Raw genomic sequence first — 280432 nt, 5'->3', positions numbered from 1 at the left:
TACGAAGGCCTACAAAAACGAAACAGGATTTGAGAATTTCGTGGACCGAACGGAGACGACCGTTCCCCTTTTTTCTAATGTTAGTTGAAACCCTACGATGAAGATAACTCTCGTTGTTCTAGTTTCATTAATTGCTGTCTGTTTTCTTTTCTCGTTTCATTAATTCGCGTTTGTATTCTTGTTCCAGTTCGATTAATTGGATTCACTATTGCCACGGTTTAATCGATCAACGAGTTGAAAGCAGAAGAAGAATGGAGCACTGTAATTTCTCAACGAGATCGAGGAAACGCGTGGATCAGCTACAGCGAGACATAACGGGAAACCACGAAGACAATGACGGGCCATAGAGGCGAAATGTTTAGGGAAAGAACCAGAAGACACGTACCGATCGGTTTCACGGGTATGCTAATCGATTCCCGACGAATCGTTGGATCGATTTCGTTTCGGTGACCTGGATCAGCTCGTGGTCTGGCTCGTGCCAGGACGAAATTCACGATATCCTGAACGTATTGCTTGTTTCCTTTAAAGTATTTTAAATATATAATAATCTTATTGAATATACGATTCTATTAGCAGAACTTCGAACTTGTATCGAATGACACAAATCATTTTCGATTCGAAAATTGTACAAATGCATCAAAAGGAAAATTCAGCGGTGTATACATGCTTTATCCCTCGGTCTAAGTGGGATAATAGAAAAGTGAGGTTCGTTTCTTGAACGAAACGTCTCGTGCTCGGCACCGATCGCTGATGTTTCAGGACGCAGCGATGCCGACGGCAATAGGCGATTCCAGCGCGCAAGTGATCCTTACTGGGAAAACGGTGATCGCGTTCCGCGCCGCGTAAACCTCCATAGGCGGCGATGAAAGAGAAATGGCAGGAGAAAGGAGCGGAGGGGGAAAGCGGCGGCTGGTGGGGAGCCAGTAAAGGTGATTCACGTGTTTCCTTTTACATCTGATATTTAAATGCGACATGCACCGTTAAAATCGTTCAAGCCCTAAACTAGAACTCGACTGCCGGCTTCCTGTCTGACTTTTCAGGAACGTTAATCACTAATCAGCTACTTCACCCTTAATCGTGAGAGAGAAATCGTACAATAGATAAAAAGAATCTGGAACGACGATTAAAGAATCGGAAGCTTGATCGTTTGTAACTTCCCAGTTAAGAAATTTGAAGGGAATAAAGATTGTAATCATTCGGGGGTACATTTTCCAATAGAAAAGTTTCCGAATGCTTCGTTGTCATTGCTGCTGGCAGTGTTACCGTTAAAAAATAAAAATGGCGCGGAGCAATGGGGATTGAAGAGATATATGGTTCCGATACGGTAAAATCTCGACCTTACCTCGATCAAAACAAAGCGAATCAATCGAACGATCAGTTCCCGAAGCAAATGAAGTCCTTTCTGCATAAACACGTAGGTCACGCAGAAAGAGAAATGGCGTGTGAAGCTCGGAGGAAGGGGGCAATACGGTTAAGAAAAAGAGGGGTGGCAAGAAGAGTGGTGGGCAAAAGGTGATCCACGTGTTTCGCAGATTTTTCTTCGCGTGATCGACTTTCAAATTTTGCCCGCCCGATGCGCCGCAGAATTTCGTCAAGCGGCGAAATTAGAATGCGAAACCGGCCGATCGGCTGTTTATGATCAGTTCCCGTATGATTTCGGCGAAATTCGCATCCGCTTTCCGAAGCACGTTTAACAGGAATCATCGAAAGTCTCTTGGATCAGATGTTATCGCGAGTCGAGGGGAGGGAAATTTCGAGGAAGTCTCGATCGTGATTTCACGGTGAATTCGATCGTGACGCCGAGGACGAGTCGCCTCGTCGAAATGACGAGATCGTTAATCAGTATCGCCATACGATATTCCTTCGGTTTCTAAACAATTCGAGAAAGGGAAAACGGACACGCGCGGCGATCCTTTTATTCGCTGACGTTCAAGGAACTGCGAACGGAGACGAGCGAAATGTTTCTGTGAATTGATACTTCAATTGATGTTCTAATTATTCTAAGAACAGTATAATAAGCTGAGGGGAGGAAAAAAGGGAATTCCAAATTGTTGAAACCCTTTTCTATAAAAAGCTGAACGATATATTACAAGCTTAAATACTAGAAAAGGAGGAAACTATTGATTGATCTTTCGTTATTTCAATAATTATATTACCTGTTCATAATTTTCAATTTTAAATAATAAAGTCTGATACTGCCAATACGATGGCGCTCATACTGGAAGGGTTGAATTCTATTCGTTAATATATTACAACCTCAGATACTAGAAAAAGAGAAAACTGTTAATTGATCTTTCGTTATTTCAATAATTATATTACCTGTTCGTAATTTTCAATTTGAAATATCAAAGTCTGATATTGACAATACGACAGCACTCATACTACAAGGGTTAAATACGATTCGTTAAAGTGGAAGAGCATCTGTAGCAGAATACCGAGATGGAATGAGAGGTGAATTACGGTACGAACAATAGATACGAGAACGATAATGGTATGCGGGATTTGCCTGAATAAAATGCAGAATTCTTCCCTCTAAGGGCGAGGTCACCGTGACGGACTCTGTCGGTTGCATAGCCGGCTGGTTCACTCGTTGGTGGGGGTCCACGCGGTACCGCAGGAAGTGACAATGTTATTCAAATGTATGGAAAACCCGCAGCCGATACAACTTATGGTTGCCTATATCGCGCTCGAATCAGTGATGATCTATAAAGAATAAATGAATCGGAAGTCTCGGGGACGCGACGCAACTTCGCCGCCGTTTGATTCCCTCAGTCACTCCAGACTTTTCCGAGTGACACGTCTGCGCCTCGCTTTTTACCCGACATTCTTTCGTCCACGAGCTGCCGGACGTGTTCATTCAAATTTCTGGACTCCCCTTTCGTTTTCTCAAACGGCATCGCGTGTTGCCTGAATAAAATTTTCTTCAATGAAATTTTCCTGAATGAATAATTCAGAGTCGTCGCAGCTACTCGAGGATCCGTAGCCGTAACCTTTTCATTCGATAAATTCATTGTTTCGGACCTTTACAAGCCTGGCCAATATTCGTGTACGAAATGTGGCGTGGAAATATTAAATAATGAAAAGAGGTCAGTGATTCTCGCACGGATTCTAGGTTTCTCCTCTATACTTCGCCGAATACGATATCGTTATGCAACAAGGTGCAGTTAGCAACCAAGCGACTGGTTGCTACGATTTGCTGCAGCGTCCTCCTTTCCGTTACACAGTTGCTCGGAGCTGCGCAGAAACTGCTTCGTCCGGTGATCTTGATACGAAACAACATGCAACCGCGTTTTCCCCTGTTCACTGCAATTACAAAATGATCCTCTTCCTTGATAACTATGCATCCGTGGCATATTTTACTGTGCCGTCGCGATAAAACAGGCGTTGGAATAAAGGTTTACGAAATTCTTACATTACGTTAGACCCAGTGAAACTATTTATTAGAAAAGATTCATTTGTATCAGATATCGATTTTTAAAAACTTGCTGAACATCTATCAGCGGCGAGTATTAATTCGCGACGATCTCGATCTCAATCGATGGAGGCAGTGGATTTTCGAGTTTTCCAGTCTCGAATTCGGATTCTCGGGTGGCAGTTTCGACACGTTGAGCTTCCCTTGGCCTACAAAATAGACGACTTTCGATAAGGATGACACGTTGTCATAGGTCGGCTGAATAGTTCATTATACTTGCTGATCGGCAGGCCTGATCGTGATCCGTCGCAGCGTGGATCTTCGATAATTTATACAAAATTGCGCCATGCCCTTAGAATGATGACAGGGTTACGTTGTCATAGGTCAGCCGACCGACTGATTATACTTGCTAATTGCCCTCCTTTCTTCTTTTTTCTCCCCTTTTTGCAACATGCTCCTCCGCGATCCACGTGACTATGTTCTCGATATAGTTGTCTCCGGTACACGTGGACGCCGCCGAGCTTTACGATTTCCCAAAAAAATCGTCGAACCTTGTTGCACAAGATCGAGGTTGTCGGTTACGATCGAATCCTAACGACTCAACGGTGTTGCTCAGCTCTTTGTTGCAAAACCGTGAACTGTAGAAAATCCATCTATCGGTCCAATCACACGTGTCAATGATACAAACGAAAGTATTCTAGATACTCGATGTTACACGGAATCTTAAGACGATCGAATTACTTCAAATGTATCGAGCAAATATTTCTTACATCGATTTCAGTCAAAATCCAACATCTTCTCACACGATCAGTGGAAACTATGGAGAAATAAAATTGCCTTTATTTAGTAAAAATCGTGTTTTAATTCGTTTAGATTTGAAGAAGCAAGAATCCCCTATTTCCAGCGAGATTCGAATAACGAATTTTCATCATCCGAGTAGATATATGTTAAAAAAGATCCAGAGCCGTATGCCGGATCAGCTGACGGGTGGATTACACTTTAAAATGGGGCCGGTAGTTCAATTTCGATCAGCGTGGATCTTCCGGCGCGGGGCTCTTTAAATCGGACGAATTTCGTACGGCCAGAAAACGCTTCACGGCCGATCGCGGATTCAAAGCGTATTCAAATACGATTCCGCCTCCTCCGTCTTAGGCCGCGGCGATCCTTAATTCTCAAGGAGAAGAAGCTGGCCACCCACGGCTGCTTTGCGTTTCAAAAGCTCGCACCGGGCTGAATAAAAGTGAGAGAGAAAGAGAGAAAGAGACAGGGAGAGGGAGAGAGAAGACGAGCGAGAGACAGGAGAGCCGGTCAGCAGCGTCGAGGTGGAAAGGGGAAGCTGGCAATTACATAATGCATTCGAATCTGTGATTCGTGCGTGCGGCGTCGCGATCTCCGTGTGTCCGTACACGAAAGGGATCTCTCGGTGTGCGTGATGGGCGATCCTCGAGGTCACGGTCACCAGGCGTCTTGCGAGGAACGAATTTTATCCGCGCCCAAAAATTTCGGATCCCGTCCTTTTTACTTCGAAACGTGTTTCTTCCACTTCTTCTCCTCGAATAATTTTTGCTCGATAAAATTCATTGAAATTCGAATGAAACGAATTGCTTCGACGAATCTAAGTACAGTATAAGTATATTAATTTATAGTAATATAGATGCAGGGAAGTGTAAATTGAGAAAATGAGAAGTTACCCGAAGTGAGATCTAATATTCATGAGAGGTTTCGATTGAACTTTCATAGATACCGTATACAGTTTATTGGTTCAATATCGAAACAGTGTCGACATTCATCGAGATTCTTTATCAGAGTTTCCCGTATGTATACCGAATTTCCGAAGGACCATCCGGAGCAGCTGATCTTCGCAATCAAGGTCGCGAGATATACATCTCGAAGTAAATTTAGTCCCGGTTGAATATTTTTACCGCTTCTCTTGAAATTCTAATCCCTCTAGCCTTTTAATCCCCTTATAGTCTCCTTCGCGGACGCTTAAATAATTCAACACCGTGCGTGTATGCGTGTCTCCGTTATTTCGCGGCGATCGGCCGGCGAAAACGAGAAGACCGACCGCGTTCCGCGGGCAGAGATTTGTTTTTCCGGTTCCAGGCCGCGGGGTCCGCGGAGAGATTGTCGGTTTTTGCGTCGGGGTAGCAGCGTGCACGCTGGACTGGAACCGACGAGCTCGCAGAAAAAAAAGTGATTGAAAGCTAGGTGAACTCGGTTTAGAAGCGAGCGAGAGGCTGATCGTCGAGGTCATGGTCACGCGCCGGCTCATGGAAACCGAGAGACGCGATACGAAATTGTTCTCCAGTCATTGAATCGCTTTATCGTAACGAAAATCCGTATCGCCGCACCAAGTGTCTCACCGTTTCGTTCTCCATAGTGTCGCAAGCCCCGTTTGACCCTCTCTCCTAAACGTTGAGCGCATTAACACGTTGAACGCTGCACGATTTCATAGAGCAAAATACACAAAATGAAAAAAATATAATACTAAATCATTTGATTGAATTGCGTTGTTATTATTGCACATTCATCTAGCTGAACATCGCCACATTAGGCAGCATTATTTATAATATAGAGATATTTCTAAATAATCGTCGTTTAATTGATTGAATTACAGTAATTCGATTTGTTTGGGGGTCACCGGTGGCACCCACGGCATACAACTTGTTGACAACAGTTCGACAAGGGAACAAGATTCGATTAATGAATGAATTTTAATTGAATTCTTATTTTCTAGTGAAACGCGTAATGGAATAGGGTTTCTATCGGAATTTAGAATAGGTTCTGGGAAGAATTCAATGTGTAATTGAGAGTATCGATTGTTCGTGATCGTTCTTCGTGGGTCTTACATTTCGGAAACGAACGATCGATGGATCATCGATAGAAGAAAGTCTCGTGTTGCACGATATCGGTGCACCGAAAACCCGCTGTCGCTCACGTTGCTATCGCCAGAAGCAGCAGTGTCCTATTACGCGGCGTCAAGGTATCTACGCGTGTAACTTCCTTGTAATCTTCTCGGCTTTCTGTGTCAGCATACGCCGAGCGTTCCGCAAATATTATCCGGTGGAAGTGCACTGTCACTAACGACGATCGGAATGTAGTCACGCGTACACGCGTATTTTTGGACGGACGACCAATAACAGTAATACGAGACTCGGGTTTCTGACAAAAATGCATTTGCAACCATCGATGCGACTGGTTTCTATCCGGAGCAAATATTATTTTCACCTATTCACCTGGAGACGCGGCGCGATCTACGACCGACCCATTTCGGAGACAAAATATTTCACGAGAGACAACTGGTTGATTAGATTCTCGCGAATCTCTTATCTATCACAGATAAGCTTACACAACTATTCTGAAAACTCCTGCAATCCACTAGTATTCATGGTAGTTATTTATTTTGCTACCTATTCATTAGAATCTAATTGAGAAGTAGACGCCACAGGAAAATGAGAAAAAGGAAATTTGTAGTGCACAAACAAACGTTCTAATAGTAACAATATAATGGTCCCATATTAGGTAGATAATTCCACGGTAATTAAGGGTTAACGAGGCTCGCCGGTGTTTCAGAGCAGACGTCGAGCGGGATCGATCCTCTATAATGTAACGTGGAGCATCTGATTTCCACACGGGACGAGGTAGCCGCCGTCGTCTCACGGCGAAGAAAACTGCGCAGGAAGGCGCGTCTGAGAAAAAAAGATGGGACGACCGTGTTGCTCGGATATGGAGCTGTGGTGCAATTTCCCGTTTCCGTCGACCCTGTGGCCGCAACGCGGCGCGGCATCGGAGTCGTCTACTTCTCGCCTCCTCTCTCCGCGGGAACGAAATCTCGTATGCGGTAATACGGTCGTAATCTATTTTAATTCCGACCACCTGATATTTTGCATCGTCCTCGCCCGATGAATAAAACAGCAGGAACGAACAGAGGGAAACACCGACCAAGATTAATATTTCATTTTTTGCTTCCTTTTTCTCGGACGCCGATATCTCCCGACGCTCCCCCTGGAACCTTGGCTTGATTATCTCGACACGGTAACACAGAGAATCCTTTGCGAAAGGAGGGGGAGGGGGAAAGGAGGCGTGGAACGGGGAGGAATTAACGGCAACGGAGAACGAATAATTCGAGCGGCGTCGAGTCGAACGGAATATACGTTTCCAATTCTCGCTATCCCCTTTTATATCCGCTAATTGGGAATAATTCGTCACCTCTGGCTGGTCTTAATTACCCACCGGTTACTCTGGGAGAATTTACAGCTTCGTCGACGCTCCAATTTACGGAAAGTATGTATCTTTACAAAAATTAATTGAATCAGGCACCTTGCGAATTTCTTTCGCAATGTATACAGTTATCGGGTAGTTTGTGGAAGTATAATTATCAATGCCTAAAGGGTTTTTTAATCGAATTTTCAACTGCAACAGGAATCATAATTCTGAATCAGTAAATTATATTCAGTGACATAATTATTTGCGGACTATTAAGCCTAGATTACTAAACTGTATCTAACACTTGTTCCTCAGACGTAAATAGATACAGCAATCATTTCAACGAAAGATCAGTGATTCACGGTTAACATGTTGATTGCCACGAAAAACACCAACGTTTTATATATCGCTTATTCTCTCTATAGCGAAGATAAGAAGGAATAGTTATTAATTAATTGGTATACCAATTTTCACGTAACACTATCAATAGTTATTCAAGCTACTAGTTATTTGCGATTATTCCTGTAATTTGAAAGCTCCGGTCATCGTTGATCACCTTGGCAGTCACCGTGTTAATAACTGTCCGGCAGCTAAAGCGTTAACAACGCATATAATTGCTCACGCAAAAGATAACAGTTACCGAAACGGTCCGGCATTGGAGAACGATCGGCGGGCTGCCCTTGGCAGTGGCTTAAACCAGGTGTCCGTGACGAAGAGACCGCCTGCTGGCAGACCGCGGCAGAAAATGGAAAAACGAAATCATCTGTTATCATCTGGGGTGAAAAGACAAAGAGGGGGAGAACGGAGGCGACTAGCTGCGCAGAAAGACGCGCCTTTGCGAGAGAGTAGACGACCGGGGTTCGCCTTGAGGGGGCAAGAGAAAAAAAAAGAGGATGCGGGTCGGTCTCGCTGAAGTACTTCGCGACCGAGCCGATTTCCCGTTTCCATCGATCCCGGATTCGTCGCGACGCGTTGCGGATCGCCGCGCCGTGCCTTTTTCCGCTGAGTTATGTTGATAGCATTCATTCACGAACATCATCGCCGGCTCCGGCTCGAAAGCCAAGTGGAAAAGCAAATAGCATCGGGGGGGCATCCAGACGTAATGAAAGCAAAGCGAGGTGCCCGAAGAATAGATACGAGATGGAGATACCCTATAAACAAAGTAACTGATTGTGAGTCTACCCCCCTTCTAATCAGGTGCGCTCTCCCCATAGAACGTTCTGGAATCGACGGGATCCGGGGTTCGACTACAGATGGTATACAGAATCAAAGTTTTCGCTGTTCGAAGTTTGCTAGTACAGGTAGCCCCCCTCCTACAACACGGTTTCGCTCTAACATGATGAGAAAATTGCGTAAACTCTTGTATAACACCGTACTTCTACAGCACTAGATAACATGATTTCTGTTCAACATATTTAAAAACTAAATTACCTTAGAATAATGACGGGAAAGTCGATGAGGCTCATGAGATCCTATGTTAAGGTAGATGTTTGGCTTTGTTATGACATGCTGGGTATTTTGTAAATTTTTGGTTATGTTCATTGGTAATATTGCAGTTGATTAATGTGTAAGTATAATGCTCGTTGTTGAAGAATGTTTTTGAATAAGTTAGAAGAGGAGTTACGTGTTAAACTATGATTGAACGGAGAATCAAGGAAATATCGAACAAACGAAAGCTGCACGGCGTAAGTTACCATGACGAGCTTCTTGTGTTTGCAGCCGGCGGCCATGACGAAACAGGTTTTCGCGAATTTCGAATAAACCGTGGATTCGTCGCTGGTTTAACTTCGATAACAAACTATTGATCAAGTCGGACGTACCTTTTAGAGATGATGGAGGAGCAGTGCGAGCATTTTCTGTCGGGCTCCGTGGAGAAGAGGCTTTCAAGTGAATCCGGGCTCGACGTTTCCGGCAGTGGTGCGTCGTTGCTTGAAACGGAATCGAATGACACGGTTAGAAATCAACAGCATAATTAATTTGAATTAAAAACTGTATAATAGAACGAACAAACCTTTTAGAAGATTAATAATTACGAATTATTGAAAATATTCGGAAATTTCAAAAATAGTATCGAGGGATCATTTTTAGTTTGGAAATAGATGGTTATATATACGGACAAATTACTTAGCATCTTTGCTAATAAAATATCTTTGGAAATATTAGGAAAAGCTTCTGTTTGTGTTTCCAAAGGCTCTCGAGGATTCGTTGGTAGATTTGGACGTGGCTGCCTCGCAGCTGCCAAAGACCGAATGCGCAACCAACGATCAAGACTCCATCGGTGAACCAATTTCAGATTCCATACCAGAACTGGAAAACCAAGACAGTCCCAGCTGGCTGTCATGCTTCGATTGTGACGCGATCTTTGATGTGACTTGCGAGAATCTGTCCTATTACAACTCGACGAAAGCGGAGAAGGACAGCGACAGTGATTTCGATGACACGCTGATCTTTGACGTTGAGGAAGGCGAGACCACAGGCTTGTCGTGCAGATGCTGCGAGGGTTCTTGCTGCGAACGATTCGCCGCCGACGTCAGCGAGTCCGTTGGTAACGAATTTATCGTCGAGAAAGTCTCTACGATCGAGATAAAATACGATCAGAGCGATTCAACGAAAACTGTTCCAAATATTACTGACGTAAACGACAGTATTAATGATGGAAACTGTGGTTGTCGCTCAGAAAACGAAAATAACGAAGATGAAGAGAAAAGTATCGATGAATTTGATATGAATAATCGATTAATAAACTGTAAGAACCATGGACAAGAAAATAGAATGAGTATTTGCGAGATTAAAGCAAAAGAAATCGAGAGAAAGCAGGAAAAAGATGATCACGACTCTTCCAGCGACTCTGACGATGATGTCAAGAAACTGATATACTCCTGTCCCAATGCAAGTGCATCCTCTTACATCGAATTCAGGGAGAACATTAAGGAACCTGAATTCGAAGCGAGGATACTGAATCCTGAAGCAACGATGGTCGAAACGAGCGAGATCACAGAAGTATCTCAACTCCCGGATACTGAGAACCGCGATTCGGAAGAGGAAAAGGAAAACTTTATTGCGCGAGGATCAAGAAATATCGTATCAACGGAGAATTATCTCGAGAAGTTAGCAGAGATCACGGTGTCCAGTAGTCCGAAGACGGAGGAAGAAGCGCGAGAGACATTGAAGAGGATCGCCGAAGGCAAAGCGGAAATAGAGAGCAGGAAGAACGAGGCATTGAAGGATCTGTCGCTGGAGTTTAACGAGGTTGTGCGGCTGGTCGCGGAACAGAAAGCTTTAGAGGAGAAAAGTCCGTCGCTTGGGGGAGTGTCCGGCGAGAACGATGAGTCCGACGGAAGTTTAAGCGAGCTGGATGGAGCACCGGGAAATCTTGAGATGCCTTTGACGAAGAACGAGGTGGCGGAAAGTTTCAGGATCAAAAGTGTGCCGAAAGATGCCGTCGAAGAGGAGCAGAACCGCGAAGAGCTATTGCAAGAGTGTCTGAAGATTATCTCGGCAGCGGAGGACTCCGAGAATGCCGAGGAAGAAATTAGCGGTGGGAAAAAGGAGGCCAAGCCCGAAGTAGACGTCGAAGAGGAGAAGAGCAAGGTAGCAGAAATTTTCACGGTAATATCCTCCGAAATATCCCGAGAGAACGTAGATCTCGACGGGACAGTTGTTGATACGAGTTCAAAAGAAACTGAAACTCCGAAGCCGGCGGAAGAGGATGTTGGCAACATCGTTAAGGACATAATCGCTGATACCGAAGACTCCCTGTTCTGGCAGTTGCCCAAGGAACCGGAGAGAACGTACATCAAGGGGAAGGTGTACGACTTCGACGAGAAGAAACACGGTGTCAGGTACAATTGAAAGCCCGGTGAAGCGTCGGGGAAAGCTAGACATTGTTCTTTTTTGCGGTATGACGACTTCGCGTTTAGTAAAGTGAACGGTGTTTGATCGCAGAATGACGGAGGTGTTCCTGCAGAAGCATTGCAAGCTGAATAAACTTTTTCAGACACCGTACTTGAACGATGTGTTGTATCTGCATTATAAAGGTGAATTTTCCATGTAAAAGAATGTGTCTCGTATAAATTTATTAATGATATATTAATTGGAAATCTATCAGTAAACTGTACGAATACCAACGCTTATTACCCAATAACTGTTTTGAAAGAAAAGGAACTAGGCCCGTTAAGCATTCCCTCATATTTCAATTTTAAAGTTATAGAACTTTGTAAATACATTCCAAAACTGAACCCGTTAACTGCCACGAGAATTTAATTTTGCGTAACAATACATATTTTTTCATAACAAAGACAAATGGTATTAGAAATAATTATTAATGGCTTGGTACCACAGTACACGTGTTCCAGTATCATCTAGCCGTTTGTGTTACTAAATATTTTTATTCGATGTATTTCCTTATTGTAATTGTATCTAAGCAATTTCGAAGCTCCGGTCACCGATGACCACCGTGACAGTGAACGTGTTAACTGAGTCGCAGTTTCATAAAATGGCAATAAAAGATATTCCAAAAATATATTTAGACACAAATATCTTCGATCGATTATGGTATAAATACTTTTATTCGAAATTGTCATGTTAGGTTTCTCCTTCATCGAGAACCTGGAGAAGTACACGGGTCTGAAGTGTCTATGGCTGGAGAACAACGGGATCCGCGAGATCGCCAATCTGGAGAATCAGGCCGAGCTGCGCTGCCTTTACCTGCAGAACAATCTCATCAACAAAATCGAGAACCTCGAGCACCAGACGAAGCTGGACACTCTGAACCTCTCGTACAACGTTATACAGAGGATCGAGAATCTCGGTGATCCGAGCAAGCCCGCCGCGGGTATCCACGCGAGTGACCTTGACCTTGACGTGCTCCTTCTTTGCTTGTAGATAGCCTGAAGTTCCTGAATAGTCTGAACCTGTCGCACAACTACCTGCAACACGCCGCCGACATCGAGCATCTCCGACTGCTGGAAAGCCTCTCGGTGCTGGATATTTCTCACAACAGGATCGACACCGAAGACGTCGTTAACGTGAGTCCGTTATGTCTCATTAATCGTTCCGCCTCTGGCGTATGATGTAACGCGAAGTTTTGCCAAAGGGGATATAACATTCTGTGGCGAGAGCCGCTGCGAACTCGACGTAGAAAGCGTTCCCGTCGTATAGACAAGGATGAAATATTGCCGGGTGATTTTTAGCGAACACGAATGCTTTGAATTTTGTTTAATTATCATGTTATGGTCTTTATTATACGAATTTCACGCGGGAACATTTTGTAGAATATAAAGAAAAGTGCGGCTGTTTGAAACATTGATCTGAAAGCTAAAAAAAGAAGAGGCAAAATAGAACTTACGGTTTAATTGATAGATTATTCAGATTTTTAAGTTATTATATTTCCCGTAAATATCGTTGGGTGTACGTGAGAGGTATATTAATTGTGTCAAGCGAATTAATCGGTTAGACGTGTAATTTTTTCGCAGATATTAGGCTACATGAAGGAATTGCGGGTCGTGTCGTTAATGGGTAATCCAGTGATTAAGACGATTAAGCTGTACCGAAAGACGATGATCCTGAAGTGTAAGAATCTCAACTATCTGGACGACAGGCCGGTGTTCCAGCGGGATCGCGCCTGCGCAGAAGCTTGGTAGGTCACGATCAGTTTCGAGTCGCGATTCAAAAGTGAGAACGTGCGTTAGATGCGAAGAGGATTCCGTGTTCGATGTTAAAAACTAACAAAACTGTCACCGACGGCAGGATGCGCGGAGGTCCGAGCGAGGAGGAGGCCGAGAGGAAGCGTTGGATCCAAGCGGAGCAGCAGAAAATCAACGACAGCGTGCAAGGTAAATAATAAACAAAAATAAAAACCGAGATTTCCGTTGATCGTTTTCGTGCTCCGGTTTGGACGTTCAGTTTGAGACCAGATTACTTTAGAGGCAAACGCTAAAACAGCCTTTTGATCTATTATTTTCAATTGGCCTCTGTTTACTCTGTGGACCTGGTGGATCCGCCCTCGAAAGCCCTGATAAACAAAAGGAAGCTGTACAAACCGGTCGGGACGTCCGAAAAGGAGGCGGAGGATAAGAAGAAGACGAAGGAGGACGAAGAAGTAGCCAAGCTTGTGTGCACGAGCAACCAACTGGTAAGAACTAGTTTTGTCAAGGTCTGGTACAGAATTCGTGCTTCGAATAATATCACCCATCGGCCCCATCGACTATTTGATCATTCACCACGTGAAACCCCCTCATGCCGGCTTGATGAACCTTCAAGCTCAACCTGGAGAAGAAGAACAAGTCGGCCGTCTCATCCTCCTCCGGCTCGTCAGCGTCCTCGTCATCGGACGAAGAGGTGGAGAACGAACAGGAGGACGATGGAACGGGGCAAAAAGGAGCCGAGAAAAGTGACGGAAGGAGGCCAATGGCGGAGGAAGAAAGGAAAGCCACCGGGGAGCTTTTGTTGCCCTGGAGAACGCAGGTAGCTTTTCGGTTTCACGCTTATCTCCTTAAGATCTCTCCTAAGATAATCATCTCTTCGAATGCTTTGAACTGGGAGACTCAATTTTCATTTTACCTAATGTCAAATTTCTTTTTTTTTTTTAATTCATTTTCTATTTTCTATTTTCTAAAGTTTTTCACCCTTCGAAAAATCTGTAGATCAACTTGCCGGCAGTTCTCAGTCCGTTCGAATATTCTTTTTCCCTTTCTGTTCTCGTTTTACGCGTTGCTTTAAGATTGATGTAATGGTCGAGCTGCACCGGTTCAACGTTTGATTTTCCTTTTGCAAGACGTCGAGGAGCAACCCGCCACCTGCGAAATTGATAGAAGAAATAACGGAGGGCCGGGAGTACGTGGCTGGCGACGCCGAACGGAAGAGGCTCGGGAAGCAAATTTTGGACGAGCGGAGGAGCGCAGAGGATCCGCCGGGTGGTTACGCTCTGGGAAGAGAACTGGCCCATTACGAGAAACTTGTCCTGGAGACGAGCAACGAGACCGAAATTACACCGCGATCTTGCGCGAACGAGCAGAAGAACGACGATAGTAAATTACATGTCCGATTCCGAATACGATCATGACGACAAGAAGCAATTCGTCGCGGCCCACGAAATATTTCGGCCGATGCGTTACGCGTTTCGTACTCTTTTTAGCCCGCTCGGGGGCTGGAGCTGACTGCTGATGTTCACTTCTTCTTTTTTTTCTCTCTTTACGATTTCAGCGAGCGGAGATGGGAAACTGCTCGCGAACGACGGGGTTTCCTGTAACACTTTCGGGACCGGGGATAATGAAACGCCGAAGGAAACGAGGGCCACCGACAGCGCGGACAATGAGACCATTTATAAAGATATTTTGGACGATTATCGAAGAAAAGGCGATCCCCATCCATTGAGCGGCCGACTGACCAGCATACGGGAGGACATGAAAGAGTTTTGCGCCGGTATGGACAAGTTCGTCGAGAATAATAAAATCGTGTTCGAGAACGGCGATGTCAAAGGATTCTGGGGCGAGGCGGACGTCAATTCGCGGAGCACCGCGGACCGGCACGAAGAAAAACGATCCTCCGCGCCGGTTAAGGGGAAGGATGAGTTCAGATGGTGGAGCACAAAGGAGAGGAAGCTGAAGATTGCGGAAATTATGAGAAAAAGGGAAGAGGAATCGGGGATCAGTGCTGAAGAGAAGAAAGGGGAACCAGAAGGTACATCAAGTGCCCGAAAAATTGAGATTATCGATGATGCACCGGAGAAAAATCTGAAAGATACGGTTTCTAGAGAGACTAAAGAGGGAAACGAGGGAGTTTATGATCTGTTGAACCTGAAGGAGTGTCCTAAAATTCTAGTGCACGACGTGAAATCGTATCATAATGACAAAGACGACGCGGCGCTCTGCGAACCCACGAAAACCGAATCGAAAGAAGAACCGGCTGTTGCAGCTTTTCAGTCTCTGTTCGATGAACTGGATTCTAGGGATCGGAGAAACGTGAAACGCGAGAAGTCGCACAGCTTTCACGAATTGTTCGTTATAGATGAATCCGAAGAGTCTGTCGAGGAGACGCGCGAAGGCAGTAATTTGAACAGGTGCGCCTCTTCAGCTTCGGTTTCTTTAGAGATCGTAAGATCAAAAAGTAATCGAGAATCGATTAAAAAGGAGCCTGTTCGAGTGAAAATTGCGGAAGCGACTAAGTTAACTAATTCAGATGAAGATGAATCGGACAATGAATCTGTGAAAACTGTGATCAACCTTTACGAAGGATCCGCCAAGTCCGATCAGAAACGAGAAACTACAAAGAATCCAGTGAACTTTTCAGACAGTAGCACGCTTGGATGTTTGCCCAAGCTTTCAGAAACTGTAAAACTACAGAAGAATGACCAGGGCTCTGGTAGACAAGCTTTAGATACACCAGTGACATCCCCGCAAGATGAAAAGTGGAGTCAAACTTCGAAAACGCGTAAAAGGCTGCACGACAATGAATGCATGGACCCAGCTAGCAAGAAATCGCATCTGATCGAGGAAGCGGATTCGGAAAAGGGTTCAACTGGTTGTAAAAGTAGCAACGATATAGCTGAAAGATGCAGACAACACGCGAAGAAAGAAGCAAAGAAGTTCATGCAAAAGGAATCCCCTCTGATCGACAGGTGCATAAAAGACTTGATCGCGAAAAGTAAAGTTGAAGACAATTGGAGATTTCGGAGTCGCGATCATGAAGAGTTTTTGACTTGCACAGCTATGGGTTTGTCTTCGTCGAACACTTCTACTTTCCGAGTTCCAGATAAGTCTCTCAAAGCAGACTCTGTGGAGGACCGATCTCAAGAAACAGCGTCCGTTTCCAATGTCTCTGGTAAATATAAAAGTATCTAGAAACCATAACGGATGATTTCTTTTATTCGAATTGTATGATTTCTATTATTTACGGGTAATTACTTTGCGCACAGATGTTCAGTCGATAGCTCAGCTTCTACAACAATCCAAAACCGTTGAAAGACACGGTAAATCGATGTCAAAGAACGAGGCGGATCTCTATAAAGACTTCTGCGAGCACTTGGACCGGCTGAACGATAAAAGGAAGCTGCTGATCGAGCCCGATTTCATGAAGAACTCTGTGATAGATCACGAGGAAAAGAAACACGACGCTCTATCGCCAAGGGAGACCAAACAGTCGAAGAAGAAACAAACAAAGCCATTGATCGAGGTGATTTCGCAGGAATCGACGAATGTACACGAGATTGAAGAACTTGAAGATGATCCTGAAGACTCTACGATGGATCCTGCGTTGAAAGAGAGAATACTGAAGTGCATAAGTACGCCGAAAAGCGAGCAGCAAATCGAAAAGGGGAGAAAATCGGCGGAGAAGTTGATGAAGATTTCTAGAGAAGCTATGGCTGCGGGGAAATCTCTTTTACAAGAGTCACCGAACAGTTGTAGAGTTAGTACTCTGCGTTTTTAGGTTGAATGCATTTCTTGTATCTTTTCTTTATTTATTTTTTTTTAAGAATGTTATAGTTTTATGTTAGGGATTCTTTGACATTTTGTTTTGAAATTCTCTTTGAAAATCTTATTTGAAGTTAATGCTTACCAGTTTCGCATGCCTCCAGTGAGATCATCAGTATTCGTTGGTGCTTTCAGCAACTCGACGACAGCAGAGTATTCTTCAGGAACTTGCTGAAAGAGGATGCTGAGGAGGAAACGAAGGAAATCAGTTCGGCCGATAAAAGGGACGTGGAAACTGAAAGAAAAGAAACAGAAGTTTTGCAAGATGAGAATACACAGATGGATGAGAAGCCAGTAGTACTTTCAGTCGAGGATATCGATAAACGAGAATACGGAGTTTTGGACAGGGAACAAGAGAACAGCGGACAAACGAGGAAAAGCTTAGAGATGCAGATTATTCAGAAAACTGAAAGCGCCTTGCTGAAAGTCAGTGACAGGAACGACCTAAAATTTAACGGTCCCCGTTTGTTGCAGTAAGAAACAATTCATGCGTACAATCGTCGTAGGTTGTGTAAGTTAAAATGCATCGAGCTCTCTATTTCTTTCTCTTGTATTGAAATAAATAATATTGCGTTTCGATACTTCGTCATTCACCGAAACTACCAGCGAGAAAGTCGGATCTTTCGTATGAAAAACAGCTACAAGCAAAAGTGCATCAGCGTCCAATGGAATTCCGTACCCGTGCTTCGCGAGGTTTAGCCGTTGACAATGTCTCCTTTGAAAAAAGAACTGTTTACTCTCGAAAAGCAAAGAAAAGAAAAAGAAGAAGCGTCTCTCGCGATAACGATCAACCGAAACGGCGGATGGCGCAAAGTAGACAGAGCCTTCTACTACGTACACTTTATTTTTTTCTTTTTTGTCCACACTCACATCAATTATATAATAATAATAACGATGATGGCGGTGATCCGGTGAACTGTAATTTAATAGTAAGAATAATTAATCCGTAATTATGTATAATGACGATATCGGTCTGCTTGCAAACGAAACAATAGTCACCGACGTTTCTTACGTTCGTCGTCGTTCCCGGGGACGCACGGCGGAATTCTCTCTGCCGGAGAGCGCTTCTGCCCGTGTCTCCCGCAAAAGCTTGGCGAAAAGCTCATTTATGACACTTTATACGTTTATATAGGATGACATCGGAACGAAATATCCCCTCTTCTGTCGCGTTCTCGCGTCGAACCGTTTTCTCCCCGGCTTATCTAGATTTTCTGCGTTTTATTCCCTGCTGTCGACGTCGTCCATTTTGTTTCCGTTCGACCATTTCCCTTTCCGTTCGTTCGACTCGTTTATACGCCACATACACTATTATACGATTTTTCATTCTGTTCGCGTGCACTTAAGAACTATACCTCACTGCTCTCTGGCTCACTGCAGGAAGTAAAGAAACGTACAGATACATGATACTCCACTGTCTCTATAATTATTACAATAATAGATTTATAAATGTCCCAATCGCCCGTTCCCATTCGTTCTTTCTTTCTCCTACTCTTTCTCTCTTGGTCAATCTCTCCCTCTCTCGCGCGCAATCAGGCAAAAATCGAACGTCCACACTCAGTCGTAGAATTCATCGTACAGCGTTCTTTTGCTCTCGCACACGCACGCATTCGGTTGCTCCCTAATTGTAAGTTATTTCCTGGACTTATACCGGGTGCCGGGGAAGTGGCGATCGGCGATCGGAATGATTAGAAAGGAAGGTGTTCGCGCGTGCACACGGCGCACCGTTTTCAGCGGTTCTTGATGAGAGGGACGATCTAAAATTTAGAGGATCGCCGATCGAAAGTTCGCCGAGCATCCCGCCGGTACACGTCTCTTTGGGCTTAATATCCTCACTTATTATCGTATTGTTATAGTGTCGGTTGCTGTTTACTTCTGTCGCGGTTAATTAATTTATGTAATGCATGACAGCCCTTAACACGTTTACGTTACAGAGAGAGTTACCTTAAACGTCTACGCTTTTTTTTCTGTTAGTATTAAAGAGTTTCGTCGACTCGCTTGAAAAGAAAAGAACAGGAAAAAGGAAACATTTCGGGAAGCTCGTCGCTCAGAATTTTTCGATTTCTCCCATTTTCCCCCGGCCCGGGGGAGGATTATTCGGTTCTTCTCTAGCGATCCGGAAGCGCGACGGCGACTTCGCGGGCAAGAGGGACGAGAGATTCTTCTTCGTCGGTCCACGGGTGTCTCGTTGCGGTTCGGGTTAAAAATTCGATACGACGGATGGAAAACGCGCGAGAAAAAACGTCCCTCGAATTTGCAATCATGGAAAACGAGAGGAAACCAACGGAAAATTATCTTCTTTCAAGGGGTGGAGGGGGGAGAGAAAAATTACTCTCTTGCGATTAGTATCTTCGAACAGCCATCGTTCGAGCGCTTGTCAGTCTTCTTTATTCTAGTCCGAGAAAAATAACGCCGATCTCGTTGATTCTTCGCGTACTCTTGTTCCCTATTTTTAGACGAGCCTTCGCGCTCGTCGGTCCGCCTTTATTGTGCAAAGATAATGCAAGCGGCTCGTGCACTTTTCTGCCGGTCAAGTGCAACGGAGCTTCTCACGGTCCCCGTGAATGTTGCTCGTCTTTGTACTACGATCGTTACGTGTATCATATTTTTTTGTCGTTTTTCCGCTTCTTTTTGGCTTTGTTTAAGGAGGATTGTCATCGTGCGTTGGTGTTTTCGCGTCGCCGCGTGCGCAAGGTTCAACGAAATTATCCCGGAACGAATTATGTGGAAATGCGGTGATGCGGGGTAAATGCTCTCCAAAGATATGTCAACGATGTAGAATGTCGGATCGCGACGCGATGAAAACCGTGAGGATCGCGCACGTTCGCGAATCGAACGTCGATCGCTCGATCGAAGTGACAAGGTGATGACAAATAAGTAAATAATGTCGATCGTCGACGCGGAATCGTAATTCATCGGACATGATTGCAAATTCGATCTAGTATAGAAGCGAAATTATAATAGTGCCGCGATGAATGGTACAAACGATTCGAAAGTTCACCCTCGAATGCCGTAAGATTGATAAAAACAAAGGAGAATCTCAAAAATGTGAACGCGTCGTTCTCATTTTGCGATGCAACTAATTCGCATACGAAATTCGGATCATATTCACCGAATTCTCAATACTCCACGGACCTCCCTTTCCATCGTTCGCTAATTTCAAGCTCCCGAGCCCTGAAATCTCGGACGAAATCATCGTATAAAGTGTACTCGCCGCTGAGCGTCTACAAAAGATGTACGTTATCCATGAACAGTGTTAAAATCTTAAGATAAACAATGCAGAGACTATGTCGCAACAGTATCGATAGAAATGGATCTGACTAACAGGATGAGCGCGATGCGTGTGTCTCGGGCCGCTCTTCCATTCGACGACGATCCTTTTCCTTCGTCGACTTCATCATTTCCTAGGGAAAGAACCATCGAATCCCGTCTCAACGAAGCGTCATCGATTTCAGCAATACAAATTCCAGGACTCTTCGTTCCCCGTCGAAAAGTCGTCCAGTTCCGAGGCTGCCGGAACAATTATTTATCGTTCGTCGTCGAAGCAGTGCTCCCCAATTGCTCGAGTTCCCCGGAGATCCCGCGGCCAATTCCTTGAACGTTTCGTGCGTGTGTTACAGGCTCCCTGGTTACATGTGCGCGTGGTGCAACGCGTCGTTCCAATCGATAGGATGCACAATGTGTGTCGGCGTATGCGTTTTTCGTGGCGATCAGAGGCGGGCTCGATGCGTTCGCGTGTATCGACGCGGCAACGAAGACGGGAGAAAAAACAGCGGGGAAAGAAAAAGGAAAAGAGGGTGGCGAACGCAAAGAAGAATAGAGTCTTCGGTGACTTTTTTCCCTCAGCCTCGCATGAAGATCAGCATGTCCGCGGTCGGTCGGTCGCTCCCGTTTGGTCGAATCGCGTTCAATCTGTACGCACAGTCCGAACGTAACTAGGACAAGGCGATGCCTAAGCACACGAGAAACATCCATCAGGATATTGATCCTTGTCTACGATTTCTCCGAACAACGCTGAGTTCTTCGCTAATTCTTCATTAGTTGCTTGACGGTTTTACGCTGGATCCCGAAGGACTCGCGAGGAGTCGTGTTTTTCTTCGTTTCCCGCTGCAGAAGATCTTTTCCACGTCCTTCGTCCATCGTCCTCGGAGTTCGGAGCGCTCGTTTCGTTGCTCCCAAGGTGATTCTTCGTTCCGAAACCCTTGGAAAACGATTCTTTCCTGCGACGCACCTTCCACGAATGAGGATAACGATACGACGGCACCCACGAGGCTCGAAAACGCGTCACAACGTTAAGGATCACTCTCGTCGAAAGTCCATGGTACGTCCTGCAAGGACGTATCTTCCTTGAGGAGAACACGGACTACAATGATCTACGTGTTCACAAGGATAATAAAAACGCGAGAATTGCTGACTTCGTGTCCCCCGTAAGCAACGTCCACGAAGAATCACACTCGAATGGCCTAGTCTAACCGTCGACAATAATTTATCATTATTATTGTTGTTATTATCGTTGTATGTCTATGTATACGCGTGCATGGTGTTACAATGTTACACACGCGTATACACGCACATACGCGTACATACTTTTTATATATAAAAAAGTGATGAAATCCTTGTTAGCTATCTATCGTTTAACAATGAAAACGTATTTCTTTTGTTGTCTTTTGTTAGTTTTCGAAGGGAACGTACACTTCCTCCACCGTCCTCTATTCTTGGCATTCAGTCTCGACTTTAATCGTACTCTCGTGTCGTTTGGCCACGAACTTGACGTTTCCTTACAACAACACTGCATAAATGTCTCTCTCTCATCTTTTATATATGTATATATATAATATATATAATACATGTACCATATGTATATTATGTATATCGTACTTTGTATTCGCTCGTTAACTTGAAAGAGGCAGTATTCCTTGATGGCTCGTCGTCGTCCATCGCAAAAAGGAAGTCACCGAAAAAATGACTCGCGCCGGCACGTCTTTCCTTATCCTTCCTTTCTTCGTCTCTTCTGTGTCGAAATGGATTTTCCGCATTGAAATAGGACCCAAAAGAACTCAACCTCCCCTCTTGAATCTATCAAATCAAGATCAGTAAACCAAAGATATATTAAAGAAAAGAAAAGAAGAAAAAAAAGAAATGAAAAAAAAGAAAGAAACGAAATGGCTGACACGATGACGACGTTGGGGATGGTGGCAACGAAAATCGAGCGAATGACGGTCAAAAAAATAACTGAAACGCCACGTGTCATTTTTTCCAAGTACTTTTATTCACCTTTATACTCTTACGATTTCCAAAAAAAATGGCTGATTCCTTTTCTTGCTTTCACGCCGTTGTTTTCTGTCGGCCGCTGATGCGTCACAATGGATTCGATTACTAAACGTGTTCCCATGCACTCGAAAAATTAAATGTTTTTCGTGTATATATAAATATATATATGTATATATTTATATATATTATATAGATATAAAAACAGAAAAAAACAGTTCCTTGTATACTTGTCCGCGGACAAGAAAAACGTGTCGGAAGAAAACCGAAAACAAAGTCGAAAGAAATAAAAGAGAACGACAAAGTGTTTGTATGCGTGTGTGTGTGTGTATCTGTGTGTTGTTCTGCTCACAAACTTTAGCGTCTTCTTCGGTTGTTATCTCTTTTTTTTGTGTTTTTTTCTCTCTCTTGCATTCTCTTGCGCTATGACTAGAGACATAATAAATCGTTAATTTTGCATGCTATTCGACGACAGTTATATATATGTATATTTTGTATTCGTATAAAGAATAAGAAACCATATTGCTTCTGTGGCTCGAGGCTTCGAAATACAAAAATGAGAAGCCTCCACCGAGAGGCCACGGAATCGCGAAATACAAAAAGCACAGATCTTTTGTTTCCATTTATTATTATTATTATTATTATTATTAATCATTTTTTTTCACTTTTTTTTCTCTCTACTGCCCTTCTTCCTTCGCCTCGAACATGATGAAAAGAAAAGTGAACGCGTGAACGCGTTCCTTTCGTCCCCGTCTCGAAAACGGATTTCGAGACCGGTGACACGGCGGTACTCGAAATCGAAGGAAGAAGGTTCTCCATTTTTTCCGGTTTGGCGCGGAGAAAAGATCGTTTTCGTTTTTCTCTCTTTTTTCCCTTTTCGTTTGCCTAATTGGTCGCTAGAAGATATGGAGGCGTGTGACGTAAAGCGAGATTAGTCGAAAAAGAGTTATATCAAAAAACCGATTATAAACGTTACTGTCCAAGAAAAAGTGAAGATTTTCCCGTTTCTCCTCGTCTCCGTAACACGACGCAGAAGTAAACGCCATTAGAAACTCCTCAGAGATCTACTTGGTTCTCCCCATAAACAGTTCATTTTAGTCAGATTACGTGACTGCCCCGAATTAGGAAAACAATTGCTGCTCGTTCGCGTTCCGGAAGCCACGCTTCTTCGCTTTCTCCCCGCGCTACCTCTCTCCTGCCAATGACGCCAAACAGAAACTGATATCAACAGGTCGGGAACACCGATCTCTACCCGAAGCACAGGCTAAAACGGTCGTACAAAATAGAAGGAAGGAGAAAATAAACAAGAAGAAAAAAAAAGAAACATATGTATACGACGAAGTGAGTATCACTTCGCGACTACACAGTAAACGCGGAACATACAATGGAATAAAATGTAACGACGAAAGATCGACGCGCTAACTCCCGAGGGGTCGAAGAGACGAATAAAAAGACACAGTATATGGCAGCGTGGTCGCCGGAAAGCGATTGGACCGTAATCCTGCGGTACTGAACAAGTGGATCCATCGTTATCTCCTTAGATACTTATATATTAAATATTAATAATTATAAATTACAATCATCGTTAATATTAATATTAAACAGTATCATTAATATTATTACTTTAAATGCATACACAGTTTAAACACCTATTTTTTTTCCGACAAAAAGAGGACAGAGGGGGGATGAGAGACAGAAGGGAAGGGTGAAAAGACAGGTGAATGGAAAGTCGATCGAAGGGGGTGTGGGAGGATACGTAATAACGAAAAGAACGGAACGCGATTCGTACGAAAGAGCGTGAAAATGAAAAAAGAAATGATGACGTTCGTTGGGGGGGGGGGGGGGGGATGGCGTGATGGGATGGGTAGGCGCGGAAACAAAAGAATGAGAGACGAAAGAACGACGAGGGGTGAGAGAGAGAGTTTTGGTCTCGCGGTCCTTAGCTTCGATCCGTGATGATTCTTTGGGTCCTATTTCAAAGGAACTTCTAGGACGACTTTCTAGTCGAGAACACGTGCCTTCCTCGTACGTCCGAGGACTGTTTCGGTGCTGGACCGATACAAGAAGAAAGATGTGAGGACTCTGCATTATTCTGTTTCTTTTGGCGAGATTTAGGAGGAACTCTTCTCGGTCTCGCTGCTTCTATCTAGAGGAATAAGGGAGAGGCTACAAACTAAACGATTACACGTTACATTAAATATTCCCTTCAATCTTCGTTACTTTATGCTGGTCCCTCGCGTGCGCGTATCAGATCCGCGTGCGAGGCGAAATACATAGAAGTCTCGGATATTTTTTCTCCATGTGTTGAATTCGTTCTATCGTCACTTCTCTTTTTTTTCTATCTGTCTGTCCGGTTCGACGATGTCCCTTTCCTTTTTTACGTGCGACGATCCGAATTTTCGATGAAAGGTGCGTGTGAGAATCGGCCGAAGGAACAAATCAAGAGTATCGTATCGTTCTCTTTTGTCTTTGTTTTTTTTTTCACGGTTGTCACACTTCCATGCTCTCTCTCTCTCTCTCTCTCTCTCTCTCTCTCTCTCTCTCACTCGCGCGCGCGCTCTCACTTGCTGTTTCTCATTTCGATCGGTGAACACGTGGGCCGCGCCTCCGAGACCTTTCGCGCATTCTTGCAACATCCGAAACACGTTCACTCTTCGACAATCTCTTGTAAACTCGACCATTCACTCAACTTCGAGGAAAACGAATAAAGAAAACAGACGGAAAAGAACAAGAAGGCGTACAAGGTGATCTATATAGGAGATGGTCTATACAAAATAAATAACGATACATCTATTAAAAAAAAAAAGAAAAAAAAAACGGATTAATCGGAAATATTAATGCGAACTCGGATACAGTTGCGAGAAACTTAATGCTTCCTCTCTTTCTTCTCCAGTTGTCACTTGATCGCGCCCTCTCCTACCAAAAGAGAGCGGGGCACGAAGATGGTATGGTTGCGAAAATATGGAATCGATACGTTAGAAAGAAAAAAAAACGAACAAAAAGAATTAGAAGGATACGAGGCCAACGAAACGATTAGACGTACAAGAAATAAGGTTAACATGATCGGAGATACAGTGTGTGACTTGTACGTCTGGGCTCGTGGATGTCCCGTCGCGTACTTAATGTCGGATGCCTTCTGTTTAACGGTAGTTCGCGTTTTGTGTGCAAATGTATGTATGTAGTTTCCTATGTACGTATTTTAATACACGTGCGTACGGTGTGCGTGTAGGTTGAATGCAATATGCGAGATTATCGAAACCTTGGCTGCTCGTCGACATACGTATTACGTATATATATATACGTAATATATTCATATATTATACATATTATAATATATATTATATATATTAATAATATATATAATAATATAATAATATATAGTATATATAATATATATAATATATATAATATATAATATATATAGTTCTCATGATCGTGTTTGCTTTTGTGCCGTGCACGAGCGACCGGTGTTTTCGTGCTTTCATCATGTCTCGCTTGGTACGACTTAGCTTCGTGCGTGTTCGAGAAGAAACGTATGAAATCAACCGCCGGAAGAGAGCAACCTGTGTCGGCGCTTCGTCGGGCAGTGAACACACTCGGAACCCATTTCTTATTTTCTCTGGTGAATGAAACGAGCCTCCTCTTTCGTGAACCAGCACCAGCCGATTTTAGGTGATCGTCTATAGGTGTTGTCCGGTTCTGAGAAACCTTCGAGGAGAAGTTATTCAAAGTCGTGGTAACAGAGCACGTGCTCTTCGAAGACTCGCCAAATATGATCGTTGAGAAATGGGGGTGGGTAGGTGGTTGGGAGGAGCAGCAGCAGAAGGACGAGGAGGAGGAGGAGGAGGTGAAGGAGGAGGAGGAGGAGGAGGAGGAGGAGCAGAAGGAGGAGGAGGAGGAGGAAGAGGAGGAGGAGAAAAATGAAGTGTGCGCTCGACATCGGAGAGATTTGGCTCTATCCGCCTTGGTGCTGCTCTCCGTTTTCGCCGTTCTTCCTTTCACCTCACGCTTCTCTCTCTCTCACTCTCTCTCACTCGCTCACTCTCTTCCTGTGTCCCTCTTTCTTTCTTTCTCTCTCTCTCTCTCTCTCTCTCTCTCTTTCTCTCTCTCTTTCTCTCCGTTTCTCTCTCTCCCTCTCGATCATCATTGGATATATAATAATTACGTTCGAGTGTCGGACGAACGATAGTTTCGTACTAGAAGCGCTGATATTCACGAGTGATCTTGTCGCCAACTTTGCCACGTCGCCAGGTCAAGTCGACAACGCTTCTCCGGTAGTCTTTTTGTCCACCACAACCCAAAACGTTCTTAAACTCGCTGCTACTGGTGGTGCTGGTGGTGCCGCTGCTGTTGTTGGTGATGCTGCTGCTGTTGTTGCTGCTGCCGCCGTCGTAGCTTTTCTTACCGCCCTTGCTCTTGCTCCTGCTGTTACCGGTGTTTATCGGTGGTCCAAACTTTCTGATCAACGTCAACTCTGGTGAACTAGGCGAGTAGTTCGCCTCTGTCGAGGATACGGACACGCCGACTTCGGTGGTCAGGTGGTGGTACTTAATGCTTATACTGTATGCTGAATGGCTGTAGTTGGTTCTTTGGAGGAACGTCTGGGAGTTAACCCCAAGTTAGTTCCAAATACGTAGGAACGAATCCCAGGAGCCCGTCGCTACCGCCATACCGTCCTCCGTGACGCCTAAGCAGGACACACGATTATCGTGGCCGGTGAGGATTCCTGTGAAACAGAAACAAGACGTTTCGAAAACACCCCTATTTTCAGCCTCTCACTTCCGGAATACAACCACGACTCTTTTCCCAGACTTGCAAATCTTGACTTTCCGTCTTGACTTAATGTTTGAGTGTTAGTGCGACAGTCAATGTGTGGACCACAGTCAAATAATTAGAACAGAAGCACGACGAAAATGGACGAAGAAAGAAGTTAACACAAAGGCGATAACGTCCTCTCGTTTTCGAACAAGAAGCATGTGAATTGGAAAAGGCTCCTTGCTAATCTAATTAGCGGCAAATTCAGGCGCCGACAACCGTCTAGTGCGTTGAATGTATAGATGGAGTTTCGCTCTCTACCTTGAACTATTTTAACGAAATATGGAACCAAAATGAAAGTAAAACAGAATTTTGTTTTAAAAAAGGTACGCTATGAGCCACGAGAGAAGGACTTAAAATAAAATTTCTCTTCTCTTCAAACGGAGCGTTTTTGATAAAAACAACAACGTACCAGCTCGTTCAACCTTCATGGAATCCCAGACATTGCAGTTGAAGTCGTCGTAGCCGGCCATCAATAATCTACCGCTCTTGCTAAACGCTACGCTCGTGATACCGCAGATAATATTGTCGTGGCTGTACATCGCCAGTTGCTGATCCGCCCTTATATCGAACAGTCTGCAAGTTGCGTCGTCTGAACCCGTCGCGAATGCGAATCCATTCGGGAAGAACTGCACACGACAAGAAATCAAATTTTATCATTCTTATTCTGTATAACTTATAAAACTCCACATCTGCCTAAACAACTATATAGCCTAGCTATTACATAGCCATATTAGTTATCGTCTAGCTAGTTATCATCTTACTTAACCACTAGATAAAAGCTAGATACCAAGAAAGTCTAGAATCTCACCGTGACAGCGTTGATGTCACTCTCGTGACCCGGGAAAGTCTGCTTGCAGGAACCCTCGCGAATGTCCCAGAGCTTTGCGCTGGCGTCACACGCACCGGAAACGAATGTGCGGGGGTCCGGTGCCAAGGACAAGGACATTACGTCTCCCGTGTGTCCAATAAAGGAGGTGCACTGTTGACCAGTTTCTATGTCCCACAGGGCACTGGTTGAGCAAAAAAAGTATTCGTTGCGAGGGGACTCAAACACTTCCACGGGTGACATAATTACCAATTGGGAAGCAAGGTACCCCGGGAGCAAAGGGAGAGGATGGATCAGGGTGCACTTTTATTGCTTTTCAACCTTGCTGCGATTATAGTGCAACTTTCTGCATTCAAATTCGACACTAGTCGACACAGTGATCGTTAAACGGAAGCAGGAATGAAATCGGGGATAGTGATTTTAAGAAGAATAAATATTCCTTACCAAGTCATGTCCCCAGAACTAGTGACAATCTGGCTATCATCGTAGAATCGACAGCAAGACAAGTACCCAGTGTGACCCGGGAGTTCTCTGCTGACTCTTACGTTTCCTTCCCTAGTTTTAAGACTATAGATGGAACAAATGTTGTCCAGGCCACCGCAGGCCACGTAACTACCTGACGGTGCATACGCACAGGTCATAACCCATGAAGAGCGCAGGGGGATCGCGTGAACTTTGTTCGTGGTGTAACTATCCCACACGATCAGCTTCCCATCTTGCGATGCAGACACTAAGTTTCTGTTGATCAGACACAAGAATCTCTGTTTGAATCTGCTTCATCGTGAAACTGAACTAAAACCAGACAGCGGACCCTCATGCAAAACAAAAATTTTCCAATGTAATCCAATGAAACGAGGATTACGTAGAAGGTAATTTCTCTTGACTATCTTAATAGGTTGAAAATAGGTAGCATCCTCGAAACCACATGAACACTTCTCTCTTTTACTTTCTACGCATCCGTATTTATCATTAACGCAGAAAATCCGCTGTCTATCTATAACCTAGCGTGCGCGTTGGAAGGTACCTTGAGTCACTGCCCCAATGCATCGCGTAAATCTTGGCTAAGTGACCGCGAAGTGTGCGTCTCGTGCGCATCTGTATCCGGCCGATGGGCTCCATGCCCGATGTGGCCTGGACCAGCGTCGTGTCGCATGCTGCTTTCCTAGCATCCTGAACAACAAAAATTCAGCGAATTAATGAGACATCGAACGTTGAAACGGCGACATTCGATTCTCTCATTCATCCTTTCAACATAAACGCTCCGCACACATGCCGACACAGAACTCGCCGCATTCAGAGTGCACATCAATCGACCGGGCTAATGAGCCTCGCGCAAAAATTTCGTCCGAGCTCATGATGCGCGTGCACAAACCTCATCGGCGAAAGGTCAAATGTCGCGGCCAGGAGACCGATACAATTCGCGAAAGGTGCCGCAAACTACGGAACCGATTCGGTGAAAATTCGGGCGAATTTTTCATTTAAGGGGACAGGAGAAAGGGAGGCTGGATGGGCTCTTTCGCGTTGACCTTTCGGCAGCACAGTGAACGCAACAGCGTGCTCATTCGCGAAGAATGCAGTCATGATTCAGTCGCAAAGAGTCCTAATTAACGGCGCGTTTCGTACTGGTTACGCGGAGGGTGCCACGGGCAGTTTCCAGGAAAATGTCGATGAACGTAGTCGCCGTTACACTGTTACGACGAAATCGAAATAGTCGAAACCGGAAAAAAGAGAAACGAGAAAGAGAGAAAGAGAGAGGAAGAGAGAAAGTCGTTGAGACATCGTTGATGTATTTTAAAAACGTTCATTCTATTTATCGCAAGCCGCGTATTAGGCGTGCACGGCTGACGACGCGTGTAATTTCACGCACGCTGGGCGAAGGGAGAAAGAGAGAAACACGCGGAGAGAGAAGAAACAAGACCGAAAGCGGGAGAGAGAGAAAGAGAACGAGAGACACAGAGAGAGAGAGAGAGAGAGAGAGAGAGAAAGAGAGAGAGGGACGGTGGCGTATTGATCAGAGAGAAGCGACGGTTATGCCGCGCCCTACCACCACCACACACCACACCACTACACCATCTCTCGCTTCCACGTTTTCACCATGCACGGTGAATCCACCGATCGCCATCGATGAGGATTTTCTACGGGGAAAGAGTGTCTAATTCGCGCGGACACTTTCAACTGGCACGGCCGATTTAAACATAAACGAAACTAATCGGCCGATGAAATCCGCGGATTTCGCCGGGCGGTTGTCACGGGGGTTGAAAGCTCGAACACGAATCGCTCTTTCTTTTTTTCTCTCTCGTTCTCTCTCTCTCTCTCTCTCTCTCTCTCTTCTTTTCGTACGTGGCATAAAGGGGATTCGCATTGTTCGATCTTACATGCTTGAATCGAACGAGAGGCGTGTGGCCCAATTTCTCAAAGAGATTCGGAGATGATAGGGCAGGCAATCTCATAATACTATTAATAAAGGGATTTTATCGTGATATCGAATATCGATTTTCAAGGGAGTAAAAAAAATCAGCTCACCGGGTGGACACTCGGTGCGTACGTTTCGAGTAAGCGACGAATTACGTGTGCGACGCGCACGGATGAAGGAAAAATATTAATTGCGACGCGAGGTGGGGGAGAGGGATGGCGGTCGTAGGTGTACGACTGTGAAATCTTCGTGGGCGTGCGGAACAAAAAGAATTGCTTTTTAAATAATGTTTGTGATTTTGTTTCCAACCCTTGGTCTCGAGCACAACGGAAAATAAAAAATCGCTGACTCGTTAGGGGTAGAATAGGGGTCGGTTGTTTAATGCCAAGTGCACTTCGAGCGGAGAGAGACGCCCTAGACTTTTTTCTTTTGAGACAATACACCGCTGTTGCATGGAGAACTGTTGCTTTGTCCCTGATGTCTCCGAGACCGCCAGCAAACAATGAGGATATGCGAAAGTGTCGGGCCAATTTCAGCGACGCACCTAGGCCCTTGTCTAGCGAGCAACGACACAACTCGACCGTATCGTGAAATAATTCGTACCGAAACGCTCGAGGGGTTAACATCGAACGGGACACCGCCCAATGATAGCAGAAGTCGCTATCGTTTACGGTTTCGAGATAATTCATTGGCAGGAAATTGTGATATGGAATTCCGCGCCATGTGCGGGAAAGATACAGTCAAACGGATCCACGGGGAACAGAAATAAAACGGTCGTCCAAAAAACTTTCTGCCTTATTTTTCAATCCTCAACTGTATATCTGAAACGGTCGCATATCGGAAGTCTTTGTTGCTACAATAATACAAATTCCGCAAACACTGGCGGCATCGGTGATCCAATGAAACACAAAATTGACTTTTTTAATCCATTAACCGAGTGATTCGTTCATTAGAAATTCGGAATAAAATAGTAACAATAGAATGTCGACAACAAAACCCTTACAAGCATACACAAACAACGAATCAACTCAACCTCTACGATCAACGACACGTTACTCGTACACGCCGCGACAAAGGACACCTGTACAACTGTTTCAACGGGAGTAAAAAGGGGTGGGAAGGTGAACTTACTCGAACAGCATTCTTCAGAGCCTCCGCCTCCTGCCGAAGATTGTCCAGCTCGCTCATGTTGCCTGTCTAGTGATACGTCGGCCACGGGAACACCCGCCAAGGGTGGAAGAGGGTGTCTCGTGAGGAGGTGGAGGTGGTTGAACCTCCGGCGAGCCTTGGAACGTGGTTTTCGAGGGACGAGCGGCTTCTATCTCGTTTGCCTTCTAACCGGAAAGTGGTCGGGGCCCTGTGTCACGCCGTCGACGCTTCTTTCGACGGCCAACGTGGGTCCTCGAGCTTTCCACCACCGGGAACGGGTGCAGGAGGAAGAAGAACGAGACGAAGAAGATCGAATCCCCACCTCCGGCAGGCTACGCCGATCTTTCTCAGGCCTTCCGTCCGATCCGCTGCTCGCACGACTTCCTTTTCCGCCGCTACCACCGGTACCAGAGTCAGGCCACCGCCGACTCTCCCGCCCCTCGCGCCAGCTTCGACACCTCCTAGCGAGACCGTTGCCACCCCTAAATAATAAATTTGTGGAAATTAGATTTCTTCTCGTACGAGTTTCTTGTTAAACAATCAATGGTTACGATAGTCAGAGGCAAGAAACATTGGGGATACAGGCAAACTGAGTTTTGTTTCTGTGATACTTTAGGCTTGGAGGTTTGCGGTAAAGATTATGGTCCAAAGATCACGGAACTACTTCTGTTTTGTACCAGTTAATTAAACGTTAAAAAGAATTTATCGTCGGCGGCTACATAAGCCGCACATAAGGAACACATTCGTTGTTCTATTTCCATCGTCAAACTCGGCGCATTCGTGTCACGGACGGCACATTTTTTCGTTTGTGCATTAGTAGAGCATCATTAATCTTCCGCTAGATAAAGAAGACACTCTGTTCCCGGTTTCTACGAGAACCGACCCTCGCCCCCTCCTGTTCCCGGCTCGAATTCACGCGGCTCAGCGAACTCGGAGGAAAAAAGTAATGCTCCTCGAAACGGGCGTCGCACGCGCGACCATCTCGCCGCGAACGCGCGTCCGCTATTTTTACCTAACGGACCGATCGCGTTCGGGGCGAGCGTTTTCTACGGACCTACAGGGAACTCATTGAAACACCTCTCGACGAAACTCACGATCGCGTCTCCGCGGCGCATCGACCATACTCCCCGCGATTCCGCGTCAGTTCACTCAAGCATTGTTCGCCTCGCGGAGCGAACGGCTCGCCCGGTCGGTGAATTTTTCAGGTTCCATCGGAATTCGGTGGCAACGAGCGTCCTTCACCTCCAAAAGGTCTCACAACCCGGGGAATCCGAGGGTTGTCGATCTAACGCAAGTTGTTCTCATTTTCCGGAACCGATGGAACCGCTCGGCGCATGAGCGACCACGGTGTACCACCGAGGACGATACCGGGTGTCTCGATAGAGGCAAACCTGCCCTCGTCAACTCGATGAATCCATTTCCCTCAGCTCCTCTGACAAAGCGAACAGCGTGAAGCCAATACGCGTCACGCGAAATCCAAGTTTCAACCCTCACGAATTCTCACACGTCTCCCTAGGGTACACAAGGGGTGCACTCCGCTTAATATTCAGGCATTCCCACCTCACTTCCCGTATCCACTTCACGCGAAACGTCCAGGAAACATCCAGAACAGCGAAGCGAAAAGAGGAACCGCGTTCGGCCGGGACTTACACGCTCCGTCCGTCTTCCACTCTTGTCAGAGCGTCATGGATTCCGAAGAAACATAACCTCCAGGCGTGCAAGGCTCCCGAGGAGGGTGAACAGTAGCCTTCCTGCGCCCGTGTTCTACCGCCAGATTGCGCCCCCGATGGAACGCCAGAAATTCCGGCGAAGGTAGGTGCCCAGGTAAGGCAGAAGGCCGAGACGAAGGGGTGGCCTAGCACGGAAGAGGAGCACGCACGCACACGTAGTACGAGGAGGACCGGTGAAACGCGCCCATTGGTGCGAGTTCTCTTTTCATGCCGCGTTCACAGGAACCGTCGAAGCAAAGAATCGATGAACAGAGTCGGTGGCTCGCCCCACTCGCGCCGTCTCACTCCTACCCTCCCTTTCTCACTCTCTCTCTCTCTCTCTCCAGCCACCCTACTCGCCACTACCCTCTCTCCGCCTCGGCTGTTGCTCAGTCAGGGTAGCACACGCGAGCGAATCTCGTCCACTCGCGAGACACGCTCGAATTCCGCGTAAACCGGGAAGAGACACCTGAAAGGTGTACGCGGTGTCTCGGAACACGGTGTTGTTGTTCGAACCACACCCAGGGAGAACGACGCGCGGTGGTGTTTCGAGAGAAGACCGCCTGGGCGGATGAAACCAAGAGGGAAGGGATGAGCGACGCTGGCGCCGCGGCGCCCGAGTACCGGCTGACTACCGGCGTCGCCAGGACGCCATTGTCGAGCGTGTGACAGGTTGCCGTTGGCGGTTCTGATACCGTGATAACTGTCCCCGGATTTCGAGTACCGAGAGAAAGGTTTGACAACGATGGAGTCGATAAAGGGACAAGTTTAGGGGGTGGACTTTTTAGGTGTCCTTCAGTTACTCTGGGTCTAGGCACAGTAGGGACTGACTGCGAGAAGATTAACATAGTAGGCTTCCTGTAAACCAGATTTCAAGGAGGTTGATGCATCGAAAATTTGCTCGTTGGTGGCTCCCCAATTACTTTAAAATTCTATTAATTCCTGAGAAACGGGTGTATCGATTATCTCTCGAAACAATTCCAAAAGAGCCTAGATACGGAACAGCGAAACGCCTGTAGCTTTTCGATAAAGACTGCTCGAGTTGTAGTCGAAAAATAAGGAAACGTTCAATCTGGTTTCGCGTGGAATCGAGATCCTCCCCGGAGGAATGCGTAATTAACGGAGCAGACTGCGTTTACGAGATTCATCGCGGAAAAACTGTCCGTCCTAACGCGTTTGACCTACATTCCGTTTATCGCCCTTATCAAGGAAGAAGCGTAGAACGATTCCCGTGTAGTAATATTCACGGGGTCGTCCGGCTCTCTCATTCCGGAGTCATTCGCGGCTGGAGGGGGGCTCGCGGACCTATCTAACAGAAGGCTCCTCTATCATCGGAATCCCTAGGCCATCCTACACGCGTTCCCGGATGCACGAATCGGAGCAACAGTTGAACCACGCGGGTCAACGTCCAATACGATCTTTCGCTTGCCTCGCCTCGCCTGGCTCTCTCGCTCTCTCGCTCGTTCTCTCCCCATCTGCTTCGAACCGGCTGTATACAACCGCGAGGCTGCCAAGTACCTCACACCAAGTGTGTACTCCGACCAAGTCCCTGGCACGGCCCAACGGTCTTTACAGGCGGTGACAAAGAATGGCGGAGAAGCCACGGAAAGTCTATCCGATACGCAACTTGTCGACCGTTCACGACGGACGCCTGTTGGCGTTGCACCTGCCAACGCTCCGGTTGCAGTCAACGAGCACCGACCCTTTGTATACCTGGGTCCAGCCCCAATCATCGACGAACTCTCTTTCCCTCCGGTGAAACCGATCGAAAACGATGGAAAAGCGAAACATTATCGTCTAGTGGGTAATCTGGCGGATAGAAAATCCTAATTCGCTAATTGAAACTGTTACGATCGAAGTAATTGCAATTGGTTTCACAGAATTTGATATTTCTATCTTTTAGAAAGTTTAGCGAGATCCATCGACGGAAATACATGCAGAAAATCGTGTAAAAAATGCGTTAGGATAGTCGAACTCGAGTGTTGCCGAGGTCCTTCACCCTCGCAGCGAATATCTTAGAAAACTCGTCGGTGCTTCTTAGAACCCACACGATCCGAGAATCGCAACAGCCGGTCGCGAATAATTGAATCTAAATGGCAATCGAACGGACCGTAACGATATTAATTACCGCGTATTCTCAGGTAAAGCGGCTTCGTTACAGCGCGCCGCTTCCCTCGGAAGAACGATAGAGCGGTATTACAGCTGATGACTGTAATTCGCATCAGCGGACCGACCTACTTTCGAAACGCGTAGAATCGGAGAGGATCAGCTTCCAGCAGCGACACGAAGTGGCTGTTTGCCGCTTGGTTCCGCTGATAAACTGTCGGTTTATCGATGGGGAACCGGCTCGCGGAGGCGAAAGCTCGGATGAACTTGGATCGGGGAGACGCCAGCCGCGAATTTACCCCGGCCGCGGCGGAGGGTCGCGGGAGATACACTTTTCCGCGCGAGTCTTCGACTTTCGGCGCACACGGACACGGCACACGTACAACTCTGTCTGAGAATAGTACGAGAATAAAGAACGCGTCCGCTTAAAATAAGCCGTGACGCAAGGCGATCGATCTATCAATCAATCTGCAAACTGCACCGCAAAGAGAAACACTTGTTCGTTTTGTTCGACGCGTTCTCCCTTTGAAAGCATCGATCGCGAAGACAGACATAAATTGCGCCCGCGAACCTACTCCACTCCCGCCGATGCGTTTTACGTGCCTTCGGCTATGACTGCCGAGGCAATCGCGCGCATGTGTGTACTCGTATCTGTGTACGGACGTGTGTGCAGTACGGGGGCTATCGATAGAGCGCGAGGAAAATTAAAAATTAACCCCGATCCTTAAGAAACCATTAACAATGCAGAAGAGTTAATTCAGGTGCGGCTGTGAGTCACCAACCTGTGCCGCCGACGTGTTTCATTGTCGCGTGCGACTCCAGCGTTGCGGAAAGCAGAAAAGGGCAGCGTAAAGGCACACGGATCGACTTCGACGGAAGGAAAACCAACCCCGAAACCAGCTGCCGTTTGTCCCCAGGAGGTCCTGAGGGGCGAGCAAGGGACGACGGAGGGGTTACGGGGCTTTCGATCGATACTTTCTCTCAAAGAAAACATTGTCCCGAATCCATGCGAGTATAGATCGCTGCGGAGGCATACAAGCGTGCTCGCGTGTGTGCGTGCCTGGAGATCGAGTCAATCGAGGAACTTCGGGGATGGAAAACTAAGCGAGACGTGTACGTTTCAGCATATTAAAACTTTCATTGAATTTAATGAGGTTTTCCTTTAAGCAACTCTTAGTAATCTCGATGAACGAACCACGCGAATCAAAGGAAGTTCATCTAATTTTTTTCGTTTCTATGAGTTTATCATAGATCAAGAGGAATTTCAGTTTGACTCCATTCCCTGCGACTCGGTCCGCGAATATCCGCGCCAGCGTAAAAGTCCGCAGTCGACTAATTAGCCAGCAGAAAATTCTTCTGGCCCCCTAAATTTTTCACGTGCGCGACGATCAAACATTCGGATGGTCGGGTGAGGGGCGAAAAGGAGGACGTACAGGGTTGACGAATCCCAAGCGACCTGGAGCGGGATGGGCGATACATTGCGGAGAGGTGACGGCAGGTGAATGACGTCAGAAGGCGGACCGTGACGTCAGAAAGTAACCTGAATATGGAAGCTCCGATACCGGGAGCTTTCTTTCGACTGTTCGCGACCCGGCAAGAAAATTCTATTTCGTCCGTGGGTTTAACGACTCCTTGGATCGACCATCCACCGTATTTTCATTCGCAGATAAAGATATCTTAATCAAGGCGAATTCGAAGGGACGAACGCCTCTGGCTGGTTGATCCCGACGCTAAAGAGTTCGATATGTACAGAACGAACTCCGCGTCGTTAGACCGCGCGAAGAAATTAAGCCGCGAATAGACCGTTTCGCTATTTTTACGGATCACTGTGACGTCAGAGGAAGGGAGCGAAGAAGCAGGCACTTGAATGTTTGGATTATCCAAGAATCCAGAAGGCTGGAAGAAATTAGGATTCAGGGAAATTGGATCACTATCGGAGAAGGGAGTTCGTTTGACCTATTGCTCCGATCCGATATCATTGTCGTGTTGTCTGCCGCGCACTGTCGACCGTGTTTCTCGATCAATGAAAAATTCTTCTATCAGTCCGCAATTAAAGTATTGCGGCGAGAGAAAGACGGGGAAAGAGCGAGAGCGAGAGCGAGAGCGAGAGAGAGAGAGAGAGAGAGAGAGAGAGAGAGAGCCAGTTATTTCTCTCCCGGAGAGATTAAACTTCCACTCGTGCGAACTAAACTTCTCGTTAGTTCGTCGACTAATTCGGGCAGAGAATGATCTCGTTGAAGATTCAGTAGGTCCCGGAAACAGAGTAACCGACATGAAAATTCAAGCTTGTCGGGAAAGTTCAAGCCTAGCCGGAGCAGCCGACGATGCGAGCTTCAGCTTTTAAATCAACAACCCTTCATTTTTTTTTTGTTCACCGGCTTGTTTTCTATTGGTCTGCCTGTTCACCGGGCAGGCAGAAGAAGGGGATAACCCATGGCGGACGAGGGGAACTCGTAACAGGACGTGACCCCGCAGTGGAGAGGAGGGTTGCAGGGTGACAGGAAGGAAGGGAGGAACAGGGGTTTGCCAGTGGAATACATCATTGGCATTGCTTTCGCGTTCGCTGAGTAGCTGGCGACCTACTAACCGTGCTGCGAAACGCGATCATTATTAACGATCATCGTGTTTTCTATCGGGGAAGCCGCATTATTCGAACAATCTACGCAACGCGAGTACTTTACTCTGTTTCCGACGGTTCTATAAGTTTTCACGCTGTACGCGGAGTGGAAAATATTATACAAGGACCAAAGTGCAATGACGATTCAATTGGAATTTGATTAGGTGCCACCCTGTTATCCTTGACATTCGATTTTCTCTGGGAAATGTACACCGTTTACAGAAAACTCACGTTGGTCAATATTTCGCGCACGACTCTGATAAAATGATAACGCTTCCGGGATGCGGAGGAAGATATCGGGGCAGAATCGATCGTATCTATCTTAACGATATTACACCGCGCCCGGTATTTCGTGTAATTAGCATCTATCAAGAAAACGAAAAGAACTTCTGCTCCCGGGCATGTAATTGCATCGAGCGAGCGAGCGTGTCCGCTAACGGCAAGTCTGCGAAACCATCGATTTTTCCCAGTGGTCACCTGGAGTGCATCTAGGAAACACCTTCACGCTGATTCCGCATTCGAAAACCCGGTGTTGGAATCGAACGGGGACTGGCTGAACAACATCTCCGTGTGTTACCCAGCAGGCCTTGGCCCATTAATCAATTATTATTATTATTAATAACATACCGTGCGCGCGACGCAGGCTCGTTCTTATCTAAGAGGATTTCGACTGGTTCGAGCGCGGCTTGATAAGGCAGTATTTACAGATACTGGAATCTAGACTGCTCGCCCGGCCGTTATCGCGAATCGCGAGCATATTCTAACACGACCGACGAATAGGGAGGCTCGCTTTGGAATAATCACTTAGAACCGGCTCCTCTTAAGATGGTCAGGATTTCAGCGATGGATCGATAGGGCAGCAATATCGTTCTCACGTGTATCGACCGGGAAGCGCGCGCTTATCGAAAGAGCCACGAATTCACGGTTATCTGGCCGGATCTCTGAGTCACTTGCAGTCGAATGCAATCGATTCCCGGCCGATCAAGGGTGTAAGACCGATAACGGAGGCGCTATCGGCGTCGCATCTTTCGAGTGGAACGCTGTCAATTGGAGTCGAAGAGACACCACTTGTCTTCGAGACTGGGACGACTTTATATTTCGAACCAATTAAAGACGATTAAGACAGCTGCCGCAGCAATTGGCCGGCCAATCCCGAGCCAGACCGCGTCGTGCTCCGACTCGACGGCTTTTTTCCGCTTTGCCAGAACCGCGACCGTTTCTTCAGACGAACGAAGCACTGTTCATCGTTTCTCGATGTCGCGAGGAGCGTATTCGAGTTGAATCAATCGGCAAATAACTATATCGCCGATAAGAATGATAGATACCGACGTTAGCCGACGGTTCATCAAGGTTGTCCTTCGGTCATTCTGTTTCCTTCGTCGTTCATTTTCCCCTAGGTGACTCATCGGCGAAGCAAATAACTTGACCGCGCGAAGAAGAAACACGCCGACGATAACGAAAGCTCGAGGCATTACCGGCGATTCGGATCGTTTCGGTTGTTCGTTCGGAATCGGTTGTTTTGAAAATTAGCTGTTAGGTTTCCTCCTTGGTTCTTGGATGCTCAATAACATAGAATAAGACAATATAAATGTTTGCATGGAATCTCTTGGGTGTAAGATTTGAACTTGACGAAGATCCTGTTGGAACGACTATCAATACAAGCTTAACGAAGTATTAAACGCGCTACGGTACCATTAGACGCAATAAAAGTCATTAAAAGACGATCAATCGACTACAAATGATAAGCTAACTCATCTGTCATTAGCCAATTGATCCTGCTGTGTTTCTCAGATATGTATCCTGTACATAATGCACCGGAACAAGATCCCCGGAATGTGCCGAGGAAGTCGGCGCCCGAGCGTCGAGTAGCTTCGCCTCGGGCAATAATTATGAAACGTGGGACCGATGATGAAAGTGTCATATTTTCGGCGGACACGTGTACCCGATGCACAAAGAGCGGCGTCGCGGTATTTTTATCCGGCAGTTTCACGTTTTCGCAAAAGTCTCGCGTTCTCGACGCCGGGCCGGTTTGTTTTCGCGATGATTTCGACCTCGTCCCTCCCGCATTATGCAACACACACCTTCCTTTATTACGGCGCCCGTGCGCCGCGAGATAACTCGCCGCGGAGCCGGCCTGGCAGTCAAATAAACGTCAACGGCGCGGTGTCACAGGGAAAACATTTTCCCCCCGAGACCTTATCGCCCGTCTCTTGTACGTGACTCACGTTAATTTCGCCTGTTCTTCGTTCCTCTCTTTTTCGCGAATACAATTACAGGGAATGATAAGGAACCCATGACAGCTGTGTGTTATCTCGGTGCGCGTTCGGGAATATTTGAAGTGTACCAAAAAAAAAAAAAAGAAGAAAAAAACTGAATGATATTACGTGTTTTTGTCTCGACAATTTCTGCGGCAATTATGATGTATTGATTGCGTTCCGAGAGTACGATAACCCTATACAAACAAAACAGATAAGTAAAAGAAAGACAGTAACGAGTTGTAGTTCTGCAGTCACCGCATTCGAAATATTTATTTTATTCTTGGATCAAGTTTCTGAACCATATCGATCCCTCAATTACTATTCCTCTATGTATCGGTAGTGGTAGCAAGGCATGGTATAGTAATTATTGCAATCAATATCCTAACCGTATCTGAAACACAATAAAAAAAATGTAACAATACACCCGTTTGTATTTTATATTTATCCTATAGAAATCTATATTTATTCTTCCGAAGTGATCTACGAGAAACAAGAAATTCCGTTGAAAGTATTAACAGCGACGCGAACACATATGAATTATTAATTACCCTTAATTCTGCGCAGCCCAATAAAATATCCAATAAAAATATTCATCTCGAATTTAATCACGTAACGCGCCTCGTTCGCGTACTGGCTGTCGCGACACATTATTATTCTATTGTTTAATAAAGCCGAGCAATAATAACGGGAGCGATAATAATAAAATCAGAGCTCGAGGAAGCGGACGTTTTGCACGCACCGACCTAATAAATCGTAGACGCAGGCGTGAATTAACAGATAATGAAATACCTCTCGGCTCGCACCGTGAATTAATGGTTATTGATCCCCTATGTAAATTTGTAGTAATCTCAGAATATTGCCAGCCAACCAGAAGTTCGGTTAAAAGTCCCAGTGCTCCCGGCGAGCGAGCGATCGAGCGAGCAAGCGAGCGGTCGGTAAATTCCGCGCGCGGCCACGCTCGTTAACAGCATCCGTCCACCGGGCTCCTTTTACGCCATGAAAATTCTTGAACGAGGAAAGTTCAGCTTAAGCAGGAAGAATCTCATTACCGCTGGAGCCGGCGGCGGGCGGCACTGACTCAGGCCGCTCGTGAACAGTCGATCAGAAAAAACGAAATAATTCTATATCGTCGTCCCGTTGGCAGTTCCACGCTGGCCGAGAGTATTTTCCCGGACGTCGCTTGTGTCAAATATTATGGCGGGGCGAGGAATCGGGTGAAACACGGTCTCGATATTAAAATAACCGCGATGACGGAACAGGGAAAATTTGACAGCGTAGCCTAGGCGGCCGCCATGTTTGCTGCTCGCGATCCAGTCGAAGGGCCGGCCTCGATTCTATTGTAACGTTAACGATTATACGCTTAACGAGAGTAGAAAGTGGTCAATTAAAATCAGATGGAAATAATAACGACGATTATCCTACCTGGAGCTCCCTAACGGAGCGACGCTTGCCAAAATTCCCGGCTCGATGTAACGGCCTCTCTGTCCCACGAACGACTCCTCTCTATCTCGATCCCTTTCTCACTCACTCACTCTTTCTCCCTCTCTCTCTCTCTTTCTCTCTCTCGTTCTATCTCTCTCACTCTCTCGCTCACCCTCTCTCTTTCTCTCTCGCTCTCTTTCCCTCCTGCAGCGGCGAGCCTTCTTTCCTATCCTCGATCTCCTCACATCGATGACGATGCACTTTCCTTTTCACACGCCTCCGTCTCGATACACCGTGCCGAGAAACGGACCGAAAGAAACGCACTCGTCGACGGCGATGTGTAACGAATGAGACGAGTCCCTTTTCACCGTGGGTACTACCTATCGCGACACCACTGAGACCGCCACTTCTTTTTTAAGGTTAACTCTCGAGTCACTGCATGGAATGGTATGACGTGAACACGGGCACAACGTACTCGCCGTATCAGTTTTGGTCAGTCGAACAACACCACGCTCAGACAATTGTTTTCATTGATAAAAAAATGATTACTGACACGAAGCAAGCGGAGCTGCTGTTGCTGCTACTGCTGCTGCTTCACGGCTCTGGCGGGCGGCAGGGCGGGGCTCCGTGATTCGAGTCCCGTAGACCCCGTACACCCCGTACGAAGTCGCCGGCACACGAAGAAACCCGAACACCGGTGGCGCCATGCTTCCCGCGCGCCGCCATTTTTGAAATCGACAGGGGGACGTCTGCTATTTAGAACCCTTAGCGGTTAACCGGAAAACTATTGATCGATTACTGCGTTCTTCTTCGAGTATCCGAACAATTCTTATCGTAGATATTATCGTGACAATGCTAGTGACAGATCTAACAATAATTATCTGGATTGATTAGATAGTCTAGTGATTATTTCGCTCGGAGACGGATTCGAGTGCTATCTATAAAAACAATACGTTTATAATTAATATCTTTAGTAGATGTCTATTTTTGGGAACTACACAAAATGTAGACATCCCTTTTTTTGAGTCTGTTATTGAACGGGAATTCTTTCAATATCGACATTATGTGAGAATTGTATTTAGTTCGCAGCAATTCCGTAAGTGACAGTTCTGTCTCGTTCTGAAAGACTGCGGTATTGCTCGATAGCTCCCTCGTGCGATTAACAATTGAAAACTTTGAAATATCCGAAGTCGGTATTTGAGAACTGCAGGAAATCCCATTGGATAACGTATCTGTGGGTACACTTTTTACTTATCATCGTAGCCGGTTACATATCCTTGGGGGCAAATCCTGTGTCCCACCATCTGCACTGATTTTGACGAACTACGATGGAAGTACATCATCTTAACCTCATTTGGTGCTGAACAATCTAATTTTACACTTGATATTCATACGTATTATCTGATCTATAATGTGAGATAGGCGAAACTGATATCTCTCGAATAAACAATAAACATTCCCCACTCTTTCTATAGTTGAAATCATGCATGATTGAAAGATACATATCTACACGTCACAGATTATATCGCTATACCGCTGGCTACAATGAATGGGCACAGTGATTGGCTCCTTATTGGAAAGAAGAGACTCTCATTGAGCAGTCGAAACTCGCTGGCATGCGTGAATTATTGTTACAAGCATTGTAAGCATACGGTGTGATACGTGAGTTCGAACAGTGATACAGAAAATTCAGTAACACATAATGTTAAGAAAAAGCAACCTGCTGTTGACGCACTTGCGTTACTTCACGAGGACGTTTCACGATGAAGCGGTTATCATCGGTACTTCGCAAGACTCTAACTCGGCGGAGTATCAGGTTAGATCGATCGGCTGGGTCATTCTCATTCACAAATGATCGTGGTTTCGTTCACCTTACATTTCAATTTAACTCTCATTGTACTTTTCTCGTGTCGTTAAGAGAAAAGTATAACAACCGTTGCCACATCAGCCGCGTGACGTCCTCCATTATCGCAGCTCGCGCGATAATAAGTCCAAGCGCCTGTTGAAATAACTTGAAGGCACGTCCACGCTCCGCGAGTCGCGCTCTACCGTCTGAAACGCGCATGCTTACTCAACCCATAGATCCATTGTTATGCCATTGCTATAATCTAATTTATGTCTATTACACAATTTCACGCATACCGTGTTACACTAAAACAAACTACTCCAACAGACATATGTGTATTAGAAGAATGCAAATTGCCTCCTAATTTCATACTTTATATGCACATTGTTACTTCACTCTTACGTAAGTCGTTACTCGTGGATCCAGACGGTAATTAAATGGAAAAAAATGAATGTTAATTGTGTTTTGAGTCCCATAACGTACCTGGAAATAAACTGAGACAGAATTAACCCTTTGACTACGAAAGGCGTATATACACACCCTTGTAAATCCATCAATATATACATAGTATCCAAAAATGGATATTTTTAATTTATTTGCAATTATTAGTTTTTTTAATCCTAAAAATGGTATCGAATCTCCAGTCAGTAGACAACCAGTCGCAGCGACTGACATGATACCGATGGATTCCTCCGAGAGCGCGCCGGAGTCAAAAAGTTACAAACGCATTGTCTTTAGGAGAACTATACGCAAATGGAACACCTGGTGAAGCGACTCAAAGCAACGGTCGAGAAAATCGTGGAGGGTGGAGGAGAGAAAGCGAGAGGAAGACACATGAAAAAGGGGAAACTTTTGCCGCGAGAACGGATCGACACTCTTCTAGACAAAACGTCTCCGTTTCTTGAATTCTCTCAATTAGCCGGTTTTGAGCTGTACGAAAAAGAAGAAGTGCCAGCTGGTGGTCTTATCACCGGCATCGGTCGAGTGGCAGGGTAGATGTCGTTTATTGTCTTTATAAAAATGTCCAGAGGAATTCATTCCTTTTTAAGTACGATTGTTCGCGTAGGACTGAGTGCGTGATTATCGCCAACGATGCAACGGTGAAAGGCGGAACTTATTATCCCATCACGGTGAAAAAGCAATTGAGAGCGCAGGAGATCGCGGAAGAGAATAACCTGCCTTGTATATATCTAGTGGATAGCGGTGGCGCTAACTTGTCTAGACAGTCCGATGTGTTCCCGGATAAAATGCACTTTGGCAGGAGTTTCTATAATCAGGCGAATATGAGCGCGAAGGGAATCTCACAGATCGCTGTGGTAATGGGCAGCTGCACGGCAGGTCTATTCGCTATCGATTTCTGTTGATTCTAACGAATTTCACTTGACTGGCTAATAATATTAATTCGTAGGGGGTGCGTATGTACCATCGATGGCCGACGAGAACGTGATTGTGGGTAAACAGGGTACCATATTCCTGGCGGGGCCACCTCTAGTCAAAGCTTCCACGGGAGAGGACATTTCTGCAGAGGATTTGGGTGGCGCGGCGGTACATTGCCGGTAATTAATAAATAATTCTACATTATAGATATTCTCAGTGGCGGCTCGCGCATAGGCACTGTGGAACTGCAGCACCCCCAATTTCCACTTGATATTATCGATAACATTTAATATGAGTCCTTTTTTTCTTTAATTCTTTCCTTATACTTGTACAACATATAATCCTTAACACGTTGAATGCCATTGGGGTCACCGGTGAACCCCGGTCAAATTCAATTGCTGCGATTTCCTCAATTAAACGATGATTATTTGAAAACATTTCTATATTATAAATAATGTTATCTAATGCAGTGACATTCGGGAAAACAAACCTGCGATAACAACAACGCAATTCAGTGAAATATTATAATATTGTATCTTTTTCATTTCGCATATTCTGCACCTTAAAATTGTGCGGCATCCAACGTGTTAAGCTTAATGTCAGTAGCAATCCTCCCGTTTAAAAAAAAGATACAAACATTTAAAAACAAAGGCTAAACATTTTCTGGAGCAGCATCCCCACTAATTATAGTTACGAGCCGCCACTGGATATGCTGCAACTCGGTGGCTCAGTTACCGTGATTTGGATTCAGGACATCAGGAGTGACCGACCATTACGCGATGGACGACCATCACGCTCTTTACATTACCCGGCAGATCGTCAGTGACTTGAACCGGCAAAGGCCGATGCACGTGAACATCAGCAAGCAAATAGACGTACCGGCTCACGCGGTCGATGAGATCTATGGTATCGTTGGCACCAACCTGAAGCGACCCTACGACGTGAAAGAAGTGATCGCCAGAATCGTTGACGGATCCAAGTTCCGCGAATTCAAAGCGCAGTACGGTGAAACCTTGGTTACTGGGTTTGCTAGGATCTACGGTTATCCGGTGGGAATAGTCGCGAATAATGGGGTGCTCTTTTCGGAAGGTGCCCTCAAGGGTGCGCATTTCATACAGCTCTGTGCGCAACGGAAGATTCCCCTTATCTTCTTGCAGAATATCACAGGCCCGTATCTACTGCTTCGTTGAAACAATAGTACACTTCGCGATAACGATGCAGCGAGGACTCCATTCTAGGTTACTGAGCCCAGACATGTATTTTAACACGTTCAATGCCTTAGAGGTCACCCGTGACCTCCAGCCGCATCGAATTACTATAGTTGATTCAATTAAACGATTGTTATTTGAAAACACTTCTATATTATAAATAATTTTACTCTGTAAAATTGTGCGGCATTTAACGCGTTAAGAAACGGTCTAAAGCGGAAACTAATATGGAAAAATTGACTATCACTTATGATCTCCCTGAATATCGTTATCTCGAAGTATATATACCCTGTGTAACAGTTTACGACACGTTCGCTATGAAACTACAGGGTTTATGGTGGGAAGAGATGCAGAAGCTGGAGGTATTGCGAAGAATGGAGCGAAAATGGTGACTGCAGTCGCCTGCGCTCAAGTACCAAAAATTACGGTGTTGATAGGTGGTTCTTACGGAGCCGGAAACTATGGTTTGTTAATATAAAAGCATTTTGGGTTAGATATTCGATGCTTTGAACAGTAAAGGAACCTTGATCATCTTTACTTATATCTACTTGATGACAGGAATGTGTGGTCGATCTTATTCCCCGAGATTCCTCTATTCCTGGCCGAACGCCAAGATATCTGTGATGGGAGGAGAACAAGCTGCAGGAGTAATGGTTCAGATTAGCAGACAACAGTGCGAGCGAGAAGGCAAACAGGTACAGATGTCGAGATTTATCGTTTTAGACAGGATTTCAATTTTGCTGACTTTAACAGTGGTCCGTGGAAGAGGAAGAAAAGATCAAGAGACCAATCATAGAGAAGTTCGAGCAAGAAAGCAACCCCTATTACGCTAGTGCCAGGTGAGTCTAGCTAAAATTTTCAAGCTGAAAACGCGAAGTCACGAAATTAAATCATTCTTACAGATTATGGGACGACGGTGTGATTGACCCCGCCGATACCAGACTGGTGCTCGGGCTCAGTTTATCAGCGACGCTGAACGCACCGATTCCTGAAAGTAAATTCGGAATATTCCGCATGTAGACGGACCGTGGTAGCCGCGAGTATCGAAGCATAACCGAACTGCGATGATCGACGTTTGTCTATTCGATATTATTACAAGCCAAAGAAATACATTATGTATATATATATATTTTTTTTTATACGGAGTCGTCATGTATACATGAGTGTTAAACAATCCAAGTATATGCGTATGGTTTTTTTTTTGTATATTTCAATGCGCGTTTTCATTAGCCTTCTTCTTTGTTCCCCGTCACTCGCCGCAACTGCGAAGCAAGGATACACGCTCTTGCACGGGAGAGAGGAACGACAAGGAGCGGGAATCTACGCGTATCGACGCGTCGGCCCCCTCTTTATTAATAGCTATTTTACACTAGCGGCGTTCCGTTATAGTTACGCTCGGATATTGTAGCAGCGATTAATTACCTCTGTGATTCTCTATATTTGCTTGAAGTCGTACCACGATGTTACAGCTGACCGCGCGACTAGGTCTTCGGCATTCTCCGCTCGCAAAGGCCGATTTTCTTTCGGCGTGCAGACACGCCGGTTGTTATTTATTAAACGATTCACGAACGTACAACTAAGATCATAAAGAGGAAAGACAACGATTGGGCACGGGGGACGGATATGAACGGAAATTCGACGGTCGCAGAGCGGAGAAGTACCTTGAGCACGTTTTCTTTTTAACCCAGTATCAAACGGATCGCGATCGTTCGTCGTTACAGTAACTCCTACAAGGAGTCGATCGGATTTCTTGAATCGTTGCGGAATCGCGTTCGCAGGTCACCGTTGCTTCTACGTATGAAGGAAAAGAATTATACTAACGTCCGGCTCCAAACTCGGTCCGTTTCTCCTCGACGATTCGCTCGAACCCGGCTGGTTCACTAGCTGCCTTCTATTTACAATCAGCGATCGTTCGTCGTTCCTGAAGTAAGTCGGTTCCTCCTTGAATCCTACAACATCTTGCAGAGACAGAGGAGGGCAACAGCGAAGCCAATAGCTATCGTTCTACACGAGGAGCCGCTCGTCTCCGTCTCAGTAACATTGTATTTAAATTGTTCACTCCTTTGTTGCGCAATGAAAGCTCTCTCCTCTGTTCTGATCGTCGTCGGGACAGCCTGATCTCTGACTTCTTCCGCGATCACGGCTCTGGCTTTCGTCCGGTTCTTCCCTTTTCTGATGTACATTTCCGACAGAGCTGTCGAGCACGTGGAATCGGCATTAAAACAGGAGAACTACGAACAGCACGCGGGAATTTACCTTTGTCGACAATGGCGTCTTCCTCGAAGTCCACCTTGATGAACGTGGACATGGTCACCTCGAAGATCTTGTTCTTGTCGTTGTTCGAGGCTTCTATGGCCCTTCTCTTCCTACCGAAACCTACTTGCCCATTGATGCACTCGATCTGCGGTCAGAGGATCACTTAAACAAACCTCGACAGCGTCATTCTGCGAGTCTGACTGTCAACTTACCCCTTGGCACTTGTCCAAACAGACGTTCACTGTTCCGCGGAACTGCACGTAAGTACTTTCCGGGAACTTGAAAGCCCGGAATTTCGCCGTCAAGAAGTCACCGTCCACGGTGTTGAAGTTCTCGAAGAGGTACGGATCCACGGAGCAACTGTGCAAGTAAAAATCAAGTTGAACAATCGTCCCGTTCGGAGCAACCGCGGGAAACGGTCAAAGAATTCTATTTACCCGTTAATAATGATCGTCTCCTCCTGCGACTTGGTGTCGGTGACCAGCATGTAGCTGACCAACAGTCCGTAAATCGGCGCCGAATGATTGTCTAGGAAGATCTCCATTTGCAGAGGTGTTCCTGGGCTGACGTTCAATTCGCCGGTGACCAAGGTGCCGCCCTGTCTGACACCGACCCCTAAGATCGGCATAGGAGCTGACTCAGAGATCTCGTCCCTGATCTCGACCATGCTGCGCACGAGAAACAAACGACAATAGATTCAATTTCCGCTGGCAAATCGCAGGTTCCGCGATCAACCGTTCCTCGGCGTCAGAAGAAGATTCCGCTGGCATCTGGCGAACTACCCGGTTCCCCGGGGCAAAAACCGAGGAATCGCAAGATCGCGATGATCTACATGTTTCTCGGAACAGTTAGGAGAAAATTAACCTATTTACGGCCGCAAGAACACCGGGAAGCGAGGAACGAATCGGCGGGGTCGGGGTTATTTTCGAGAGTCATCGAATCCTCGTCAACCTGAATCGCGCGTCTCTCCTTCTGCGGAATCACGAGTCGTCGCGGAGAGACCCGAAGATCGTTGGCCAGAAACGGTACTGGAATCACGGGGCATCGAGATGACGGGAGGAACAAAAAGCGGGCGACAAATAGTCCTGACCCTGTTATCTCGATCGAGCAGATGCGCACTGGATTGAGAGCTGCAAAGAATTTTTTACAGAGCAATCGACGGGTCGTCCGGGCATTCACAAAGGCCGATGGCTCGCGCGGCAATCCCTAATCTGAATGGACGCATCCGATCGGGCAAGCATGCAATTCCATCGACTTCGTGGAAGCAGAAACAGTTATCAAGATCGGGAAAGAATTTTCCCGTGTTGCGTGGCTCGCGACCCCGGGGATCGGCCGCGCGCGAGATACCGCGTGATAATTCAACAATAAAGATTTTACGGCTTCCTGGTTGCGCGAGAGAAACAGTCGAAGGAGAAATGAGGAGGGAGAGAAGCGACATCGGAGGATCCAGCGGAATCCGCGTGGAACAGCGATCGCCGCGGCACGATCGATTAGTGCCAATAAATTAGCTTAACCGCAAAACAGGAACGCCGGAAAAATTCCCATCGAGTCTCTCCCTCTCGCTCGCCACGCGGCCTGTGTCCCGCGCGGACAACGCACTGGAAGAATGTCGCCGGGACGGAGCTGACTTTCGTCCACGGGAAGCAGGAAGAGAGATCCCGCGCGTGACAGCCGTCCACTCGGCACCGAGTTAAAATTACATTACGAGTTTCCAGGCAGCTGTCCGTGGCCGGCCGGTATGTAAATACGTGTCCATCGTCGTGCGTTCGTAAATCACAATTTGGCAAGCAGCGTTCCTGCTAGGAGCATCCACGCTGTTTTCCCCGAAGAGTTCAAGGGTTTCCCTAGGCGTCTCAGGATTCCTACATCACTCGATCAGTTCAAGAGTTTCCCTAGGCATCTTGGAATTTCTCTCCCCCCCCCCCCCAGATCGACACGCGACTAGTGTTATAATTTTACGACGGATTAACGAACGCTCCTGTAAATCGCCTCGAGTGAATCGTTGGCTAAGGGACAAGGTAAAGGGTAGCCTGCCAAGGTAATTGCTTCATTAAAATCGTGTAGCGATAGACAGATTGATATACTCTATACACATCGATATATATTCCGGGGTTCTAATGCCGAGCGTAAACAGGATCGTTAGGGTCTCTTAGGCGACATTTACATGTCCCGGTGAAATAAAAAGATGTCCTACGGACAGTGGCCTGCTACCTGTCGCTTTTTACCGATATAGGTCGAGCGTACGAATGACTCGCGACGGAAGTTTTCTATCGAACGACCGAGGAAAAGGTACACACGGAGCACTCCGCAACGCGACGTGGTACGAAGCTAAAATTACATTTCAGGTTTCCCAGCACCTGCTCGACCGTACCGGTCGACGAATAAATGGATCGTGGCGTCATGAATCAAGGCGCTCACCATCCCCCGAGCAAAAAACTTGCGGGACGAAACTATTTTCTGGAGAATCATCTAGCTCGGGTTACCATCGAGTCCGTGCTCGTTACTTTTACCGTCGGTTCACGGTTGCACGATCGAGTTAAAATCATTGGCGAACTCTTCGCCCAGGGACGATCCTATTCTCTCGCAACCGACCCAGAAAATTCAAGGCGTTCGCGATGCGCAGTTTGCGTGTCACACTCCGGTGGAAGGGAAGCCTCCCGCGAAGGATGTCGAACCGTTTCCCTGGCCGTTTCTTGTCTACGCGAATCTATTAAACGAGCGCCGGCCTTGACGCGAAAACGCAACTCGCGTGCAATCGCTCTTGTCCGCGGGCAACAGGTGTTTCGCTGTTGGTCGCGACGCTCGCGTGCCGATCTCGAGCACGCCGTCGCTACTGTTACCAAGAGGCCGGAGTCGGCACACGCTGGAAACTTACTCGGGTTCTTGAAAGCCGGCCGGAAAGACGCTGCGCCGAACCGTGGTGTGATTGGAGGCGATCGGTAATCCAGGCTTCAAGAGGACCTCGGTGATCACGCACTTGACGGTGAACGTGTGCTTGCTGGTGTCAGCGGGCTCCTCCACTATTATCCGATGGAAGTACACCTTCTGACCCTGTGTATCATTACCGGCTGTAATATTTGATCAGAGATCTCGCCGGTCGGATCCGAGAACAATCGATCGTCCTCCGACAGGGCCGAGTCTCACCGCGAACACTCATATAGTATCTGGCGCATCGAGATCGAACCGATGCCGGATGCAGGTTAATCGATTCCTTTCTTTTGTTTGCAGCGAGCAACGTAATCGATCCGACGTGAATTTATCGCGCGAACGCCGGAATAGGAAATTTATCTCGACGAGGCAATATCTCTCGGGGATGGAGCTTTGATCTAAAGGGGATAAATCGCGGATCGGAGCCGACCCGATCGCCTCGGATCGTTTTAATTATTCGAGGATCGTAACCACGTCCTACCGAGAATTTGTTAACGACTTTCGTGATGCCGCACCGCTGTATGTCCTCCTCCAGCAGCGATAGCCGGAAGGTGGCGACGCCGTTGCTCAGCTGGGGCTTGCAGGCCTCGTCTGGAAAAGAGGATAGGTAGATTTCAGCGTGTAAAGCGGCCAGTCTTCGACTTCCCGTTTATATTTCACGGCTGGCCACGGTAATACGGGGGACAGGAACACGGATCGATCTTTACCTGGGAAGTCCTTTAGCTGCTGCAGGTATATACTCGCCCGCGGGCTGCTCCTCACGATGTCAACCTCCATCCACTGCTCGGAGCATCTCACTTTGCTCTGGACTGGAACGAACAAACAACACCGTTCGCTTGAAAAATCGTTCGCCGGGATCGCGATCGCGGCCCGTGCACCGTGCGAACCGATCGGTGGAACTTCCTCGAAGTTACAAGCACCCCGGACACCAGGAAATTGTAATTCCAGTAGCAAAACGCAGTATTCGAACCAGTTTCGCGGGATGTCGTTGATATATCGCTCGATACCGCACCAGGGAAATAGATGCTTTTGGAAAAAGCGTGCCAGGAAGAAAAGAAATGGCGCGGTTTCGAGTGTCGCGCGTTTCACGATGTTGCGGCATCCGGTATTCGTCGACCTAATTGCCGCGTGGAGCTGAAGGAAAAGCGAAGAGGCGAGCCTCCTACTTAACGCAAATTGTCCTCATTTTCCCTTTCTCGGCAGCAGAACACACTCGAAGGACGGATTACACCGGCTGTACCTACGATCCAGCGAAATGAGAAAATTTTTCATATTTCTCACGTCCTCCGACGAATAATGGGACGACCATAATTATTTATCGTAAAGTAAACTGGTGTATGGATAATTGAACGACTTCCTTTCTCCGTCGCCGTGTACTTCGCAACATCTCGGAAATAAAATTCAACGGCCGTGTAAGTATAAAGTTTATTCCGAACTGCCAGAAGAATCCGACGAACGAATCCGACGAACGAATCCCGTCCAGCGACGGAGGAAAAAGAAGCCGAGGAAGAAGTCCGCGGCGGCCAGGCCGCAAACTAACTTGCAGTATACCACGGTAATTGCCCCATAAAGTCGTAAACGTCCCGACCTTGAAAAGCGACCAGCTCGACATCGCGAGAGCTGACGTATATCCCACTGGGTTGGTCCCTGTTTATTCGCGGCGCTCGATGATAGATACTTTCACCGTTCGCCGCGTAACGTCCGGCCGCGCGGCGATACTCACCGAAACCACCGGTTCGCATTATCGCGATGCGAAAGAACGCCCCGCCCGACCACGGATAATTGAATTCCGGGACGCGGATCGTCGGGGCACGTGATAGACCCTAACAGATAGAACGAGACCGACGCTCGACTAATTCGATCGACGAACGATACAGAAACCGTGGCTACCGAACATTCAGACGGAGCGATCATCCCTAGGATCAACATCGGTACTATCGAATCATCGGTAATGATCGGAGCCCACGATCGACGGTCGTCCCGCGTCGCGACACAGGATTTGCACAGGCGAAACGTGGGAAACGATCATTTCGCTCGGGGGATACATATGGAACAGCGGATCGAGGGGATCGTTCCGTATATACGACTCAACGACGATCACGGGAACGGGCCGCATCTGCAGCCGGACTATCTCGTGGTCAGGTCCCTGGGCCGGCCAATGATTCACGATGAAGTACCATCGTCGCGTTCGTGACACGATGTTGAACAACCAGGCGAACGTTCACGAGATGCAAGGGATAGGATTTCCAGCGGATACACCGTGTACAGGAAAGCATCGCGTCCTAATACAATCTCCTCGGGGTCAAACCCGGAGGTAGAAACGTCACCCGTGGCTGATCGTGTACTGAAAGCAGGTCCACGGATCCCCGAGCGTCCATCAACGCGCGGTCAACGCGTAAATTACGCGAACGTGCTGCGTGTCGCTTTCAAATAGCCCCGGGGGTCCGGCGGTCTTTTCCATTAGCGGGTTTAAACGCTTTCCGAGGTAGCACCGCCACCTGCACCCCTCTTCGCCGATCCCCGCGCGAAGGTCCGTGACCTCAAACTTCTTCATCTTCTTCTTCCCCGGGGTTCTTCGTCCCTTCTCCTCCGCCCCTTCCCGTTTTCTTTAGTTCGCTCGTTCCCCTCTTTCCTCCTTTTTTCATTTTCGACGTCCGCTACGTTTTTGCCTCGCCGCCTGCGGACTCTCCGTTCGTCTCGCCGCTCCGCCGACAACGGGTTCAAAGATTCCCGACCGCGACTCCATGTCCAGAGAATCGTCCGCGTATCTTCGTTTTCTTCGTTCCCTTCTTCTTTCCTTCGCTTCTCTTTTCTCCCTCTGTTGCCCGCTCTTTGTGTTTTGATCAGCGTCGCGGCGAAGTCGCCGCGAGAGATCCCGCGCCGCCTCCCTCCCCCGTTTTTATTGCCTTCTTTCCCCTGGTCGCACAGGGTTCCCCCACCCTGCACGCCTTCTTGCACGCGGTGTCATTTATTTACCGCGCTGTCAGACGCTCGGACGACTTCCTGTTTCGGTTTTTCATGGTCGTCAAGGGCCCCGGTAGGTTCACCAATCGCCGGGGAGGCTTTTTTTCACCCGCGGACGCGCGTCCACCGTGCGCGCGCGTTTGTGCCACGTCCATTGTCTTCATAATTTATGCCTGCGATAGGGATCCGCTTTCGTTGGCCGTGCCGGGCCACGCGTTTCGCCTACGAAACCCGGCCGTGTCTTCTCTTCCTCGTCCGAGCGACTCCTTCCGTGACCCGCGTCGTCTCGTACCATCTTTATTATTCCTACGGCGAGAATCCTTGTTCCTTCCTGCGCTCCTTTCCGCCATTAAATCCGTGGAACACGCACTTCGCTCCGAGAATTCTTCCCCGCCCGTTCCCCGCGCGCGCCGTTCCGTTTCCCTCGACCCGCCGTATCCCGTCTCCTAAGATTAAGATCTCGGCAGCCCGCAAAGAAGTCGGAGGCGACCCTCGTTTGCCCTCTCGCGACCTTCCTTCTCTTTTTCCATCCCGGCTGCTCTACCTTGTAATTACCCGGGCGCTTTCCGTTTCTATCGGTTGGACTTTCCTCGCCGGTCGCGGTCTACCATCCCGTCCCGAGCAATTAAAGCTACCGATTGGAACGGTTCGACGTTCTCCTCGGCTACTGGCGCAGGTACCAGCGACACGGTATCTGCCCGTCGATCTTCGTCTCGCTCCGAGATCCGACGCGGATAACTCGCATGCATATTCTGCTGCGTTTATGTCGACCGAAACGTGCACCCACTACTTGGATAACATTGACGTCCGAAGCGGTCGTTCATTCTTGGTAAATCGGGCTTCGATTTTAAGATATCGTTTGCGAGTAAATTTGTCGTCGGTTGCTCTCAAGATTACGAGTGAGGGAACAATGCGAAGAATAGAAGCTGAACGAACGTTCGTTCGGTTAGTGTAAACGCACCACTACTAGATCCTCAGGAAGTATCCCGACCCTGAACCCTAGCTCCTGGCGTTCTCTTTCGGTTTTTAACGTTTCCATGCAGCACGCGACGGGGACCGATCAGTTTCACTGCCAGGATGCTTCCCCCGGATTCGCATGAATATTGTTCCCTGCAGATTCTCCGCTTCCGGTCTCCGTCCTCTTCCACCGCGAAACACGCCTTTTCTCCGACTGTCTAGCGAAGACTGCTTGGAACATCGAGGAGCAGGTGGAAATTGCGGCAACGTACGATCGTCGGGATTATTATAATTTGCCGCCATTACCGGCCGGGTGTTAAGAGCGGAGTAATGCCGCGTAATTACGCGTCGTCGCGCGATCCTGAGCTCTGACGCGGTTCACGGAAACTGCGCTTGCGTTAGAGGATCGCGGTGGACTGTTCACATCGGTTGGAGATCGATGCGGATGATAAATAAATAAATAAATGAATGAATGAATAAATAAATAGAAAACTAGTAATTATTCGAATAACAGGTGCATGGGATGTTTGTAATGAACCGGAACAGCGTGGGCACGTAAGAAGTAAACGCGATAATGAACGTTCAGTTAGTTGGACTCGCTCGTTAATAATTTCCCTAACCCTCCGGCGGAGAGGATACGACCATCCGTTTGATTCCCTTTTATGAAGTAACAGAGAAATCCATGTTTCTGTAAAAATCCGCACCGCGCTCGTCGCTGTTCCACTTTAATCGGCGACCGCGCGGCGGCAGCTGTTGCGAGGTGCAAGTCGACGAGCACGAGGGACCGGGAGGTATCGGAAGGCGTTTCTTTCGGTGGAGGTAAGGAAAAGGTGATCGACCGCGGGAAGTAGCGAGGAGGATAGGCGCGGATAATGAGACGGGGACGCGCGGATTGGTTACGCCGGCTGGGACAATGTAACGTGCGAAAAGGAACGTGAAAATGGGAAGGAAAAAGACCGCGATGCGGTAAACAGTTATAGTTGAGAGAACCATCGACTGGCATGGGCATGCGACGCGCAACCAGGAATCAGGTGAAAAGACGTACACGCGTTGGCAAACAAGGGTGTGACGATCCCTCGCGTTGAAATGCGCAATATTAGGATAGATGTAGACCGAGTAACGTTTGACTTCTCGGTAATCGATGAATTAAATATCGATTCAACATCTTTGTCACAAAAGAAATCGCGGAAACGAGTAATCTTTGATGCGATGTCTGAGTGGTTTACGATTGAAATCTATAAATTTTCGTCATATCGAAACGCATGCATAAATAACGAATCTTTGAAACCGCGACGTTTGATTGATTGGCAATAGATGATCGCGGATTATTCGTGATCCGAATACTCCAGAGAACGAAGATCTCCAACGATGTCCTATTGCTTTTCAATGGAAACCTACAGTCTTTCATAATATGAAGACAACCAAGAATGAATCTTCAACGATCCAGCCTGCCATAGTTTCACAATCAAACACCTGAAATCTCCATGACACGCACCGACGAATCCCCCGCCGTCGAACGGACCGTTCGGCCCGGTTTTCCGCGTATGGCCCGCTGCGACGCGGAAGGGTGGAAATCCGGTACGTACGGACGCGCATCGATTAGCATTCCGTCCGTCACCCCAGCGTTCTGGCGTTAACTGTAAAACGAGCGCCAGCCACGAACGTCGGGGACTGTTAATTTCGCCGCGGTTGTATCGGCAGGACGCGAAACACTCGGAAAGTTTGTGGGGCGGTCGGCAATTAAGCCGGTGCCGATAAATACAGCGCGGAATCGAGCGAAACGCGGAGCAGGAAGCTGGAACGTGGGCGTGACCGAGCTTCGCACGGTGTTATCCTTTTGCGCGGCGATGTGGAGCGGCCCTCGTGAGAAATCGATCTCACCGGCGCGACCCGTAATTAGAGACATTGTTGAGACGCGAGCTCGTTCCCTCCGTTTCGTCCCGCCGCTGCGACAAATTGGCCGATGAACGAGCGACTCCGCGTCGCGTCGGCATAATAACGATCATTATCGCGCGATTTCCGTTGCCCTAACGGCACGAATCCGGGCTGATCGAGTCCGCAGGGGTGCCGGCGCCCCACTGGTACCGCCGTGGATCGAGACTGTAGATCGCGGCTGCCTGGCAATCGTTTCCAGCGCGAATCTTTCGAATCGTGCTTTCCGATTCGTATCGGAACGAACGCCGGACGAGCCCGAGTCCTTCGAGGATTTCCGAGATACTTCGTCGGTGTGTCGCGTGTTTCGAGTTACAGTTAAGTTCACGAGATTCCAATGAGCGTCGGGGCCAGCGGACTAATTGAAAACGAGTTCAGTAGTCGGCGGACGGCGTCGCCGGTAATTCGAGCCGGACAAATGAAGCGGTTCTACAAATCGATCAGTCGCGGCCGCGGGAAGGAAGCGGGAGCTCTTAATCGTTACACGATACGCTACATCGGTCCGTAATTAAGGGGCCGAGATATTAATCGGCGCCGTTTTCCGGAGAAGAGCCGGCGGTCGATCTTCTCGCGTGTCGCTTTAATTAAACACACGGCCGCCACGCGTTTTCGCGGTCGCGCGGATAAATTCGCGGCTCGCGTTTTGCCGGCGGCCCCGCTAATTCAAACGTCGCGCTCCCTACATAATTCAATTACTTCTCGTCGCTGTCGCCGCGCGATCTACGCGCGCGCGCGCGCGCGCGACGCGCGAGCCTGAGTTATTCCCGCTTGAACAATGTAACAGGTGAGCGCGAGGAATCCGTTGGAGTTTCCATCGCGGAATAATCGCGGACACGGTCGCTCCCGAGTGTTCCTGCCGTTGGAACACCTAGAGTCGCCTTTTGTGGGATCGCAGCTTGTAGCTGAATGCTTTAGCCAATCTCCAGATACCGTCCTATGGATGCGGCAGTAGGTTTTGTAGGAGTGATCTCGTTTATCCAATAAAACGGCCGCTGAACATCTAGAACCGCTAATTCGGTAATGGAGACCGTGAATAGAGGAGGAGCAACGCGGTCTATCATCTGTAATGGCTATAGAGATTAACTTCGACCTGTTTTTTCTAAGATGGTACGCTTTCAATGAACACAGTATTCTCGGCTATAATCACGGATCCTCCCGAATAGATTGGAGCACGGCGAGCAGCGGCATCATCATCATCAGCGGCAGCACCAGCAGCGATACAGGACTGCGTAACAGGATCGAAAGTTCGTAATCGACGCGCGAGGCAGGTCGGCCGCGAGAGTGATAAAAGAGGAGCGGCTGGGACTCGGTAACGGTGATTTCATTCCGGTTCCTTTGGCAGCGGCGCTGTACGCCGCAACGAGCCGCGCCGGTCCGATTACAGTGGCTGCCAGCGGTAAATCACTGATCATCGGCGATCATTAGCGGTCCGCCGCGATTCCGCGGATAGGACCGCGGGAACGGACGTGGCGCGTTCGCCACCGTGAAACCGAGCGCGGTACGCGCCTGGCTAAAAGCTACCAGCGACGCGAACATGCCTCGCTATCTCGCCCCGGTATCTTCCTGATTCGATAATCTTATCCGTTTTCTCGTGGAAAACGAAGAACTCGAACTCGCGGCCGGTGATGGGTTATCGGAACTGCGAATCCTGTGGTGAGAAATTCGTATCGCTTCGAATAGGATTCGACAGCTCCCAACTGTTCAATGTTTTGAAAGTCTTGAACCTGACAAGGGAACCCTTTCAACCAGCACACGTTGATTTTGATGGAACGTATGTGAAACATAGTTCTCAAGAAAATATTTCACACTTTTGAGAATCGCTTTGATATTCGAATGGCAAACGCTGCTCGTAGCCGACCTTAGCGTCGATCCTCGCGCGGGCAGCCGGAGGACGTGCTCGCTAGAGCCGAGTGGGAGCAAAGTTCGGCGCTGAACCGGGCGGACGACAAAGACGACGACGGTGGCGGGTCGTGGAACGACTAGTCACGAAACTCAGCGCAAAGAGCAAGGTGCATCGGCGTCGAATGCGGAATGAATAATTTATCACGGCGGCGATCCGTGCGCGAATTATGCGCGGCATCCGGCCGACTACCGTTAACCGCGCATTTTCGGTAATCGCGGAACCGATTAAATCGCGCGCGCGCGATTATTTGAACAGTTTTACGCCTCGGCTCTCCCGCGTCGGCCGCGGCGCATTAAACGTTCACACGCGTCGTTACGCGGCCGTTCGACACGGCGTTTTTCGGCCCGCATTCCGCGGATAGATTGCGCAACGAGCTGCATCCATTTCTCTCGTCGCGGCGCTCGCGGTATTCGCCGAAAGAAGTCTGTCGGATTTTCGACGGATGCGCTGGACGGATTCTAATTACGTAACCGTAGCGGGATCTTCGGTTCGGCTCGATCTTTGTGGTCCGTAAGAAGGTATCGCGTTGAATCAGCAGCGGATAAAGAATCAAGCGAATCGCGGTAGACCAAGAATGACACTTTCTTATACGGAAACTGGCCGAAGTAAAATGGATGCTGACGCGGCACGCGAATTGATGATGTTTAATCGATGCGGCGAAAGTCGTTGGGAATCGTTTAGATTACGGAAGGCGCGTATTTCGTCGCTGCTCTGTCCCCTCCCCGAGCGCGCGGCGCGATAAGACGCGCGGAAAGAGGAAGAGAGTGTTGGAATTCTTTGGTCCGGAGACCCGTAGCATCGGTCCCTGACAAGGCAATAACTTCTCCGATAATCGCAGTTTTGATATAAATTGCCCGCGGCAGCCGCACAACGCATCGAAAGTAGAACGGGCGAGGTATCTGGTCGGACGCGGCCGCATAATTTACGAGGAAATTATTCGCGTAACGATAATCCCGCGTCGTTCAAAGGGAGACTTCCTCGTACTGTCGTCGAGATATCGAATCGAGCTGGATCTATCTCCGGACGACTTCCGGCAAGCTTTATTATCCGGACTCTGTTGGCTCTCGACCCTAGCGCGGAATACATTTTCCAGAGGATACTCGCGCGCTTATCTGATCACCAGATTTAATTGTTTCCTCGAGTCCGTCCTTTCCTCGTTGATTCTCGGACGTCTCCGCGAAGGGAAATAACGCCGGGGCTCCCTGGATTTTGCCTCGGAATTAAAACTTTCGCGTTTCGCGCCTCTTCTAATAAAATACGACTCCCGGTAATTATATCCAGCGTTAATCAGTTACAAAGATGCCGTGACTTCAGTGTGAAAAAATAAAAACGCTCCGCTCGGCGGTTACCTCGAACCTTCCGCCATTGTTCCCGATTCGTTCCGAGCTCCTCCTGCGGGAACACGTTGCCCGTTTCGATCGGCGTCGAACGATTAGATTAATCGTCGACCAGTATCCGCGGTCAGGATCGACGCTACGTGTCCAGTCACGCCGCGGTTTTTGCGCGAATCGTCTTACGCGTGGATCGATCACGCATAGCGATATCGAAGCCACTTTATTCGCAACTCGATTCTAATTGCCCAACCGGCGGCCAGAGAATTCGCGCAAACATGGCTCTCTAACGACCATTATAATCGTTCCCCGCGAATCTTCGTTCATACGATACCCGAAGGTACGAAACGATCGGTCGCTGGTCGTTTCGTTAACCGCGCCATTTCATTGCCGTTAGTTTACGACCGGTGTCGCTTCTTTTTACAACGGCTCCCTGCAGCCTCGTATCTAGCCGATGAAATCCTCGCGAACGTTTCCATTCGTTTTTCGCGCGACCTGTTCCTTTTTACCTCGTCTTTCCTTTTCGTTAACAGATCCCGACGACAAAGTCACATGGACTGTCCGCCGGACTTTCGCTGGCACTAACCTGATTAACATGTTCGGTACGGATGGGAAATGTAGTTGCCAACAACGAATTCCGCAGTCACTTTGGAAACTATAGTATCGGCTCGGTGGATATAGTATCGCTTTGGGAACTACGCTCGGAATCTACCTGGAATTCATTCGCCTTGGGAACTATAATAGTTTTCATCCGTACCGAGTGTGTTAGGATCGCAATGCGGCGCGATCGTTCGCATTCCTTGGCGTTAATTCTTCATTAATACCGTCGCATTTAAATCGGCGGGCTGTCGGCTATCAGATCGCTGATGTTTCCTCGATTGTAAAATGCACGACCACACGGCCGAACGCAGTTTGTGGTCTGCTCGTTTGTGTGGAACGACCGAGCGGGGACCCGTTGTCGCGGAAACGGGAAACGAGCGTTCGAAAAGAATGCGCAGGGGACGTTGTAAGTTACAGCTTGTAACGTATCGTGTACGACAACTGTCACTACAAGCCCTGGATGAAAATTACAACGAACGATGGCGACCGTTCTGCGGTCGATGTGGCTCGAAAAATGAAATTGTTCGTGGATCATTGTTCAAACGACAAAAACTCCTATCTCCTTTTCCCGAAGCACTTTGTAACGAATGAAGATTAAACCAACACGACTATTGATTGTCCAAAGGTCCCCGGAACCGTTAATAAAGACGAGAAGATGATCAACGACCGTTCTCGATCAACCGGGACGCGCTCGATGACGAAGCACGCGCGCGTAACCCGTGCCCCGGTGTTTGGTCGATCGTTATCAATCGCGAAAACGAGCGGTTGTAAAAGCGGACGTGCCGGATCGCTGCCCCGTAATGGAGCGGATCGACGGGAAGCCGATTATTCGACAAAATCCAGAACGTTCCGAAGGACATCGCATCCTCGGCCGTCCCTGCCGGTAGCTAAACGATCGAACTAAAAATACAAGGGCCGGCTTTCGACCAGATTACACACCGTACCGTCGAGATTGCTACTTTGTACGCGACGCGAGACCAACTGGAAATTACGTCCCACATGCGTAGATCCGGTAGGTGGGAATCCTTGGAGCTGAACTACTGAACTCGCCTAATGCGTTTCACTTTTATAGCAGAAGCTCGAGAAAAAATCGCAGTTTATGGCCGGCGAGAAAAACAATCGAAGCGTCTTGCAAGGTAGAAGTGCTTCGTGGAGGTTGCAGTCAAAAAAATGTCGAAGGGAAAAATATCGGGAGGCGGAGGTCTGACCAGTTTCTCTTTACCTCGAACCAGAGAAGAGTCGGCTGGGTTATTTACGTGTCAATCGACGCGTACGGTCGTCCCCCGATTCGCAAGAAGACACACTCTCCCACCTAAAACGGAGGCGCGGTACCGGTGGGTGATTTTTACGCGGTCGGAGTCGCGCTGGCAAGCTTATACGGCATCGACGACCGTCGAACGCGTGGAATTCGCCCGTGGGTGCTCCTGTCTGTTCTTCGTCTCCACACGCACAGGCACGCGTGCCCACGCAGCCCGCGGTGACACGCGTGCACCACGAGTGGTTCGACCGGTATCCGCCATATTTGGCTTTGGGAACAGTCCCGTGAACTACAGAGACGCAGAAATCCGAGGCCAGGGAAGGAGCGAGAGGGAAGAGGTCAAGAAGGCTATCGCCAAGGAAAACGCTGCCTCGCCATGATCCAACGGACAGGATATCGAGACGTTCGATTGTTACGGGGAGATTCGACGCGGAGATTCGCTGTATCCCGAAACAGCTTCGAGAGCTGTTTCCTGACCACCGCCTATGGACAAGCTTGCGTCATCCTGGAGAATACCATTTCCCGCTGTGCCGTTTCACAGATTTTTCAGAGGGAAAACGCGTGTAAAGCGACGCGGGGACAAGGAGAAGGGGATGCGGATAAATTATTGCACGGTTGTATTAACTCGTAGGATTTAGGGGACATCTCGGGGCGTCGAACACGCGGAATTCACCGTTTAAGAAGCTGCCCTCTGTCTTCGAGAGTTTAACGGCAGCTTTTTATCGTGGAACGTTTCCACGGTAAATAAGTTTTACGAGGGAATAACTTAGGCAACGCGGCGCTGATCGTTAAAGAGGCGACGAAGAATAGTCGACGCGCCGTCCTGATACGCGCGGCTATTCACGCAAAATCTTCTATGTCAGAGGCTGCGACCCTTCGGCGACAGTATCCAGCGGCAGATGGTGCGCGATGACTGCGCGGAAAGCGTTTTTTCTAAGCGCAACACCGTTGCGAACGCCGTCGGGGAAAAACGGCAGGCGCGTGACGATCGACGGATCGAGCGCGGTCGAGACCCAGTTTCGTCGACCGGAAAAAGTGGGGAAAGATCGGTGGCGAGCGCGTCTCGATCGATCGGTCCGGAAAAACTAGATCCGTTACGTGAAACGCGCGTGACGGCGCGATCTCTGCCGCCGGGACGTGCTCGTGCCGTCGGCGTCGGGATCACGATCGAGGGGTGACGGTGATTTATCAGCGAACGGAAAACGCGATCGAACGCCATTTCCACGACCAAATCGAGAAAGCTGGCCGACTCGTCGTCACGAAGGAACGATTCGGCGATCGGTCGCCGGATAACTGGCCAGAATGGAATCTGCAGTTGAAAAGATAGAAGCGAACAATTAATTGTGCTTTAATGAATTAAAGAACCGAATCGTAGTTATTAATATAAAAAAGATCGAGATAAAAGGTATTCATCGGTAACAAAGCAGGACAACCATCAAAAGCCCGAGTACAAATTGCATTCCATTTTTCCAAGTCCCAGGATGAACGCTGCAATGTGGTAATCCTCCGGTCGACTCCAGATCCCCCAGCTTACCGGATCGTTTCGATCCCAGTCTCGATCGAGTCGACCAAAGGTATCGTTTGAACTTCTCAAACGATCGCCTCCGTTTTACGATTCCCTGCGTTTCGCGCGTGATTCGCCCTGAATTTCTCTTTATCCCATCCCGTGGGCTCGCAACGCGTAATTGCGTCCAGCGATCGCCGGGCAATCCCGTCCATGGTGGTCCCGAACAAAAATCAATGAAAATGGGCCGACACGTAGGTCTGGGTTAGCTTTGCTGAAAACCGGAGTGAACCTCTCGGTCTTTTTTTGGCCGTTTTCTCCGCTCTCCTCTCTCGCCGATGTCCAACGTCCGCGCAGATTGGCAACCGGTTTTCCTATGGCCTCTCCCAGTCGATTCCTCACTCCCACTCTCACTCCCACCATCCGATTCCCATTCCTGCGGACACTCTCGCATTCTCCGCGTCCTCTCCTTGTCCAGGGCCGACGCGTTATCCCGGCTTCTCTCCCCTTTCCCCCTTCAACCCCTGTCGATCCTTTTTCCGCTCGACGGTCGATCGTGCTCCGCCGAGGAACGATCTTTCGTCCGTGCCCAAATAGGAAGATCTTTTCATCCTCCGCTTTTCGTCTCCTTTTTCTCCTGCTTTCCAGGAGCTTCAGGCTTCGCGGAACGGATGCTACGACACTGCCGACACCCACTCGATTCACTTTTCCGCGAATACTTCTTTTGCATACAAGGCGAACGCTCAGGCCGGAGCGGCGAGGCGCTGTCTTGCAATTAAATGCGCGGCGACCTCCGCAAACGTCCCTCGATCGGCGATCGTTGCGCGAGAAAGTTTCTTTTGCTCGAACACGGTGACGCATTGTTTTATACGCGCGAACGTGGCACTTTTCTTGAGAAACGCGATAAAACGAACGGGCCACTTTCGAAAAAGTCTCTGATCAACGCAGATTTTCAACTCCGACATCTTTTATTTTACCCCTTAGTGAATACTTCGGTTGTCTAACATCTTTTTATCAGATTCTATCGCCTCGGAGCATTGGAAACAGTGACCGTTGTCTCGGCGGCCAATGCTCACGCGAAGCCTGTTTCACTTTTTTGCGTACCGCGGCGCGCGATCGCGAACGGACAGGATCGAAAGGCCGTAAATCTTTCCCAGGACTCTCGACGCCGAAATGATAGCGAGTCAATAACGCCTCGGGACAACGGCAGCGTCACGCGATGCCCCGAGATTCGTGGATGCTTTTTCCTCGCGGTAATCGGTCAGTAGCCGGCGAAAGACGCGTGCAGCGTCTCGGGCAGGGCCTCCAGCTTCTCGGCTACGTCACTGACCGACCCCTGGTACTCTCGTTATTCCTCATTCCTTGCCACGTGTTTCAGCGGATCGCGAAACGCACGAGATCTTCGCCTCATGGCTACGCTTTCTCGCGAGAGCAGTGCACAGTGATTCTAATCATATCGCTTTACCGATTCGACGATCGCATTCATATTCTCCCACTTAAATTAGATGAGAGCTCGCATTCAATTTTTAGAAATTGAAATCCACACTTTACTTTCTCTCCGTAGCGTGATTTTAGGAATGTTCTCATAAATTTTCGCTAACTACACCGTGGCACGTGGCAAGAAAGTGCGACGTGCATACGCGTAATGTCGCAGAGAGTGCCAAGAATGAAAACTGGACAGAGGGAACTCGGGAGCGTGAAAGTCAAGGGGAACTCGTGAGTTTTTGCCAAGTCGTAACGCGTCGTTCCTATTAATCTTATTTCCCGCGTATCCGTACGCATTCCACCGATTTTCGCGCGATTAGAAGAGAAAAAGAAGCACGGGGAGACCACGGTACGTCGAAACCGCGAGGATCGCGGTGCTCCATCGCGCCACGAACAGCTGCGGCCAGTCCGCTTGATTTTAATCGAGCAGCTCGATTTATTCCGTGATTGAACGCGTTTCTTGCGTCACGCTCGATCTCCGGCTTTTTCGTTTCTCCTGGTGCATGCCCGGAGCCGATACATCGTATCGAACCGATTTCCTACAGTGTTGCGCCCGGTTATTCCATGTTTTGTTGGTCGTCGCTTGAAATTGACGTTGCCACGGATTCTATCTTTATCGAGGTAGCCGGCTGTCTGCAGCTCCACCCCCTTTTAGCCGTCTCTCACGGCGACGACGACGATGGAGAAGAAGATGCGCGGCGCGACGCGTTGCTCACTGGTTCCCCACCCGCGAGGGGAACAAAAGTACTGGAGCCGACTCTATAATTCCACCTCTTAGAGCGTCCTAACAGTTGCCTTCCCATAGGTCCCGCGAATGTTCCCGGGGAAGACGAACACGCGTAGCAACGAGAGTGAACAAGTTAGCTCGAATTTCACCTTCTCTTTCCTCGATTCTCCTGCCCACGTGCAGAGAATCCGAACCGAGAGGAATGTCGGGGAGCTGAATACGAAAACCAGCTCCGCCTCTGGCTCTCCCCGACACTCGCGCGCTCCGGAGGATCGAGGAAATCGCGAACGCTTTTCGAACATCGGAGATTTCCGATTTCAACGAGACCAGAGGGATTCGATGGAACACTGAGATGAAAAGGACGCCTAGATCTCCTGGTTACACGAACCGATGGTTGAATAGTATTTCGTTCGGTAGATGAGAATTCGAAGGGGCAATCTATGGAGAAACGCAGAAGATCGATTGTGTGTTAATTGGTAAGACAAAATGATGAGAAAAGATGTATCTCTGGAAACAACACGGATGAATCAAAATTTACGGCGACATTCGCCTTTTTTGCTCGACCGTTCCTTTTCCGATCGACGTGACTAAGATTCTGGGGAACCGAGGAGGGGGTTCCTGAAGAGAAGCTGCTGCATCCATTTCCGTCCCTCGAATTTCAATTCGAACCTTGTTTGGAGGAAGCGTGACGCAATGCCGGTTGAATAACGAGATCCAGGAGTATCGTGTGATTCATCGAGCAGCGTTATTGTCCGCGATTAAATCGCACGGTTCTCGAGGCTTTCGCGCGGTATTATTAGACCCCTTACGCAACTTCCCCGCGACAAATCCATTTGCGAAAGTGTTGCGCGGTGTTTCGACTCCTTTCGCGCCTACGCCATTCGGCGAACTCGATGTACAACGGTGATTGCAGCGGAGATTCGTAAAACAACGAATAAAACCTGCAATCGGCGAATGCCGAAACCAACTCCAGCCTCCCGTAGCCGCGTTTCCGTCAACCTCCCGGCGGAACAAAAGATCCCGTAATTACCCTAAGCGCGGAGTAACCGGCATAGCCGGCGGTTCGCACAATTTTCCCGAGGCCGAGCGGATGACCAGGGTTCCGGGAAAGACGCAGAACGCGAGACTCGTGAGATCGGGAAGCGCTGCAGCGGGTCCCTGCGGCGCGATGGGCGAGTGAACGTCTGACGACCTTGAGTCGCGCACCCGCTGTCCACGTGACGCTTCGAGAACCACGAAATATTGGAGCGTGTCGCGCGAAAATGATCGGGGACGTCGACGGACCGTCGTTTACTCACCTTTCGCGCGCGCCGCGCCGAGGATACATATCCAGCACAGTGCCAGTCTCCAGAATCCAGACTCCATGTCCGGTGATACTCAAAAATCCCGGTCTGAACACTGCGGACCACGGGGGGCCGAGAAGGAGTGAAAAAAGAAGGAGAAGAGGAGGGTTAGAAGGGAGGGAGAAGGGAGGAAGAGGAGTAGATTTGGATCTAGCCGCTGAACAGTCTCATCTAGTCGGATTTTCAGCCGATCCTCCTCGAGAACGAACCCTTGTTCTCTCTCTCTTTCTCTCTCTCTCTCTCACTGTCCTCGCACTGACGAATCGCGGTTGTGCTATCCCTGCGACGCGTCCCGCGACGCGACACGCAACACCGTGGAAATCGAGAAAGACAAGGAGGCGACGCGAGCGAGCCGTGACGCGAGCAAGCGGAAGATGTTCCCCGTGCGAGAACGCGAGAGACACTGACGGGGCCCCGGCCACTGGCGGGAGAGTTCGAACCATACACCGACACACACCGGACCCGCGGGCCGGACGTCGACGCGGAACGGGGCAATATCTTTTTAACGGCGCGCACGTGAGCGTCTGCTCCCCCGGTATCTCGCATCGCGAGCGAGCCGCGCTCCTCGCCTCGTTCTTGCGAATTCGTCGCTCGGTTCCTCCTGGATTTGCTTTTTCAACCGGGTTCAGCTTCCCGACGCCGATCGCCCGGCCTCGTCTGGTTTTATGAAACCAGCCGCTGGAACGATGTTTACGTACAAACCTGTTTCGTCGTTTGACATTTTTCAGTGCGTGGAAGAATCGGCGAAACTCGCTCCTTTCGACGATTCGATTATTTCGTTTGGCGCAAATATTGGCAGGCTGTACGATATCCTCGCATGGTTTCGTTCTTTATATTACGGAGTACGTTTTCGAAGAAATCTGGGATACGCCGTCGGAAATACCAGTTCTCCGACCGGTCGCTTTCGAAATATTCATCGCGAGAGCGCGGAATGCGAAATGCATGCTAAATCGATGGATACTCTCGGCCTAATTGCTTAATGGATCGATCGCCCGCGGGCAGGATCGATGGGAAGCATGTTTAAAAGGAGGCTGGCCTTCTCACGAGTCGCTGCGATATTAACGAGGGCAGATTTTTAGTTTCCGACAGGCGGTACGATATTTCTACTCCAATTTACGGTGCCTATGGGGTCGATTATACGGCTGGTTCCTCGGAAGGATTCTCCGCCTTTAAAGGGAGAGGAACGCAGGTAGGCGCGCGGCCTCAGGAGGGAGAGAGGTCTGTGTGAGTCACTGTCCAAAGCGGACTGTGCAAATGCGTTCGGCAAACTCGAAGAACTGGTCGCCGTGTGTTTACCGCGCGAAATCTTCCCTTGGAAATCTACCGGCGGAGTCACTCTTTAATCCTATTTATAGCTTTCCGGCGTCACCGGCCGCGGACGCAGCCCTTGAACCGGAATAAATAATTGCAAATCGATGAGCGCGCGTCCCGCGAGATTGAGAATGCCGATGATTTACGGTTGTACGCGATCGATCGATAATTAATTATCATGTTGGCCGAGTGAAGCCCGGCTGGGTCAACGAAACCGTGGCTCCGAGCGTCCCCCCGCAGCAGAGGGACGCTCGCGCATAAATTTATTCGACCGATGGCTGAACAGCCTTGGGGCCTTATGGTCCGACCGGGGCCAGACAAACGGATGTCTACGCAGCGCGAACGCCGCGCCGTGCCGCGCCGTGAACGTTCCTCTTCGTGGTTGCTCGTGCATATTCGTGAACGCTCGTGCACGGTACCCGGACGAGACGCGGCACCGCCAGCCCTCCAGGTGAAAGTGTCCAAGGATTTCGTAACGAGCCACCGATACCGATTACGTTCGTCGACGAGAAATCGTTTGGCTCCGTAACGATCGCCACAGCCCGAAGCTAATTGGACTCCTTCCACGGCGACTGGCTCGCAAATATTCGATAATTAAAGCGATCGCACGAAACAACATTTCCGGTAACGCGTTATCGGATGGATCCACGACTATCTCGCGGACGGATCGATACCCGACGACGTCCCAGCAGATGGATGTATGGTACACGCGGTATCTGGATCCCCGAGCGGATTTACTCGTCAATTAACCTCCTATTGTCCGACATCCGTCTTAAATCCTCGGGTAGGATGTTACCAAGTAATCCGAATAAAATCTCGTTCAATTCAGCGATCCATTAATCGTCTCATTTACCGCGCATAATGCCGACGATGAACCGTTCCCGGACGCCGATTCCTCGCGAAGCGAATGCTTCCGAGTAGCTCTCGTTATCATTGTTTCTTTCGATTCCCATGGCGCAGCCAGCAGAACTAAGAAGGCTATCTGTTGGATAAATAAAAAGGGAAACAAAAGCGGAACGGCTCGATCGGGACACGCGGGACGCGGGACGCGTTGTGGGGCGATTGTTTTTTCCGTTTGCGTCTGGCTGATAACGATCTCGCACGCCATTCGTTTACCGATCCCGGCTGTACCGTTAATCCTCGTCGAAACCAGCCTCGTCTCGAAATTTTCGAGGATACGTTGAACTCTCGGGTAGCCCGGAGCGTCGCCGGCGGATAGATTCCGGGGGAGGAGTCGACGGATCGAGGATCGAAGGATGTCGCGTGGACGACGTCGGGAGGTATCAATTTCGCTGATCGTTTTGCGGAAGCGACAACAACCACGCGACCTCGGCCTCATTAAAAAAGGCCCCCCCGAGCCGTTCCTCTTCCTCCGGGATAACCGTGGATGCTAATTATAAACCGCGGCATAATGAAATTATCTTGGGTGCGCGCGGCTCGCGAGCCCGTTGACTTCCTTGAGAACTTTTTCAGTCGGGCCCCGAGAGAAACACCTTTATTAACGACAGGACAACGCGCTACTCGGGAATTAGGCTCGTGGGATTAGCTGGCTGGAGTTATTAAAACAAATTGTCCGTTAATCGTCTCTGCATTCCGCTACCCGATCATTTCGAATCGATTGGAGATTCTTCGAATCTTTCACTCTTTCTATTCTATCGATTCTTCTTCCTTGATTTAGATTCCTCGAGGAATCAACGTCTCTGTGACCTCCAGAGCAGATACTCTACTTTAAACGGAATACTCAAGAGGATCGTCCTGAAGACCTGGTCCGGGAACTAGGGAAAGTATATTTTTACAAAAATACAATAAATACACGACGTTCAACGCCTTCGCGGTTCCTATCGGTAACCATACAGCCTATGTACAAGCCACGATCCACGCCGCGACCATTGATTATGATCGCGATAGTTATTTACACCGTTAATCGTGGGACATACGAAACTCGGCATAGCCGGGTTCGCGCGGTGCTCCGCTGGAACACGGTCGCGAGAAAAATAATTCACCGCTTCTCCGTTTTTCTCTCATCACGCCAGGATGCCGAAGGACACGGCGATTAGAATCAGGGGCACGCTCACCGCGAAACTCGTGGACGAGTCGAATGCGTTCTGGGTTAGGATCTGACACTGAGAGCTGCGGAAGTGCTTCACGTTCCCCTCGGAGTCCCGAGCGAGAACGCAGAGCTCGTATTTTGACCTGGAGTCCTGGAGGTCTTGGATCCTGAAGGACCGCTCGCTGTAGACTAAGTCCTTTTCAATCGCAGACTTGCTGCTACCCGTTTCTCGGACCACCACGTAAAAATCGCCGATGTCTTCCCTCGATGTCACGTACCAGGTCGCTTTCCAGCTCTTGTCGTCCTCGTTGCTGGAAATTAGGAGTTTGAGCAAATGTTCTGCTTAGTCTAGTCGTCGCTAAAGTATAGCGAGGTTGCAGAATCAATCGGAATGCAAACTAAACATGATTCAAGTGATCCTAAGGAGTTTAGATTCTGTTTCAAACGTACAATTTTAACACTAGAACTACCAGATGAGACAGAATGACCCATTTCCAATTTCTTCTTTTATAATTACTGGAAAGATAAAAATGCTCTGAGAAATCGTTAAAGAAACTGATTTAGTGATATCTACACTGAAATATAAGCCAATTGAGATTTTCATAAATACACAGTTATAAGTTTTATAAAGAAATTTGGAAAAGTCAGTTTAACTGCTTGGTAATTCTAGTGTTAAGATAGACGTAGGACTTCGCTATGTAGCAGTGACAACTGTATCCAGCATTGATGAGTACGCACTATTCGATGTTCCTGTATTTAACATCTGGAGTGATGTCGTATTCAGGGTATTCCTTCGTCTCCCTCTCCCCGCAGCCCATTAAATCTTCTGTAATTTCGGTGATGAGTTTATTAGTTAGGAAATGTGGACTCTGGCAAGTGACGTTGGACCATTCCCTTGGGACTTCCGTGTGCGTGTTCAGCCACCTCTTCAGGGGTCTCGCGTAACAGTCACAGTGCAACGGATTACCTGTAAACCGTATTTCATCTCTTACTACTTCTCCTTCAAAGATCAACGTTCTATATCATTCGGTTTTCTTTACCAGAGAACTCGAGCCTGGTCCCGTTTTTTATGATCTTCATAAAAGCGTCGTCAAACACGCCGATGACGTTAGACTTCACGTCGAGGACCTTCAAATTAGGCAGCGGCAGGATCTTGTTCAAGGGTATATGACTCAGATGATTGTGACTCAGATGCAGATTGGTCAGATTCGCAGGTGGGTCGAAGATGTCCGGTTCGGAGAGGTCGTTGATCTCATTGTGAGAGAGATCCAGGGTCTGTACGGCCGTCAGATTTCCAATCACGTCTGAAGCGTTAAAAGAAACCCGTGAGAAGCGATCGACCACTGCTCGTTGGACTATAATCATCCGCTACTCACATCTTCGTATATCATTGATGTTGTTGTGACTGATGTTCAGCACTTGAACCTTCTTCGCGCCGATTGTCAATTCGAAAGTCAACACAGGCATCGTGTTGTACGAGAGATCGATCTCCTTCAACCTGTAGGGAATCCACGGATCGTTCGGGAAGGTTTTCTTGGTGATGAAGGAGATCTTGTTGTGACTCAGATTGACTCTCTCCAGGGACAAGCAATCATCCAGGAGACCATGGGTCTTGTTGTCCAGGCTCTCCAGCTTATTCCGAGACAAATCGAGAGTCCTCAGGGACACGAGGCCTTGGAACGCTCCATTTGGAATGTGAGCCAGATTATTGTTCGTCAGGTTCAACGTGAGTAGCTGCAGCAGCCCTTCGAAAGCTCGACTGCTCACGTTCCATATTTGATTGTCAGCTAGATTCAGCTCGAACACTATAGGCAAGCGACCAAATGCGGCTTTTCCCAGCTCTGTTAGCTGGTTATCCTAAAATGATTACTTTTACTTAGTACACAGCGCTCGTGGAAGTAATTAATAGAAAATGAATTCGGTTTTCATCTACGACCTGTAGATGGAGATATTGCAAACTGCTGAGGGTGCTGAGCGCTTCCCACGGTGGCTTCGTGATGTTGTTCGATTGCAGGTACAAAGACCTCAAGGTTAGCAGATTCTCGAAGCTACCGTACTTCAAGTTATCTCCTAATCGGTTTTTGGAGAGATCCAGATAAAGCAGGGCGTTCATTGATGGCCATACTTCCGTTGTTGGTATCTCCTCCAACAAGTTTTCCGAAAAGTCTAGCGACGCTAAAGAGATTGGTAGCTGGAAGATCTTTGTCAAGCGATTGTTCTTGACTGTCAAGGTCCTACGAATCGGTACAACACGATTGTTAATCGCAAATCCCTATTTATTCATGTAGAGACCGAAGTGTTACGAATCGATTACTCACCTGCAGCTAGGTAACCTGGTTAAACTACCCCTAGCAACATCGTTCAATTGATTATGACTCATGTCCAGCTCGAGAAGCGTTGGCAAAGGACCAAACGTGGACGGTTTGATCTTCTCCATGGAATTGTACGACAGGTTTAAGAACCTAAGGCTGAACAGAGTTTGAAAAACAGCGTTGTGGATCTCTGACAGGTTGTTATGGGATAGATCGATCGTATGCAGCTCGTACAGCTTCGGGAACGTCTGACGTGGCACTGAGTGTATCAAATTATGGGAAACGTTCAAAACTTTCAGACCTGTCATGTTGTGCAGCGGTACCTAAAATGATTAATGGCAATGGATTCGGTTATTCTTAGTTCCCTGCGATTCTATCAGACCCTTAATTAAACTCTAAACGATACCTGAACCAAGGAAGTGAACTGGTTGTAGCTCAATTGTAATTCGGTAGCGTAAGTCGCGCTATCGAAAGAATATTTAGAAATATTCTCCAATTTGTTGTGACTCAGGTCCAACACCGTCATGTTCACGCAGTTCTCGAACGCCCCCGGTTCTATCTTTGAGATCTCGTTATGAGACAGATTGATCTTTGCCAGGTAGAGATCTTTGAAAGACAATTTCTCTATGACCGTAACAAAATTTTCCGACACATCCAAAACCTACGTAACATACAGAATAAATATGCTAAAAAATGAAAGTACAGTATACTCTGCGGTAACCGTTCATACCTCAGCGAACTGAAGCTGATTGAACATCTGGAAGTCTATCTTTTTGATAAAATTCCTGGCCAAGTCGATGGTTCCTATCCTTGTTACTGGACCGAAAGTCCCTCGACCGACGTCGTTGATCTGGTTGTCGCTCAAAAACAGTCTGATCAAGAAACGCATTCCGCGGAAAGTGTTCGAGTCCAGTTTCCTGATTTTATTGTGACTGAGGTTTAACACTTTTAGCAATGAGTTCCTCGCGAACGTTCCTCTAGCAACCAAGGAAATACACCGTTGGAACAATGAAACGTATCAAACTTAATCGAGTTTCCTGACAGTATCTACCTCTTCAAGTCAGAGATCGCGTTATGGGACATGTTACACCAGCCCATCTTCGTCAGATCGGCCAGGTGAGAACCGTCCAGCTTGTTAATCTGATTGTGGGACAGGTCCAAGTACTCGGTGTCCCTCAACCCCTTGAACTGGTTTCGTTTCAGCTCTTTGATCTCGTTCCCGTGCAGATCCAATCGCTTCAGCTTCTTCAGAGGCGCGAAAACGTCGACGGGCAGTGAAGTTAGAGTTCCTATAAACAGTGAAATAGAAAGTCACGGAGAAAATCCGATCGTCGCGGTTTCCATTCGCGAAAATCACTACCGTTACTAATCTCCAGTTTCTCGATTTTCGCGGCAGCGGCGCTCTCCGCGAATCCATCAGCTGGCAAGGTGGACATGCGGTGGCCCGCAATGCTGAGGATGCTGAGGTTCCCCAGGATGTGCAGCGCCTCGCGGGGGAACTTCTCCAGGGTGCTGTTTATTACGTACAGCTCCTGGAGCGTGCGGTTCACGCCGAGGAAGCTGTGCTCCTCGATTAGTCTCAATGGTGTGTCGATGAAACTCAATACCCGGACGTCCAGGGGATAGAGCGCCGGTCCATAGAAGCGTCCTTTTGATAGATAAGTTGAAAGTCGAATAGATTTCAGGCGAAATATTGCAAGCGGTGAACTGTGAAAGCTACTGATCTGCCGAAATTGAGAGTTGCTTTAGACGAAACGTACCTATGTTACATTTGTACAAGACAAGTTCCTCGATAGGCATTCCCTCGTTGCCCAGATTCGAGAAGGCCAAGCTCAGGCTAGCCAAGTTGGTGTTCTCGCAGCGTATATAAAGACCCCTGTCGCTGCCTCGAAGACACACGCAGGGGTAGATGTACTTAACTTCTCTGGGACACCTGAACCGTGGCCCGGGCGGCACGTACACGGCCAAGGCGGGCAGGACCAAGGCCCAGAGCAGCGGAAAAATGAGTATCATCTGCTCGACAGACAATAGGCCAGGCTCCAATCAACGTTCCATTCCGCTCGGCGAGCGAAACGGTCGCGCGACCGTTCACCCGCGATGAAATCGGCAACGGTAACAATTACTCCCGGCATAAGGTTTGATTAGTCACCGGTCCCTGTTGTAACCGCGCTGTTTTGCGCGAAACGTGAGAAAGCGTTCCCCGGTAGATCCGCGCGAGCGATAGCTCCGCTATAGATTCGCCCAAGGCAATTAAAATTTTCCCCGATTCGAAACGAGATCCCTGGGACCGATCGAGCCGCGATTTCCTTGAGCCCACTCGATTTGAGAACCGTGACGCGCTTCTCGGCGCGTTTCGACACCATCCCATCGAAGCAAACGAAAGAACGGTCCCCTCGAATCGCGTCCCACGCGAGCCGATCGAGACCTCGCGTCTGTAAAAATCAGTATTTCGTGGGCGCGTCGTCCGCGGCGAGACGCGACTAATTTGCTTCTAGGATCCACGGGCATCGCTGCGAGACGATACGAGGCGCGGCAAGGAGCGGAGCGGCGTACCGGTAGAAACAAAGAAAGTCATAAAGAGACGAATGACCTCGTTGCTGCCGCTTCCTTACGGCACACCGTGTCCACGAGGAATCGCGTGCAACCACCGTTTATCCGCCGCGTATCTCTTCGAGCGACGGTCCCGGCTGACAATTCCGGCAACGCGAGATCGCCGCGATCGAAGATAATTCGGCGGCCGGTCCCCGACGGAGCAATTACCTCAATGAAGTTTTTTGCGAACGCGACGACCGAGTTTCGGAGGAACGCGACTGCGGGGTCGCGCGTCGATTGAGACCCGGGCTAGAGATCGAGTATCGGTAACGGAGGAGCGAACGAGACTGTTGACGCGGTCGGCGGCTTTCTGCCAGAGGCACGGCGGAAAGTGAAACGCGCGGCTCTCGCGATTCTCGCTCGAATGCAAATACTTTCCTCGGGATTAGCGGGTTCTCCGCGGCGCGGATCGACGTGGAAACGGCCCGTTGCGTGCGAGCATCGATTCGCCTAAACGAAACCGTTCGGCATGCTGAACCGGCGAAGCTGTAATTGGAATATCAGGCCGGCTCGTAATTGCGGTCGTTCGAACGATCCGCGGGAAAAACGGTTCGCCGCCGCGGCGGCGATTAAAATGTTGCGTTTTCGAATCTGCAACTCGACGCGGTCTAGAAACGTCCGGAGTCGTTTGCGACGAACCGTTAGATCGTGGGCAATGAGTTCTGTATAAGGAGGATGCGCGGGAGAAACGTGTGGGCCAGCGAAGATGATCGGGGATTCTTGTTTCGAGGGATCGGTGACGCGCGAAGGCGATCACGGAATGATGGCCTTGAAAAGGAGCGTTTTAAGGAGGTCGATGAGGCGAGAGGAATGAGAGAGGAGCGGAGAACACATCCGAGGAAAGAGAACGGAGAAGCCTACCGATTTGGTAGCGGCCGTGATCATCGAGCGAGGCCCGGTGACCTGCGACACGAATCGCCGGCGTTTATTACGGTTTCGGTAATCCAGTAATTCAGCGAGCGAGAGGGCAAAAAGAAAAGCGCGGTGATCTAGTTTCCCCGGCGGTTTATGCAACCCGTAACGCGAGCGTTACGCCGCGACAGCCCAGCACAAACACGGTCTCTTACCGAACGTGCAAACGATCGTTTTCTAGGAAGCTTCTGGAATTTTTTGAACGGAATTACGCAATTAGCACCGAGGCAAATGTACCGGAAAGCTAGCAGCCCCGCAACGAAACGATCCGAACGAAAATCGAAAAGGCAAGCACAGTACACGCAGTCTTACGCGAACAATGCGGCAATTAACCGATCACTTTATCTTTGATATCGTAATTAAAGGAACAACCCGTCGATGCGGCCACGATTTTGCACGGGGAATTGAAATACGGAGCTCCTTTCACTTGTTTCGTGCCGACCTTAACGGTTGCCGTCACGATAAGCAATGAACCGAATCAATCGTTGACTTCAAGTCCCGGTGTTGAAGGAAACGCTAGAAAAAAGAATCTCGCACCGGTTTTCCATTGACGTAACGCCGCGTTTGACACCCGGTATTTCTCGTTTGAAATCCGTGAATACGGGTCGAAAGTAAGGTGATCCGGGATCAACGTCGATCCGAACGGTGGTGGCGCGAAGATGCCGCGAGAATAATTGGCGACGAGATACAGGGGTTCGTGAGAAAGCCTGCTTCCGTTCCGCGGCCGCGGAAGGAATAATTGATCCGCGAAGAAAATACAATAAACCACGCTCCACTTTCCGACGCGGCAATTAATGTTATTAAACGCGAAGCGCGCCAGGGGAAAGCTCGAGCGGTCCGGAATAATGTCAATTGTTTTAGACGCTCAACCGTGATCTCCGCCGCTGTGACACGAATACTACACGATGGTGGGGGAGGGAAAAATAGGATTGCGAGATCGAGATTGTATTCTGCGTGTTTCTTTTCTTCTGCGTCAACCGAGCGCAAGGATATTTTCGTTTCACCAGCTGGCCTTGCGGAGGCAGCTCGAAGTCGGTCGATATTAGGAAAAATTGCGAATTTTCTAGTAACCCGATGCGTCCTCCTCTAATCGATCGAGTTTCAACAACTTTTTCGTATTAGTCACCGTGACAGCGATCGTAATCGCGATTGAGTAATCGTTACTTCGCGTCGATTCGCAAGAATTCGGTAAGAGGGATAAAGGGAAAGAGAATTGAGAGTTAGACTGGAAGATAGAATGACAATCCCGAGGAATAATCGATGTTTGACAGCGCGACTACGCAAGCGTTCTCATCCACGCATCGAAGTCACCGCTCGGAAAGCACGTGGAACGGTGACACATGACAGAAACTCGCCTTTGTTCGAACTTTCCTCGAAATTAGCTATAAGCGACCGCAAAGTAGCTTCTAACCCAGATACGAATTTGCGTGGAGTTGTATACCTTGTTATTGCACTTTGACAAACGGTTCCGAAAGCACGATGACAGTCGTTGCTTTTAGGATGACCTTGTCCCCGGGTCACATATTCGTCGGCTCGCACCAGTCTGCGTCCTCTGTGCACGCGCGCGCGCAACGCCGGTGTGACAGCGGAGAAAGAAGATAAGGAGAAGAATGCACGAAAACGTTTCACCACATCTCCGGGCTTCAAGACATTCTGCCAGTGGTTCCTGGATGAGGCTGCCGTGAAAACTGAGCCGTGGCTCGGAGCTAAAGAGAAAGGCGGACCGAGCAGCGTAGCCTCCCTCATTGGCAGTTGATACGCGCTGTCCTTTCGTAGACACGCGGCTCTACGGCTTGGAACCGGGAATAATTCTATAGGACTGAGTCGTTAAGGCTGCGCATGATTGGTTCATTGGCTTCCAGGGCCGTCCATGAACACGTTTCACGGTTCCTTTTAGTGTACGACGAACCAAGAACGTTATACTTCTTCTTTTTACAGTCCTCTAGTTTTTATTTAAATCGTATACAATTCATCATAGCATTTTTGTCATCCCTGGTCGTTAAAATATAATACTTTCTATGTGTCTTCGAGCTGTTTAGAGCTAACATACGTTACTGAAAGTCCCCATCTCAGCGGAAGAAAGTTACCTGGAGAACGAGCACCGCTATTGGTCGACTCAGGTGAAAGTCAGTCGGAACGCGGTTACCTGGTTTGCTCGTGCACCAGTGACATCTGTTGGTACCTTGAAATATTTGCACCCAAGATTTCGATCGATACAGATCACGCAAAATGATTTGGATCAAAGGGTTAATAATGTTGTCGACTATTAAGGTGTCTGTAAAGTTTGCACACGAAAGATGATTCCTCTTTTTATGAATGTGTCGGTGAGATTCGGACAATTTCGAGCATCGAAGGCATACGGAACAACCGGATATCCCGGTTAGCCGTAGTTTAGATCGTAATGAGAAATTACGCGGTCATTAAGGCCGGTAAGTTCTCCCGACAGCACGGTTTAAGAACCGACAGTGTCAGTGGGATAGCTGCTGGATCAGCCGAGCATCGAAACGGTCTGCCAATATCGCCGAATCTACTTCAGGATTCTCAAAAATGGAACATCGTGTCTCGTCGTTGTTAAAGCGTGTTCTACTACTTCGTAAGTAGACGATACATTATCATGTCTGACAAAATAGCTTAATAGACATTATACCGCAGGAATGATGATAGCAGTAGTCGCTTTACCAACTCAAGGTTACATGGTAAGAAATTTTCTTTATCGTTAAACCTAGAAGAACCAAATTCCGAGGTAAGACATTAGGTTTCATGTTTTACATGTATTTACTGAAGCAATCTTCTCATTAGCTTACACAATTCGAATAATGAAAAATCAATCTTCTATACTTCAAACTTAAATTTTGATTTATTTTTGAAGAATATACTAATTCTTTTAAATTTATTAAGAAACTGCATTTGAGAAAGATGTTATCGTTCATTAGGACCGACGAGGATTAGAAACGTACGAAGAATTATCAGAGGAATCATTCGATTTCGATCTCTTCCGCAACTTGACGTTCCGGTTCTCCTGCGAAGACAGACCGATCGGCTTGTACGCCGACCCGGACTACGATTGCCGAGTTTTTCACGCGTGCGACGACTCCGGGAAAGGATTCCCCGTGATCTGTCCAAACAACACGGTGTTCGATCAAAAGGAACGCGTCTGCACGGACGAAGCGTTGGTCGACTGCGAGCACGCGGATGAATGGTGGTGTCACGCTCTCAATAACCGAGGTCCATTAACAGTCCTATTACACGATTTCTTTTATACATTCCTGCAGGTTCTATCTGAACGAGCTGCCGTACTCGATAGAGCTGATAGAAGAAAACGGCACGAGATCAGCCGAGGGAGAAGAGATTCCATCGGTGCTCCCCCTGTTGCTATCGTGATACATGTCAAGTTCCATTAACCAGAATCACTGTATCCAGAAGGAACGAATAAAGAAACCAGTTCGCGGTAAATTAATCCCCCCTCGTGTATCGAAGCTTGTTAACACGGTTCTCCCTCATTCAGTATAATATCCGCGGACAAACTGGCTCTTTTGTTTTATTCTTTTCGGTCGTTTGACACGAGAGTACACGACAGAAACTGTTAAACGACCAGACGAAGTTGTTTAAACAAATGTTAGCGTGCGTACATCCAGTCCAAAGTAATCGCGCACGCGAAACCCTTTTTTTCGCGACACCCCTGAGGATCGAAGGGTTCAACGCACGTGATCACGTGATCCTGGCTGGCTTCGATCGCGTTCAGATGCGACGTCCGGTCGCATGCAGCTGGTAAAAAGGTGGGTAAAGAAAGAAACAAACGTTCAGCGTGGTGGGACGCGCGGGTCGCTCGCGGACCGAGAATAATCTCGAACTTATCTTAACCCTGACCTTTCGAGGCGAGCCCCTGCGGGTCCTTGAGGCCCCGCTCGTCGGGTTTCCGATTGCCGGTGGCCAGCAGGATTCAATGAGGGTCCTTTCTTCTCCTTCGGTTTCTCGCGTGCTTTTATTTCTTCTCTTTTCCGAGCGTGTACCGAGGAGCAATTACGTTGCCCGGCGTCTCTCGAGACGCTTATCTCGAGGGGCAATGGTGGAGAGGGATCGGGGAGGTGGTTGAATCGAGGATCGTTCGGGTTAAAAGGAGACCGAAGGAGGCTTCGATTCCCAGACGTTTTATTCTCGAAACGTAGAACCAACCGCTTGGCTGCCTTACATGCTAAGAGTTTTATAATATCCCGAGCCTACGGTGGGCAGGGTCGTTGCGTTATTATTGAGCGGATCGAGTATATAGAGATCGATAAGAGGAATAGCGTGTAATGGAAGAAACAGCGTGTTGTAACCCGTCACCCGTGTTTTCGCGGAATACACCCAAATAGGAACGAACGAAGTGAACAGGACCCGAGCGATTCATCCCTAAAACTAAACAATCGAGTCTCTGTAGTCCGTGCTTTCTAACGAGTCTACGCGGAGATACTCTTCGTTGCTCACGAGATCGTATCGGCGAAGGGCAAATTAACATTGGGAATGAGATCAGAACTGATAAGAACTGATCAATTAGACCCGCATTCCTTTCAGAGATCAACTCCTGAGCAACGCAGAATACCTGATTCTGAGGAAGATGAAGGGAGAGCGGCGGCGGCGGCGGCGACGACGATCGTCGTCGGCCGTGTACGGAAGATAATTAAAGCTAGCCCAATCAAACGTTCACTGTTCAACATCAGCCTTCGCGGAAAACGAACGACGAACTCTAGAACGATCTACAGTTGCCTCTTAACCCTAGTAGACCAAGCGCCGTGCGTTAACTACGATTCTACGGGAGTAGTACAGTCGCTATCATTTACCCTAGAACCCTCATGCTGCGGAGAGACGCGTCCCATCGGCAAAACCGCGCGCGGTATTTCATCGAGCCATCCCAAAGAAGCGAACGCTTAGAAGTCCCCGAATACTCGACGTTTATGCTTACTGCTACAGCCAGCGAATTGAATTTCAACGACGTCGAACGCGGTACTCGAAAGATCTTGGTCGGTTAATAAGTTTGCGAAGTGCACCTTAAAACTGACAACTCGGTCTCGATCACGAGGATTCGATTGGCCTACTATCCATGATAATAAGAGTCGGACCCATAGTTAGAGGGCCAGGTGATGCCCGGCCCTGTCTTATGATTATCGTAAACGTACTTAATCTGCGGATGATTGTTCGCCCCGAAGAACGAGTCGCGGATCATCCCGATGATCGCCGAGCCCATAGCCATGTTGCTGATCATTCCAGCCATCGAAGCAGCCGCCCGCGCGTGCGCCACGGCCATTTGAATCAAGAACGACAAGACCAGCCCTATACCAGGCATCATCTGCACCATCTTGTTCTTCATGGCCCTGCCCAAGTGTACCATGGAATTGGTCATTTTCTTCGGCAGAATTTCGTCGTCCAGTCGTGGCAATTTTACTACTAGACTCGATTTCTTGTCCTTCTCCTGCGGATCGTCGATGATTTTATTGTCTTCCACGTCTTCGAGCCTCTCCTCAATGGATTCTTTTAGATGCTTACTCGGATGCTTCTCCAGGAGAGACTTGAAGAAGTTCTTCGCTCTTTTCTGCCTTCGCATCTGTTCTTGATCCCTTGACGACTCTTTCTCGAGATCGTATGCCACCTGACTCCTCAAGGGTAGTACCTTTAGTTGCTCAGAATTTTGAGGATCTTGAGATTCCAGAGACACGATTTCTACATCCTTGTTTGCTTCAGTCGAACCGGTCTCTTCTAAGGATCTCAATTGATGATCAAAGCTCTGCAATTTGTGAGCGAGTCTGCTGTGCATTTGAGGACCAAAGAGGACACCGAAAGCGTTGTAGGCATCTTCCAGACCGAAATACTTCTCGCTGTCTCCGTCTGAGTCGGAATCGTTAGACTTGATCTTGTCCAAGAACATCGTGATAATCTCATCGTCGTTCATAGATCTTTTAATGTCAACGTATTCTTCGCTGTCTTTTAAGAACTGGATCTCACCCTCTCTAGAAATATCAATGCTCTTTTCCCTCTTCTCCTTTTCTCTCTTCGGCTTCTCGATTTCGGGGCGCTGGTCTAGGACTTCCTCCATAATATCGCTGATGATCGTTAGTATGCTAGGAAGATTTTTATTATCCTTGAGCTTCGCACCTCTACCTTCCCTAAAACCCGAGAAGCTGATCCCCAATTCGCCATTGCCGTAGCCCTTGATCTTCAAGAAGCCCACGTTCGTTTGGAATTTGTCTTCGACCACCTTCTTGTACCAATCCAACAGGAAATGTTCAATGGTACCTTTCCTTTCCAGCATCTCTTTCTCAAAATCGCTAGTAGACATGCCGAAGAACTCTTGTACCTGGTTCTCCGTGTCCAATGATCGTCCAAGGATACCAAGAATGGGAAAGTTGCTGACGATCATGGGCCAAACGAAGATACCCACACATCTGATGAAACTTAGACCGGTGATACATTGAATGATCTGCTGAGCAAGCCCTCTGCCTTTCTCTGTATCGACTTCCTCAACGATCTTCACGATCTCGTATTGATCGGCAGTCAGAGAATTTCTGATGGTGGCGTTCAAAGTGTCAGCGAAGTATTTCTTCGATTCCGAGGAAGCTTTGCCACCTACTCTCGGGTTCTCCCTCATTTTGATCAAAAGCTGAAGATACTCGGATTCCGTGATGTTCGGATACGTCGAAGACGAATCCGAGGAGTCAGGTGCTTCGTCCATCTTGTAATAAGTGCTCATAAATTCCAAGCTTCTGCGCCCTCTGTTCTTCGACTGTTTCGCGTTTGCTCGCGACTGGACGACGTCGGACAGCTGCACCTTCTCCTTCGAGATGTCTATGAGAATACCTGGCGGCTGGCCTGCGTACCCCGGAATTGTTCCTTCGTTACCTGCAAACAGAACACGGTCAGAGATCACCCGGATCACTTCGCCGAGCCTCGAACTCTAATAGATTCACCTACTGACGGCGTAAACGCTGGTGCTCCCTGGTTCTCCGATGCGAACAGCTGCGCGTTCCCGGCTCCTTGCGCGGAGTACCCTAAGACTTGCGGGACCAACTGGGGAATTTCGCTAGGCAGCTCGGAGATTCCTGGAATAGTCTGAATAGGACCGAGATCTGGCAGCGGAGGGATTGGGTCTATGGATATCGGAGGCAACTGCGGAAGCAACGCGCCGATTTCGGAGAAGTCCGGCAACGAAGGCAGATACTGCTTCAGCGTGGGCCAGCCGATGCTCTGCATGCATGTGACGAAGTTGTAGCCCTTCGTGCATTCCTGTATTCTCGCGACATACGTCGGCCGAGCTGAATCCGGGATCCCTAATTCAGCCAGCTTCACAATGTTCTCTTGTCGCTTGGTAAGGTGGGAAAGACCAGAGTCGCTAGCGTCCAGCTTCGCTCGATCCAGCTTCGGGCTTTTCTTCAAAGCATTTGACAAAACGTCCTCTATTCTCTCTTCAGCTTCCAGCAACACGACTCCGCCAGATTTAAGGCTCTCTCGAGACGGCTGCGCTTCTATATCCGATCCTTGTGATTTCTCTGACAGTAGCATGTGCAATCTGATCCCCGGTATGTTCTGATTGACGCCGAAATTGGGGAAATTCGGTAGCCACGGGTAAGCCTGGGCGATCACCGGCCAAGTGATGTCCCTGGTGCACTCAAGGAAGACTTTGTTTCTCATGCAAGATCTGATCTTCGTGAGGTAGTTCGCTCGAGCCGGAATGGGCAACAAGTTTTCTGCCAGCTGAATGATCTGTAATTGATGCTCCGTCAGGGTACTCGGAAATTCTTGATTCCTTATTGGAGCAGGGGAACCGGGCTGATTAGGAAGAGAGAGATGCACTGCTTTCAGGATGTTCATTATCACCGTCTCGGGGAGTTCATTGTAGATTGGAACGAATCTGGTGTCCGTGATGGTTACAGTTGTGTCCCCATGTTGTCCAGTCGTCACGTCTGTCTCTGATAGAGGCGGAGGGTCTTTGTTGGAACTTAGGTCCGTTAGTTTCTGTTTGGAATCGCTTGTGGACGAACTGTTGTTAGGAGGGCTGGGTGTAGTGCCGAAGTTCGGGAAGTTGGGCAGCCATGGGAAGTAACTGGACAAAGTCGGCCAGATCACATCCCTGGTGCAAGTCAGGAAATCGTTTATTTGAAGACAAGAGATCAGACTGTCCGTGAAGTCCGTGCGAATACTATCCGGTATCAGGCTGTCCACGATTCTCACGATGTTCTGCTGTTGCTCGTTAATAAGACTGTATAATGCACTGTTGATCGGCGACGTCGTTCTGACAGGCCCGCGATTCAAATTGACTGATTGCAGCTGAACCGAACGAACGATGTTCAGTATCACGGTCTCCGGATGTTCGGTGAAGATCGGGCTGAACCTGATGTCGGTCACGCTGATCGTCGGAACATTCTGCTGCGCCTTGTTCCTAGATTCATCCTGGAAACGATTGGTTTTCACGCTAGGATTGTTTGCCGGCTCTTTCAGTACCGTGGCTGGCAGCACCAAGTTAATCGATTCTTTTTTGTTCTCCAGCGAAGGGAACTCTGGTAGATTGGGCACATATCTAGCGATTGTCGGCCATATCACGTATTTGGCGCACTCGATGAAGTTGTTGCTCCTCTGCAGGTACACGATGACTTCAGTGATCAGACCTGGCCTAGCAACGGCTGGTACGAGGGACTCGGCTAATCGCAGAATATCGAGCTGGGCCGTCGAGAATCTTGCGAATGTCAGCATGTTCTCGGCAAAAACGAGCGATGGTATTTCCTGAGACTTGGAGCCGGATTCTCGGACCTTCAACAACAATACGATGATCTCCTCTTCTAATTTGCTGGAAGACTGCAACGTGTTCAAAAGATTCTTCACCAATACGATTGCAGGAACCCCCGGCTGCTCCGAAGAGCCTCCGAACTGCCAGTACGGTCCTAAATTCTGGAGAGAAAGCCTGGTGATGTATTCTGGGACTTGGAAATCTGGCAGTAGTCCAGAGATGTCCGGCAAATTAGGGTTGAATCGTCTAACAGTGGACCAGGTCGAATACTTGATGCAGGTCAAATAGTTGTATTCTTTCATGCATTGCACCGTTTTTTGAACAAATTCCGGGCGATACGCGACTGGGATCAGTTGCTCAGCCATATTAATAGCCGTTAGTTGGTCCTGAGGCATCAGAGCGATGTAAGAATCAGCGAATTGGTCCAGGAAAGACGGCGAAACCGACAACCGTGGCTGTTCCTTCAAGGTATTCCGAAGAACCTGAATGATTACCGCTTCGGGTCTGGGTCTTCTTGATCGAGTAGCGTCCGCGTCCACGACTTCCGGCAACTCGCCTACGTCTCCCGAGAGGGTGGGGAATGGGAGAATAGGGTATTGTGGATACAAGTCGAAGATAGGATACCAGCTCTGATAGTCGGGGAATGCGGGCAGTGCTGGGAAGTATTGTTTGATCATGGGCCAGGCAAAGTACTTGACGCAGCTGAAGTACTCGAACCTCCTGACGCAGGAGAACATGCTGTCGGAGTACTCCCGGCGCAAAGCCGGCGGCAGCAGTTTCTCCGCCATCTGCAAGATGTCCAGCTGATTGGAGCTGAGGAGATCTTTCAGCGTCTCGTTCTTCGGGTCGATGTACGACACCAATGTCTCGTCGTTAGGATAAGCTTCTAGTGCATCCTGCAGGATGTTGTACACAACGGACTCCGGCGTGATCAGCCTGACCTGCTGAATGTTCTGCGCCCTGCCCGACTTTGGCCTGTTTCCCTGAAACAAGTCAAACACGTTTACCTCGATCGGTAAGTTGTCGAAACTTTGGACAACGTTTTGCGGGAGATTGTCCACTATGACTGGCCACACGAAGATCCTCAAGCAGTTCAGCACGCTCAACCCTTGAATACACTCCACCACGTTGCTCATGAAGGACTGTCGCTCGCGAACTGCTAGCAATTGCTCGGCGCATTTGATTATTCGCAGCTGCCTGTCGGTCAGGTCGAGGTCTTTTATGATACTCGCGTAAGAATCGTTCGCGAGCTCTGTTCGTTTCGAAAGCACGATTTGCTCCAATATATCCAGCAACTGGATCTCCGTGAATTTCGGTATTTCCGGAAGTACTTCGGTAGATTGCTCCCTCAAACGGAGCAAGGACGTTCTGTTTCTGATTTGATCCTGGAGCACCACAGCCTGCTGCTTCCATTTATCGAAAACGCTAGTGCTCCCTATAGATTGTCTAAGGTTAAATAATTTAATAGCCTTTACCTTGTTTCCTTGCTCGCTTTGGACGTCCTCCTGTGTGAACGCGGCCTCGTCCAATCCAGCCTGTCGCTTGGATGTCAGAACCTTGGCTTCGTCCAGGTTGTCCACCTTCTGAGCGTCCAGCGCGTCGTCCCGAATCGATATCAATTTCTTGATTTGCCCCTCGACGATCGACTGCTGTTCTCCATCGGATATCTTCTTCTCTTCGGCGCTCAAGTAGACGGTAGAGCTCTTGCGTCTCGATTTACTCTGAGGATCGTCCAAATACCTGTGACCTCTGTTCTTTGTCGATTCTTCGTCCTCGTCGACGTTATCCTCCGAGCTGGCATCCTCTTTCTCCTGATCAGAATCGATCAGTACAGATTTACGGAAATAACTCGGAAGCTCTTCGCCGAGTTCCTCAGCCCCTTGAACATGACCTTCCTCTTGATTCACCTTTTGGGAAGGTTCAACCGCTCTCGCAGACTCTTTCTCCTTAAAGACTGCTTTTACTATTTCTTCCAACACTTGTTCAGGATTTACCAATTGACGAGCACCAGCTTTGTTGACTCCAATATTGTCTTGCTCAGCAACACCTCCGTCGTCCACTTGCACGTCGAACCTGCGGATCCCTTGGTCCTTTACCACGTCGAGTCGTTCCACTGGAATCTGTTCGCTCCCATGAACATCGGATTTCCCAGCGAGAGCCACGTCGTTTCGTCTCCTCTTCTTAGCCACAGTCGCTTCTTCGTCCTCTTTCTTCAAGATCTCGCTACTCTCAGCATCTACGCCGATCTTAGCTACGGGCGCCTTTGCCTCGTCGATCTTCTCTGCCTCCTTTTTCTCAGCGTCGAGCTCCTGGTCGACCGGCGAGGCGTCCTTTCGCGTGTATTGATCAGCGAGCTGCTCGGTGTTGTCCTGGCCAGCCTCTTGCAGCTGCCGATCGGCGGAAACCTTCGGCTGCGGAATCTTCCCTTCGACACTCCCCGGTTCCTCAGGCTGGACCTTTTCATTTTCAATGCCATCGCTCCCCGGATTCAGCAGCTTGTCCCGCACTTGACCCGGCGCACTGTCCTCCTCCGTGCTCGGCGAAGTTAGGGGTACGTCGCGTTCACTTTCGACTGGCGAAAGCTTGCCCCCGGGCTGGACCAAGAGCTGTTCATCGCGAGTCACGCTGCGCGTTCGGCCACCGTGAACGACGAACAGCACCACGAGAAGACAGAGGAAGGGACGAGGGAACAGGCAGAAGCGAGTACTCGTAAGCTGTGGGCGTCGCGAGTTGAGTGCTCTCATGGTCGCGGTCGAGAGGCGAATGTCTCGGCCACTTCTGAGCCGGTCTATGGTCAACCATAGCCGGGAAGGTATGGTAATACACATACCATCGCCCGCGCGCGTTGGAGAACGAAGATGCCCGTGAGAGTGCACGCACGGGCTCCACCAACGAGACGCGGGGAATCGCGAGACTGTGTGGATAGGCAACCGCCGGGGCATTTCCATTTTTACGCTGCCCCCCTACATGCCTGCGCAGGGTTGCCGGAGGATCGGGTTCACGGTCTAACGGGTGTAGATGCATTTAGCTCGGACGCATGGCTGCGGTCAACCCGTCGCGATCGAGATTCGCGGAATCTTTCCTGCGCGAAACTTGTTCGAAGTGGAGCAATTATTTCTCTCCTGCATGGCAAGTCGTTTAACAGTGGAATTACGCATCATTGATAGCTGTAGGGAGTTGTTTAAAGTTGGAGAACGGAAGATGAAACTGTTAGCAAATAGGACGACGATGATCGTCTACTAGATACTTTAGTTCGAATCGAATTCCGAACAATTCGAATAATGAAAACAATCTAGGGAACTGCTACCAGTGTCTACTTCTATCTCTCTTCACAACTAACACGGTAATGGGCCAATTAACCTTGAAGCACTGGAGCTCGGAAAATAGCATGGCTCGCCTTCCAGCGCGAGATCTAGTACGAACAGCGCCTGCGATACAAACCACCCGGTCATTTGCCCCTCATCCTCGGTACCGCGTTTCTCTTCGCCCAGGTCTCTCGACCTATCCGCTGTCCTTCTTAGAGCGACATACATTGACCGGTACGGATGATCATTCGAGAAAAACTGGCCCCCTGGGTTCAAGAATACCCGATGGCGTAGTCAGGTGGTCGGATTACGAGCGATCTTCGAAGGGATGCCGTTATCGGTGCAGAGAATCGAAATTCCAGCGATTTTCTACACAGAAATCCAATCAAGGGTTACGATAAAAAATATGAACCCTCGATTACAGGTCCCTAGGGAAGCTGATTCACGGCATCTAATCGATTTCAAGAAAACTCTTGTCAACCCTGGAGCAGCGAATCGACCGTTTCCACGGTGGAGATTCCTCCGGTCTCATTTTTCATCTTTAGAACTATTCGAACCTTCCCCGCGTTATGTACTCTCGTTAAAACGAAAAGGAAGAAGACGGTGAAGGGGGAGAAGGGGCAGACGCGAAGAGACGCAGCACGAACAAAGTGCAGGCCGGGTTTCAGGTTCGTCTTCGATACGGCCTTTCTGGTTCTGGTGCAAGGGGTTGTATTTTTAGTCCTTGAGGGAATCGAGGACTAGGAGGGTCCGGCGGCCAGGGAGCAAAAGGAGCAACCCGCGGCAGAGTAAAGAATTTTTACGACGCGCATTATTTTCCAAGATGGCCACCGCCATTCGTTACCATCCTCGACCTCTTCTTCTCTCCTACCACCGCCGCCTTCACCGAGCAAAGCCAGTAAACCTGTACCGCGTTTCTTCCTTTTATTCAGCGTGCGGTAGGCTGCTCTTAAGCTGCGTTCACAATGGGTACGCCGATCTTACCGGTCATAACCGGCAACGAAAGTGCGACTCGCGACTGGTTTATGATTTGCGTCAGGGATTCGCTCGTAGACGCTGCGCTCTCGGTTTCTACGGGGAGGGAGCCAGAGAAATTTCGTTCCCACCGGTTGATGTTCATTGCATCGTCCAATTGTCTCTTTATTCAACGACCGCCGCGGTAAAAACGGTGGTTAGCGATTCGCGAAACGACGCGTGAAGAGGTCAGCGAGCTGTCGACTGGCTGGGAAAGTCGTTAGCTGCCGCGATTACCGTCGAGATTACGAACCAGTTGCATTAACTTCGCGGTGAGGAAGCGGACTTTCGATTCGCTCGTAATTAATGGGTCGCGCGGCGATTAAAAGCGTGCTCAAACAAAGCAACGGGCGAAGTAGGCTGTTCATCATCGGCGACGGTTGCGCTGGACCGGCGCGCCGGAGGGAAGGATCGTGTAACGACGCTTCACCGCGAGGGAATTCCAGGGAACGCGGCTAGCACACGTTTCCGCGGGACAATGACCGTGACAGTGATACGGAAAGTGGAACGCCGCGCAATCGCCCGTTCGTCGAAAAATTTTCTTGGAGAATGTTCGCCTGCTAAGGCGTCTAACCTCCTCTCTAAAACCATTACCCGGCGATCCCGATGGAGAAGTTTTAGGCCGGAAAGGTATTACGGGATTACCAACGATCGTATGAAAAGGCACGCGTGCCTGGAAAGGTAACGAGGCGCTTATGTCTCAGGCCGTGCGGTATCTTCTATTGGACGCACTCGAAAAGTGTTTCAAGCCGCGTCCACGAAATCGCTGGCCGCCGAGGAAATTCAGCCGATGCGCAGATCTACCGCGCACACGCCGGTCGATCCTTCTTTTGAGTTCGAACGGCGCCGTGGCCGCTCGCCCGAATCATACGGTGGCTCGTGCGGGCTCGATTAACACGTCCCTCGAATTCGTGGTTCCTTTCGCCGGTCGGCTGGATCCGTGTCCGAATTCAAGGGAATCCGTTCTCCGTGTGAACCAGCCGGAGCCGATGAGCAGGATCACGTGATCGCGTGGCAACCGGTTCGATAATGCAGCCGATTGGTTGGACGGTGACGTGCGTGCTGCTCGCCGCGGCGACTTTTTCGAAATGCGCGTGCACCGCGAGCCTCGAGAGCGTTGGCGTCGCTGCGCCGCTGGACCACGGCCAACCTGGACGCGACCAAGTCACGAAACTTTTGCCGGTGCCCAAGGACGTCGCGGTGGATCCCGATGTTCGGGTGGTCAGGGAGTTCTTCGATGAATTATTCGATGGAGGGAACGAGGTTCAAGGTGAGTTTACGAGCTTACAGTAATTTTACCCTTCGCACGCGACTGTACCTTCGAAAGGACATAGCAAATGGGATGTTAACATTAAAACTACCAGACGGGTCAAAATGAGTCATTCCTGATTTCTTCATTTTGCAATTATTAAAAAGGCAGATGTTTCTCTGAGGGATTATTAAAGGAATTGATTTAGCGATACGCGAACTGAATTATAAGGCAATTAGAGTCTCGATAGATGCACTCTTGAAGTTTTTATAGAGGAATTTTGGAAAGACAATGTAAGTGCTCGGTAGTTTTAGTGTTATAATTTTCGAGTATAAAGGATTGAAATATATTATGGAGATGCGAAGTTTGGGGAATATTTGATTTGAAATATGAATTGTATAACTTGTTCTTGGATATTGTGTATCGTGTGATTGATCGAATTTTAAAATGTTCAGAATCGACGGACAGACAAGCTAGAACGTTTGGCGTTAAGCGGATACAGTTCATGCTAATGCCGATGGTGTATAAAATGGGAGTGATGATGACAATGCTGACGGTGTTGACGGTGATTTCGCTGAAAGGATTGTTGATCGGTAAGCACCAATTATGGGGCAATGTGTCCTGTACGAAAAAGTAACGGTGCGAGCATGGTATGTACACCTAACGCATACGGAATCAGGTGATATCGTTCCATTTATCGATATTGTGTTTCCATGGGACCCTTACGCTGCGCCGAATTTTAATAGAGGGCCCACTTTCTTTTATTTTCTATAATGTTAATATCGTTACGCGTACTTGGCTTCCGAGCGTATCAGCTGTTTCGTAAAAGTTGAACAACATAATACCATTGATCTGAGGTTTGGAATTCTTATGGAAATAATGATTGTATTAATGCTGGAATTCATTACTATTTTACTATTATTACTGTACTATTACTACTATCAGACAGAAATGTTAATTACTCCAATTATTAATGAATCACTAACTCCATAGAATTTTCAGCGCTCGACCAATGCAATACCTGATCCCTGCCAAAGAATAATTCGATAGATTAACTGTGACTTAAACTGCAATTAATTCGCCAGTGCATTAACGCTAATTCCATTGCAGGTGTCACTCTGTTGGTGCTCAAGTTGAGCACGATAATAGCGAAGTTTGCATCCGGTTGGCACCAGAACACGACACCTCAGCCGATCCACGTGCACGTGCACAACGCACCGCCATATGCTCACAACCAGGCGTACAGCGGCTGGATGCCGCACAGCGGTCCAGAGAACGACGAACATTATTATTATAGGGGATAATAAGGAGTCATTTCTCCCGCAGATGAGAATATCGTACGAACGACGACCACAAATGGAACCAGGCTATCGTACATCCTGATATCGCCTTTTCTCTATCGACCATTTTTTTCCCGCCGCGAATGGGACGGCCGCCGTTGCGGTTTCCTCCCGAACTATTTATATCGACGATCAAACAGATCGTAAACACGTCGATCCGAGAGGTTCTCGGCCTCTGCAAGCATTTCTCGCGAACCAAAGGAACAATATAAGTCGTAACGACGATTCTAGGCGAAATATTTATTATAATTAGCATCGATCGAGCGTCCACGGGTTCGATTAGAATTCTTAGCAAGTAGATTATCCCCTGTCGGACAGCTGGATCGAATCGTAGGACCAAAATCTTAGACGTTTAAGTTCGACCTTCTCGTTCCCACTGTAATTATTTAGAATTTCGTATTATACAACCACCGTGTATTTTTTATTATGAAACGTTTCGGGAACGAAAGGATGAAGGAGTGACCATATACCTCAGTAGACAAGAAACTTAACCATAAGAAGCGGCTTCATATTATTTATTTATGAATCACTGTATATCGTCGTAGAATATTATTTATTAAAGTCATTGTCAAGCGCCATTCTCTGTTATTCTGTCAGCGTCGTCCTAGATACACTAGCCGCGTTCAATTTCGATTATCGATCGTCGAAAATCGAAAACAGCCATTACAGCGAGCCATTACCGGAGATTAAATTTTCCGCGGTTCAAGGTCCGTTGCATCCGCTCGTAGTCGCCGGCCAACCGGGCGTGCATTACACCCTCCACGACGTGAAGCGCGCCGACAGACTGCACAGACCCAGTTTCCTGGCTTTAGTGGGGAATAGAACGAAAAAAAAGGAAAAATGTCTTCTCTCCGCTCGGCAGATCGGCGGACCAGTAGTCCTAGATGCGGCAACCGGCACGCGCGTCCGCGACCGCTTACCAAATATCGAGAAGAAAATCGGTCAGTTTTCTCGCGAGTGTCCGGCGAACAGGGACAAATGGTTTCTCGGAGTGATCTGGATCGACAGTGTCGCCGGAAGTGAGGAAACAGTGGTCATAAGTACATGGCAGCGCTCGTATCACGCGATTCAGGGAGTAACGGTGTTTGGTATGTATTTAGATTTTGCGCTCGATGCACGGGAGAAATCGAAACGACGGTAATAGAAAACGGATTGAGCCGTCGGGAAGCTTTTCGGATTTAATTGGGAGGTCGGAGTGATTCGAGGAGAACAACGAATTGATTGAATTTCATTATTTTAGACGTCGATTTACCGGGTGACGTATGATTTGAAGCCATGAATGGACCGGAAGCCCTTGTTTGGTGGCTTTGCTTCACGATCGCGGTCAATGACCTCGCGCGAGCCGATCAGGATGAAAACGAGAATTTGGAATTTAGTGTATCTCGAGGAATCAGGTTCCACTTCTCGAACAATCAGAGCAGTGTTGTTATAAGCATGTCAGCTCTGCTGGAAGGTGAGTTATATTTTTAGAAATTGCTGCGAGGAGATTGCGGATGCGTGAAACCTTTTTTAGAGAACGAAATCGACCGAAGGGACACGGGTCGGTTTAAGATCAAGAAGATTATACAGAGGATTAGTTCAGGGCTGATGATGCTACCAGTGATCATACAGGTTTGATAGCTTTAAATGGTAATTAAGCTTTCTATGAAACTTCGTATCACTGACATACTCTAACTTGCAGATCATGTCGCTGCCAGCAACCCTCGCTTCGATCAAATTCAGCCTGATCAGAAGCATCATCGTGGGGAAACTCGCGCTGGTATTGATCCTTTACAACCTGTTCAAGAACTCGCAGCAATCGGAAGTAGTCCTGGTCCATAAGCCCGAATACCACGAGCACTTTTATCACAGTTATCATCAACCGGAAGACGACGACCAGGGATGGCTGGGAAGATGAACCTCGAAGTTGTCTCTTCGTCGGGACATTGAACGAACATTTCGAGTCTCTTTACCAAACTATTCAGCTGTCAGAACACGTTTTGGTTCGATTTGCGACGAAATTTCGTGCTGTGATACTCGGTCGGATCGAAAATTTCAAAGTGGCTGTTGATTTTTGTACGATTTGTAACTGCGACAGGAAATATACAGCTGATCAAGACTGTTACGACTACTCCACGTAATATCCGATCGGCTATTAATTTATGTCGGGTCTGGGAACACCAGTGTCCGGCGCGAGGCGCACAAAACGGGGGATATTTAGTGACCCACTTCGGGCCCCGCGTAACGGCATTTCGGTCCAGATTCTGTGGCGATCGACTCCGACGCCGTGCCGGTTTTCCCTTTTCTCGGTCGTTTAATTCAACGTCGAAATCGAAATTAATATAATACCGATCGATTTCGTTTGGCTGTTCCGAGAACACCGGTCGTCGCGTCTCGTCGGTCCTCTCGACTCGATGCGTACTGGGAATCGGCAGACGGGAAAATTACGATGCGTTTTTGCATCGCGACTAACAGAACACGCGTTTCAAGGAAAGAACGAAGGAAGTGGGACGCAAATACAGGCGACCTCCGTATAACACTATATATCGTTAGGTACCTAAAAAGTACCGTATTATGCGAATCTGTGTTACAGGAAACAAAGAGCTAAGTTCCGAACGAATTAGGTCCGAAAAGTTAAAACATATAGCATTGTCATTTTATAATACAGAGATATATATTTATTAAAATAACAGTTATTAATCAAAAATATTAAATATCATTCCTTAAGTCTAAAAAAATTCTCTCCAATTCCCGAACCATGTCAAAGCGAAACAGTTATGCGGGGGTTGTCTGTACCTTTCCGCGGAAACGATGCAATTGAACGTGATCGTGACCGCGGAATTTTTGGATCGATGTTAGGGGCACGTAACGAAAGTCCCGTCGACGTAGGATTTATCGTCCGAGGCCTCGATATTCGCGGTGCGTATACGTGCCAGAAACCCACCTACCGATTGTCCATTGTGCCGCGTTAGTATGCCGTCCGCCATCGATCCTATATCGACACCTCCCCATACCGAGCCGTGTGCTGTACCGTTTTCTAAACTACAAAATGCACGATGCACGTCGCGTAATACGTCGCGAATACGTTCGCCAGCCGAGTCGGGCCTAATCTTTGCATACCCTAGCTTAGAGCGTCGACGTGAAAGCATTCCGCTTTTACAGAAACCAATCAGTCGCCTTTCTAATTAGTCCCACGCCTTGAATCGCGGGTTTTCGTCGTGAAAGAACCGAGAGATGCTAACATAAATTTCTTAGATTAATCATTACGAAACCGAGAGAGCGCAACGCGAATTGACTAGAACAAAGGACACTAATCGACGATCACGTCGAATCTTGATTCTGTACAAGAAACCTCGACGATATTAATTAGTTACGCTTATTACTTCTGCCCGATCGTACTCTGGCTCTACCCACTATTTATTAACTTGATCGATACCTTCACCGAGATTTATCTATTCTTTAAAGTACATTTACCAGCTACATAGCGCTGACATTATGAACGCCATTACAGACGATTCTTGCGTTAGATTACCGAAGCCATTAAGATCGGTACGTCGATTGATTACGATCCACTGACATCGGAGAAAAATCTCCAGGCTGTAACGTTTGACGGAGACGTTACAATGGATAGCCCGTCGGAGGATCATCGGAGGTTCGCCTTGAAATTCATCGATGAATATCTTTAGATGTGAACGATCGTTTACGATTTAGATCGAGTCTCATGAAACCCACGGTTTACAAAGAACTCCGTTTATATTTCGTCGACAGTTATTTACTGCTGGACGCGGGCAGAGATCATTTAAAACGGGAGATCCTCGGAGGAAGGCTCGGACAAACGACTCGCGGTTTTACGACGCAGCGAACAATCCCTCGGACGATCCACCGCGAGGATTTACGATTCACGGCCGTTCCACGTCCCTCCGTAATTATTCGAAGATGCGGGACGCGTGAAAGCGAGCGTCGTGAATCCTCGTCTGGCTCGTTGGATTTTTTCCGCCGAGCGGATTCCACGATTTCCTCTTCTCCTCGGCGGGAAAGCATTTTTCTCGTTTCGTTGCGTCACCGTTCGATGATCGAACGTTTTAATCGTCCTTTTCATTCAGTACCGCGATCGTCGAGCTACGAAGAGCACATTGAGACGTCTTATCCATTGATCGAAATCATTTTCGAAGATGAATGTCGGGGTTCTGTGTTTCTTTTGCTACCTTTTGCTAGGAAATTTCGGGATGGCCGCTGAATCTGACACGAAGGACCAACCGTACGAGTTTTCCTTCAATATCACTGATTTCCAGCACCGATTTGAGAAAAAAGGTGAGTCAGGAATTAAGTATTTCAAAAACAGGGATTAATTGGAATTATTTTGTGAGGCGCCGACGGAATCATCACCGGCGAATTCGGATTTATAACTGGGGACGGCGTGTATCATGAAACTGCATACACGACGGACGAGAATGATGATTTCATTATCACCAGAATGAGATACAGAAAGATCACCAGTCGTGAGTTTCTGAATTAGACTCGTGCGAGACGTTCCACTGGTCCGATTGAACGAACTGATTTTATTTTAACAAGTGAAGGATGCGTTGGAGATATTCAAAGACAGGCCGGAAGCCGCGAAGAAGTTGGTGGAAGCTGTCGCGAAGGCTTGCGGCGGCTGCAAGATTCCTATAGAAGCCGACAAGATGGCTGACACCGCGCGAACTACTCCAGCAACTGAAACAACGACTTCTCGAGCAAATTTGGGGCCGCTTTTGGAAAAGATGACTAAAACCTTGGTGGAAAGCGGAAAGCTTGGTACGAAGTGGTCTCGTTTAAAAGATTATAACGAAAATTAATGTAAAAGTGCTTTCAATCTTTTTTCTCTTCGTGTATTCGTTGACTCCATAGGTGAATCGCCATCGAAAGAGAAACCGTTCCAAGAAAGAAACAAAATCCCCGAAAATTCCAAAGATTCCTTAAGTCTGAGGAGAGGAAAGAGTTTGTTGAACGTGCCCGAGAGGAACGCAGGGAATGCTACTAAGAAATCTCCGTCGAAAGAGGACAACGATTTGTTCTATCGTTTCAATTACACGATTACGTCTCACCAACACCAGGAAGATGGGTTCAGGAATGGCGCGAAGGACGGCAGCTATCGAGCGCAAAGTGAAAATGGTGTCGACACACGGGTGAAGTATCTGTCAAACGAATTCGGTCATCAGCCCAACATTTCGTTCGTTCCCATAGCCAACGGGACAGCGGAGAGCCAGGGTCTCAAAGGATACTCTTTCTTATGGTATTGGTCGTGAGAGATCCGAGTGTTATGCTCGGGCCATGTATTTAAATGCGAACAACGGACTCCAAATAAAGATTGAATTAATCATCGATGAATTTCACTTTCCTGGTAGCTAACCCCGACTCCCATGCTCGCACGTTTGTGACACAATTTTCGGTGCCTATGGCTCTAACGTTTGGCCCGGATCAGCAAGCGAAACTCGTTCCGCAAAAAAATCTAGTTTGACCGGTAAAAAGGCAGCAGCAACGCGAGAATTTTTTGGAAATTGCAGACTCACGTGAAATTGACAAGAGTTAAGGAGCGACTTAAAGTTGACCGTTGTTGTCAGCAAAGTTTCTACCCAGAAATATTAATTAACCGGTTGACGGATATTAACTATTCAAACTCAAAAGCGGATTTTTCTGCTGGGACCAGCAGTTTGCTCCCGCGATTTCGATTTTCTCTTTTACTCGTTGTAATGAAGTTTGACGAGCTTGTCCGGCCACGCGGATGTCTCCTTAACGGTGAAATTCAGTCTCAATTACGTTTCCAGACATCCGTCTTGAATTCGCTACTAATTACGGGGTCGTAAACGTGCGCGGAAACATTTAGTAAACGAATAAATTATCGGAGAACAATGAAAAGGGTTTATGGTCTATAGCGTTCCGTTTCGTGCGAGGAACATCGACTCGATAAATCCCGCGATGGTCCAACGACCGATCGCCGTGAGCGAAAGATTCTTTAAAAAAGAAAATCGGTTACGAACGCGACGTAACGAAGGCACCAAAAAACGAGCGTTATCTTTGATCCGGTGGCGTTTCGAAAGTAACGATTTCACTACGATTCCGTGTGTCTTCGTTCTTTAAATAACGATAAAGATGGCCGGAATTAGGTTGTATTAGCATCCCGTCGTAGTTCCAAGCGGAATTTCTGTCGTCGGTCCACGTACGTGACCAACACGCGTGCCAAGTTACACGCGCGAGCGCGCGGGCGCGCGAGATCCTAAATCCATTATTTTTTTCTGCTTTCGGTGTGGCATGCGGGGAAAGATCGCCGACGCGACATAAAAAATTCATCGAACGGGAAACGGATTTTCAGCGACGCTCCGACTGCGAAGGGGAACGTAATTAGCCATGGAACTTGGTCAACGGAGCGAAGGGTCGGAACGAAATAGATCCCGGTACAACAAATGTTCATCTATAACGAACACGATGCGTTATGCGTATGAATTGCCGATTAGCGGCGAGAAACTCGAAATTCATCGATGAATTTTAGGTTCAATGAAACTGGAAGAGCGCACGGGGTGACAGGTGAATAACATTTTCTGTGGTTACGAGCGTCCACATCTACAGAAGCGTTTTAATCAGGCCAATAGACGAGGAACACTTACCTTGAAGGTGTCCTAGGTATTTTTGGAAGGCCGTGGTTCCTCCCCGATGCAGGGCCGCTAGAATTCTCCGGTCATTCACGTGAGGGCCTAGGGCTCCATGAGAGGTGGCCAGAATTCCTTGAGGAGAACCACACGGCGCTCGGTGCCCAATGAGTGTGCCCACGAAAAGCGATGGCAGTGGGGGGATGCCGGTCGGTTCTCACCTGAAACAGGACCAACTTGATTGGCGGAAGTCCAGAAGGAAGGGGTTAGACTCTCATATATGTTCGACGAAGCGCCTTCCACAACCACTCGGTGCCCGTGACACGCGGTCCAAGGATATAAAAAGCGGAAGGCCAAGACCGCGAAACCAAGGAAAACCGAGCCGAGGGTGGAGAACAAGAAGACGCCCAGGGCCTGTGCATATCGCGTGGTGATAGTGCGTCTTTGAGCCAATCTAGCCTGTTCCATTCGAATCGAACCATGAAGAGGATAGCTGCGTCGACTCTACTAATTTTGGGCCTAGCCCTTTGCGTCCAGAGTGAACCGGTACAGAAAGAAGAAGATGACAGTGCTTTCAACTGCATATACGAGGAGAACACGGTGTCGTGTCTGAGAACGAGACTGGCCAGGGACATCGATCGGATCGAGATGCAGGTCACCGGTAAGAAGAGCGAGCCACCGATGAGCGCGGTGATCGAGCAGGCCGGCAACTTCGTGGCTGAGGTCGTCGACAGCGTCCAGAACCCCGAAAAATCGGAGGAGGTCGAGAACGAGGCGGAAGCGGTTGAACAAGGTGAGGCGCGCGGAGTTTCTTGGCGAATCCCGTGGCCGCCACGCGCATCCCTCGGACCGCGACGAGTAAAATCGATTTGGCGAATAAATCGAGCGCGTCGGGCCGCGGCTCGAATTTCTAATCGATCGACGGCACGTGGAGCGCATGGCAAAATCAACCGTGAACTTCCCTCCGCCTTAGCACCATTAAAAAAAGTCGGCTAACTTTTACCGGCCTTGAACCTGCGCGGTTCATCGAGACCGGCCATGTGATTCCTTCCAATTGGTCATCGAGTTTCTACGGAACTATTCGTGAAATTGGCTTGTTAGTTCGATTCGTTTGATCGTTACGCTGAATAATGAGACGGGGAATGCTGAATGTAATTCGGCGAGCGCAAGATTGACGATCAATGAATGCGGCAGCGGTAGCGTACTATCGCGTGGTCTCGTTTGTATGAATGAAGGAAAGGCTCGTTCAGGCGGACGATAGTTAAACGATTATACGGAGAACACGGGTCACACGTGCGCCTTAGTCGGCCGAGGATTTCTAGATTCCACAAACGAATAGACGCGGTTACATGGGGTTCCATTATGTTTGCGTTGCCGTCGAAAGTTTGTTTAAACAAGACCGATTAGCACGTCGACGGATGTTGAACCTTCCACGACCGAGCGAATACGTGTCTTTAGGTCAGCGAGCATCGGTTGAAATTCAACATCCGATATGTCACCGACTTCTTCTCCTAGTTTGCCCGCGCGGTACGTTTTAATGTCGCGGCTTGGGCAAATCTTTGCTAACGGTACCGCGCTCGTTATCGTCGCTATCTTTCCGAGCAAAACGCCAGAAAATTGAACAATTCCCGAGAGGTTTGCCTCGGATAATTCCTGCCCGGGATTCGTTTATGATCTGTTTGAAAATGACCACCCCTTTCCGGATATCGCGTCGGGGGAATCGTTTTGGTGAAGAAAATCGTGACTCATTTTTAAGAAAGCCGCGCACCGGCGCGCGCTGGTCGAAATAAATCACGGGGCCCGGTAAGGGGCACCGGTTTCTGGGTCACGCGACTGAATCATCCGAAAAGTCGTTTTAATTGCTTCAACGGACCAGGCGCTAGGCTTCTCTGATAGGAGACTTGTTCAGGCTTATTCAGACATTCGTATTCATCCGATATTCTTTTTTCTTTTACTTCGAGCAACATCGTTCGCGTGGAATGATGTACCGATAGGTCAAAGTCAAAATGAAGTAAGGATTAATCGAATAAAGATTCATTTAACTTCGCAAGAGATTGAATATGAATAAAGAAGAAGGTTTAATCGTGTCACGTGCAAATTAAATAATGCTATTCGCACACGAAGTGTGTCTCATTGTTCAGCGCTTCAGTGTAGGCCGCGTGCGATTATTGTCGCGGATGTTTGAATTAACCCTTTGCACTCGGAAGTATTTCGTTAGAAATACTTAACATTTTCTAACTAGACAAAGATGATATTTTTTGGAATTAGCTCAAAGAGAAATCACGAGTAAATTGAGAAACAAAGCTTTTTTAGCCCGATATTTCACGCACCGATTATACACGGTTGAATATTAAATATCAAATTTTATAATTTTACTGCATCAAATCAAGTAGTGACTGAGAGTCGCCTCTCGAGTACAAAGGGTTAATTTATAGAGACGATCCCGAAGATCAAACGTGAATTGAACGCCAAGTTGCGATAACAGAGCCGAGAAATGAATGAAAGTGTACGTCGTTGAGAACCATGCAAATCAGCGCTGTAAACATCCTGCTTACGCCGACAATTTGCGGTGATACCAATGTCGGGCGAAGAGAGTAAGCCCGCGGTAAGGAACGAGGAAACTGTTTCTCTCATTTCTGTGTCGATTCACGCATTAATGTGTGGGTCTGGGAAGGGCTACGTAGAAAATCGGTGCCACGATGTGTATCAGGAGTCTTCTGAATCTTGCATGGTGTTCCGTTGCGCGGAGAACGGAAAAGGAAAGAAAAACGAGGGACTATTGACTAAAGAAAATTAAATTACTCTGACGTACACTTTTAACTAAAGTTTCAGAAAGATAATATCACTCTACAAACTTTGTTTATGTTTCGTAAAGACCTAGTCAAATATTTTCATTATCGATTCACGCCGACTGATTCGACTCATCCAAACATTTGCATTTCAGTGGAAGGACGCAGAAAGAAGTTCGGCAAGAAGAAGAAGCAGCTGCAGAGGCTGCTCGGCCTGGTGATGCTGTTCAAAGCGAAGCTCAGCTTGCTACTGCAACTGATCTCCACCCATTTGCAAGTGAAGTTCTTCGTGATCGCCGTGGTTAGCCTGCTGATCAACGTGGTCAAGTTCTGGCTGGACCTGAAGAAACCCCCAGCTAAAGTGATCTATTACGAGCACGCGCAACATCAGCATCACTACGACCACGACGACCACGATCACGGCTACTGGGGACGATCCTCAAACGACTCTCCCCACGATCTCGCTTACTCCGCCTACGCTACCAAACAATAATGACGAAGATCCACGTCGTCGTGTAAAATAGCACCGGCGAAAAGAGAAGCGGTCGAACGCTTCGTGCTCAGGTTTCTAGTTAATTGTTGGACGCGTCGTCCATCGACGCCCACTTCGTATTTATGTTGAATTATTTATTTTGTTTTTATTTATGTCGCGACAATCACTGACGAATCGTTACGTTCGCATTACCCGAGTAAACTTCGCTGATCCGCGAAGCGAGAATCATCCTGCCGTACCAAAGTCCACTTTGCGTACCTGTTTCAGTTCGCGCATCTTCTTCACGCTAATATAATTCTATTAATTTATTTATATCTCTCGTTTGTTGTCTATCTTTGAATAACACCTGTAAGGAACGTACAAGGAATAAATTATTTTGATAATAAACCACCTGTGTAACTCCCGGCTCGATCGAAGGAGCAGAGCTCTGTTCGGAAGACAATCAACGCGCCACGGCGGATCGTAGATCCTCGATTTATCGACGGTGAATAAGAAACAGCCGTGATCGCGACGCCACCGCGAAAGTCAACGGAATCAAACCGCGACCTTCTTTCTCCGTGGAGCTTGGACCGGCACGGAGCGTTGTCTTCCCGTTTGTATTCCCGTGGACGCGCGCGCAGGAAAATGCGAATGGAATTTCCAACGAGCACCGATACTTTCGGGCTGTTCACCTTGCGGGGAGCGCGATCGACCGATAAACACCGGAGATTTGCGCGGCGATCGCTCTCGCGCGTTCCTCTTTCCCTCGATTTTCCCTCGATCCGAACTGTGGAAACATCAGGTCTCTGAATAGGTTGCAATATTTTCATTGAACCCCATTCTACCGGAGGGAAAGTCGCCGTCTTTCGAAACGGGTAAATGATGGTCGACATGCTATGGGAACGTTCTCAACCCTCGTCCAGAAACCGTCCAAATGAAGAGGCAAAATGAAACCCGATCAGACGTAACTTTGGTTTATTGATTCGTGAAAATATATCCGTTCGCTCACCCCTTATCTCTACGGATAGCTTAATTAAAGTTTACACTTTAATTCACGATTCGCTGACATTTTCTGAAACACTTTTTCCACAATTTCAACCTACCAAAAGAACACTCGTTCCGGAACGCGTATCGCGATGCATCAGTTTCGCCCCGATTTCTCATACATTCTACTCCAGTCTGAATCTAACATTAGATATTCGCCGAGATTTTGAAACAGCCTGCACGCACTCGACGTGCACTTCGCGATATCCGCGTCCAACTATTGCGCAACTAAAGACCACACAGCGATAACAACGACCCGAACAGAAAGAGGACAAGAAGCTGAGGAAAGAGACGAAGATGATTATTGGTGATGCGTGAGGCGAGCCGAGCGAGTATATCACGATGGCGATTTTTCGTGAGGCCCATGGTCAATGACCAGAAGCGGGGAAGGTTTCGTAACCGCGGCGGAGGACCCCGTGGAAACTGTTATGTATTCACGAGCCGAAGAAGCCGGTGGCCACCGCGGGCCGACCTTAAAGCCGAAGAGAACGGTTTGCCCTCGCGTACGGGCGAGAAACCTCTTTTCGGAGCTCCGATTGGACCGGGGCCAACCGGACCACCGTGTCCCGGCGTCAAGATCGTCGGAATTCGTGAGAAGAGGCGTCGAAATATCCTTCCGCCGGCCGTTTATAGAGTTTGATCGCGGCGGCCGCAGCTTTTTCTCGATCGGCTAACGAATTTCAATCACCCGAGGGGGTTTATTTCGATTCCACCGCCGATTTGCATCCGACCTTCGCAGCCGAGCACGTCCTCGGGTTATTCATAGAGAGGATTCGCCGCGCCCGATTCCTTTCAGCAATATTCCCGCGCTTCGACGGAAGGACGAGGCGCGAACGCGCCGAACGATCGCTTCGGGAAACTCCTTAAGGGCATATTAATGCCTCTTTGTCTCGCCTCGGGAATCACGTTGAACCGAATCTCAAGAGTACCGTACGCAACCCGGGTCACACCGCTGGGGCCCCCGCTTGAATGGCGCTGCGCGGTACGATCGGTGAATGATCAAATAATAAAGGTCGGCGGCGAGGAGGGCGAAAGGAATTCGTTGGTGGGTGCTGCACGGGGAGAGCGTATCATTCGGCACATCGGAATCGGGGGAATTTGCATCGGGCCTTCGAGGATGATGTGGACGTCTGGATGGTCATTGGCAGACCAAACGTGATGAAATTACTAATATCTACCTACCGAGAATCGGCCATTCATACAATATTCAAGATCCTTACGGCGCAGCCCGCTATATAACACCCTTCTGCGGATCGTATCATCAGTCTTCTCAGGACCCTCGGGCACAGAACTCACATCGTAGCTCACGAAATATCTCCTTCGTCACAAGCCACCTGAAAGTTTGTTCAGATTCCGAGAAAATCGTCTAGGCTTAACGATGATTCGCCGATTCTGCCTGACCGTATTCCTCGTCGCTCTGTTTGCCATCGTTTGGGGACTTCCTCCGCCGCCTAAGTCTAGGAGGCCTGTCCCGGAGTTCAAGGTTTGCTACCGTTAGATCCGTGTTAACTGTTACCCGGGAAATCTAATCTGGAAAACGTTTGAATTAGAACAAGACAAGCGGATTGGAGCTGCCGGACAACGCGACGCTAATCAGGGAGGACATCGTGGACAACTTCTCCTGCCAGGACAGGATTTACGGGTACTACGCGGACATGGAGAACGACTGCCAAATCTTCCACGTGTGCATGCCGCAGGCTAGGGGCGCGATGAGGTGGAGCTTCATTTGTCCCGCGGAAACGGTGTTCAATCAGGTATACGCTTGTCGAGCTAGTCGTCCATGTGCAGAAGGTAAAAGCTGTTTCCCCTAGGCCACCTTTGTCTGCACGCGAACGGAAAACTCGATACCCTGCGAGGAATCGGAGAACTTCTACAATTTGAACGAGGCGATTGGGAAAGAAGTGGAGGAAGAGGAAAACGATTCGGACCAAGCGACCAAGGAGTCAGACGCGGTGGAACCGATCTCCAGTAAACCACCTACTAGAACCTCCAGGATTTTGAACAGGAAGAAATCCTCGCGGTCGCAGTGAAGCGTATCAGTTTCACATCAAAACGATGTTTCTCGATTCCGTACGGTGCAGGTCGCAAGAGAACCCGCGAAGCTCGCCGTCGAAGAAAAGAATCGAATTGTATCCGCTTAGCTTGCCGGAAACGCGATCGAGCGAGGCGCGGACTCGCTCGTTACCATTTAAGTATTTGTAACAGTTTAAGTAAATGCAAAAGGTTGGAACGTGTGTGGATGTGTTGCGCGTGAGAGAGTGAGAATCGTGCGGTATTATTGTAGATGTACTCGATTGTATAAACCGATGAGAAACGTAAGCTTGCTGGAGCGTTGCAATAAAGGATTTAAAGTGACCGTAAAAAAGTTTATTATACGTAGCGTGTTGATACAGCTCGCTAATACTGACAATCGAATCACTATGATAATAAGTAAGCAGTCGTGTTGCGCGCGATTACAGCGTTACACAAATGTCCCAAGCCAAGAAACGATGAGAAAACGTCAGTGCGACAACAGGATTATTCGTGATCGAAAAACGGACGGCTTAACGGCTAAGTGAAACGGTATTTACAATCGTTAGTGCGGCGAATGGACGTCGTCGACGACGTCACAGGTTCGACGTTTATTTACAACAACTGATATGTATCGATATTGGTTTTACGGCTTAACGGTAGAACGGAAATAAATTAAAAGAAATAGATCGAGGAATGACACTGTATATACATCGATGTGAAGAGAAAAGAGAACACACGCGCACACGCACACACACAAAGCGGCTAGAAGTAAATCCAATCTTTTTTTTCCTTTTTTCAAACGAACGACATCGTAGCTTTATGAAATCGCGAAAGTCACCGAGAACTGACGGCAATTTTCGGATCTTTTCCCCTATTTGGTATCTTTGGATAACTAGCCATTATGTCGCGGATAGGCAGTGCCTACGCCTCTCCCCCTAAATGCCGATAAAATAATAAACAACCAACAATCGCAGCTTTCGTGCTCACACACGGCCTCGAGGGAAACTTTCGTCGGGACAGAATTGATTTTGTTCGAGAACATACAACACCGAAATCGAGCGAGTCTCGATCAAGAGAAGAATTCAAGTTGCTTCGTACCTGACATCTAATTCCTAACGATCAATAGAGACCAATAGCTTAATCTAGAAACACTCAAGCAAACATAAAGTAACATCCGTAACAAGGATAATATTTCAGAATTCAACGACTCGACGTTTATTTCCTTAACGATCTATAATATACTATATTGCTTTATACAGGTAAATCTATTTACAATCAATCGTGATCGAGGAATCTTCCGGATTCCAGAAAGTTTGTACCTTCGTCGAACCTTGCGATCCGCTGACCTTCTATTTCACAGGTACGAGGATGATATTAATACTTTCCCTCGTAAACGAACTTAACGCCTAAAAAATATATACCCGTCTGTACATACGAAACGTCTCCCGCAACGCGTACCCTGTGTTGTCCTCCGAGCAGACGTCCTCGCATTCCAATTCTCAAGCTTTCCCCCCTTAATTTTGAAACTATCCAAACCGAGTCAACAGATAAACGAAACCCAGTCGGAAACAAGGAAAAAAGTCCCATTAGGCTTCGGAATCCATAGCTAAGTCAGCCTCCATTTCCTCGGGGCTCCTGAGATCGATAGCAAACCTTTTTTTCGCATTGTTGCCAGCCATCTCTGCCATTTTGTCCTGAGCCTTGACGGTCCTCGAATAAATCTCGAAGGCGGTGGCCAGCGCGTAGGTCAACTGTCTAGCGTGATGCTTCGATTCGCAAACGAAACCGTGGCATTCGAACGGAGAGACTCTCCGGAAGTTCTCTGTCTCCCGAACGACGATCATGGAGAAGACCCTGGTGTAGACGAGGTCCTGGACTCCATAGGAGATCGTCTCGATCGCGTACATCCTGGAGAAGTTCGGCTCCTGCTTCCTTTTCTCGAGAGGAAGCAACGCTACACCCTCCTGCGAGATGACCAGCTTGATCAGAGGCAGCATGGTGTTGGTCGGTAAGGCCTTCGCAGCAGCCACCATGTTATCGACGGGCCTCCTCGTATGCTTGATGCCCCAGAGGCCCCTCGCGTCATGCGAGCCCAAATATTTCACCTGAAAAGGGCTCCCCTTTAGTCTCCCACGCGCGCCTTCGCTCAGGTAGATAATTAAACCTATGCGGAGGCCTTGGGCCCGCCGCGTATACGTATACTGGCTGTGCACGAGAAGCTTTCGGGGCAGGGTTCGAGTGAGCCTCTTACGAAACGAGAATAAACGGTACGAAAAGTTTGATCGAGGAATTAGAAAACGGGTTACACATTGTAGCGAAGCGGATCGGAAGGATGCTTGCTCTAGGAGAGACCGAGAGATTCTATGGTGCAAGTGTGAGACCTTTTAAATGTGCCAGTTAGCGGGAGAGAACAGGTAAAAGGTAAACAACGAAATGTATACCTGAAACACCTGAGGTAGATCCGTCGAGCCCTCGAAGACGTTATTGTCGATGGACAGGCGGGACAGCCTCGACACGAGGTCTTTCTTTTTGTCACTGGACGACACTGGGCTCTTCTCTTTCTTCATCTCGTCCGCGCTTTGACTTCTCTGCGTTTGAAACGGTTCAACGGTTTTCTATCTGCCTGGGAGGTATGATTTGGTCGGCGAAGCGAATGAACGAATGAGATGAGACCGGTTAGCGTTACGATGGAACGTCGGAAACGACGTCTAATAGGAACGATACGTCTCGCTGCTCGATACGATGGAATTGTGAAACGAACGCTCGTTTGTTCGTTCGTGAGTTTCGATGAATGATACGCGTGCAGTGCGATCGATTGTTCTTCGTGACGAGTCTCGATGTTGATCGGTACTCACTGGACTGTTATCTAACCGGCAAACTCTCTGCGTTTGTCCAGGCTTCACTTTCAGGTGATACTCGACCACGTTCGGTATGTTCGGCGGGTTGGAAACGACTGAGGAAGCCGGAGAGGACGAAGAGGCGGTCGCTGCCCGCTCAGGGACGGCGTTTCCGGCCTCGGTCGCCCCGGATAACGGCGCTGTCATCAACGATCCAGATCCACCAACCACCTCTCCCGCCTAACAAATTTCAAAATTTACCTGTCACCCCTCCCTATGACCGTTGTCCATCGTACTACTCGATAATTAATACCCAACGTATTTATCTCCAACTATTTTTCATAGCTGACATTTATGACTCGAATATTCGTCAAATAAAAGGTGATTTTATCGAAGAGGGTATTTGATTTCTAATTATGTCACCTACAATATTTTTCTAAAATTCAAGCAATCCCAACAACACGAACCTTAATCGTTCGGCGTTCCTTTCTGTCCGATTGCTTGACGTTTCTGAGAACAGCCTCGTCCCTCTTGGTGAATCCGAAGTCCTCGTCCTCCATAGTCGCTAACACCTCCCGTCAGCTCTCCTAATGCGATTCTCTGTTGCAAATAGAATCAATCCTCGTTATCGCCGGAATCACCTGCTTCGCAGCCGGGTAACGAGGTTTAATATTCGCGGGGAGGAACGAGCGAAATTTATTCGTTGAAATTCCAGGGTGGAGCGAGCGAAACGAGCGAGAAATTACCGCGCGACCGGCTGCTAGGGGCGGAAGAGGGCGGAGGGAAGATTCACCCCTCGCGCGACCGCGCCATTATCGTCGTCGTTGCGTCCCGAAACGCGTTTCGGCCTCGCGGAATTAAAAAAGCGGGCTTAACGTCCAGACTTAAACCGGAAAACAGCTGTCGCGCGGCAGCGGCACGCGTTGCACCTTGCGCGCGCTGAGCCCGATCGTTTCTTTCGCTCTCTTTCCGTGTCTGGCCTTCGACGACCGTTTCGACTCGTTACGAATAACCGATCGGGCCCGATTCTCGAACCGTCGAGCGCCGTTCGCGTCGCGACCGGGAACGGAGAACGTTATTACACGTTTGCGGTACGCGAACGGTCGCGCGTACGGACTGTGAGCGGCGAACGGTCCACCAGATGCGCGCGAGGACATTAATCAGTCTCGGTGACGATGATGGGGAATAAATTCTAATGAAGTATATCATGTAGCAAGATGATGTTGATTGCTCGAGGTTTTCCGAAGAGGAATATTGGTTAATCAATAATATGTTCGCTATTATTACCTTGTTCCAGTGACAGCCTTCATAACGCAATATTTAATTGGATGTAATGGGTCTTTTAGAATTCCTGAGTAGCAAGTCCGCTTGACATACCGAATATCATTGTACATTTACTTTATGAGTAGTGACACCTTCTAATAAAAATTAGAGAGTAATAAATCCTTCCTTTTCTATGCAAACTACAAAACTCGAGTCGTCGCAAGCGTGTGTCGATAGTAGGAACGCAACGCGAGCGTGTCGAAATGAAAGTGACGAAGCAATTCGACCGGTAACGCGAGTAGACGCGACAGAATTCGATGGAAGTACGGGTAAGCCAACAAAAGCCGTTCGCAGGATGCGAACAACAAACGAACCCGTCCGTCTGTCCCGGTGAACAGGTTAATCGAACGAAACGGATGCGAGAGTCGGGAGAACGCGCGTAAAACGCGATGCTATCGTTAGATCTCGATCGTGCACACGGGGGGCTCCGACTGTGAAACGGGCCGGAAATGAGTCAGGTGACCGATAGTCAGGTGGAAAAGGGATTCGTTAATGTATTCCGTTCGTTGGTCAGGTGTGGGCATTCCGTTGTTCGAGTCGAGCCGCCGCGCCGCCATGCACCGTTTCGGAAATGCGCGCTAACTTTGTGCTCGCGTTTGCGGGCGTCGCCGGTCAGCGCAGAAATTCAAGAACGAAGGTCGAAACGGGGCTGAGCGAGAGCTGCCTAACGCGCGCTCGTTGCGGACGCGCGTTCGTGAAATATTACGCCGTCTCGCCCGCGAAACCCGATAACGGAAAAAAAGGACGGGGGAAAGCTGAAAGATGCTTTCTCGTTAATTCGCTCCGCTCCCTTTTATCCCTCCCTCTCGTCCTTCCTTTTTTTCGGATCGACGGGATTCGAGATCTCGCGACGAAATCCGCTCTCCGGACGCTTTCGTTCTGGAGCACCGTGTATACGGGCGGCGTCCGTACACCTGTCGTCCAATTACACCCGCGTACAATGCTAGAACTTTGTTAACGCGCGTGTCCACGTACCGGGTGACCCGTTAAGAATCGAATACTCGGACAAAGCGTAGGAAGATTGAAACAAATTTTTGTTGGACAATCGACCATGATTACTTCGCGGATCTTCATCGCGTAGAGGAAAAAGACGGAGCGTCGGTGGTAACGGTACCGTTCCAGGATGAAATGGAGCAATAGACAGTCGCTGCTCGTTATTACGGTTTTCCGAGATTTCCGTTACGTCTCGAGATATTCGAAGACTCCGAGATTCGACGACAAAACCGAATGCGATCTCGGGCGCCGCGTTTCGTCGCGGGATCCGTGCGCCATGGCCGCGACGCGGCGTTTCTCGGATCTTTCGCGTGGCGGACCGGTATTCTTCGTGTCTTGTTTTTCTCCTTCGTTTCGTCTCGCGCTGCTAGCGAACTGTGCGATTAGAAAACTAATAACAAACAAATGAACGCGATCGAATTCTGCGATATGTACCTTCCTGTAGATTCGCACCTGTTACGAAACAAACGTTTTCATCGTGACCAGCGGTTTTATCTTGCGGAAGATAAACGAATAATCCGTTCTAGATGTATATTCGTATTGTATCACTGAACCGTTCACACGTCCGTTTGCTATTATTAAATCAAATTGAATGCAATTGAATGAAATTGCACCGCCTGACAATGTTATTTCGAACGAGTTTCATCGGCGACAGAAACTGTACACAGGAAGCGGAGAACAACAGCGATTCCCTTTTCGTTTCGAGCCCACGGGAGGGTAACAGCGATACCGGAAGCGGCGGTGGATGGGTGTCTGACCGGAAACTGTTATACTCGTGTCACGATCCGGCCGCAACGGCGCGCGTCCTTTCGTCGTTGGAAATTTAAACCGTTCCCAGCTGTGCTTTCCCGAACCGATCGAAACAATGTTCTTCCTCCTTAATTGCTTGCCCGCAATGAACGCAACCGGCCCCTTAATTAACATCGCCGCGATTCGATAACAAGTTTTCCGATGACCGAACCGCAAGAATGAAATCAGACGACACGCAACGATTCATCGTGGCGTCCCTCCGGTTCTCACGGTATCGCGATACGCTCTTCCCGAAGTAAAACGCGGAAGGAGGAACAAGATCGCGAGGATCGAAGAAAACCAGGCAACATTCCTAGCGCGTAATAATGAAGATTATTTCTATCGGAAACGAAAGGTATCTGATCACGAGCCTCCGTGTATTATTCATTCCCCTTATCTCCAGCAAATAGCGTCGTGATGATAACGAAACTTTATTATCCCCGATACGACACCTTCGCTCGGCAAACATCCAAGTAACAAGGAATAGGTCCCGACCAACGAAATACGACGCAATAATCGATCCCGTCGCGAATTCGTCCACCGGACCCTGACGCTACTTACTCTCGATCGTCTAAGTGCCTTGGCAGCGCTGGATCGCGCTCAGCGACGATTGACATCACCGACCAGCGAACACGCGTTCGCGACGAGACGTGGTGGCCGGCGCGGCGCCTCGGACACAGGTGCGATCGAAGCGATCTCGCCGATGCAGCTGAGGCACGCGTCACGCGCTACGTGTCCCCGGTATCCGGAAACATGCTCGAAGACTCCGGTGGTTGAGCTACCGGTCCAAGCGAACGGAGGAAGATCGATCCGTGCTCGTTCAACCGCGAAACCGTTCTGACGATGGACCGATCTAGGATCGGCGGACGATCGACAGGCCGGCTGCCAGCCAACCGCGCACCGTCGCGAACACGCGCGACTGAAAATCTGGGACAGGCCGCGCGCGGCTTGGTTCGACCCGCGTCGACTGATAATACGCGCCGCGGAACTGCCACCGTCAGGCCCGCTGCCACGACGCACGCGTGCGTACTACCGATGGGTCGCCAATCCGACGCGCGACTATCGCGCTCGATAATCGAACGCCCGATGAAATCAGACCGCCAAACGTGCAAAGCGTTGCGCGTTGATAATAGCTAACAAGTTTTTGCAATCACAAATGGTTCTACCGTCGATTTCGATAAACATGAATCGACGAGATTGGTCGCAACTGATGAAAGAATGCTCATCGATTCAGTTTTCGAGTTGACATGTTAACTGTGGAATTTGGTTTGGTAAATCTCTCGTTTCGTGCGCAATAAAATCGAAGAATGAAACGTGTACTGATCGAATGTAGGACGAATGCAGCTAGGTTATATTTTAATAGAACATGAAAGCAAAATGAAGAAGAATTATATTTTTATCTGAAAAAATAAAGTATTCATCGGTGAAAGATTTATGTAGTTTCATTTCAAGCTTTAAGATGAGGTATACACTCGCCAGTTAACTGGTTAATAACTAAGTCATAGTTGATGGAATTACGTGTCAATGGACGTATTCGAGCTGTAATTTTTGTTTGTTCTTCTGATTCGAGACGATTGACTGCAAGTCGCGGACCAGTGGAAAATCGTGTTTCCCAAGACCCGTTTCCTCACGAATTTCTAACTATTGCGACACGCGACTGCTTAATGCCGAACCCCTCAATCGTGAACCTTGTAATTACCTAATGGCGATTCTTCTGTTTGATCGGGGAGGGATTACGAAAGTCGGCGGTTTGCGCGATTGTGCGTGCACCGTTCGCCGAAACGATGACACGGAGAAACCCGACGAAATTGCCGACGGGACACCACCGGGACGGTGGTTTCGCGAAACTCGAACACTGAATATAAGAGAAATATTTGTACGATTTTTCATTAAGTCGGTTTCAAAAAATGTCGTCTGAATCACATCAAGCAAGGTTGAATATTTCTACTAGAAAACTTCCGAGCTTAAAGGATTAATACTCCCAAAAAAAAAGTTTCTTTCCTTAAGAAGAGAAGAAAAAAAAGAAGTTTCTTTGGAGACAACTCACTTTGTACTGAACTTATTTCTTTGCAACTCTTTTGAAATTTATTTAGTACACGCCAGTGAAAATAGGGGGTACAAAGTAATCAAAGAAGTTCGACGCCTGGAACGATTCGCCAATGATAAACCGTAACACCATGAACGGGAGAAAGATCCGAGGGAAAGACAATCGCAGCAATATTCGTCCATATTCATGCGTCGGTCTGTTCGCCGAACGGCGAAACGAGTCGCGCTTCTCGGGATTCCATATAATTGATGCTCTATCGCTTACGCAACCCTGGACAGAATAAAATCCGTGCGATGCGGGATCACGGTATTACGCAACGGAAGATAACGTTTGATCGTGTGCGCGCCGGCCGTTTCGCGGTGAGACGCGCGCGGATAAAAATCGAGGGTATGAATTAAAGTAATTGGGGGATCGACGGAAGCGAAGGCGAATCGATAAGGACGCGGTAGAGCCTATGGGAGACGCCGGGGAGATCGATTGATCATCGCGCGGAGATATAATTAGGAGAGTTTGTCGCGCGTTCGCGTGCGACCGGCACAGCGGCGCAATCGTCGAGGATGATCCCGACCGCTGAACCCGGGATTATTGAATTCGGACACCGCGGACGCGCGCACGAACACGCGTGAACGTGTACATAGACGGTGTAATGAAATATTTAATCGGCCGGCACAGCGGTGGAAACGTGAGAAAGACTTTCGTGTATCGCTTTTGTATCGCGACAGGAAAGATGCCTCGGAAGTCGACTCGTTATGAAATTACGAAAGCTTATAGCGGCCTGAACATCGCGGAGCGTGTGAAGATTCGGGATGCAGAGGTAACCGACGTCGTCGTGACGAAAGGTGTCCATTAAAACGAACGGTCTCGTTTGGATTGCCTTCCTGAAAAAGAAAGGAGAGAAAAGAGAAAAAAAACAACGACCAGACGAAACCAGGAGACGATGAGAAGGCCGGGACGCGCGCGACCTATTCTTCGCTGAGCTGACGCGCACCGCGTAATAACAGCCGCGCTTTTACACCGTAACACTCGAAACGGGGACGTTAGGATACACCGTGTGATAAGGTTATTAGAAGCCTGTATCGGACCAGCGAACGGAGGTGGGGGGGGGGGGGGGGGAAGACTTTCTAACTCGACCATAATATTCCTAATAGCAGGTTTCTTAATAAGAAGACACAGAGTTTTTCTACTCCATCAGCGTCGCCGTTTTCTTCGCGGGATCAAGATGACTCCGCACGCGAGCCTTCCCACGGACGTTACACGGATTTTGTAATTGTGCCGATATATAATTAACGATAATTTAATTCAGAACACCCTTGCTTACCTTCTCGCCCAGGTTTCTCATCCGAATCGAATGGAATCTCTGAAGGAACGTTGTTTGTCGCGTTAAGCGAATACAAACGAGAATACCGCGTAGAGGACATCGCGAAAACGCTCGGAACATTGTTATCTAATTCTCGGTAGAACCGAGAGAGGCTGGACTAGAATCAGCAACCTAATTCCGTGGTATTTGCACGTCCGTTTGGAAAAATTCGCGGTCAGCAATTACTCTTGGCTAATTGGCACTGAACGCGCCTCGAAAATTGACGGTCTGCCGCGTGGAAGATGGATCAGGCGGCCGTGATGCAAATGAACTGTTCGATCCCGCGCGGAGATTCGTTTCTTCGAGACTGTTAACGTTGCATATCCAAGGATGTCGATTTATCGCGCCGGGTCTCTCGTTGGAAATTTAAAACACAAAAATTGGTCGAACGCTCGCTCCGATCGTCTTCGCGATAAAAAGGCAATCGAGACGGTTAATCATCGCGCAATATCTCGGGGCCCGTGTAAACGAACAGGCACAATGTATGTTAATTTAGCAACCTTGGATATTCGTTGCAGGGTAACGCTGAGCGGTTTCGGCTCTTGTGACGAGCGGTTTCCGCTCCGGCGGGAGAGTCTCACGAAAAAATAGAAAGAAAAGAGAAGACGCGTTGCATATCAGATCAACGAGATCGGTGAACTAATCTCAGGCATCATCCTCGAGGAAAACATACACAGAAGTGTAATTAATCGATGTAATCGCAGTCGAATTTTGCGAAAGATATCGGGTTCGCCGGGCAAACAGCGCCGGCGAGGGACGAACGGCGCAGGAAACGGTTTCGAAACGGGCGAAGAGACAGGCGGGATTCTCCCTTTGGTCCTTGCCGATCGTTTTCACGGTTCCAGAAGCACAGACGTTGCGTAAACGCTCGGCCAACGTCCACCTTGCGGCCCAGGTGAAAAAATAACGAGATTAGTAGGTCGGAGCTGTCCGACACGTTTCCTGTTATCACCCTGTCCACGGGCGAATCTTCCTCGAGGACTTTACCTTGCAGGAAGATGAAAGTAGCGAAGCCTTGTCATCGCGATGTTCAGCGCAATTCAGAAACCTTGTAGGAACAAATTTGAGATTTTCGATAAATCCTGTTTCGCCATCCATTATTACTTCATCTCGTTATGATAACGTTCAACGATCTATTCACTGTATGCTAAAAATCTGGCACCGACTTTTGTAATAAAATATGAATTCATACTGTAATTGGTGCTCCATTGCGCAAGAGGATGTAGATGTTATCAATGAAGGAAGAAAATCATGTTCCACAAAGGTTCGAAGTCACATAACCAAAAATGCAAACGATCCGAGTAGCTGTATACTTGGCACCAACGCAAGTTTCATTATACCGTTGGAAAATGATATAAATCTCCGTTGATCAATCGTGAACCCTGGGTCCCATAGATTTCGCCCGGCGGTGTATATAGAAAACGTCGCAACCCTGGTTCAAGTACGATCGTTACGACTGTTTTCACGGGTGTAAGAGCACGAAGGGATTGCGTAAGAGAAGAATCTGCGGCATCGCAGAAGTGGATCCCTCCCCTACCTCCCTGGGATCTTCTCTTTCTCCGTTCGTCCGGTGTGGGAGCCCCGGTAAAGAGGGGCTCTCAAGAACCCCCCCTTGGTCTTGCTCGATCTCTAAAGCCATATATATACCACCACTTCGTGGTAGCATCCTTCGAGAAAGAAACATTTGCCGGTAACACCGTGGAGACCGAACTCGTGCAACTGTAGGTCCATCGAGCCAGGACCGGTCAGTGCGTTGTGACCCGCGACTCAACAACTAGAATTCAACCTGAGATAAATGAACACCACGAGGAAGGATACTGCGGATTAAGGTGATTGGATACTCTACGCAAAGGTGAGCAGTGAGTCCCTTATCCCTGCGCTCGGTACAAAGTTCAAAGCAAAATTTCAAAAAGACCGTTTCAAACTGTCCAGCAAAAATTGCCTTCTATGGTAGATCTCGCATTCGAAAGATTAAATAGATACTCAAATCATTCGTCAAAGACTCCTTCAGACGGATAACATCGTCAATTCTATTTTTCCTTTTTCTTTTAGATGATTTCGCGGTACCAAATTCTGTGCGTAGTCCTAACATACGGCGCGGTCTCGTTGTACCAGGCGATGGCGGTAAGTAGATCGAACCACGCGACCCAAGACAACAAGAGAAAAGAATTGAACCGAAAAAAATCGCCGGGCTGCGCAATCCCCGACACCCGGCAGGGCATCATTTCACGAGCACAATGCCTTTTACGAAACCGGCGTTGAATTAAAGCACCGAAATTATTATATTGCCGGCGTTTTCTCACGTGCAACAATGACAGAGTTGGCACGGTATCTTCTCGCGTCATCTTCTCCAGATGGCAGCGTGAAGTAATTCATTAATTAACCCCCGCGTTGCGTGAACGTGCTTTCTCGCGCGCCCGCGACTTACGTTTCGTTAGACAAACTGGTTCGAGCGCTCCACGGAATTCCCCGGTCTTCCGGCCCGCCATTATTACGGCGAACAAGCGTACGCGACGGGAGTGGAGACCCGCGAAAACGTTGCGCACGCCCAACGATCCCATAGTTGCGAAACGCGAATTAATTCTTCCCAGCTACGCGCACGTTGCCAATACCGGTGTCCGCGATTCCGTCCGCGGCGCGTTCATTTTCACCGGAAACGATGACCGTGAACGTCGAAACGAAAGAAGGGAGCCAAATTTTCAATGCCGGCTGGCCAGCGGCCAGAAAAATGGAAATAATTAATTAATCCGCCGATCGCAATCGCGGTTAACATTCACGGTACGCGCGTCTGGAAATTCTCCTTAATCCCCTGGCGAAATCGACAGGTGGAAGCTATCGCGAATCGGCGGGGTTTCTCCGCAACGATCTACCTCCGATCGTCTCGATACATTTTTTCCGCGAGCGTTTCGAAAATTTCGATTCAACGCTTCGCGGTCGAACGCCGCCTTGATTGTCTTCGAACTTTCAATTAGATTAATTAAATAACGAAAGATTTACACGTACTTCACTTCTGTTCTAATATTTAACTCCTTGATACAGAATTCAGTTTTTAATTTCGAAATACAAATGTTCCATTTAAAAATAGCGTTGTAGCGGTGTTACGCCAGAGGTGATCTCACAGTGATAGGAAGTAATTCTATCAGTTGTACCTTTTTGTTAAGACGAACGGTAGAAAGTGCAGCCCTCCGAAACCCTGACCTAGCCGAATCCCGCGCGTGGTGGGTTACGTGCGATCGCCGTGCCTTCTTAACCGAGCGTCGAAATCACCGGTCGCGTTGGGAGGGTGGAGGTCGCGGTTTGCGGTTGTGCGCGCGCGCGAGCGGCTGCGCTCACGCCTACCGCTGCTGGACGGGAGATCGAATACAAAGGCACGGAGATGCGCATCCGCTTGCGGGGAACAATGTAACCCGACTTCCGGTCAGACATCGGCACGTGCACGCACTGGACTGGCTCGATCCGGCGTTTCATGTGTCGCAACGGCCTCCTCTTTTTCCTCTCATCTCGGCCGATAGCCAATTGCGAAAAAAGATCCTGCGGATAGATCCTCGTAGAGCCACGGCGATCTACGCGTTCCCCCGTGTAGCTTGGATCATTAACCCGCTGTTCCAGGAGAAGGGCCCCCCTCGCCGACCCTAGAACCCTTTGTGCATCGCGCCGGAAGTGCATCTGTTTATCATGCGATCGCGGTCTCGACCTCTGTAGAAAAGTTCGCTTGTTTAACCTTTGCTTCGCGAAATTCTGCTGCTGTCTGCGTTCTCTTGGAACTGGAGGTAGAGTGCCTACATTATCGTATGAAATTGTACCTGAAAATTGCAAACGAGCAGCAGGTTTTGTGTAACTAGCGAGATAACCGATCAGCTGTATAAAATATTCCAGATTCACGTCGGTTGAGGTAAAACACACGCTTTCAATTTTGTTTGTTCACGATCCCGCGTTTCGTTGGCGGAATGCAATTGTTAGAGAATACATGCGGGAATTGTGCAAAGCGAGAAGGTCGAAGAGAAGCAAAACTTATGAAGGAAATTTTAACGAACCGCAGATGCACGAAAGGATACGCGATTCGGATTGTGCATCCTCGCTCGGTCCACATTCCATTGTGAACGACGATACGTGACGAAATGCTCTAGGTACTGCTCTTTCGACAGAGGATCCTCGCGGTGCAAACGGTGCTCTCATTAATTGCATCTCGCGAGCGACCGCCTTTGTTCCGACGGAAACCGAGAGATGCAATTCCTCGCGCAACACTCGTGTTTGTTTGAATTTAAATCACCGGCAACCGCGCGCTCGCCGCCAAATAATTAATGTTAATTAAGATCCTAATCGTTTGCGGGCGCATCGCGAATCAATGTTAATGCACGTTCCAGCAAGTGGACGGTTACACACCTGGTGTGGACTATCCGATCTACGATACCGTACCTTTCGGCCTCACGTTTACCTGCGGAGGCAAGTTACCTGGTTACTATGCCGACCCTGAAGCCAGATGTCAGGTAAATCGGGGGGATTTGATCCGCAAACTTGGGACATCAGTATATTTAAGATTTATTGAATTGTTGTTTGCTGGATGAATCATTTAAATTAATTTAATCCCTGTCTACTGCTGAACAAATTATCATATTAATATTGATAGATTCAATTCAAAATAATTTGAATTTCAATTAAAGAGAAAAAAGGAAGCTTTGCTTTTGAATCGAATTGATCAGATTCAAACGAGATACTTCAATCAAACTATCATTTTAATAATTGCGTAATGATTATGAACATTTCCTCAGGTCTGGCACTGGTGCTTGCCGAGTGGACGAATGTTCAGCTTCCTTTGTCCAAACGGCACCGTTTTCAGCCAGTCGGCTCGTGTCTGTGATTGGTGGTTCAAGGTAAAGGCCGGGTGAACCCTTTCCACTTAGTCTAGTTGCACTCTCCTGGTCTCTGCTGAAAACGTTCTCCGTTTACCGCAGGTCGATTGCAACGACTCGCCTAGACTGTACGGCATCAACGACGACCTGTACAGGGACGTGAACGGCAACAAGATCTAACAACCACCGGTGCACCTGTGAACCATTAAAACGCGGGCAAAGAATGCAACGTCTCCGTACAGTCTCTACGTTGGGCCAGGATGCGAAAGAAGAAACCAAGAAACGAACGAGGAATCGAGGATTCGTCCAGCGAGTTGTTGAGTTCCTAGCTTGCCGGCGGAGGGAGCGCGCGCGAACAGGCCGCTGCAATACTGTCGGACGCTAAATTCCACGCGATGGTAACCGACTGTTCCGAAGCTGCTGTTCGACATGTAGATAGACAATTTCAGCCGAACACAACCACACAATGCTACGTTTCATCCATAGGAATACCCATAAAATTCTCTACCGCACAGTTTGACACAACAGACCGATCCGTAATAGCTCTTATAACAAAACCCGACTATTCAATAAAACAATCAACCGATGCATCGATACCCAGTGTCTGTGTGAATCCGAGGGAACAACTGATGCACCGTGAACGGATCGCACGGTTTAATCCGATCCCGGCTTTTTTCGCCGCTCTAGAGAGCAACGATCCTCGCGATCCAACGGTAAGACCGAGGGAAAAGAAGCGGAGCACTCGATCCGACGCCGATCGATCGCGAGCAAAAGTCGAAATCGCGTCGGACAATTTCTTGGCATGATTGGACAATAGAAAGTGAATGGTTGTCGCTAGTCGATTCGTTTCCGATCTTTTCCCTTTCGAACGGTCGGCTCCGATGCTACGTTTTTCCGGCGGAGCGTTTCGCCACGCGCGTCTCAGCGCCGGTCGGTCCTCCTTTGTTCGTTCGTCCACGATCATCTCGTTCCACGAAAGAATCGACGGATCTCCGGCATGGACCGATCAGCGACTCTCCCGCGCATCCGTTAGCCGTCTAAGGCGAGGAATGTCGATCGTCGTTCCATTGGTTACGTAAACGAATAGAAATTTTGGCGCGCCCACTTACGAAACCGATCGCTTCCGCGTGTGGGACACATTCCAGATCGCAAGGCCAAAGTCACCGAACAGCGCCGTTATGCCGATGACGTCCCGTTGCGGCCGCGACGCGATCGAAATACAAACAAAAGAATAAAAACGATCGATCGCGTCTTCTGGCCGGCAGACATTCGCGATTATCAAATGTCGAAGACGCGCATGCGATATCTCCCTCGGCATCACGGTCTATTATTAAGTCGAACACGCGCCAATGATGATGAAGAGGATCGTTAATATTTACACGAGACTCTTCGGTAAACACGTAACTCGTCAATATTCCGCGGGCGTGAAAACCACGCGACGCTCCCCGAGATGATCTCGGCTGTAAAATACCACGGGCGTATCCTACGCCCCGTCCTCGAATTCTTCGCGATCCCCTTTCAAAGAGCAACAGGCGTGTCGCGCGATCGCTTGCAAAAGAGGCGACAGTCTTTGGAGCAACTAGGGGTTGCGTGATCGTACGCTCTTAAGTGTAAAACGTACAATCATATTGATCTCTCGATCATTCGGTTGGGATCGTTTGAATGTTCTTTATGGTTGCCAGCGTAGTGATAGCTGCAGCACGATCGCCGGGCCTTATTCGTGCAAGGAAAATGGAAGAAAAAGAACTGGATGCACCGCCTTTGGACCTCCAGGCAGAAAGGACCCGTCGTCCTTAGAGAAAGCAGTCGACTTTGATGGAGCGTGCCAAGCAACTCGTACGGGCACGCTCGTTGTTTCGGTCTCGGAGGTTGAGAGGGTTCGCTGATAGAGGTTTCTTCGAACAGCAGTCTAGAAATAGAACAATCGCGTTGTTCGCTGTCACGGGACACGTTACGACGCCTTTATTCGGTATCGACGACTCTATACGCTCGACGGCAGCGACCCTGAATGTAATTTATTGAAAAGCCGATCGCGTAGCGAGAGTCGATCAGTTTTTAAAGCGCGAGCACCGTTCGGTTACGAAAGGATCGTCGCGCAAGCGTCACGGGAAACCGAACTTCCTATTTCTAAACGACTATGCTTGGCCGTCGCCTAACAGTCACGGAGAGGAGAGAGGAAGAGGCGCGCTCGCGATTCTTATCGATTAATAGGATCCCTGAGGCGCGATGCGCGCCCGTCGCGGGTCTCGTCACTGTTGTCCTCGTCGATGTCCTTTGTCGGCGGAGTCGCGAGCGTTCCACTTTCACTTCGTTTCTTGGATCGATCTTTCGAAAACTTTCAACGGGTCCCGGAGAATTCGCCGGATGGGTTCGGTCGAGTTGAAAAGACGCGCGCTCAGTGGAATCCCCTGAAGGCGCCGCGAGACCTTTCGCGGTCGATACGGATCCACCCTTCGTCTCGGTGATTGAAGACACATTGTCTGCAACGATCGGGACAGTCAGGTGTATGACTGATATCTTGTTTCGCCTCTAATTATTAATAAACTAACTGTGAAATTAACGCTTTGGGAAGTGATTCTCGTATCTAATGCATTTCCATTCCTAGTTTCAAACTTGCTAGCTGTTAGCGCGTCGCAAACTTTCTTATATCCAGGACCTTCTGGATGCAATTTACCACTCGCTCATTTCACTGCGTAGAGAAAGAGAAGTGGCGAAAGGACATGTCAGAGAAAAATAGCAAAGGCAAGTAGGCAAAACACGATTGTACACTCACAAGTTACATAGATCGTTAGAATACAGGTTTAATGAAGAACTGCGGCCCCCAGCCGACGTGTTTTACATCTAACACTTTGTCCTGCCTCGGTATCCCAAGCGTGCAGGGTGAGGCGAAAAATCGTTGGCAAAAGCTAGTCACGATACTATCGCTGGCAGAAAATGGACGGCCTTCTAACGCGTGTCTCGATAAACAAGTTTGAAAGGTTTCGCAGCGCACCGCAACAGCGGCGGTTCGATTCGAGCGGCATTCGCGGCGGCTCGATCAGGTGGCGACGCAGGTGCCGCTCGTTCGCGAGCCGAGCCTTTCCCTCTAGCCGGGGCCCGATTTTTTCGCGGCGGGGGGCTACGCCAATGCGGGGCCCATCGAGCTGCGCCTATGACTCGTCGAGACCCCCTCCTCGACCTTATCCTCGGTCGTAGAAAGCTCGACCAGACGACGCTGGCCGGAGCACAACGCTCCTGCTGCTGGCTTTTCCACTTCCATCGCGCAGTCTTCTGGCCGGACCGGACGCGGTCTTGCGCGATTGGTACCTCACGAAAAATTTCGTACAAACCGACCACGGTTCTTCCACGAAACGCCCCCATCCGTTCCAAGTATCGACGGAGAGAGAGATACAGTATCGATAAGTGGTTCCTCAGGATCGGTCGCTAGCAGAGCAAAAGAGTAAACGCGGTGTACGGGTGTGAGAAATTGTATTCGGAGTGCGCCTCGATGTGAGGACGGTGCTTTCATGAGGGATTAAAAGAAGAAGGAATCAACGGAGCCGAGAGACAGGTCTGTGCGCTTTTCTTCCTCTAACGAACAAGACTCGCCGATCGCGGGCTCCTGCGCGGTGGATATTTTCGGGTAGCCGATCGGGCGCGAGATAGTCCAGGTAAAAGCAATTATTTCGCGACAAACCGACCGTTGCGGCCAGGCCGAAACGAGAGCGAACGGGGCGCCGCGGGGAGAGGGCGGCCCCGCACGCACGGGTTTCACGATCGTAACGAACGAGATCGGTGTTTCGATTATCCACGGCCTCGCTGTACGAGGGATTTACGTGATTAACGTGGCGAAAGTCGCGGGCAGCCTATTCGTTCAGCCTATCCGGTGCTCGGAGAGCAGTTGCCTTAGGGGCGACGAGACCCGATGAAATTTGGATTACTTAAACGCCGGTAATCACAGTGCTGAAGCGGCTGGCTCATCGCCGCGGCGCAAAGGCTTCTATCCGCTGGCGGAATGTCAGCGTTTTCTTGCGACAATCCCTCCACCACGTGAGCCGTCTCGCGTTCGAGCCGACTCGGGGCCCAGTATACCTCGCGGCTAGTGAAACCGCTCGGAACGGCTCCGCTCCACCCGATATAGTCGAAAAAAAAGTACAGATTGGAAGCGTAACGCAACGCTCTGGTATTTAGACGCGCGAAATTTTCGTAAGAAGAGAAAACACCGAGACCGCGACGATCGTGCTCTGCTGTTGCCAGCCGTCGAAACGCTTTTCTCCTGGTTTCGCGACGCTGTTTCACTCCGGCGTTGAGCGCGACGCTTCGAATTCGGAGCAGCCAAGCCGAGGCAGGCTCGAGAAACTCGACTCCGCGCGACGAACACCGCGCGACGCGAATAATCTGCGAAACGGACCGTCGAAGAATCGATTTCGGAGCAGGATCGAAAACAGGCGCAAATGAAACGCGACGGGATCGTGAAAGGACGAGATCGGGGCGGCGCGGCGGGCGAGAAGATAAAAGGCGCCAGGACTTTCGCTGGCCGTCGCATCCTCTCCACGTTTCGACGGGACGTTTTTACACCTCCGGATGACAACGAAAGCGAACTGGTTCTATCCTCGAATTCGCCGGCCGTCCAACTTTCCACTCGTTTCTTTTCCTCCCGCGGCTGCCGGAGAAAAAAGGAAAGAACGCGACTCCTACGCCCGGCGTGTGCCTGGGCGATATTTAATAAGGTGAAAGGAAAAAAATATCGGCGGTGGGTCCGAGCCGCGGCGGCGGCGGCGGCGACGGCGCGAGCCCGCTCGCGTTCCCTCGCGACTCCGGAGCCACCGAAACCGCGAATTTCTATCGCGGATCCGGCGCTAACGAGCTTCGTTTTAGGAAACGGCTGCACGGTGGGTGCACGTGTCGGAACCGCACCGCCGGCGCACGCAACCGTGTGCCACACGCATCAGGAAAAGCGCGCGTATTTCTTTTTTTCCTCTTCTTGCAGCGAGTTCCCGTTGACCTGCCGCGGAATTTTCACGGCGCCGCGCGTCAAGGAAACGAAATCACGGCAACACACGGACGTCCCGGCCGACGGACGAGATTATCGAAGAGATACTCGGGGAACGGAGTTACGACTCAATTCCGTTCTCACGTACTCGATCGTTCGAAGCGTTCCATAAACGCGGATTTATGCTTCCCGTGGTTTATGCCCATCGTAGAGCGCGGCCCGCTTTACCTTCCCCGGGTTACGCAAGTTACGAAATCACGGGATAAAGAAGAGAGCGTAATCGAGGCAATAATCGACCCACGCGCCGGATAATACCGGCGACGATTTTTATTTAGCCAAGCCTATGCGCATTAGCAGGGACCGTTAGCAGCGACAGGCCAGATAGACCAGTCCGACGATTAATCCTGTGCGTTTTCCGTAACCTCGACAGTGCTAGCAGCCGCTCTCTCCCTCTCTCTTCCTCTTTCTCCCTCGGTCTCTCTACCTTTCGTTCTCTCCTTCCTCCTTATCGCATTCTAACGCGTCCACGTTCACTTTTGATCGACAGATTCCGCGGCCGATTGTATACGTACCCGCTTGCACACACTCGAAAGTGAATTTAATTCGCGGCCTGCCAGTTAGACACGCCTAGTCGGCCTAATTACTCTCGCCAGGGCCACGAAATTGCGATCGGGAAGAAAGTGGCTTCCAAATCTGGCGGTCTCTCGCCGTGCGATGCATCGCGAGCGAAATACAATTCGGGGAATCGGGGAACGGGTTTCCTCGGTGAAGACTATGATTCAGGGTGAACGACGGGAAATGTACACGAGAAAATCGAGAGAAAAACCGAGCAAGTGCCTTTGAAAATAGGAAACGAACCGGTCGTTCGATTAGCGGTAAACTCGAAGGAGACGCGCGCGAATCACGACGTTTCTTACGCGATCTTTGGACACTTTCGCGATTCCTGTCGGATGCGTGTTTCCGTCGGACCCCTTTCGATAAACAATATCGCGCGGGGCGGCGTGGCGCGGAGAGTTACGACACGAGAACGCGTTCGCGATCGAAACGGGCGGGCGAGCGAGCGAACGAACGAACGAACGAACCAACGAACGAACGAACACCGCACGCTCTGCTTTCTCCCGCTATACGCCGCCGGAAAAATAAACGAGCGACTTCGCCGTAATCGCGGCGCACCGCGCCGCCGGAATAGGCTTAATGGACGAACGCGATTCGCCGCGAAAACCGAGCGAATTTTCTGTGTCGGCCGGTCGGATGCCGATCGAGTGAATAAAACGAGACGCGCGGATAATTGCGGGTAATGGTGAGCGAGACTCTTTGACGGACGCGTAATTGGACTGTCGCCGATATTTCGTCACGCGTGAACGTCGTTTGAATTCATATGGCTCGACGTCGGACGAAAGGTTAACCCGCCGCTAGATGCGATTTACTCAAGTTCAATCGGTGCTCGAGAGGCGCGCGTGAATTGCAGTTCGACTAAAGTGGTTGGTCTCCAGAATAACGCTCGCGATGCGGTCAATCATCGTGAATGTTCCCGGGTCCGCTTCGCGGCACCGCTTTCTACTTTTTAGAGAATTACATCACGGACTATATTGCGGCGGATTCAATTGTATCAACCGTATTATTATTAACGAGCAGAGGAACTTTTAAGACAACCAGCTGCTTTTGCGGGAGGTCTTCGGAACACGTTCGTTCGAAACTAATTTCGTTACGTGTTACTTAATGTTAATGTATAATACACATCGCGGCCGCATCTTACCCTTATGCAATGCTGTACGGACTATGCATTAGTAATGTTCGCGTTGAATAATTGCGGGATGGTAGGTAATAATAATATTCGATCCCACCACTGGTTCATGCCGTTTCCACTTAACAGCACGGTAATCGAAGGGTTTCTACGTTGTTTCTGCGGTTGTTCGAGGTCGCACTGCCTCGTAGGTGCTCCTTTTAGAGAGTCTCAATCGAAAAGAACACGACCGGCACGTCTAACGATACATCGCCGACCTCATCTACCTGTGTAACATTGGAAATTTATCGACTCTGCCGCGTTGTCGCCGTACGATTCCTGGAACAAGTGTGTTTCGAAATCCTTTTTCTCTATAATAGCGTCGCGAGTCGATGCTACCTTTGAATCTCTTGACGCGAGACGCGCGATAAAATATCTCTTCTTCGAAGAAACCGACTTTTATTCCAGCTTCGACGGGATCTTCGGTGATTCCCAGCAACACGTTAAAGCGGGTAATCAAGAATCTCGTGCGCTGAAAGAGGCGATCAGCCGGGGAACTCGGTGAAAGAGTCGTTCGCTTTGATGACTACGTACTCGCCTTAGGATAAAGCGAAATTTGAACATCGTCGCTTTCGAAACGGAACGAAGTGTGTCACAGCACGTTCTACGAGGCACGCGTGAATATTGCGCGATCGCCGCCACTTTCGATGACATCCGCCGCGTGGACTTGCACCTATCGCCAAATTTCGAATAAGAACGTGTTGAGTTGACTGCTCGCCGCGCTCTCTCGGACGATGCGATCTCCGATATGAAACGCGGTTACGCAATTGAAGTAATACCCGCGGTCCCCTGGACGCATCGCAATCATCTTCCACGTAATTGCGCCCGGAGACAGGCGCGAGAGGAATTTGCGACTGAAAGAGTGATCAACGACGAAAGTCGCGCTCGAATTTTCCCATCCAGAGGCAATACGCCGTGGTTGTTTGGTAATCGCTCGTCGAACCACGGTCCGAGAGCTCTAAGTCCCGATAGTCGGTATAATTTACAGACGCGGCTGTAATTTCCGAAGCGGCAGGAAGCGACAGTAAAATATCTCTTGTACGATTCAGCGTCAGCCTCGTTATGTTCTCTCGGCGAACGATTGTTGCCCCGGCCGCGACTAGGGAGAAGAAAAGAGACGCGACGAGTGGAGCCGAGAGAGGCGCAGCCACTTCATGACACATTAATTGCGCTAATTATACATGGAAGTCTCTCCCGGCATTCCTTTCTATCTCTTTCCATCTGGCAGGAAGAAATTCATGGAAGGTAACATCCGAGATCAGTGCGATTTCCGATTCCGGCGAGTTTCTTTCCGCGGTAATGGCTCGCTTGCGGTTTCGGAATTACGTCGAGCCCGGTTACAAAATTTTCCTTGGAACGGTAGCGAAATCGGTGGCGCGGCTCGACGAACCGAAAGCGTCTCTCGATCCTCGGCTTTCCTCGCGCGATTACGAATGTCGCTTAAATATCATCGGTTACCGGCGCCGTTGAATAATCGCCGCCTCCCGGACGCTTCCTTCGTCGCCCGTAAAATTGAAGGCGAACGAGATAAAAAACGACTGGACTGGCGGCCGGTATCGGGCCCTCCCATTCGTCGAAGACTGGTAAACACTGTTTACCCGGGAGCTTGCACAATGTGCCGACAAAACGACGCGAACACCACTTTACGGTCGAATAAATTTTATTCGCCGGCGGAGAGTGAAATCATTTATTCCCGAAGCCGGTTCTCGCCGCGGCAAACGCGAAACCGCCTCTCACAGGGCCCGAGCGTCGCGCTCCACGAAAAACTTCGGAGTTTATCAATTAAAGCGTGGTCGCAGCGCGGCGGCTGGCACGCTCGATTCCTGGTTGAACGAACCAGACCGGAAAACCCGCGAATTTAGAAATCCGCGCGGTGTGCGCGCGATGATCGTTGCCTCGCCTCGCTCGGCGAACGATTACCGATCAATGGACGAGCGGTTACGTAAGTCGATCGCTCTTACCGAACAACGAAGCCCGACACCGTACTCGCCGATCAATCTCAGAACCGTGTACCTAGGTACTCCTCGGGCAAGAAGTAAATCGCGCCCGTAAAATTACGATAAAACGCCGATGAAGAATGGATTTCGAAATTCCGAGAAAGAGAAGTCGTTTCGTCAACGACTTCCTGCTTCACGTTCCGAAGCGTCCGCCGTTTTTTTCCTTACGGGCGAACCGACTGGATTCGGACAATTGTTCACGCGTTGGCTCGCAAGCAACCGATCCGGATAATCCCGGCGCCTTGACACGAAAAGCCAGCCAGCATTAAGGCGCAGCGATGCTCGATTTTCGTGTCTCGATCCGGTGGACATCGCGCGTTCAGCCTTTCCGACGGCTCCAAGGTCCTTGTTCGAGGGAGACCGCGCGGAATCGCTGAGGCGATCGATCCTGCGTTTAACCTCTTACGGTGGAAATCACTTGACTTGAGCAAAATTATAAAATCTTTTATATAATGGTGAGCTGTGTGTTCTGTCCTAAAAACCACAAACCGAAAGGTCAAGCGATTTATGTACTCTAGCTAGATCTCCAGAAAACAGTGGATCTCCTGTGCCGATTATAATGGTCATTATATGATCTGTAGTTTCATGATCGTCGAAATCCACTGTTAATGGACATATTTGTGGGAACTTTGAAATGTACTACTTTACATTGTAAATTCTGTTTCTTCCGAACCGTACGTATCCAGCAAATTTCCTTTCCATTTCCATTATTTTCCAGACACACCCAATAATAATCCACTTTTGTAAATCACGCCTATAACCCAATTGTTTTTCACCATCTCCGCGATCATTGCAGACAGAATTGTTTCGACATCAATCGATTTAGCTTCACCAATAGCAGCCGAGTTTGTGTTGGGAAGTTTAACCATTTTCGTAGCTTAGAATAAACGAACTGTTCTCCGGAGTTACTATATTCTGCATACATCGTTATACCTAATTTGGTCGTGATCTCACTCACCTATCTCGTGGAACGATATGACACAACACTTTGTATAATGCATCAATACGTGAAGTATTGAAACAAAACAGTTCTGTCTCTTAATTTATGTGTATTCTCATTGGTTAGCCTCAAAGAATGTCGTCTGTATCTCATCGGAAGCCTTTGAATATTTCGGTTGAAAGCTATCGAGTGCAAAGGGTTCATTTCGACGGGTTACGACAGAGACCACCGGTCGAATGGAATCGATCGGTCGCAGCACGGTCGCGCGCGTTCCATATTCCGCGAACGGGCGGCGGCGGGCACGTTCGCCTGCACAATCGGACACTTTCTACATACAAAGTGGCGATCCCTGTGTTAAACGACGTGCAAAACAGTAACGACGCAAAGGGAAACCGCATTCGCGGTCTGACGTGCCGATCCTTTTGAATGGACGCTGCGGCCGGGCATCGCGCGAATCATTTCAACCGTGGTTCATTAACAATTTAGGAAATCGTTAGAGGATCGTAAATAGAATCGTTCATGAATGGGAAATGAGCGAACCGCCGAGAGTTGTTTGAAGTGCATCATCGCAAGCATTAGAACACATAGGAATGTAGACATTAACTGCACAGTTTCTTAGTACAATATTAGAAAACCAGCACTGATTATAGGATGTCGCTTAAACATCACTCTCTTCGTAAAACCAGGACATTTGTCTGTAAAACCTACAAAGAACTGTGCGCATCGCGCGGACGTCTGACTAGATAAGTCTCGATCCACTGTGCGGACAGTGTTCTCTGTTCCCTAACGAGTTACGGAGCAGAAGATTCTCACGGAATGTATATTACGCCGTTAATCGCTCGGATGAGACGCGATGAGACACTTTCTACCCGCGACGTTGTAATCCGTAGACAAACCAGCTCGACACGCTAGCCATTAAACGAAGTAATTTCCGCGCGATCTCTTCCTCGATCGCGTTTTGAACCAACGAGCGAGAAACCGCGTGGCATTAAGATTTCCAAGGAACGAGCGTTAATCAACCGGTGCCTTGACCTCGCACGATTCCGTTGCGTGTTACGGAAACGGATCGAAAATACGCCGATCGAAGCCATGCCAATAACGTTACCTAACGATCATCTGAATCCGCTAGATCGGCCTCGGCGAATTCTACTCCCGCGAGAAAGTAAATGGCCTCGCCGGGAAAACGTTCCAGCGGAATGCCCGACCGAGACGATCGGAATCCACTCGCGGCGTACATTGATAAGCGGGCCGGCTGACTTCTGTCGGTTCCTTCCACTGCCGACGAATCGTCGCGTTCGCGGTTTCCGGTGAACGCGAGCCGCGTTCCTTCGCACCCGAGGCGAGTCGTAACGAGAACACCGAGAAGCGTGTATTTCTCACGGTCTGATTCGAGATAATTGCCTTTGTCGTGGAAAACTGGCGATACGCGAACAACGAGTCACCCGGGAAACATTGGAAAAATATGGGAAGGCTGCGTCGGATCGAGGGAAGACTCTCCCCAGTGCGACTCATCCGTTCGTCTTCGACGATTTTCCGGATCATGGAACGTCGCCCAGCGTTCGAATGGCGAACATAAGGAAATGAAAGCTTGCCAGGCGGCGGCCTGTTCTGCTTTTGAAGGCTATCGGGTTTCGCAACCACGCCTCTCCGCGTATTGTCGATCTGAAAAATCGCGGCTGCCACTCGCGGCAGAAAAACAAGGGGAAGCTATGCGTCGCGGAAACAATCTCCTACGAGCCTGGCTTCGATTGCAGAAGGGAATTTCCTCGGACACCTACGATCGGCGATGAGTCTTGCGCAAGGTGCGCCGAGTTTTCCGCAAATTGTCCAGAAGAAACGCGGAGTTTCTTCAAATAAGGGAAAGCATCTGAGAAGTACACGCGTTATGATGCGTTCGAGGAGCCGATTCAATCGTTTGCAACTGGTCGTGCCAGCCGCCGTTTCCGGTGACCTTTAGCGGGCGCGGGATGACCGTTACGTGTGTCGTAACGTAACGTAATTTACCGTAAGGTAACGTTACGAGCGTCGCGTTCCGCGGGCCGCGCGATAAAATGGAAACGTCTTCGCAACGGTCGTTTCGGAAACGGTACACCCGCATATCGCGGCGATTTATGTCATCTTGCAACCCGATGGCGCTCGCGTGCAATTCGGCGATAACGACGGTATTTCGCCAGCCGCGGAATGATTAAAAGGCGAGGAAACGTCGAAAGGTCCGCGCGATTTCCGGATACACAGGCAGACGCCGCAGAATTTCCCAGAGTGCCTGAGAACCGCGGTGCGGCTCGTGACACCGCCGAAGGAAAGCAACAAAACGAAACTTGTGTAACCGAACGGCCGCGATTTTCCATTAGAGAACTGTTCTCCTGATCCGAACGTATTTCGCTCGGACGCCGCTTTTACGCGAACGATAACGAGCCGTCTGTGAACTGGAGCGCGATAGACCGCTTAATTAATGCGAAAATATGCCGCGCCACCGGTCGAAAGCGATCGAGTGGTCTAGATTTTCGTGCGGAAACCGAGTCTCTCGCTAGGAAATGCCTACCGATCGATCTCGGAAGTTCTGCGCGCGAATTTCACGGGTCTAGCTGGCAAACCGAGAACGGTGCGCCGCGCGCAGGTGAATTTTCAGCGTCCCGGTCTGGTTACCTCCGTCGAGGCTCGAGGCGGGTTGCGTGGAACTATACACAAGAAGAAATCTCTAACGAGTAGTCAAAATCGGGTGCCCCGCAAGGTCGCTTTCACCAGATTCTCTTTCGACGAGGACCGAGAGATCGAAGGCCGCCGGGTAGGTTCATCGGAACCCGGTCGGCATTAAATATTTACCCGGGCCGGATGCTACTCTATTTGCTCGCACAAGGACGGATTGCGGCATCGAAACGATTTTTTCGTGGCGATCGCGCGCGGCACCAGGTATACACGGTGGCATCTCCGGTTGGTTTTTATCATTAATAGAAGCGCCTCGCGGCGCGGTGACGACAAAGTCACACCCGGTATTACGTGATCATGCATTTATATAACACCCACATTATCCTTGCATTATATGGTTAGCAGTGGTGACAGCACAGAGAAAGTTCCTATCCGTTCCCATATGCTCAAGTGGCTGCACGGGCTACGCTCGACGCCTGGTGAACTACGTGTCTCGATTATGCCCGGCACAACTCAATATCGTGGTTCCTAGAATGTCCACTCAACGCTTTGCGCGAATGTCCCTGCCGCATTGGCCTGGCAAACGCACCGCGACTGAAAAATATTCGCTGGCAAACACACTTTTCACGTATTTTCGTTTCTCTGTTGCAGTTGCACCAAGATGCGGGAGAAAAGGTGGCTTCTGCTCGCTCTGTACGGTAAGTGATGAGTTTACGACGCTTGCTGCCCGTCCAACTGGACGAGGCAGACGAATAAAATATTCAAGAGTCAAGCACAACGATTTAACTCGTGTCATTAAGAAAGACTATTATTCTAACGCGAGGTAGCTTGGAAATGCGAATTAACCCTTATCAGACGTCCAATTATACTGACTACCGATGATTGACATTCTCCAAATGAAATGTCAGTTCATTACGTAAAACCATATGTTCCATCGTTTCCAATCGCAATTTAATCTCCCGTCTATTCATGCTTTACCATATTTTTAAAATAGCTTCCAATGGATAGGTAGCTTACTAAGTCACGCAACGACTGGCGAAGGTTCCACATTAAAAAGTGTAATGCCACGTATGAGGCGACGTCCGATAAGGGTTAAATATGCAGCGCCGCAGACAGCCTGGGCTCCGTCGATAACGTCGGAACGGACGTCGCGAGTCCTCGGGCGGCATTCTATGCGAGTAAAAGTCCTGCGAGCCGCGTGACCGGCTCGCGATAAACCGTCCCTTGTATTTTTGGACTGTCCATATCCGGAAAGGAATGCCGAAGACAGCGGTCGACCTTCCACCCGGGAGATTTGCATCGGCGGTGCTCAAGGTTCGTTCACACCGTGCGCGCGCGCGGAGCGAATCGGTTTCGGCCGGATGGGGTTCGACGGGGCGCGGACGCGAAGAAAGAGCCCGCGTTTCGTATGCAGGCCGCGCGGCAAGGGGGAGGCGCGTGACGCGCGAAACAGCCTCCACGGGGAATATTCCAGCGAGCAGAGGATGAACCGGCCAAGAATATAAACGAGCACGCTTCCTTTGTCCAGTCGCGGGGCGACCGGCTCCGAAATCCTCGAGCGAGTAAACAACTCGCGCGGCCGAACTCGTTTGGCCAGGGACTACGTGTACCGTTCGGTAGGGATCGCGCAATACCGGCGCGACGCGGCGCAGCGGGCAGCGCTCGAAAACGGCCACGTAACCCGGTGTTAACATTTAACGCGGATCCTGACATTTTCACTCGTTCGACGGCTGCATTCGACAGTTCCACCGGGGACTGTCGAGGCCTTCGAAAACTCGTTTGAAAGCTACGCAACGAACGATACAGTAGCGGCCTGCCGCCGACTCCTCGGGACCACAAAAATGTCCAGCCGCCGCGAGCTACTCCTGATCGGTCCTGACCTTCGCGATCCCTATGCCGATCCAACGCGCGATCCATGGTCAGCTTTCAGTGCAATACTTGGGATCGAACCTCGCCCTTATGCGCTGTAATATCTGATTCTTCGGTTCTCTTTCGCTGTCCGATTGAAATATGATTTTGCCCCTTCGATTTGCTGCGATAACCTTCGCTCTATGACGCTGTTCTCGATTCCTTTCATTGTCTTTAGTATTGGCTGGTTGGTTCTTAACTAGTTGTTATCTGGTCGGTTCTTAATCCCCTCCTTCTCTGTATCGTGAGTTGTTTATGTTTTTTTACAAATTCTCTTCCCCGAGAGAAACATATTTTAAAACAGCCTTCAGCTACACGTCGCCCAAGCGGAATATATATTGCGGACCGTGCACGAGCTTGCCGTGTTTACATGGGATCCTTGCGCAACGAGTGCAACATAGTAGCAGAGACGATAATAAACAAATGATAGCGACAATGTTCGCGATCCGGAGCCAGCGATTCGAATCGACTACGCCCATTGTCGTCTCGAATGGGTGGAATGGTAACCTTCACACCCTTTTTATCGAAAATGTCAAGACGTTCCCATTCGAGCGGTGAATCGGACGGACACGATCGTCGGCCAGTGATACGCGATCGGGGCGAGGCAATGATTCGTTTGCAGCCGGCGTCGGCGGCGGTCTGTTTCGTCACGAAAATCCGTTTCGCCGTTTCCCGCGCGGGGCGTGCCCACGCGAACGTTTCCCACAAACGGAATGCGAGCGCGTTCCCATAATTCCTTTTTATGCAACGTCGCTTGTTATCGATCCCTGCCACGGAGAACAACGATCCCGTTACTCGTCGCTGGACCGCGCTTGTTTTTCAGCCGCGAGGACGCCCACTCGCCACCAAACGAGTCCCTGCGACAAAATTCTACTCGGCGATCGGTCGGGTGAACAGGATGAACGTGTGGAAACTCGAACCCGATCGGAAACAACACGGGGCGTGTCGAGGAACCGTGTCCAGACTGATTTATCGGTACCACTTTTTCACCGGCGATCGCCAAATTAATTAAAAACACGAAACATTTCACCCCCCGTCGTCTATCGGTCTATAGAAAGCTAGAAACGGCGAAAGTATTTGTTTTTTTTCGGCCTGTGGGACAAGTTACTCAGTCCAGTTCGATCCATTCTGGTCGATCGGCTGACCTTGAACCGGTTGGGATTAATTAGGCGCAGCTGGCGGGCAGAGATTCTGCGATAATGAGTGTTCGTCGCATTTGAAAAACAATCGTTCGCGAAACAAGCGAGATCGGTATCGCCTGTTACCTACCGTCGCGAAAAGAATAGAACGGGATCGATCGGGTCGCGTGTTAACCGGGCGACGCATAAATCAAGGAAAGCTCCAGAGAGAAAATGATCGATGGGCAGCCTTGATCCGGTTGAAAACAATTACCCAACCGAATGAACGAACGCGAACGAACGCGTTCACCTGCGCCGCGAAAATTGCGACACCCGCCGTGGTTCTTGAGCCCGTGCTCTTCTCTCGTGCTCAGCCGATTTCGCAACGCGGTCGCTTCTTCGCGGTTTACGCAAGCCCCCGCGAATGCGTGACGCCGGCCTTTGATTGTTTTTCACCGAGCCGGACGCGCCTAACTCGTCGTGTTCCAGTATTCAAACGAATCGAACCTGTCCAACGCTTACCTTTAACACGTCGAGTCTAGGCGTCGATCCCTGGGGGCCGGCAGTGAACATTCTGTATAGACGATGTCTGTCCCTAAAAGCAGGTATTAAATTTAAGGAACATATGTTTATGAATAATACGACATTGGAACATTTCTTCGTATCCTTTCTAAGGAATTTCATTAAAGCAGTGTAAACAAAGATTTTTCGTGTTACGTCTGTTGCTCGCGCGCGAACTCCTAATTGGAAAGCAAAGCAAAAAGAGCTCCGCGATTGCCTTTAAACGCCGCGATCCCGTATCGTCTCCAGACCAAAACGGATAGAGATCGATGTGGATCGCCGGCGACGATCCCCGAGATCGTTCCCGACCGGTTTCTGACGTTTCCTCCGAATTCCAGGACTCGTTCTGGCCAACGCCTGCTCAGCCGCGCTCAAGGGTACCAGGCCGAAATTCAAGATCGCCACTACCTCGACGACCACCACCACCGAGGAGAGCCCAGCCCACGAGAACGAGAACGAGGATGCCGAGGTAAACCCGTCGGCACCTGGCCAACGCCCTAAACCAGCTTTTCTCAAATTTTCCTGTCGATGTATGCAACGAAACGCAGTTCGCAAACTTGTTTCTACGAGCATAGTTCTTAGAGTCTTCAAGTATCGGTGGGAGAGTTTGGGAAGAGCTTAAGATATTCAGATTGCTTCCATCAGGATGCTTCGATCAGGTTGCTAAGATCTGACTGTCAGATAACCAGCAACGATGGCTCACGATTAGCATCATCGATTGCATTATTTACGTGTACCGGAATAGAACAGGGAGATCGTTTATCTTTGATGATGCAAATCCTGCCAGCTGCAGTCACGACTCCCCACGCATCTGTTTCTATTCTCTGGGGTCCTCTTCGCTTCTATGCAACGAGAGTAATTGGTAGAAGACGTTTCTGGGTTATCGGAATCTCTCTTAACCTCCCTCGCGTCGTTCTTTAATTGGACCACGGTGACGCGTGATCAATTAACTCGTAGCTAATTCTATCGGTCGAGATGAGCGCGACAGGTTCACCTTCGCCGGCAAATGGCACCGTGACATCATCGGATGAGCGGTGCGCCGAGTCCGCAGTTAAATGGCGTTAAATAGCTACCGTCAGCTAGAACAGTTTGGTCGGAGCGCGATTAACACGCGAACGATGCTTCCATTAATCTGTTCCAGTCAACCACGACCGCGACATCGGCGACCGCCGAGACGAACTCGACGACCGGCCACGTGCTCACCGGGATACCCCAGATCGATTACATCTGGGACCCGAATCTTCCGCGAGAATTGAACGGCTACAACCTCAGCGACTATCCGTTCTACAACAGCATACCCGAGGACATCGACTTCAAATGCGACGGCCTGCACGACGGATTCTACGCTAGCGTTCCTCACAAATGTCAGGTGAGAAGATCCTGGCTTCGTAATAATCACGTTTAAACATCGGCACCGATGCGGGGCTATTATTAGCGATGACAATGTTAATAACATTTTTCTTCGTCCTCGATTGTGTACGCGCATCCTCGTCGCAAGAAATTTAACGATGTTTTGCACCCAACCAGCCAGCCAGCGGTTCACCTTTCATCTTTCGCGTTTTGTTATTCGGGACGACTGCATTCTTAACAGAGTCAAGATTATTCGCTCGCGAAAAGCCTTGTCCGGCGAAGCGAAAATGGCGTGAGTCGCTTTTAAAATCGCGAGACGAAGGACACGCGAATCCGCTTGTGGGAAAGCACCAGCCGATTCTGGGCTAGACACGTTCTGCCGCGGTGATCAGCGGCGAACCTTCTTTGACTCGATCTAATAAGGTCCAGTTTCTCGAGGTAAATCGGTCTATATCACACAGCGGTGCTCACGGAATCTCCGGACCGCCCATATAGATCCCTGCCCACTCTCCCGCATTTGCGTAATGAATGGACAAGTCCCGCTATTGCGTTCGGGTAATTCGTTTAACTAGGAAACACCTGAGAGCGAACCGATTGCAAGGCAGTCATTTTTCATCGTCCACACCCGGAGATTTCGTTCTACTTATTTCCTCCTGAAGCTGTGGGTGAAAGCCTCGGGTAGTCCATTAGCCAACTAACCCAAAATTACGTTACACGTGGTAGATAAAAATGTAGAACAAAATAAATACCCAACTCGGTCCGTTGAAAGGATATGTAAGTATATTCGGATGTTCCCAGTAAGATACGCGAAGGAATGCAACTCTAACAGCAAGAATTAACGAGAGCAGGCGCTACTCGAGTGCCTCCCATTAAGACTCTCGTAATCCAGAAAACCTAGAAACTCGGGATCGATCGCGAGCAAGCTGGAGGAGTAAAAGTGGGTATCGTGATCGTTCTAGTGAAAAGGAAAGTCAGTGTCATCTGGACGAGCGCCGGAGAAAGATTTTCTGACAAGGTGTGTCGTCCAGTCGCATAATGAACGGATGTCAACGGTCCGTGACGGAGCGGTGTTGCCCTCCTTCGTCTCTAACGGCGGAACCACGGGGACAAGCGCCGATCGGAGCAGACGTAGGCGCCCGACGGCCTTTCAGATTTCTACCGCGGTGCCCCGTGACTACGGAAAACCGTGAACGAAAGCGAGTCCTCGAGCGAGAGATGCGGATGCAAAAAAATCGCAACGCTCCACGGCCGACGATCGTTTCACCGAGCGTCTGGTCGCGTCCGCGCCACGAGAACAGCATGTGGAGCGATGTGTGCGCGCGAGAGATCGCTGATTTGATCGATCCTCCGGGCGTCTATCCAATTGCCCGAGACAAAGGAGCCCGCGGCCAGAGGGGAAAAGCTCGGAGAAGAGTTTCGCGGTTCGATACGTTTCCCGTCCCTGACCGTTCCGAGATTCGAGCGGCGCGATCTCGGGATTGTGAAAGCGATTGCACGGCAGCCCCTTTCCGTCGCTCCTTATCGATTGTTTTGCCCGGGCTACCAACCAGCGAACGGCCCATTGTCATGCAAATGTCCGTGGACCTCGCTTCCTTCCCGCAGTCCGAGCCGGATACCGGCACAGAAAAAACTCGTCGAAGTTTCGCGCGACTTCGAGAAACGTTCCACGATTCGATGCAGGGTTCCGCTCCGCCGATATTCGTGACCGGCGGAACGGTTTCGGCTCAAGATCCTTCGGAACAGGGGATCGCCGGGCCTGACATTTGCAAAGGCGAAGCGTTGAGCAAGCAACGCCGTTGAACTGCACGAGCGGCTTGGCTGCGATGCTTGGAAACCGAAGTCCCGAGCAGTTCGAAGTCTTTTTGCCATGCAAATACGCAACGAGTCACTTCCTGTAATCCGGATTAGGGGACTTTCCAACGGACTTGCCGAAGCGCAGAGAAACTCCTGGACGGCATACGCGTGACCGGCGAAAATGACGGAAAACGGAGCAAAGAGAACGTCCGCGGCGAGAATTAGAAAAGAGGAAGGAACGCGCGCGTGTCCCCGGTGGAACGCGATTGACGCGGCGAGAACGGTTTCGAGAAACGAAACAGAGCTCGCTCGTGAGCTGGGACGTGCTCTGAATGATTCTAGATGATTCCCTGAGATAATCCGGTGTGGCGATACGTGTCGGACAATTGCGGATCTCCTTACAGAGACAAGTGACTCGTGCGCTTCGCATTGCGCGATGCACACTCGTGCGCCACGAAGCAATTACCCGCGCGCACGTAGCTTCGGCGTGAAAGCTGCGGGCGCGCGCTGTCTAACAGCGGCGTCTCGTGAAAAGTGTGTTAAAACTGTCGCTGTAGCTGGCCCGTTCCTCGCTTCGAATTTCGTTTCCTCGAATAACGGAATGCATGCTTTTCTCTCTTCAAGGTGTACCATCACTGCCTGTTCGGCACGAGATACGACTTCCTCTGCGCGAACTTCACGGCGTTCGATCAGAAGACTTTCATCTGCCACTTCGTCTCCGAAGTGGACTGCGCTAACTCCAAGAAGTACTGGCACAGGAACGACGCCCTGTACAAGGCTGCCACGACATCCACCACGTCCACTTCGACGACAACCACTCCAGCCCCAGTGGTACCCGCCGCTGGACGTCCATCACAGAGGGACAGAGACCCTCCGAGAAGGAGGAGACCCTTTAGAAGACGACCGGCGTACGATTACTACGACGAGGAGTATTACGACGACGACTATAGTCGTCCCAGGGGCTACGGCAGAGACGACTATGACTACGAGGATCGGAAGTACAGAAGGGATAGGGATCGTGAATTCCGAGACCGAGATCGCGACTTCAGGGACAGGGATGCTCCGAGGACGAGAGACACGGTCGCCAGGGACGACAGAGATCGAGATACCAGCGCCAGGGACAGATATCCGAGCAGAAACAATAGGAGAGACCCGAGCAGGTCGAGAGATCCTCTCGAGGAAGATGCCAGGGTCAGGCCTAGGGACCCTGATCAAGGATCAAGGTCCGCGTCCAGGGAAGTCGACGATGCGGAATTGGACGATCGACGCGGAGATCCGAGAGTCAGAGACGGCGACGATCGCCGGTATCCTGATAAGAGGTGGTTTGACGCTTGATCGATGGACTGCGGATCGTAATGCAAATATCAACTTTCTGGCTATCAGATTGGTGAAATTAGATCATGAGACTATGAGATCATCAGAATATTTGGAAATAATGTGTCTTATGATATGCATGAATCCATGGTCCATTGACAGTGAATTTTTCATTAGTTTTTAAGTGGATTGATCTTATTTTGAACACGATACCACGATCTATTCGTAGGTACAGGGATGAGTACGACGATAAGGAACCTGCATCCTCGTCAGGAACTTCTGGAGTGAGTGCAGATGGTTTGGTGAAGCCTGCAGCACCCGTTGCATCGGTCTACGCTAGGCCAAGAGCTCCTCCTAAGATCAGAAGACCGGTACCGATCTCTGAGCAGGACAAATACGCTTATAAGGCTACAGCTGTTCAATCGACAGGTAAAACTCTGTTATTAGAAGGTCCGAGTGGTGGGCTGTTGTATATTGATTCTTGTTTCATTTTCGTTTCGCAGAAGAACCTCGAAGACGACCAATGGACGCGGAAGACGATTACTACGAAGACGAAGAAGATTTTAGACCGATTCGAAGACCCCTGAGAAGAAGACCGTCCTATCGGGACAGGGACAGAGATTTTTATGATACCAGGGATAGGGACAGGGACAGAGATCGACCCTTCAGGTAGGGTGACGTACGTACACAACACTGATACAATTATATTCGTCTGTCGTAACCCATCGGCCCTTGGCAGGCGAACGTTTCCGACGACTGAGTAAACGTTGATACTTAAGTCCATTTAAACCAACGATCATCGATCTTTCCAGACACACGTTGAAGCTTCTATAATATGGTTAAAAATGGACTTAAGTATCCAAGGGTTGATCAGATCGAATCGATTACACGATATCGTACCGACCGATATCGCTGCACCCACAGTAACACACGTTCCTAACAATGCAAGAAAGCTTCGACTTCTTAAAAACGTTTCTGCGTAATAACAGTTACACCATACAGAGCCAACCTCCAAAAGATTGATCTTTGACATATAAGATAAAAGGACTTCCTACTTCAGGTCACGTTACCGAGACGAGGAGGACGACGTGAGACCCAGGAAGCACTCGGATCGCTCGAGAGATCGCTACTACGATCGAGAAAGGGATCGAGGTGCTGACCGCGGAAGAGACCGGTCCCTGGACCGTGGAAAAGATCGAACCGTGGAGAGACCGATGGATCGCGATCGAGGGCGGACGCAGGAAGCCGAGAAACAGGAGAGGCCGTTCTCGACGCGACCTGTCGACAGGGACCGAGACGCGGATCGTCCTAGAACCGGCTCGAGATCGAAGGATCTGCAGGATCCCACAGATGCGCCACCGAGAAGAGGCAATAGTTACGAGAGAACTACCACCACCAGCACAACCACGACAACCTGTCTTCCCGAGCAACTGTACCACAAAGTAGAAACGGACAAGGAGCCAGCTAACGATAGGTCTGAGAGACCAACTCAGAGGACAACGACCAGAGCGCCGTTGGAGGACGAAGACTCTCACAGACCTAGCCAGCAGGACTACCAGGAAAGGGATCAGGAGGATAGACGAGATCATGGTCAGTATCAAACCACGGATGAATATTCGCAAGAGTACTACGACGAGCCGGATGATCCTCCAGTTCCTTCGCCAAGAACAGCGGTTCGCATCGTGAAGCGACCGTTCCTGCCGTCCAGAGGCGGAAACGCTAACCCGAGAGGCTTGTCGCCGGTCGGTTCAAAGGCGACCACGCCTAGAAGGGAGGAAGACAGAGTGACGGAGAGGCCTAAGAATTATTATCCGCAAGAGGCCACGCAGGATAGCTCCCCAGAGCATAGTCAGCCGTCGAAACCTCGGCAGGAGGAGAAGGAAATATACGACGCGTACAAAACCGTCCTATCCGACAGTCAACGCGAGTCTCACAGACAGGATGACTACGATGCTTCTCTCGTCAGACCCACGGCACGAAGACCAACTGAAAGACAAAGGGAGGAAGAGGCGCAGAAGCAGGAAGATACGTTCGTCAGGGGACCGAAGCAAGGACAGCGCCAGGAAGACCGACAGAATTACGAGGAGGGACTGGCTAAATGGCCCGGAGAGGAATACTCGAGGCCCGCCCAAAATAACGAGGGCAGCCAGCCGGTTTCCTCTCGCGGCAAGGGGAGAGTGACCGAGAACCCGAACGTCTTCGGCGCGTATAAGAACGACGAGAATCAGGAACATCCAACCGGACCAGGCAACTTCAGGGTGAAGCAGAGGATCAACGAGGTGACCCATCAGCTGCAGGATATCCCGGAAAGCGAGTACGACGTCACGTTGAACGACGCTTTGACGCCGACGTTGAACCAGGAGGCGAACTTGCCTAGCGGTTTCGTGCTACCACTTCACAGGCAAATCAGTAGGGACACGGTTCTCCAGCCGTCCGAGAATAATTACAAGGTCTCGAGGCCCGTGACTCAGCAGCAACAGAAACCGTTCGTGCCTAGTCCTCAGTTTGTGCCGGCAGTGGCCAACAGCGACAGGCTGAGGACCGTTTATTACAGACCCGCTGAGACCATTCAGCTCAGCGGAGCGCAGTATAGACCGCAGAGGGGGCCGTGGCACGATTACACCGGTTACTGAACGGGCTTACACGGTTGATATTATAAAAGCTCTCGAGCTGACGGAATCGTTCGACCCTAGCGATTCTTAGAAATTCGAAAAAGCCGCGAAAGACGAGCGTTTAGTTTGCTCGTCTTCGAGGAAACAGTCGCTTCGACTGATTCCCTCTCTCGGTAGAAAGGAACACTTGTCGGACGCTTGGTCCTCGGTTGGTCAGAATTTTCGATGTTTCTCGTACACGAAGATCCTGGACAACGGATCGTCGATCTTTGGGGATAGAAAATGAATACAAAAACGAATCAAATAATTGTCGTGATGTTGACAAGCATCGAGCGTAGCAAACAAGATCGAAGACAGCATTCCAAAAGAGCGATATCAATATCGATATTGTCGTTCGGTATTTCTTTAATTCTCTGATGCGGCGTGATTCGAATAAACCGATGATAACCGAAGAATGTCGACCGGAATTTAGTCGAATTCGTTTCTCATCAAGGCGCTTCTTCGCAATCTGAAAAATAAACGAATGAATTCGGAGATTGTACGAAATTCTTGGGTCGAAGGTGCGAGTCATCCATTAATTGTTTCTACTTTCGGCTGAGCTTGTAAATATTCGCACGATTATACGCCTGATTGTACCGTTTATATTCTCGCCTTAAATTATTCATGTAAGCGCCAGACACGTGTACACGGTTTTCTACGAAAGCACATTTGTCGCCCCGATTATGTATTTTCTTTCGATATTAGTAGCGAGTAAGCCTTCTCGAGTATACATTCCACATGAAATCTCTTGTAAATTATATCAACTGTGACGTACGATATTAAAAAAAAAAACGATAAAATACATCATATACTCGACCTCTTTCTTTCTACGCATCTACGCATGAGCCTCAACCAGCAACAACGGGTATACCATTCGACTGTGATTTTCTTTATTTTCGTTTCCATGTTTATCGATACTTGTATATTTACAAATTCTTCGTTGCGGTCCGTTTCGACCCGGTGTCGGTGATCCGATTTTCGAGTTTCGTAGACGTTACGAACAATGTTTCGTTGTCAGACGGACAGACACTACGTCGTCCGGACTGTTACTCGTCGAAAAAAGCCGAAGAACCGTACGTTCTCGCGATGGTGTTTGCCGTTACTCCTAATAGATTGTGCCAAGAGAATGCGATTTAGTCGATGACGGGTGTCCAGTCAAGGATAACGTAAAAATACATCACAGAATGACATTCACGCGCGTGCGGAGCATCGCGCGGGCAACATTCGATCATTCTTCGAAACGCAACGAGACGATGTTGATAGAACAACCTGACGAGAATAAATGCCGCGATAGGATGTTTCGATTTTCCATTTAACGCAGACGTGGCTAAAAGAATCGGTAACGACAACAAGATTCGATCAAATAAAACTGCAGCTTCGGATAGTAATAACGATCGAAAGGAGAGAACCATCAGTAAAACAATAATTCGCTAGTACCAGTCGCACCGTTCGAATTTGTACCCGCGAACTATAAAAATATAAAATCTCGTCGCCTCGCAATGCCGAGCGGACTAACGATTCCGGGATCGATTCTCGAGCACCGACTATAATCACTATGGTTAGCTTCTAGTGCAATAGAGTACTGTACAAAAATGATAGAGTACAAGAATAGGTTAAATATCTAATATATATCTAATATATATTTATATAACTCTCGCAAATGTACGTCTCGATAATCTTTCGCGACTGGGACGACAGCCTCCCCCATTCGCATTAAGAATATAAATATAGACAATGCGATCTCATCTTGCTTCGGTAATCACGTTTAATTAGAATTACAGACTATAGGAGAGAGAATGATTGGCTGGCAAGAATACGCGGCCGCGGAACGGGCCTAGGTTATTTACAGAATTTTCTTATATTACAAGGAAAAAGACATCGAGCACGATTACAGATGCAACGTTCTTTTGGTGTAGGTGCAGCAGCGGCTTCTAAATGTCTCGCGATTTGAAAGTTAACTCCGTTCGATCGTCGCGAAAATCGCATGATCCAATTTTCGTCGCTTTTAGATTAGATACATTATCATTTTAACAGCGATATCAAGAGAATGATCTGGAACGTTCCTTCTTTTTCCAGTGGATCGAAAGAACGATTCCGGTTTGAAATGATACAATTTAGTTTCGCAAGATGATAATTTAAATTCTGAAATTTCGTTGACCAAGTGACGTCAGCACACCATTCTGGGAGTTATCCTCAAAACAGCAAGACATTCGGAAAGAACGAGGAAACTACACTCGCGCGACATTCTTGGATATTCCCAGCGCCGTCTGAGCTCGCCAAATGCATATTTTAAGAGGTACACTAATAGGAATTAATTAGCGTGCGTTTAAAAAAATATCGGGCTCGTCCGCGATCGTCGGGGAATATCCAATGGCGTCGCGCGCGGCACGAGTCCCCTCGTGAAATCGGAATTACAATCCTTTACAAGAGCGCATTACATATTATCTCTGTTTCAATGAAATCCGCCTAAATGTTTGCGCACGGTTGCGTACAGTTCGCCGGCAATCACCGCGTTCTATGCAACGTATATTAATAACGCGTTTAAAATTTACTGACCAGCTTCTTAATATTACCGTAAAAAATTATGTTTCCCGTAGGTCCTTAACTTTAAAAAGCTATCGAAAAACGCAGTCGGTTATCCCCAAAAGTCCCTTACAACCATTCTTGTGTAAACGGTGAGTCAGCGATCGTGTAAGTAGTAGCACCTTTATGCGAACAACTTGTCGAAACGAACAGTTTGCGTGTCAGAAATAGTCAGCGTACTAATGAACGTGCCTCTACATAGAATACATGAAAAAACCGCTACGAAAACGACGCGTCATAATTTCTAAAAAAAATATATCCGTTAAAATCCAAATCGAGTACACCTTACGACTAAAACAAACATAGTTTAAACCAATAAAGTCATCGAAAGTCGTCAATCGATAAAAGAAACCGGAACGTTCATAGATCGGCACAAAAACACGTCTACTTACACTAACACCCCTTTACAATTAGCCTCTTAATTCAGTTCGACGATGCATTCATTCTCTTGTACGTACCTTCCTACCTAAACTCCTGCTCGATATGTATACAAAGTTACACAACATTGTTCCCTAAGCGTGAACAAGCTTCGAGGGGACTTTCACGCGCGCTCGTGACGAGTCCAGCAGTTAGCGGAATAGAATCTTCGCTTCAATCATCGTCGAGAAACGATTTTACAGTTTCACCCCCTACCCCGAAAGAAAGTCAGATTTCATTCAGATAAAAAGAAGAATCAGTTACGAACAGATAATGAATTTGCGTGGATCGATTGGCTCGTAATGCGTGTCTCAAAGCTTGCCGCTTTAAATTCCGCGTCGTGTAACTGAGCGTCCCCGGGCGGTGTGACTCGTGACTCGCGATCGCGAAAAAGGAGCGCGCGGCTCGTAGGAACGGTACGCGCGTCGCTAATCGTTGACCCGCGGCGCGCACCGCCTTACCCTATCGGCGGGTCGTCGTCGTCGTCGTCGTCCCTCGTGATCAGAATGTCGCCGTGACGATTCGGGCGGAACAGCCGGAATCGTTGCAGCCATTTGTACCGCCTCGCGCCCAGATACAGGAGAACCCCGACCACTATGAGGAAAGTCGGTATTAACAAACCGGCCGCTACGGAACCACCTAAAAACAGATTCACTGAGAAAGAGAGTGTTTCCAGCGGCAGCGTGCTCCATAGCGATCTCGTCTATGCGCGCAGCTGTTGCCTCGCTCCCGATAAACTTTATCCTATCGAACGTCACGGTTAAGAAGCTAACGCGACCGGACTTATCGGTCGGAGAAAACGACCGGATCAATTTATCTATCATGGAAAGTTCTCCGCGAAACTGTTTTCGAGGCTAGAGTCTGTCTCGTGACTCCCGCGGTCACGGAATTCCCGACCGAGAATCCCTTGGCAGCAGACTTCTTCGATCGGACCGAGTTCGAAAGATTAACCTTCGGTTGACGGTCTATTTTGGCTAAAGTCTTGAAAGGATTCAGCAGAGTTTAACTCAGTCTTTCTGCTTCTTATGGGCCAGTGAAGAATATTTTGAAAGATTCGGACGCGTCTAGGCATCGCCGGCAATAAAGTCCTGGAGATCGACCGTCTTCCGAGGGATTAGAGGATCCTCGCCCTGCGTTTCTATTTACCTCCAGACTCTGGCTGAGCGGTGGTCGTTACGAACATGGCCGTTTTGCGGTGGAGACACTGGCCATCCACCAGAACGTAATCTCTCTGACACTCGCACCTTGCCTCCTCGTTCACCAATTGCTGAACGCATCTTTCGTTGTGACCGCATTGCTCCTCTGCCTTGGTCACGTCGCACCGTCTCGCCTGATTCTCCACTGAAAAAGTCGGGAAGCGGTTGAAACCTGCCGGCAAGCCGAGCAGAATCGCGGAAAGAGGTTGGTTGGCTCGAGGACGAGCGGAACCTTGAACCCGGCGATCGATCGATCGATCGCAGATCGAATTGCAGCGACGTCGGTGTCTAAGCAGCGCGTTCAATTATCCTTCGGCTACCCGCGAGCCGAAGGTTGTCCCGGTTGGCAGTAAATTGATGTTGCACGCGATGAATGATCCCCGGCCGAGTAACGTGCGGCAGCAACGGCTGCTGGAGAGGATCAGCGGGGAGACAACAGCGTTCGATCGACGCGCAAATTGAAGGCGAGGTTAATGGATATGGGTGCGTGGGTATCGGCGAGGACGCGCGATAATCGCTGCTCGAAACCATGTCGGGAAGCGATCACCAAGATTAGGGGGAAACGGAATCATCCGAGGAAACAGAAATTATTCGCTTGCACTCCGATACATATGGTACTGACTCATGATTATAATTGAGCTGTGTTTAGGTGTTACGAAAGGCAACTTCTAATCGAATTAACGGTAACGCTCTAATCGTCATTATCAGCGTGTGATCAGATTACGAGCTGCTCGATTTTGACCTAGGTCCATTTAAGTCGACGTGGAACTGTTTACGACAACTGAACGACCGTTGTACCCGTCACGTTTCTCAATCACTGATTTCGCATTGTGTTCGTTATCTATTCGTTATCGGGTCACAACGTTGTCCCCGGTTGCTCCTTTTTTTCATTCCGTTCGACTACCGTCCAACAAAGGGACAAGAGGCAGGCGTCTCGGACGTGCGCAGTATTTTTGCGAGCGTATCGGGTCCGCGCGAGCCAAGATTGGCTGAATCAGTTAATTGAGACGAATTCATTTTATCAGACAGAATACAGGGGTTAACTACACCGAGGTTAAGTCAAGCAAATTAGGGGAGTTGCTTTTGATTTGCGTCGAGGGTATCGCATTAATCCGATAAACAACCGATTACGCGAGATCCATCGAACAGTGGAACTTGAGCGACGTTCGACGTTCGCGAGTTTTTCGAAGGGAACCATTAACGACGTTCGCCGCGCAACATCCTTCGGTTCGCCGCAATCAATTCGTACCGTTGACACGGGCCAATGAACTTTCGCGCGATAACGTCAAGGATTTCATGGCTCGATCGAACAATGAGTCTTTTCATTCGGCGTCCCCCGTGACGACTGTCCGTCCTTCCCCGCTCGAGGAAACGCGCGGCGACTCCTCGTTCACGGCGATCCGCTAACGAGATCGGATCGAACCGAAAGAAGATTACGTAACAATGCCGCCTGCAACGTGTAGAATGTTCCGCCGCGGTCTGTCGCCTAAATTACGCAACCGAGCTCGCCGGAGAAATAGAATACAATATTTGTACGCGCACCGCGCGCTACTGTCTCCCGGCACGAAACTGTTCCGCCGTGTAGAATTACGGGTGCGATTAACGGAACTGCTGTGGGAAATTCCTCGGTTTAACGCGTCGGTTACCAATCGACTATCTTGGGAATCACGGATGCACGGGCAAATCGTTTTCTTCGGCCGAAACGTGATTTTCGGTGAATTCGCGAAACGCCGCGGTACGCGTTTCTCTTATCGCGTTTATGTACGGCGGATACGTGGACACCTTCTTATCGCATTGAGTCATCTTCGCGTTTATTGTAAACGAACGTCCTTGTAAAACGAATGCGTAAAAAAGTCGCGCGCGAGCGATTACGGCGAGCGCGTCGCGGCTGCTTTCTCGTTGGGCAACGTCGAATATTCTCATATTCCTTTTTCGCCTGTTGCGAAAATCAAATCGTTGCTTCATTTTTCGAGAGTTTCTTTCCCACTTCCCACGACTTTCTGAGCAACTTTTACTATTCCCACGCTCTACTGATGATTGATTGAATTTTTCGTTTGTGCCGCTGTGATTTACGCTTGACGGTTTACGTTCCGCTCGTAATTTATTATAATTTATGCGACTGATTCCGTTTACCATTCTATTTTTTATTGTTCGCTGAAGATTGTTGGACGAGATTTATGAACTTCATATACGGTATTGTAGTGGATTTTATTCGTATTTCATGGAGACTGAATGGAAAAGTTTTTACGCTCGGGGCTCTATCTTTTTATATACTCGTGGGGAATTCCCTGTGATGAGGGACTAAACGATCGTCATCGATGGGAATCCAGTAGCTAGCACGATCTTATCGGAGACGTAATTACGGAACAGCTAACCGCTTGTCTAACAGCACGTACTCAATTTGTTTTTTCTCATTGCTGTTCCGCTGAATTGCATATGATGTGTCAGAGGACTTCTAATCAATCATTTAATTAATCACGCCCTTACAAAGTAATACTGCACTTTGAAATTTTTCGAAAAGTGCCATTACGATTGCTAAGAAATTTAACCATGCCGGAAACGTTCACCCTTTACCAGATATCGTTCGCCACGAAATTACTCAACCCTGAAAAAGACAAGCCCCGTATCTTATCTGAATAGATTACCACTTATTTCCGACGCGTTTTTCGAGAAACTATATATCACCATTAAAACAGAACCGATTTTTCAATACCAATCTCGAAGACACGATCGGCGATAACTCTTTGTGAAACATGTTAGTCCCGCGAGGCCTTTGGCCTTTCTAGGATTAAATTAATTGTATTTCTAGCAGTATGTCAATCTCGCTCGTTAATGCCCGATCAACGATTGTTTCTTTCTAACAAGATCCATCTCGCTCGTAGCCGGCTGCGAGCCCGTCAACTCGATTATCAGCTGTTTCCTTTCCGAACAATTCCATACACACACTCGTGGGATCCGCTTTCACAGATTGAACGATTCATTCTGTTTCTGTGCTAGGCACTGATAACTCCAACGCCGACAGCTCTTTCTTCTTTCGAAATGACTTTGGCAAGACCATCTGAATGCTTCTTTCAACCCGTAATTCATCGAATTTCTACATAGAACCCCCGATCGATGTTTCTGGCGCGAGTGTTTCAATGTTACAGAATTTCGCGCAACCCTCGTGCAATGGATCCAAGCGAAATAATCGGAGCACGCGACGCCCAAAACTGTCGTACAGTCAGCGGAGTCTCCCGAATACAAATTCCGATTTGCCCTTACGACGAACCGCATACAGGGTGCTCCAAAACACGCGACTGCCGAAAACCGTCGCCTTTGATGTAAACATTCCGGCAACCGGTTGCAGCCAGCCTGTCCCGCCTATTTTGGAACACCCTCATCTAGACCAGCGGAACGGGTGTCTAAACAAGATCGCATCGCGGAGCTGTAAACGCAAGAATGACCGAGCAATAACGAGGATTCGACGATGGTCGCGGTGACCGTTAATCAATTAACGATCGCCGCACGCGGCTCGTTCGCGCGGCTTTCGCGTAGAATCGGACAAACATGGGAATAACGTGCGGTACGCATGAAACGTATCGGCGATGTAGTACCGAGAAACAGAGGACCGGAGGGGACTCAATTTCTGGACCAAAAGAAGACCAAGTGGAGAAGAGACACATGACGAGGACAGTCGCAGCAAGAGAGACAGAGAACGTGACAGAGGGAGAAAGAGCGGGACACAGAGAGAAAAAGAGAGAGCGAGAGATGGACGAACGAGAGAAAGAAGAGGAGCAAATGAGGGTAGGGGCAAAGGGGCGAAGAGAAGGGGCGGAGAAAAAGCGGAAGAAGACTATTGTGGCCTTAGCAGGGGTGACCCCAAATGGCTCGAACGAACGGAGCAATTTCGGGCTCGGGTTGGTGCACGGGACGACTCTGGATTTACTGCCAACAGGAACGAACACGAACGGTTCTAGTTTCGTGTGTGAATCGGCGCTTACCTGCATGACTGAACGGCGCTAGAAAAAGAACCGCCACGATGAGATTGCAAAACACATTGACCCGAACGTCTCGCATTTTCCTGCCTGTCCTTCCTGCCTTTCTTCCTTCCTTCCTTCCTTCCTTCCTTCCGACCCTTCTTGGCGATCCTGCTCGCGTACAGTTCACGATCACATAATAAACAAGTCGGCCGGTCCGTTCTCGACAGAGCACTTACTTCTCGCGGTAGTCGCGTTTACGCCGCTTCAGTGAAGAGAAAGAGAGGATGGAGATACAGAGAGAGGAAGAGAGAAAGACACACGCAGAAAGGGGGAGAGAGAAAGAGAGAAAGAGAGAGAGGGAAAGGAGAGAAAAAGCACGTACAGTTGAGCCGTAGCGAGGAGAAGCTGGACAACAACGCGTCTCTCGCCGGGAGTGCGTGCTCGACTCGATGAGCACTGCGGTCGATTCGCGAGCTGGATGATCAACAGGCGACCGTGAACCGGCTCATCGCCGATCGGCCCGGCCGTCACCACTTTTGACAGATAAATGCTAGGCCGCGCCGTCGAACGCGTTCAATCATCTGTTATTAAACGACCATTTGCTATTATCGAAACCAATTGCTAATCGACCGGTCGAAACGTTGCTGTCTGCCATTCGATTGCTCGAGATATATCGAGCTACCCTACAGCGCTTGCGCGACGAAAACGGCGCCACGCTTGAAACACCGATGTTCCAAGCCTTTAACACGTTGAGTGCCATGGGGGTCACCGGTGACCCCCAACCAAATCGAATTACTATAGTTCACTCGATTAAACGGTGATTATTTGAAAACATTTCTATATCCTAAATAATGCTACCTAATACAGTGACATTCGGATGAACATGCAATAATAATGCAATAGAATCAACTAATGTAATATTTTATTTTTTCCATTGCGTATGTTTTGCTCTGTGAAATTGTACGGCATTCAACGTGTTAACAATGTTGCATCTGATAACGTATCGCGCTATACTCATCGTGATGTATTTCTTTTTTATTACTTTCTTGTCTCCCGTTTCACTACAATCTAGACCCAATCTTGACATGATTTTATCTTGTTTCCAAAAAAATACACTGAATGACTTCGCATGATTCCAATTATTGTTATGCGATTTGGGGGTATTCGATAAAATTTGGTTCGAAGGATATAGATCAAGAGTTCGTTGAGAAGTTGAAAGAGCTCGCAGGACGAGTGTGTCGAGAGAGGTTCCGGGAGTGTTTTTGGAGCACCGGGTCGAAGGCAGTTTTATTTTTGGAGCAAGTATCCGTGCCGGTAGTTTGGCTTCTACCTGGTAGATAACGCTAGCAGCTGTCTGGCGGAAATCGATTGCTATACAGAGTATTTTTAAAAAGCAGAACCCCCACTCGGTCAAGCAACTTTTCTCGAAAAGTGCAACCGGGGATCCGTTGAACTTTATCGAACGACACATCGACGCCGAGGCCGAGGTGATTCCGCGGGCTTCGGGACCAAGCGGAGAAAAGTTGTGGCCGATCGCGCGAAACGAGGTGTATAGATTGCGAGTCCTTGAAAATAAAGTAGCTGCGATGACAGCGGCACGTGTCATGGCGAATAGCGTTGTCATAAACGAAAGTCGCGTAGCTTGAACCGTTCCCGGGGCAATCGAGACCGTTGATCAATTACAATAGCCGAAATGAGGGAGGAGACGGTGTTGAGCTTGAAGTGGCACAGTTTCCCGTCCCATTTAGCGGTTTCCCTAGACACATGCTACGAGAAGCAACAGTTTGTAGACCTTTCTCTGGTGTGCAAAGACGGGACGATCCTGAAGTGTCACAAAATGGTGTTAGCTAACTCGAGCTCGTTCTTCCGGCGTCTGCTAGTCGCGAACGATCATCCCCATCCGATGATCATCCTACACGACATCGAGGCCGACGACCTCAAGACTATCGTTAACTTCATGTACTGCGGTGAGATACAAGTGGTGCAGAGTGAGGTTAGACGATTGTTGAAGCTCGCTGAGATTCTGGAGGTGACTGGGCTCAGGCACATCCAGACCAAGGTCTTAGGAGGAGAGACCAACAACACCTCGCACGACACCACCAGGAAAACGACCACGGTTTCTCGGTTAAAGATCGAGGAGCCGAAAGGATTGACCACCAAAACTCTACCAGAACATGAACCAAATAATACTAGACCTCAGGTTAAACAAAATTGTCCGATCACCAGGACTGTTTCATCTGGCCACCCTCATAAGGCTGGAGCTAAACCTGTTCAAGAGATCATCAAGAAGAATGAAGAGACTACGGTGAATGTATTGAGTCAACGATTGGAGACGGGTAAATCTGGTATCAGTATTGTAGATGCGAACGATATGCCGAGCACCAGCAGAGGACTTCACAATCCTCCACCTCAGAAGAGAAAGGAACCTTCTGAGCCTGTTATCAGTTGGCCTAGAATACTGTCTGCTATATCCAAGGACAAGCCCTTGCCATTGAAAAAGTTGTGTATTATGGACGAAGTTGAGATCACTGCTGGGAAGCCTCCTACGGTTCCTCAAGATACCAAGAGAATCGAGCCATTGGATAGGAGAAAACAGGGGACTAATTCTGAGGCTATTCAGACCATGAAATGTGCAGTGTACATAAAAGATGAAGTAGATATATCTCCTGAACTGGACGAAGACGAAGACATGGATCCCCTGGAAGTTGAAGAGCTCGAAAACGAAGGTCCAGAGGACATTGTAGGGCCCTCCCAAAGGTTTTCTTACACAAACATCGACCAAACATATAACACAGGCCCCCTCCCAGAATTTCCACCGAGAAAGGGGTCCAATGGTTAACAAATACAGCAACACGTTACCAAAAAACTGAAAAGATTATGCGTCAAAGATAATGCTTAGACTGAATAAAACTGTTTTCTTCATTGCAGATCATTCTTTAACTTATACATCTTCAAAAATATGAAAGTGTACACGTTAAGCATAATTTATTACCTTGTTTGTTACTTTGTTACACAGCCCCTGTTTGTTTTGTAATAAACTAGTTCAACCTAAATACATTATATACCGTTTATCCCAGCTAACGAACAATTTACTGTCGTGTTAGTAATATTGTACAGATATCTTTCTACCATTACACACAATTTGTAACACTATACTACACGTTTCTATGGAAACCTCTACCGATTAGACAGTCTCGAATGTAATCGGCTCCGTATCGCTAATCGTTCGCTCGAAAAATTGCGAGGAACACGAATCAAAAGTTATAAAATGCTGAAATGGAGGACAAAATAGCGGAAGGGCAAAAAATCATCGACGACATGACGGTTGATAAACGAGTAACAGAGGAGGAATTTCAAAATTTTATACATCGCGTCACGGAAGTTCGTAAGTATTAATTTCCACCAACGTCAAACATGATTGTTTACGTGTCTTAATGTTTAAGAGAAAATCGTGCAGAAATTAGCATCGGAGAACCCCGAGGAACAAAAGCACGGACAAATCCTCGCGGACGAAATATTGGAAAGGAAAACAGAAACTATGATCTCCGAGGACTGCGAACTGAAAGTAAAATGCAGCCGCACAGTGATCAACAAGTGCGCTAAAAACGATACTAATAGCGAAGAACAAATGTCTCAAGGTATGGAATCATTGTAATTCGTTAATTTACGTAATGATAGTCGTGTGAAATATTTACATAAAACTCGATGCAACAGAAGCGTTCATGAGGACCGTGGAAAAAGACGCGAAAGAAAGGGCAGAGAATCGAAAAATCAGGAACGAACGAGCAGAGACGTTCAAAAGAATCGGAAACGGGGCGTTTAAGGAGGGAAATTGCGAGAAAGCTGTAACGTATTACACGAAAGCGATCGAGCAACGAAAGGACTCGTCCGTGTTATGGAACAACAGAGCATTAGCTTACATTCACCTGGGATTGTACGAGAAAGCTTTAGCGGACTGCGAGTGGGCGTTAAAAGTTCACGATGCGAATATTAAGGCACTTCTGAACAGCGCTAAGTGTTACAAATACATTGGAGATGAGAAAAGATATAAAGAATGCATTCAATTAGCCAGAGAGAGAAATCCTCGCTTCAACAAATTTATTGACGGTATTATTTTCACGTTTTAACATTTGAAACATTTCTATTGTAATTAAATTGTATTCGGTTGTAATTGTTCCCTTCTTACAGAATTCGAAGGAAAGATGAACGCGAGCACCGATTACCAGATCTAACCCAATACGAAGTAACTCGGACGAAAATAACTGGATCTTAGTAATCTCAAGAAAATAGAAATATTTCTCATGTACTATGTATACTCCGTTTCGTAATAATTTAAAATGCATTCAACCAGTATCAAGATGAGCTTATTTCTGTCGCGTAACCCTCTTTGATCTCCGAGAGAGATCTAGGCTCATGCAGAAAAACTGTACACTCAATGCCCTGAAAGAAAATGATTCGTTCAATTATTATAATCCTCTCTAGTGCATTGTAAGTCTAACTGTACCTGCATGCGTGCTGCTCTAACGAATCCCTCGTTCGCAGACACGGTAATGCTTTTCATGTTTTCACCGGTGGCGAAAACTAATCTAGACCTGTCCTTAATTTTACCACCTAAGCTCAATCTTTCCATAATTCTGCCTGTGGGTAAATCATCGACGATTCGAACTCTGCTCAATAATTCTTTCGCTCTGAGAGTTTCCTTGGGACCACCGATAACATCTATAATGTTCATAAAGTTTTCGTAAGCAGTCTGACAAACGATCAGCTCTTTATCTTTGAATAATTCCTCTAGAATTGGTTTCACTGGTCGCTTTCTCTCCATTTCTGCTTGCTGAGTGAGCAATGGCTCTCGATAAGTAAACTGATCATACCCATTAGTCATGTTTGTTACATAAGCCAATAATGTTGATACATCTAAGTTAAGAATATTTATTTCTGTTGCAAGAGAAGAAGTGTTTAAGGTTTCCAGATCCGAATTAATACTCTTTCTGCATTCATTTGAAGATTCTTCTACAGATCCTGATGTATACAAGCAGGTGGAAAATTTGTCTTCTACTTCTACATCCAGAATAATAGATGAAAAGATAAATATTTTCCCTTGGCTTATTGTAACTCATGCATTTATTTGATTAGAAAAAATTTTATACCATGTATGCCTATGCTCTTATCATTGTCACCATCTATTCTGTCTCCTTCGACGATTACTCCCATTCGTTCCAAGTGTGTTGCTAACGGTATTTCTATACCATAAGCAAAATGGAATATTACATCCGGTGGCCTATACAGATGTGGATAACATTTGGCGCATTGCAAGTAACAGGTCGCTTGATCCAATACAGATTTCTGTCCGTATTCTCCATTACCCATCGATATTAAAGTAAGTGCCCTGGCATTTCTGGCGATAACTTTTACCCACGATGCACCTCCATTGCATACAATGTCAACTTCCAATCTGGATTTCTGATATTTGAACGGCTTCATAACATTGGTAGGTTCGTTGGCACAAAATAACCGTGCCACTATCGCGTTTAGGTGGATCAAATTTGTGCTCTGTAGATGCTCCTTCTTTACATTCCCTGTAGATTGTACCTTTATGAGAACAGCGTACAGTTACAATTCTATTACTGTTAACGGAGACATATGAGAAACTGTTTTTAAACAATACGCATGATACCAGACACAACGAAACATGAATCAGCTAATCAATGAAACTGTGCAAACGAAATAGAATGAACATATACACGTCAAAAAGAAAATTCCCCCTGTAAACAGGGGAAACGTACCTTCTCCAAAAATCTAATTTCCTGCTGAAACTTTCGTATGAGCTTCTCAACCCCATCGATCTTGCCCACGAGTTTGAGTCGATCTATAGTGGCCCTGCCACTGTAGATTTTTTCCTGAAGGCATTTCAAAAGCTCTGCCCTCTCCTCCATCGTTCACGATCAAACGAAACTCGAGAGATTTGCCATGGAAAATCCGCTTTTCCCCTGCCTATCCGAATAATTTCGGATAGACCACGACCGACGAGCGTAGTGTCAGCGGCCATCTTGCATCACGGTTCAATATCGCGTAATGTCGTCGGGTCGCTTGTCAAACTCGCCTATTAACCTCACAAACTTTTCTATTTCAACGAATAATTGACAGTCGAGCGGGACGCGTGAATGGTAACGGCACCGGGCCCCAGTGAAACGTGCGAGGCGCAGAACGACACCCGCGGAAACGATTCGCGCGTGCCAGGTGAACGAAAACGAGACTTGTTATCGTGCCGTAATTATCGCGCACTGTCAACATTTCTCTGACAATAACAGAGAACGTTCGGATATTTACGGCGGAAAATGTCCAGCGCAAAAATCATCGAGAATCCGGAAATACCAGGTGAGCCTGCCCCCGTTCGTACCGAACGAACTTCCTTCATTGATTCACGTTGTTCGAGACGTTTTGTGTGTCTAGCGAATCCCTCTTATATACGGAGCAAGTACGTTTCAAAGCGTAAATCTTCTTCGTGCATCGATCGTCGTGGAATATACGATATTGCCTCTACCGTTCGCGGATTAATTACGTTCTTGATATACGAGTGCTCGGACAGAACCGAAAACATCCCACGTATTCGCGATGGGCTCCATCGCGAGCAGCCGGATGCGACTTGTAGCATGTCTCCGCATCAGCCAATTATCCCGACAATTACTGAAAGAACCAAACTATCGCGGCCTACGTATATACCACGTACGAGACCCGTTGCCAAGATATCTCAGCAGCGGCCCTGGCTTCACTGTCGAATTTCATTGAACACTCGACCGCCCGAAATCAGCTGACGTCTTAAAATATAAAAGTGTATCGGACACGTGCGTGCTGGTGTGGGAAGCACAGGTTCATCTCTTGCCCGCCTTTCCGTTTCCCTTCGAACTTCCCCGAACAAAGGATTCGAGATAAATGGACTGCATACGAAGTTATTTTTATAGGAATGATTGTTCTTCGAGGGATTGATAATGTTGTAGAATTCAGGTGGAAATCTTTGGGATTTTCTTTTATAATTGAAACGTTGGAAAACGAAGTTTTACGAAACTTTGAACGGGATAGGAAATTATTGCAACATTGATCCTTAATCTTATACATTGTATCTGACGAGCGTGGTTGTAAATACATGTGGTTATCGAAGCGCGGCTTATCCATAAAGAATGTTATCGTGTATCGCGTGGTTTGCTATTACTAGATCATGAATATCCGAGTAGGTTCCCATTTCAGATCGAAAAATTACATTAAAATAATTCCTTTCGAAATCTTCGCTTCGATGCGTTTCTAATCGTTGAATTTACCGTATACGCATGGACGTCGGTGGTCTACTTATCGTCATTGACTTTATTCAATTCGCGTAACATCAAGTTTTCTGTAAATCCGCTCGATAAGATTCCATGTTTATCTCGATCATGACCGCCGAAGCAGCTCGGCTACCGAGGCGCAATGTGCAGACAGCGTGTAGTCGATGAGTAGCGATGGGATCGAGTTCTATCGAAATCTTCGTTTAAACTGTTTCGAATACCACCTAAATCGCGAACCGTTCACGAACACACAGGAAAATCCGTGGGTTCTAGTCTAACCGGATATTCTTCGAATAACCAATCTTAGCAGTAAAAATCATCGGGCGAAGATTATATTATTATAATTGAAACGAGCGATTTCAAACAAAATGAAAAACAGTCGATGTAATTTCTGACCGAAGATTCGCTATTACGCGAGTAATAAAGAAAACGATGGTAATACGAACACGCGTTGAATGAACTTGATCCGTACCGCCTACGGATAAGATGCAATTGCACCCAACGCGGCACGCAAAATGTATCTTCCGTGTTACCAATAAAAATGGGATGCATTACGGGCAGGGTCCCGGTCGAAATTAGGGAAATCAGTATTAGCTTGGTGGGCAATTAAATCCGAACCGAGGGCAAATTGCACCGATACGCATCTCGTCTTCCCGATATTTACGCCAGCACTTTATCGCCCCTCGTTTTCGATATTTTATCTGGTATGCATTTTCATGCATAGCTCGGGGCGTCCTTAAACTGTCCGTGCTTTTTATCGCCATCATAAATCTACCGCGTAACACAACCATTCGCTATTCATCCCCCTATGTATCAGTTCCACAACGGCTTCTCGAATCGGCGTCCTATTATTATTACTATTATTGTTACTATTCATTTTTAAACGTCTGACAAGTGAACGGTCTAGGTTAAAAATCCTTTCGCTAGCCACTGCGTCCAAAGGATTCCGCGAATCCCTTAACAAGGACCTTTACGATCTATCGTTCCCTAGGCGTGCCATAACTCTTTTCTAAGCGAAGATAGAAAGAATTGATAGGAAAAATGTTAGGCTGTTGTTGGACGACGCCGTAAACCATTCAATTTTCGACATGTCCCGCGTTGTAACGTCGCGAATGGATCAACGCGCCTTGCGCTCATTTTTCTGGCCGCGCCGTTGAAAGAACGGCTATATTTTACCCGGTTCTCAGAATCACTGTGTACGATTCAGGATTAGAATGTTTCCTACCACCGCCGCCACCACCGCCTCCCCCGGTCGCGTCGCCGAAGAACAACAATGTACAAAGCTCGATGGACCAACAACACCACCTCCACCAACCAGAAGCTGGCCTGACGGAAGCGGCGGCTGCCAATTGCCTGAACAACGAAACCCCCGCCCTGACCACGGTTCAAGCACCAGTCGCGCCATTCCCGAACCTTCCGGTACCGACGCCGTACATGATGCACCCGGCGATGCAACCGCAAACGCCCGGCCAGCCGGCTACACCCTGGTGGATACCCACCGACGCGGACACGACGGACCTTTACGCGCGATGGTACGACACGACGTACAAGGCGGCAGCCGCGGCCGCGGCGGTCGTCGCGCCGACGATACAGGTCGCCGGGAAATCGAAGAACAAGCATCACAAACGCAAGAACGAGTTCATCGATCCCGCGCAGGACGCAGGTAATTAGAAAACCGCTCCCGGCCCGTTTCCGAGCGGGAGCAACGCCGGGAAGGGCCTATCGCGTTTCGTTACGTTTTCCTCCCGGTGTGCATCGAATTATCGTTGAGCAATCGGAATCCAGATTCCTACGCGCACCGCTTAGCTAATTAAAGATTGATTTATGTTTTCGATTTCGCAGAGAAAGTCGCGAGCGCCCAGAGGGAACTGTCAGCGCTAATGAAACCGCTGAAATGCGATCTGTGCAACGCAGTTGTAAGCCCCGATTACTTTATGCGATAAAAAAATCACGGTTCGCTCTGTGTCGCGTGTGATCCGAGCCTGGTCTCGGATTCGTCGATCGCTGGCCCCTAACCGCGCGCGGTGCTTTCAGATGAACTCCACGCTGCAGGCTAAGCTGCACTACGACGGGAAGCCGCATCAAAAGAAGGTCTCCATGTTTCTGAATCAGAGCGTTAAGAAGCAAAAGACCGAAGACGGCCAAGTCAGTAGTACGACCAACGATTGGCAAAACTACTGCGACGTGAGTAATTCGAATAATATAATAAAGATCATCTGAACTTCATGTACATTATGTTAGCTATCACCTTTGCTCGTCTCTTCGCAGATCTGCAAAACATGGTTCACATCACAGACGGACGCGACGCAACACTATGCCGGTAAAAAGCACATTAGAGCGGCGAACGGTGGACGTCGTGCGAGGTACAGAGATCTTTATGTTGTCTTCATTAATTATTCATAGATCGATAGCCGAGTACGTGACACCAGGCCGTTCAATTGTGTAGGCCGTCGAAGAAGTCGCAAAGTCAAAGTCAGTACAATCAAATAGATCCCAGTGGCCGGTTTGGGATAGGGACGGCGTTTCAGCCGGAAGTGCAATCTGCTGCAGCCACGCAACCGGTTATACCTGAGGGTACCGCGCCGGTATCAACCCCAGTGGCAGCGACCCTCTACACACCACCGCCATATCCGACGCCGTTGCGTTGCGATCTGTGCGGAGTCTCGGCGAATCGCCAGGACCAGTTAGAAACGCACAAACGGGGAGCTAGACACCTAAGGATGCTCAGGCTGAACGGATTACCCGTACCGGAGCCTGGTAAGGATAACTCTGGCGATCGCTATACAGAAACTATTGCGAGATTCGATGTATATTCTTTGAATTTTTCAGCCATCGAAAACGAGACTACCCCCACGACACCTGGACCAATAGATTATTCTATCTACCGGACACCATCGGGTAAGAACAGGCCTCCACCTTAGTAGCTACGTTATCGATCGATTATAGATCGTTTCGTAAAACAAGTCTCTTGATGTGCAGTTTCGATCGTATAGCTCTGCACTCCCTCTCAATTACTAATGACTTGTAGTTGTTAGCTGTCGGATGTATAGTTATTTAATCGACGACAACCTAGCTTTATCCTCTATCCAGCTGTTAAAGATTCTACCCGATGAAGAGTACGATAAACACACTCCTTTGCTTTCAGGCCAGTATTATTGTGCACCGTGTAACCTGTCGTTAAACTCCGAGAGTATGTTCGCCCAGCACGTGGAGAGCAAGAAACACAAAAACCAGTCGAACCCGAAGTCCCCGTCGAACGCGGCGGTTGTGTCGAAGAAAGCCAGATTCAAGAAGAAATAAGGTCGCGGGGAGGGCCGCGCACCGAGTTTCATCGCCTGTCCATTGTTTTCACAGAACCCTTATGTCTCATTTTCCTGGTTACGCGGACGCATTGTCGTCGCGTCGTCGCGACGCGCAACGGTCTATCTGGAGAAACGAAATAAACCTCTTGTTCGATACAGACAGCGTATCACTTTGAACTCTAACCGACTCCTTGCGCGCGCGTCCCTCGTACGGAGGTTGAACCGAGGCGAGCGAGTCAGTAACCTCGCGAGACGTCGCCTGAGAGATCGGTCTCGGTTTGTCCCCCGTAATCGGCAATGATTATGAATTAATGCGAAGATAGACCCGATCGTCGCGCGACTGATGAGAAAGATAAGTCTGTTAGGGTCCGCGGAGACGAGCGTATTTAAATTAAATACCGATTAACTCTAAATTCGATTTGCAGTAAACCTGAACGGTTATTTCGACGGTAGCTCGTTAAACGTCTCTCGGAGGCAACGCGACTAATCGGCCACATTTATTCAATTACGAAACCATTAACTCGAACGCTCCGCGTGACGTCGCGTCGGTCCGCCATAGGGCCCGCGCTATAATGCCCGATTCGCGAAATCGCACACGCGTGTGTATACGAGCACGCGTTTATCGCGTCCACGTGAAATTTATGCGTCGTTCACTCTCCCGGCCTTCCACTGAATTTATGGCCGAGCGAACGCGCCACACCGAGGCCCGGCTCTCCTCTATTAATTACCTCCTAAGACACGTATGACGGATCAACGTTTTCAGCCTGTTTTTACTGTCACTTCCCGCGCGATGAATATATCTTTTGACAGCGGTGACCAAATAAAAATGTCGTTGTAAAGCATGAATCAAGCCGGGTGCTGGGGGAGGCGAGGGGCACATCGACGATTCACCCCTCTCTCCGCTGATACTGCCAAAAACGGTGGTAGCATACGCGTAAAAACCGCTACGATATTTCTCAAAGAGGAGATCTCTCAGCCCGAGGTTCGGCGGACGGCATATTCAGGCGGAATTAAAAAATTAGTCGTAGTTAGGACCGAGGATGAAAGGAATTCCTGGTAAAAACTTCAAGAGCACCTCCGAGCTATTAAAAGAAGACCAAAAATCTAGGTGGCATAGGTCTCGTGTCCTGAAAATTCCTACGGAATAGTAGGCTTCTTCCTCCCCCTTCCATCCGACCCTTTCCCACCGCCGACCCGACCGTCCCGTGTCTGCATTCCGCCGATTTTCTAACAAACTCGCGCCGCGGCAATTTAGCGGGCCGACTATTTTCTTCTGGCGCTTCTTTTTAGCTTTCCGTCCCGGTACTTCAACTCCCGCTAGTCCAGCAGCGGGCTAGAGATTAGGATCGTCCTCGCCACGGACTTGTAGATCGTTGGTTTATACCTGCGCTTCGGATTTTTATGACCCCTGGTTCCACGTTTAACGTGTCCCCTTCTTTTTATTCCTCGCAGCGTCCACTTCCCCGCTCCACGACATCACCCGAAATCCCTTTTCCATCTTCACGTCCCCTCGCCCCACCTCACCGCCCGAGTACACGCATACCTACGCGCTACTATTCCTTTCCACTGTTGCTTTTTACGCCCGGCGAGATCCACCGGGGACTGTTCATTTTGCGCAACATTAACCGGAAAAAAGGTGAGTAATAAAAACCGCTCGAGTAAGAAAATTTTCGGGGATCACGGCGAATCCTTGCGGTGTGGAATTAATTAACCGTCGGCTTCTCGGGCCTAGGAACAGGGCTAGGGTGATTCTTAATTCCATTAGTCGCGGGGCGCTAAATATTTAATAATTCGCGATCGATATCGAAGTCGGCGAAGTAAATATTTCTCGAGGAAATTACGAAGAGATAATATCGTTCAGTTTTTTTTAGAGCGAAATAACGATTCTATTTAAGAAGGAATAAATCTGTGTGAAGAAACCGTAGAGAGCGGATTCGTAACGAGAGAATAAGAAAAAGCGAGGGAACGGTGGAACAGAATGGCGAGCAAGTAAGAGGGATCGATTCGTTATGCGGCCAGGTGTAATGCGCGTAAAAACTGATTAATCACCGCGCGTCCGCTCCGAAATTCGGTGGAATTCCTGCCGATGACTGGAGAGAATTTCTGAGAACCTTCCGAGCCGGTGATTCGCTCCGACTGCGGTAGTCGGGGCACCATGACCGCCACGGTGGAACGAAACAGATCGAACGAGATCGATACCCGGCGAAGCTCGGGCACGAAATTCAGATCGCGCTGCGTGCCCGTGTTCGATCCACGGAAACTGCGGAACTATTTGTTCGAACGATCTCTACCATCCACCGTTTCCCCCCACTCGTCCAGATACTCAAGCCTTTTTTCCACCAATAACACTCCTTCGGCCGAGTATAATAAATTTCTCTGCGGCGAAGTAAATAACCCGTAGGAACATATAAAAGCGGCCGTCGACGTGTAATGCTTACGAGCGGCGGTTATGAAGTTATTCGCGCAGAAATCCTCTTCCGTGGTCGCGTGGATCCACTTTATTAGCAGAACCTATCGATCGGCGTATCGTCTCGCACGGTGGCCACGCCGCAGCTATAAGATGCCGATCGATCGTACATACCAGCTGAGTCTATGTCATGTGATTCCCGCCGCAGCGTTCCTTTAAAAAACGCAAATCGAGAAGGAGAGTCCGGAAACTCTGCGAGACTATAGTTTCGGTTCCGCGTTCTCACTTATTCAAAAGCACGCTACGGAATACGAAAGAACGACCCCGCGGTGAACGCTACTAATTAAATGTCCCATTTAACAATTCCCTTGAGAATCTGGGACTGGCTCAATGCGGAATGCTCCCTCCCACCCGCCCTCCCTCTCGCGACAAAGAGAGATCTCTGCGCTCTCGCTCAACGACCTGGCAAAGGCGGCCGCGAATTTTCTTTTCGCGCGAACCTTCATTTCTAATTCCGCTAACGAACGGCTAACCGAGTTAGCGCGGGAAACGGTACCGACCCGTCGACGCGGCGCGCGAGACCAGCCGTTCCTTTGTCTCGCCGAATCCATTGTTCCACCTGAGAGTATGAATCGGTAAAAAACAGCCTCCAGGGTGGCACAGGCGGCTGAACGCGGGACGCGATTTCTTCTCCCCCTCTCCCGGACAAATTCGTACAATTATTTCTCGATTAGGAGAGATCGTTCGTCGGACGGCCGGCCGGAGGATCATCGGGTTGCCCGGTATTAAAGGGAGCAACGGGGAAGACGGTCAGGAAAAGAGACGGAGGGTACCGCGAGCCCCGGCTTAATCGCGGAAATTTCGCGGGGGGACGTATCCCGCTTTAATAAGACGTTTTTGCGACTGTTCGCCGATGGAAAAAGGGTAACAGTCGGCGGGACGAGGACGCGGCGAGACCGGACCAGGACGAAGAGACGAATAAAACAAGGGAGAATAAAAAGCGATCCCGGGGGGATGGCGGGAGAGGAGGCGCATCTCGGCGGGGCTGACCTTGCAGGTCTTCACGGGCCACCAATGTAGACCGACAAGAAAATAGAAAATCGTGCTCGGCTCCTAAATGCGGGCGGTGTGATGTCATGCGGAAATAGCCATCCGTCCGTCCGTCCGTCCATCCCGTTCGTCTATGCTTATATAGCTGCCGCCGCGCGACGGAGAAAGGGGAACCAACCTTTGGGGATCTTGATCGCTCGACCGATTACCTCGTTACCGGGCTTCCAAAGAGCCGATAGATCGTCGCGACTGGTCCGAGCAAAAATATTTTCGCCCGGCCATTCGGTTAGAAATCGGAACAATTAAAACGGATTACAATCGACTCGCTGTTTTTCTGTTTCCTCTCTGTTTCTTGTTTCGCGCGGTAGTTATTAGAGCGATGAATCGATTTTGAGTTTCCTGTTGGCGGAGAACGGTCCCGGTCCGACGAAGCTCGAGTTACTGAACCGATCGGAACAGCGCGTCCCGCGATTATTCTTTAATTTTAAACGGGCCCGTCTGGCGCCGCCGCCGGCCGGGCGACCATCTGGTATCTATAAGATAGACTGCGGTCCCTCAGACTCCCGGAGATGATCGAAAAACATTATGATTCCGGAGAAAGGTCCAGTTACGCGTGGAATCCTTTCGCTAATTTATGTCTCGGTTTCGTGCAACAACAACTGACTATGATGTTCGCGTCGAGGAATAACTGGGATAGTTTTTAACCTTTCAACCTTTTGCGCCCAAGAAGTGACTCACAGTCACTACTAGATTTGATGTAGCAAAATTATAGTTTTACATGTAACATTATGCTTTGTATAATTCATCGATATGTGAAATATTGTGTATATTTTCTCGTTAGTTAGTTACAAAGAATATCGTTCATATCTCTCTCAACAATGTCGAATGTTTCTAGTGCAAAATTTTCGACTGCAAAGGGTTAATTACTGTACGGAACTACGGTGGCTTTCGTGTACATCTTTCTGAACAGTACGCCAATATAGCGGGACAGTTATTCCTCCATCATTGATAGTTGCGCACATTATAATCTAATTTAACGTAATTGCACAGTGGACAATTTTATCAGTCCCAATCGCAGTGATGTTACATTTATTATATGCGGACCGTGTCAAACATTGTGGTACAAAGGTACAGCTTCGAGGGTAATCTCACCGTAGCTAAAAGGTTAACATGTTCTTACCACGTACCACGGAAATTTCGGTTATATTTTGCTTACGAATTGTATTGATTTTTTAAATAAAATATTGACTCATATTCAAGTTTTTGGTCATTTTTATATATTTTGATATTGTTCTCTTATGTTTTCGCTGCTTTGTAACGCATACCATCATCTGCGATTATGTGTCTCTTAACACTAGATTTACTGACATTTACTGTACAGTTTGTTCTTTTTTTCTTAGAAAAATTGTTATCAATTCATTTAATCTTAGAAATTAAAGGTCTAAGAGTAGACAATTAGGATACATATTTGCATAACTGCGTTAAAAAAATCGACCCAAACATTTACCAAATAATGCTTATAAAATTCAATATGAATCAAATTGATTCGTTTCGCAAATCTAATGTTAAAAATATTTTCTTACAGAAATTTGAGTGTACCATGTATAACTGTGGTAGTCTCGACTGGAGAAGATTTGGAAAGTATAGTTTACAATGTTTAGTGATCTAAGCTAAAGAAGAGGTAGCGATGATCAATGGTAATTACTTGGTAAAACGCAGTAGACGTAGAAAGGGTCCGACTGCTACAGGGGGGACATCGATGGCAACTGAGAACCACTGAGGATTCCCCTAGGGCCTTTTTTCGGTACTAAAAAGTTTTCGTTAATTCTTTGTAACACGCAATAAAACTGCACATGCATGCAAGCTAGGAATAATTCCCAAATGCTTGTTCGTGCTATATCAAGATCGAAACTACGAAGAAGTTTCGCGATGCATGCCACTGATCTCGCTTCCGCGATCACTGGACCCATATACTAACCTATCAACCTTCGTGTCGACGAGAATAGTATCGCATTAAAATTAAGTGATAGGAAATTAATTATTGGCATGCAAAATAAATCGAGATGAACGAATGAATGAAATATAATTCGTTATTGGATTCGGTATAGCCGTGCACGATCACGGTGAACGTTAAACTCGTGCACGGAAGCGGATAGCACCGGCAAGAAGCAACAAGCGACTCACCAGTCCGATGTCCGGATGACAGAGTCACGCTGAATTCGCCTCCAGTTGCCGTTTAATTCCAGTCCCACGATCGACGAGATAAAAATGTTTCAAGGACTGCGATAACGATTGTTCCGAAGCTGGTTCTCCCTTTTGTTGGCCAGCTCCTTCCCTTTGATGCACCGACACTTTGTCACTCGTAACGTCACGTTACTCGTTAACCTGTTAAACGGGGTAGACGACTCAAGTCATCAGTCGCGTTCGCCTTTCGGCTCTCATTTTCTTATTTATCTGGTCAACGATTCCCGTGCTTTACTGCATCGTAGTATCTAAACTAGATTGTGTCCTCGGTCGTTGCAACAGAACGACCATCAGCGTCGTTCGCTTTCAAGAGTCCCCGCACGTAAGCACGCGCTCATGATCGAAAAGTCACCTAGTTAAGAGGTTAACATGCTTCTTAACCGCTTTTCATGTGCAGCACGAAACACTAATCTTTTACGAGGTCACATCATTCCTGAACGAGGCTGTCGTTTAACGGATTGTCGAAGAGGAAAACACTGTGACAACACACCGGATCTTGATTGACGATTTTATACCGTATTACGTCGGAAACTGTTGTTAAACAGGCTCTCCAGTTCGTGGAGGTTACGCAGAACCGTCTCGTGACAGAATGTGACATTAGCTTCTCGATTGACACCGGTAAATAAAGAAAGACACGGAACTCGACACGACGCCGGTTAGAGAGCACGATCGGACTACAGTTTTCAAGAAATTACCCATAATCCTTTGCGCGCCGCTCACGTGACCCGCGGAACAGCAAATCCTGGAACAGTATCAAGCGTAGAATGGTCACGTGATTGAAGTTGCAACAATTTTCCCAGCATGCACCAAGAAGTTCGGTCACGTGATATGGAATATTCGCGCTGAAAATGTTCAAACATTCCAAGTGGCGCGTATGAAGCGGTTGCAAGAATCTTTAAGCTTAGGAATACGTAAACGAGTTCAGGCTACTAGGAATATACAGGTCAGTTCGATTGGAAAGCTCGTGCGTGAATCGTTTAAACGTAGAACGATTCCACGAACGTATTATCTCATAGTCCTAGAGAAATAAGTTGCATTCGGGTCTGCATAGTTTAGGACTTCAGGCGCTGGACATCGACGTCGCGAGGATCTGGGAGGAGGAGTAGTAGACAGGGTCGGTAACGAAGAAAACCGGGACCAATTCGAAAGAATATTTTGCCGGCGGTGAGCCGGCGGCGAAAGTCACCAGAAATTCAAGTCCGGAACATCGGCGGACGAGTATGAGAACGGCCGATGTCACGCCGGCGGCGCGATCGCGCATGCGCGCGACTTACACTTGACGGGCTCAAAAAATCAATGACCCCGCTCTGTCGTGGCTCCGGTGTTCGCGCGATTATTATTTACAAGCTGAAAAGTTTCAGAGCGACGATTCGACGGCCGGTATATCCTCGTCACGGTGGTACCGTGGACCGCGGCGGCGAGGTGGATATATCGGCGTGCAGCGGAGGACGAAAAATCGGCGACAGGAGCGAGTAGGACGGACGGGATCGAGGAAAATGGACGGTGAGGGTGCAGCCCCGGTGGCGGCGCTGGTGTAACACGGCCGAATAGCGGTACGGTGAAACCAGCCGAGCAAGCTGCTCGGCTCGCTTCGGCTCGCCGCTTCAGTTCGTGTCCTCTCGCTGCACACGACGGACGTGTTCGAGATCGGTGTCGCCGCGTCTCGCGTTCTCTATTGCCCGGAGGAACAGAGATAGACAGATAGACAGAGGGAAGAAAAGAAAAACAGAGAACAAGAACTATTAACCTCGGTGGTCGAACTGGCAGCAAGCCGCTGTGATTGTCCGGGTGGTTTGTACCGCGTGCGCGAAACGACGAGCCCGTGCCGCGTCGATCCGCCGAACGAACACGCACGGGGATAAGGGGAACGCGAACCCCGAACGAAAAATCAAAATAAAAAGAAAAAATATTAGGAACCAACAGCAAGGGACGCGTGTCTCGCGAGAACGACGCACGAGGTCGTAGTGTTCCCGGCCGGTCCGCGATCGAGTTTCGTTTTAGTGGCTTGTGTGCACGACGAGGTTAACAGAATATAAAAGAAAGTGGTGAACCAAGTGCGGGAAATCTGCATCGTGCTCGATCCACGCCGCGCGTTACCGTCTCCGATAATCGACGGATCAATCCATCCGTTGGGAGAAGAACGCCGCTCTTGTGCTCTCTCGGTGGATCTCGTACGAGCCCGCGGAACGAGAAAGAGACCAGTACGAGCTGGAAGAGGAAAGACACGAGCGGCCCGGGGGGAAAGAAAGAGACAGCGGCGCGGAGAGATAGAGAAAGGGGGAGAGATACACAGCGAGAAAGAGAAAGCGTATATCGTAGCCGTCGCAGCCGCGGTGCACCGTCCGTCCACCTTTCGCGTTGCCGCGAGTGCACGGGATAAAATGGCGCTTGCTTTCCTCCGTGTGCCTCTATCGACCGTGACAAACAATCCGACGACGGATTCGCGTCGACGCCACTCGCCGCGACGTTTTTAAGCGGCTGAACATTTTTCGCGGCACCGTTTTCCCCCCGTTTCACACCACTACCACCACCACCACTACCACCGACACTATCACTACTACTCTACCATTACATACCTAGTACACCACCCCCGTTTCTCTCTCCTCGATCCCCTGTTCGTGTGCTACCCGTTGTTTCCATCGTTTTCCAACTTCTTTTTTACCCGCGAATCGAAACACCGCCACACACACACGAACATAACCGTACACGCTGATCGTACACACGTACACACCGAGAGACACAGGCTTGCTGGAAGAAACGAGATTTTGTGTGCTCGCCACCTTCGCGGAGTGGAGTGGAATTTTCGGAGCTGGAAACGTTCCCGAATCGGATTGGAGTTCCAGGAAGTCTGGCCGCTTACTTCGCAACGAGTCAGGTAAATGCGATACACTTGCCTTTCAATTTATTGTACCTCGTAGATAATGTTACCCAGCTCTCGGGGAAACACGTTTGCACACACGCAGGCGAGCCCGTTCGCGGACGCGGACGCATTCGGATCTCGAAGGGGTCGTTAATTCGCCGGCGAGGCTGCTCAACGAGAAATAAAAGCTCTAGGCTCCTTACGATCGACGGTTTCCCGTTTCTCGGAGTTGAACGCGGTCCGTCGACCTCTACAGGCTTATTGTTTACTCGAGGGTAGTTTCTGCCGCGAATTCTAGAGACTCGCCAGAGTTTTCGCGGCTACTAGAAAACGCTAATGCAACTGGGGTTGGTTCACTCGCGGGTATTAACCCTTCACCTTGCGCCACTATGGTGGCTTTCCGCTAAATGATTTTTTGGTACGAAACGCCACTATAGTGGCTCGCTTTGGGGATGTTTTCGGGGTGATATTATTGTTTAGTTCTTTTGAGGTTCAACATTGTGCATTTGTTGTTTTGAGGCGGATACTTTTAGTAGGGATGGGATACTGAATGTATCGTGAGTAGGTTCGAATTTGATTGGTTTTGAGTACTTTGGGGGAGCTTCGAAAAAGGAGAGGACCACTTTCCACTAAATGGTTTTTTCTTATGAAACGCCGCTATAGTGGCTTGCTTTAGGGATGTTTTCGGGATGAAATCATTGTTTTGTTCTTTTGAGGTTGAACATCGTGTATTTGTCGTTTTGAGACGAATAGTTTTGGCAGGAATGGGATATTGAATGTATCTTAAGTAGGTTCGAATTTGATTAGTTTTGAGTACTTTGAGGGAGCTTTGAAAAAGTAGAGGAATACTTTAAAGTATGCTTGAATGTAAACGAAATGTTCGGGAAATGTCTGCAAGTACTTTGTACACTTGAAAGTTGCGCCTAGTCTAGGTAGACTTTGTCTTTACCTAGCATTTCAATCGGAAGAAACGAAAGAATTTCATGGAAGTCCAGATAGTGGACTCTTCAAATGTCAGAATGCTTACAAATACGTTTCCGAAACACGCAGTTAATCACTCTAGTTCGCGTAGATTGAATTCACCGCGAGTGAGATCAATAGAACATTATTCCTTATGAATAATATTCCGCGGCTCGGAACTTGGGTATCGAAATTGACTCGAATCCGCGAGTACATATTGAACAGGATCCCACCCCGGGCCTTCAGCCATTTCTATCTCCGGTTGTTTCATCGATAGATATTCCGACAATGGTGGTATGCGATTCGCGCGAACCGGAGACAATGAAACGCATAGTGGAGAGCATCGAAACTCGAAACGACGATTCTAATATCGTTAACCCGCGCGGTTCTCGGCAGAACCGTTGCGTACATCTGCGTCCAGTCGAGCCGTGGCGAAAGGGTTGGATACGCTCGGTGTAATCAAGGGGGATGATAAACCTGCCAGCGAATAACCAAAGCGATTATCGCGTGGAAGCGGGTAAAAACGAGGCTCTCCGCGTAATCAACGATTTGCGCCACCGTTCCGCAGGACAGATAGAACGCCGCTGCTCGTCAGGCTACCCGGGGGGTTATTGTTTACGCGGGGTAGTTTTTACGATCATGACGGCGAATCGCAGCCGCGGCGGAACGGGCGAGATCACGATAAATCTCAGTTCGAGGTGAGCCAGCGACGGAGAAAATGTTCGTTTTCCGTTCGTTATCCGCCGGCTTACGACACCGGCAGATATTAACGATCCCAGTGAAAGGCATTGATTCGTCGAACCTCAGACTGCGCCGTGTCAGGAGCGTGGATTCCGTCCGAACAGGTTTGCCGTTTTACCCGCGTTACCTTCCCCGTCCCCGTAACACAACGCTTCTCGCCGGTCGAATATTCGCAATCCGCGTTCTTTCGGCTCGGCTCTGCTCGGCTCGACTCGACTCGGCTCTCGCAGCGAGACCCCCGCGCGCACCTCGTGCATGCGAAATCCCACCGTTCCTTTTTTCCCGGCAATTGAATTTTTGCGAAACGATATTACGTTTCTCGTTCGATCGTTGTATCGCGTCACGGTCCCCGTTTTCTCTCTCTCTTTTCTCTCTCTCTCTCTCTCTCTCTCTCTCTCTCTCTCTCTCTCTCTCTCTCTCTCTCTCTCTCTCTCTCTCTCTCTCTCTCTCTCTCTCTCTCTCTCTCTCTCTCTCTCTCTCTCACTCGAGAAACATTCCCAGGTTCGTTCGCCGAGTAGCGCCTCGTTCCAGCGAGTCGACGAGAGTCTCCCCGTCCATCCACCACGACACTGAATAGAGTAATTAATGGTAGACGAGGGTATGCGCCGGAATTTATCGTTGAAAACAGCTTAAATTGAAACGGAATCGCCGCGCGGGTATATGCCGAACGGCGCACGGCCCGAGTTAACAAGCGTGTTAATAAAATATATTCCGCGGAACAGGACGCGCGCATCGACCACGATACTAGCCGCCGACGCCGATGCCACCGCCGCCGGCTGCTCCTTTTTTATTGGATAATACAGCTGCTGCGGATCAAAAGCGCGCAGAACCGGGTAAACGGCGATTATGCCGTTGGCGGTCGATCGCGAAAAATAAAATTCTCGAAACGTGGCTCTCGCGGTACAAGAAAAACGGAACGGTGCTCGGTTTCGCTCGATCCTTGGACGATTTTTTGTTTGCCCATCGGCCGCGATGGCGGAGAAGTGCGCGCGGCGGTCTGGTCCGGCGTCAGCGATTCCGTAATTATGCAAATAAATCCGAAGGGGTTGGGGGTCCTGCGGACTATTTGAATGTCCGAATCGACGGACACGCACATACGCTGAGCCTAGCCGATGTGTACACAGGTAACGCGTGTGTGCACAGTCGGCTGAGAGGGTACACACGCGCTTTCGCACGCGCCTAAACGTGCCAAACGTGGTGCGGCTAGTTCATTCGTAGGTTCATTCGTTCGCTCGCTCGCTGGATGGTAGAGCTAGCTTGCATACGTGTACTACTCGGAAAATGACAGGCCATCGGTGGAGAGCCGACGTGTTTGAGCTCGCCTCTTCGTGCAAATATTTCGCGCGGGCAAACACTGGCCATCACGGATCCAGCCCTCCTAGAAGAAGAACCAGACGGGAAGAAGGTGCTCGTACCAGTTGAAAACGGGATTTCCTCCTGAATTTTGCGTAATTCCCCTTGCGGGTTCCTCTGCGATGAGACCGGTGGGGGGTTTCATTAACGATCGGAGCCGACGCGATCCGATTCCATTGTCGAGGGGAACTGGATACCTGTAGGAAACGTTTCCTGGCTTCGAAAGGGAATATGTGATCGTGCTGTCTGAGTGCAGCAGGGGTCAGGGGAGCGGGAGGAATGAATTTTCCGAGGGCTGGAAATGTCACGGAATGGCAGTTTCGAGGTAGTCGATCGGTATCGCGGTCAACACGACGCGGCCAGGTAGAATGGTAACTTTACGACGGGCCGTTCAGCTGAAAAAGCCAGCAACCCATGCGTCTTTCTACCTGTTGGCACAGGTAGCGTGTTTCTGGTGCCCGGTTCGCTCCAGTCCCGATTCATCGAGTCCCCGGACGTGACGGAAATCGTGGAGACCCCTGTTTTCCGGCGCGTACCAACGTGCGGCGGCATCGGGCGTCGGTTGGAAGAACGCGGGTACGAACGGTCTAATTAACGATTCGAGAGCCCTGATGCCCGTGGGGTACGACAGGATCGTCGCGCGATGGAGCGGCGGCAATTACAAGGGAAGGACGCCAATTTTAATGAGTTTTTGCAAGTTGGTAGTACATGGGTCTATAATGAAATATATTAAATAGTATTGTAGATTTCTGTTTTTTTTTAATCGTCTGCAAATGCCATTCGATTAACATTAAAAATATTTCGCACGATGAGCAATACAATATACGACCGGATCGGTTCGAAAGATCACGGGCAGTAACAAGAAGCTCATGATAATTTTGTAATTTGGGTGTATAATCTTTCACCTGTCTGTAGAAGTATGCATCATAGAGTGGTGTGCTTGGGAGGTATTATTTATAAGTATAAGTTGGCGTTCCATTGTCGCTTACGATCTTCTGGCCATAAAGTGTAGGGTTTGTCTAATCGCACCAAGAACCCACTAAAGTAAGGTTCGCTTAAATTTTAAAAGAATTTGGTCGGTTAAATTTTAACGAATCATCACCACTCTTTCCCATTACTCAACGTCTCGAGTTCAGTGTAATGTGATCCCAGTAGACGGGGTTAGAAAATGCATACAATGAGGGTAAGAGAAGCAAACACAAGTCAAAAAGATGTCAAACTCGTCAAGTATAAATATCCAACGAAGAAAATTTTAATTGACAGAACTAAACGTTATGTAACTTTTTAGAATATAAATTAAGTAATAATTTCCTATTATCAATTTGAAGTAAACATAGACGTAGAATAAGCATAAAAATGTTGTCTTCTCCTAATAAATTGTTAACTGTAAAGTAATTGTATCGATCACAGTTAAGAAATAAATGATAGGGCAAGGGTCAGAAAATGATATTTTACTTTGAGATTTCATTTTTGTTGGACGAATTTCATCAGGCGATAGATCTTCCTCTTCATGTTGATCTTCCTCTGCTCGGTGACTTTTCATACTCTGACGCCATTCATCTTCCGTTAAAAAATTCTGCACCATGAATTAACCCATAATCAGACTTGGCAGAAATTAATGTTTCTACAATTTTTTACTCATTATTTTTGAATTGTATAAAACATTATTACTCTTTTTGTTTACAATCACATTTTACGGCACAAGCAAATCTATTGCATAATATACTACATTCAAAACTTCTTCCATTTTTGCACAATTTTCATAAAAAAAGGTACTAAAGTTAATTCAACAAATTCAACAATTGAGCTGTGACAACAACCACACCTGATACTTAATATATTTCATTATAGACGCATGTACAATCAACTTGCGAAAGTCATTAAAATCGGCGTCAACACACTGGCGTTCGTTCCCTTGTTAGTTCGCGTAATCTGGGAATGGAGGCTGGCCGTTGGAGCGTAGGGAAGGCTGGAGCTCGAGTAATTTAATACAGGGATCGATGAGTCTTCGTCGTTAGAGCTTAATTTCATTTTCCAACGTGCGAGCGCTCGCCGCCGAGACATTCATAGCGATTAGCCTCGATTCGGAGTTCCGTCTGAAAGCCGCTAATTCGAGGTATAGGATATCTCGTCCCTGTCTTTCTCTTTTTCTCCAGGCGTCCCGTCGACGGTGATCTTTCTTTCGCAGTGTTCGCCTCTCGGGGGAAACGGATACTCTGCGTTCCCCGGCGACAACATCTCCGTCTCTCGTCTCGGATCTGTCCGATAATGGTCGAACCGTTAGAGGAAAACGATCGCGCGCGCGGCAAGGCGAGTCTCGGCGAGGCGAACACGCTCGACGAAGAACCGTTTCGGGCTCTCTCGCAGCGCGTGGGTAAAGCCGAACGTTTCTCGAGGAGGAATCTCCTCCTAGTGGTATACCCGAGAGAGGATTCGAGCGATTAATTATGATCGGCGGTGTTATTAGAGGCGCGCGTACGGTCGGCGAAGCTTATCGATTCGCGCGTGTGTGTGCACGCGTGTGCTCTGTAGCCGCCGTTAGATACGCTGCGATTCAGAGACCGTGGCGTTCTGCGCATACTGGCGCGTAATTGCATCGTGAAAGTGTTACAAAGCGATTCACGTCGGCCCTGTGGAAACGCGTCGCTCGATCGACCGGCCTCGCCGCGCTGCCAGACCCGTGGAAATAGTGAAAGTAGTGCAACCACCTGGCTCGTCCTTTGAAAACCACTTGTACCCTACGTAACCTACCTTCGGCTCTTATACACGGTGATTTTCTTTGCCGCCTGCGATCGAGTTACACTTCCTAAGCGATCGAACTCTTTCTATCCCCTCGCGTTCCCATGTACGCGAGTTTACGCGCGTTCTTCGATTGGGAACGAACGCCTGAGCCTTTTACCTCTGCTCCCAAGGACCGCTAACGAGACGGGGTTCCCAAATTGGAGCGGAAACCCGAAGATGCGCACCCATCGTTCCGTGACCCTAGACACACCACGGGAACCTTCGGAAACTTTAGGAAACAACGTCCCGACTGTCGACAGGTCGATTCGAATCTCGTTCCCCGGGTTTCCAGCAATGGCGACAGGTCTTTCTCCGCTCCCTCGCTAATCTCGGTGTTGATCTAGGATCTAGGCTTACCTGGTCTCCGCATCTATGAACACTTAACAGGAACCCCGTGCACGCTCATCCTCTGGGATATTATTATATTATTCGCAGGGTTGCGTTTCGACCCGACCCGACCCGAGTCGACCCAAGTCGGCTAGGTTCGACTCGACCGTAGATACCAAGGCAGATATCGGCGATAAGATCGCCATTGCTGTGCTTCCGGCGCATCATGGAAAATTCAATTTGCAGTCGGCGGCGTCTCGCTTCCGTTTTTCTCGAACTTATCTGCCCGCGGCCGTCCAGTCCCCGCGGGATCGATATCGCATCCGTATTCAAAAGTTTCGATTGGCTCGCGACGCGACGCGGCGCGGCTCGACGGTTGCTGCTCCCTTCGCCGTCTATTCGCCCGAACGGATTACAAGTTGGCCGGTGCGCACGTGTAAGCCTCGCTACCAGAATCCTTAATGAAGCCCCGCTGATTTCCATACTCGTGAAGATTCGGACTCGAAGGGCCCGCGAACGGCACCGGCGTCGAATTAATAATTCTCTCGAGGTGAATTAATAAACCGTTGATTACGCTCCCCGGGACGGTAACGCCGGGGATAGACTTTCATTTGTCGCGGCGAACATATTAGTCACGATACCATCTCGGGATTCGTGGTAATACCGTTCGAAATTCCCGTGGTTCGGGTACACGCGGCGCGCGACACGCCGCGATGCGACTCGACGCGACTCGACTCGACTCGACTCAACTCGGCGAGGAAAGGTGCTCGTTGGAGGAGACGTTCCCTGATGCGTATCAAATTTCACTCGCGCGATGCCCGAGAAAAAGCGTCGTGGGCTGGAGCATTATTAATACCGTAAGAGAACGGGGAAGAAAAAAAAGACACCTCGAGTACCCACCGCGAGAAACGGTCTTGCGCAATTTCATTTACATAGGGATTTTTATTTCGTCGTCGAGCGGAGGCTGCGTGAATCTTTATTGCCCTGCGCGACCCGCCGCGTTCTCCCGTGCGTCCGCCTGTGAGAAAATCGTACGACTTGCACGCACACCGGCGAGCAGCTTGAAACCGAACGGACCGGTCGAATACGCGAATAACGCGGCGTTACCGGAAGAACGCGGGCCGGCCCACGATAACAATTAACAAACGGAATGTAACAAGCGCGGATTGCGAAACGCCGCCCGGTCGGATATCGCGCCGATGGAGGGTGAAAGGTCTCCCGACCCAGTTATCTAACAGACGTTCCCAGCATAGAAGCGGACTTTATCGTTCGTTTAAATTTAGAGAGACGCCGAGAGCTTCTCGGGCGAATCATTGCGAATTTATGAGAAGCTTATCGGCTCCGCTCGCCGTTAATCTTTATTCGTGAAACATCGAAAGTCGTTTGGGATCGATTACGAAAGTCGACGGAATCCACTTTTGCTCCAGTTACGGGGTAGAAAATGAAGAGCGAGGAGGGCTGTAGCGTTTCCAGGGGAAAAGCTGATCGCATCGGTAGCTTCGCGTAAATTAAAGGACGCCAACGCGCGGCCGGGGCAACACGGGGGAATTTATTACGATGTTATCGTCGACGATGACGGCGCTCCTCTCTTTGCTCGGTCTCGTCGATAACGGTCGATTGATCGAAATCTTCTCGGTCGATTAAGATCGTCCTCGCCGCGTCTGTCACGGTGCCGTTTAACCGACACGCTGAATCTCCGCGGAGCAGGGGAGTATTATCCTCGTTTTCGCCTCATGAATTTTCCGGCATGGAGGATAAACGTCGCTTCATTGTGTCCACGTGGCTGCGAACTCTCCGGTACGCTGATCGGCCACGTGTCTGCTTTGACGCGCGATCGAGGATGTCGCTCAGACGCCGGATTATCAATTACGAAGACCCGTTCTTCCTCGGAAAACGGCACGGTAAATCCAGTTAAATCGGCTCGCACTCGCGTTCGAGACCTTCGGAGACTGTGTCGATTCACGGCCGATCGTACGGTGCATTATTATTATAATGCTGGGCCGGAAAGGGGAAACATCGTTCGGTCGGCAGGTAAAGGGACGTTTTTGTGTCCCTGGTTGAATGAGCGTTCGACTCGGAGATTCTTTTCCCCGTCTTTTGTTCCTCGATGGAATCTCTCTCCGGCGCTGGCTATCGTCGATCCCCTTCATGATAATTTTAAATCGATTTTCCGAGAGAGAACCACCCGCACCTCCGCGGCTAGGAAACATCGGAGTCGCCGGCCGTTCTTTTTCTTTCCTTTTTATGTATTTTTTTTTCATTCGAGTGGTCGCAACTCGACTCCGATTCGTGGAGAGGCCGAGAGCAGCCCCAGCTGCTAATTCGGAATTTAAAGTATAATGTTCGCGATGTTCATTGTTTCGGGTGGATGGCTTGGCGCACACGTCGGCGAATCGGCGGAACAATGCCAGTAATTGCCAGGATTTCGGTCGGCCGCGATTATGCTCCGGTACAGAGGCAGAGGCAGAGGCAGAGGCAGAGGCAGAGGCAGGCAAGGCAAGCGAAGGCAAGGAAAGGCAAGGCAGGCAAGGCAGGCTAGGCAGGCAAGACAGGCAAGGCAGGCAAGGCAGGCAAGGCAGGCAAGGCAGGCAAGGCAGGCAAGGCAGGCAAGGCAGGCAAGGCAGGCAAGGCAGGCAAGGCAGGCAAGGCAGGCAGGCAGGCAAGCAAGCAGGCAGGCAAGCAGGCAAGCAGGCAGGCAGGCAGGCAGGCAGGCAGGCAGGGAGGCAGGCAGGGAGGCAGGCAGGGAGGCAGGCAGGCGGCCGAGTCGGTCGCTCGATGGATTCGAGTTTATTTTCTCGTTGACAGGGCGAGCGTGAATGGAGATTCGCCTTATATTCGGTGCTCGAGTTTCATGGGAATCTGGCCAATGGCCGTGCCCCTTTCCTCGTGCCTTTCTTGCACAGGCGTGCAGTTAGCGATGTACATATGGCTGCGTTTTTTCGTTTTCATTCGAGGGACCATTTTTTTGGGAAGTGGGCGTACCTCTTTCCGGTTTTTGGACCATTGTGTTCCGCCCTGTTCGATTCTTCTTCTTCGTCCTGCTCCTCCTCCTCTTCTTTTCCTCTTTTTCCTTCTACTTCATCGTAGTCGTTCCCTTCATCTTCTTCTTCTTCTTCTTCTTCTTCTTCTTCATCTCCTACTTCGTCTTCTTCTTCTGCTTCTTCTTTTTCTTGTTCTTCTTCTGGTTCTGCTTCTTCTTCTTCTTCTTCTTCATCTTCTTCTTCTTGCACTCGCCAAGAATGTACCCGAACTGGTATGCGTGGATGCGTGTGTGCTCGAGCACCGCTGCGGGTGCGCGCACGCAACGCGCCGTACGCGTGTATGCTTGCTCTCTCGCACACGTGTTTCCGAGAGCGCAGGTCGGTTTCTTGTAAATCGGTTCCGCGGCTCGCCTCGTCCACTAGCTAGTTAGAATAATTGATAATTAATATCTCGGTACCTACGAGCCGGACGCTCAAGCTCTCCGCCGACCGCCTTCCACTCGTATTTTACCCGCATTTTAAAGTATCTTCGCGGAACACGCGACCGTCGATGCATCGAGATTTAAACGACGTATCCGCGGCCGGGCTCGCGCGCGAGTGTACACGCACACGGATTGGGCAACACGGACGCGTGCGTACGAAGAAGGTGCACTATACAATAACGGTCGGACGAGTGGGAACGCGGCTTAAGATAGCGAAGCAACAGCACTGCCGAGGGCCATTAGAGCTGGACGGTGGAAAGATGCTCTCTCGAACCGGCGGTCGCATTGCGTCGCGTCGTTTCGCTCGTCACCTGAGAGAGTGGCTGCGAGATACCGGCAGGAGATTCGTCAACGACGACGCCGGGCGACGACGACGAAAGCGTAGCTCTGGCCGGCCAATTTCATTCGAAAAAGCCGTAAAGTACAGGTTAGGTTGGCCCGGTCGAAAAGAAAGGCTCGCTCGCATTGTGGCTCGAGACAAAGGGACATTTTTTGTGCGCGATCAAAGGAACGACGAAAGAGAGAGGGAGAGAAAGAGGAGAGACCCTTTTACGTGGTCTGTATCGAGCGAGTTCTCTCTACTTGGCTTCGACACGCTCGAATTAATGATTTCCTCATCCGCGAGCATTACTTTTCTCCCCGGCGCGTACCAATGGAGCCTCCGTTCGACAAGAGTCCGCCTAATTATTTTTCCGTGCTTCTGCTCTCCGAGTTTCGTCGGAACGCGCGCTTCGGCGTTGCCACTCGGCCCGCTGTTTCGAAATCGTCGAAAATATGTGTGCCCACACTAGAAATACGTGTACATACGTATTCGTAGACACGCGTGTATTTTATATCCGTGCACTCGTTCGGAACACAGACGGAAACGGCTTCGAGAGCGGAGCGCGCTCGGCGCACCTTTCGGAGCCAATGGGTTTGTGAAAAGCGAGGAGATGGCGGATAAGAGAGCGAGCGAGCGCGCGCGTCATCGGGCGAAACGCGTTTTCAGGAAGAATTCCGCGCTCGAGAGAAGGGCGCGCGGCGTGCCGCGGAGGCAGGGAGAATGAACCGTTAGAACTGGTGCTTCCATGCCTCTCTTTCCTCGCTCTCGCGAACGGTTATCTCACGGAGAGGATCAAAAGATTCGGGTCGAGGTTAATCTCCGCCTCGTCGTCCGAGGCACCTGCGATTAATTTCGTGCCTTTTCCTCCAATTCCGCGATATCTTTTTTCCCTCTCGCGGCGGCACTCCCCGCGGCAGATTTAACTTTCGCGAAATATTTTAATCGAATCTCTCGTAGCGATGCCGAAACAGAAGATTTAGCTCGGCCGTTGTACCCCTGGCCTTCAACCGTTTCGACGCTGGGATTAAACGAACGATCCGTTGCGTCGGTTCTCCGATTCCCTCCGTTTTCTCTTTCGCGCGGTGTCACGGCGCGACGGCGAGCTCGTTAGACCGTGGCGAGAGGAGGAAGTTTGAAAATTCACGGATAGAGCGCGCGTTAATCGAATCTGAGGCTCGAACGGAAAAACCGAACGATCCGGACGGTTCGTCTTCCCGGTATTTGCTCACGGGATCCTTTCCGTCTCCCGGCCGTCCGTCTTCCTCGAGCCCCGCCACGAAGAAATATCTAGAGAAGAATCGAAAGGTAGCTCCCGCTCTCAAAGGCTTTTTCCTTTTATTACGGCGCTCGACATTGCGCGGTGCGCGGCGAGGCGGGTTCCTCTGTGTGCGCACGCCGAGCAAACCGTTCTGAATCTCCGAATAAATATTTGACGCCGCGAACAGCTGCGACTCTCCGCTGAGATTCTTAGCGTCCGCGTGACGCATCGCGGCGCGAGATTTCGATCGTTACGAAATCCTGCCGGGTACACCGGTGCCTGGGGCCTCGTTTTCTTTTCCCTCGTCCCCCGGTTTCGCCCCTCTCTCCACAGCACCGACGGTCCGCGTCGACTCTCCAGGCCCCGGGGACGAGATTAACGAGGACTCGATACGAATTCGATTCGCCAGGCTCGATTTACGAGGAGCCTCGCGCGGCGAACCGCGAGTCGGTCGGGTAACTTTTGTTCCCGCGAAACAGCGACCAAATTAATTTCGCCGGAGCACGCGATCATTCGCACCGTGAAAACTGCATACACGCGAAACCGTCGAAGCAATTTGCAGCTGACCAAGAAGCGGCCGCGTGGAATGAATCCCCGATATACACATAGGCCGAGGCAATTGAAATTACCGGCTTTATTATTGCCTCCGGAGGGAGCTTGATCAAATAAAAGTTGCACGCTGGAAATCTTCCCCCGGCTCGGAGATATATATCCTTTCGTCGTTGGAAATCGAGGAAGGGCATCCGATACCCCGATATTTTATTTCGCTTTTCGTCGCGAGGATTTCATTACGGTGTTTTCACGGTCGAGTCCCTGTAGATCGGAGCGAGAACCGTGGATGCAGCGTAATGGAATTTCGTGTACCGGCGAGCGCACCGCTGTTGCACAGCCCGAGCGTTAATAGTGTATCAACGGCGAACGCTGCCTCTCTCGTGCCTGCGGTAACGTTCGCCGGTGACGAAACGCGATCGGCTCCGCGAGGAATCGGTCAATTTCACCGAAATTTCACGGTATTTAACGAAATCGCGTCGATCGTTTCGTCGTCACCGAGGTGTGAGGAACGAACGGCCTCGTGCAAATAACCGAGAGCTCGGGCCCCGTTGTTCCTTTTGTCGTTACCGGCCACCGTTCGTTTACCACGGACATTCCTGAATCGGCTCGTCCTTGCGAGAACGATTCTCTCGCGACGGGACGAACGCACGCGTTAGGTGCACAGCAGCCGCATTTAGGTGTTTTTGGAGCGTCGGTGGCGATGATGGCATTCCTTTTCGGAGTGTTGCGCGTGTGAACGGTGCCGTGGGACACCTGGGGTTCCCCGAACGATTTTCTCCAATCGACACCCCTGGGCAACCGACGGATTGAAAGCCGGCCGGTCGTGTAAAAGCCGGCGGAAAAGAAAGGGAGCGGGGCGCGCGTGTATCCTCCTGCCTCCGCAGGTCAATTTGTCCGCACGATTTCGAAACGCGGGGCTGATCCTATTGTCCACGCGTTTTACGCGCACAAAGTTTCTGACCGATCCATTTCCCTCTTTCATCTCTCACCCTCGGTTCTCTTTTCTTCCTCCCTTTCTCGTTTAATTCGATACACGTGAGGGCGCGCCGCGTGCATCCATATATACGTATATGTATGTATGTAGGCACGTACGTACGACATAGCGCGTGGCAGCGAGTCAACGTCGCTCGCGATCGTTATCGGCGATGCTCATTTCACTGTTCTTAGAAGCGATGATTCAATTCTTGTTTTTTCTTTATCCGGCTGGGCAGATAGCGTATTAATAATACCGAGAAACGCTATTACAGGACAGCCGGCATTCTTATCTATGTTCATTATCAACGTCGCGAGAGATAAGGGATGAAAGAATCTCGTAAGGCGCAATTGGATTCACCGGGATCAATCCCATATTCCGTTTCCGTTCGTCTTTGTCTCCGTGTCCCCCCGGTGTCCCCCTCCCGCCCCGCGAGCCGCTCGTCTTCCACAACTTCTTCTATCGTTTTCGTTTTTGTTCGTCTCCGGCGCGCCCCCGCGCCTGCAGGGAAGAAGTGGGTTAAGTCAATGCTCAAAAGAAGACGATTTAAAAAGGTCTATTACCGGGGGAGCTCCTACGAGCTCTGTGTTCCAGACCCTCCTCCCTTCTCTCCATCGCTGTTCCCTGCTCCTCGTCGCGCTGGGCTGATAAGGTCGAGCGAGGCTCCCGATGATTGCGATACCATCCACTCGTTCGCGAGCGACTCTCGAAAGGTTAATGATTCCGAACTCCGACGACGGCCGAAGAAAAGATGAAAGGAAATATAGGGAGGCGGGCGTATTTATACGCCTGCCTCGCGTGCGCCTCAATGCTATTTATACAGGCCCGCGAAGAAAGTTGGTCCGGGCCGTCCCGGGAACATGTACTACTCATTAAAACAAACAACGAACACTCGATAAACAGGGGCGCCCCGGCAATCGTTTATTTCGGATTTATGAAACGTTCCGTAGCGGGACGACCGACGCTCCACTAACGTTCCCGTATCATTATCTGAAATTTATCGATTGAACGCTTATCGGTCGCCGCAAAGTCAGCACAATCGTCGAGTACGTTCCATTTGAATAGCACGGTTGGCAGGTATCTTTCGCGGAACAATAACGCGGCTGAAAAATCACGATACCTTCGGAACGTGGAAAAAGTTCATGCTCGCCGTTTTCGTTGCGCTAAAGCGAGACGGGGTTAAAGAGAAAAATGAAAGATGGAACCCACTTTCTTTAACCGGAAAGACAGAGCCTTTTAGGTCGGCCCGGTTTAATTGGATCATTTCGTTTATTTGGAGCAAGTCCCCGAAGCTCGGCACGAAATTTGTCCGACGCCACCCAGAATGCGTCGTCAGAAGACTCTACCCGGCTAACGGAACCCCGGACTCGCCTATTTGTTTATAATTATCCAACGGGCAGGTTTTGCGTCGTAGATAACCGACGGCGCTTCGTTAAGCGTGATTTACGCTCCTTTTTACAGTATCACCGGCTCGCCTGGGAATTCGTGGACAAGCGTAAAAGTCGGCGGGCCGGATCGACGGCAATAAAAATGAGAATGCCCGTGCGTGATTTACGCCTTGTAAATTATTCCATCGAGCAGCCCCTATAAACGTACGCGTAAAACGCTTAAACGCGATTAGGAGCGTCGATACGCCGCGACGCGGGGGCATATTTCTCCGGGAAACGTCGACCGGACGTCGAGCGTCGTTCTCGGTCGGGATATCTCTCGAATCCGAAGTTAATGCGGCAAAAAGGTTTCGCCCAGTATCGCGAGCTTTCCACCCCCCGAGCGTGTTCTCCCGCGTTGAAACTTTGCCAAGCGGATCGCGGAAGAAATTCGAGGAAAGAGAACACGGTCGCGTTTCCCGTCCCGCGAGTGAGCGAACGAACGAACGAAATTCCGTCCACGGATGGGCGAGATTTCCACGCAACCGCTCCGATTACACCGTTCCCCGGATGGCCGGCCGGCTGCTGATGGGAGGAAGAACGAACGGGTAGGATGGGGGGAAAGGGCGACGGGCGATCTTTAAATGGAATTTCTCGGGTCCCGCCGGTGACACGATTCGTGTCCGAGTAACGCGACACCCCTCTCGAAAAAGAAGTTGTCCCGTGAGGCCAGCAGTTATTACCGGTCGGCTCGTGACGAGGAACCGCTTGCACGTACCACTCCGCTGATATCCGGTTGATCCGCTGGCATTGGCAGGCCTGGAAATATCCAGGGGCACTTAGCGCTATCTACAAAGGCTAATGTAGCCGCCCGATAGTAAGGTAGACGTGCCCTCTGTATATATATCCTGCCGGTGGGACGAGAAGAAGAACCAGAAGGAACGAGGTGAAGTGAGAGGAGGGGGTGTCGCGGGACGGAGAGGAAGGCGCACACGCACGCAGCACACGTTCCCGCGTGCACGCTCCTGATTTCTCAATCTTCGGGAGGATCCGGTGGCTCCCGGTGCTCTCGACCTCGACCGGCTCGACCTTTTATTCCCCCCTGCCTTCTGGTCGATGGAGGAAAATCCAGACCCACCCCGGCCAGGGAACCGTGTCCCGATAAAGACCACGCGATACCGATTGTCTCTCTGGTTCTCCGAGTCGGTACCGGTCCGGCAGCCAAGGTCCGTCCAGCCCGCGGACCATGATCTCGCGGCGAAACGGTTACACGGCGAGGTGTGTTCGCGCGTCGATTATCTTTCTCGGCCAGGGTACTAATTATCCCCGAGCGAGAGGAACGCATGGGCCGTCTAGCGGCAGCAGGGAGGACGAGCTTCTTACGATTTTTCGCGATTTCCAATTAGACACGCGACTCATCGGATGTCAGCGGCCCGATGGATCGCGATAAAACCTATCTCCGAAAGAGGAAGGAGAGGTTAATGGTTATCGCGAAACGGCAAGGAGATCTTTAAGCACGTACGGGGAGGGTACTACTCTTACAATGTCCAAAGGGATACGGACACTGGCCGTGTCCGCCCGGTTCTCGGGTACGAGTGCGAAGTAATAATTTGTACGCGTACCGTGGCCGGCAAAACGAGCGGAACCTAATAAACGTAATGACAATGTCGTGCATGGAGAAATATACGTGTCACGCGTTGGACTGTAATTTCGTATGTAAAGTAGCGCGCCATTGTAACCGGTGTCCCCGTAGTTACGTGTCTACGAACCCTCTTCCTGTCCCGAGGCGACCGCGATTCCACGACGCCCTGGACGCGATAAATGCGCGCAGAGGGAGACAGAGAGAAAAGATTCGTGCGTAAGAGAGAGATAGAGGATGGGAAGGACCGAGGAAGGGAGGCGGTGTGGTCGTTGTCGCGGCCGGTCGACTCGCTTCTGCCTCTACGGCTTTTTTAGCCCTTACTCCGAGGGCCGACCTACCCTCCGGGCTCCCTCCGAGTGACGCGAAACGACGCCCGATGGTCCTCTTTCCGCTGTCGAACTCTGGAAACGACGTATCCCCGGCGTCCGCCTAACGAGCCGAACGGTAAAAAGTATACCGTGACCGCAAAAGCACTCGATAAACAGCCGCACGCGAGCCGCGAGATAGTTCGAGCGTGTAAAAATGTTTGTCCTGTTAAGGGGTGTGCATACATTACGGGAAACGGCGACTCTTTCCGGGGCAACGTTATCTCAGCCGAGAAGAAAGCGTTCGTCCGGCGAGCCGTGAAATCGTATTTCTTCTTCTTTCGCGACACTCGACGCGCGGCCGGCGACGTTGCTTTCTCGAATTTCGTTGGGACTTAAGTGGAATATTATCGTATATGTTCGGTGAACAATGGCGTTCCCTGGTTTATCGGTGTCTCCTTCGGAAGTTTACCTTTGTTCTCTGCTGCCTTTGATTTATTTAGACGTATATGGGTAATAGAAAGTACCATTTGTAATATACGGGAATACTACATTTTAGTTATATAAAAATGCTACTCCATACGCGATTCTTCCGATCGCAGTCGTTTTCCCGTGAGACGATTGTCGCGCGGAGATGCGAAAGCGATCGGCAAGAGAGCGATCCTCGCTGTTAGGTAGCAAAGGACGATTCGTCGAGTAGAAAACGGCGTGCGCAATGGGTTTCGCGGAGAATTGTTTGCCGAGAAATTATTGAATTATACGTAAACGGCGAGATACCCCCAGTTGAATAAATAATGGAACCGGTTCCCAGCGGGGTGATATTTTTCTGCGGTGAAACTGGTCCACGGTTATTCGCAATATTTATGTAACTGGCGCCTACCGAGACACCCCATTGCCCTAATGTCGCCGGATAAACCAACAAACATGCAAATATTATTTCACGCGTGTCCGCGCGCGCCTATATACTAGATTGCCCCGGAAATTCTCCAAACATTTCGCTTCGGTTCCCCTATTGTCGCGGGAGAATCGTGGTAGCAGGGGTGGGCGGGTTTGTCGTTTAAATAAATAAACCTGCAAGCAAGTTCCCAATGTAAACGCCATTCACATTAACGAGCATACTACTCTCCAGCCGCCTCTCGTTCTCTCGCTCTCTCGGTCTCTCTTTTCCTCGCAGCACGCGCGCAAAGGTACGAGCTAGCGGGGAAGGGTTGCGGTAAAGCGAGAGAGATGAAGCGGAGAGGGGTGGTCCGTTTCATAGAAAATCCCGAGGAAAAGCTCCGCAAACCGTTTATCCGTCGTCTCTTTTTTTCGCCAGTTATTTTAACCGGTGATATATCCTTTCGCCAAACGAACGCGTGTTCGATATTTACAACGCCGAGCTCGAGATTTCTCTAGTTAATCCTCTTAAAATAAGATCGTCACCGCGCCGCGCGTCGCCGCATCGCGTCGAGTCGGCATCCTTCGGAATAATCTGTAACTATTCATAATGAATTTATGGTACCAATTACGAAGCGACGCGGGGCCCGGTACGCCGGCGACGGTGTATAAGTCCGTTTTATGTCGGGCCGGCGCAATATAATTCCGGCATCTATTATTAGAGCGCGTCGTAAAGGTGCGCGCGGCCGTGCACGTCCATGTGCCGGACGTTTCTCTTCGATTCGAAATAAAAGCCGCGTTCGTAAAGGGCACGGAATAAATAAAATAACACGCCCACCGGTATCGGCCGTGTACGGGGCGAGAGAGGCTCGGGAGGCATCGAGATTTCGGGGCAGCGTTTTGCGAGCTGCCGCGTCGACGGGCAAAGATCGCGGAACATTTACAACGAAAACAAACGGCGGGTGGTGCGCGACCAGAAAAATCGAGGAGGGTACGGGACTCGTAAAAGTCTCTGTGAAGTCGTAAAAACTGCAGCCGAGCGAACGCCGCGCGCGTCGGTGAAGCCGTAACGCGACGCAACGACGAGCTACGAGTTACGACTTCGACGGTATCCGCGCACACGAGCGCGCGCGCTCTCGTCGGCGAGCGAGCGAGCGAGCAAGCGTGCAAGCGTGCAAGCGTGCAAGCGAGCACGCTCGCGGCCTTTCCGACCAGTTTCGTCTTCACTTTCACTCTCGGTCTAATGAAAGAAAGAGGATATTTCGTGGAAGAGAAAACGATCGAACCGATACGACTCCTGTCTCCTCTCGTCGTTTTCCGTCTTTTCTCTCTCTTGGTCGGGAACTTTAACCTTTTCGTCGTCGAGTCGTTCAGCGAATAGTCGTTTCTCCGTCGTCGTCGTCGTCGTCGTCGTCGTCGTCGTCGTCGTCGTTGTAGCCCCCGTCGCGTAAATGGTCGCCGCCTCGACGAAAAACAGAGGACGTCGCGCGTTTTAAAGTTGCCGAGTCACGAGAAAGCCAACCAGCGAGGAAAGAAACCAGTTTCGTGGCACCGAATCGTCCTCCGGTTGGGTCCCATCGTTTCGAATTTTCTGCTCGTTCGACCGGAAAGTTTTTCTTCTGTCCCCGGTCGTCGCTTTTGTGCGACCGGTAATCTCGCGTATGGACCACGTACCGCCAGCTGTTTTCCAGATACGCGTTAAAAGTCACTTTTACAGCGCTCCCGGGACCATGGCTGCGAACGTGCGCGCGTCCAATGTCTCCTCGCTCGTATACACGCGCGCTGGCTCGTGTGTGTATTTGTGACCAGAGGCAATTCAGACCACGTATACGCGCGATCACTCCCCGGCGACTCGGTCTATTTTCGAAATTCCATCCCCTCGGCCCCAACCCCAAAGTGCACTCTCGTGTAGCGCGACGCGTTACAATTACTTTCCTTTTTCGCCGGTTCGGTTCTTCCTTAAACGTGGCGACCGCCGGCGATCCTCCAAATAATCAAGGAACAAGATTCGCTCGTCCCCGGCTCGCGCCGTGTTCCGTCGGACCACGGCACAATAGCCGTTTCGATGATTCTCCGAAAGAGGAACGTCCGCTTGTCGCGCTCCGTACGATTCCCGAATCCGCCGAGCAATCCATTACCACGACGGACCGGCGAACGGCCGAACACGGAGAATCTCTCCGGCGCAAATATTTGCGATTTAGCGACTTTTTATTCTAGGGTTTCGACCGCTAAATATTTTACAAGGTCCGTGAGCGTCGCGAAAGTTCGGGACGCGTTCCTCGCGAACGCCGGCGAGAACGCGCATTTTTAATTTATCCGCAAACATCGGGCGTCGCTACAATGCTCGCTCCTCGGAAATGTACTGCCTCTATCTTCCTCCGTTTCATTTCTTTCTTTCCTTCCTTACCGCCCGCCCTCTCGTAAAAAGAGAAGAGGAGCGTCTCAATTTATATTCTCGTTCTCGCTCGCGGCCGAGTCAACGTTCTCGTGGAACACGAGCCGACGAAATGAAAACGAGTTTGGTCCTTTACAAGTCCGCTACTTCGGGTGTCTCGTAGGAATTTTAAAAGGGCCGATTTGTCATAGTTTCCGGCATCCCGTGCGAGCGTACACCGTCGAGCGGCAGTCCTTAATTGGGGAGACGCTAGACGGCGGAAAGGAACCGAGAGCGCGCGCGAGCATCGGGACACCGCCGCCAGTTGCCAGCGAACCAGAGAAAGACCGGCCGGCTTATTTTTCCAGTAATTAAAAATTCGAACATCTCTCGCCGGGTCTCGTTCGCTCGTTCGGCTACTATTCCCAGAGCCCGATTAATTATCGCCCGGAGTGGCTTTCATTGTCGGGATCATTCATTCGTGGAGCCCCCATTACGCGCTGGGACCGAAAAAGGGAAGGAAAGGGAGAGGCAGAGCCGGGCTCCCCGTGTAAAAAAGGCGACTCGAAAGGTCTTCTCTCGCACCTTCTTCTACTTGTCGTAAGGCACCGCGGCGCCGCGCCGTCGTTCCCTCGAACAGCGTGACCGTAGACGCGAAATCGTGCGATAAAAAGCTCGGCCGCGCTGCCCGGTTTGTATTTAATTTCCTCCAGCGGCCGTGTTCGATTCTCGTTCCGAGGCGCACCGCGCGCGCGCGCGCGGATCCCGGTGTACCGTTAATTCGACCAATTCGTTGCTCGTACGGGACAATAATTAATAATTATTGGGGGCCGCGATATTCCACCTCCTTTTCCTCTCTTCCGTCTCCGGCAAACCGGTCGATCGTAAACGAGAGGCGTATCCCGCAGCGGGGATTTCGAAAAGAGTGTCGTTCCTGTGCGCGTCGCGTCGGTGGTCTCGCCGATTTTTCGCCGCGATCTCTCTTGTCCCCTCGTCGATGTCACCGCGCGAACCTCGTTCCGCGAGCGTCGGCTTTTCGATCGTCGGTTCGCTGAAACGGTGCCGAATTACGAGAAGTTTTCCGGCCAAGCGACACGGCGACTTTCAGCGACGCATTATCGGCCTTGGTGTCGGCGGAAAACGAGAGGAGAGCGCGAGAGAAAAGCCATCGGTCGCGCAGAGGGAGAGAAAAGGGGCTGGCATATTGTAGTGTCCGTGCATTAGCGGGACTCTGGCACGCTGGAGTATATCATTAAATATGAGAGCCGCTGAGTCGGGAGCAGCTCGATCGTTCCTTTTTTCGTTTCCTCGTCCTCCGACCCTCCTCGGTCCACCTTTCTTCTTTATCCTCCCTCCTTCTACTACCTTCTGCCTTCCACCTTTCTTGCTCTCGGCCGTGTATTCTCGTTCCCGCTCTCTTCCGTGGCCCGGCGCGGCGAGGCGCGGCGTTCCAGCATCTCTCGGAACAGCACACTCGAGCTTCTCCGTCTCTCCGCCTTTTACCTCTTCCTGCCTCTCTCTTTTCCACCTTTCCTCCGTTCCTCTCGTTCTCGCTCAGACCGACTTAGGTGTACCTGAGTATCCGAGGCCTCCTCTCCGTCCCCTACCCCGTCCTGCACTCCGGCATCTCTTTTTCTCTTCGATCTTCCTTCTATCTCCGTCCTTTCTTCTTCGTCCGTCCCACGAAACTTCTTTCTTTCCTTCCTTCTTGCGCGCGGTGCGGCGGGTATCCTCTTCCCTCCTCCGCCTCTCTCCTTCTTCCTCCGCCGGCGTCTCTCGTAATTGGCGTGACATGCTCTCTCGGTCCTTCGCTCTATGGCCGGCACACAGAGGAGAAACGGAGCGTGCAGACGATGGACTCTCTTGCCGCGTTACGTCCTTCGTCCTCGAGGCCTTCGCGATGCTACCCGCAGCAAGGTTGCCGGTGCTCTCCGGCTTTCCGTCGATCTCGAATTATGGATTTCCGAGCGTGCCTGGTCGCTCAAAGACGCCAGCCTTCGCGTCGATCAAAGGGTCGCGCGCTGTGGGAAATTTTCCGGGTATGAACGAGAAATTTCGAAAACGTATTCCGCCTTCGTCCCGTCCCAGGGAACCGTAATCCGCGCCGGGAACTTGTTAGGACTTCTCCTTTTTCGCTGCTCTCGCCCGTTTTCTCGTGGAAACGCGTATTTCAACGTCCTGGTTAACCGAAAGCGCGGATCCGACTTTTTCGTCCTTCCGTGTTTGCTTCTCCAAGGCGTTCGTTAGAGGAAAACCGTCCGCGTGCGGCGCTCACCTTTGCATAGCGACGCTTATTGCCGATTGTCTCTGGTTACGACTTCCCTGGCTCGTTATTTTCATTCCCGACGGAAGCTGCATTCATTGAATTTAAGGGTTCTCTCAGAGCCAGCCGGTTGTCTTAGGCGCGACGATTCAGGCCGCAATTTACCTAAAGATCAGCCCCCCCATTCACTCCTTTCTCTCTTCGCCGACGAAGATCTTCCAATTTTCTCGCCAAGATTCTCGCCGTCTTAATCCTGAATCGGTCGCCGCGGCTTGATTATTTAAATGCCGCGGCGCCGGATTTTACCCGTTTCAATCGGTCTCGACAAAAAACGAGTGAAACGAGTAGAAGACGTTCTATCCCATTGCCCGCGGAAAAGCATTGGAAATCCGAGGCCACCGGTTCCGATTCTCAAGGGATCGTTGGCGATGCCGTTAACGGGGCCGGCGCGTTCGAGAAAAAGCGTTTTCTTGGGAAACTATTGGTTATCGAACAGGCGTGCATTGCCTCGCGCCAGCCAGCGAGCCGCTGAACCGGACCCGAGACGGTCGCGACCTCATTTCCGACTTGTAAATTACAACTCCTGAGTTTGCATTATTCCCGAGCTCCGGCGTTCCCGGCCGCGTTACGTGTCCACGCGATCTCCGCGGATCTCTCGAGAACGCGCAGAAATCTCGCGTGCAACCGTCGACGGCGACCGCTTTTCGTAGACCCGAGGAACGACGACTACGACGAGGAGGCTCTTCGATGCGTTCCGGCTGGCTGCCGGAGCGGCGGGCAACGATCGCTGTATTTCCGATAATTGCGTGATCGATCCTCTACGGATTCGCCCCGTTCGCCCGCCCGTTCGCCAACCACCCCCGTTCCGGTTGTACCCTTTCGGTGCGGGGCGGTTCCTCGTCCTTTTTTTCGGCTCCTCGGCGAGGGAAATATCGGAGCCGATAGCTCATCCGACGTGAATTACGCCTCGTTGGTCGCTCGACATTATTTAAGCGGCTGAGTTGCACGGTTATAACCGCACACGCTCTTCTCCCTTCTTCCTCCTGCACCCTTCCGTTCCTCCAATTTCTCTCCACCCATTTTATCGTTCGCGAACACCGTACGACCGATGGTCGCCTATATACGGTTCCAGGCAAATCGATGCCAATCGAGGGAAAAAAAGGAATCAGACGCCTCGATAAACTCGGGAAAACCTCCTGCTCTCCCTTGGAGCCGAGATACTCGCGTTCCCCCTCGTTCTCGTTCGCTCCACCCCCTCTATCTCTCACTCTGTCTAGCTCTCTCGCTGGTTCCCTCTTTCACCCTCCAATCGTTTTACCCGGAAAAATGCTTTCGAAGCTCGGGTAGACCTTTTAAATTGCACGGGAGACGGATAGAGCGAGCACGCGCTGGCACGATAGCTCGTTCGTTCGTTCGTTCGTTCGTTGGTTCGCTCGTTCGAAATTCGTCGTGAAAAATTTATTACGATATCTGCCCTCGCCCTGCCCGGTCGGAGGCGGCCCCTCGAAGCGCAGGCATTTCTCATCCGGGCGACGAGAAAAGGATTACGTGGGAATTCCGTCGATCTTCATTATCGTCTTAAGTGGGATCGTTCGGGGCCGAAGAGAACCGACCGGGATATGGTGGTTGAAGGGTTGAGATCTCGGGGCCGGGAGGACGCGCGCGCAAAGTAGACGGTAATCTCTCTTCCGGCCCCGAGATTATAACGAATGTCCTCCGCGTCGAATGACAGCTTTATCCCGATAAAATATCGCCCCATTAGAATTAATACGAAGTTTTTCTGGCTTCGAGTTACGAGCTCCTCGGAGAGAAAATGTGGTGGCGGTGGCATCCCCCTCGTTAATCGTTTTTTTCTGGGCCGGTCGTTATTTCGCACGAAACCGCGGGTTCGCGAGGAAAAAGCATCGTTCCTCCCCGAAGATTAAGGAGAGAATCTGCCGGCATGCGTGCGTGCATGCGTGCGTGTCCCGCGCGACTCTCGCACGGTCGTTCGAAATCGAGCGTGAAGCGCTCGGACCGTAGCCTTTCGTAGCCCCGACCAGGCCAGTAATCGCCATCGTCATCAGTCGTGCGACGAACGCGAACCAGAAGGAGAAGAAGACGAAGCGCGCGACGGAGGAAAGACGAGTTAGCGGAGGAGTAAGACGCGGGGATGGCGACGGTGGTGGTGTATCAGCTGTTGCTTTCCTCTCCGGCCTCCCTGGCGCGTTTGCTCCCCGTGTTCGCCGGAGCATCCATCGCAGACCCGCTTCCAGGTCATTAAGAATCCATTAAGAGTTTTCCAAACTCGGGAAACTAAATATAAACTAGGAGCCCGCGAGGCTGGCAGGTGGCGTCTCGGAGCATACGGTTCGCGCTGAACGAAAGGGGAACGAAGGAAAACGAGAGGGGGGGGCGCAGTCTCGCGCGCGCTTGTTCGTCGCAGACGGCGAAGCCTCGACGATGATGGAAGGATCGTAATTCCGAGCACGTATGCTTCGTGCCCGGCTAGGTCCTTGCTGTCGGCGTGTTTTTCGAGAAAATGACATAACGTGCCGCAATGCTATAGTTAGATCCAGACGAATATACACGGAAACGACCGCGATGAAATTACGTGCCCCCGAATACAACGGAGAAAATTATATCTATGTCCGGGGTATATATCAAGGCATTTCAGCCGTCGCCTCTGTCCTCTCGCATACAAAAAGGTATGCAGTTCGCGTTGTAATCGGCCCGGACTCGGCACGAATAACGATTCTCCGGCTCTCTCCCGGACGCTTCGGCCTGCGCGACGCGGCCACTGCGGCGCGGCCGGCCGCGGTAATAAAGGAAGCCATTACCGGGGTCTAGATAGGCGACGTCTAAATCCGTTGATGTCTTCTTCGGGTAAGAGCGAATCGATGACGAGTGAAAGTTCAGCCTCCATCTGGTCGTGATCGACGCGCGCCTATCCTGCCTCTAACGGACTCTTATCTAGCGTGAGGTGAAAGTCTTCCGTCCGCTGGCTGGCTTGGCCGGCTGGCCGCGACTCCGTGGTCCTCTCGGCGGGTTTAATTGAAAACAGAAAGGCCTTCGAAAGCCACCGGCACGCGAGATCCCACTACGATCGCTTCTCGCGGACGTAGGCATATTCTCCCGGCTTACGCCGGTGCCTCCGTCGTCCCTCTTTCTCATTCCCGGAGGATTAATCATCTGTTCGCGCACCGCCGCGGCTTTTGTCCTTCGGCCTGACGAAGTCTTGCCTGTATTCTCATAATACTCGACCTAGAAACATCCAACGTTGCGTGGTGTCGCGAGGAAACTCGTCTGCCAAGAGTTCTGCCAGCTCGCGGTGCTTTTTCCTCTCTTCGCCTTCTTTCTTTTCTTTCCCTCTCATCATTTTCCACGGTTCGCGGTGCGCGCTCGAATCGCGGTCGCGAGCGGGTTCATTGATCCTCGAGAGGGCGAGTGGTAGCAGCAGCAGCAGCAGTAGCAACGGCGGCGGAGGCGGCTCACGGCAGTGGTGCGCGGTCGCGCAGACACCGGAAGTCCCTCGATAAAGCGATCGTTCCCGACGACAGAGTAGACGGCTATCCGCGCGGATCAGCGGCGAGATTCCATCTGGACGGGCAGAAAAAAGGAGGAATATCGGTTCCGAGCGAACGCCTCTTGGCGAAGGCCGACCGGAGTTGGCAGCGTCGTTAGTCGCGGCGGGGCACATTGTCCATCAAAATGGAGCTCTCCTCCCAATGCCAGGCCGGCAATAATGTTGTCACCGAAGCTCGCCGGCAAGTTCTCGGTCGTCTCCTTTCCGAGGAACTGCGTCCGAGGAGTGAAACTGGTTGCGCTGCGCGTACCCCGTACTCTTTTGCGCGGGTTTCGCGTAGGTGATCTCCCCTTCTCTCGCTGTAAGCGCCGGAAACGCGTGTCGTTGGATTTCACGGTCGTTCGAGGGAGAATACGGGGCGGAGAAATTCAGGGACAAATATTTTCCTCGAGAACGAGATTGTTGAGAAGCTAGCGAGTAGCACGCAGTGTCAGGTGCTAAGGTAGTCGGAGGGACGTGTCGGCCAACTTGACCTCGACAGTTTGCATCGACGAGCGAGCGTACGGCTAATGAACGGTGGCTCGTTAATGGAACGATTCCCCCATTGTGGATCGGTGGCCGGGCCGGGCAGCGTATGGGGCTGCGGGCGGAAACCCCATGCTGCCTTTGCTTCCTCTGGGATGAGTTTGACGCACGATCGTCCGTGGGACCCCCTTCACGACCCGCCAATCTCCCCGTTCCCTCCACCGCTTCGGCGGACACTTGGGTGTCGTTTGCGGGAAACATCGTCCCGCGCGATCTCGCCGTCCGTCCGCGCACGCTCATCGAAAAGATTGGCTCTTCTCGAATCTTCTCTGCCCCGCTGGAAACGAGGAAGATAGCGAACTGAGCGAATCGCGATCCCGTCGAAAACGCGGCGTCATTATATTTCGTCTTCTGTTCTTTGTTCGTCGCGGGGGCGGCGCAATCTCGCGGCGGATATTATTCGGCGGAACTCCGAAGCGCGGCGGACCGGTTCCCGAACTCGGATCGGGGATTTCGCTGCTATTCGAAATGAATTTTTATCGGGCAACCGGACTACCGAAAGCGAAATTTGCATCGGCCGCGCCGCCCGGGGCCGTATTAAAATTCAACGAGTCGAACTGGTCTGTCCCTTTGTCAATGGCTCGGATTTATCGCGCGGAAAATTCATCCGGCGACGGAGATATTCCGGCTTCCCCGCGAATTTCCAAGCGAGGCCCTTGTCTACCGCCAGACGCCCGAGTTTGAGGAAACAGAGATTATCCGGGAGACGATCCCGATCCCCGGTACAAATCCCTCGGTCTTTTCATAATTCTCTCGCCGCGACCGGCCCCGCTCCGCCACATCGTCGATCTTCCCAGAGAAAAGCGTACACCAGGGACGAAGGGACTATCCGCCGGCGGCCAGTCACGACGCCCGAAGGTCGAGCCCCCGGCTGGAACGGGAGCAAAGTGTGTAGTATCTGGTCAGCGAGATACGTCTCGAATCCCCGAGGGATCCGGGGAAAACATGGTGTTCTGGGACCCTCCATATGTCACGGGATGATGCTACCCTAACGTCGGAACGCTGCCTCGCTCCTGATCTGCGCAAAAATGCGGGGTCGTGGGAGTGGACCGGCTCCACGGGCTTCGAGGCGAGCTACATGGAAAAAGAAACCGGGTGGGGATGCCTAAGAAAGAGAGATAATCCGGAAGCGGCGACTAGAATTCCACGACGAATCGTTTCCTGTCGCGGGCTCCCGTGCCAGCGGTTTTCAGCGACAAAAGAAAGGAAGAACGACGGACGGAGGGAAATGTGGGCGACAAATTTGATCGTTTCTGCGGGAAGAAGAAATAATTTGGAGAGGATACGCATTGTGCGGGGTCGCGCGGCCGTTACGCCAGACAAGCCTGATAATGCTGTCGCAGGGGTGGAAAACAGTAAGTGCGGTCCTTTGAGAAATAATTTCGTTTCGAGGAACTCCGGTCGGGGGCGGGAGGGGGCCGACAAAAGCTTCAAACTTTCCAGCCGAGAACTTTCGTTTGCCTGTATTTATCGGATGAAGTAAGTGTATGCGTCGTCATCGTCGTCGACGTCGTCGTCTGCGTCGGTTCAAGGGACAGAGACACGGAGACGACCCCTGAAACGCTCTTCCGAGCCCGTCCCAGTCCTTCGTTAGACGCAATTTAACTTTAAACATTAATATTCCCGGTAATTAAAAAGCGTGGGACGAGCTCGCTTTATCGACGGGACGACGGGATTACAAAGTCTCGGAATATCGCGACGGCAATTGAATTTTCGCTGGGCGCTCCGCGAATTCCCTGGAAACACTGTTCGCAGCGTGCGCCGTTTCAATGCGAGATAAAACTGGCGACTTTCGAAATTCCCACGAAAGATTCATCGCGGGTCCGCGGGGCAACGAAAATATAACGGCGCCGCGATTGGAGGCCGGTGGCTCGAGTAAGAAAAATTGATCGGCGCCGATTTGCATCTCGATGACGGGGTAGGGAACGAGTCGAGGAAAGATACGCGGTAAGCTTCGTAAGTTATTACTCTGTTATAAATTCGAATCGCGCGCGGGCGCGCGCCGTTTAAGATTCTAAGAGGATTAAAATTCGATCTTCTCCACCGTTGCCGATGGTGGCGGCGTTGGTGCTGGTGGTGGTGCTGGGCTAGTCGACCGCGCGCATTATTAATGTTAGTCGTTAAAAAAACATCCGACCGGCAATAAACAGCGGTAACGACGTGCTGCGAACTGCTCGGGGTGGTCCGGCGGCGGGTCGCCGGGCCGGCGCTCGTCCCGGCATTCGAGGAAGTTATCCGCTCGGTTCCAAATATAGAGCAAAAGGAGATCCGCGAGGTGAATGCCGCGAGGAAAAAAGACGAGGAGGAAGATAACTCGACCGAGAGGAAACGAAAGCCATATGGCCCTCTCGACCCGTAGGAGCGTGCCCATCCCGAAAGAAACGTCGGGGGTTGGGGGCGAGGCAGGACGAGCGCACGGGAGGACGAGGAAGCGATGGAAGAGGAGCTCGGGGAGAAGGGAAGTTTGGGCAGCAACCCTCCGTGAAATATAGGGCTACTAGGCCTCTCGCAACGAAAGTTACGAGGCACGCGAGACTCTCGACGCCGCAGCGTTATTGCCGCAAAAGACACGAGTATATCACCCACGCACTCGTGCTTTCCTCCCTCTCCACCCCGTGGCCCGATGGAAAAACGCGTTCCTGGCATTTAACGTGGCCCCGAGGCGTGAACGACGAGCAGCTTATCGTCCAGATTAGAGCCGTATAAATTACGAGCGCCCGCTACAACGCGCCAGTCCCACGTTCTCCCTCTTCCTATTTTCCCCTCTTTCCCTCTTTTTCCACCGCGGCCAAGAATCCTCGATACCGCGTAGAAACCACGCGAGGAGACCACTAATGGTCGAACTATTTTGACGCATGCGATCGCCGTACAAGACGTTTGTCACCGCTGCCGGATAAGGAGAGGAACGTGGATTACCATTAGCCTATCACCTGCAGCGGTACGTTCTTCCCTTGCTCGGTCTCCGCGTTCCTCCTTTTCCTCCTCCGCCAACTTCTCTCCCGTCTCCTCCGCGACTTTCTCTCTTTCCCCCTCGACCACCGCCGGCCTGTTCTCTTCTTTTTCCGGCGTCGTTCGGTCACCTGGCGCAGTGGCGAAAACCCGATAACGGCTTGTTCCGTTGCACCGTGCACGAGAGACGCACGGCTCGGTTTCTGCCGGCGACAGAAAAGGAAGAGAATGGAACGGAACGGAACGGAACGGGTCGGGCAGGAGCCACGAGGCTCCTTAGGATCGCGTGACTGATCACTGATGGACTTGACGGGGGCGGAGAAGGATGCCATTAGCTTTATCATCGGCTCCGCGACTCGGGTACCGGACAATATCCGATAGCGCGTCTGGAGTTTCGCTTCGTTTTCTTCGTTTCTGCCCTCGCCTGAATTTATACCACGGGAATTTGCGCTCGTCGCTTCCTTCGACGCGCTGCGAAGTTCGAGGCGCGAGAAAAACACGCGGACGAGCCCGTTATCACGGAAGCTAACCGATGATTATCGAGAAACGTGGATATTTAGCTTCCGCCGCTTGCCTTCGCTTGCGTGGATCGATCGATTTTACAGCTTCATTCGGCACGGCAGGCGGCGCACACCGATCATTAGCGCGATACGGGATCGACAGCCAGAAAATCGAAATCCGCTGAGCAAGGGAACCAGAAATTCCCGGCTCGATTAATTTCCCACGTAGCCCGCGGACCGAGAGGTCTCTCACGCGTGTCTCTAGCTTCTCGGGAGAAACGCGTTACGTTCGCGCGGACATCGTCCGAGGCCAGACCGGTGAAAGCGAGACAAAAGGGATAGCCCGCGGTTAATTATTCCTTTACGCTCCCCGCGATTTGCGTACAGCCCCGGACTTATAATTATCGCGCGGTCCCGATATAGCGCTCGATCGGCTCTAATGACTCGTACGTTCTTAATTAAGCTCGAAGGCGGATCGATGCTTCGCTCGTTCGGACTTCGGACCCGTTCGCGGAGACCGCGCGACTCACTTTCACTCGGCTGGAAACGAACGCTCGCGCGCGTTGTGTACACGGGTTGCGAAATAGCCGCGGTTCTCTGCGCGTCGATAGCCTCTATTTCCACCGTACGCCGCTCGGAGGAGGAAAGGTGTGTGCCTCGACCTCAGATAACGCGGAATTATTGCGCGAATAAAACGTCGCGGATACGTTTCATGGGAATTTTCACTTTTCCCCTACCTGACCGCCATCGGGCCGGCGCGCGGCGCACTGCGGGACGCTAGAAAGTCGCGGGACGTGTCGAATTCGCGATTCCAGCCGGATAATACGCCTCGGATGAATCTACGGGAGGAACCATTTCGAAATCGTACTCAGCGCACCCTGAAACAACATCGTAACTCGCCGCGGCCGGACGTTATAAAACCCGATCGGTTCCTGTCCTGCAGACATGTCCCGCGATATTGCCTCGAAGCCCCGCGACAAAAAAAATATTATTTCAAATTTTTCCATTTATTTGTCGTTCCAAAGGTATCACCTGGCCCCGAGTCGCATCCGCGTATTTCAGGACGCGCAAATGTTTGTTCCGGGATGAACGGGAGCACGCGCCCCGCGTAAACAGGATGAACGTTACAAATATTGTAGGCGACGCGCCGCTCGGCGATTTACGGGCTCCGTTAATCGAAACGATAGTCGAAGGGGGACGGGAAGCCGTGTTTTCGCGGGCCACCCGACGCGCGTCGTATTTTCGTTAAGCGAATTGGCTCGAAGGCGCGGCCGCCCGTGTTTTCGCCGGCAGGAACGAAAACACCGTCGACGATCGCGAAGATCGGCCGGCGCCGCGGTAGCCTAGCCAGCCGGCGTTATTGTTCTCAATTAGAAGCGACGCGAAAGAGCGGGAAGCAGCGCGAATCGCGGGCTAGCTGGAGCGACGGGACGTTGAAAAAATTCTATTATTCTCCAGTGCTCCGCCTAGCTCGTTCCTTCTTCGCGCGCACGGGCCGAGCTTAGGAGAGGAAAGGGAGAAGCGAAGCGAGAATCGCGACGAGGAATAAGGGCGGAGAAAAGGGGCGAGAGAACGTCGTTCTAAATTCAAAGGGCTGTTTTTAAATTCGTACCGTCGAGCCAGCGCGGCAGAACTCGAGGACGCTGGGCAGAATCCTTGGGAAATAAAACTAACCGGTGCCCTCGCTCGCAGTTTCATTCCGCTTCCTGCTCCCCCACGCCCTCCGTTCCTCCCGCTTCTGCTCGCGCGGTCGCAGACTCCTTAAATTCATCGGAAACAGAATTTGTCCCGCGGACGTCTTTTGCGGTCCGTCTCCCGCGACATAGGCCGACGAAAGAGAAAAAACGAACCATCCAGAAAAATACCGGGTTCGACCGGAGCAACCTGGCGCCCGGAGAGTTTCGGGAAAATAAAAGTGAGTCGTCCTCGTCGAGAATGGCGATCGTCCAAGGTATAATAATTTCGGAGAACTTTCCTTCCTTCTCTTCATCTCTCTATCTGCCGGTTCACCCTCTCCCCTTTTCGCTCTATATATTTTTTCTTCCTCGTCTCCGGAGTATGCGTCTTCCCTTTGTTACGTTTACGAGCCTCCTCGGATCCGGAGTAAAAACCTCCACCCTCCGCCACGCAGCCACCACCCACAACCCGTCTCTCCCGCCATCCCTCTACGTTTTTTCTGTGTTGGTTCGTTTCTCCGGGTTCCCTCCTACCGCCGTTCCTCCTCCTAGCCGAGTGCAGCCGTGAAATAAATCCGTATATTCCGGAGGGTCTTAAATTCAACCGGAAATAGAATTTGTCCCGAGGCGGTCACGGAAGCCAATGGTGCGAGGAGGGCGAGTGGCGGCGAAGGAACTGCCGCGGACGTCGGAGAAATCGAGAAGTAAGGAAAAAGCGGGACTTGGGCGAGAGGAGAGAGAGAATCCGTAATGTCTCTCGTCGCGGAAAACCGAGGCCCGGCTGAGGGTGAAATGGGAAGCGGGAGGAAAGGTTTCTTTCCACGTGTCGGGGGTTTTCGTTTCCGCGAAGAGCGTCGCCGCTGCCGATAGTGAGAAACGAGCCGATTCGCCGGGGCGACCAGTGAGCCGGGAAGGGAGAATTTAATTTTCTCCCAGGAAAACGAAAACAAACCCGTCTGATTTACGATCGGGATCGAAATGTTAAAATATTCGCGTTGTATTTTACGACGGAACGCCGCCGAGCTGCGCCGCGCCGCTACGGTAGCCCCGGCGCCTGGGCTACCGGGCGAAATGTTTTCGTGCCACGAAACCGAGGAAAGAGCCGCGGCGAGGTTTCGGGTTGTATTAAAATTTTAAATATCGGAGTTACATCTCGTTCGTTTCACCCCGGCAAGGTTCAAAGGACGTTTTATAATGCTCTCGCCCGTGGACGGGAAGAAGAAGTGCTCGTTAGAGGCAGCGGCGAACGTTGTGTAGCCTCGGTTGCACCTGTTCGAGTACTATTAGAGACGGCTTAAAATTTTCACGAGCCTCTCGAGGCCGGTCCTTCCCCGTCACCCACGTCCCCCTCCCAGCAACGGCCTCCACCTCCGGCTCGTACTGTTGCCGAAATCTGCAATTTGGCGGGATCCATCGTAAGCAGGCACTTGGAAAGAAAGTCTATGCCGGAAGAGAATGGAAAAAGAACGAGGCCTTTGCACGCTGAAGAAGGTGGCCAACCACCTTCTGAGTGGGCCGACCCGCTTCCAGACGATCCTCATCGTGTTTACATCTGCTTCGAAGGAAGCAAAAGTAACGGGACGGGCGGGCGAAAAATGAGGAAAAAAATGGGAAATCGTGGCTTATCAAAGGAAGCTAGATACTCGCCTGCCGCCACCCTACCCGCCGCCCACTCTTCTGTCAGGCACCGCGCGCGCTCCTCGAGCGATCCTCTCTTCGTCTCTCTCTCTCGAGACGCGAAGCTGTTTTCGGCAACTGCTACCGGGTCTTGTCAAAAAGTTGAAAGAGAGAGGCCGTTGAAAAGAGGCACTACGGATTTCTAGACCGGTCGAGTCACGGAGGATGAGAAAGTCGAGGAGAAAGAGAGAGAGCGCGAGAGGGGGAGAGAGAGAGTGAGAGGGAGAGGATAGAGAAGAAAGAGAGAGAAGAACGCGAAAGGTGAGAAGGGTGAAAAGGGAACGGTTTCGGTGGGTGGTCGACAGAGTGGGGGGAGGAGAAGCCGGTGGTAGAGGCGGAGAAGGAGGAGACGGAGGAGGGGGAGGAGGACATCTTAAATTTTTTACGAGACCACTCGTGAGCAATGGCAACGGAAGAAGGCAAGCACCATAGACCTAGGAGGCGCTACACACCGACCGGCAGCATTTCACTGAAGTCTGCAATTTCGCGGATGCATCTTGGCCGGTCTGGCTAGAGCAAGAGAACGCGAGGGAAGGAGAGGAAGGTCTTTGCCCGCTTTAGAAGAACTCCTAAAGCGCGCCTTCCACCCCTTTCTCCCTCGGTCCACCTTTCCACTCTACTATATTTTGGTACTCTAGAATTTCGTGCTTCCTTCAGCCCTCTGCCCAACCCCCTCCCCTCGCTCGTCTTCGAACCCTTCACCTCTCGTACACGAAGCCCTCTATCTCTTCTTTTCTCTTCCCTTCTGTTCTCTTTTCTTCTCTTCTCTTCCCTCGCTTTCCAATCTCTTCTTCTATTCCCGTCTTTTCTTTCTACCTTTTCGTCTCCCTGTCTCTCTCTCTTCTGTCTTCCTTTTCTTTCTCTTCTTCGCCTTCCCTTCTCTTCTCCCTTGTTCGTCTCCTTTCGTCGAAGAATGGCGAGACGCCGGCCAGACCCTGCGGCCTACCGGAGCAAAAGAGATCGAGCAAAAGCCTGGCCGAAAGAAGACGATGGATGTTTCGCTCCCTCTCCGTTTCTCCACGAGCCTGTGTCTCTTTCTTCTTCCCGCTCCTGGTCTCTCTTCCACGCGTGCTCTGTCTCGTGGTTCTATGTATGCCCGAGAGAGACGGGGGAGAAAGAGAGAGAGAGAGAGAGAGAGTGAGAGAAAAGAGAGAGCGAGAGAGAGCGAGATGGATAAACGCATGGTATTGATCCTAAAACCCCTTGCTCCTCATCCCATCCTACCGCCTAGCATCCCTTCCACCGCACCAGCGATCCCCAAAGTTGCGTTCGGTCTCTCTTCCTCTCTCGCCTTTCTTCTCCCTTTCGGCATTTCCCCCTTTTAGACTCGGGCTAGATGACTGGTTCGGCGACTAACGTGAATCTCGAGCTTAGCTGCACGCCTCGTGCGTGATACGAGTCGACCTTGAACTTGAAATTAGTCTTCGCGTATCTCCGCGCGCTTTTCGTTCCTCCGATTCCCAGTGTCCTCTTCTTTTCAACGTGTCCATTCAAGTTTTCCCCTTTCCCGCGTTCCGATTCCATCGCCCCTCGAGGACACAATCGAAACCGAACGGTGAGAACGGCGAGCGAGTTGATGAGCGAGCGAGTCCGTAATCGGTCAGCTGGACCCGGCAGAACCGGTGCGTTTAACCAGCGGCTGCCGAGCATGAAAGGGCGAAAGCACGGCGTCTGGTAGTCTCCGCTCCTCCCAGAATGATCGATACGCATCGAGTGACGCGCGGAAGCGATCGGCACCGAAGGAACGAAAGAACCGGTAGACCGCGCGCGGAGGGAAGACATCAGTCTCTCTGCATCGGCCCTTTACGATCTCCGAGCACGCAGAACCCCGTCCATTTGCCGGTCGCACCGCGTCATTTGGCACGCTCCAAGGAATATCTGGAGAAACAATGATCCCTGCAGAGTCATCGGGCTTAACAGTACAGGTGCCAAACGGTCGTCGATCGCGGTGGTTAACGGCCGGCAGCCAGTCCTCCGTCGGGGTCCGAGCCAATATTCGGAAGTTGATTTTCATGAACCGCGGCGCGGCGCGGCACGACGCGACGGAAACGTTCGATTGTGCGGTGGAACGGGGGAAGAGGGTGGAGCGAACGATCGTTCACGTTCGCCACAAAAGAAGCTCGTTTCCACTCGATGAATCTCGGTATACGAGGTCCCAGGCTCGCTCCGTTCGAGGGAGTACGAGTTTATTCGAGTTTATTCGCCGCGCGGACCGAGGGTGGCGTAGACTCCACTACTCGGAGCGGGCCGATGAAAGTAAACCACTCGGCAAAGCATCGCAAAGGCGTCTTCAAAGTTTCCCGTTCGGCCTCGGGTTTAACTTAATCGAAGCACCCACCGCCAGGCACTGGCCCCGCTCGCCTGTCCTTCTTAACCTTCGAGATGAAAGTTTCCACCCCCCGGTTGGATGGGATCCTCCAGCATCCGAAATTATGAAGCGTTGTGTCCGCCCGTCGGGTTATTTATATTTACCTGCTTTCATTCGTAACCAGCCCGCCCTTATCTTCCGTGTACAGAAATTTTATAAGCACCCCTCCGGTTCCGCGGTGCAAACTCCGGACATAAATAAATAGCCGCTCGAAGTAGGTTCTTTTCCCCCCTCCATTCTCCTCCATTTTATTTCCCTGCCGCAACTTTTCCCACTCGTATTGTATCCGTAAAAAGCGGCGGTGGATCGCGGTGGCCGTTCACGAGGCAGCCGCGGCACGCTTCATAAATTCCGGAACTTTTGCCGAACCGCATTTTCGACCATTTAATGCGTCCGAAGTTCGGGACAAAGGGTCGAGAGCGCGCGCAGCGCTGCTTCGCGAGGGGGTACGTATTAAACCGCGGTCGGTCGAGTTCGGTCGTCTCGATCGAGGCGGAATGCGAGCCAAAAAACGACCTCGCCGTTGTTTCCATTTAGGGATGTCATTAGAGGCGGTCGGTAATCCGCGCGAAAGGGGATGGAAATAGAGAGTCGCCGGTCTATTCGGTTGGCAACCGGCTGGGGCGGCTCGGGGTGGCAGGAGGATGGGTGACGGTGCATCGAATGGGGAGAAGGATATTTCGCGGATTTTAATTAATGCGGTTCATCTTTGTTTCTTTCAGACGAGGCAGCCGGTGGAGTCGCGCGTCTGCGAGGAATTCAGGCTTCGACGGAGGCGCGGGAGGAAGCACGCTCCGGTGAAAGAGCGGCGAGAGACAGAAAAGGGAGAAGGGGGAGAGAGCGAGCGCGAGGATCACGACGGAAGAGGAGGAGGAAATGCGACGAATCTCGGCTCGTCATTAAGGGAGAAGCAGCAACCCTTTGTAGGTGAAACGACGGGGGAAAAAATCGAACGGCCGTTTTTCCGACACAGGCTGCGCGCATCGTCGTCGCCCGGCTGTTTCCGGTTACATCGACGCTGACTCGAGCCTGTTCAACGCGCACCGATCTCCCAGAGAACGGAACCGAACGCCTAATCACCACGTCCATAGAAACCGACAACGAATTTTCTTCCTTCGCCCGAAACGCCGGCCTGATCGATGTTAAATGGCATAAGGGATCGATCGTCGAACAGAATCGTTTTCTCCCGAGGAAAAGAAAAATCACGGGATTCGCGGTCTCGCTTCACCTCCTCCAGCCTGCTTAGACGATAAAGAAACGAGAAGAAAAGATCTGCTGGAAGAAGTAGGCAGTAGTCGCGCAACTATTCGACGGGGTAAGAAGCGCCGGTGGGTTACGGTGCGCGTCGCGGCGCATCCGGAAGGGTCGCGCGACCTGGAGCAGGAGCAGGAGGAAGAGGAGGTGGCAGGAGGAGCGGGAGGAGGCGGAGGAGGCGGTAGTAGCGTTGAAGCTGGAGGAGTCGGGAAGCGACGAGGGTGGTTGCGCGTCGTCGTCGTCGCGTGACGTGCGGAAAGAGCAGACGAAGCGTGGAGGAGGCATGAGGAGGAGAGAGTGACGACGCTGCCGGTGCTGCAGCCTCGCACAGATCGTGAGAGGTCCGGCGGCCCCACGGTGGGGCTGCGATAAGAATGGCCCCCTTCAATATGGCGGGCGTAGCAGGCCTTCTAGCCACCTGCGCCGCCGCTGCTGCTTCCGCTGCCCACCTTCTGCCGTTGCTGCTGTTGCTGATCTGCCCGCGAGGGACCCACGCGGAACAAGGTAACCCTCTAGCTCTATCCTCTTCTTTCGCCTTACAGCTTCATTCAAAACCGTGCCGCCTAACTTGGTCGACACCTGGGAGAGATACCGCTGCCACGGTATCCGTGACCGATCACCGGTGCCCGAGAGATCGCGCCAATTACAGACGATGCGAGAAAGTTCCGACGGATCGTGATCGGAAGGATAGTACTCGGCCAGAGACCCGGGCACCGCGGTGCGTCCGTTGAGTCGAGCTGTACAGGTTGCGCTACGCTCTATCCGGGGATCATCAACCGAGATGATAGTCCCCGGACGACACCTCGGGACACGATATACCGATGCGATTGCAACTTCCTTCTGTATACTTAGCCAGATGCATCGATTAAGTCGTACGCGTGCAACTCGGACGTACACGCGTGTACGGCGTACCCTGGTATCTCGGACGATTGCGCCCGGGAAGTCTCCCGATGGACGGGTCCCGGTGTTTCCAGTTGTTCCGCGGGCGTCGTAATTACTAGCCTCGCGCCGGGAACTAGTTCCTACGCTTCCGAGATACGTCGCCTATTTTTCCAACGATCCGAGGCCAGCCCGATCGGGATAGATTTCTCGATATCGTTTGTATCTGTCTGCTCGTAAATAACTTAATTAGCGATGCGAGTCGGGTGCACCGGCGCGGTCGTCGAACGCTGCTCGCGCGTCGCAACTCTGTTACTCGTTGAGTGGCGACCCGCCGAAATCGAGAGCTGAATCGAGCGTGTTTTAGAAACGCGATTACCCCCGACGCCCCCCTAACGCAATGATCCCGAGATATTGCTGTGTATCGTTGAGATTAATCTGGGTTCCCGTGTGTTTGCCGACTCGCGCGAATCGATATGCATCGATATGCACGCCTGGCCGCGCGCCGTCCCTCCCCGATTCCATCGAAGATGCACGGAATCAAGGCTCCGCACCGGAGGGAAACTCGGTCGATGTTAGCCAAGACTATATAGAACCCTCGAACGTACGCGACTTAATCGGTATTCTCGTAGCCTAGTGCGGCGATATTTGCCGAGAACTCGATCTGTACTCTGTCGAATATTTACTCGTCCCGAGAAAACTCGCCGGAGAGAATTTCTCTTGGCGGCGGCTGGCTCGAGGTAGCTGACTGGGCTCCCCCGATCGTTTAAGAGTCGCCGGGAGCAGAAAGAATGTAGATATCGCACGAGCGAGTAACGACTCGTACCGCCGTCGTGGTACACGGATTTTTTAGCATCGACGATTCAGCAGCGGCTACTTCTTACTCCCCGGGACAGGTTGTGTCCCCGTGATCGCTTTTTAATGATCGGACCGCGTGGACGATGGATGTGTCATGGTCTATAACCGCGGGAGAGGAGAGATTTATTCGAGTGACGGGAAGAATGGGGGCTTAAGCTTCGGGTTCCTCGGCGGATCGTCTTCGGACGAGCTACCCGGAACGTTTTCCATATTTATGCCGAAAAGAACAACCGTGGCGCCCCGGGGTCCGGGATAGAGGGGTCCGTCCGTCTCCGCCAACCCCTTCATCCCTCTCACGACCCCGGGAATAACGATAATTTCGTAATGTGGGCCAATCTTCCGAATTGCGGGATCGTTCGAGGTGTGCCAGTAGTTAGTGCCGCGGCATTAAAAGGGGATCATTTGGACGCGCGTTCTACGGACGGCGAAAGGGAGCGAGCTAGGCGGAACGGCGCGCGGGGGATACGGTATATATAGTGGAGAGGAGAGAGACGCCTCCCCGAAATTGACCGGCAAACTCAGCAGGGCCCTGTTTACTCTACGTGAGCCGATTTCTAGATGAAAGGGTCTTCCTCTTGGTGGGTTTTCGGATGCGCGATACGACGCGACGGTTCCCTCGGACGCGCGATATACCGAGGCGGCTGAATCCGCTCTCGTTTCGACCGTAGATTCTCATCACGAACGCCGTTATCATTTTGAAAAACCGAGCGGAACGATTTCATCAAATTTTAACGTCAATCCACGGCAGATGGAAGCTGCAACGCTTTAAAACAGCTTCGCACTTTCCGTTCTCTCGATACTTTCGAGATTTCTTTTGTCTTTTTTCGTTGGCCACGACCACGTCTCCCTCTTTCCGCTCTCGACCGTTCCCGGTCTGCCTTGGCCGGTGAATAATCTCGCGGCAAGTTCCTGCACGGTGCATTCCCGCGGGAGTTTCCTCAGTATGTAACGCGTTTAATGGAACTTCCCAAGGATACGCGTTCCCGGTGGACCGTGTCTGCGCAATAGAGACGGCTAACTTGGTTTCCTTCGACCTGCACGGAAACCCGAGCTCCTCGTTACCCTTGCCTATTGGATATCTCGACTCATGCCTCGCTCTCCTCGACTTCTCCCGTTATATCTCTGAATTTCATTCTTCGACCGGATCCCCGCTGCGGAGAGAGAAAGACGGAGCCACGGCTACTCGTATTACCGTACCTGCCGGTGGACTCGTAAACACCGATTCTCCTCGACGATAAACTATCCGCGGCCGAGCGAATTTGTCGAGCCAACAGTTTTCTAGCCGAAACCCCGTCCGCGCCGTTCGGAAATTTCTAGCCAGCCGAGGGGGCAGCTAACGGAATGGTAGCGCAGATGGAGAAGAGTCGCCTTCGCACCGGAAACGGTTCGATGCGCAAAATCAATTTCTGTCGGCGGACAGGACGCACGCCGCTCTCGGAGATGTCTTTGGTTCCTTCCATCGGATCCCTCCTCCGAGGAGGGTTCGACCGAACGCAATAACACGCTGTTCGAAACTCGATTACTTTCTGGAGCGGCGAGCAAGCTACTATACGAACCGCCACGGTTCGTTCGGTACGTGGACTCGCTTAGGGCTCGATTACCCTGCGCTTCCACCCTCAAACCTCTCTCTCCCACTTGTTCCATCTCCTTTCCACGAATTCCCTTTAACCGTGGACCGTAACGAAACCCGACGGAACCGGCGGATCGTCTAATACGATTCCGCGCGACGAGTGCTCGGTCGTCTGTTCGAAGACGAGGACCGAAATAGGAGCAGAAGTCCAGACAGCCCATCGAACGAATCTCGTCCACGATGATTCCCCCCCACCGTCCCACGCTGAACGCATCGGACAGGATTTCTACGATCCGCGGAGCGACGTTTCCCGGTGACCAGGAAGGAGAACGGATCGGAGAGAAGAAGGAAATTGAAGGAAACGCGTCGCGTCGCGGTCAGGGGTCCGGGGAGAGGCAGCGAGACGGCGTGACGATTCGGTAAGAGCGGGAGCTGGAGCAGGAGCAGGAGCAGCAACGGCAGAAGTCTCGGGAGCAGGTCGAGCCAGGCAGAAGTAGGCAAGGCAGCAAGGCGGGCAGGCAGACAGACAGACAGACAGACAGACAGACAGGCAGGCAGGCAGGCAGCTAGGCAGCTAGGTAGGCAGGCAGGAAGGCAGTCAGGCAGGCAGGCAGGAAGGCAGGCAGGCTTTCCTCTCTCGAGCAAACTCGATTGCCTCCACGAAAAGGCAGAAAGACTCGTTCGAGCTGTGGTGGGTTCCGAGCCCGCTGGTCTGCTCCGCTCCTTCCTCTTTCGGTTCCCTTCTTTCTCTGACATTCCCCTCGGCCCCGGGTGTCGGTGCTCTTCTCTTCCTTCGTCCCTGCTGGCTATATCTCCTCGTTTCTCTCTTATTCTTAGTCCACGGGGCCACGGTGAGTAAGAGACGCGGCAACGCCGCAGGAATGCCCGGCCAGCCCACCGCGTGCATACCTGTACAGCCTACTACTCCAGGTCCAGGCTCCGGTCGTACGAAGCCTGGCAGCATCCTATCGAGCTGACAAGGACGGACTGAAACTTGCCCCCTGCCGGTTGAGCGACGAAGACCTAGCCGGCCGGTCGACCAGCCAGCCAGCCAGCCAGCCAGCCAGCCAGCCAGCCAGCCAAGCAGGCAGCCAGGAACGCCGGAAAGAGAAAGCAAGACGGAGCCAAGCACACACGGGGCCCTCTGGTGCGTGCTGCTGCCGCTGCCGCCACCGCCACCGCCGCCGCCGCCGCGCCGAGCCGAGCCGCGACGTGTTTGCGTGCGCTCCGCTGTCTCTTCTCACGGGAGAACCGCCGTACGTGTGCCTGTTCGTGAGCCCGTGTCCTTTTGTACGCGCCTACGGGTACGCGATCCCGCGCGTCGATGCTCGCGCGACGGACCCAGACCCGACCGACACCGTTCAACTCCGCGTTCGCGTTTCCTCAAACGGCCAGGTGTGTAAGTCCGTGCGTGTACGCGTTTGTACGCGTGTACCTGGCTGGCTGGTACTCTGGCTGGCTGGCTGGCTGGCTGGCTGGCTGGCTGGCTGGCTGGCTGGCTGGCTGGCTGGCTGGTTGGCTGGCTCGCGTCCGCGCGAGCGAAAGATCACACGGACGAATGTAGGCTACTCTCATTGACCGAGCCCGAAGAGAAGTATGGCTCGCGAGGGAACAAGACGGAGACACGCGGCCGAGAACGGGACGCCGAGAGAATTCCGACCGATCCCGTCGCCGCCCTCCGATCGAGAACTATTCTCCGCGAGGAAACCGCCGACCGTTTCGCTCTCTCGTTTCTCCTCTCCGGACGCGCCGCGCGATCCCCCGATCGTTACTCGAACCTCCGCAGGAATTTTCGAAGCGGTACCGCGCCAGTACCGAGGTACAGTTACCTTAATCCCAAAGGAGACCGATTGTATTTTATTCGCGGTCCCTCTTTCTCCCTCTTTCTCCCTGTTGGCCCTGTCTTTCTCTTTGCCTTTCTCTCTTTCTTTCCACCAGCGCGGTCTTTTTCTGACGCGTTTCACAGTTTCGAACTCGAACGAGTTCCCGCGTCCCGATATTTCCCCGGCTCGTCCGGCTCCATTTAAATTTTTCGATATGCCTCCGCTCGCCACGGCGCGCAATATTCGTTTCTCGCCTCGCTCGCCCACCGGGTCACAAAGGTGCGGTATAACTGGCCCGATTAAAAATCAATATTTCCCCGAAGTGGAAACGAGCCGGCCTGGCCGGATCGGACATAACCGCGTCCTTCGCTTTTAATGCCAATCTTATTTGGTTTCGGGGCAATAGCCATCAGCTTCCGCCGCAGACGCCACAATCCGTGCAATCGACAAAAGGGAGCCTCGTCATCAGGTCGATCCCTTTGCGCGGGATCCGCCCGTCCGTCCTGCGGCGACTCGATTCGCGGGGGCAAATGGGATCCTTTGGGCACGTGGAAACGTCGAAAAAAGCGCGTTTCGGCCGTTCTGTCCCGCACTCGAAGCGATCCCGGGAAACCCCGGTACCTCTTTCAGCCCGGATCGCAGTTTATTGCTAGACGGGTCGGTTAGAAACCGCTGGGTCCCAGACGGCCGCCGAGATGGGTCGCTTTTCTGTCGGTGAACCGCGAAACAATAGCTTTTCCACGGGAATTTCGTCTCCTATGGACGTTCGCGGCCGCGGAAGAGGATCCTCCGATATCTCCGCAATTTCAGGTACACCGCCGGGTCGGATGAACGAGCGGATAGCCTGGCTGGCAGGCTAGCAGGCGAGTTGGCAGGCGAGCGAGCGAGCGGGCAGGCACTCTGTTAGGCGCGGGCATGTAACGCGGAGAAAAAGAGCCGCGATGCTGGGCGTGTGCGTAACCCGGCGCAAAACGAGCATCGCGCGAGACGAAACGCGATATGCACGCACCGGGAACACGAGTGAGCATAAATTTTAATCGCCGAGAAAAATCTCGAGCAGGAGGGACGGAGAGAGGGAGAGCCGCGGAGAAAGAGAGCGAAGCCGAGCGGCGCGGCCGGGCTGGATAAGGAAAGGAGGAGACGGGTATAGAGATATATAGAGAGGTTAGGTATGCCGACGAGTAAAACGCCTCTCGAATAGCGGGGCTCCAAGTACGAGCCAGCGACGAGCATCGAGGAGGAGAGCCCGTATTACGTGTTTCTCGCTTTCTCGAGCTCTCCTTACCGCCAGAATTTGCGCGATCCCGCTCGCGAGAACTTTCCTTGGCTCCGATCCCGAGTCGCTTCGGACCCTGGAGGAAGAGGATCGCCGTCGATCTTCCCCGGCGGGGAAGATCGATGTCGGGCCAACAGTTCCTTCCGCCGGCACCTCTGTTCCGCCTACACGAAACAACGCCGAGTGCCGGCAGTCGGTGGAGTTTTTAATATCGTTTACCGTAGCCGTATTCCTCGAGTAGTCGAATTCGCGCGGAATTTAATTTCCACGGAAGCCCAAGGCGCAGAATATTTCACGGGTCGGACACCTCGATCCGCGGGCAGGAATAACAGGGACGCGAGGAAACGTTCCCCGAACGCGGGCGCCGCGTTTGCCCGAGCAGATATCGGGTACAACGTTCCGCGTTAGGTATTCTTTACCGGTTCGCACCCCGTTTTTCCGTCCCCGTGCCCGTTCCACCCCCGTTTCCCCGTTTCGCCGCGCACCGCCGCCCCTTTTATCCAGTTTTGTCTCTCGCCCGCTTTTCTTCGATCCCTCCGCCGCCCGTAAAGTCTCTCGAGGCGTCGCGACGAGGGCGTGAGCGTCGGCTGGTTACATTTCCTAGCAGACCATTATTTCTCTCTTACACCCACGCCGTGCCCTGGCGGCTCTCACGAACGCGTAACCCACACGCGGGGCCGCGCGGCAGACACGGCCCCGCTCGCTTGCACGCCCGCGCGCGCGCGCGCGCTTCGCCAGACTGCATTTTCTCCCTTTTTACCCCTGCTGCTACTACTACATTACCTTTCCCGAGCAAGGGAGTTAGGAGGGTGTCTCGCTGCATATTAATGAAAAAATTTGTGACTTCCCTCCGTCATCCGGCAGCCGCATCCGCGCGCGCGACAACCAGAAGAAGAAGGAGGACGGGAGAGGAAGGGAATTTCTTTCTCTACGGCGCGCCGCGCGGCTGATGCGTTTCTCTATCGGCCTCCGCCTCTCCCACGGCTCCTCTTTCGCCCGCGATAAATGAACACGCCGAGCCCGCGCCGTGTTCCTCGCTCGTCTGCTCCGAAATATATATTTCAAGCCGCGCGAATCCATCGATTTCGCCCGACTCTCTCTTCCGTTTTTCCCCGGTTGTCTATACCTCTTTCGGATTTCCGCTCGCCGGCCTCGCTTCATCGATAACTCCCTTATCGAGAAACGATCGCGTCGATCCCCTTTTCCGCCAGGCGAGTCACTGTTCCCCGAATCCTCGGAATTATCGTTCCACGATGCCCGGATAAGACTTCTCCCAGGAAGTATCGCGTCACTTCGGTACCGCGTTATCGGTCTCTCTCGCCAGAGCACGCCGATTCCGATTCATGGTGTCTGCGTCCTTGGATAACAAGACCGCCAGGCTTTCGCCACGAGGTCACCGAGCTCGGTGAACGGTTTAAAGGGCCGCGGGAAATTCGTGTATCGGACGGGAGAGGAAGAAGAAACTCGCGGTGAGATAAGAAAATACTCGAAGAAACCGACGAGAGCAGCCAGTGTGTTTCCCGGTACACGTCACAGCCAATAGAATTTTACGAGGCGAGATAACCCAAGGCTGTTTTTCGTCCCATTGTGTCCGGAGGCGACCATTAATAATACAGGTAGTTCGAGGCCGGTGATAATATGGCAGACTGCCGTACAAGAGGAATACAGGCGAAAGAGAAGGAAGAGAGAGAGAGAGAGAGAGAGAGAGAGAGAGAGAGAGAGAGAGAGAGAGAGAGAGAGAGAGAGAGAGAGAGAGAGAGAGAAGTGGTAAAAGGGATCCCTAAATTTTCCCTTTCCCGAGATAAAGCGTTCCTTTCTTTCGCTTCTTGCCACCTCTACCCCAGAGTCCTCGTCCCTCGCTCGTTCCCCCTACGCAGCCTATAACGCGGCCAGTATAGGTCTATTAGCCCTGCTGGTGGCTTTTATGAGCAGCCAACTACCGTTAGTTTCGCTTTTCGTTCGCGCGTCGGAACTTGCGTCGCGATCCCCGGCGATTTCCTCGTTGCCGCGATGAGCCGCGGCCCGTATAAACGGAATATATACCGCGGATTAAAAAGTTGATGATAAACGAGGGATCGCGGCGATTGCGGTAACCGCTCCCCCTTCCCCCCGAGATCTAATGATTCCCCTGGAGCGTACGCAGACAATGTTCCGCGGAAAGAACAAAGAGACCGGTGGCCGGCAGTGCGGCCCGTTCCCGTGTCGCGCCGTGCCAAGGGAAAATTAGCGAGTTTCCCAGGAAATAAGACATTAGAGATAGCGCGAGAACGTAATAAGCCTGTACAAGGTTCGGCCTCTCCGCGGTAGTAAATGGAATGTCCAGATCTGGTACGCCGAAGGTCTCGCGAGCGCTTCGGAACGAGTTTGATATCGTGGCCGTGTCGGGCGCAGGTGCGCGCCGATGTATTTCTAAGGCGGCATAATGGACCCGCGTTTAGGATGCAGGCGGCCTGCGTTTACGGGTACACGCCAAGCAACGCAGAAACCCTGGATTCTGCCTGCGGCGAATTTCCGCGACAACGGAACCCGACTCTGTCTGTCGCTCCGCCGATATTTTCTCATTCGTTTCGCCCGCTATCGGAATCAAACCGGGAAAGGCTCGCTGAAACACCGGACTCCGGAATTCCCGACATCTCATTCCGCTCTAACGTTTCATCGCGCGACCAACGATCGACGTTTTTAAATGTCCCCGCGCACCCCGGAAGTTCAATCAGGAAAAAGAACGTGCCGCCCGCTCCGAGGTAATAGGAGCGAGAATTCATGCATATATACGCGGCGAACGATAGCATCGCGCGGATTATATTTTTCAATTATGATAATACCCGAGCGAACAGGGCCAACGAGCGATCTCCGTCCCCCCGCCTCCTCCTCCACCGCACTCCTGCTCCACCTTCCAGCTCGTAGTCCGCTGTGCCGTGATTCGCGAATAGCAAATTGCAAATGTTCGTAATCCTCGTGAGATCGTAACAGGCGGTCCCCGTGGCAGCCCGATTCATCTTGTCCCTCGGCCGCGTTCCGTCGTCCGCGGTAATTATTTTCAATTCGACCGTCTAGGTCGCGGCTACGTGCTCGAACGACAGAGAAACGAGGGAAAAAAAAGATCTGGCCGCTCGGAGAAAGGCGATTGAATTAAGGCGCGCGATATGGACGTGATATCTGGGGCGCGCGACGCCGGTCCCTCCGCGGTGCGGGATTACGATCGTGACTTTTCTCCGCGAACGTGATCGCCGATCGCCGGGGTCACGCAAATGGATCCCTGAATGGTAAACTCGAATGTGAAACGGAACGAGATAACTTATGCGCGCGCGGATGACTCAGGTTTCTCGTTATTTCGGATCGTGTCGTAAAATCTCCGGCTTAACAACGCGCGCGGGAATATACCCCGCCCCGTCGCTCGGAATTAAAAGATTCTTGCCAGCCGGCCGACAGCACGGGGGTCGCCGGGGCGGGGAACGTAGCTGCGGAGAGAGGAGGAGAGAGACAAAGCGGAGAAAGGACCGGGCGAACCCGCAAATATTTCCTACGAAGTCTTTGCTAATGAACTCTCCGGTCTTCGTCGCCCTCGTCGCGATGATTAACGACTCCTCGAAGGAATCGAGATGCCTTCGACGACCGGATCGATCCTCTCCGAGCAGCCGTTCATCGGAATTTCGCGTTTCCAGAAATTGTTTATCCGCTCGTTATCCACGGACAGGGTGTCCCTGTGAGTCACGGCTCTTCGGCGAACCATTACTGTTAATACCGTAACGATAAAAGTCGGAGACGATGAGCTGTCCGCGGCGATCGGCCGGACAAAACCCGCGCTGTCCCCGAGAAAGTGGCGAGGCTCGATTACGCGGGTATACCTTTCGCTCGGACGTCGGCGGCGCGCGGCCAGAGAGGACGCCTTTTGATTCCTCTGCTGGGACGCGCACGAAACGATCCGCCTGAGAAAGAACGAGGAAGGGAAAGAAAAATGGAGGAGTGGCAGATAGCGGAGGCCGGGAGGGGAGGAAAAATAATCGTAATCACTCCGGGCGGTCGTAAAAAGGAGAATAATGAGTGACCCGCTAATAAAATAATTATAATATTGGGAGGCCAGTAATAGATTCCCGGAACGCATTAACCGGTCGAGATAAATCGCGGTCGCGCACAGTGTATGGTGTGTATACACGCCGAGCCAGGAGAGAGAGAAAACCGGCGTGCGGATCGAACACGTACGGCCGCTGCTCCGAGACACACGGATTTCTGTGTGAGTCGTCGTCGCGCGTAAGACGGTATAGGTTCTCCTCCCTCTCTCCTTCTCTGCCCCGTTCGTCTTGAACTCTCCGCGTCTTTGTCCTCGTGTTTCTCTGGGCAACGCGTTCGAGCGCAAGATCGAGCACGCCGCTGCGGCGTGTGCGATCGAGAGTTGCCGTCTCGATCGCGCTGGTAGCGGAGGAACGTGTCGATGGCTAATATTCTCGGTATGTGAAATTACCGAGCGGCATAAATTGCCGATCGGACAGGTGGCCGACAAATGGACTCGCTGGAAACGGGCACAAGCGTGCATCGGCGATCAGACGCGACGCGGATCGCGGGAAAATGTTGCGAACCGGCACGAATGATGGCGGCTGGCGGCCGGCCCCGTGGCTAACCACCAGGACTCGGAATAGTTTTGCCCGCCGCTCATTTTATTAATTAACTCGCGCGCCCGTGTCCCGTATAATCCGCGAAACGATATCGGCGTAGCTCGGCTCGGCGCAACGATCCTGGAATACCTAACAGTATCGCTGATAGTAGAATTACTGGTCCGCATAAATTTCCAATAAAGGTTTCTGCGCGCCGGCCGACGCTGGTCTATCAATTTTCCAGTGATTTCCATCGCGATCGCTTCGACGAATCGATGTACCGGCCGGGGAAAAAAAGCGTTAAAACACGACCGAGGGTATAACGAGGAATTTATAGCCGGTTGACGAGTTGGGAAGACACGGATCGAACGGCGAAAAAAAAAGCTACGGCGGAACCGGTGGGGGGGGGGGGCGGAACGGGGACGGAGGCCGGATGATCCGGGTGCTTTTGTCTCGTGGACCGAGTTGATAACAACCGCTCGGTTGTTCCGGGACGATTAATTTGATTATTGCGGTCGGGAACATGCTAATTTCCATGCTAATGCCTCGGATCGACGATGAGGGGTCCGTGAAAACGTTCGAGGAAAGACGAAAGGAAAAACGATCGGTATTTTTGGGGCCGGCGTCGGACCAGGTAGACGTCGCAAATTGCTCGACAAAAAAACTATCTATGCCTGACTTTTTTTCGTTTTGTTCGCGACCGGTGGACTTTTAGGTCGACGCGCGGGTCCCCGTGCCCCGCCATCCTTTGAACGGCCTCTTTAAGCTAATGAATTTGATTGCCGTTGTTTCGTCGCGGCCGATTCTTTCCCGAAACTCTCTCGCACCGGGTGATTTAGATGCTAATGCGGAGAATGGTGACGCGCGGCTCGCGCGAACGCCCAGAAAAGACGACGACGACGACGACGACGGCGTCGACGACGAGGACGAGGACGAGGACGAGAACGGTTCCAGAGGCTGAATGGTGGCGTGGGATAAATTAAAAGTCAGCCGAGCATCGTCGCCGGATAGTCGCGCTAAACGCCGCCCAGCGAATTTACGATCTGGTGCCGGAGGAGGAGAATCCGGCGCGCGAGCGAGCGAACGAACGTCACGAAACAGTTTTATTTACCCGACCGGAGGAACGTACATCAAGGCCCCGGTGCGCGGAAACAAATAAGTATTCGGATGATTTGGCTCCGCTCCAGCGAATGATCGATGTCGCCGTCGCCCACCGAGAGTTTCACCTTCTACAGAATTTCACCGGGTTACGAAGATTCGAGACTCGCTTTGTAAAACAACGATGACTCGTGTTGCGATGAATATTTGAGTCCCAGTTTCAAAACATCCGACTAAGGAATAGCGAATAGGATTCGATAACCCTCTCGAATGTTTCTAAGGTCCTGGATTCGAAACTTTAGCCTCATTTTTTATATATTCCGACGGAGAAAGGACTTCGGTTGTCCTAAACGCTAAAGAGTCAGGAAGGCAAGGACACTTTCACTAAAAATGTTATTCCGCCTTGGTATTCTACTCATGGTTGCGAGACTGAACGCGATGGAGTGAGATTTAACGATAGAGAATGAAGTTGGCGTCACTATGAATTTTATTTTCTATCGTTACATCTTATTTCGTCGCATTCGGTCTCGCTTCCAGAGTCTTCTTGCCACCCCGACTTTTTAGTTTTTAACAGAAGCGAAGTCTTTTCTCCGTCGGACTATGCACTGAACGGAGACTCAGCTTGAATTTGAGACATGCTAGATATTCAAGCGTCGGAATGAACCGAATTCTATTGGAAACTATTCGAATTTTTCGCCTCACGGATGCATAGTCGAAACAGTTCGAAGCCCTGATATCACTAGCCGGCATACGCGCACGGGGTCGTAGCGCGTTTCATGGTCGCTGACTAAACGCTATTCAAGTATGATACACTGTAACGTAGTTGGCTTGAAACCGAACACCCCCGCCGGCCGCCGCGGTGCTCGCCACCCTTCCGCGTTAGGTGCTCTTCATTCTTCGGGGGACCGGGACGCGCGCTTTCGTGCTCGCGTTTCGTTACTGCTCATCGCGTTGTCTGCCGCTTCGCGCGTCTCTGTCGCTCGGAGGACAGCCGGATTGAATGGGAAAGAAGCGGAGCGAGCCCGGCGCGGCGTGGCGGGAATAAAGGTGAGGGTGAAGGCAGTTCGACCGAGACGCACGGGGGAAACAAAAGGGAGAGGGGGCGAGGAGGGGGTGGCGCACTTGAAAAGCACAATTGAAATTCAAGATCCATATGCAAAGAGCCTCGCGAGAACCGGTGAGAGACGGAGAGACAGAGTGAGAGCATGGTGAGGCGCGGCGGGCGGCGCGCGGTGGGAGAAAGGACGAGGGCGTCGCACAGTGTCACGGATCGCCGATCTAGCTGGACGAAATTCAAAACAAGCAAATCTTTCATAGTTAGTAATTAATATGCTTAGAAATGTATCAATGGATCTGTTCATGTATATACATGAGCAGGAATTTTATTTCTATAGAAATTAATTTGTTCTTGTCGATTAAATATATTTTGGACTATTTATAATTCTGTATACGGTACGAGTTAGTATAATGATGTAATATGTAGACGATATGTATATCGTTTATTAGTTTAAATGTGTTCTTTCAAATTAATAATGTGGATATGTATAATTGAATCAGTATTCGCAGCGTCTGAAGATTCGGACACTTTTCCTTCGGCAAAATCATTTTCTTAGTAACAAACGGCAACTCTCGGCAACTGAAAATTGTTAGATTTTGTGGGAAATGAAGTACCGAATACACTCCAACAAGCCAAATTATCATTGGCACAATTTGTAAAATTTTCCTATGAAACTTAGGTATGAAAAAACATTCAATACATAGTCAGAAACTATTTTATTTATTATATTTTCATATACATACTTTTGGAAGAAATATCCAACATGAAACAGAGTGATATCTTACCAATAGACTTTAAAACATAAGGTACAATTTTTAGCAGGTATCGAGGCTATAAATCTTAATCAAATTACTTCATGAACGAATGTTCGCACGCTTTAAACCGTCTCCACAAATTTTACATAAAAATTAAACGATTTTATGATAGTTAGAAGAATGATTTTCGTCCAGTTCTATTGAAGATCCGTGACACTGTACAACTGAGAGAAAGGAACGCACACGCACTCGCTCGCTCGCTCGCGGAGGTAGGAGAGAAAGAATGAGGCAAACCAGGTAATCTAACATCTCGTGGACACGCAGTATCCAGATTCTTTTTTCCTCTCATCCTCTTTCTCCCGTATCTCTCCGTTCACCCGCGCCTCCGGCCCACCCAGCCCCCCTCCCCCAACCAAGCATCGGGACCCCCATATTGTTTAAATAATTGATTTAACATGTGTACATACATTATGCACAAACATAATAACGCTATGTAAATGGTAATTCCAGCGATGGCTGGCGTGCTGGCCCATCGCGCGGCGTGGGCCGAGCTGCGCGTTCAGAGCTTCTTCCACCCGTTCTCTCCTCCATCTGTTCCCTTGGGCTCCCCGTGCCGCCCAGTTGGACCCAAAGATCGTGGCCACAGTGCCCACGGGATCCCGCAGCGAACGGAGACTGGGGTTAAGTTTCCGAGCACCTCATATTTTTTCCTCGCCCTCCACCGCCGCCCCGTACCTGCTCCCACGGACAGCCGCCCTCCTCCACCCCCTCGTTCGCGCGTTTTCTCCACGTTCGACGGGACCTCGGGGTGATTCGGCCGATTCCTCCCACGGCTCAACGTCCTGGCGGACACGTGATCCTCCTCGGAAATCCTTTCTCCTCGGACGCGGTCGCGACGATCAAGACGTCCTCTCCCGGTCGATTTATCTCGGATCGATAACGCGGTGGTCGCGGAACGGCGGGGACGGTTCCGCGGAGACGAAACGGACGAGCCGGGTTTCGAGATGCGACCGATAGCGAGGGAGAATCTTTGATCGCGAGCATAATTAAAAAGATCTCAAGAGCCGTCATTAGGAGCGAGGAGTCGAGAGGGCCGCGTGCCAACGATGTTCTCTCTACTCTTTCAGTCCATCTCTCTCTACGTCCGTTCTACGAGCCGACAATTAAGAGCCGGATCTCTATCGCGGTACGGTTCGCCGCTTCGAATTCGTCGATGCACGAATTTGACGGTGAGACCCGAACGATTGGAGCCCGCGGTCGAAGCGCGCCCGATAGGTCAACGACACCCTGGTGAACGGTTCGAGGTGCGATAGGATATGTCGGCTCCGGAGGAGAGCGAGCAGGAGAAGAGCCCCTCTCGCAGGCCAGAAGGAAGAGAACAAGGCGGAAAGAGAGGAGAACGGAGCTCGCGGAGCCTGACGGTGAGGGGAGGGGCCCGGTGGCGCGGCGGCGGCGGTGGTGGAGGTGGGGTAGGAGTTGGAGCAGGAGGGCGGCAAGGGGACAGGGAAGAAAGGAACGAAAGGGTGGCAAAGAAAGAAAAGACGGCGGTGGGGAGAGAGGGCAGGAGAGCGAGAGAAAGAAAGGCGAAGCGGGAAGAGGGATCCTGACAAATTGGAAGGCCGTTAAGCCAAAGGCACGGAGGCGTCGCGCGTTCGTTGCAAAGGGAAAAGAGGTTCGACGTTTCGCGCGGAGAGCCCGGCTCGGCCCGGGAAAAAGACGAGCCGCGCGACACTCGTGTCAGGACGATCCTCGACTCGGCATTTTTAGAGCCGAAATAAAGTCGGGGAACGTACACCGTCGGATATTCGCTGGCCGCGCACTCCACAATCGTAGGTGGTCTCCTCTCACCGACCGTCCCCCCTTCTCGTCCTCGTTCTCCTCCTCCTTCTCCTCTTCTTCTTCCTCCGTCTCCTTTCCCTCGGCGCTTTCGTCTCGCTCGCTTCCATCTCCGTCGATCCGAAACTCGCGGATCTCGATCGTCGGCCTGGCAGCGTCGATGATCGAACACACGCGCGCGCGTTCCTCTCGCCTCGAATGATATAAGAGCCGTCGCGAGTCGTTCGTTTGACCTCTTCCCCCGGCTGGTCAACGGAATCGATCCGCACAATCGATCAAATCGCTCCTGTAGTCCCGAGCCTTTTCAATACTTCGGACGTAGCCTCTCCTTCCATCTCGTTACGCCAACGATGTTTCCCGAAACGGCATTCCCGCCTTAAGAGATTGAATCGTCCACGATTTACACGGGGTTCGATCGCGGGGAGACAGGCGAGCAGGCAGGGCCCGATAGTTCGAACGACGAGGAAGCACGCAACGCGCGTATTTCGACGGGTTCGTCTTTACGGAGATGAACAGAGAGAAAGGGAGAGAAAAAGAGAGGGAGATAAGACCAGAATCAGGGACGACGCCAGGTTTGCTCGACTTATATGCGAAGCGTAAATTTCGTCGCGAGATAAGATCGGCAATAACCTATTTCCGGCGAGCTCGATCGGAGCCGCCCGCTCCTCACCGAATCGGATTCCCTTCCTCCGCGAGATCCCTGCGCGACAGAGATTATTGGCCTGATCCGGCCAATTCGGAATTTGGCCGATCGTTACAATGTTTCAGTTCCTATCTCGGCCGAAACTCCGTAAATCGTGACATTTAAAAATCTCGCTCGGCGCGGCTCGTCCCCAGTGAATGGCAGCCGGTCAGCGATGTAGAGGCTGGCGGGTGCGGGGCATTATATCGAGGAAGATCGGGTCCGGGAACGATCGTCTCTCGATTCTCCGAGGCAGGAGCGCGCAGGTGTGCGTGCGCTCGCCGCGCAGGAGGCGAAATCGTAATCTTAATCGCCTTCGAGTAGCCGCTCGTCTGCTCGGATCGGGCAACAGGTTCCCCGGGTTGGTCTCCTGGCCGGATCGCTTGCTCGCTCGCTCGCGCAGCCGATTCAATCGTGTCCCTCGGATACATACGCGCGAGAGCCGACCTCTCTTACAAGCGTACGGTAAGAACAGGCTCGTTACGTCACTCATCCATCTCCTTCGGCGACCTCGGCTATTGATTTATCGTCGAACCGGGCATTCTCGTTTCTTTCGGGCTGTCGCGTCGGTGGTACCGTGCACGAGCGCGCGCGCGCGTCCGCTCGCCGATCGTCTCCGATTAGAGGAGACGCATTGTGCTCGTGGCCCGGAATCGGGACGAGACGGTGGGACCGGGAGACGGTCCCGGAGAAAGCACGGCTCCTTCTTGCGCAAGAATAATTGGAAATCGAGCTCCGGTTTTTTCACGATAAGACGTCCGGGACCGGGGGGATTCGATCGAGTCCTCGATCTCCTCGCGTCGAACGGCGACATCGATCCCCCCATAGAATTTCGTGGCACTCGAGCGTCGATCTCCTGGTATCGCTTCTGCTCCTCGAGGGCGGGGATTCGAGAGGGTATTGTGCCGCGGCGACGATTTCCCGCCGGCCGAGCGGAAGAGACCCGAGGAGTTTCCGATTTTTTCTCCGTTCCCCGGCGCATATCGATGCCCGGTTATGAGAGCTCCTCTTCTCTCATTTGAATAATATGAAAAATCGAGGATCCCGCGCACTCGTTCGCTCGCGGTCTTTCCTTCCGATCCGTGGGGAAGAGGATCCAGGAAGGAAGATAGGTAGACGGATAAATGGAGGCGGGGGAGAGAAAGAGAGCTCCGTCAGATGGACGGATATACGGCGAGCGAGAGAGCAACGGGAGAGAGGCGGCCGAGAGGGAGGAACATAGAACTCCGAAGAGAAGAAAGACGGAGGATCGGTGGAGTGAGTTAGAGCCGGCAGGCAACGCTATGCATACCGTCACACCCAGCGACACGCTCCAAATTTGAAATTTAAATTTGGTACGTCTCACGGGACCGCGTCGTACACCGGTTACTCACACGTGCGCGCTCCTACGTAGCCGCGAGTAGTGCGTGGAACCGTGGCGAGGGATCGAGGGAGGAGAGGGTAGCTAAGGAGAGGCATCGGGAGAAGAAACATCGGACGGTCAGGACGGTATCGTCATTTTCACGAGGAGAACGGGCGACCGGGTTCCCTCGCTTCTTCCGCTTCCCCGTAAACACCCTCTGGGAATAGTAATTCGATGCTGACCCTACGACTCGTCCCTTCGCGCGACGATACCGGCAATCTCTTCGCCGCTCCTCGGGCCAATGTGTCAGCCAATGAACCACACGACACGCCTCGTCGATCCCTCCCCTCAGCGCTACAACCTTTGGAAAAATCTTCGCCCCTTGTTCGAGTCTCGAACGCCCAAAAGTTGCACGCTATTCTCCGGCAATATCAATTCGTTAGCGTTCGATTTTCCTTCAGGTATCCGGTGGCTAGTTCGACCACCCTTCGACCTTTCTCCACCTCTTTCCCCGCGCTCTCGAGGAATTCCTATGCTGCCGGGCCGGTACACGAGCAACTCGCGTCTCGTGACACGTGTCGGACCGAGTGGCATAACGTACGTGTCGCACGCACGAAGCCGCTACGGCTGGATCTCCGGACCAGCCGCATCTAGCCTGCACTTTCTCTTTCCTCGCGGAACCAGTCGCGGAGACGAGGCACTCGCGAATTATCCTCTCCCCGTGGGACTCCTCGTTCCAATCGTGACTAGAATACGCCGATACCCTAATTATCGATATTCCACTGTCGCGGAGCGGAACAATACAGATCGTTTCCTTCCCAGGGCGGAAGGATTCCATTCCTCGCGGAAATCCACTCGACGGGTTAGGATATAGGCGGGTCAATCCGTAAGCTTCCGGAAGTTTATCGAAGCCGAGGTGGCGGAAGGGAAACTTGGATCTTACTTGGCGAATTCGGCGGCGCTGTCGCGTTCTTGGATATATTCGGAGTACTTCTCGAGGGTGCTCGAATTAGGCCGGCGGGCTGCAAAGCCCATTACACACAATGAGACGACTTAGAGGAGGACGGCTCGAGTGGGTTCGGGTCGAGGGTGTATTCGCGAGAATTTACGGATACCTGTATGTCCATTACGAAACACCGTTCACGGAATTCCTCGAACGATTTCGAACCGTGGAATCGCTGGTCCCCTTATCGTAGATCAGAAACAGCGTGGCTGATCGCATAGACCAGGCATGTCCAACCCGCGGCCCACGTAACATTGCCGCCCCACAGGATTATACAGCTCGAACATTACCGTGTGCATGCTATTCGTTCCCAGTCCTCTGGATATCGCAGATTCGATTGAAAGCAACAGATTATGGAATCCGTCCGGAAACTCTTTTCATACGCAAATCGCGACAATTCTTTCTTTTCCCATTGCGGCATAGACGAGACGAAAGATTGGACATCCACGGAGAATTCGCGAACGCACGAAACGGAATTATTCCGCGTTCTGTTGCGTCGCGTCGCGTCGCGAGCTGTCCCCGTAATTACCGCGGGGGGTGCAGCATCCCCTTTGAAACGAGGCGGGAAAGTCGCCGCGAAAATTCGACGGGGACCAGAGAAAGAAACGGCATAGGCAGCCAGGTGATAGTGGTGGTGGTGGTGGCGCTAGGAACGGAGACGGCGGCGTGGCGGCGGGACAATTATTTTCGCCAGCACCCCCCGTGTTTCGACGGTGTCTCGATGAGGTCGGATAATCGCGGTACGCGTGAGAGCCCCTGGGATTCTGCGTGGCTCGTCGAAGCAGTCGGTGGTAGTAGATAGGGGTAGTGACGATGGCAAAGAGTTGACGGGGACACGGGAGGCTGGCGTGGGCGCGCGGCGGTGGCGTTGGGGGAGGCGAAGGGCGTGGGGGTCGGATGGATTTTGCAGCGCGCAGTTTTCACCTTTGAGATTCCATCCGACGGCAGGGGTGAGCGAGCCGTGCACCCGCCGCGCCGCGTCGGCCGAGGTACTTTGGTCTAGGAATTCAAGGACCCGGAGTCTGGGGAGGGATCGACGACGACGACGACGACGACGACGCCGCCACCGCCGCCGACGACGACGACGACGACGACAACGACGACGGCGACGACGCCGACGTCGACGACGACGAAGCTCGCGCGTCGGGGGCGGCGCGGCTGATAGCTGCGTGGCACTACTGAACACCGTGCGACGAGGACGCCAGCCGGTGTAATCGAGAAAAACGGAAAGAGACGGGAACAGCCCGAGGGTGGGAGGTGAAACGGTGAACCATGGGTGGAGAGAGGAGGGTGATCGTCGCGTGAAACGAAGGAAGACCGATGCGTAGAAAAGCAGAGAGGTCATTGAAGTCGCGGGGGAAGAAGAGAGAGGCGATCGCGGGTGGAAGGGAGAGGACCGGTGAAGAGGGTTGGACCGATAGCGCCGCACGGCGGTGGTGAACACCGTGGAACAAGGAGGGACGATAAAGAGGAACGTGCAGGGCGGCGCGGGCTGCGAGCGGTCGAGCTGGCGGGAACGAGAGGAAAAGATAGATAGAGGAAGAGAGGGAAAGGGAAAGAGGTGTCCCGAAACGGGGTGAAAGCCGTGGATCGGAGGGAGACGCCGCGAGCCAGAGGGAAAGAGGGTGGGTTTGTAGCGGCAGCAGCCGAGAGCCGGTCGATACGACCACCACTACAAACGTGTCGCAGGACACGACGCACAACCTGCTGGCTGTGTTGCGTGTGCAACGATACGTGCGACCGACCCTTCTTCTCCCTCTTTCACTCTTTCTCCTCCCGGTTTTCTCTCTTCCCCTCCTCCGCCGGGGGCTTTCTCACCCTTCTCGTATAGGACGAGAACGAGAGCCGCCGAGAAGCAAGGTGTTTTAGCACGGTCTCGAGGATCCGCCATTTTGAGAGGGAGTCGTTTCCCCCATCCTCCTCGAAACGTTGACTTTTTACGGTAAAATCTTTGCCGGCGCACCACCAGCACGCGTTTCGATACACCGACGCGGATTTCCGTGTAGCGGGGGATCACCTTGACCGACGATTGCCCGCATACCATTCCGCATTCGTCCCCCTGACGCATTTATTTCTTACCCCTGCGATTTCCTCTCTGATAAAATTACGTCGTCGTGTCGCAGCCACCCCTGCGACGAATCCAGTTTTCCCCGGAACGCGCGGCGAGATCTTTAGAATCTAACTTTACTTCTCAACGTAATCTCCACGTCATCTAACTTTTGCCTTCTTTTTTCTGTTGCAGTTGTTCTCTTGGACACGACACAGGAGGAGAAGCTCGAGTGGACGAAGTATCCATTCGGCGCGCAAGCCAACACCCCAGGGGTGAGTATCGCAATCGACGCGGACCAACTCGGCCCACTTCCGTAACCGATGTCGTTCGTGGAGAGCGCCGTAAAGAGGATTGCGCGAGATTCAGCGATCGCGTCGGAAGCAGGCCGGCGCTCGTGCGGGGAATTCAAGGTGGTCTCGGAGCGGCTAAGAGGCCGCAAAAGAGCTCTGGCCTGGCGAACGCGAGCCGCGCCGGCCTGGGCGAGAAATCTCGCAAAACGAAAACGAAAAAAGGAATTCCGAAAGTCGCCGACACCTTTTTGGCGGAGGGAAAAATCTCGTTGTCTGGCCACGGAGTGGTGTCCGAGGGGACAAAATGGACCCGGTGGAGCGAGAACAGCGGGTTCCGGGGGTACCAGAAGCACTTTATGGTCTCGGTGCGCGCGGCATACGTGGGCTCCCGCTGGCCAGTGCGCTCTCTCGGCGCCATGTTTGTTTTTCAGTTGTTAAGCGCGCAGCGGGCCGCCAGACAGGTTTAAATCAGCCACTACCTCCTCCTCCTCCTCCTCCTCCACCACTACTACCACCACCACCACCACCACCACCACCACCTCCTTCACCACCGACCGGCCAGCACCTCTTGCTCCCTCTTCGTCTGGTCCTCTCTCTCTGATGCGCGCGCGTTCGCGCTCTTTTACTCTTTTCATCTTGCTCTCGCTTTTCACTCTCCCTCTCTCTCTTTCTCTCCGTTTCTCTCTCTCTGTCTCTTGCTTTCTCCCTTTCTCTCTACGCTCTCTCGTCTCGCGCACCGCCGGACCAAGAGTCAGTCCGCTGGGTAACAAATTGCTTTTTGTTTGAACGGACAAATTAGAGAGACGGCCGCCGGATAGGGAGGAGAGGAGCGAACGGAGCGAGAGAGAGGATGCGTTTATTTAAACGTCGTAGGACGTATAGTTTCCTGCGCGCATGTATAATACGAGCGGGCGATGCGCGCGTGTGTGCATGTGTGCGTGTGTGCACCAGCGCCGCTGAAAATTTCACTCCCAACCCGGCGACTCCTCCCGGCGACCCTACGTGGGTGTCGAACCTCGGATATCTCGGCTTCGGCACACGATGCACGCTGATAAACTGTCTGAACCGCTTTACGCGTCGGCCGGGACCGTTCGAGTGCCTCGAACGTTGACCACCGGCCACCTTTTCAGCCGGTACTCGTCCTCCTCGTCCACTTACCTCCGTGAAACGCGTTAGGGATTTTACGATCGAGATGACGATCGATAACCGATGATAAAGACCCGGATGGGCGCGCGTCGCGTCGCGTCGCGCGGAACTCGGGGTTCGCGCGATAATTAAACGACGATCGTTCCACCTGTACCGGCTGAATCGCGAGCGAAACCCCGCCGGTGGTCGATCAACCTCGTTATTTCGCGTTCAATTTGAGCTGGGCGGTATTAAAAAGAAAGAAAAAGAAAAAGGAGGAAGGAAGAGCTGCAATTGGACCATCGACCGAAAGGATATCGAACGCCGGTGTTCGTCTACTTTTCCCCTTGGCTTTTGGCGTTGATCGTTAGTGCCGTGCCGCTAATCGAGCAGCGTAACGCTCCGTTTGAAAAGGTTCTTTGAGGCTGCTGTTGATTTTTCTAGCTGCTAAACGTCCTCCGCTTCCCTTCGCGGGAAAAGGGACCGCGCTGGAGGGAGAGCGCCGCGTTAGCTAGCCCGTGTGCGCACGGAAGCTCGATTTTTTTCCCTGAAACGAGCCGAGAAAAACCGGCCCGCTCTCTCATCCTCGAGTACTCGAGTTCACTTCGCACCTCTTCTGTCCGTGTCTGCCCGTGCGCGAGGCACGAGAAGCGGAAGTGGAACGTCCAAATATGTGCTCGTGGTTTTCGCCCGGGCGTGTGTTGTCTCAAGGACCTCGCGCGAACGGTCCGCGCCTCCCGATGGGAACTGACCCGATAACTTTTTGGCCTCTCGATCTCCCCCTCGATCCCCGAGCCGATCGTCAGCCGCCGCTTCTTCCGTCGGACACCTCGGTTAACTCGCCAGCTGCCTCTCACGCCGATTCGACGATCGGATATGAAAGCCTAGGAGCCGTCGATCGTCGTTCGAAAACAGAAAGTAATCGATCCGGTCGGTGTCGGACGGTAAAGACAGCCCGCTCTCTCGCCGGCTACCCCTGAAATTCTTCGAGGTCTTAGCTCATCGCGATCTGGCCAGTCGGATGACTGTGGCCGAACGTCATCGCGATTGGAAGCGGCGCTCACGGATCGTGCGGCGTAAATAATCAACGGCCGTCCGTCCCGAACGATTTCCCGGTCGATTCGTTTTAATATTTACGAAGTGGTCTACGAGCGTGCTTAATCGCGAAGCGTATTATTATTCGCGATTATCCGCCGCTTTCCTGCGTTCGCGATTACCCGGCGAACGAGAACGCACGAGGATTCTAGGAACGCCTCTCTCTTTCTTTCTCTCAATCTCTCTCTCTTCCTCTCCCCACAGATTCCACGGATCCTCTCGTGTCGATCGAAGGCCGTTGCGGCTCGATCTCTCGTGACACGGTCTTTCTCCTCCGCGTGATAGAGGACCTCGTTCCCGCGGAGTCAACCTTCGCGCGTTACGTCTCCCGCCGGGAATCCGTCGTCCCAAACGTCTCCGTTTCCTCGGGATCGTAGAAAAATCCCGCGAAGGACGAGGAATCCTCTTAAAGTTGGCCAGCGGCTCCTTGATCCGCTTCGAAACGACGGTTTTTCCAACGAGGGGAGTCGCGCGAAGACTGATCGAGGAGAGCCTTTCGGGAAAGAGGTCCCTAAGTCGGTCTAATCAGTTTCCTCGGACGGGGATTAACGACGCTGCTGCGTATCTCTCGCGAGCTCGATCGAGTGTCGCTCCCCGCTCGCGAGATTACGGGATTCTTGTTCGGTACGAATTTTTTCAACGGCCAACCACCTGTCCTCTTAGCGCGATAAGTCGATCCTCGCGTGCGCTAGACTCTTCAATCTCTTCTGGGCTTCGGCAAACGAACGGATAAGAACGGTTCATTAACACATTCGCTGCAAGAATTGTTCATTTTCATCTGGCAAGACTCGTTCGGTTGCGAGTATCGAAACTAATGCTGGATGATCGTTAATTAATCGATAGTAACAAACAAACTATTAAAAAAATATTAGTAAACATTGAACGAATTTAAACAAAAAACATCATAATGTATAACGCAACAGTTAATACGTCAATCGCCATCGATCCACCACGAACCTATTAAATCCGCCAATCGGGAAATCAGCATCGAAGTACGATCGTCGAGGGGTGGATAGTTTGTTCTATGGTATTCCAGCGTCGTTCTAATCGTCCCGGTTGCCCGATCGGAGTCCGAAGTTCCCTGCGTAATAAGTACGGCCAGTCTAGGGGTTATTAATATACAGGAGACCGTAGGGCGAACAGCGTCAGAACAAACAAGCCAAACAGAATTAGCTCGGAGTATTTGAACAACCTGATGGGGAAAAGGGTTGGCGTGCGTGGCGAAGCGAGACGCCGCTTTGATGGCGTTCCTGGTGAGCCTCGAAACTCGCGTATAAAGGGATCCCGAAGATACTCTGCTGTTTCTCTCCCTCTTTCCATTTCTCCTCGATCCTCTCCTCGTCGCTCGCACCGCTAATCTCGTCCGCAGGACCTCGCGAAAGGCCACGATGCACTCCTCCCTCGTCCTTGACGGGAATCAAGACCGCCGCGAAGACTTTAAACAAAACAGGAATGGAAAAAAAGGAACGAGACGCGGGAAGAGGGTGGAAAGTCCCGCTTGAATTAATTGAGAATGCTCGAGTTTCCAGTCTCTCGATCGAGAGACGAACGTACCAGCCCGCGTCCTTCCCGGCCCACCCCGTTTACCTCATTTCCATCTTCGACGACCAGGGGAGAGAAACGATGTTCCTCCTTGCCCGGTTATTAGCAGGCTCGTCGCGGCGCGTAGGTTTCCTCCACTCGATGTGTACCGGGCTCGAGTGGATGCGCGCGAAGATATTTCTCAACCGGGACGGGAACGGTAATTTTCTGGAATTTCATTGAAGATCGAACGCCGATCTGTGGCCAGATCTCCGATCTCGATCCCGGAAAAATTTATCGCCGGTTCCCGGTCCGTTTCCCGGTGCCGTCGTGTAACCGAGCGCTGCGCGTAGGTGAGGAACGTTTAGAAAGTCCAATAAACAATGACGGGACAATTTTGGGAAACACACCGAACGGGCCGCGCCGTTCGACGTGTACTTTATGCCCGACGGCTCGTTAAGCGTTAAATTATCGACGGTATGCGGTGCCGGCCGATACGTCGGCCGTGGACCGAAAGGACACCGTAATCCACCGGGAACACCGAGGAAACGGCTCGCGGCAATAGCCAGAAGTAGGTACGCGAAGCGATTTATCTCCACGGAGATGGAAGCAGCCGGGTCGACGAGATTGACCCGCTCCACGGGATATTTAAATCATTTCCCGCCTCGGGAACGGCCAGAAGGACATTCGTATGCATCGACCAGCGCCGGGTACAAGGTTTTCGTCCTAGTTTCCGTGTTACTCGAGGATCCCCGTAAAACCGGCGTAACGAATACAATGAGCTGTCGATCGAACGACAGCCGGAGTGCTCGCGTGTTTAGAGGCGAGAGCGTACCAAGCAAAGGCATATTTGGTTCGACTTTACACGAGCCGGATCCGGAAAACAAGCGGAGAGAACTAGCCGCGCGAGACTAACGGTACCTACCCCCGGCAGAGAGATAACCGACTCGGAGGACTGGAGTGTGAAAAAGAGAGGAGTCCGACAGAAATTTGGCTTCCGAAAGAGGATCCTTCGTATATCGTTAGCGTCCGATCCGCCGTGCGTCCTCTCCGGCCGTGTTGTACCCGGACTACCCCGGTCGCGGCGCACACGGGCGAGTTCATTCGAGCACGAGCCGATGAAACGGCAGCGATCGTGTCCGGAGTTCCGGCGAAAAGGTCTGCTCCGCTCGCACGTGGCACTCGAGCCCCGTATCTGACCGTTTCATCTCGCATTTCCTTCATCTTCATCCTCTCCTCGTCCTCGGCCGTTCGGCTCGCGCCGGAACGACTCTCCGTCGAGCGACTCGGCTCGTTCCCTTTTTCGTCCCTTCGCCCTCGCCACCCTCGCCCCTCGCGCTTCTCCCGCGGCTCATCGTCGTCTTCGTCGTCGTCGTTGTCGTCGTCGTCGTCTTCGTCGTCGTCGTCGTCGTCGTCGTCGGACCTCTACCCGAGGCCTGGTCTTTTTAACCGCGTCCGCGGGCGTATCTGCATCTAAATGCGCTCCTCGGATGCGAAATTCTGAGGACGTCACGTGGTGATATGTGACTCGGGTAACCGCGTCTTCGGGGGCTCTCGCTCGTCAAGGATCGTCTTCCCGGAATGCGAGCCGATGCGACGCGACCGCGAGAAAACACTTTGCCCCAGCGGACGCGCTTCTTTCTCGCTCGCATTCGCGCTCGCGCTCCGGCGCACGATCCCCTCGACCCCGCCGCGCTTCGCGTCCACTTTACCCGTTCACTCGCGTGTGTTCGCGCTTTGCATACCGGTAGCGGGCGCTCGTTCGGCAGCCTTTCTCGCGAATTTTCAAACGAATGCGTCATCCACGGTGTCCTCGTCTTCGGAGTCAGTCTTTGGACGTTCGTCGTCGTTCCGCGGCGACGGAATTGAGACGCGAAATAATTTCACTTGGTGTGCGACGATAACTGACTCGCGTCGCTTCTACGGCGTGTTGATGGAGAGAACGTATCCGAGAGGAATGTCTAATTGGTTGGAGTTGAAGGCACGCCTCTAGTAATTAACCCCTTGAAAATGTTGCCCTGTTGCCTAGATCAGATTTACATGCACGTTTAGAAGTGAAAGTCGCTATCGGGAAATTGAATTACGTATGTATAATCGATAAGGGTTCGATACCTGGTTTAGTTTCTAATGGAAAAGGCTTTCGAAGCTTGTCAAAATGCTGCGCAGAGGGTGAACCAGCGTCTTAAAGTAAAACGCACGGCAAAAGACTCTTGTTGCGGTCTGCCTCGACTGCCAATTGTCCATCAACGATACTTCTCACGATTCTCTGCCATTGTCCGTTTCGTTTCGACTTTCGGTGCGCGCCGTCGAGACGTCCGAGCCCAGAAATACATAAATAAAACACTCGTTAGTCGGCGCTCCACGGAATTCTTTTCCAGCGAAAAGATATTTCGATTTACGAGGGACTTTTATTGGTGTCTCGGCAGTCGCGCGGGAAAAGACTCACTTCCCATCGTCGGATTTTCAACACCTCCCGCATGGAAACAGCCGCTCGAAGGGCAGTATCTTTCACGGCCGGGATCGATAGGGCGATGTCGTGCGGGATTAATTACCCGACGGGGTGACGAGGTGCTACGGCGATCGTAGACTTTCCACGCGAGGGTGGCGTGTGTGTGCACGCTGCCTATATCGTACGTGTGCGAGGAGAAAAAGGGTTCTCGGGGTCTCCCGGTGTATCGCCGGCTGGAAAATTGATATCGGTCGTAGGTCGATTTTATGGAGATAGCTCGGCCGCCTAAGTAATTACCCGTAGCTCATAAAAAGACTACATAAGTAGGAGGGTGGAGACTCGCGCGTGTGTCTTTCTGGCCCGAACGCGTACCGGGTGGAGCCGCGATAATCGTACAGCTGTGAACATTTCGGGGCGCCAGGCGGGAATAATAAATATCGGGTTACCTCCCGAACCAAGGGGGTGTGTCTAGAATAACTAGCCGGCTATTAGCTAAATATTTATTAGCCAGATAAGTGGATGATTTATTTTCCTACGTTTGCTTACGTAAAACCGGAGAAGAGAGCGGCCCTTGGGCCGAGCTGGGCCGAAAGCCGAGCGAAAAAAGTCCGGTCGGATTGGTGGTGCCGGTGGCGGCGTCACGCTCCGAACCCCGGAGGAGGAGATCGATCGCCGCGTCGGAGCTCGTTATCGAAACGAGCGACGATCCGCGGTCCGAAATTATCGTGGCTCGCGACGATTACCAGAACGAACGTGTTCGACGAACCCTCCTCTTTTTCTCTCCTGACTCTCCTTTTTCCCTCCCCCGGACACGATTTATCGGTTCTCCGAGACGGAAATTCGAGAAGCACTTGTCTCCGAGGCGGAGACGTCTCGCTGCTCGTCTCGTTTGGCCCCCTTTTATCGTTCGCTTCCTTTATCGTCCAAGGGAGGATAAACCACGCGCGTCATTTGCCAATAGCGACCGATCGGGTTCTCGGTACCGTAATCGAGTTTCCGTTTCTTCCAGGTACGCGTGAGTCAGCCCGTTCCTCTTTCCTCCTTTTCCCTCCACCGTCACCTCCTCCTCCTCCTCCTCCTCTTCCTCCCTGCCCTTCTTCCTCTCCTTTTACTTCCACGCTCTCTCCCTCAGCGATCCGGCTGTCCACCGTTTTCTTTATCGTGCGGTGCGGACGCATTATGCAAAATCCCGAGTAATCGTACGCCGCCGCCGCCGCCGCCACGGAGGGCCATCGCACGCTCTCGCTGGGCGTTCTCCTCTCTCCCTTCCTTTCCGTTGCGGTCAGAAAAACGGAACGTCCTGAACCCCGGGTGAAATTAAGCGAGCGAGTTATCGGCGCTCGACGGAATTAATCGAGAACCGTGGCCGGGGCCGAGGCTCTCGTGTCCAGGAAACGGTAAAACTCGGCCTCGCGGCCCGCCGAGTTCTCGAATTGCGGAACGTACATGTGTTTTCGGCTCGTAAAATGTCGACGGGGCCCCTCGCGGCGCCGGACCACCCTGAGCAAAGGCGAACGCGACGCTCCCATACGCGCGCGCGGCCGTCGAACCGAAAGTATCGATTACAGATTTCTCATCGGGGCCTCGCGGAACGGAAAGAAATCGCGGCCTCCGATCGATAAGCACGTATAACCCCTGCCCTCCCTGCTGCCCCGTATCGCCCGCCTCCTCTCGTCCCGCGGTTGCGTTCTCCTGACCTCTTCGAATTACAGGGCTCGCCTTCTCGCGCGTCTTCGCGACCGATTTAATGCTCCTTCAAATATGAACCGCGATCGCCCGCGTTCCTGTTTCATCGCCTCGAGGATCGAACTGAGACGCGTATAATTTCCGAAATCAATTCCACCCTCTTGCTCCGTTTCCTCTGGCTAAGGTTTAACCCTTGGGAACTCGCGTGACTGTTATTTAACTCGGTCATACTTCGTTGTGACACTTGAATGACTTACTCGAGAACGTTCGGGAGATTAAAGTCGTGCTTGCATACGACAGTAACGGTATTACGTAAAATTATCCTAGAAATTGGTCAAATAAACGATTCAAGTAAACCTGAATGTTGATTCTGCCCAAACATAAGACCACAAAGGGTTAAGTTTATTTGTTCCGCGAGTCTATCTTCGACGTCCACCAGCTGTGTTGTTCGGAAACGAACGCCAGATTATTCCCACAGAAAGATAACGTCGCGGACGATTTCTCAATTTCCAAGGGAAAAATATTCGAGCCTGGGTGAATGAGAGAAAGAAAGAGGGGGAGAGAGGGAGAGAGAGAGAGAGAGAGAGAGAGGGAGAATCGGAGCGCGTCCGTTTCGATGCGGCCCGCGAGATACTAGATTCCGAGAGGGGTCAGAAAACTCCGGGCGCATTCACGGCAGAGCGGACGAAATCGCTGGATCGAGGCTGGAGAGGAAGTTTCGCAAGCGATCCGGAGAACGAAACTGGCACGCGTCGACGTTATCGCGGCGGGCCGCGAAACGATCGTAGCCCGGGTCAGCCGGGCGAGCGGGCGGGCATTCGTTCGTTGGTTCGCGCGCGCGGGCCTGAGAACGGGAAAAAACGAGGCCGGACGAGGCTGTTCGCGGCGAATAGAAACACGATTCCTGGAAAGACGCGAGATAATTAGAGACGTGGGTAAACATCGTGTTTCCCTGCTTTTAATGCAAACGCGGGGTGATTAAAGGCTGGCTCGGCGCTCGGGGCTTCGTACAAATACGATTATGCGACAGCAAAACTACCAAGTAACACGATTAAAAGGAAAAGAAGCGAATCGTGGAAGAAAGCAGGCTAGTCGGCGGGTTCCCTCCTTCTCTCTCGCCCTCTTCCTCTCTGTCTCTCCTGTTCCCAACCCACCCTTGCGTCGTGGATGGGTTATACGCAATTACGAGCGTGTCCTGGGACGCGAAGCTCGTCCCAAATCGTCGACGAGCGCGGTCGTTACCGGAGCTGGATCGATGCTCGTAACCAGGCCTGACCCAGGAGTCGCGCTTACGCATCTGTTTGCTGATTTGTGGCCCGGCGTCGTTTCGCCCAGGGATTTTTATCACGGCGGAGCTATCCGGTGATTGCGTCGTTAAGGCCTTCCGCGGCAGCAGGTAGAGAGAACCCGGTCCCAGTCTCTCTGTCCCTCTTGTTCTTTCTTGCTCTACCTCGCTCACCCTCTCTTTCTCTCTCTCTCGTATCGTTCGCCTCGACTCGTCTTTTTCTCCTTTCTCCGGCGCTTTCGCGGTCCGATACCGCTCGCGCTGCCTTCCTGCCCAAGGAAAAAGAGACAGGCAAGACGGAGGAGGGGATCGTCTTTTCCCGTCGACGTTCATCAAACGAACCAAGTCCGCGGAACCTCGATTTCCATCTTTCGATCGGCTCGCGGCTTCTTACGCGTTTACCACTTATCCCATCGATTTACACGCAAGCCTCATGACGACGGTTCCCCGGTTCGTGACGAGATAGCATTTAATCGTAATGTATCGTAGATCGGGCTTTTTTCCTCGGCTCGTTGACGGGCCACTCCGCGTCACGACGATGGACAGGCCGCGCCGCGCAAAAATGGGAAAACGGTTTTAATGGATACGAAAGCGGCGAGATTCCTCGCTCGACGAGCAAGGACGAGCGGGAAAAGGGGTTGGGGATGGGAATCGGTCCCGTCTCTCTTCCTTCCCCCCCGCCCGCCGTCCTTCCACCGGCCGGCCTCTCCGGCTTCCTCCGAGCCGATGAGCCGAGACGTTTTATCGAGACACTCGATAGATGTACGATCCTTCGATCGTCTTCGGTCAGGATTGGATCGTTGTCGCGTGATCTGCATCGTCGGTCCTTTATTTCATCCTGTCCCTCGTGACTAGCCGAGCGTGTACCGGTCCCGTCGCACGGCAAGAAAGAGAAGAACACGGGCTCGCGGATGCCGTGCTCTCGCGCGTTCAAGTCCTCTCCCTCGCCCCTCTGTCTCTCCGCTTCTCGCAACGCGATATCCACGGTGATTTCTCAGCTTTTCCTGTCGAAAATTCCGAGACACTTGTCCGTCAACCGGCGTTCCGCTCGTTAACTCTCCCCTTTAATCGTCCGGACTCCGTGTCCATCCGTGTTCGGTCTCCCCGGGCCCCCAATGTTCTCGGTTTTATCGTTTCCTCGCGCGGAACATCGTAAATTCGTGGAATTTGCGGTGCCGTAAATTTCCTGGCCCCCCGAAGAAGAGGCCCGGCCGTGAAAACTCTCGGCGGTAATTAGTTCGCGGCGAAGAACAAAGGTTCAACGACACGCGGCCGCCCGGCCAGACACCTCGTGTCCGTACGCGCCGTAACCGATTCGTTCGATCGCGCTTAACGGGCCTCCCAGCGGGGAGGAATGCCTCATCTCCCCTGCGGAGGTCAAATTTCTCGCGATCGCGTCATCCTCGGGTAGGAAATCATCCTCCGAATTCCGTTTTCGCTTTCGTCGGGCCGAGGGGCGTGCGCTGCTGCGATCCCTGGCGCTCGGAGACACCCGACTGACCTCGGATGGAACGAAATTAATGCTAATCCCCAGGAATTAATCCCCGGAGCCGAATGAGAGAATAGAGGTGGATTATTCCGGGACACGCCATCGGTCACACGAGCGTCGGCCCGTTTCCACGGGATTAATCACCACGCCGTGCACGCCGCGCCCCTCCGACCCGGCGTCGCATCGCATCGCATCGCATCGCATCGCATCGCGTCGCGTCGACCCTTCTTTTTTTCCATCGGAGGAGGGTTTTCGAAATTTTACGACTTCGCCGCACCGCGCTTGCTGTCGTTAATTTTTTTCCCCCGAGCCTCCCCCGAGCGACGGATTTCGTAACGGGGCGGGTGAGGATGCACCATCGTCGCGTCGCTGCAACAGCTGCGCCGAAGGGGACCCCCGTAACCCGAATAGACGCGCAAAGTGGATGCCGTGGGCCGACGTCGGGTCGCGTTCTCGTCGAAATCCGCGAGCCACCGCGCGCCGGTCGGAAGAAATTTCGAGCGGTGGGCTTCGGGGCTCGTTACCCGCGCGCGCTCGTCGCGTTATCTTTTATTGAAAGTGACATCGAATCGGGGCATCGTCATCGCGGCCCCTAGTGTATCTCGGTCGATCTCGACATCTGGATCAGTGGTGTCGATCCCTTTCGTGTACCGCGTGACGGTGCAGGTTGAAAAAAGAAAAACGTGGAGTCAGGCTTGCTCGTCTTCCTCTCGCTCCACCTCTGTCTCTCTTTCTCACTCTCTCTCTCTCTCTCTCTTCCTTTTTCTCGATCGTTCCCTTGCTCTTGCTCGCTGCTCAGTTCCCCCGTGTCCTCACCTCCAGCCTGTTGTTCGGGATTTAACGATACACCAGGGAGGACGAAACAGACGAATGATCGTTTATTAGAACTGATAGCGTTTTAACTGGCTGAGATATTTCAGCCGGTCGGAGTCAGGAAGATGGAGAAGGGCGGGGTAAGAGGAGAAAGAAGAAGAAAGAGAAAGAGAAGGAGAATGAGAAGAAAGAGGAAAACGAGAAGAAAGAGAACGAACCGCGCGATCTACGGCCTATCCAGACTAATCCACGCGTGCGTCCGTTTATTACTCCGTTAGACAGTGTGCGTTCGCTCACGCGCTCCGCCAAGATCGTCCTCTTTACCGAGCGTGTGGGCCGAATTCCACTCGATTAAGATTTAATTTTTAAATCACGACCACTCGCCGCAACGAATTTACATCGCGACACGTGCTCCCCTTCTCGCCCTCCAGCCCGTCGTTCTTCTCTCCACGGTTCGGCGTTCTCGTCGAGTTCTTCGTCGCGTTTGCCGCGCATCGCGTTTCCCTTTGACGAGGGGCCTAAAGGATTTCGTGATGGATGGAGCTCGATCGTTCCGCCGATCGTCCCCTGATACACCGTCGCGTATGATTGGTAGGTCGGGGAACGGACAGAGAAAGAGACGAGTCGTCGACCCCAGGCCCGGCCGCGTCGGCGAACATCTTTGACACAGTTTTAAGTGTCGTGTGATCGGCTCACGTCGAGGCTTCCCTCTTCACCGTTCCTCGGTAACAATTAAACGGAAAACTTTATAGGCGGATTGCCGGGAAATCCGTCGGGCGTTTAACGGCGACGGTTTCAATGTAGGTGTTCGCGTCGAAACGTCCCAGCCGTTATTAGCGGCGTGTCTAATTAGCCGAAAGTTGGCGCAGCGCGCGGGGCGGTCGTTATTAAAATAACAACGTTTCGTTTTTCGTCCGGATCCGCAATCGCCGTAAAGTGCGCCGCGGATGCGTTAATTAAGAGAGAAAAAGCCACGGTTCGTTGCGGATGATGCAGTTTTCTGCATCAATCGTCTCGGGCCGTGGTTGGCAATGAAAGCGCAAAGGGTCTCTAAAAGACCTTCCACCGGTAGAATTCAGTGAAATATACTGCGAGCGTACATCGTATACAACGAGGCAAGGGATTACGATCCGCGCGCACCGTGCCCTGTCTCTCACGTCTTCGAGCACCGAGAGGAGACCGAGCCCGATCTCCTCTCCCGGCCGAATGCGACCAACGAGCCACGAGCTCGTCGTCGATTTTCCCGTCGTCTTTTATTCAGACGCTCGTGCACACGTACGCGCACACGCTCGCACGGATCTGCGAGGAGCTCGGTACGTCTGCTAAAAGTTTGCTGCCGATTTAACGCGTCGATGACGCTTCTTGGCGCGAACCTTTTCTTTTGCGGAATTTCGCGGGTACCGTTACCGCCGCGGCTCCCCGGTCTCGCGAGTAATTGTCGGCCGAAGCATAATAGATCGTCGTTGCCTCGCGCTCCAACGCGAGCCTTCGAATAGGCCACCGCGTATACCTACATACGGTCTATTCAAAATCGGTGTTTCTCCGTTCTGTATCACCGAGTCCCATCTTCTTCCGCGTGTCGCCGGATCGGGAATAAATCCAGCGGCCTGCCGAGACGCCGACGCTGCCGCCGCCTGCGCCTACGTTCGTATGCGAACGTCTCTTCACGGCGACTGAACAACAACGGTTAGATCTCTGGGAGGCCGGGGTAGGGGCGCGGACGGGCGCGTGCGGCAAAGCGCGTTACGCGCGCGTGTCAATCTCAGGGCGACGAGCGTTGCCCCTTTCGCGAGGATTAATCAAAGCCCGCGTCAAACTCTTGAGGCTTCCGCCACACGGCGCCGCGTTGAGCCGTGTCGCTCGCCGTCGGGCCCCGATGTTTGCGCAAATACAGCCGAACCATCCCGTTCACCGGGGGGCATACGGGAATCCTCTGTTCACGTCACGATCTTCCAAATAAATGTTTTCCTCCTCCGCAGCCGAATCCGCCGCGCGGACAAACGCTCCCGTTTCAAGCCGGCCTGCCAACCGGCGCCTGGTCCCTTTGAAATTCATCCGTCCGTCGCCCCGTGTCGGCCGTTGCTCAATACACGACACATCCAGAAAGCGCAGCCGGGTGCATTTACCGTCGACGTTTCTCCGCTCGCTTTTCGTTACAAAGTTCCCTTCGGCGGCGGAATATCAAACTGCTCGGCGCGCTCGCGCGCGACACGGGGCGGGGGCGGAAACCACGGCGAGACCCCTTTCGCCAGACCGAGCCATCCGCCTGCTCAAAAGTAATTTCCAGGAATTAAAATCATAAAAACGACAACCACCGCGAATACTAAAAATCCGTGTCTTCCCCCGTTCCAGCTGGAGTGAGGGTTAGGCAGTGGGTGGAAGGGGTGGGGACAAAGAAAAAGAGGACATCCCGACGAGTACAAAGCATACAAACGCCCCGGATGGGTCCACCTCGAGCCACCGCCAGCATAAATTCAACCTTCTGAACTTTCTCGTTCTACGTTTTCGTTTCCCGAGGCCCCTTTCTCGTCTGTCCCTACTCCCTTTTCATTTTCTCTCTTTTTCGTACACTTCGTCTATCCGCCTTTCACTGCCGCCTCTCTAGCCTTTTCTACTCTACGATCTTACGGATCCACGAACGGCGAATTAATAGGATCGCGGCCGGAACGAGTCCAACCGGAGGACTTTGATCAGATTCGAGCTCGCGCCGCTCGCAGATTAACCCTTCAACGGCTTAGCCTGCCGGAGATGCGGGCGAGGCGTAAAAGATACGGGAACGATTATCGTTTCGCGGACCAGTCGGTGGAACGACGACTGAGAAAAACGGGCGTCGGGTTCCGTCTGGTTGCCAGAGCCCATCGGGAACTCTCGTGGAGAGCAGTTGGCAAGGTCCTCCTAATTCCTTTATCGTATCGGCCGCACGCGCCGCGATCGTTCCTACTTCTCCTCCTCCTCCTCCTCCTCCTCCTCCTCCTCCTCCCGGAACGTTCATTCAATTTCCATACGACACCCCGATATTCCACTTCCGGCTGTTTCTCTCGCTGGTCTGGCTTCCTTCTCGCCGATCGCTTCGCAGCTGAATTCACCGGAGCTCCACGCGACCGGCGCTCTGCCTCTCGCATTTTATATTCTCCGGGCGGAACGATATACCCGAGGCTACGTTAAATCGCCGGGTGGATAGGTCGAATGCGTACGGAAAGTTAAACAACCGGTCGACCGGCGGCGTGTCTGATGTCTCGACGATACCACCGCGGGAACCACGAATCTCATGTACGTCACGGAATAGATCGGATCGAGATTTAATTTTGTACGGGAGCCACGGTGCTCCTTTTCGGTCGCGATATTCCTGGCACGAGGAGCATCGTTACGTTAACGTGAATACGTTCGCTGCCATAGGAAGAATGTTTGATTTGCTTGGATACAGTTAATAGTTGTTCTATAAAAAGTTCTGCAGTATAACCACCTGGGTAATAGTGCAAGAATTGCGATATTAAGTAATTAGCAATCATTTTTATTCATTTTCGCTATGCAAGAATAAGATCCTCGCGATATTTTTCCCGCGCATCGTTAACACACCGTTGACACATACTACGTCATCAGTGGTTCATAGTGGCGATGAACGTGATAACCGTGCACCTTCGAAGAATTCCGTACCGGTCGTCGACGGTCGTCCCAAAATCGTTCTCCGATTCCGGGAACGGATCCCATAGGAAGCTCGTCGAAACGATACGGAACGGAAGCGTCGACGGAGGACGCATTGTTCGCGAAGGTGAGGCGGAGCGACAAAGGAGACGGGAAACGGGCGAGGGAGTGGGACAGGGTGCCGGGAATTGGAAGAACGGGGAGCGAGCGGCAATAGCTTTGAAGGTGGCAGCCGGGCTGGCATCGGGGGTATCTAGGATGGCAAAGCCTCTCCTAATGCATCTGTACGTTTCCCATTACGATTCGGTGCGCGTGGGTTAAACTAACGAGACCAGGCGACTGGAAGGGAGAGGGTGAGAAGAGATCAGAACCAGAAGGGAAGGACAGCGCGGCGGTGAAAGACAGAGGCAGACTGCGCCCGCGTCTGGATTAAAGGAAGATGGAACACGGCAAGATAGAGAGAAAGGGAGAGTCGAATACGTGACGGGGTAAAATCTAGAGGGAAAGAGAGAGACGGGTGTGAGGACGCGGAGGGTGAGTTTCCATCTCGATTCGGCCCGGTTTCCATAGCGACTGGGACGTGACCACGTTGCCCATGGGGAAGACGAGCGAAAGAAAGATGAACGTAGACAAGGGGATCGAACGAACCGGAGACCAAGAGAACCGTCACGAGCGCAATACCGACGCACGCTTCTCTTTTTTACCAGGGCCTCCCTTTCTCACTCAGTTCGCCTCGATTTTCTCGATCCGAACAAGAAAAAGGGAAGCAAGGGTGGCGCTGGATAAATGGATACAACGGGTCGGGAAGAGAGTGGTTAAATCAACCGTAAGGTCACGTGGGAGCACGGAAGCGCACACAGACCCTTCGAAAAAGTTCCGACGTTCCAGGCGCGGAACGAGAAAAACTAGCGACTCGGGTAGCACGAAAGCCGGCTCGGAATTGAATTCGGAGGCTGGGTTGTTCGTTCGCCTCGCCTCGCCTAGCCGCCAGCTAGCGGGGATAATCAAATTTTCGTCGGACGGGAAAATGCGCAGCCCCGGAGAACGCGCCATCCATACTCGTTGAATATCGCGCACGTTTCTCTCCCGCGGAGGGCAGCCGCGGTGCCAATCTCTTTTGCGGCTGTCGATGATCGATAAACCGGTCTTGGGAAATTTCGAAGCGGCACGCCGCGAACACAAAAGAAACGATCCTCACGTGCGCCAGGACGATCGAGGACACTCGAACCCGTGTCCCGCGAGAGAGCGAGAGAGCGGATTGCCAATTTGTCGAAGGGTCGAGCCACCGTTCGCCGGCTGGATGGTTGGCTGGTTGGTTGGTTCGATTGGCACCGCGGTACGCTCAACCCCCTCAAAGGACCTCGCGCCACGGGAAAGGACCCCGCAAGCTATCGTAGCCGGTAAGTTTCGGCATCGATGATTCATCCCGTGGCCCATTGTTGCTCGAAAATAAGGAGCCGTTCCCCGAGTTTTCCCTCGGACCGGCTCTCGCATACCAAAGTGTTCGCGCCCACCCGAGAAGAGGATCCGAGAAGCGGACTGACAACCGTGGGGCGAAAGTCAATTTGGGAAACCTCGGCTCGTGTTCGTGCTCCTCCGACGAGCACACGGAGAAAACGAGGGTGCGCGTTGAACGGACACCAGGAACGCGATGAAGGACACCCGTGGAACAGAAAAAGGAACCACCCCTGCGATTTACGGAGCTGGGATCATCGGTATTCCGTTAGCAACGTCGCACCCTTTTGATCATCGAAGGGTTGACTCCGCGAAGGAAAACGAATTCTAGACGGGAACGGATGATTTCACCGATCGGCGCGATCTTTACGAGCGAACGGGGCCAGGAAGCTGGCGTTCAGATGACCGCGATAAAGAGATCCACTCGTAATTCGATCCCACTCGCCGAAAAGGGGCGCCCGTTCGTTATCGGCCGCGTCGCCGCGCGAACCGCCCATGCGGTCGCGTATAATATCCCCGCGATTTTATTGTGGACGATGGTATCGACACGCGGGACAGATACGGAGCGCGGTGGAAACGGTTAAAGCAGGCTGCCAGAAAATTTCCACGGCTACGTTAGAGCTGCCGATGAAATCGCGCGGAGACGGACGAGAAAAAAGGCGGCGCGGCTGGGCTCCGTGCGGTGGTTGTGCGCGTTTTTCCTTTTCCTCGTCTGGAATCGGTGCGCGAAACATTAACGACCCAGGATTACGGGGAGAAATTAATTCCACGATTCGGAGTAGAGCGGTGCACGGTAATAAATTGCTTTCTCTCGGGGGAGAGGCAAAGAGAGAGAACGAGAGGCGGATGGAATGATTTATCCACGCGTTCGGACGTGTATTCCCGTAGGTTCGCCGGGAGACAAACGCGTTGTTTCGAGTCCGAACAAAAGAGGAGGAGGAAGGAGTAAGATGAAGACGGAGACGAACGAAGAGGCGGGAGATAAAGAAGAAGCGGGAGCCGGCGGTTCGCTAAAAGAGCTCGAGAGTGCCCTCCGCAAACGATCGTCGTGTCTCCTGCGCTCTTCTCTGAAGCAGCTCCTTCTAATCCGCGAAGGGGTCATTTCCCAGAGAAAAATGTGGTGCTCGTTAAAATTATCTACGGGATACGGCACCGGGGAGAGAAGAGAGCCAGTCCGGGGTTAGAGAAATCGGGTGAAAAATAAAAAGTCGGGCTTGATAAGGCCGCCGGAGCCGGTGTACGGAACCGACGAGCGACGCCCGGGATGGAGAGAAAACGGTCGGTCGGGGGAGGGAGAGAAATGGGACGGAAGGAAGGGAAGCGAGGAAGCGAGAGGAAGAGAAGGAAGGGAGGTGCCGCGAACCGACAACCGAATTAACTTCTCTAGGTATTTCGACCTTTGCTCGTTTTGTCATTGTCCCCGCGGATAAGGATCTACCGTGCCCGCGCACACCCTACGTACATATATTTTTAGTCCTTTATAAGGCGGGGGAGGAGGATGGCACGCACGCTCCGAAGGAAACAGAGAGAGAGGGAGTGAGAAAGGGTGGAGGAGTCGGTCGGAGGGAGGCAGGGAGCACCGTGCCCTCCGAGTGGTTCTATAAAATATGAGGGACATTAATATTCCGAGCCTCCCGAGAGGAGGTGGCGGATGGAAAGTGGGTAGAGCGGAACCGGCAACGAGAGAGAATCCGCCGAGCTAGAGTGGAAACTACTGTCCACCTCGGTATTTCGAGGAAACGGTGGCCTGCTTTCGCCGTGCCGTAATTGCCCTCTTCTCCTCACCTACGTTTTCCTCCTGTTTCGTTGAGTCGCGCGGCTCGACGGAACGGAAATCGCGCGGAACCCGAAATTCCTGTCCCATTCGAGAACTCTGGCTCGCCGACCGTTTCCTCGGCTGGTACACGCGAAGAGAGAGACCAACCTTTAAGAGGATCGCCGCGATATCGGGAGCTAGCTTCGAAAGACACGCGCGCGAAAGAAACGGCGGCGGGCTGGAACGCGTAGCTTCGCTTACATTGTATCTCGCGGTGGTCCTCGATCGCGATTGGACGAGGCCCGAGCGAGATTGGATCTACGAGTATCGATCATGCATCGGCCGGGGTTCTCCTCCATTCGAGTACTAATGGAAAGACTGGTATTCATGTGAACGGCCTTCGGGGCTTCTGCAGGCCGTTGCCTGCGCCTCCGTTCCCTCCTCTTTCTCCCTCTTCCTCGCTTCTTCTTTCTTTCTCCCTCCTTCTCCCTACTTCGTTCTTTTCTTCTTCATTCTTCCTCTCTCTTTCTCTCCTCTTCTTCTTTTTCTTCTTTACCGTTCCTCTTTGTCCTCCGTTCCCGCGACCGATTTCTCTTTCTCTTACCCACGGGTCCCGGTGCGTATATATATCTGTCATCCCGACCGCGTCGTTAGAACGGACCCGTGTTTATTGACACTAGTCGTCGAGTGGCGGGCTCCTCGAGGTTCGCGTCTCGACGCGCGCGCGATCCGCTGTATGCGTTTCCAACCTGAAATATCTGCGGTGCGTCGCGAGGATTTCCGAAATACCGCGGTACCGGTCGGACGGAGTGGATTAGGGACGGAGACGGAGGGTCGCAGAGGGATAACGACGAACGTGGGACTGCGAAGGTGACAAGAGGTTTCGCGTGGGGCGAGGAGATAGATCCTCTGCGAGAGGGATTCGGATTTCGGGGAGATATCCTTGCGCAAAGTTTCGCGCGGCCCACTGGACGAGAGAGAGTACTCGTTGCTTTTCACCCTCGAGAGACTCGCCGGGATATTTCGTGGTCAAGGGGCCATAAACAGGGCCACTATGCGACCAGAAAGAAAAACACCGGATGAGAGAGGGATCGGGAACGCCGGTTGCCAGCCATTCCCGCGGCGGAGTCGAAAAAAGTTCGAGCCTTTTGTTTCGCGGAACTTTTATTTCTTCGGCCGGAACGATTCCAGCCACGGTCAGCGGGCCTCGGCCGCACGGCTCCCTTCCTCTCGCTCCTCCGCCCTACCTGCTCCCGAAGATGATAAATTCCCGAATTAATCTGCTCGAAAAGTTGCCCAGAAACTTTCGCGTCCACGCGAAACGACGGAAATTGCGGCTCCTCCGGGAAACTGGCGCGAGAGTATAACGCTGGCCGAGAGGAATCCATAACATAAAGTAGAGACCGGAAGCCATGGGGAGGCACAGAACCTCCTCTAATTCGCAGAGTGCCCCGGTCAATTAAGATCCTCCCCCCGGATCTTCGCTCCGCGCGTCGCTGAATTATCGGCCGCCCCGAAATTTCCTCGATCGTTATCGAGCTTTACCGTCCCGCTTAAAAAGTTAATACGTTTATCGATTATCGAGGGGGGCTTGGCGAGGGCAGCGGGGGCGAGTGGCGGCTGCCGTAACCCGAGGACCCCGTGGTCGTTCCGCGTCTTGACGGAAAGTATTTAATTTTACAACGTTCCCGGAGCAATCTTTCTCGATTCTTTTATAGAGCCGTGGAACAAGTCCCCTTCTGTTCGTGAGGGCACAGTAGAGAACGCATCCATGGAGAGAGGAAAAAAAAAGAGAAGGAGCGGCACGAGAGCGGAGAACCCCTTTCTCGTTTCCCGCCCGTGATCGCGCTATCTCCAAAGAGCTTATCTACGCAGCGATCGGACAGGGGTGCCGAGACGACATTATTTTTTTCTCCTCTGCCTCGCCGGTGGACGGTGTGTGCCCTCTTCCGTTTCCTACGGACTCGAGGTAGCTGCTCGAGTCCTCGTGAAATTCCTAATTAAGATTCGGGAGCCGAAACCCGGAGAGAGCGAAGAGGAGACCCTCTTCTGGCTCGTCCCACCTCCCCTTGCCGCCTCTCCTACCGATTCCAGGGCTGTCTTTCTAGGTGAGAGGCCGCGTAGCCGGCTACCATTGTAACCGAGCAACGTACCTCATCGTTACCCACATTGTTCCCATTGTTGGATTATCATAAACGCGGTTTCATCGCGACGATAAAGGTTCTGGCGTCGCGACACGCGGTTTCGGCTGACTCGATTCAAGATCATCGTTGCCGTCCCCCGGGAAAAGCGAACTCAGAAACTCAATTTCTTCGGAGCAAAGAGAAGGGCTGCTTCTAGTCTCGCTGTCTCCGGCGAAGACCTCCTCCCCGAGTTCCTCGGTTTTTCTTTTCTCCCCTCCGACCGGTCGCCGCGACCTTCTTCTCCCCTTTTCTCCCTTTCCCTCGGTTATATCCAGTCGACGCGATATCTTTCCAAGTCGAGACGGCATTGTTCGCTCGGGCTAAGCCTCTGGAAAAATATTGAAGCGGGGACGGAGGCTGGCCGTTGGTGTTCTCCCCGTTACCCGGGAAATTGTATTTTTAATTTAATAATCTCTACGGGCCGGTCTGTAGCGCACTCGGAGATAGATAGACGATACGGATCCGTAAGCTGATTCGTCGGGAGGCGTCGCGTTTCTGGAGCGAAACGGCGCCCGTTTCCGCGGCTGATATTTCGCCGAATCGAAAGGCAATCCCGGCGAAGTAACTCGGGGCGTCAAAGGTCGCGATGTGCCGGGTAGGATAGAGAGAAAGGGGACGGGAGCGAACAATGGTCGTAGGAAAGCCGTTTGCCGGCAGGTGAAGATCGTTTTGCCCGCGTACCATCTGGACGGCCATTATACGGCTCGTGTACCGCGCCGAGGACTCGATTATTATCCAAATATCGCGTCTAGCGGGGCGACCGCGTGCAGGAGACGCCGCGCCGTTAACCAGTTCAAATAGTTAACGAGGTTCGATCGAGGGTTCCGGCTCGCTGCGTGCAACCTGCCGTGCAACCTCGTCGCAGAAATTGCTCGGCTCGTCCACAGCCGGCCTCTCCCCCTCACCCTTTCCCTTTGACCCCTCTCTTGGTCCGTCGCAATATTTTCACCGGTTTATTGGGATCCACGGATGGACTCGCGAATTTTAATTAACGCAGCCCCGGGACTCGTTGCCCTTTGCCTCTCCTTTCGCTGCCCGAACGGTCTAGCCCGTCGTTCCCGACCGCCTATCTAAATTCCTCGAACGTTCCCAAAAGATTCGAAGGCTGACGAGAGGAGCGCGTACGGGGTCTCTCCCGGCGTCGTCTAACTTTAGCGAATCGCCGAAATGCCTGACCCGACACGCGATGGCGGGTCCCACGGGGAACCGAAGGGGGAGAATCTTTTCGCACTCACCTACCTTCCCGTTCGAATTCGGATTCCCCCGGCACCAACTGCAGCGTATTCCATCGGACAGTTCGGCTCTCTGAATTTCACGGGACGCGCGCGGACGCGAAGTTCGCCCTGGATATCGATGCCTCGCGAGAGAGAGTGCATTGGAGGGCGTCAGATGCCTCGTCCGCGCGCGCGTTCCCTGTCACGACGAGTAATTGACTATATAATGGATTCCTGCGACTGCGATACGTCAAACTGACAGGTCCAGGGGCGTGCGTCGAGGGTCCCGGGCCGAGCAAGTCCTTCCGATATTAAAGCCGACCCCCTTCGGCGATCTAACCCTGCGCCCCGGCTAATTCCCGGCGATTTTATAAACCCCGCGTTTTCCGCCTCCGCCCCCGTCCAGACTAAGAGGAACGAGGAGAGGCGTACCAGACGCGATTTTTCTCCCTTTCGAATTAGCATAAGATCGGTTCCGGTGCGGCCGGGCATATCCAATCCATCCCTCCCAATTGGCATCGGCGAGGGGTGCGGCGCCGGAGAGCAGGAAGAGAAAAATTACATCGAGTATGCAGGACGATCACCGACGGTGGACGAACGCGACTCGCAATTTCACCCCACGGCGCGGGTTCGATCGGTGCCCGGTTGCACGGAGCCTATAACCGACGTGCCGGCCCGTCTGCTCCACGATCATTGCCCGGCTACGCCCCTTACGCGCCGACACTCGCCGCCCGACTCGAAATAGCACCGGGATATCGCTCGGTGTATCTTTGGACCAGACTCCATTCACACTCCCGAACTCCACGCAACTCTCGTGAGCCGCGCGCTGGATCTTCCCCGAGTCTCGTTCTTCTTGCTGCCCGGTCGAGAGCTCCTTTTATTGGCTCAGCCTGTCTGTCTGACTGTCTGTCTGTCTGTCTGACTGTCTGTCTGTCTGTCTGTCTGTCTGACTGTCTGTCTGTCTGTCTGTCTGTCTGTCTTGCCGTTGCCTCCTCGTTTCCGACGTCGGAGTAAATTGCGTTCCCGGGGTCGGGCCCGTGTGTTTTCGAGAATCGACAGACTCACGCGAAAAGGAACGCGAACGCGAGACGGGGCTAGGAATTCGAGGATTCCGCCGTGGCTGGCTTGCTGGCTGGTACCGTTTCAGACTTCCGGTTGCGGGTCGCGGTACGTGGTTGGTCTCGAGCCTCGCGTTTCGACCGCGAGCCAAGCGTCGTCGAGGAGCACCTTCGCAGCGGCGCTGCGATGGAAACTAGGAAAGTCGTACATCGATTAGAGCGCCGATGGAATGTCTTTATTCGGAGCGTTTGCAACGAAGCTGTCAGAGTATAATTTGATAGGGTCGCAAAATTACTTATAGTAGGCCGCAGGTCGGTCATGCCTGGCTAAAGGGCTGGCAGGGAGGTTGAAATAGAAAAAAGACGGCCACGCGCCACGGTCTAGTGTGGTCGAGTTTTCAGCCCCACGTGGCTCGCCGGTGCAGCCCTCCTCGTTACGGTGTGACGTGCCGTCTCGTCAGGGGCGACGGTCATTGGCGCGTTCAGCCCTTCAGACACGCGGCACTGTCGACGCGCTGCGCCGAGCCGACTCGAAATATTACGTCGCCGCTTAGGCTCGTCACGGATGAATGAACATCGATGGTCGCGACTCGCAGACACTCCGTTTCGACGGACAACCGGTAAATTCGTGACGTATCGTCGTCGGGAGAGATTGGATAGGCACGTGCGTTTGTTCCTTATTCCACTACGAGTCGCGCAGTAAACGAAAACACGGCTGTTTGCCAATGAATTCGCCGTCGCTGGGTTCCGCGCGATTATCGGGTATTTTTCTAGCGCCGGGCGGTCGTAATCGAATCTTCGACGCAGACCTAGACCGTCGGAAGTCGATCTCCAGATCATAAATCTGACTGCCGGGAATTGGATCGCGGCGCGGCGTTTCGATCCTGTGAAAGGGAACGATTTGTTGTATCTCCGACGCGCGATCCCCCGACGAATAATCCCGAAATAAATTCTCCGTCGATCTCGCGCTGGTCCCTCCCTACTCGCTTCGTCGCGACGTTTCCTTCGTTTCCACGTAACCCTCCCTCGGCGCGGAGAAAAATCTCGGTTAACGCCCGAGACCCGTGGAAATGCTCCTTAAATGGCACTTCGGAGCGACTTTCCCCGTCCGGGCGTCGATGTATCGGCTCGGGGGGTGCCAAATAAACCGGCTACGCCGAGTTTGCGATTGGCGCCCTCCGTAACCACCCCTATATCGTCCGAGGGGTGGCTCGGACACACATATGCGCACTTGTTCTCGCCCCCTGCCAATATCGGGTCGGAACCTCTACGGCTTTCTTCCGAGCGAAACGATTTCGTCGCGCCCGTCCCTCTGTTCTTCCCGTCGGCGTCTAATATTTCGGAGGTAATCCGGCGGATACGCGTGCGAGCCGCGCGGTCAGGCTCGGTAGGAGTTTATCGAGCGGATCGGCTCCGTCCCGATCACGGGAGCGAAAGACGTCGCGCGTTGAACATTCCGGTTCGCTCGGAAGGAATATCCCTCGTTACGATTACCGATTAACGATCGACCGATGAGCAGCGTTCGAGGTCATGAGCACCGGATGCGAGAGATAAGAAAGCTGAATTACGCGATTCAACGATCGTCCCGGGTAAACACGGCCGGCCGTATAACGATCATCGCGCGGAGAGTAATATCGACTGCAAAGTGGCTTCTCGGAGTCCGTCGACTCGGCCGCAAAAAAAGCATTTCGCCGAGTCGAACGAGCCGCTGCCGCTGCCGCCGCCGCCGCCGCCGAGCCGTTCCGCGCCGCTCGATCGAATCCTCTCTCCCGGCCCTCGCCACGGTCGCGCAACTTGCCCCCGGAGTTAATTTAACTTTCGCGATTCCGCCAATCGCGTACCCGCGCGAGCTAGTTGCCCGAGGTGGCTGCCGTGAAACGGACGGCGGAACGTGATGCGCGTACCTCGAGGAACGAGGCGAGGCGAGGCGGTGGTACGCGTTCTGCTCCCCGTTGCACAGCTAACCCCAAGGCCGAGCCGAGGGGTGGTCGGGAGCACGAGAGCTCAATATATATTAAGATCCGCGAACCCTCCGCTAGACTGAAAGTTCGTCTACCCCGCGCAACCCCCTAAGTCTTCCCACGAGTGAACGTTCCTCCACCCTCATAGACCGAGGCTACACCATCGGAATTGCGATTATGGTGGCAATATTACGGCCACGAAAGCGGAGAGAAAGAGAGGGGGGGACGGAGAGAGAGGGAGAGAGATGAAAGAGGGAAGGAGATACCAGGAGAAAGACCATTTCACCGAGACTATATAGCAGAGAATTGAGGAAGGGAAAAAGAGAGAGAAAGAAAGCCGTTGTAGCCTTCTCTCTCGCATCTTTCCTTCGGCCATCCTCTACCGTTGACTCGCGAAACGAGCGCGACGTCTCTCGCTCCCTCCGACCGCCGCGAAGCTTATTGGCTTTATTTCGAAACCAGCAGTTCATATCTATTTACTGGCGCGGTTGATCCGCGAGGAAATAGAAAACGGCTATCCGCTCGACCCAGCCGAGACTCGTCTAGCCAGGCTTGCGGCCTGGGATGCTCGTGTTCCCGACAAATCGATAGCTTAATGCCTGGTTCGTGTAACGCGTTACAGTTTATTGCCGCGGACTGAATTTCATCGTTTTCCGGGAACAAGACCGCGGAATCCATCGCGGATGTCGGATAACCGGCGCACGGCGGAACGTCGCTTTTTTCTATACGTCGAGGATTCTTTTGTCCGGGTCAACGTTCCTCCGGGTATTCTTCGGGATCTGCCGTTTTTTCCCTTTCTTCCAGCGTTTTCCTTTTTTTTTTATTTCTCCCTCGCTTCGCGTGCTCGTACCGCTGCCACAGCCGCGGCTGCCGCCGCGGATTTGCCGATGAATATATCGCGGGGCAGACCGCGAGTCAATCCGAGCCGATTGAAAAATCGTGAAGACCGGCGCGGCGCGGCGACGAGGGCGCGCGTTCGTGCTCGACATAATTTCCGAGCGAATTAATAATCGACGATCGACGCGGAAGAACGATATTTTTCCCGCAGTTTTGTCGAGGACGGCGAGGGTCGAGGGCCGCCGTGGGACGTGGGGAGGATATCGCGCGGCCATTACACGCGAAGCAATTAAACGCGACGCCGAGCGGAAATATTTTTTCCCCTCCCCGTACAGAGAGCCGCCCTATGTTCCAGCCGAATTCGCGACGCGCTTTTGCCTCTCGATTTACTACTTCCATCGCGATCATGCCCGGCTACGTACGTTCTATTATCTCGGCCGATTTCGAATACAGGGAATTCCTCGATCCTCGAATCGACGCCGCTAATGGATTCGCGCCGCGTTGCGGCGGGTCGAGTCGTGCGGGTTCGCGTCGCGTTTCGTCGCGTCCCGTCTCGTTCCCAGGCCAGCCTGTCCCCGTCCCCGTCGATCCGATCGATCGCGACTAATTGGGAAACAGCGCACCCTGAAGTCCGGCGAATTTGCCGTTTCACGCGATAAAAAGCGAAATTGCCTTGCACTCCCGCTAATCTCGCATGCGGCACGCTAACGAACCCGAGGCGCGAAACACGTTAACCGGTGTAATTAATTTCATTTCAAATCTCCGGCGGCCGTGGAAAGCGCGAGGGAAACTCGACCCGTTGATACTTTGGCTGGCCCGGTTCGAAAGAAAGAAACACGTCCGCTTTTCACCCCCGCGAAATTCGTTGGAACGCCGTGCGCCGCGGAACATTTGCTAACGAACCCGGCCCCGGCTGCCTCGGGATCGATTCCTATGGCCGTATTCCAGGATCCCGTCTGTCTCTCCCTTTTCTTCCCTGCTATTTTCTCCTTTTTCTCTTTATTTCTCGCCACTAATAAGAAATTTCACGGGAGGGTCGCGCCGCTGGGAAATCCGGCTCGCCGAAAAATTGACGCGGCACATTAAAAGAGGACGTCTCGGCGGGATCCAATTAAATTCCGCGGCGTTAACGACGCGCGTACTCTGTCTTTTTTCGCTTCGCGGCAGCTCCGGAGGCTCTCGTGGAAGAATGACGTAAAAGCGCGGCGAAGAGGCGACAGGAGATCAGAGGTGGGAAAGAGACGGAGAGAAACAACGCGAGCGAACGAGCGGGAACGGGATGCTCGGCGGGGCAGGGAGCTGCGGAGACACCGAGGGAAAGAGAAATGGGCGGGGGTGGAATTTACCGTCCTAACGCAATTTCCCAGGCGATAAAGCTCCGGCGGAGGCGTCGAAATAACATCTCCAGGACTTTTCTTCGTTCCTCTAATAGTCTTTGCACGCTACGATATTACCGCGCGGCTTCCGTCTCCCGCGATTCCACGACGGAAACGGATAACTCGAGTCGCTCCGTCGCAGCTCCGCGTCGCGCCGTGCCGTGCTCGTAGCCCCGTTCCGTCGATAATTGCGATCGACTTGCAATAACCGAAGCGAGGTAATTAACGTCGCGCGATTTGCCTCGATTTTTCCGCGATCGTCCGACGTCGAACAACCTGCAGCCCTCACCCCGCCCAACGAGACGAACTTCTCGTCGTTCTCTTTTTTTTTCTGCCCCGCCGGGCCGCCTCGTCATCTTTTCCCCCGTAATAATCTCTTTGTGCTACCGAGTAACCGTACGGTTGAATTTATTGCGGCCTCCCTGCCGGAAACACGTCCGCAAGAAAATCTTCTGGGTAAAGAAGCCTGCTCTTCTCGATCTACCCGGTTTTTGCGCGTTCTTACCTACGTAGGGGCCCGTCCTCCGCGGGTATCGAAAGAGAAAGAGAATAGAGACGAAGGGACGGGAACGGAGTCTGTCGACGAGGACGAGGACGAGGATGACGACGAGGACGACGACGGGTCCTTCTTGCACGGTCGGAACTTTTTGCGGTCTCTCTCGGGACGAGCCCGAGAGAGCCCGAGCCGGAGCCCGAGCCGAGGGGGGCAATAAAACTAATGGTAACGCGCGCCGGTAATTCCTTGCGGTCTGTTTGTCGCAAGTCGACGACCTGGCCTCTCCGCCTCGTCATTTGCCGAGGGAGGATACCGCGTCCAACGTCGACGGACAAGTGGTTCCTCGGATCGGACACGGACCACGGACGCGCGGCCCCTCCGTTCCTCTCTCTCTCTCTCTTTCTCTCTCTCTCTCTCTCTCTCTCTCTCTCTCTCTCTCTCTCTCTCTCTCTCTCTCTCTCTCTCTCTCTCTCTCTCTCTCTCTCTCTTTTTCTCTCTTCATCCTCGACGCATATACAGCTCGGACGTCCCGGTCTAGCGATCGAACTGATAGAGATCGAAAATCGTAGTCTCTATCCGTTGTCCACCCCTTCTCGCTCGAACAAATCCTTCTAGTCGCCTGACTCCCCGACGGAATTCCTTGGAACTTCGAAATCCGGAGACGGTAATCCGTCTTCGTTGTTTCTGTAAATATCATCAAAAGGGCCAGGGTAGCTGAAATCAATAGGAAGACCTTGAAGCGTGGAGCGGAAGAACTAGTCGGAGAAAGAGGAGGAGGAGGAGGAGGTGGAGGAGACGGAGGAGGATGAGGAGCTAGAGGGAGAGAGCAACTCGCGACGAGGGGTTCGAGAAAAGCTGATTTCGTAGATGCTGACGCGGTGGAATCTCGCGTAATCCGAACGCAAACAGCGAACGCCGGTTCTCCGAGGGTCGCGGCCGGGGATCCCCTGAGTCGCGGGGTCCTCGCGTTATTTAAACTCCGTTTATCTTATCGCGGTTGATTCGGCGCGCGCGTAGGATAAATCCGGGGGCTGACGGGCGAGAAAATGTCCCGCGCCCCGCGACCTCGCGCTCTTTAGACGAGTGGCTATCGAGCATCACGAAATTAAGATCGTCCCGTGTGTTCTGGCTTGATTGCAGTGGGTGGAAGAGTCGTTCACGAACTTCGACAGGGGCATCAATTGGCGGAGCTACGTTGTCTGCGACGTCGCGCACAACAACGTGAACAATTGGCTGTGGACGCCGTTCATCGAGAGGGGTCCGGCGAACCGCATGTACGTAGAAATCAAATTCACGATCCGTGACTGCTCGCTGTTCCCGGGAACCGCGCGCAGCTGCAAGGAAACTTTCAGTCTGCTCTACTACGAGTTCGACGCCGCCACCAAGGAGCCGCCGCCATGGAAGACCGACAGTTACAAGTTGATCGGTAAGCCCCGGCAAACTTTATCCCCGCTTTCCCGCTGGGAAAAACTTTCTCCTCGGGAGTGAAAGAAGCCAAAGAAGACAAAACGTTCCCCTTGATTCGCAGGACGCATCGCCGCTGGCGAGGGGAGGTTCAACACGAACACCGAAGTCGTGATAAACACGGAGGTGAAGTCGGTCCCGGTGACGAAGAAGGGCGTGTACTTCGCGTTCCGCGATCAGGGCGCTTGTATCTCGATTCTAGCGATCAAGGTCTATTATATCAGCTGCCCGGAGATTTCGGTGAACTTCGCGCACTTCCCGGCGACGCCGACTGGCCAGGAGGTCGCGCTGATCGAGCAGACGAACGGCACCTGCGTGGACAACGCTATGGTCGTCGAGCAGCCCACTTTCCTCTGCAAGGGAGACGGAAAATGGTACCTGCCGACCGGCGCCTGCCACTGCAAGCCCGGCTACCACGCGGACGTCGAGAAACAGGAATGCACGAAATGCCCGATCGGTAAATTCAAGTACGAGGCGGGATCGCACAGCTGCGAACTCTGCCCAACGCACAGCAAGTCCTCCGATTACGGATTCACGGAATGCCGATGCGATCCCGGCTACTACAGAGCGGAGAAGGACCCCAAGAATATGCCCTGTACACGTGAGTGGATGATCCTCTTCTGCTGCCGGCATCGTCAGGGACCGTACCGTTTAATCGTTTGCCTTTGCAGAACCACCGTCGGCGCCGCAGAATTTGACGGTGAATTTCGTCGACCAATCCACCGTCATCCTCTCGTGGAACGCGCCTCACCAGCTCGGTGGTAGGACGGATACTACCTACAGGGTGGTTTGCGATGCCTGTAGCATGGGTGTCAAGTACATTCCCAGCACCGTAAGTTTCATTCTCGATACGGTATCTTTGTCTTTGCTATTGTATATCGATGACGATCGGACAATTCTGGTTTCCGCTGGATAAGCAGGAGGTCTTCAACGACACGAAGATCACGATAACGGGCCTAAACGCGGTGACGACCTATCGGTTCCAAGTGTTCGCCGAGAACGGTGCGTCGGCGTTGGCAGGGAAATCTGAGTACGTGGACATCACCGTGACTACTGAGGCTAGCGTGCCTAGCTTAGTCAGCAACGTGCGCATCACCAGCGTTAAGAGTTCCGAGTTGAGCATCAGCTGGGACGCTCCGATAACCGAGATCGGTGGGGACAGCGATCTGGTAGAGCGATACGAAGGTGAGATGCGATTGGTTATCGAGTTGCTGAAAGATTCAGCGAAAGGAGCGATTCGAAAATAACGTGGAGTATTTAGAACTTCGATATGGGAATGATCTTGTAATGTTTTTCGATATTTGTTCCAGTGAGGTGTTATCCACGTTACGACGACGCTACCAACGCCACCGTCATCCAAACCTCGGACCTTTCCGCGACGTTCAAAGGCCTAAAACCATCCACGGACTACGCGATCCAGGTTCGAGCGAAGACGACGCGTGGCTGGGGCGAATATACTCCGGTGGTGTACAAGAAAACGCCGCACGCGATGGGTCTAGGTAATTGTCTTGGCTATTTCCGCGACGTGTAAGTGGGATCTTTGAACGCGATTCTCGAACGCGAACGTTCGTTTTCGTTTTAGATTACGTCGGTGAGGACGACAACATGCAAGTGAGGATCATAGCCGGCGCTATCGTGGCAGTGGTCGTTCTGCTAGTGATCATTATCATCATGACCGTTCTGATATTGAGAAGGTATGCAATCGGCCACCCTCGAGCGGCTGATATTTCGTTTCTTATTACGCGTTGATAGAAAGAAAGTATCTGAAAGCTTTGGTATAAATTGGATGTGCAAAGAGGCATGTCTTATCATTTTTTGGCACTGGTGTTTAATTAGTCGATATCACGAAGAAAAGACACAACTAAAGACTCTGTCTGTCTGTTCGAAGTCCCAAGTGGCAAATTTCTATCAGCGCGTAATAGATACACCGCGTGTGGTTGGATTCGATTGATGCGATGTTATGATTTCGATGCAGCAGGGCCTCGGACGAGTGCAACAAGAAACAGCCGAGCGACTGCGACACCTTGGAGTACAGAAACGGCGAAGGTACGTTTGTCCGATGCCGTCAGGCAGGATACACTCTCTTTCCTTCATAAATTTATTATCGCTACTACCCCCTGTCACTTTCATAGTTGTTTCACTACGCCCTCGTGTCTTGTGACTAATATTGTTGGACCACCAAACCCCGTTAGACCCAGCAAGTATCGACCCCAGCCCGTAACACCCCCTCACTACTCATGTGTATACAATACCCCGGTAAATGTCTTGTCGCCGACCACCCACCGCTAGTTAGAGGTTTTCTCTCTTTTAATGAAAGAAAGATTGCTGAAATGTGGTTCGTTCGAAAACTAACAGAAACAAAAAAAAAAGAAAAAAGAAAAAATAAAGAAAAAAGGAACCAAAAAAAAGCGAGAAAAAGAAAACGACGTTGTCGGAGTCCGATACACGACACGACACGCACACACGTCCAGGAACCGAACTAAAAAAAAAAGCAAATGAGAGACGAGATCGCTTTACCAGCAAAATTCACTCACCGATCCGGTCTGCTGTCGAACTGTCATTATTCTAACCGAATTCTTTCGATTCTTTCTTTTCATGTGCGATTCCCCTAATCTATCGAACCTGCCTCCATGAACAAATCCATGAAAAAACCCAATGAAACAATGTACACAATCGCCTGCTACTACAGGACTAGTTGTGACCTACAGTAAGTCTTCTCCAACACCTCAAGTTTTATTTTCTAGGAACTCGGTTTTGCGTAGTTACTTCTTGCACCCCCTTTGTACATGCATCTTTGTCGGATATCTCGCGTACCGGATTCTGAAAGCACGGGCACGCACAGCTTTTTTTCGCTTCCGCTCTCTCGCTTACCCATCATCCATCGTCGAACAGAATGCGCGTTTCCCTTTGGTCTCGACGAGCAGAATGCAACCCTAACTGCGGCGGGAGTGAGGAGGAGAGAATGGGAAAAAGATAGAGAGAGAGAGGGAGAGAGAGAGAGAGAGAGAGAGAGAGAGAGAGAGAGAGAGAGAGAGAGAGAGAGAGAGAGAGAAAGAGAAAGAGAGAGAGAGAGGAAGAGTGAGAGAGAGATAGTGAGAGGAACAGAGAAAGGGACATAGGGAGAGAGAGAGAGAAAGAGAAAGAGAGATAGAGCCGTGCGTGCTCGCGTTTCGCGTGCTTGCCTACGTTGCGACGCGTATACTCTGTGTCTTTACCATTCTGCATGCTTACTGTTGTTAGTGTGTTGTCACTTGCCGCTGCACTCGTTTTCACTTTACTCGTGTGTTCTTCTGTCGTTCTTTGTTCCCCTCCCCCCTTGTTTTTTGCGTTTTATTCACGTATACATCTGTTTTTCTTTTCTTTCGTGTGCGTTTGTTGTTTTTCTCGTGTTTGCGTTTCGTTGTTTCGCGCGCGTACACACAGTGAAACGCGCACGTACTCGCGCGAGCGACGCGCGAACAATCGTCGCGGGAGACGGGGGCGAAAGCTGCGCGAAACCATCGAGGAGGGAACGAAAATCGAACGGCAGTTCGTTCCATCGGGCTCGAATGGTTGCCACGCTTCGTCCCTACGCACTCTTTCGTTGTCCGTTTCTCGCCTGGCCACGTTCACGCGTTCATTCTCAGCTCCATCATCGAACACCCACACCGCTTCTTTTTGTTTGCTGTTTTTGTCAATTAGTGTGTTGGTTGTTGTGTTGTTCACAGTGCACTGCAAAATGGACAGTTCACCGATTGTGACAACCCACACCAACAACAAGAGCAAGTCCTCGCGTAAGTCCTCACTCAGTCCCAGTTAAAAAAAAAAACAAAAATCAAACGAGAAAAGACACGCCTCGAGTACCGACGCGCGACGGTTCGGGGAAAGCGCGCGAACGATCGTTCCTCGATCGGTCGAACACCGACACCCGCGTACACGACACGTTGCCGCACGAAAATCCTCCACTTTTCTCTCTGTTCTCTTTTGTTCTTACTTTTACACCCGCTGGTAAGCCACCATTCGATTTTCTTTCTGCCTCTTTCTCTCTCTTTCTCTCTCTATCTCTCTCTCTCTCTCTCTCTCTCTCTCTCTCAGTCTCTCTCAATCTCTCTTTTAACCATTTTGAATATGTTACACGTAGACGAAGAAGCACGATAGAAAAAAAGCATGCTCGTCTCCTTCTCTCTTATTCTGTTTGTCGTACTGCATCGTGTCTGCTGTTTCTCTCTTTTTTCTCTCTATCCCTTTCTCTCTCTCTCTCTCTCTCTCTCTCGTTCTCTTTTTTTCAGCCGGACGGCCGATCTCTCGAACCGGACGATCGGCGTTCCGTAAAACGTTCCGAGCGTTGACACGCGGGAAATGTTGGATGTTCCGGTGGAACTTGAATTAATCGGTCTCGTGCGGAGAGAGCGTAGCGTAGGCTAGCTAGCTAGCTAGCTAGCTCGCTCGCTCGCGCCAGCGCACGTTCAGTTCAGTTGGGTCGCAGATCCATGTCGCGGACACGTGAATTAACGGGCCGACGAAGATAATTCGATTCGACCGGAGCATCCTCTGTACTCGGTACGCCGCGGCTAACGTCATTCAATCCGATGCATCGTTGATTGAGATCGTTTGGCGTATTAGGCATGCGAGAATTGCTGCTCTGGCATGAGAATTGGTTATGCGCGACCTTTTTAGTTTACCTGTTTTTTCTTTTTTTTTAAATTTATATATATAGCGTTCATTTGACGATTTACAAACATAGCGCAGCTAGAGAAGATCGTTTGACAAATGCATTCGATCTCTCGTTGTTGCGTCTTTTTATATTTATATATTATTTATATTTATATACATTATATAAATATAAACATCTATAGATATATATATATATATAAAGCGTCACTAAGACGGAGCACATTGTAAGATTTGCCCGTCGACGCGCGTTAGAAACAAACCTTTAGTCGGGATTCAACGACGAGACTTAGTCAGCTCTAGAAAAACAGATCTTCACTTGCGTTCTAGCTTTTCTGATTGTATGACATTGTCTATTAGAGTTTCCGTTGAGTTTCTTGAGCGCAATGAGTCTCGTTTACAAGAGGAAGGGTGTGTGAGTGTTTTCACGGGATGATACGGTTTTATTCTCAGGCACGGAGCGAGTGTTGCCCTGTAACGCTCCGATATTCCGTCAAAATTTAACACACCGGCCCTCGTGTTAATATAATGAACTCTGTTTTGGTGACGTTGCAGTGACCACGCCGCTGTTCACACCTGCAGTGGGGGTCGCCGCCGCAGGTGCTGGAGGCGCCGGTGGTGCGGGCGCGAGGAGTTACGTCGATCCTCACACCTACGAGGATCCGAATCAAGCCGTCAGAGAATTCGCTCGCGAGATCGACGCGGGATACATCACGATAGAAGCCATCATAGGTACGCTTCGATCCTTTTCTTGTCAACCAAATTAGAAAACCATCTTGCCAACACCTTTTACCAACCCTCCTCGTCGTCTTCTCTTCACAGGTGGCGGTGAATTCGGCGACGTTTGCCGAGGAAAACTGAAACTGCCGCCAGACGGTCGAACGGAGATCGACGTAGCCATCAAAACCCTGAAGCCCGGCTCCGCGGACAAGGCTCGCAACGATTTCCTGACCGAGGCGTCGATCATGGGCCAGTTCGAGCATCCGAACGTGATATTCCTGCAAGGCGTCGTGACCAAGAGCAACCCGGTGATGATCATCACGGAGTTCATGGAGAACGGCAGCCTGGACACCTTCCTGCGCGCCAACGACGGCAAGTTCCAGGTGCTGCAGCTGGTCGGCATGCTGCGCGGCATCGCGAGCGGCATGCAGTATCTCGCGGAGATGAACTACGTTCATCGCGACCTGGCGGCGAGGAACGTCCTCGTGAACGCAGCCCTCGTTTGCAAGATCGCGGACTTTGGACTGAGCAGGGAGATCGAGAGCGCCACGGAAGGAGCGTATACGACTAGGGTGAGTAGCAACGACTCGAGAGGGACGCTTTATGTGCACCTTTGGGTTCTCTCTTCGTTTTGACTTTCGTTTGACTCTTGGAAGACGATGTTTCGTAAGAAGTTGGATGGCAAGTTTAAAGTACCGGTTTAATAGTTTAACAACAATTTTAAAAAGTATTGTTAGATCTATGAGATGTAGGAAGATTAAAAGAACAATCGCTGAGAAGTATCTTGGTCTAGTTCCTGTTCTGCTTGGAAAATTGCTCCAGTTCTATGAACCATTCGATGTATACCGAATCGTGAACGTTTTAAAACGGACCCAGCCATCGTCTTGCAAGAGCGACTCGAAAAAAGCCGAGACTCGAACGTCTCGCCAAGTAACCGCGAGTGATTCAGCATACGAATCTTGAAAGATCGTTTACTCCGATGAAAAGGGTGGAAAGATTCCGGTCCGATGGACAGCGCCGGAAGCGATAGCGTTCCGGAAGTTCACCAGCGCCTCGGACGTGTGGAGCATGGGCATCGTCTGTTGGGAGGTGATGTCGTACGGCGAGAGGCCGTATTGGAACTGGTCGAATCAGGACGTGATCAAATCGATCGAGAAGGGATACAGGCTTCCAGCGCCGATGGATTGCCCGGAGGCGATCTATCAGCTAATGCTCGACTGCTGGCAGAAGGAGCGGACCCATCGTCCGACCTTCGCCAATCTCACCCAGACCTTGGACAAGCTGATCCGGAGCCCGGAGACGCTCAGGAAAATCGCCCAGAACAGGTAAACGTCTCAATCCTTCCTCGCTGTGAGAAATCTGTCCGCGGCACGCGTCGCGTCCTGTCTTTCTCGCGCAAATCTCCGCGTTGCTCGCGCGTGCATCGCGTCGCGCCGATACTAACCCGTGCGAACGATGCGTTTTTTATTCTATCCAGGTTCGCGTTACCGTTTACGGACTAACGAACGGTCCGCGATAAGAGTCGTTGCCTGTTCATCGCGCGAACGATTCGATGGTCTCGCGAGCAACGCGTTTTATCGAGGTCTGTGTTTCTATTCCGCGCGGCGATCGGCTAATCGCGGCCGAAACGTTCGGCGGAGTTTACATCTCTCTCCTAACCGCCCCCATCGAATCGTTCGTCCATCATCTCTTAACACGATATCATGCCGCATGCCACGCGTTTATTCACACTTCGTGTCCATAAATTAATTTCTCTCGACAGCCAAAGGTTTTTTCCGTTCTCTCGCTGAATACTTGCGAAGCTCACACCGCTCTGCGCTCTCCACGTACGCTGTTAGACTGGGCTTTGATATGTTGTTGCTCATTCGTATAATAGGATGTCACGCCATTGAACGACGTACATATACGACTGTTAATGATACCGTCCAGGATAATTGTCATTTTACGAGAATCTGTGTGTGTGCGCGCGCTCTACCAAACCCGACAGAGACAGATTTTTCGTCCGCACGCGCGACGCGCTCGAGGCGTCGTGAAAAATACCTCGACCTGATTGGCATTACTGGAAGCGGGCAATATATATGTACATATATATATATCCGTAATAATCCGATCTGTACTGGACTGTGATTCTCGTTCGCACCTTTTTCACATTCTCTTTTTTTCCGTATTTTTTTTTGTCTCATTTTTCATTGTTTCGGAAACCGCATTCCTTCGATTGGTTGTCCGAACACTGGTGTATTTTTTTTCTATATTTTTTTTTTTATATCTCCGAACTCTATCTTTCTGTAGTCCGATTCTCGTTTCCAGTTCGTACGCTTCCCGTAGCTCGAAAGTCGTCAAAATTGATTTTGGCACAGCGCCTCCGCTTCCTCGCTTCCCGTTCTCTTTTGCATCGAAATTCAATCGGATCGTCGCGAGGAGACACTCCGGCCCGGGGATTTCGGGCGGAAACGGGCGAACGCGTGCGACGAGCCGGAAAGATCCGCGGCGAAGACGTTTCTGTTGGACGTTCTACCTTTTTTCTCACTTGTTTGCAGCACATGTTTTGCCGGGCGAATCTGCCGCGACGCGGTGTAATCCGGTCGATCCGACGCGGACGTCGCGAGATACCGCTTCGAAACTCGCGCGACGCCGCTAACAAGCGGCTTTGCGCGCGAGATTCTACGCTTTTGAACGGCTTTTAACTTCCTTTGGAACGCGCGTGCAAAAGAGATGAAAAAAACCGTCGAAGAAAAGATAAGAACACAATAGAAAAAAAAAAGAAAGAAAGAAACAACGAAAAGCGATCTGCTGGTGTTAACCACTTCCACGCACTGTTTCCGTCTCCGCTTTTTGCTGGGAGGAAAATTAATTTATGGACGAAAGTCTCTGGCGCGATCATTCTCGCGGGATAATTTTTGCCGTTCGCGTTTCAAGAGAACGACGAAAAGTGCGCATCGTACTGCGGTGGCTTTCAGAGAGCTTTTATCGCTTTAGCGCTTATCGTTTCTGTAATCCTCGATCCCCTTTACCCTTTCGACGCCCTCCGTCGTGTCCTTCCATCCGTCCGACCAGCTCCTCCTCCTCCCGCGTCTCGTCCTTCTCTTTCTTCGGCTCCTCCTCCGCCTCTCTCCCCCGCCCGCCACTTATTTCCACCGCGAACAACGCGAAAAAAAGGCGAACAAAGGCGAGATCAAACGATATTCGAGAGTCGGACGTCTTGTTCCGCTTTATCGTCGACCGATCGTTAATAAGGAATACGAGAAAGACGTCTGTGTTACGAGGACCGCGCCGGACCACGGAAAAAAGGGGGGAAAAAAAAGAACACGAAAGAAAGATGAAACGAGACAAGAGGCGAGAGAGCCCGAGACACGTTTTCTCCGTAACCCGAGAAAAACGATCGCGTAACGGGACCGCTCGATTCAAAACGAACCAATCGGTTGTCGCGGGACCAATCGATTATCGTTCGATTTCACACGAAAGCCCCGTGGGCCGTTTCGTCGCGCGACGAACGCCGCCGCCGTGGAACGGTGAAAGCGTTTTCGGTCGAACGGAACGGACCACTGGCTTCGCGTTGTTTCCAGTGGCATCCGGTTCTCGGAATCGATTCCATGGCTCTTATTCGAGGCTCGACACGCCGATGAATCGGTCCATGAGACCGATTTTCCATTCCCACCTGTTCTGTACCCCCCGCCTGCCTTGTTTCTCTGTCTCTCTCTCTCTTTCTCTCTTTCTTTCTCTCTCTCTCTCTCTCTTTCTCTCTTTCTTTCTCTCTCTCTCTCTCTCTCTCTCTCTCTACCTCTTTCTGTCTCTCTTTCTCTCTCTCCATCTCTCCCTCCCTCTCTTTCTCTCTCTTTCTCTTTCTCTCCTCCCTGTCCAAGAAACAAACGAAAAAGATATTTCAGTTTCTCCCAGCGACGAAGTCCCTTTTTTTCTGGGCTAATTCTTTGTGGTTTTGGTTTTGTGGTGTCTTTGGTACCCGACTACGAACTGCAACCGAACGCAACTGCGACAACTACCATCTACCACCAATCTACAACTCTCCAACAACAACCTACAACAACAACAGCGTGAGGCCACCTGCACACAATCCATACTATGTCACAAGCCATGCGGCTGCCGCACAGGTCGCGGCAGCGGCCGCTGTGATTCCAGCCGCCGCGGCCACCGGCCAGTTCGTAGACGTAGTCGGCCATCAGGCCCATCAAGCCCAGTCGACGATTGCCGTTCCAGTAATGCCACCAGGAGCCGGCCGTAGCTTACACTATCACACACACGCAACGACACACGCATTGCCACAGCAGCCACCGCTTACTTACCCCAATTGGGTCCCGTTCACGCATTTCGGTTAAAAACCGGCCGTTCTTTGCAACCGCTCTCTCACCTTCCGTCATTTGGACGGGCGCCTACCGCTCGTCCGATCTTTTTAGCCGCGCGAGAAGAAGTCGGCCGATGAAGGAACCTTTCAGCGGAACCTTTCACGCTGTTCCGACGCTGCTACGGTCGCGTTGATCTTAACGCTTCGTCTATCGGACAGCTGCCAATCCGTTCAGGACGAATGTCGGTTTGGCGACATCGAAGTTTCGTGTTTGGAATGCAAAGTTGCACACGAACATTTTAATCGTTTAAACAACAAAGATTAGTATATAGTATATATATTCTCTTTTCTTCTAGTATTTAATACTTTGATATATAATTTAGATTCTTCCGAAGGTTTCGAATACTTTAAAGAATCCCCGTGGGCAAAAGGTTCACAAGCTTTCTAGAGACTTAGAATCTACTTTAGTAATTTGCGATAAACTGTTCGATAGCTGCAGGTAGATACGTTAAGAAATGCGTTAGAAATCATCTTCAACCCCTAGAATTGTAACACCGAGTCTCATGGTGAAGATTCGAAATCGAATTTAATACGAGTACGAGTATTTAAATTTTAGTTAGCGATATATACATGATAAACGTAGAGCTCGTTTGCCGTTAGGAAATTATTAAGGATAAAATAATTCTCGCGAGCGTGCTTATCGAAGAAATTACAAGACGAGGGGTTGAAGAAGCTCCTGAACGCATCGAGAGGCGACCGTGGCAGCGTTAACAGCCCCTTCAGCCGGCAACCAGGAGTACAAAAGAGTCCTCTCGTTGCTCGACTTCGGCCCGCGCCATCTTATTCCAGGACGAAAGCCGCGCGACGATTTCAAACGCCGCGAGAGACAGTCCCCTTCTCCTTCCTCTTTCGCTAGCAATAACAAAGACCGCAAGGGGATAGCAACTGTCGGTTTCCCACGAGATCGAACATCGTCTCTCTGTCGACGGACTGGATCAACAGGTTCGAATTGTCTGTTCTTTCCGTCCGTCGACGTTCGACGCGCGGCTCTCGTCCGACGAATAGCGAATAGGGATATCAACACTTCGAATCCTTTCGAATATGTGGCGAGAAATTCGAATCGCTTCGAACAAGATTCGACATCTTCCGATCCTCGACTGCCTTCGACGTCTTGAATTCGAGTCAGTCGACCTCGATACGAACGGCTCTTGCATCGGACCGTGCCAAAAGATTCTTTCGTTTCGTTAATACACAATAGGCTTCCTGCGTTTTGTGTTCGATGTTGCTGAATTACTCACGACCCATTCTGTTCTATTATCTTGTCCCATCTATCCAGAAGTTTCGTAACGCCGTCGTCCCGAAACTCCTGCCAAATTAAACGTCGCAGGCGTAGCTTGAAAGAAACTTAGAGCCTAAATTGGTTTACCGAGGCTCGGCTCGAATTCAAGACTTCCTAGATATTCGAACGTTCGAGCACATAGAATCCCTTTCGAAATGATTCTAATTTCGACAGACTCGAGAAGGTCGAGCTGCTTCGAAAGATTGAAATGCCCGTCGCTAGCAATGGACCTATCCTAGCTGCGATGGAAATTCTCGTGAGGACCTCTTCCTCCGGGAGCCAACACGGGACATAATAAGTAGGACGTTTCGCGAGCGTTTAGCGAGTATAGTTAAAATTTAGGATGATCGTTTATTCCGTTTCGGCGGGCGCGTACTAGGCGCGCGTAAGAATGGTAGCGGATTAGCCGTTTGTAGAGGATCACGTTTGTTCTCGATTGAAACCCGATTATCGGTATCGATTCAATTTAGAGAAAGATTTCGCGGCGATACGTGGAGCTTATATTATTGTTGCTCGTCGAAATGAGCGCGCAGACAGAGTCTTTTCCTTTTTCTCTCCCCCCTCCACTCTTTTTCCGATTTAATCGCGATCGTTCGGGCAAACGCGCCACGCGCGAATTGATTCGATCGGTTTTTCTAGCTGCCACGTGGATGTCGCGTAGAGAATATTTATGGTTCTAGTTAGAGGGATTTATATGGAAAATTTTTCAGAGAGTATATATATGAATACATTGCTATATATGTATATGTACCCTCCAGTTTTTTCGTAGAGTTAACGAGAATTTATAGAGGACGAATCGAACCAACGAATAGCAATATAGGGTTGAGAGGGAGGACTTAAGCCCGTGGCTTAAGTCACGGTAGGAGGATTTTATCCGCGGGACGTGTTGAACGCGAGAATGCAGTCATAGTCTTTCAGATGTTTTTCTAATTCTTGATGATATACGTAATATATATTATATATATTATAAATATATATATACACATATACATCTCGCACGCGTATACGTAACATGAAAGAGGTAACAGCGGAGATCTATATGTATATATGTATGTAGTATTTATTGACGTCATCGACTTTACGGCAAAACAAAACAAACAAAAAAAAAATGAAACAAAACTGCAAAGACTTATTAGCATGTAATATCGTGCGAGCGACCGTTCGAGACCAGATTAGAATAGTATTTTTTTACTTGAGGAAAACCAAACGAAACGTCGGACAAATCGTGCAGACCGTTGAACAGGAGAGAAGACAGCCCAGGCCGTGTTTCCACGCCGAGCTAATCGATGATACCGCGTCGCGAGCACACCGCGTCGCGTACACTTACCTTTTAGGAAGAAAACTTCGAAAAGTCGATCGTAAAGAAAAAAAAAGTAGTGGTACACGTATACGTTGCGCAACACCATTGCAGGAAAAATGATCGATCGAAGTGTGCGGGGGGCCTAGTTTGCGGCGTTCGTTCGAGACGACGAAGTTTTCCAACGATTTTCCGATCGATCCGTCGACGTTGACGTTGAACGTACGGTGCCCGGTCAAATAACCCTTTACGAACAACGATTGAAAATTCAACGGTTTCTTTCGTTCGTTTAAGAAGGCTTTATTATATCGATGCTTTCCATCATCGATTGTCCGGCTTGTTTATCGTTGTTTCATAACCGGTTGTTTGACCGGTTACGAACGGAATGGGTATACGTAAAGTACCGGTACGTTAAACGTTAAAGTGAACGGGGGAAAAATGAAATAGAAAGACAGACAGAGGGAAAGAGAGAACGCGCAGAATCGAAACGGACAATCAGCTTAGGCGGCGCGTTCGGTCGCGGTGATCGAATCGAATCGAATCGAATCAAGGCGGCGTACAGACGCGCGCGATAATTACCTCAGGATAATATATACGTGGACAATCGCGACGAAAGGAGCTTCGCAGAAGCACGCGGGACGCTCGAGAGAAAAAAAACCGAGAGAGGGAAAACGGGCCGTACGCGAGACGCGAGCCAAAGGACACGTAACACTCACGCATATACACACACGGAAAGCACACGGTTACAGGAACACGGGGACACAGGGGCAGAACGTGCACGCGCGATACACGATACACATGAAAGAAACACACACGCAAAGCACACACCTCAGTGTGTGACCTCCATCGCACTAACAAATGCTAACAATTGTCAGAATCAGGGAAAGGGGTGCTCCACCCCCACCCCCACCCGCCTCGTCGACATCCTCCAACGTGCATTTGAGGAAAAGGTAAAAAATCAAGAACAGCTTTCAGTCGACCAAACAAGTAAACAAAGTACGATTTACGGCCGAGGAGCCAGGAGCCATTTCATGTTCATCGTGCCACTGTTTTTTTGTTCATCGCGTTTTCATCTTTTAATTTTCAAATTTCACGATCCCCTTGGCCGCGATAAGAGGTATCAGCTACACGTTTAATGGCTCGTCGCTCCTTCAGCCACGTTGGATTCACCCACGAGTATTGCTGCCACGTAGACAGCATTTGCTCTGCTTGTACCCTCTTAGTTCGTATCGCACTGCTTGCTTCGTACGCACCATTATATCCATATCTCACGTATCTACGTAACCGTACGTCCAGCTAATAAATATATATATACATATCTATACATATCCGAATAAATCTGTGTATACCGTGAGCCGTGATCACACCGTCATTAGTTACTCTCGTTGCCGCCATTAGCGAGTCTCACTCTCATCACCATCGATCTCTCGTACCAACAGCATCGTCGGCAACGATCCACGAACGGGACTCGGGTTTCCGCGACCTAGCCCGGCCTTCGATCTTCTTGGCACCGGTCGGCCGCTTGTCGAGGTTTCTCGACACGCAACGTCGCCGCCCGTTACGAATAACGCGCGGATCGGCCCAAGAATTCGGGCGCGGTCGCGGAAACCCGCCTAGTCACGATCTCCAAGTGTACATAAAGATACTTTATCGACCCCCACCCAGCCACCCACCCCCGCCCGCCCCCAACCTCTTAGACTAAGATCCATTTGATGCCGTACAATACCCGTAAAAAGTTCGATCCGAGTGAACGACACCGTGTAAAAAGAACTTCTAGAAGTAGCAGACTATCTGGAAACTCGACTCACGCTTCTTCGTACCCCTAGACCCTAACCAAGCAACTCTGTTTTATCAGGAATTCGGTTTCTGCTCGCGGAAACACCGCTGCACCGTGTCCACGCGAGATCAGCAGTGTCCAATCAAGAACCATCCAGACAGAAGTCACGGCCAGCCTTTCCGCGAGCAGGGCACTCAACGTTTTTTCTGTGTGTTTTCCCGTTCCAACTAATGGGTATCTGTGTACATACGTATCTCGGTATCTAGCTCTTCCCCGCGCGAACCGATCCAGGGCAGCGTGTACGAGTCACGGTTCGCTGCCAACATCGGAACGATCGGTTCCTTTACCAGAAGACGAGTTACTTTGGCGATGAAACGCGTAAGAACGTAGGCATTAGTCCTCCGATAGAGAGGATCATCGAACAGAAACATCTGTGATCGACAATGTCCAGCCTACGTTCTTCCGCTAGCCTCTCCTTAGACACCCGATCAACGGCCCGTAGATCCCTGGTGTTCTCCAGATCTCCAGGTCTTTGGTTCGCATAGCGTCCTTCACGGCCCTCCTTTGCCCAGCCCAAACACCTCCGAACCCCGAAAACTCGCACGAGTCGACGATCAGATCCGTCTAACATTGTATTCTCGACAGGGGCACCAATCCACTGGCGCCGGACGCGGTGGACTTGACGCAGCTGACCTCGGTCAGCGAGTGGCTGGCCTCCATCAAGATGTCCCGGTACGCGGACAGCTTTGAGAGGTCCGGCGTGACCACCCTGGAGGCGGCCGCCCGCGTCACCGTTCAGGAGCTGACGGCGCTCGGCGTCACGCTGGTGGGACACCAGAAGAAGATCATGAACAGCGTGACGGCACTGCGGGCGCAGATGTCCGCAACCTCGCAGGGCTTTCTCGTGTAACCGGCGCGCGCGCCCGGAAACGACCAGCATCGATTGTCGCGCAGTCGATCCCCGGGGATCGACGGAAGCCGGGCGTTGGCGTCCCGATCTCTCTCGCGTCGAGGTTCCATCGAGGGACGACGATCCAAGCGGGCCGGTATCATCCTAGTCAGGACGACAGACGTGTCTCGAGGAAAGCGAGCAACCGTTTCGGCGCCAACGCCATGAGGAATCGGTCGAGGGATCGGAGAACAAGCACCGTAACACATTCCACCGGCCATTCGAGTGCCCGTGAAACAGCGAGAGAGAGAGAGAGAGAGAGAGAGTGCGTGTGAGGAAGAAAGAGAGAGAGAGAGAGAGAGTGAGAGATACAGAGAGAGCGTGAGAGGAAGAAAGAGAGAGAGAAAGTGAGAGATAGAGAGAGAGTGTGAGAGTGTGCGTGTGAGGAAGAAAGAGGGACAGAGAAAGAAAAAGTATGTGAGTGCGCGTGCGAGGAAGAGACAGAGATAGGGAGAGAGAGAGTGTGTGTGAGAGTGCGCGTGTGAGATAGAGAGATAGAGTGTGAGAGTGTGAGAGTGTGCGTGTGAGGTAGAGAGAGATAGAGTGTGAGAGTTTGAGCGTGAAAAAGAGAGAGAGAGTGGCTGTGTGAGGTGTAGTGTGAGAAAGAGAGAGATAGAAATTGTGCGTGAGATGTGCGCGCGAGAAAGAAAGAGAGGTTCATCTCCCTCGAGATGGAACACCGTCAGGTTTTCGTCTCCTCCCCAACGACTCGTCAGCGACCGTGAATCGGTGCCATGCGACATCAGTCCTGGCCAGCGAACCGTCGATTCTCGACCGGTATGAGCGACGTACAATACTCGCGACGGGATCAATCCGTAGATAATGTATGTATGCACGCCGCGACGGCCTAAACGAACCCGAGTCGGCCGCGTCGACTATTCCCCTTTCTCTTCCTAGAGCAAACGAGGTGTCTCGCGGCGGGACACCGGAACTGCCGCCGTCTAATCACTGCCGTAATGTTTAACGAACACGTACACCCGCGGAAACTCCGCTCGATGCGACGGGGACCGCAATCTATCGTAAAGACAGCCCGACGGAAGTCGGACCGTTCGATGGGAGCGAAAGGAACGCTCGCCGGTGTCGAGTATCCCGGTCCGACGCACTGAATCTTTGCTCACGCGCCGATGCAGCCGACGACGGTTTCGCGCGCGACGAGCCTACCCAATTTTCCGTTGTCGCCGACGAACGGTTTTCTGTTTTGCATTCGCCCGCGAACCCTCGTTTCGTACAACGCAAGCTGACGGACCCACAAATACACACACATTCCGCGCGGTGTTCCCGTCCGCGTCGGACGGCAATCGAGCCGGTGAACCGCGAGCACGTCGTTGAACGATTACAGACCATCGCGCGAACACCACGGCCTAAACACTCTGTCCACGCACTGCGCCTCGATTCCACGGTTCGAGGATCTCCGGGAACTGGCCGCGAAAACAATCGACGGAAGCTTCTCGAGCGGACGCGTGATTCTTCGCCGATGAATCTTTAGTTTATAACCGACGATGTTTAATTTGTATGCTTTCTTGAGACGTGTGCTCGCCTAACGTGCTCGCAAACCGTTGACCGTTGCCCAAATCCATTGCCGCTCGCAACAGTTTAAGAAGACGGGAAAATAAAAGACTTCGCAATCCATTGTTTTGCGACCGTTGCCTTATTTTCATGTAGAAGCTGAAACGTTCACTGCCATTATTTTAAAATAGCTGAGTTCAGTGTCGCTCAAACGAATAATCAAACATTTCCGATCGAGTGCGAACGGGCGCGTCATCGAAACTACCGACAGTGACCCGCGAGACGTTTGCGATCTTTGGCGAGTACACGCTGCTACGAATCGTACTATTTATTTATACAACTTGCGAAGGATGGGATGAACCTCGAGTAGATTTATCAGCGGAGGAAGCACGCGATCGGTCGATCCTGACGATCGTCGCGCGCGTACTCCCACGGAACGGCACTAACGTTAGCGAACAAGCATCCGTGTAGAAGAGTCGAGGACTGAAGTGAGAGCCTAACGCAGCGTTTTGCATCCTGTGCAACGAATCTTTCATCATTAATGTACACCGACCACGGCGAATACACTCGATAGTCGACGGAATGTCGTCTACGAGCGAGAGCATCGGAAAAGAGCGCGCGGCGAAACGAGACGGAACGGAATCGTGTCACGACCCGCTCCGCGCTACGTGTATTGTACGCGTATGTACCTGTCGACGAGATGCGAGCGAACGAGAAACGAAACATGTGCCAATGAAGAACGATCGGAGCGAAGAAAAGCGAGCGTGTGCGTGGTAGGAAACGAAAACGCGAGTACATTCGAAAGGGAGCCTTCTACGCGTACGCGCAAGCGACGAAGGCTAGATTTTTATTAAGAAAGACGATCGAAGGGGAAGAGGTGCCGATGAAACCGTGGAACGCGTCCCCCGGCAACGTGAACATATCAAGTGAACGTATCGCGAGAGGCGAGCGAGCGAAACGTGAAAACGAATCGAGTGCCGGAGAACGAGGAGTCGGGGGGCGAGGGAAACGATTTTCGATAGATTCTCTTCGGGACGATCGCGACGAGTGGTGGTTCGTTTCGAGGCTCGTTTCGTCGCGACGAATGGTCTGTACCTCGTTGGACCCGCGTTCGCTGATTTTAAAGACTGCGCTCCCGGGCGGTTGACGACCCGGGAGACACCCGTGTCGAGAGACGAACGACGCTCGTCGGAAGCTCGAACACAGTGGCGTCGCCGAGCGATCGAAGACGCTTTTCCGAGCGAGTCCGCCGGGCCACGGGCGATTTTTATTCTTAATTTAACGAATTACGATATAGGAATATAGGTGGCGAGGCTCGGGGCCCGCGGTGGATCGCTGAAGGACCATTCTTTCGGCCTAACGCGCCACGAGAAGGAAACAGACTGAAAGGGATCCGAGTTCGGAACAAAATGGCCGAGCACCGCTCGGCCCGATTCGTTCGGATCGGTCCATCGCGCGCGTCGAAGCCTCTCGATTAATAGAAGATTCGTACTCGAGGCCGTTCCGTTCGCGTTCGGATAATGCGATGGAAGGTCCTGGAGGCTCGAGTTGGTCGTGCGGCCGTGCGGAACGGAGCGGAACGCCGCGCGGCGACCGCGAGCGCTCCGAGTTCAAGGGAGAACGAGAACCCGGAAAGCTAACCGGCAAAAGGAAAGGAAAAGAAACGGCGACGATTTAAGAAGCAATAAGCGAATACACGCAAATGCAGATTTTTATATAGAGAATGTTAACAAATTTCAGAAAGATATTAATTATCGATAGCGCTATCTTCCTAAATGTTCGTATTAAAATGAAAAAGAGAGAAAGAGAGTGAGAGCGAGCGAGAGAGCGAGAGAACGAGAGAGAGAGAGAGAGAGAGAGAGAGAGAGAAAGAGAGAAAGAGAGAGAGGAAAAAATGTTAAGAGAGGGTAAGGTGTAAGTGCATGCGAGGGGTGACTCACGCCGAGCGACGCGCGGCCTCGCAGCCGAACGAGCAGAACCGCGTCCAATGGAAACTAAACCGACGGCCGAATCGAACGAAAACAAGGAACGCGGGGAAAGCGAGCTTTCGTTTTGCTCGGCTCGATGGGAGACCCGCTAGCAAACACCGCCAAACCAACGGAAAAGGTTTTAAGAACTCTTTCAAGCTGTAACTATTTGTGTCTAGCGACGAACCTGCGAGTGCGACCTGAAGTTTTGAGAATGTCGATAGTTTCAGCGGATTTAATATTTAGATTTCATAGATCTCTATCGATATTACACACGATCGTAGGCACGAAACGAGCAGATGATAATTAGTTAGAGCGTAAAGGATATCTTATTAGAGAGAGACCTTTTCGATTTTCACTTTTTCAGTCGTTCGAGTTTCGATCTGGCCCAGGGAACGGGCTGACCCTTCCTCCATCCCTTATTCTTGTCCTATCCCCATCCAGCTTATAGCAGTCTTCTCAATGTTTCCAATCTCCTCTTTTTCCCTTTATTCTTCCTGTTATTCTCCTCCTTATTATTTCCCTTCTTTCTCTTCTTCTTCTTCTTTTTCTTCTTCTTCCTCGTGTCCATCCTTCAGTCGTTCTATCGCCGACCGCCCTGCACTTTCAAAGCTTTCGATCGTACTTCGTGTCGATGTATTTACGTTGTCTCTTTCTCTCTTCTTCTTCCTCTCCTCCAACCCTCTCCAGTCGATAATGATACGCGAGAAGAGCTTTTCTTTTTTGATTTTCTAGAAACGGGGATCCGAGACTAGAGAAGGAAGAGCGATAGAAAATAAAACTAGAGATATATCTAATAACGTAAATCAAAATTGCGATTGTTGCGCAAACGAATGTTTGGTTTGCTTCCTCGTCAACCTCGATCCCACCATCGTTGTCAACCCCATTGGTTCGTTCGTCTATTTGTTTTATTTTTTTTTCTTTTTCTTTTTTTTTTTTTTGGTTTGATTATTAGCATTACTGTTAGTTGCAGCATTTCTGTCCGTGCAAGTCGTTTCCTCTTTCCGTCGATGAAATACAATGACGGGCAACCAAAAGGGAGAATTCATCCGAGTGCCTCTTCCCGAACCGAAACCCGTGCTACACAACTCTTCCCCGACCCCGCCCTCCACCCTTATCTTTTTTTTGTCTTACTTAAATACCTTTTTACTCGAGTAACACTTTGTCTGTACTACTATTTATTAAAAGCAAAGAAAGCCTTATTTATTGTTTAGAGATCTGACTAAATTAAAGCGAACGTTCGAATTGTCGTAGGTTTATCTATTTACCTTTGCTAGAATCGTGCGAAAGGGGACGAGAGAAAGAAAGAAAGAAAGAAAGAAAGAAAATAATGAGAGAGAATACGCAGTTATTTCCTTACCGCGGAGTTTTCGAGAAGCTCGGGCCCGTTGTAACGAATTCAAAAGAAAATGTGAAACAGGAGGCAGAAAAGATAACACGGACGAACGGTCGGAAAACCGGGAGCAGCATCCATAGATACGATCGTCGAGTCTCCGAGCAGCTATGTCTTTTATCGATTAGTTAAGCGTCTTCATTTTTCTTTTTTCTTCTCTGTGAGCGACCTACGCGGCGCGTCGTTTCATTCTCCCTCCATTTTGTTTTCTTTTGTTCCGTTTCTACTGCCACCACCGGTCTTTTTACAGCGAACTTTATCAATGTACCTGCTTCGAAAACGAAAAGCATACGAAAGAAGATAAAAAAAAAAGAAATAATAATAACAGGGAAAACGAAAATGTAAAAGTAAAGAAACGTTATATCGAGAATTCGCGAGAAGACAAAGCACACAGGTACCGTCCCGTATATATTATAAATAGCTCGCATTCATAACTATCACACGTACACGCATCATAATTTATGTATACTCGTCGAACTGAGTTTTCACAAGCAGATTGGTTCAGCGAAATCGCCACCGTGTGTCCTCGATTCATTGTAAGAAAAAGTATGTGCGAAAATGAACAAAAAAAAAAAAAAGAAAAGACAATGCGACAAAGCGCAACAGATGCAATAAGAGAGTTAATGTCGACAAATTTTGGAATGTGTCTAAAAACATTTTTCCTATGGTGTTGTCAAGACGATGTTGAATGTAAATAAGATATAATAAATAATATACCTTATACGATGTAATATCAAGACTGTTCTGATTTTTAAACCTTACCTCTAAAATAAATGTCGAACATCGATGCACTTTATTTTTCTCAAAATATTCTCTTTATGGTCTAGAGAAACTTAACTCATCGCACTCAGAAGGCGACTCTCAATCACCATTTGATTCGACGCGGTAAAACTATAAAATCTGATATTTAATGTTGAACTTTGTATAATGGCTCGGTACGTGAAATATTGGAATAAAATAGCTTCGTCCCTCAATGTACTTTTGATTTCCCTTCGAGTCAATTTCATGGAAATCTTCGCCTTGTCAAAATATGTTAAACATTACTAGTGAGAAACTTCCGAGCGTAAAGGGTTAATAAACAAGGGACAACAAATATGTACAAGAAAAACGCGTTATAGTAAGTATAAATACCTAACAATGGAACAACTGAACTAAAGTATTCGAAACTTAGCATATTATATATACAAGTATTTAAATATATACATAAATGATGTGAATTTTCAACAATGTACAATGAATAAGAATAAACTTGTAAGAAATGATTGGCAATTAATCAAGACAGAATTAAAAGCATCGAAATATTATCATCGGTTCCCTGCTCTCAGTATTTTTATTAGGATCGCAATTAGTACAATTAATAACATAATAATATAATTTGGAATAGACTTACAATTATTACTTTCCTTTATTTTGAAAATTATTAATAGAGGGCAAAATCGGGCGTTTTCCCTAATTTTGCAATGAGTAAGACAAAGACAATTTTGGTTGCGGGCGACAGTATCGCCATCTAGCGGTGGAACATTTGGAGAGTTCTTAGATATACCCACAATGTGTAAGACAAGGACAGAGATAGTGTGCGACAAGGACAGCAACAGAGATCCTCATGCCACCAACTTTGAAAAAGCATCTCATCAATCCCTGGTACCTACTCGTGAAGCATGATGACTAAGGAGGTATCCGACAAAGATGGACTTACGCGCTTGTTGGTGTAAGAAAAAGGCAGACAAAATGTACCGCCATCTGCCGGTTACATCTGCGAACTACTTGCGCTATGGAATGTAAAAACAACAAAACCGACGGAGAATTTTTTAATAAGTAGACTCCCACGAATTATTTGTTAACGTTTGCAGTTGAGGATCGTAGAATGGTCCTTCCGCTACTTTCTTATGTGGCTACCGATAGGATTTTGTACCGCGTTAATTATTTATTCATTGTTTTTCGGGACCATGTCGCAAAATATCCAAAAACTTTTGTGACTGGTGCCGAGTAAATCATTAATATCTCAATTAATAGGCATAAGTCGTGAATATTCGTGATTGGAAAAATTAGTACAGACCTGTAGGAAGACTGCAATAGCAGCTTGAATCACGTTTGAGTTGTAATTAATAAATTAACAACGATTTTCCGATGGGCATATATAGCGTACTGAGTGCGACAAGGACGGAGATGATTTGACGGAGACAATTATTTGGCTAGAAGTTTGAGCGTGGTCGCAATAGTTCGCGCCACCAATCATCTGTCGATGCGTCGTCACACTTATTACGCTGCATACACCCATCAGAAAATCATTAGTAACTCATTAATTACAATTCAAATATGATTGAAACCGCTAATATAATATTCCAGTACGTTCGCTGTAATTTTTTCAATCACAAATGTTCATCACATATACCTATTAAGATCGAAACTGAACCATTTAATCGACACCTGTCAAAAAAGTTATAGGTTATCTTGCGACATGGCCCCGGATAACAATTAATAAATCATTAATGCGATACAAAATCCTATCAAAAGCCATACAAAAAAGTAAGTAAAGAGCCACTCTATGATCCTCAATTGCAAACGTTAAGGAATCAATCGTGGAAATCGATTTATTAATGAATTCGCCGGCAGTTTGGTTGTTTTTTATCATTTACATAGCGCAAGTAAGTTCGGTGATGCCACCCCTAGATGGCGCTACTTTTCGTCTGCCCTTGTCTTACACGAAGAAACGCATAAGTCTGTCCTTGTCAGATACCTCCTTGGTCATCATGCTTCACGAGTAGGTACCAGGGACTGATGAGATGCTTTTCCAAAGTTGGTAGCACTGGGAACAGTGTTTCTGTCCTTGTCGCACACTGTCTCTGTCCTTCTCTTACACATTGCGGGTATAGGGACAAACTCTCCAGATACTCTACCGCTAGATGGCGCTACTATTACCTTCTCCTGAAATTCTCTATCCTTGTCGCACTATAGTACGATCCTTGTCTTACTCATTACAAGGATAGTGCGTTCACCTCGTGGGCTTTATTCATGAATATTAAGGTAATATTTATTCATACGACAAAAGTTTATGTTGTATCATGTTCTTTAATATATGTGTAATATATTATCGATGTTGTTTATTGTAATATATTATCAATTTATATATATTACAGACGTTTAAACGAAATGTCCTGCGATTTCCTTATTACTATTTCGTACAGAATTGATTTGTAATGAACTATGGGTTTACGGTTTCTGGAGGCTGGTCCTGTAATAGAAAGATAGATGTGCAATATTACGCTGTCCCTCGTCGGTGACAAAAACGAAAGCATACCTCGTATGCGCAGTCTGTGTTATTAGTCTAATGTAGTTTCTAATTGATCACTGTCCAAGAATTTGTTTAACTGGATCTCTCGCTGGTCATGGTGGTATTCCGCTTGAAATTCCTGGGAACTTCAGATACCTGCAATGGATCCAGTCAACTTCTATCTGATAAAACTGATTTACGTTCATGCCGACGGTTGTTCAGGCAATTTCCTTCTAGTGCACTTTAAGTCGGTCTGTTTTTAAAACGAAAATCAAACTAAAACTGCCGACACATTAATATTAGAGAGTGTCATCGATGGATAATGCCTTCGGCACCTTCTCCCTGGTTCAAATTTCAATTTAAACCTGGAATACGATATCCTTCATCCCAATTTACATCTTTCTGAACGAATGTAGAATTAACATTTTGTCCAAAACTAGCGAACCATTCTGTCGAATATGAATAGACACATAGAATCGGTAACAAAGCTACAGTCCCACGCAATTCAATTATACTTTTCGTGCTATTGATTTTAAGATTGTCACGGTATAATATAAATGTGTAGGTATCCACTGTTACGTTGCTATTGTTATGGACGGCGGAAATTGGAAAATCATGTTAGCATTTAGCAAAGAATGTTCCACCGATTTCAATGATTTTGTTTCGGAGGTCGTTGTTACTGGATTTCATTTGTCCGAACGATAGGAAAGCTGTCGATAACCGCGAACGGTTTCGCAAAATGCGATCCTGCTCGCAAAGACGGTCACCGTTTGTCGCGGCGACAGCTAATTCACGCTTGTGCGCGCGTTCTTTGTTAGAACGCGATGGCTCGCAACGATTTATAATTAACCTCGTGTTCGAACGGGATCTACAACAAAACCCGACCGCGACGCCTGGAAATGGAAACGGACGGTAGTCGTCGCACGAGGGACGCATCGACCGGTCGTTTCAATAAAATAAACAATAAAGCGGACGCGGCTGCCAATTTCCGTACCCTTAAATTATTGAATCGACGTTTAATTATTCCTCCCTCATCGTGAAGACCGAACCATTCTCCCAGTGGTTTATGTAACCGCGGGCAAAAATACCCGTGGAACCGTTGAAAGCATAATCAGCACCGATTAGAAATTAGGTTTTCGGTTCATAGCAGTAATTGTTAATATCGTGTAAATGTATGTAAATATATGTAAGTGGAGGAGTGTGCAAATTATTGACGCAAATTCAAATTTCCGCAGACAAATTTCCAGGTATTACCGTCGAAGGCAACGTGCCTTTTATTCAAAGATTCTATTCACAGGAGAATTGATCGACCGTTCTTCTCTCGTACGCGCGTGTCATAAACATACAAACATTCCAACAATAATTACTTCCCCGTCTTTCATCAACCAGTCGCCATATAAACGGCCTTTTCCGTTCAGTACCCAGCAATCCCAAAGTTCTATGCTTCCACAGTCCAACATAAACCGTAGTTCCGCTCGCAAACAAATACCACGCAAAATCCATCAAAAAACCAACCTCCCATTCACCCCTCTACGAGAAACCAAATCACCCAATAAACCAACACAAGAGAA

The 280432-nt window shown here is 50.5% G+C and overlaps 19 protein-coding genes and 2 long non-coding RNA genes across 43 annotated transcripts; 12 read left to right on the top strand and 9 right to left on the bottom strand.

The window, feature by feature from the left end:
• Positions 1-3996: 3996 nt before the first annotated feature.
• LOC143175311 (uncharacterized) lies at positions 3997-17204 on the bottom strand. Its single transcript, XR_013000141.1, has 4 exons — positions 17174-17204; positions 9439-9546; positions 4183-4229; positions 3997-4065 (listed from the first exon to the last, which is right to left on the bottom strand). It is a non-coding gene; the product is annotated as an uncharacterized LOC143175311 (long non-coding RNA).
• On the top strand, positions 9456-17759 carry LOC116433787 (uncharacterized). Its single transcript, XM_076374058.1, has 13 exons — positions 9456-9570; positions 9809-11460; positions 11564-11655; positions 12207-12428; positions 12503-12645; positions 13093-13256; positions 13367-13452; positions 13630-13751; positions 13880-14083; positions 14394-14646; positions 14822-16438; positions 16533-17023; positions 17224-17759. Exons 2-13 carry the CDS (start codon positions 10343-10345, stop codon positions 17563-17565), a joined length of 4854 nt encoding a protein of 1617 aa, XP_076230173.1. The 5' UTR covers positions 9456-9570; positions 9809-10342; the 3' UTR covers positions 17566-17759.
• A 4573-nt stretch (positions 17760-22332) lies between these two features.
• Gbeta13F (guanine nucleotide-binding protein subunit beta-1) lies at positions 22333-42338 on the bottom strand. 5 transcript variants are annotated; one of them, XM_031992328.2, is made up of 7 exons: positions 42225-42338; positions 31542-32041; positions 29022-29167; positions 28442-28735; positions 27980-28181; positions 27581-27797; positions 22333-27079 (listed from the first exon to the last, which is right to left on the bottom strand). In XM_031992328.2, the coding sequence occupies exons 2-7, from the start codon at positions 31596-31598 to the stop codon at positions 26973-26975; spliced, it is 1023 nt and encodes a 340-aa protein (XP_031848188.1). In that variant the 5' UTR covers positions 31599-32041; positions 42225-42338; the 3' UTR covers positions 22333-26972. The 5 variants fall into 5 exon arrangements, with proteins under 5 accessions (XP_031848188.1, XP_031848186.1, XP_031848187.1 ...); XM_031992326.2 differs by having other exon boundaries at positions 41672-42311; XM_031992327.2 differs by having other exon boundaries at positions 41844-42311.
• On the bottom strand, positions 37581-41655 carry LOC143175312 (uncharacterized). Its single transcript, XR_013000142.1, has 2 exons — positions 40798-41655; positions 37581-40640 (listed from the first exon to the last, which is right to left on the bottom strand). It is a non-coding gene; the product is annotated as an uncharacterized LOC143175312 (long non-coding RNA).
• A 682-nt stretch (positions 42339-43020) lies between the features above and the next one.
• Positions 43021-47316, top strand: Mccc2 (methylcrotonyl-CoA carboxylase subunit 2). Of its 2 annotated transcripts, none has more exons than XM_031992333.2 (9): positions 43021-43313; positions 44256-44509; positions 44584-44855; positions 44926-45073; positions 45646-46061; positions 46432-46566; positions 46661-46797; positions 46856-46941; positions 47005-47316. In XM_031992333.2, exons 2-9 carry the CDS (start codon positions 44271-44273, stop codon positions 47120-47122), a joined length of 1551 nt encoding a protein of 516 aa, XP_031848193.1. In that variant the 5' UTR covers positions 43021-43313; positions 44256-44270; the 3' UTR covers positions 47123-47316. The 2 variants fall into 2 exon arrangements, with proteins under 2 accessions (XP_031848193.1, XP_031848192.1); XM_031992332.2 differs by having other exon boundaries at positions 43027-43487.
• qsm (Zona pelucida superfamily protein qsm) lies at positions 47211-67736 on the bottom strand. 2 transcript variants are annotated; one of them, XM_031992334.2, is made up of 8 exons: positions 67246-67736; positions 51994-52095; positions 51768-51877; positions 51234-51409; positions 48796-49026; positions 48571-48718; positions 48359-48503; positions 47211-48296 (listed from the first exon to the last, which is right to left on the bottom strand). In XM_031992334.2, exons 1-8 carry the CDS (start codon positions 67310-67312, stop codon positions 48052-48054), a joined length of 1224 nt encoding a protein of 407 aa, XP_031848194.1. In that variant the 5' UTR covers positions 67313-67736; the 3' UTR covers positions 47211-48051. The 2 variants fall into 2 exon arrangements, with proteins under 2 accessions (XP_031848194.1, XP_031848195.1); XM_031992335.2 differs by lacking the exon at positions 67246-67736 and adding an exon at positions 54795-54815.
• Positions 67737-70547: 2811 nt separating this feature from the next.
• conv (insulin like growth factor binding protein acid labile subunit convoluted) lies at positions 70548-98934 on the bottom strand. Its single transcript, XM_031992253.2, has 12 exons — positions 98748-98934; positions 74724-74976; positions 74324-74611; positions 74015-74252; positions 73694-73940; positions 73370-73624; positions 72970-73286; positions 72588-72885; positions 72028-72508; positions 71692-71955; positions 71390-71618; positions 70548-70962 (listed from the first exon to the last, which is right to left on the bottom strand). Exons 2-12 carry the CDS (start codon positions 74974-74976, stop codon positions 70626-70628), a joined length of 3207 nt encoding a protein of 1068 aa, XP_031848113.2. The 5' UTR covers positions 98748-98934; the 3' UTR covers positions 70548-70625.
• Positions 79122-79848, top strand: LOC116433788 (uncharacterized). Its single transcript, XM_031992274.1, has 3 exons — positions 79122-79163; positions 79401-79666; positions 79740-79848. Exons 1-3 carry the CDS (start codon positions 79122-79124, stop codon positions 79846-79848), a joined length of 417 nt encoding a protein of 138 aa, XP_031848134.1.
• Positions 81276-88243, bottom strand: LOC116433789 (uncharacterized). Its single transcript, XM_031992275.2, is given in 5 exon segments — positions 81276-83337; positions 83406-86187; positions 86695-87090; positions 87286-88021; positions 88023-88243. Coding segments are annotated over 5 exon segments (5934 nt in total). The 3' UTR covers positions 81276-81538.
• On the top strand, positions 90421-92091 carry LOC116433816 (uncharacterized). The gene is made up of 3 exons (XM_031992336.2): positions 90421-90808; positions 91243-91380; positions 91898-92091. The coding sequence occupies exons 1-3, from the start codon at positions 90568-90570 to the stop codon at positions 92089-92091; spliced, it is 573 nt and encodes a 190-aa protein (XP_031848196.2). The 5' UTR covers positions 90421-90567.
• Positions 98935-99209: 275 nt separating the features above from the next.
• Positions 99210-102011, top strand: LOC116433823 (uncharacterized). The gene is made up of 2 exons (XM_031992348.1): positions 99210-99522; positions 101680-102011. Exons 1-2 carry the CDS (start codon positions 99210-99212, stop codon positions 102009-102011), a joined length of 645 nt encoding a protein of 214 aa, XP_031848208.1.
• A 2276-nt stretch (positions 102012-104287) lies between these two features.
• LOC116433820 (uncharacterized) lies at positions 104288-105090 on the top strand. Its single transcript, XM_031992341.2, has 3 exons — positions 104288-104517; positions 104585-104788; positions 104846-105090. Exons 1-3 carry the CDS (start codon positions 104413-104415, stop codon positions 105062-105064), a joined length of 528 nt encoding a protein of 175 aa, XP_031848201.1. The 5' UTR covers positions 104288-104412; the 3' UTR covers positions 105065-105090.
• A 277-nt stretch (positions 105091-105367) lies between these two features.
• Positions 105368-112019, bottom strand: LOC116433767 (uncharacterized). 3 transcript variants are annotated; one of them, XM_076373685.1, is made up of 6 exons: positions 111551-112019; positions 109172-109302; positions 108352-108484; positions 107903-108124; positions 107489-107635; positions 105368-107152 (listed from the first exon to the last, which is right to left on the bottom strand). In XM_076373685.1, the coding sequence occupies exons 3-6, from the start codon at positions 108442-108444 to the stop codon at positions 106634-106636; spliced, it is 981 nt and encodes a 326-aa protein (XP_076229800.1). In that variant the 5' UTR covers positions 108445-108484; positions 109172-109302; positions 111551-112019; the 3' UTR covers positions 105368-106633. The 3 variants fall into 3 exon arrangements, with proteins under 3 accessions (XP_076229800.1, XP_076229801.1, XP_031848090.1); XM_076373686.1 differs by having other exon boundaries at positions 109172-109251; XM_031992230.2 differs by lacking the exon at positions 109172-109302 and having other exon boundaries at positions 111551-112018.
• A 4048-nt stretch (positions 112020-116067) lies between these two features.
• On the top strand, positions 116068-121803 carry LOC116433800 (U-scoloptoxin(01)-Er1a). The gene is made up of 5 exons (XM_031992299.2): positions 116068-116245; positions 116446-116517; positions 118758-118880; positions 119163-119264; positions 119346-121803. Exons 2-5 carry the CDS (start codon positions 116446-116448, stop codon positions 119421-119423), a joined length of 375 nt encoding a protein of 124 aa, XP_031848159.1. The 5' UTR covers positions 116068-116245; the 3' UTR covers positions 119424-121803.
• Positions 121804-122448: 645 nt separating this feature from the next.
• LOC116433836 (uncharacterized) lies at positions 122449-143084 on the top strand. Its single transcript, XM_031992381.2, has 8 exons — positions 122449-122793; positions 132233-132279; positions 135507-135637; positions 136310-136537; positions 138937-139631; positions 139856-140055; positions 140130-140295; positions 140687-143084. Exons 2-8 carry the CDS (start codon positions 132243-132245, stop codon positions 142257-142259), a joined length of 3030 nt encoding a protein of 1009 aa, XP_031848241.1. The 5' UTR covers positions 122449-122793; positions 132233-132242; the 3' UTR covers positions 142260-143084.
• Positions 143085-143145: 61 nt separating this feature from the next.
• LOC116433842 (uncharacterized) lies at positions 143146-151048 on the bottom strand. 4 transcript variants are annotated; one of them, XM_031992389.2, is made up of 4 exons: positions 150669-151047; positions 150454-150600; positions 146424-146618; positions 143146-145916 (listed from the first exon to the last, which is right to left on the bottom strand). In XM_031992389.2, exons 2-4 carry the CDS (start codon positions 150527-150529, stop codon positions 145735-145737), a joined length of 453 nt encoding a protein of 150 aa, XP_031848249.1. In that variant the 5' UTR covers positions 150530-150600; positions 150669-151047; the 3' UTR covers positions 143146-145734. The 4 variants fall into 4 exon arrangements, with proteins under 4 accessions (XP_031848249.1, XP_031848250.1, XP_031848251.1 ...); XM_031992390.2 differs by having other exon boundaries at positions 150815-151047; XM_031992391.2 differs by having other exon boundaries at positions 143146-145871; positions 150454-151048.
• Positions 151049-151641: 593 nt separating this feature from the next.
• On the top strand, positions 151642-153817 carry LOC116433840 (uncharacterized). Its single transcript, XM_031992385.2, has one exon. The coding sequence runs from the start codon at positions 152126-152128 to the stop codon at positions 153269-153271; it is 1146 nt and encodes a 381-aa protein (XP_031848245.1). The 5' UTR covers positions 151642-152125; the 3' UTR covers positions 153272-153817.
• LOC116433841 (tetratricopeptide repeat protein 12) lies at positions 153670-154768 on the top strand. The gene is made up of 4 exons (XM_031992386.2): positions 153670-153817; positions 153876-154070; positions 154147-154539; positions 154621-154768. Exons 1-4 carry the CDS (start codon positions 153709-153711, stop codon positions 154662-154664), a joined length of 741 nt encoding a protein of 246 aa, XP_031848246.2. The 5' UTR covers positions 153670-153708; the 3' UTR covers positions 154665-154768.
• LOC116433839 (UPF0415 protein C7orf25 homolog) lies at positions 154516-156365 on the bottom strand. Its single transcript, XM_031992384.2, has 4 exons — positions 156216-156365; positions 155580-156021; positions 154937-155490; positions 154516-154872 (listed from the first exon to the last, which is right to left on the bottom strand). Exons 1-4 carry the CDS (start codon positions 156363-156365, stop codon positions 154786-154788), a joined length of 1233 nt encoding a protein of 410 aa, XP_031848244.1. The 3' UTR covers positions 154516-154785.
• Positions 156366-156660: 295 nt separating this feature from the next.
• On the top strand, positions 156661-161236 carry LOC116433837 (zinc finger protein 346). Its single transcript, XM_031992383.2, has 8 exons — positions 156661-156807; positions 158956-159411; positions 159591-159664; positions 159783-159932; positions 160017-160111; positions 160195-160505; positions 160578-160646; positions 160894-161236. Exons 1-8 carry the CDS (start codon positions 156768-156770, stop codon positions 161046-161048), a joined length of 1350 nt encoding a protein of 449 aa, XP_031848243.1. The 5' UTR covers positions 156661-156767; the 3' UTR covers positions 161049-161236.
• A 6830-nt stretch (positions 161237-168066) lies between these two features.
• Eph (Eph receptor tyrosine kinase) lies at positions 168067-276308 on the top strand. 12 transcript variants are annotated; one of them, XR_013000018.1, is made up of 16 exons: positions 168067-169626; positions 205151-206186; positions 226693-226772; positions 255372-255657; positions 255760-256296; positions 256367-256527; positions 256613-256880; positions 257006-257194; positions 257278-257389; positions 257671-257741; positions 258385-258402; positions 260901-261077; positions 261168-261637; positions 262053-262390; positions 270421-274336; positions 274933-276308. XR_013000018.1 is itself a non-coding variant. In XM_076373642.1 (15 exons), exons 2-15 carry the CDS (start codon positions 206057-206059, stop codon positions 270683-270685), a joined length of 3102 nt encoding a protein of 1033 aa, XP_076229757.1. In that variant the 5' UTR covers positions 168067-169626; positions 205151-206056; the 3' UTR covers positions 270686-276308. The 12 variants fall into 12 exon arrangements, 11 of the variants coding, with proteins under 11 accessions (XP_076229757.1, XP_076229755.1, XP_076229761.1 ...); XM_076373642.1 differs by having other exon boundaries at positions 270421-276308; XM_076373640.1 differs by lacking the exons at positions 270421-274336; positions 274933-276308 and adding an exon at positions 265114-266700 and having other exon boundaries at positions 256616-256880.
• The last annotated feature ends 4124 nt before the right edge of the window (positions 276309-280432 follow it).

Source organism: Nomia melanderi, chromosome 14 (assembly GCF_051020985.1).
Source record: "Nomia melanderi isolate GNS246 chromosome 14, iyNomMela1, whole genome shotgun sequence".
Taxonomy (NCBI): domain Eukaryota; kingdom Metazoa; phylum Arthropoda; class Insecta; order Hymenoptera; family Halictidae; genus Nomia; species Nomia melanderi.
The sequence above is the reverse complement of the archived record's forward strand: the minus strand, read 5'-3'. Positions and strand labels throughout refer to the sequence as shown.

Excerpts from the sequence above, each read along its gene's own strand:
- LOC116433787 (XM_076374058.1), top strand. The coding sequence starts at position 10,343 with ATGAATAATCGATTAATAAACTGTAAGAACCATGGACAAGAAAATAGA. Across the intron at positions 11,461-11,563 it reads GAGAAGAAACACGGTGTCAG|AATGACGGAGGTGTTCCTGC; the intron begins GTACAATTGAAA and ends GTTTGATCGCAG. Across the intron at positions 13,752-13,879 it reads TGTGCACGAGCAACCAACTG|CTCAACCTGGAGAAGAAGAA; the intron begins GTAAGAACTAGT and ends TGAACCTTCAAG.
- Gbeta13F (XM_031992328.2), bottom strand. The coding sequence starts at position 31,598 with ATGAGCGAGCTGGACAATCTTCGGCAGGAGGCGGAGGCTCTGAAGAAT. Across the intron at positions 29,168-31,541 it reads CTCTGAAGAATGCTGTTCGA|GATGCTAGGAAAGCAGCATG; the intron begins GTAAGTTCACCT and ends TTTGTTGTTCAG. Across the intron at positions 28,182-28,441 it reads AGTTCTGGGGACATGACTTG|TGCCCTGTGGGACATAGAAA; the intron begins GTAAGGAATATT and ends TTGCTCAACCAG.
- Mccc2 (XM_031992332.2), top strand. The coding sequence starts at position 43,374 with ATGTTAAGAAAAAGCAACCTGCTGTTGACGCACTTGCGTTACTTCACG. Across the intron at positions 44,856-44,925 it reads AATGGGCAGCTGCACGGCAG|GGGGTGCGTATGTACCATCG; the intron begins GTCTATTCGCTA and ends ATTAATTCGTAG. Across the intron at positions 45,074-45,645 it reads GGCGCGGCGGTACATTGCCG|GACATCAGGAGTGACCGACC; the intron begins GTAATTAATAAA and ends ATTTGGATTCAG.
- qsm (XM_031992334.2), bottom strand. The coding sequence starts at position 67,312 with ATGGAGTCTGGATTCTGGAGACTGGCACTGTGCTGGATATGTATCCTC. Across the intron at positions 51,410-51,767 it reads AAGTCGTTAACAAATTCTCG|GGTCAGAAGGTGTACTTCCA; the intron begins GTAGGACGTGGT and ends AATGATACACAG. Across the intron at positions 48,719-48,795 it reads GAGACGATCATTATTAACGG|TTGCTCCGTGGATCCGTACC; the intron begins GTAAATAGAATT and ends TTACTTGCACAG.
- conv (XM_031992253.2), bottom strand. The coding sequence starts at position 74,976 with ATGATACTCATTTTTCCGCTGCTCTGGGCCTTGGTCCTGCCCGCCTTG. Across the intron at positions 72,886-72,969 it reads ACCAGGTTACCTAGCTGCAG|GACCTTGACAGTCAAGAACA; the intron begins GTGAGTAATCGA and ends ACCGATTCGTAG. Across the intron at positions 72,509-72,587 it reads TGCAATATCTCCATCTACAG|GATAACCAGCTAACAGAGCT; the intron begins GTCGTAGATGAA and ends TAATCATTTTAG.
- LOC116433788 (XM_031992274.1), top strand. The coding sequence starts at position 79,122 with ATGATGATAGCAGTAGTCGCTTTACCAACTCAAGGTTACATG. Across the intron at positions 79,164-79,400 it reads TACCAACTCAAGGTTACATG|GACCGACGAGGATTAGAAAC; the intron begins GTAAGAAATTTT and ends ATCGTTCATTAG. Across the intron at positions 79,667-79,739 it reads TGCGAGCACGCGGATGAATG|GTTCTATCTGAACGAGCTGC; the intron begins GTGGTGTCACGC and ends ACATTCCTGCAG.
- LOC116433816 (XM_031992336.2), top strand. The coding sequence starts at position 90,568 with ATGCAGCCGATTGGTTGGACGGTGACGTGCGTGCTGCTCGCCGCGGCG. Across the intron at positions 90,809-91,242 it reads TGGAGGGAACGAGGTTCAAG|AATCGACGGACAGACAAGCT; the intron begins GTGAGTTTACGA and ends TAAAATGTTCAG. Across the intron at positions 91,381-91,897 it reads GCTGAAAGGATTGTTGATCG|GTGTCACTCTGTTGGTGCTC; the intron begins GTAAGCACCAAT and ends ATTCCATTGCAG.
- LOC116433823 (XM_031992348.1), top strand. The coding sequence starts at position 99,210 with ATGAAGAGGATAGCTGCGTCGACTCTACTAATTTTGGGCCTAGCCCTT. Across the intron at positions 99,523-101,679 it reads GGCGGAAGCGGTTGAACAAG|GACGCAGAAAGAAGTTCGGC; the intron begins GTGAGGCGCGCG and ends TTTCAGTGGAAG.
- LOC116433820 (XM_031992341.2), top strand. The coding sequence starts at position 104,413 with ATGATTCGCCGATTCTGCCTGACCGTATTCCTCGTCGCTCTGTTTGCC. Across the intron at positions 104,518-104,584 it reads GGCCTGTCCCGGAGTTCAAG|AACAAGACAAGCGGATTGGA; the intron begins GTTTGCTACCGT and ends CGTTTGAATTAG. Across the intron at positions 104,789-104,845 it reads CGGAAACGGTGTTCAATCAG|GCCACCTTTGTCTGCACGCG; the intron begins GTATACGCTTGT and ends TGTTTCCCCTAG.
- LOC116433767 (XM_076373685.1), bottom strand. The coding sequence starts at position 108,444 with ATGGAGGACGAGGACTTCGGATTCACCAAGAGGGACGAGGCTGTTCTC. Across the intron at positions 108,125-108,351 it reads AGGAACGCCGAACGATTAAG|GCGGGAGAGGTGGTTGGTGG; the intron begins GTTCGTGTTGTT and ends GAAATTTGTTAG. Across the intron at positions 107,153-107,488 it reads ATCTACCTCAGGTGTTTCAG|GTGAAATATTTGGGCTCGCA; the intron begins GTATACATTTCG and ends AGCCCTTTTCAG.
- LOC116433800 (XM_031992299.2), top strand. The coding sequence starts at position 116,446 with ATGATTTCGCGGTACCAAATTCTGTGCGTAGTCCTAACATACGGCGCG. Across the intron at positions 116,518-118,757 it reads CGTTGTACCAGGCGATGGCG|CAAGTGGACGGTTACACACC; the intron begins GTAAGTAGATCG and ends TGCACGTTCCAG. Across the intron at positions 118,881-119,162 it reads ACCCTGAAGCCAGATGTCAG|GTCTGGCACTGGTGCTTGCC; the intron begins GTAAATCGGGGG and ends ACATTTCCTCAG.
- LOC116433836 (XM_031992381.2), top strand. The coding sequence starts at position 132,243 with ATGCGGGAGAAAAGGTGGCTTCTGCTCGCTCTGTACG. Across the intron at positions 132,280-135,506 it reads GCTTCTGCTCGCTCTGTACG|GACTCGTTCTGGCCAACGCC; the intron begins GTAAGTGATGAG and ends TCCGAATTCCAG. Across the intron at positions 135,638-136,309 it reads ACGAGAACGAGGATGCCGAG|TCAACCACGACCGCGACATC; the intron begins GTAAACCCGTCG and ends AATCTGTTCCAG.
- LOC116433842 (XM_031992389.2), bottom strand. The coding sequence starts at position 150,529 with ATGCGAGACGTTCGGGTCAATGTGTTTTGCAATCTCATCGTGGCGGTT. Across the intron at positions 146,619-150,453 it reads AGCGCCGTTCAGTCATGCAG|TGGAGAATCAGGCGAGACGG; the intron begins GTAAGCGCCGAT and ends CGACTTTTTCAG. Across the intron at positions 145,917-146,423 it reads CGCTCAGCCAGAGTCTGGAG|GTGGTTCCGTAGCGGCCGGT; the intron begins GTAAATAGAAAC and ends ATCTGTTTTTAG.
- LOC116433840 (XM_031992385.2), top strand. The coding sequence starts at position 152,126 with ATGAGGGAGGAGACGGTGTTGAGCTTGAAGTGGCACAGTTTCCCGTCC.
- LOC116433841 (XM_031992386.2), top strand. The coding sequence starts at position 153,709 with ATGGAGGACAAAATAGCGGAAGGGCAAAAAATCATCGACGACATGACG. Across the intron at positions 153,818-153,875 it reads ACATCGCGTCACGGAAGTTC|AGAAAATCGTGCAGAAATTA; the intron begins GTAAGTATTAAT and ends TTAATGTTTAAG. Across the intron at positions 154,540-154,620 it reads CTTCAACAAATTTATTGACG|AATTCGAAGGAAAGATGAAC; the intron begins GTATTATTTTCA and ends CCCTTCTTACAG.
- LOC116433839 (XM_031992384.2), bottom strand. The coding sequence starts at position 156,365 with ATGGAGGAGAGGGCAGAGCTTTTGAAATGCCTTCAGGAAAAAATCTAC. Across the intron at positions 156,022-156,215 it reads AAATTAGATTTTTGGAGAAG|GTACAATCTACAGGGAATGT; the intron begins GTACGTTTCCCC and ends GTTCTCATAAAG. Across the intron at positions 154,873-154,936 it reads TTAGAGCAGCACGCATGCAG|GGCATTGAGTGTACAGTTTT; the intron begins GTACAGTTAGAC and ends ATTTTCTTTCAG.
- LOC116433837 (XM_031992383.2), top strand. The coding sequence starts at position 156,768 with ATGTCCAGCGCAAAAATCATCGAGAATCCGGAAATACCAG. Across the intron at positions 159,665-159,782 it reads GCGATCTGTGCAACGCAGTT|ATGAACTCCACGCTGCAGGC; the intron begins GTAAGCCCCGAT and ends CGGTGCTTTCAG. Across the intron at positions 159,933-160,016 it reads ATTGGCAAAACTACTGCGAC|ATCTGCAAAACATGGTTCAC; the intron begins GTGAGTAATTCG and ends GTCTCTTCGCAG.
- Eph (XM_076373639.1), top strand. The coding sequence starts at position 206,057 with ATGGCCCCCTTCAATATGGCGGGCGTAGCAGGCCTTCTAGCCACCTGC. Across the intron at positions 206,187-226,692 it reads AGGGACCCACGCGGAACAAG|TTGTTCTCTTGGACACGACA; the intron begins GTAACCCTCTAG and ends TTTCTGTTGCAG. Across the intron at positions 256,881-257,005 it reads TCTGGTAGAGCGATACGAAG|TGAGGTGTTATCCACGTTAC; the intron begins GTGAGATGCGAT and ends TATTTGTTCCAG.